At 37.5% G+C, this 283,006-nt stretch overlaps 14 protein-coding genes and 2 long non-coding RNA genes across 29 annotated transcripts; 9 read left to right on the top strand and 7 right to left on the bottom strand.

Annotated features, from left to right (window-relative positions):
- Nucleotides 1-13,880: 13,880 nt before the first annotated feature.
- Nucleotides 13,881-25,566, bottom strand: LOC109105091 (cytoplasmic phosphatidylinositol transfer protein 1-like). The gene is made up of 10 exons (XM_019118441.2): nt 25,093-25,566; nt 23,237-23,385; nt 21,365-21,453; nt 21,181-21,188; nt 20,979-21,050; nt 18,384-18,476; nt 16,099-16,254; nt 15,942-16,005; nt 15,692-15,778; nt 13,881-14,866 (listed from the first exon to the last, which is right to left on the bottom strand). Exons 1-10 carry the CDS (start codon nt 25,138-25,140, stop codon nt 14,706-14,708), a joined length of 927 nt encoding a protein of 308 aa, XP_018973986.1. The 5' UTR covers nt 25,141-25,566; the 3' UTR covers nt 13,881-14,705.
- Nucleotides 25,567-30,728: 5,162 nt separating this feature from the next.
- LOC109105305 (glutamate receptor ionotropic, NMDA 2D-like) lies at nt 30,729-105,672 on the top strand. Of its 3 annotated transcripts, none has more exons than XM_042772135.1 (16): nt 30,729-31,500; nt 48,529-48,666; nt 59,147-59,479; nt 59,673-59,879; nt 61,072-61,338; nt 64,553-64,881; nt 67,931-68,045; nt 76,809-77,014; nt 78,379-78,547; nt 89,824-89,977; nt 90,766-90,891; nt 91,357-91,586; nt 92,457-92,617; nt 93,790-93,977; nt 97,794-98,035; nt 98,234-105,672. In XM_042772135.1, the coding sequence occupies exons 2-16, from the start codon at nt 48,661-48,663 to the stop codon at nt 101,405-101,407; spliced, it is 5,907 nt and encodes a 1,968-aa protein (XP_042628069.1). In that variant the 5' UTR covers nt 30,729-31,500; nt 48,529-48,660; the 3' UTR covers nt 101,408-105,672. The 3 variants fall into 3 exon arrangements, with proteins under 3 accessions (XP_042628069.1, XP_042628068.1, XP_042628070.1); XM_042772134.1 differs by lacking the exon at nt 30,729-31,500 and adding an exon at nt 31,565-32,100; XM_042772136.1 differs by lacking the exons at nt 30,729-31,500; nt 48,529-48,666 and adding an exon at nt 31,565-32,100.
- LOC122147960 lies at nt 32,272-33,832 on the bottom strand. Its single transcript, XR_006161941.1, has 3 exons — nt 33,632-33,832; nt 32,985-33,063; nt 32,272-32,867 (listed from the first exon to the last, which is right to left on the bottom strand). It is a non-coding gene; the product is annotated as an uncharacterized LOC122147960 (long non-coding RNA).
- Nucleotides 105,673-117,453: 11,781 nt separating the features above from the next.
- LOC109081065 (protein kinase C alpha type-like) lies at nt 117,454-144,492 on the top strand. Of its 4 annotated transcripts, XM_042772129.1 has the most exons (18): nt 117,457-118,654; nt 118,752-118,828; nt 119,968-120,332; nt 124,580-124,611; nt 126,695-126,777; nt 129,522-129,633; nt 130,654-130,782; nt 131,327-131,483; nt 131,619-131,820; nt 133,938-134,120; nt 136,054-136,227; nt 138,552-138,643; nt 139,020-139,082; nt 139,168-139,306; nt 141,036-141,116; nt 141,219-141,326; nt 141,512-141,652; nt 142,478-144,492. In XM_042772129.1, exons 3-18 carry the CDS (start codon nt 120,103-120,105, stop codon nt 142,637-142,639), a joined length of 2,088 nt encoding a protein of 695 aa, XP_042628063.1. In that variant the 5' UTR covers nt 117,457-118,654; nt 118,752-118,828; nt 119,968-120,102; the 3' UTR covers nt 142,640-144,492. The 4 variants fall into 4 exon arrangements, 3 of the variants coding, with proteins under 3 accessions (XP_042628065.1, XP_042628063.1, XP_042628064.1); XR_006161940.1 differs by lacking the exons at nt 141,512-141,652; nt 142,478-144,492 and adding an exon at nt 139,457-139,510 and having other exon boundaries at nt 117,454-118,654; nt 141,219-141,276; XM_042772131.1 differs by lacking the exon at nt 118,752-118,828 and having other exon boundaries at nt 117,456-118,654; nt 120,061-120,332.
- A 2,102-nt stretch (nt 144,493-146,594) lies between these two features.
- LOC109055300 (voltage-dependent calcium channel gamma-7 subunit-like) lies at nt 146,595-158,866 on the top strand. 2 transcript variants are annotated; one of them, XM_042772133.1, is made up of 7 exons: nt 146,595-146,734; nt 149,874-150,069; nt 152,349-152,435; nt 152,521-152,661; nt 155,943-156,088; nt 157,722-158,226; nt 158,313-158,866. In XM_042772133.1, the coding sequence occupies exons 2-6, from the start codon at nt 149,874-149,876 to the stop codon at nt 158,190-158,192; spliced, it is 1,041 nt and encodes a 346-aa protein (XP_042628067.1). In that variant the 5' UTR covers nt 146,595-146,734; the 3' UTR covers nt 158,193-158,226; nt 158,313-158,866. The 2 variants fall into 2 exon arrangements, with proteins under 2 accessions (XP_042628067.1, XP_042628066.1); XM_042772132.1 differs by having other exon boundaries at nt 157,722-158,866.
- Nucleotides 158,867-162,083: 3,217 nt separating this feature from the next.
- LOC109055291 (voltage-dependent calcium channel gamma-4 subunit-like) lies at nt 162,084-180,874 on the top strand. The gene is made up of 6 exons (XM_042772128.1): nt 162,084-162,417; nt 171,306-171,577; nt 171,749-171,973; nt 176,081-176,164; nt 176,865-177,005; nt 177,736-180,874. The coding sequence occupies exons 3-6, from the start codon at nt 171,751-171,753 to the stop codon at nt 178,563-178,565; spliced, it is 1,278 nt and encodes a 425-aa protein (XP_042628062.1). The 5' UTR covers nt 162,084-162,417; nt 171,306-171,577; nt 171,749-171,750; the 3' UTR covers nt 178,566-180,874.
- Nucleotides 180,875-181,569: 695 nt separating this feature from the next.
- On the bottom strand, nt 181,570-196,882 carry LOC109055293 (voltage-dependent calcium channel gamma-6 subunit-like). Of its 2 annotated transcripts, none has more exons than XM_019072523.2 (5): nt 196,757-196,882; nt 190,900-191,659; nt 186,144-186,218; nt 184,732-184,869; nt 181,570-183,311 (listed from the first exon to the last, which is right to left on the bottom strand). In XM_019072523.2, exons 2-5 carry the CDS (start codon nt 191,255-191,257, stop codon nt 183,088-183,090), a joined length of 795 nt encoding a protein of 264 aa, XP_018928068.1. In that variant the 5' UTR covers nt 191,258-191,659; nt 196,757-196,882; the 3' UTR covers nt 181,570-183,087. The 2 variants fall into 2 exon arrangements, with proteins under 2 accessions (XP_018928068.1, XP_018928071.1); XM_019072526.2 differs by lacking the exon at nt 196,757-196,882 and adding an exon at nt 194,542-195,831.
- A 176-nt stretch (nt 196,883-197,058) lies between these two features.
- Nucleotides 197,059-202,406, bottom strand: LOC109055292 (splicing factor U2AF 65 kDa subunit-like). 4 transcript variants are annotated; one of them, XM_019072522.2, is made up of 11 exons: nt 201,926-202,406; nt 200,889-201,039; nt 200,695-200,801; nt 199,912-200,063; nt 199,599-199,715; nt 199,351-199,489; nt 199,146-199,225; nt 198,141-198,263; nt 197,811-197,897; nt 197,472-197,723; nt 197,059-197,391 (listed from the first exon to the last, which is right to left on the bottom strand). In XM_019072522.2, exons 1-11 carry the CDS (start codon nt 201,972-201,974, stop codon nt 197,257-197,259), a joined length of 1,392 nt encoding a protein of 463 aa, XP_018928067.1. In that variant the 5' UTR covers nt 201,975-202,406; the 3' UTR covers nt 197,059-197,256. The 4 variants fall into 4 exon arrangements, with proteins under 4 accessions (XP_018928067.1, XP_018928061.1, XP_018928065.1 ...); XM_019072516.2 differs by having other exon boundaries at nt 197,811-197,909; nt 199,321-199,489; nt 200,889-201,042; nt 201,926-202,405; XM_019072520.2 differs by having other exon boundaries at nt 197,811-197,909; nt 200,889-201,042; nt 201,926-202,405.
- A 576-nt stretch (nt 202,407-202,982) lies between these two features.
- LOC109055301 (isochorismatase domain-containing protein 2) lies at nt 202,983-206,242 on the top strand. Its single transcript, XM_042771889.1, has 7 exons — nt 202,983-203,353; nt 203,913-204,037; nt 205,093-205,305; nt 205,488-205,517; nt 205,632-205,660; nt 205,748-205,898; nt 206,038-206,242. Coding segments are annotated over exons 1-7 (615 nt in total). The 5' UTR covers nt 202,983-203,352; the 3' UTR covers nt 206,104-206,242.
- Nucleotides 206,243-208,174: 1,932 nt separating this feature from the next.
- LOC109055298 (forkhead box protein J2-like) lies at nt 208,175-216,767 on the top strand. The gene is made up of 10 exons (XM_019072528.2): nt 208,175-208,681; nt 209,004-209,323; nt 210,985-211,059; nt 211,220-211,297; nt 211,374-211,469; nt 213,995-214,145; nt 214,284-214,559; nt 214,640-214,741; nt 215,098-215,466; nt 215,923-216,767. Exons 2-10 carry the CDS (start codon nt 209,018-209,020, stop codon nt 216,024-216,026), a joined length of 1,557 nt encoding a protein of 518 aa, XP_018928073.1. The 5' UTR covers nt 208,175-208,681; nt 209,004-209,017; the 3' UTR covers nt 216,027-216,767.
- Nucleotides 216,768-217,986: 1,219 nt separating this feature from the next.
- Nucleotides 217,987-229,216, bottom strand: LOC109055296 (epsin-1-like). Of its 4 annotated transcripts, none has more exons than XM_042772123.1 (13): nt 228,816-229,215; nt 226,772-226,920; nt 226,287-226,387; nt 225,245-225,403; nt 225,021-225,149; nt 224,428-224,548; nt 224,083-224,225; nt 221,853-221,924; nt 221,237-221,320; nt 220,594-220,846; nt 220,318-220,482; nt 218,640-218,894; nt 217,987-218,556 (listed from the first exon to the last, which is right to left on the bottom strand). In XM_042772123.1, the coding sequence occupies exons 3-13, from the start codon at nt 226,353-226,355 to the stop codon at nt 218,069-218,071; spliced, it is 1,938 nt and encodes a 645-aa protein (XP_042628057.1). In that variant the 5' UTR covers nt 226,356-226,387; nt 226,772-226,920; nt 228,816-229,215; the 3' UTR covers nt 217,987-218,068. The 4 variants fall into 4 exon arrangements, with proteins under 4 accessions (XP_042628057.1, XP_042628058.1, XP_042628060.1 ...); XM_042772124.1 differs by having other exon boundaries at nt 218,640-218,891; XM_042772126.1 differs by lacking the exon at nt 220,318-220,482 and having other exon boundaries at nt 228,816-229,216.
- Nucleotides 229,217-232,196: 2,980 nt separating this feature from the next.
- On the top strand, nt 232,197-237,227 carry LOC109113170 (serine/threonine-protein kinase SBK2-like). Its single transcript, XM_042772121.1, has 4 exons — nt 232,197-232,803; nt 235,270-235,414; nt 235,545-235,747; nt 236,416-237,227. The coding sequence occupies exons 1-4, from the start codon at nt 232,798-232,800 to the stop codon at nt 237,133-237,135; spliced, it is 1,074 nt and encodes a 357-aa protein (XP_042628055.1). The 5' UTR covers nt 232,197-232,797; the 3' UTR covers nt 237,136-237,227.
- A 6,488-nt stretch (nt 237,228-243,715) lies between these two features.
- LOC109112829 (microfibrillar-associated protein 2-like) lies at nt 243,716-250,018 on the top strand. The gene is made up of 7 exons (XM_042772120.1): nt 243,716-243,807; nt 245,178-245,262; nt 245,365-245,394; nt 248,459-248,497; nt 248,571-248,658; nt 248,866-248,939; nt 249,490-250,018. The coding sequence occupies exons 2-7, from the start codon at nt 245,217-245,219 to the stop codon at nt 249,591-249,593; spliced, it is 381 nt and encodes a 126-aa protein (XP_042628054.1). The 5' UTR covers nt 243,716-243,807; nt 245,178-245,216; the 3' UTR covers nt 249,594-250,018.
- Nucleotides 250,019-252,164: 2,146 nt separating this feature from the next.
- On the bottom strand, nt 252,165-254,693 carry LOC109113171 (single-stranded DNA cytosine deaminase). Its single transcript, XM_042773344.1, has 5 exons — nt 254,211-254,693; nt 253,331-253,494; nt 252,923-253,204; nt 252,706-252,821; nt 252,165-252,398 (listed from the first exon to the last, which is right to left on the bottom strand). The coding sequence occupies exons 1-5, from the start codon at nt 254,255-254,257 to the stop codon at nt 252,348-252,350; spliced, it is 660 nt and encodes a 219-aa protein (XP_042629278.1). The 5' UTR covers nt 254,258-254,693; the 3' UTR covers nt 252,165-252,347.
- A 7,166-nt stretch (nt 254,694-261,859) lies between these two features.
- On the bottom strand, nt 261,860-270,346 carry LOC109057946. Its single transcript, XM_042772119.1, has 7 exons — nt 270,023-270,346; nt 267,817-268,373; nt 267,582-267,654; nt 265,922-267,013; nt 265,501-265,843; nt 265,106-265,260; nt 261,860-264,663 (listed from the first exon to the last, which is right to left on the bottom strand). Exons 2-7 carry the CDS (start codon nt 268,191-268,193, stop codon nt 262,429-262,431), a joined length of 4,275 nt encoding a protein of 1,424 aa, XP_042628053.1. The 5' UTR covers nt 268,194-268,373; nt 270,023-270,346; the 3' UTR covers nt 261,860-262,428.
- Nucleotides 270,347-277,552: 7,206 nt separating this feature from the next.
- On the top strand, nt 277,553-282,192 carry LOC109095533. Its single transcript, XR_006161939.1, has 3 exons — nt 277,553-277,690; nt 279,409-279,517; nt 281,235-282,192. It is a non-coding gene; the product is annotated as an uncharacterized LOC109095533 (long non-coding RNA).
- Nucleotides 282,193-283,006: the final 814 nt, after the last annotated feature.

Genomic DNA, 283,006 nt, shown 5'->3' with positions numbered 1-283,006 from the left:
GATTGCTTTTCTGTCTACTTCAGTGTTAGTGTTAAACTGCACTGTAAATCATCTGAGCAGGGACGGCTATTGAAGATGCTGGTTGGTAAAAAAGAAACATACATCATGCAACCCTTTTGAAAATACCCTCTCATAGATTTGAAACACTTCACACCAATCATAATAATTCACACCAACTGATTAACTATTCAGTGATCCTAATAAATACGGTTTTCACATGCATTATTCATGTTTGTTACCTTTTGCAAAGCAGAATTTCAGCTTCTCTGTGCTTTAATTAGTTGAATGTGTTAATTAGATCGCTCAGAATGTTTGACACGGGGTGTGAGCTCACTAACACAATGTGACAAATTCAATATACATCTTGATCAAAGAAAATATGTCAGATTGGTGGCAGCTTATAAGGAGCATTGACTGATAATATTATGATTTATTATAGGTAAGAATATGTGTTCTCTTTTGGTAGGACTTGGTTATTTTACTTTAATTACTGGTTTACGAAATAATGGTCAGTGCAGATTAATATGGATAAACAGTGTTTCGCAAATGATAAGCATTTAGCTGTTGAACTGTCCAATGGCGAAAACAGAGTAAAAAGCTGCTGCAGTGTTTGACCTCTTGGTAGATATTTTTTTCTCTGTTGCAAATGACTCCTTTGGAAGAGGCTTTAGGTCTACAAGTAAGATATCAAATCGAGTCATTATTTCATGTTCACTAGTAGCCATTGTGGACATCATCCCTTACTCAAACCTTAAAAAATACTGATACACATATCTGATATGTGTGTCTATGATCGTGACTTTACAAATGAGTGTTGAAAGAAAAGGCTTTCTACAAACTTCAAAGCATGGAAACATCTCAAATTCAGTGTGACGCTCAGGCAAATTAAGATGAATAACGTAGTACATGGATATTTTAGTTTGAGCTGCATTTGAAAAGTAGGATCTTCAGAGGGATGAAAGGTTCTTAAACACGTGAACTGTGTTAAACGAAGATAACCATCAAATAAGCAGCCTAATCCAACATAAATCAAGCATGCATTCATCTGTCTCCATGAAGGCCTCGCTTGAGCCAATCCAGCGATTTAATGCTCTGCTCACGTGAACGGTATGTAATGAGTTTCCGAATAATGACTTCTGCTGTCACAGATAACCATCTTTCTTCCTTGGTGTTGCGTTTTACTCCCGCTTCATGGAAATTAACCACTGCAAGGGACATTTCATGTGTAAAGCAGCCAAGCAGAGTTGAGATGGGGTCTGTGCGTGAGTTTTGTATCGTCATTCTTCCTCAGTGTGGACACGCCTGGACGCGCCGTGGGTGATTAGATCACTGGAAGAAGGTCAGTTTGGTTCGATTGCACACAACCGACCCTGATCAAACCCCCTTGGGTGCACGAGCGGAAGGAGCATTTAATTGCTTGAATCTGGAGCAAAAGAGTGTGATCAGACACTTGTAGCATGGCTTTCAAAGGTCCAGTAAAGTGCAGCAGGGGTCCATGGAATGTTATGTAAAACTAATAGAAATTTTATCAAATATATACATTAGCTGGCAGTCAAATGCTCTCCAAGGCTGCTTTAATTTGATCAAAAATACAGTTAAAACAGTAATGTTATTATTAAAGATTATTCTATTTTCTATTTGAATATTTTAAAATATAAAGAATTAAATAATTTAAAACTTCAGTCTTTAGTGTCACATAGTGTTACATTTCTGTTTCAAATAAACACTGTTCTTTTGAACCTTATTGAATCAAAAAATCCTGAAAAAAAGGTATGACCATTGCCAGAAAAAAAAATATTAAGAACCACAGCTGTTTTCAGCATTGATAATTAGAAGAAATGTTTCTTGTGCAGCAAATCAGCATGTTAGAATGATTTCTGAGGGATCATGTGAAACTTAAGACTTGTGTAATGGCTGCTGAAAATTCAGCAAATTATATTAAGTATATCTATCTAATCAGCCGATCACATGGCATTTAGGCATGTAGACATGGTCAAGGCGATCTGCTGAAGTTCAAACTGAGCAACAGAATGGGAAAGTAAGGTGATTTAAATGTTGTTTGGTTTTTGGTGCCAGACAGGCTGGTCTGTGTATTTCAGACACTGCTGATCTTATGGGATTTTCACACACAACCATCTATTTAAATGGCCCAAAAATATCCAGTGAGCAGCAGTTCTGTGGGCGAAAATGCCTTGTGGTCAGAGGAGAATGGTCAGACTGGTTCGAACTGAGAGAAAGGCAACAGTAACTCAAATAGCCCCGCATACAAATGAAGTACGCAGAAGAACATTTATGAACACACAACATGTCGAACCTTGAAGCAGATGGGCTACAGCAGCAGAAGACCACACCAGGTGCAACTGTCACTTAAGAACAGGAAACTGAGGCTAAAATTTGCACGGGCTCACCAACATTTGATGGTAGAAGATTGGAAAAAGGTTAGACAGCATGAAAGCATGGATCCATCCTGTCTTTTATCAACGGTTCAGGCTGCAGCTGGTGGTTTAATAGTGTGGAGGATATTTTCTTGCCACACTTTGGGCTCCTTTGCACCAGTTGAGCACCATTTAAATGCCACAGCATACCTTCAGTATTGTTGCTGACCTTCTCCATCCCTTTATGAGCACAATGTACCATCTTGTGATGGCTACTTCCAGCTGGAAAACATGCCATGTCACAAAGCTCAAATCATCTCAAACTGGTTTCTTGAACATGACAGTTGAGTTCACTATACTTAAATACATAAAGTTACCGGATCTCAATCCAACAGAGCACCATTGGGATGTGGTGAAATGTGAGATTCGCATCAAGGATGTGCAGTCGACAAATCTGCAGCAACTGTGTGATGCTATCATATCAACAAGAACCAAAATCTCTGAGGAGAGGAATGTTTCTAGCACCTTGCTGAATCTACGCCATGATTAAAGCAGTATTAAAGTACGTACTGAGGTGTGCAATTATTTTCTTGGAAATGCACAGCAAACATAGTTCCTGGCAGCTCTCTTGACCGCATTACAGTTCCATATAACTTTGCATAGTAAAACTGTAATAACGGAAATTACAGGACTAACAAAATCAACAACTTGACAAACGATTTTCTGTAAGTAAATACACATGACATTTCTCACTAGCGATGTAATAACAGCGCTGTTTGGAGATGCTGCTGCAGTACACTGTTGAGGGACACACAGAGGTAGCCTATTTCACACAAGCTCTCTCTCTCTCTCTTTCTTTCTCTTTCTCTGTGTGTCTCTGTCTCTCTCACTCTCTTTCTAATAACTTCATAAATAACTGCATTAGAATGCTATCAACGGCTCAAGCTTCCATTAACAGCTTTGGAACTAGCAAAAGAGGCGTTGGATGAGATGCAGAAGAAATAATCCTACTCACAATAGCGTGAGTACAAAAACTGGATGAATCCCTTTAAATATATCATCTGATCGATGTCTTGAGGTGTGGTAACTGTAGTATAAGTGGAATAATTGACTCTGGGCCATTGAATTATTAGAAAAATAATGCACACCCGAGGTGTAACAGCCACTCAACTTCGCGTTGTGGCCGCATCACCACCTAGGGTGTGCATTATTTTTCTAATAATTCAACGGCCCAGAGTCAATTATTCCTTACATATATACACACACACACGTTTTCAACTAAAAATGTAAAACTTTTTATGCATTTTGGCCATTCATTTACACAACTCTGTTGTGTGGGCCGCAAAATGCAAACTTTTGAACTTGGGTTTCAAAGTGCAAGTTTGACAAAATATGAAAGCACAAATTTGTGAAAACGGTGACATCACATGTGGGCATATTACATGTTCAGCCTACACAGTATGTGAGTAAAAACATATTATTAGTTATTGTGTCACCATCTGCCGGCCTGGCATGCATAATATAGTGTTCTTAGTTGTTTTCACAGATCTGTGTGAATGGGGATTCATTTGACAAAATCATCAACAAGATATATATATATATATATATATATATTTAAGTGCAAAGGAAAAACCTTTCCGTTTTTAGTACATCGTTGTCATGTAAAAGTACTTGTACGTTTAAGTGAGACTGACCCAGTAAACACAAAATCTGTGTGTGTGAAAAAGAGAGAGAGAGAGAGAGAGAGAGAGAGAGAGAGAGAGAGAGAGAGAGAAGTGAGAAACCATGAGGAGCTCATGATCCATGCTGCCTGCCTGAGCTTTTATCGATCCCTTTAGATTCTCTTACCTTGACCGATCATAATTTTTACAACTTGAGTCGTATTCACTCCATTACACACTGAAGACAGACCACACATCAGTACTATGTGAGAGCCCTGCTGGGAACTGGAGACTTTTATATATTGCTCAGTGGTCTTGTGTGATTTTGATGATATTTTTGTTACAATGTTGCCTTTTTTCAACCAAAAATAAGTTGCCTTCTAGTATCTTTGAAAGGTATGGAGTGTTTTGAAATTGACTTAAATGCCTCCCAATAGCAGGTCCGAATGTCCCCTTTATTACAGAAAAGTTAATTAAAATGTTAAATTAAGGAATGTCAGTGTGCATAGAAAAGGCGTTTTTTTTTTTTTTTAGCATTGAGCATGTCCACATTGAGGTCAGCCTCCTTCTACTGATGACTCCTATATGAAACTGTGGTAAAATGATTGTGTTTCTGGATAGGGTTATCAAATTATGACTAAACAGGCTGCATTCCAGGAGCTAAATAGATACATTTATATATTCAAGGGCTCATCATGCATGTATTATGTAAATGAAAGTTGCCATCTGATCATCCAGCACCTCGCATTGCTGCCATTTTCAGAGAAAGTGCAATAATGGTTAATCGTCATATTAAACAGCAGTTGTTTTCAACTGTCCACAGGCCATGTTTGGGTTTGCTGTGTCTCCATCTTTCCTTAATGGCCAATAGTCCCAGAGAGTCCATTTATAAATCAGCCACTAAAGATGAAAGAATTGATGGGTTAGTTATAATAACCAATTAGCACAGTGCTGGAAAACCCAAAGCAATTACACTCTTAATCAGCTGCTCTCGCTGACCCTCAGTTCCTCTCAGGCTGATGAGTCATCAGCACCATTGTAAAGTATCAGCCCATGGGGGAATGAGCCGCCCTGACCTCCTCTGACACTGATAAACACACATTGGCAGACTGGAGACTGGTTCAAAACATTTAGTTTCAATGTCTGTAACTCTGTGGGGTGGGGTTATATTTGCCTTTATCTGACTTATATCTGCTATAAAGTAGTTTAGAAATTTACTGTACTTTGGATGGAATGTGTTGTTTTGAATAAAAGCATTCAACAAATGTATAATATAAACGTGAAGTGTAAATCTAATCAATTTATTATAGTAATTTACTGGTACAACATTATTGCCAAATCCCCAACAACCCCAGTCCTCCCAATTTCTTTAAAGAATTTTAATGACACATGGTAAACATACAGAAAACGTTTTGATTTCAAATACTTTTTCTGAAAGAAGAATACTCACCAATGCTGCATTTTCAAAAAATATAGTGAAACATTAATTTTATATATTAATATATTATTAATATAATATTGCAAAAATGATTGCATTTTAATATAGTATATATTTAAAATTTTAACATCAATGTAATTTATTCCTGTGATTTTCAGCATCATTACTGCAGTCTTCAATGTCACATGATCCTTCACAAATTATTCTAATATGCTGATTTGGCACTCAAGAAACATTTCTAATTGTTATCAGTGTTGAAAATAATATTTTTGTCCAAAGTAATTTCTTGATGATTATAAAGTTTAAAACAACTGCAATATAAATTATTATTTTTTAAAGTAAATTCATTTCTGATCAATTGAATGTTTCCTTGCAGAATAAAAGTATGACCCCAAACATTTGGATGATAGTGTAGATGAACCATTTGTGTTGATGTTATATATCGAATAAACAAGAACCTGCTGATTCAGATTTTGTAATTAACATCCATTGATATCATCTCAAATGAAATTATAAACCATTCATAAAGTTTTGCCTCCTTACCAATAAATTTGTTTTTAACTTCTTAATTCCTTTACATTTTAAAGTGTCCTTCGGATTCTGCTGTGACTTCAGAAAGATGGTGATAGTGTATAAAAGTGATTTCACCCCTGTAGCTTATTTCTAATTGGTACAACTGTAGAGATGTACATGAACAAGCAATACAAATGAAAGACCTTTAATATGACTACCGTTTACAGTGATTAAATGACTTATGAATCAAATTACAGAAACCCACATGCTGTCAAAATAAGAGGAAATGGAGCACATTGTAAGTGTTGCTTGGAAAAAAATAAAAACACATAGGCTATATATCATCACTGGCCAGCAAGCAATATCAAACCCTGTTGTTTCCCCCTTCCTCTCACTTTTTGTTTTCATCATCCTGCTCTCCAAATTTAAACAAAATGTATTATAGTCAGTTAGTGATAAATTATAAGAGATTTATATTACACGTTTTAAAATACATTCTAGAATGAGCTTATAGAAATCAAACTTAACTCATTTAAATGGGTTTATTTTGACATTTCTTGTTGGCTGTGTTGTTATATAGCTATTTGTCATGTAAATTGAAACTCCTAAAGTGGCAATAAACATTCAAATGAATCAAACATAGTTTGCTGTTGATATTCCATGCCATTTATGCCAAAGTATAAGTGAACAATGTCGTGGATCCTATAATATAAACATAAGAGCTCATTTGTTCTTTCATAATGACCTAAAAAAAAAGACATTGATATATTGGTGTGACACTGAATCTGGAAAGAAGTGAGAGTAGAATCACCTACAAGTGGTTACAGCTGTGGGACAGCAGGATGCACCTGACCTGTCCTTCCCACTTTCACTTTGTTCTTTTTTTTTTTTTTTGTCTTAAACATGGTTAATAATAGAGTAGGGGTCAGCATATGAAGCAGACACAAGCCTGCGAGCCGTGTGTCAGTGTTTGAGCGTTAGCTGAGTAGAAACACATTGTGGTGGATCTGTTGTCCCTGCGGGATGCCTGTTTGAACAGGTGGAACCGTAGGGGCCAAATGACCCCAGAGAAAATGATTACATAATGACCAACACAACATTACCTTACATATGTCAACACTGCCAAGCATACAAGGTCAATACAACTTTGCATCTCTCCTTCTGTCCAGCCGATCAGTTCTATTCAGCACAAGTTGTTGTTTTCAGTCACTGTTTCAATTGAAATGTCCAGATCCACGGTCAAAGACTTAACACTCAGTTAAACGTAGTCATGTTTAATATGATTAAGCTTTTTTAAGCTCTGAAATGATGTAATGAATGGTGTTTGAATGCAACAAAGTGCAGTAGAGACAGGGGATGAATTTGTAGGTCAGACGGAGAGGAATGGAGGGATAGAGTCGAGAGAACAGGTATAAAAGATTCTTTAGAGTAGAGAGGGGAGGAGAGAAAGTGAGAGGGCTCTTTAAGTCTCAGGAGCTGTGCCTCTTGAGTTAGTGATTATAAGCTCTTTCAGTATGTAGATAACGATTTTAACAGCATGGCAGGAGTGTGTGTGTGAAAGAGAGTAATTACAACCTCAATTAAACAAGAGAATCTGAGATTAGGGTCAAGAGCCCTATCACACTACATCACTGATACAACTCTGCCACTTCATCTCTCCCTTTTTCTTTTCTGTCTGTTTTTCAAACTGTTTCTGTTTCCCCCCTTGCCCATGTTCTCCCCTTTTGCTGTCTCTGGTTTTGTTATTAGTCATTTTTAGTTTCATAGTAATGAAACTTTTGATATGAGCTGCAGAATTAAGTCTGCAGGGAGATCACCCCTCCCGGCTAATAAATATTCATGAGCGCACAGTCAACCATTTCCCCCATCTACTGAAGGTCAGCCTTTCTGTTTTGTCCACTAGGGCCCTGACTTATCTGAGAATCTGTACATTGGAGAAGCGCTTCAGGGCCCTTTGTATCCTATGGGAGGTGTTTCAAGATTATGCGAACAGCAGTGCATTACCAGTTTAAATTTGCAAGCGGGTTTACTCAGTATTTTCCATAAAGTGTCTTCCATATTTTGTATTTTTGGAGAATGGGATCCCCCCCCCCCCATGTAATTAATTCAGTTACTGAGTTAATGAACTATGGACTAATTATTGAATAATTCATTCTATAATTACATTTAAGCTGCTGTAAGCAATTTTTATGGAATGGCACTTAAAATATCATCTGAGAGATCGCACTGAATTAAGTCTACTGTAGTACAATATCACACCTGTGACAAGCAAACAAACAAACAAATACATCAATAAATAAAATGACTGCGATCCATCTAATTATATCAGTGGCGCGCGCTACCTGTCAATCATTTTGCACGTTCATGGTAATAGGCTAGTAGTTCAAGCGATTTGCTGCGACATTGAAACTGGACATTATTCATTTTTTGATGACAGCTGGCGTTCCCCGCGGCCTCCAGTGGTTTTAATCGCTATCATCATTCTCACAGGTATTTTTAAGGGCGGTTTTTTTTTTTTTTTTGTTAAACAGTGGGCGTGTCTAATTCAGTCTTAAGTTCCACAATTGCTAATAGCTTACAGCGCTTTTAATTATTAATTTATGAATAACTGATATTGATTATAGTCAAACCTCTCACATCACGCAGAGATGTCCTGTTGATGGAGTAGGACGAAGGATTCGACTGCACTCCTAAGGCAGGCAGGTAGACTACATCATGAAAACTGGTGCATTAATTTTACAGCTCGCTGTACTAAAGATGAATTTAGAAGTGGTAGGGGTTTATAGCTTTGATGATGTAATGATTGCATCATTTGTTTATTTATACTCCTCAACTGTGCAATGACCCTTTGTTGAATGTTTAAATAAATGACAGGCTTGTGCCTCTCTCTCTCTCTCTGTCTCTCTCTCTCTCTCTCTCTCTCTCTCTGTGTGTGTGTTTAGGGTTAGGTTATAGTATGTAGTTGTACATTAAAAACAATAGAAGGCTATGCAATGCCCCTGTTTAGATAGCTAAGTAAATGTGTGTATGTTTATGTGTACATAAACTTATGGCTTTTTGTCATTTTATTGTTTTGCTTCTGCAGGAAAACTTTATGTATATATCATATAAAGACATACTGTAGATAGACTTCATTTTATTGTTATGATTCTTCAGGAAACCTGAAGATATAAAGATATATATGTATTATACACATACACAAAAAGGAAAATGATAATGAATGAAAAGAGTAAAAAAGGAATGAGGGGGAAAAAAGCCATAGGGATGAAAAAAGGAAGTTATAGGAGTTTTATTAAATGCCAAATGCTGGTGTGGATGGAAATGGGGATTTCCTGGTTTCATGGATAGGATCTCATTACTTTAAACATTACAGGGTCATGTTTATGGTGGAGAGGCTTTTGGGCTGCTTGTTGGTGATGTCTCATTACAGTATGTAGCTAATGACATATTTTGACCCTTGTATGCCATGTCCTGTGTGTTTGTGTGTGTGAATCCACATAAGGTCCATAAAATGACCATACTAACAATTTTCTACCCATGTTTGTGTCCATGACAACATGCAAGTGTATATGTGTGTAAGCTATGTTTATATTTGTGATTATATAGTTATATCAATGTGTGCTTTTGGGTTCTCTGCTCATATGGAAAAGTTTAATTCCACCTTTGTGAATCAATAATACATCTCTATTAAGATCCATTGGGCTTTATTAGGGAACATATGCTGTGTTGCAGTGCACTTCTGGCTATGTAATTAATGGGCTGGGTGGGCCAATTAAATTTGGGTCCTTTATGGTTGTGCTGATCGCTATGTTTAGGGCATGAATTTCAATGAATGCCTCCCAAACATTCCCACCCTCTTGGGGGAGTATGTGCGTGCATGCGTAACTTTCTACATTTGCTTGCATGAGGGGATGCTTGTGCGTGTGCCCGTGTGTCGGCTGGAGGTGGCTACAGCAATATAATTACTGCTCATAAATTACCCTTGAGATCTTTTTAACCCACCTACGTATACTTTATTGTAATAATGAGACAGACAAAAAGGCATTGGTATGAGGGTTAGTTCACAGGGCTTGGGTCAGTCTTCTTTCTTTAAACCAGCACATCTGCTCTGTTGTAAGATCCAGTTAGCAGTTTCCAGTGATTTCTGTGTGAAACTGTGATTTTTGTTGTCAGGTATGGCAAGTGTTAAATATGTATTGTCTGTTGACATTTAATGGAACACAGTCCAGATGGATGTTCTGTGTCTTAGTGCAATTTATCACTTTGGGATAATATAGGTGGTCAGATATTAATGACATTAATGAAGCTAGATATGTTTATGTTGGTATGTTTAGATTTATTATGAAAAAATGTAGATGTTGTGAATAACTGTGATTAACTCTACTGGTCAAGCTCACTGTTTGATTATAGATTGATAGCCTACAATATACAGCCTTGGCCAAAAGTTTTGAGAATGACACAAAATATAAATTTTCACAAAGTCTGCTGCCTCAGTTTTTATGATGGCAATTTGCATATGCTCCAGATTGTTACGAAGAGTGATCAGATGAATTGCAATTAATTGCAAAGTCCCTCTTCGCCATGAAAATTAACTTAATCCCAAAAACATTTCCACTGCATTTCAGCCCTGGCGCAAAAGGACCAGCTGACATCATGTCAGTGATTCTCTCATTAACACAGGTGAGAGTGTTGATGAGGACAAGGCTAGAGATCACTCTCATGCTGATTGAGTTAGAAAAACAGATCGGAAGCTTTAAAATGAGGGTGGTGCTTGAAATCATTGTTCTTTCTCTGTTAACTATGGTTACCTGCAAGGAAACACGTGCAGTAATCATTGCTTTGCACAAAAAGCGATTCACAGGCAAGGATAATGCTGCTAGTAACATTGCCCCTAAATCAATCATTTATTGGATCATCAAAAACTTCAAGGGGAGAGGTTCAATTGCTGTGAAGAAGGCTTCAGGGCGGCCAAGAAAGTCCAGCAAGCACCCGGAACGTCTCCTAAAGTTGATTGCTCAGGAATGGCAGCAGGCAGGTGTGAGTGGGCTCACTCACAATTTTGCCTAAAAACACAGCCATGAATAAAGAATAGTACAAAAACATTCTCCAAGAGCAACTACTCCCAACCATCCAAGAACGGTTTGGTAAGGAACAATGCCTTTTCCAGCATGATGGAGCACCTTATATATAAGCTATAAGGTAAAAGTGATAATTAAGTGGCTCAGGGAACAAAACATCAAAACGTTGGGTTCATGGCCAGGAAACTCCCCAGAGCTTAATCCCATTGAGACTTTATGTTCAATCCTCAAGAGAAGGGTGGACAAACAAAAACCCACACATTCTGACAAACTCCAAGCATTGAATATGCAAGAAGGGGCTGCCATCAGTCAGGATGTGGCCCAGAAGTTGATTGACAGCATGCCACGGCAAATTGCAGAGGTCTTGAAAAAGAAGGGTCAACACTGAAAATACTGAGACTTTGCATTAACTTATTGTAATTGTCAATAAAAGCCTTTGACACTTTTTATAATTCAGTATACCATAGTAACATCTGACAAAAAGATCTTAAAACACTGAAGCAGCAGATTTGTGTCATTCTCAAAACTTTTGGCCACGGCTGTATGCTGAAGTAGAGGTTTTGTAATTCAAAGTAAAGTTTTTGTCATACGGTGTGATGCAAATTCTCTGTTACTCTGTCATTCATTATATTACAGTATCACTGCATAGATAGCAATTTGTTAAATGAGGAATGTAGAATATTTTAATGCATTTTTGTGTGTGTGTGTGTGTGTGTGTATGTTACTGATTTATTTTAGATTTAGTTTCTAGGCACTGCAAAAAGTAAATGCAAAGCCAGTAGCTAGAAAATAATATCTTAAGAATCAGAATAATAGCTTACTACTGTTTCTGAAAAGAGAGTCTACCAAGCTACTGTAAGCATGCTTATTATTTTTCAACATCTGCTCCTGCTGTCATTTACTCAGGGATATTATTAAAACTAATTTAATGATACAGACTAATACTAAAAACATTTCAACACCAGTATTTTCTCCCTTTTTAGCAAAACATCATTGAGTGAAACAAACCATTGTCATTTAGCGTAACAGATTCATTTTTACATTATTAAAATATAGAAAAATTTAGTATAGTGATCATACAAGATTTTCACTTCCTTCCTTCCTTTCCACTTCCTCTAAAACCTTTTTGCTGACAAGAACAGTGGGTAAAACCTGGAGAATAGTGGCAAAGTATAAAGATTTAAAAGATCAAGTAATTAGTATTTTGGTGCACACTGTGATCATTAAAATAGTTTGATCTTTTAATATGTCATCCAGTGATTCTTGTTCTAAATATGCCCGACAAGATTTTTTTTGGTAAATAATCTTGTTACACTATAAAATAGTTTCACTGAATGGCATTTTAGTGGATGTCTTCTGTAAATCATGGTAAAAATATAAGATAGTCATTCTTTTTTTCTTATAAAAATAAAATTACCCAGGACACATTCAAATGTGGAAAACCAAAATTTAAAGTGTAATACAGTACACTTTTTTTAATGCTTGAAAACCTCATTTCGTCTTTTACCCATATTTGTGGACTATAAAAGGTGAATTTTTGATGAATATACTAGCCACTCTTTTCAGAATAATGAAATTGGATGAGGTTTGGGGGCTTTTAGGCTTTAAAACAATACAAAACCCCCCATAAAAATATAATAAAGAGGTCAAATCATGCACAATATTTCTAACGTTTAAGTGAAATAAAAATTGTGTAGGTACTACATTTTAAGGCATTTTATTCAATTATGATTTATATTCTTTTCTGATAGAGAGAGCTAATCTTTTACTCTGTCTGCACTAGTGGTACTGCCGTAACTTTTTTCTAATTAAATTTATACATCAGAAATGTTCTCCTGAGAGAGAGAGAAACTGGGATATGAAGGAGGGGCAGCAAGGGAAAGGAAGAGAGAATGCTGAAGATAGTGAGAATTTGAAAGAAAGAGAGAGCCAGAGCTGTAACAGAACAGCCTGGAGTCATTTGAGTGCTACTAGAAGACTTCAGGAAACATGGATTTAATCTTTGCCTTCCACATCCCTTCATGAGAAAGATAAAAAGAAGGAAATAAAACGCTAGGAATGAATGAATATAGGAATAGCCACAGGAGGAAGCAGTAAGGATCTTTGCAATTATATGTGATAAGAAAAGGTGAATATGACAGCAAAAATGCAGTTCCTAGAACGCTTAAAGCTTACAACAAGCCTACGCTCAGATTTTTGTTTGCAAAGTCACTTTTTATTATTCGCTGGTGATTCATTGCCGATTTTGAACGTGATTTTGTCTAGCTTGTCAGTGGATAAGGTTCTGTGTAGTAAATGACGCTTCTAGAGCAGCATTTACATTTACTAGGAGCGGAGTGATTATTAAATGCTCAGAGCGTGGAGGGGAAATAGTTGCCGCTTCACTCCACTCACATACTCTGATCTGAACGCACATGCTGGAGATTAACTACTAATCACAGGAGCAGCTTTATTGACAAGATGCGCATGAAAATCACATTCGATTTTTTGCCCAGCCCTACGTGTAAGACACTTATTTTTTTATGGATGGGCACTTCTTATTTAACTTCTTTTGGACTGATGCATGCAACACCCACTGAGTGGCATTAAACAGCTTGAAAGATCAAAGACAATTTTTAATATAACTCCGACTGGATTCGTCTGAAAGAGGAAAGTCATATACACCTAGGATAACTTGAGGGTGAGTAATGTATGGACTAATTTTCATTCTTGGGTGAAAGATAATCTTAATGTAATAATAGAGCAAATGAGCATAACCTATATCTGATGATTGAAAAAAAAAAAATTGGATAATAACCAGTGTGGAACCAGAGCATCATGCATCCCTTAAAAAAGTTTATTATGAAAAATATGTGATGATATGGCACTTTCATCATTCCTCTGTTTGTTTGAATGGTTTGACATATCAGCTAATGATGTGAGTTTGGGGTGGGGTTACTTGTTTGTTCAACTAATTACAGAAATGACACACTTCCCCTTTAATGTGAATAACCAGAGACAAACACAGAATATCACCAGTGGCATCTTACAAAGACAGGTGTTATATTAATGTCAAATAACACATAATTCTTAGTCCATGGTAGTCTTTAGTCTTATCACACAAAGTATATTGATAATGTTCTTGCTATGTGCAGCACAACTAAACAATCAATTGCGTTCCATCAATGTATTGATACAGGGTCAAAGGTTATAACCCGTAACCACTAGAAATTTCAGCTAGTCACTCACGATTGCCATAATCCATATGATCGGGTTTCACTGAATCAGTCTATTGATTATGTCACTAGAGGCTTTTCATCTGTGTTCAGGTACGTCTGGTCCCCTTCATGTTTATAGGCAGTGGAATAGACCATTTGTTCAATGCATTTTGGTGAGGTCTGTGAGAAACGTGAACTAAGGCACAATGGTTTCACTTCATTAGAAGCCAGAGTCTTTTACATAATATTTACAATTCTTCAGTACGGTGTTTTTGTCAAGCCTCTGCATGGAACACAAGCACATCCAGTTGGAATGTTGAGCAAGAGAGTGAAAATGTTGAATGTCTTTTTAGTTTTGATTTGAAGAGAATGTCCAAGTCCTGAATTTTGCTAAATGTTGGTACTGGCAGTGGTCGATGTGGTGTGAGGTTGGAGAATGGGTGTTATTCCGGGGTCGACTTTAATCTCACAGGACTTTTGAGGGAGGACGGGCAGGATGGAGAGGCTTCAATGTCTACAGTATTTACCCCCATCTTTTTCAGTGACGATTCATCCGTAACAGAGATGGAGCGAGTCAAGCTGGGTCGCTTTGGAGGAGCAGAGTCTGGGAAGCAGAGAAGAAAATCAGTTTTTGTCACAAGTGCTTCTGATTTAGCATAACATGTTGCAAAATTGTTGTTAGATGAGTCATGATGACTTCCATATTAATGAAGTTGCATCTGCTGTGCTGACTAAACTGTAACAGTTGTGATGCAATATAAAACGTTCACCAACAGAGGGCAGTGTGGGCACTGATAGAGGACAGTGAGGTCACATTGTAAAATCTACATTACATTACATTAACATTTATTCATTTGGCAGATGCTTTTATCTAAAGCGTGTATTCAAGCGGTACATGTTATCAATTGCTCTTTTTTTCTTGGGGATCGAACCCGTGACCTCGGCGCTGCTAGTGCCACACTCTATTTTTTAAGCTACAGTAAGGCTAAAATCTGTTCACACTCAAATTTGAACCTGGAAATGTTATAATGAAAATGAATTAAAAATATTTATGGTTCTGCACTATTTCTAGGCCATTAATGAAACAACCAAATTTGTGATACTGATATATATATATATAATTCAAAATGTTAGGCGCATTGTTCTCTCAAGACTTACTCATTTATATTTGCTGGAAAGGGTATTTTAATAGACTGTTAATGGACATTTTTAAAAAGGTTTCTTTAGAATGTTAAACAGGTTTTAAAAGGTTTCTACATTATTTAGAATGTTCATCATACATTAAACTGAAAAATTCTACAGAATTGCTATTATTACTATAGTTATTATTGTTAATTTAAAGATATATGTATATTTTTGTATGTTGACTCTATGTATGTAAACAGTGTATTGATATTATAATCATACTGTTGATATAATTTCAGCATACCTGTGCAGGTAATGTCACTATTGAGTTTGCTATTGGTTTCCTCCTGCTGTTTTCTCTCGTACTCTCTCACCTGTTCTAGTGTCATTCCTGCATGCACAAATATTTGTTATGCATTTACTGTGTATTTGTGAAGAATTAAGATAGAAGAAGTACATGTTGAGTACCAAACAAGGGATCAGGATTCTTGTGTGTACATAACAGAGCATGTGGTTAATTATGGTAATGAAGCATTGCAATACATCTCATTTACCATGCCACTCGTCAATCCATGCCACCGCCTGTCTGTGTCCCACCAACAGAATGTCACGAATGTTCTATGATGAATCATAACATGCCATAATATGACAGATGATGGGATTACATGACTAAACAGCATGATGTAATGCATGGTATGTAATGGTCAGTACCCTGTGAATGAAGTCCTCTGTTCGCCCCTGGAAGCCGTATACCTCAAAGCTACAGGAGACTCTCTTGTAGGAGCACATGATGGGTTTAGTGGTGTTCCTCCAGCCATCCACTAGGGGTCCACGGCATGTTTTCTGTGACACCCAGTTGCTCAGATCCTGTTTGTTTTAAGTACATACACATTACCTGCTGAGTGAGCAGATCATTGCTTGTTCTTGTGTGTGTGTGTTGCATGCTGCGCATGAATTACTGTGCAGGGGTGAATTACATTTCACAGTGGATCATGTGGTGTCCCATTTTTAAAGCGTTAGAGGCAAAAATCGCATGCTTTTGGTTGTGAGACCTTTTAGATATGTTTGATTAACAATTATCTAAAATGAACCTAAATTAACCTAGTGTGAATAGTAGGTAATATTATATTTTGGTATCAGAACTGTTTTAAATGAGTGGTTTTGGCCTGTCTGTTTTTAACAATGAAAATATTTTAGTACATGATCTATGGAACTGATATTCAGTTAATTGTCATACAAGCTGTTATGAATAATTAACTCATTTTAATGAGCAGACATGTAATATTTAGATGTGTCCCTGTTGGTGCATGCATGGTTTTCTCCTGTTACTAAAAGTGTACAATTTCCTTAAAATTTTGACATATGAAATAACATTATTTGGAGACTTTTAAAACTTGACAAGTGAATAATTGGATTTTGTTTTTCTCAGTATTTATGCAAATTGTAATGTTGACTTCATTTATCAAGCTCAGGCATTTAACTGTTATATTGTAACAATTGTCTTTTTTTTTTAATTAATAGGAAATAAACATTTAGTAACTACAAACCAACTTTTGGTCATAAACTAGCTAGCTCATTTACCTATCTAGCATTGATTTAGTCTTTTAACAACTTGTTATAATATAATATAATATAATATAATATAATATAATATAATATAATATAATATAATATAATATAATATAATATAACATAATATTGGAACATTGATTCACCCATCCCTACTTGGTGTATCTCAGCTGTTTTTCTCATTGAAAACTGTAATCCTTTGGATTTGTCTTATTCCTGACTTGGCATATGACAGCAATGGATCTGGGGCTGTGCATGACTGAATATAAGAGTGTAAAATGGAAACATGCTTTCCTCTGATGTATTGTTTGTCCACTGTTAAAGCAGCAGATTCAAACGAACTGTGTCTCTAAGTAGAGCACACTGAGGAATGTGGTTTTTATGTAATGCTTGTCTTGTGGTTTTTGCTTCTGTACTTATGAGCACTGACTCATATCTCTGTTGTGTTATTTAAATGCTAGCTTTGAAGACATCTGCACTGCTGTAAGGGCATAAAGACCAGGAGAACACAGTACACTTGATGCTTATTTGTGAGTCAAATTTGCTCACCATTCTGATCTGAACTGGGAATTTAATTCCTATTTAAATCTTGATCGATGAACATAGTACAGATTTGCATTTTAAATTTAAGGAAGTACAAGCAATTATATCTGCAGTAAGAGTTGTTTTTAATAATACATTTCATTTATAATAATTTTAAATTTATTATAAATAATTTGAAACATTAAATTATATTAACGATCAGTGTTTGAATTTGATGATTTTTGTTTGATTCTGCCTTTTATTTATAAGTAAATCAGATAAATCAAAACTACTTTTCTGTAGATTTTAATACACTAACAATATAAAGCCTGTTAAATAATTTAGATAAAACAACATAATGTCTTTAATGTCACCTTTAATATTTATCTCAAAAATATAATTTGGGCTTTATACATAGAAATATATAAATGCTTTATATTATAGGAAGGGAGTCTCTCTAAAGGGGATCACTATATTTAGAGGGTCCTTTGCATCAAAAAGTTGGAAAACCCCTGCTGTATGTCAAAATAAAACATTTTAATGTTCATTTAATGTGACAGCACTCAGTTTAGACTCAGTTTAGTCTAATAAGCTGAGAATTTTTTTAGCATACATACAAGGAGATAAATAGGCATAATTAGTAAAAAATAATTATTTATTTATGTTTTGATGAAACTTGTGTTGGACTTATAAAATTCATCTAATGTAGATTGCTGTTCCATACATTCCTCATCCTGCCATTCCAATTTAAATCCCAATTTAGTGTCCTGTGGCGTGTGGCCAATTCAATTCACATTCCGACTCATGAAATGAAAATGAAAACGAGCCCACTCTTAAATTCTGAATTTTACCCAACCCAGATTTTATTTTGCCATGTATTTATGCTTATATGAAAGTATATGTACCTCTGCCTTCTTATAATGCTTGTCAGGGATTGGATCACTCAAAATATCCAAAAAGCAGACACTGTCCTTTGGAGTGAGCTCATCATCAAACACCTGCACAGGAAACATCAGACAGAATGTTCAGACAAATCCAACAATATACCAAAGAACACGCTGCTTTCTTATTCCAGCTAGTCCCTAATGTCCAAGTGAAAAATGACACTGCAACTTAAAGTTTTTTTAACATAGAAGAATACAAATGCACCAACATTCTGTGGCCCATTACAGAAACTTGACACACTACATAACACAAGACTGTAGGGCATAGGCAGAGACTCTGAATTAATGCAAAACACATGGAAACAAAGAGTGCAAAATCAAGCCTACTATAGGCAGAAGTACTGAATTATGCAAACTACTGCAGGCCAGCGGAGAAAGAAAGCAGATAACAAGTCTTAACTTAAACAAAGGCTGCACTGACTGAGCAGCATTGCAGGTGTTTTTTGCACCCACTGGAATCTAAGAGAATGATTGAAAAATAAGGAATTAAGAAAATAAGTGGGAATTTGTCTCTCTGTTTTAAACACTCTTTTTAGTCTTTTAAAGTTGTTTTGGTTAAAAATAATGTAAGTAATTTCCAAATTCCTGCTCTTTTTTTCCCTCCGTTCTTTCCTGTTTGTCTTTTTTTATCTGCAGTCTCCTCGTGAGAAAAGCTGTTGTAATGTTTACTGTTCCTCTCGTCTGATGTGTTGAGAGTTGTACCAGTTTTATTTTCATTTGTTTGATTGTGCTGGAGTTGTGAAACTTGCTGTGTGAATGTGCCTGTATGCAAAACGGATAGCTTGTTGTTCATTTAGTGTATATGAAATACACTCTCACTCTCTCTTTTTTTTTTTTACTTAGTGTAGTGTAAATTTAAGTGTAAAGTGTGTATGCGAATGAGGGTGTGTCTGCTGTTATATGTGGAGAGAAAGTTGGGTCAGCTGGAGGAAACTGTATCAATTAAAAAGTATCAATAACAAAACTCTCCCGCCATCTCCCTCACACTTTCTTTTTCACAGGCAGACTTGCTCGTAAATCTTTGAGCCGATTTGTGGCAAGTTGGATCTTGTTTAAGTCGTATTTTTCATTTTTTAATAACAGAGAGCACTCCGGGGCACAATTGCCTCTCTCTCTTTCATTTGCTGCATGCAGACAAACACACTGCAAACCAGTAATAACTCAACTCATCACAATAAGTACTAAGTAAAAACTCTCAATGACAACACAGCTAAATAAATTGTCTGTTTGTTCACTTTAAAGCAGAAGTCTCTCGTTACCTGAAGGACAGTTGAAAAAATGTTTTAACAATCTAAAACTTTACAGTTATTAGTGCACTTTTATGGTAATTGATGTATGGAAAGGCCTTGGAGCGACTCATGAGATTGTATTTCCTGAGAACTGCAATTTTCCCCATTAAGCCTCATTAAGAAACCAGAAACATTTGATGTCATGGTGAGAAGATATTTAAAAACAGATGCACGGTTTTAAAAGTCTGGCTGGTACTGATAAGATGAAGATTATTTTAATGGTACTGGCTTATGGCCGATATAAAAATTCTGCAGTTGTTTTGTCAAAATGAATACAATATAAAAGACTTAAAACTAAAATAATTTAAATTCTAAATTAATTAACAAGATAATATTGTACACTATTAAAAATGGATATTCATATTTTTGAAAATTTGCTAGATTACAGTGTTGTGTTAATGTGTTTTTAAATTATTCTTAAATTCTTAAATTATTTGTGTTTTTAAAGATTAACATTGAGTGTAAAAATTTAATCTAAATGTAAAAATTTTTGAAATTAACTTGTTTACTCTAATATCTAACTGTATCTCTAATATTATCCATTATCTGATATTGGTACCAATATATATATTTTTATTCCTATATATATGATATTGAGACCATTAAAAAAAAAAAAAAAATTCATCCAATTTGCATGCTTGTTAATGAAATAATTTTTAGACAGGCAAAATAAATTGCAGTTTTTGAAAGAAGTCTCTTATGATCACTAAGACTGCATTTAATTGATCAAAAACACAGTAAAAACAGTAATACGTTGAAGGATTTGTACAATTAAAAATATATATATTTTTAAATATATTTTAATATATTTTAAGATGTAATATATTCCTGTGATGGCAAAACTGAATTTGAGTTGTGACCCCAATCATCTGAATGGTAGTGTAGCTGCACTGAGCACCAAAAATAAAAATGTGGTATTCATTAACTGAAGGCACATCACAGTGACTTCTGGTTTAAACTGCCCTGTTGATTTAAATACAAGAGACCTACGTAGTTTTGCTAAACATGTCTGAACAAAATGACCTATACCAGTTTGAGGCCCTGCTTTAAAAGCACTGGTGTCGTATGTCGGTGGAGTGTTTGGATCTTGCCTGAATGTTACTACTGAGTGCTTCAGAGACAGACACAAGCACAATGGCTGTTTACAAGGACACGGGAGCTACGTGTGCCACTGATGAATCGTCCTCCTTTAAAAGGATTATCTCCTGTGAGAACACACACTGTTAGTGAGTGTGTGTGTATATGTGTGTTGCCATCTCTCACTCACATTTTCACTGCAACCGTTGTCATTCTCAAAGCTCGTCTCAATCCTGACATGGAACCTCGGTAGGAAGGAACACTTTTGGAAAGAGTAAAGATATGAGAGAGAGGAAAAACGAGAAGGAGAGAGAGTGAAGTGATTATGTTGTATGCTCAGTGGGCCAGTGAGCAAACTGCATGAGTTTGAGCTGACATTTGAGAATACTTACCGTGTACTCTATAGTAAAACACCAGTGGACGGAGAAGGAGAGAGGAATGCAGAAAAAAAATATGGTGTTAGGTCACAGCTGGTTACTGGTGCATTGAACAGACAAGATGGATGTACGTGCCATGTGATGGTATGTTAATATTCAAACACTGATGTATTTATTATAATATAATGCTTAAACTGACCTGTTATGGTGTAAGGGTAGAAGTTCCAGGCAGTTTCTGTGATATAAAAAGCCATGGGAACAAACTTTCTTATCCAGGTTGGCAGTTTGCTGACGAAAAGGGAAACATGAGAACATGCTATGACACAAGAGACATTTTAAACAAAGACACAAACAGCCCGAGCATAATCCAGCATGAATTTCCATGCGGGTATATGCTAGTTAGTGCTAATTTAGCTAGTTTAATGCAGTAATGCACCATGCAGTTTAACTGTTGAATCTTTCTGGTGAAGTTGGTGGACAAACAAATTCTAAGTAATTTAAAAGCCTAGTGGAGCTTTTTATATTTCTCTCTGCACTGTGTATTTGGACACTTCTGTTATATTTAAAGATGTTTGTTATAAATAATTTACATTTTTTTACCATTAGTTAATATTTTACTCTACAACTGGTATCATGAACTAACAATGAACAATACTTTTACAGCATTTATTAAACTAGATTAATGTTAATTTCTACATTATCTTGATTGATGTTCATTTCTAATATTCATTTTCAGCATTTTTTAAGTTGTATGAATTAACTTTAGTGTATTATGCATTAAGAAATGCTGTAAAATCTTGATACCTAATGTATTAACTAATTTTAACAAATAAACCTTGACGTAAAGTGGTAAAACATTAACAAACTAACATAATAAATAATATACAGTTGTGGTAAAAATGCTCACTGATGCTCCAGAAGGAAACACAATGTGTTGTAGGGAGCAGTCGTGGCCTAATGGTTAGAGAGTCTGACTTGTATTAAGTTAAGATGTCAAACCGCCGTCACAATAGCTATGAGGCTCACTTCCAGAGGTGTCTGGTGCCATCTGTCCCTTACAAAAACACAGTCAGAGTTCAAGAAACCCCACTACAGAGAGAGAGAGAGAGAGAGAGAGAGAGAGAGCAAGGGAGATAATGAACTCAGCACTGTAAGATAACGCAGCACAGACAGCGCTTGAGATTTACAGCCCTAGGACTTGAGTGATGGATGGATGGACAGAGGATGAGAAGAGAGGGGTGGAGAAGAGAAGAAGTAGATCATGCACGGTCAGCCAGTTGTGTCGAGCACCACGAGTTCTCACACTCTCTCTTTTCCATTCCTGAAGTGACAGACATTTCCACAGTGTGTCCCGTGGAACAGCACATTTCCACCAAACAACTGCCATTACATTACAATCCTTGGACGCTCGTATCTTGACAATACAAGTTAAATTATTCATAATTACAATGCAGCAGTTCAGCATGATGTACTTGTAAACAGTATATAATAATCTTGTCTGTGGTAATATCAGCATTTGAATTAGACTCACATGCTCCACGATAAGATTTATTTGACCATTAGGAACTAATGCTCTGCCCTTTTGGTCTTTGCTAACACATTAATGGCTTGAAAAATTTGTTTTACTGCTAGAGATGCAGTAATTCATATTCACAACAGCATCTAATGACTACGTGTGTGTGTGTGTGTGTGTGTGTGTGTGTGTGTGTGTGTGTGTGTGTGTGTGTGTGTGTAAAGAGAGGGTGTAAAAAACACAAAAACAGGCAATTACTATAAGTCAGACCAAAATATCAGACTGAATGTGTACGTGATCTTTTGTCGGATGGTAATGTTGATGTGTAATTCTGCTTGAATCCCGACAGGAAGAGAGAAGATGTTTTTGGAGGGAAAGTGAGCGATGGACGGAGCTCTGCTGCATGCGTAAAGGTGTTAGCTGCAGTCATCAATAATAGCTGATTGATGGAACGTTGGAAGGTGGGCGATGGAAACCATGAAAGAAACATGATTGCTTATGCGAGCATTTGTGTGTGTGTGTGTGCATTTATTGAGACCCCCAGCAGATGGACTTTACCTGTTGAGGTAGATACGTTTCTCTGTGATCTGTCCGGCTCCATGTTTGGGGTCTGTGCAGGGTTCATTACGGACGACCTCCACCCCTTCGCCTCCCCCGCTTTGCTCACTGCTGTGCTTGCTGATCATGTATAACTGGCCGATCTTGTATTAGGAAGACAGAAAAAATTGCTGACCTCTGTTTGTGACTTCATATGTTTTTTTTTTACTTGTTTTATAGCTGGGTTGAGCAAAATTCTAAGGATTGACTCACTTTCAGCTCATGAGCTGGAATGAGAACTGGAATCGGCCATATGAATGTTAAATTAGAATTTAAATCAGAATGGAAGTTGAATTCTCAGAATTCAAAGAAATTTATCCAGTGTAAGTTTTGAGACAAAACATAAATATTTACATTGTTTTGGACTAATTATGACAATTTATTCCCTTATATGAATCAAATATTATATATAATAGACATATTTTTCTAAGTTCAATGCTGTCAAATTAACACAGTAAGCCAAATTGTTTATATATATAAAATTATTTATTATTCACATTTAATGTGTTATAAAGTAAATTGGAGCTTTATAGGAAATTGTGTTCTTCCATAATGATTCATGAAATGTAACATATAAATATAAAATCTATAAATTAAATATTTAAATGAAATTGTATACAATTTCTATATGTGCTGTTTTGCTATAAGGCTTTGATTATTAATGTAATATAACATTTTGGTGTATTTTATTATATGTGCTAACATGAAAATGCAAAAATATTTATGGGCATTTTTTTTCTGAAAATAAAAAGTAATATTATCAGTATAAAAAATGTCATGATTTTAAATTAAACCTTTTGAGAATGTCTTCCATGATCCATGAAATGAAAAACAATATTAATGTATAATATTAAAATATACATAATGTAAAATATTATAATAAAATTATATAATAATATATCTTTTAAAAATATATTTAATTTACATATTTAAAAAGGATTATTAACAAAATTATGAACTTCATGAGTTTAAAACTACCATAAATACCAAACCCTTCCACTTAAATGTCACTCTTTGTCATGTAGTGTTTAATCTGTCATCTGCCATATGTTTTGTTTTGTTTTTGTTTTGTTTTCTAAAGACAAAATGTACTGGATACATAATTTTTCCGACATATTTTCCTGAAAAACTGTGATGGCAGCACTGACAAGGTTCCCGCAGTTTTTCTGAGGACTAATTCTTTTGAAATCTGTTAATGTTAAAACTCACTCCAACAATCATTGTCACTGATGATGACGACAGACAGAGACCTTGTGAGGCTTGGAGAAAAAAGCTGTCTGTATGCAAAACAGAGCTACTCCAGAAAAAAGGGGGTGGTGCTTCTGTCTGGAAACTATGCGTTGTAGTGCTGATGTAGACCATAGACGAATTCTGAGGCAGACTTTAGGTCAGGTGTGCTTGTGTGGATTTGTCTGATCTGAACGAGCACAATTTGGCTACTCGAAGGTGAAACATAGACAGTCTAAACAATCCCTTAGCCCCTTGTAGAAATCCTAAGCCGTTTGTGGTTAAATGCCTTTGTGTTTTGTTCCTAGCCTTGAGGTAAATAACTCACTCCTGCCTTCAAAATGAAAGGACGTAACTTGTCATACCCGTTTAGGTAAAGAAAACGGCTGAAATGGAGAGGTTATGTAATACAACCCACAGACATGTACACAGAACTACATTAAGGTTTCATCTGCGTAAACAGTGTGGAATAAAAAGCTTTTTAAGGTTTACTTTCATGCACACTAATCATAGGGACAGCTGCTGTACACACACACACACACACACACATATGGACGCACACCCAAACATGTTAAAAGTTACAAACTTACCTCATCGACAGTGAGTGGCATGCATATCCGGTATTCTTTCATCAACATGGTTTGGTTTAAATGGGCTTTGTTTTATCCTTTTGTCTTTCTATTTTTTTCTGTTTCTCTTAAGCGTCTGTTTCCTATTTTCAAACTGTGTCAGCGTATGAAACTGTCAAGCGGTTTCCGTAAAGCAATGTTGCACCCCTCTTCCTCTCTCACTTTGCTGATGTCAGAGCTGGTCCTGTAAACTCTGCCAATGTGTAGCCGCCGTGTTTATTTTACTGTTCTCATAGTCCCTCTGTCTTTTGTCTGTCTTTCCTTCTTTCCTGACTCTCTGTATCATGAATGTACTTGCTTCCTTAGCATTCAGTGCTTCCGTTCTGTTTTTAATTTGTTTTAATGTGATATTGCAGAGATAAGAGCCAAATTGAAGCTTCCTTTCTCTACTTCTCTCTTTCTGTGTGTGTCATAGAAGAAAACAGACTGCAGTTTTCATGTGTAACCTTGCCATGTTCTTAGCCCCTCCCTCTTCCCTCCCCTCATCTCTGTTCTATGTGCATTCTTTTCTTGTGTGCTTATCTTTATTCTTTCTCTCCTCCCTCACTCATTGCACCCCTTCCCTCCTCTACCTGACTTTACTTTCCTCAGTTGATTTTCCAGCACAATGCAAGCTCTCCATCTTTTTTATTTATTGTACTCACAGTCCTAGTTTCATTTTCTCCCTCTGGTTTTTGGTCCTGTTCTCTTTATATATCAGTATAACATCACTTTGCCCCAGAATAAACAATCACACTCTGTTTACAATACAAAATGCACTGACCTGTAGTCTGTAGTGTCCTTTCTGCCAGACAGAAAGTCTATGTGCATGTGAGAGGTTTACACAACTGTTCCAAAGTCAATAAGATTTGTTTGTAGAATGAAATTAATACTTTTATTCAGCAAGGATGAATTAAACTGATGGACAGTAAAGACTTTTATATTGTTAGAAAATATTTCTATTTCAAATAATGTTGCTCTTTTGAACTTTCTATTCATCAAACAATCTGGAAAAAATGTTCAATCATCATTAATATTAATAAGAAATGTTTATTTTATGTTTCTGATGGGTCAGATGACACTAAGGACTTGATTAATGGCTATTGAAAATTCAGCTTTCAAATCACAGGAATAAATTACATTGTAAAATATTTTAAAGTAGAAAGTGGTTATTTTAAATTGTAATAATATTTCACAATATTAGTGTTTTTACTCAAATAAATCAAATAAATGTAGTCGTTGTTTACATAAGATACTTCTTTCAAGAATATTTAAACAGTTGATACTAAATGCATGAAATGACAAAGTCGTAAATGTCAGTGTGGTACAGTTTTAATGATATTGTAATGAAGAAAAATATATTAAAAGAACTAGATTTGAAAGTAAAAAGAAAATAATTTGGCATGATTTTTTTTTCAAGAAACTGCTTCACTGCTTATTAATTGAAACAGTTTGTCTGCATTATCGAAGTCATGTGGTGCGACTGACATTTAAAAACATGCATGAAAAAAATAAAACAGGAAATCATATAGAGGACATACTTGTGAAGGTCAGTAAGTCTCTTAAAATACCAGATAATTTGACCTTTAAATGACAAGGCAAGGTAGCTTAGTTTGTAAAGTGTCATGTGGTGTGACTCCTAAAAAACTATGATATTTATTAACATAATATTTAAAGATACTTTTTGTGTCATTGGAAGACTATGAAATTCCTCATCTCCCCCATACTCTCACTCAGCAGATCCAGCCCCCATTTGTAAATTGAATGCCCTCAGCAATGCATAATAGTTTTCTGCTCTGGTGATTTTGGTTTCACTGTGAACTGCCCTGTTTTCTTTTCTTGGCATAACTATATTGTCTTCTCAAAGCACAATAGTTTTACACTTTCAATCCTCAAACAAAAGGAACTAGCTCAGCTTCTTAGCGAATGGTAATGCTTTTTGGTTTCTGTTCTGTTCAATTGTTTTATCAGCTTAACCGGATCAGGCTAAACTAAACCCTGTCATCTTGTAGGCAGCGGCAAAGTCAATATCTCTTATGTTCAGTACAGATATACCAGTTGCCTGTGCGCAGTAGCTGGTATAAGTGTAGAATGGGAACCATGAAAAAGAAAACTGAGGGGGAACGAGGGAGAACTGAGCACAAACTAGCCTGCTGTGTTCTGAATGAATCTGTGAGAGCTGGTTGAACAACTGTGTCAGTGGAGTGTGCAGATATTTTTGATCTTTATTTATAATGTATTTTTTAAACCTATGACACTGCAATGTCTCCACATCTGCTGCTCTCGATCTTGGGATTTTGTAGGACAAAGGATTGATTAATAGATACAAGATCAGCGAGACACAGTCAGTCTGGGCGTATTGGTCTACTGTATTTTCAGTTAGTTTTAGTGTAAAATACCAAAATTGCTGCCTATGCTTATTAGGAGGACCATGTTTGTCTGCATTCCAGCACTGGATTGCCATTATAACACAAACCTGTTTGACAGTTGTAAATGTTTTCTTTGTTGCGCTTACACATCTGTGTGAATACAAATGAACATCCAAAACTGTCATTTCTCCCTTTTCTAATATATTGTGGCCAAACAGGTTTTTTTTTTTTCTACCTCACAACTGGCCAATCATAGTTTAGCACTGTGGAAAGGCATCTTGAGTGGCCAGACGTGTTTTTTTAGTAGCTACTGATCTTTTGAAATGCAGGGCGTGGACTATGTTCTGTTCTATGCGTCGGTTGGGATGTTGATTGGATTTTGAGATGCGGGCGTTGCAAACGAATGCAGATGAAAGTGTGTTCTGGGTTAAATTCAAGTTAAGCTCAATCAACTCATCCCCACTCCACACACACTAAAATTATATTAACACACATATTGTTCTGCTCCTGTGTTTTTGAAACAGTGGGTATTTTAAGTTACTTATTTTTGCCAGTTTTGCCTTTATTATGATAGGACAGTAAGTTGACTGGAAGCAAAGTGGGACAGAGATATGGGGGTGGAATCAGGAAAGGTCCGCGAGCCAGGACTCAAACTCGGGATGCCCGAAGCGCAACGGCCCTATGTCAACTCGCTGCCCGCGAGGATATTGGCACTGACTGTGGGTATTTTAATGTTTACTCATCTGCCTCATTCACTTCCATTGTTAGCCAGATTTGTATATTAAAGACAAGTTGGGACAAGTGGAAATTCATTTTTGTGGTAATCAGCATTACTGTATGCCATAAATGCTGTGGCTTGAGCTTAACTACGTAGTACTGGAACCCTGAATACCAGAACAATGTACACTTCATAAAGGCTGGAGTGCTACAACTTTTGCCAGCTGAGAGCACTGATTGTTTGGGCCTTTTAACTGATATATCTGAGAACTAAGCACACGCTGGGAAAAAGCCCAAACCCCTGGTGTTCTAGATGATGAAGGGCTTTTCAATCTTCTCATAGAATCTCTATCCAACCCTGTCGAATACCTCTCGAGAAAGAGAAAGAGGGGTCTTGAAACATGTGGCATCATGCCATCATTAACCGTGGATGAAGCTGTTCGGTGAGAGTAATACTGTTTAAATGGAATCATAAGTGATCAGAGAAATGACCTCAGGGACTGAAGGCTCTCATGGCTTCCATCAGCTCTGTCTGAATCCTCCAACTACTGTATACTTTATAAATACAAGCGAGGAGCCTTAAAAAAAGAATTATTCATATAAAGTCTTAAATATTCACAAATGCAGATACTTGAAAACGGTCATGTGCCTTTTGCTTGTTACGTTAATTAGCTCAGGATTACAATGCCCATCATTTTATCACCCATGAAAACGAATGTGACATACTGTATGCTTTTTCTTTCTTTGCTGAAAGCTTAATTTCGAGTCTACATTTAATGCAAGCCCAGTCAGAAACAGGGTTCAGTTTCACTGGAAGGAAAAAAAAATTTAAGAGGAAGAAAATTTATTCAAGAAATTAAATGTAGCGGATTTGAATGGAGATGTTCTGCGAGGGCACCGTAAAGGATTAGCCCTATTCTTCTCAGAAGGTCGGTGACAGCTATTGCGCAAAAGTACTTGGTTATTTTCTATTACAGCTCGGACCGAGAAAAAATTCAATCGCCGTCGAGGTCTCCCAGTGCGAAAAGAAAGTCTGTGTGGCACTACTGAATAGGGCTCTCACTCTCTCCATCTTCCCTCAGGCAGTCTCTCTCTTTAGTTCTCCTGTTAGCTTCTTCTGCACTTCTCCCTCGTGTCTGCTTGTTTTATCCGACACTAATGCCAGATGCCATGTCATAGTCCGTATTATTATCCCAAGGCCTGTATGAACTTTCAATATGATTCCTATAAGGCCCTGCTTGTGCCTTTGAGACTGCTGCTTGATTCCTCCATTCTACTATTTACGTGATTAAATGGGATTTTTCTTTATCAACTCTAATCAATCTTGAGGAGTAGACGAAGAGAGAATGAAAGAAACACCAACAGAGAGAGAAAAAGAGGAATCGAGAGCGAGGGCAGGAGGGAGCGTAGCCTTTGCATTCCCCAATCTGATTTGATGGGATTTACTTGTGACTATCAATGTTTACTCATCTGTTGTGCTCTGAGCTATAACTCAAACAACAGGACACATATTCAAAGAGAGAGAGTGAGAGAGAGGGTGCAAAGGGTGTGAACATAAATTCCACTGAATGAAACTTGTTAACATGCCCTCACTTCAAAATCACACTCATTCGTTTTGACAGTTTGTGTGGCAAACCGTTCAACTGACATCTGTCGCTGGCCAATGAGAATCAGACAGATGAATGATATGTGGGTATGTGCAACCTGACAACTAGAACACTGGTTCCCTTGATCTCTTGATCTCTGAATCTGTATTGTATAAAGTGCTATACAAATAAAACTGACTTGACTTTTATTTTTTGTTTTATTTTTTATTTTAAACTGCATATTCAAAAAAAATATCTGTTTCATCGCAACAAAAACTGAAAATTCTTTCATCAATTGTACTGCTTCTGTGAAACATAAAAATGTATATTTTGAGAAATGTCTATTGTCTATACAGTGGAACTAAAAAATGTTCAGTTTCCAACATTTTTCAGAGTATCTTCTATTCCACAGAAGAAAGTCAAACAGGTTTGCAATAACATGACACTTTCATATTATTGCAAATCCACATGACTTTCTTTTTTAATTATCACAGTATTTCCATTTTTGATTTCGGGTACTGTATTAAATGAAGGCATGTCTGCTGCCCATAAACTAATATTATACTGCATAATATGACACTAATGTTTGTCTATACGCCACCTTAAAATTTGTATTCAGAATTTTGAAAAGACTAAAAATTAATAAAATTCCTTTAAAATAAAGTATTTAAAAATAAAATGAATTATAAATAATTTGTACACTTAAATGTTTAGATGAATATTGGAAAACAGTATTTAAATTGTTAATGTATTATTAAGTTGTAACCTAGTGCTCATTTATCCTATAACAACACTTGCCTCTGTTCTATTAAGGGCCTGATAAAACGAATAAGTACTGTATAAAATAGATCTGAATGAACTTGCATCGTATTACATTGAAGCATTGAAGGACTAAGTGTTTTGACTGTTATATCTGATACATACGCCTGCATGAACATGTTGCTGGAAGGAGATAAGGATCAGTAGTTTATGCTTAGTTTAAAACAGTTTCCAAACCTTTTCCTGGAGGGCCCCCAACAGTACTCAATTTGGATGTCTCCCAAATCAAACACACCTGATTAAACTCGTCAGCTCATTAGTAGAGTACCCCATGACTTTAAATGGGTATGAGGGAGACATCCAACATGTGTAGTGTTGGGCCTCCAGGAACAGGGCTGAAAATGACTGCGCTTTAATGGCTGAATGGTATTTCATCAATAGCGCTGCGTCACGCTGGGATTCAGTAAGGAGTGACCTTCTGCAAAAAAACACTGACCATTTATCATCTGAGCTCACTAAATGAAACACACAGTGTCAGTATTAATCATGGGCCATTGAGTTATTGGTTTATTAATCGATTGACCAGTCACCACATCTATAGGACCACACAGCAGAATAAACACTTAAACATAAAAAATATATATTTTTTAAGCACATATATTTTTTTAAAAGAAATACAATAAAAGCACTTAAATAAACAAAGTGAATAATTATAAGCATCGGTTAAGACGTTGATTCTCCATTGATAGCGTACTGCAGCTCAAGCTACTCTCTCCATCCACCGATCATTCTCCCGGAGTATGCAAGGCTAACTCCAAAACGCGCGCGCGCGCACGCACACGGTCGGTGCGCATTTCCCCCAAGTCTTTGCTGTATGGATACACGCGTGTCTAGAGTCACGGACGGACAGCGTGACGGACGCACACCTCTCCGTTTTGCTCGGAGAAGCAGAAGTGGCGGTACGGCACCATTGATTCGCAGTACGGGATGATGGGAGGGGGAGAGAGACGCGGAAGGGGCTGCGGGGGGCATGCAACAGAGGACTGAGTGGCTCTAGTAAATATTTATTTTGCATGATGATACGCGTGAGCAAAAGGAGGAGGTGTGTGTGCGTGAGTGTGTGTGTGGGGAGGAAGAGGGCTGAGAGAGAGAGGAGAGGAAGAGACCTCGAGCCACCCAGTTATTAATATTATTCCACACCGCTAAGTTTAGCATTCAACACGTGTCGCTAGTGATGGAGAGAGCGCGCGAGCGAGAGAAGCGTCCGGCGCGCGCGCGCGCTAGAGAGAGGGAGGTTGAGGGTTGACGGTTGCTAGGTGACGAAGCGCATATACTGAATTTTAACAAAAGAGCGGAGAAAGAGGGAGAGAGAGAGAGAGGGGGGGAAGCGGGAGATAGGTGAAGAGAGAGAGACCTCGCGAAGATTGAATACATGTAGGATATATATTTCTAGGTGTATTTTGCTCGGAGAAGCCGCAAAAAGGATACATCGAGGGGAATTATGTGAAGAGAATGGAGGGACAAAAGGAGAGAGAGGGGACAGGCGCGTGAAAAACACAGTAAGTAACAGTTTAATGAATACTGCTGTGTTTCTGCACGGACTTGACTGCGTGGAGCGAGGAGACATGGCTCTGACAGTGCACCGCCGGCTCCGGGTGAGGGGACTTTGATGCGCTATATGTGGGAGAAGATGGATGGCACGAGATAGAGAGATGGATACGGCGGGCACAATTAGTGATTTTCATAAAATCAACAACTGTGAAGCGACTGAATATTGAAACACGTTTAAAATGCTGCTTCGGTGCGGCTAATGATCGCGTCGCTGTGTCGCGCTGTCAGGCTGCTCGTCAGTTGTGTATGTAAACTGCGGATTTATAAATTTTCCTGAGTACAGTTATCAGTGCCTCGTAGTGTATGTGTGTTTGATACCCCTGTTGTTTCAGTGCCATGCGAGCTTATTCAAATAGCATAGCGTGTTCATTTTCGAGTATTTTTTATTTTATTTTTTGTATTTATAAACATTTAAATGAGAAGAAGGAGACTTGCAATATCTCGATACACCAATTGCTGTCATTTCTCAAAGTCTGGCCATTTGGTTTTTAATAGTTGGGTAAGAAATCAGTGAGATTTATGAGCAGCGCTCATTATGTTAATTTCATAGGAGCCCATCATGGGCCCACAGTTTTCCTCCTGCGATATGAATCAAACCGTTGGCGTTTAGATGAAGTAAAATCATTTATGTGGGGCTTCTGCTTCATATTCCATAATAAGTTTTACTCCCTCTTGCGCCAAACTTATTAAAGCTGTTATGATGGAGCCTGGAGTCCTGCAGAGGGAATGTGAGGTCTTAATGTCCACCTAGACAGGCCTTAAATCAGTGCTGCCATACATCATACATTTTAGTATATTTATATGTGTTAGTACACTAATGGCATGTTGTGACCTTTCATCAGCTTCACGCTGTACTGATTTGCTGTCTTGAGACGATTTTCACATCTTGTGAGATAGATACACATCTGGTCCTGCAGGTAAAAAGAGAGAGGTGAGAAAAGATAATGACCTCCAAAAAAGCACATTTATTGAACAAGGCATATTGTGGATACTGGGCACACAAATCACCAAGGACTGCACACACACACACACTGCAGTACTGTAATGTGCACAGTAATGTTAACGTGTCAATATAGCTTCACTCCAGCGGTCGGTCTTACAGCTGCTTTCCAGGGTTTACTGTAGAGGGAGGGGGAGTGCACTTATGAAGAAGGAAGGAGAGTGAAAGAATGAAAGAGTATAAAATGAAAGCAGGTGAAAAACTAATGCACTGAAGAGGAGGACGTAGCAGAGGTGTGGATACAGATGAAGCTGGATGGGGAGGATGGGGAAAAGAGAAATACAGTACAAACAGAATGAGGGAGCAAGAAGAGGAAATGAAGGAGAGGAAGAAAGCGAAAAAAGAGGAATTGAATATCTGAGACTGAACATGGTTGGAGGACTCAGAGAGATGAGAGCAGCTTGAATCAACGTTTGCTTTACTCTTTTACTATTTCTATTTTTCCTCTTTGCGCATTGATTCTTTATCTTCTCCTTTACCTTTGCTCTCCGTCCTCTCTATCGTTCCCTCCCTTGGGCTTTCAGACTCTAGAGTATTGCTGGTTTTTTAACATCTCTTTTTTTTTGCTGAATCCCTCTCTTCAGCATTTCTGTATCAGTCTCTTGATCTGATTATTTCCCTCACTCTTATTTTTGTTCGCATAGCTGTGTTGATGAGTCCAGCGTGCCCAAAACTGCATCCAACTCCGCTCTCAGTATCCCCCTTTCACTTAAATGTGACTAATTAAGGTAAAGCTCGTTAACACAGAACATCAATTAGTCTTTAACGAGATCATAGGCTGGTGTTTGAAAGAGATTACATTGCTCCTTTCTCCCTCTGCTCCCCAGCGGTTAGACTGGCTCACAATTGATAAAGGCCACGCTAATTTACATTAGACCTCAGACGCAGTTTGGGTGCTCGGGGTCAGATGGAGAAACTGGAAGCACATGGGAACCCACAGGCGCTCAGACATTCTGACCCACATACAGGAGCCCACCCTGTCTCACATAGAGCTGCTGCTACTTTACAGGCCAATCACACAGGATGCGTTTTTGTGTTTAAGAATGGGACACTGAGCAGTAGAATGAAAAAAAAAAAAAAAAAACACTAAGTCTGGAGACAAGCTTTTTAAAAGTTACACTTCTTTTAACTTGTGGAAGCCCATTTCTGCCACATAAGAAAACAATTCTGCTTTGGTTAATCATAATTATGAGATTAAAAGTGTGAATTTATGACATTCTATGCCATAATTATGAAAAAAAACGAAAGAAATTGACTGTGTTATTGAGATAGGAAATCCAAATTTTGACTTACTATCATAATTCTGAGATAAAAAGTCAAAACTGTGGCATACAAATTTATAATTATGAGATTAAAAAGTTTAAATCATGACATACTGTCATAATTATGAGAAAAAATACAAAATTGTGACACATTTGAAATGTATTTATTTAAAGTCATAATTTCTCTAATTACAGACTAAATTATGACAAAAGTCTAAACTGACATAAAATGTTGAACTGATTGCATACCAAATTGTAAGTATGAGATAGTCAAAATTTATATTAGCTAAAATTATAAAGAAAAATTCTTCAGTTGTCAACTGTCAAAAGTCAGTTGACAATTTTACATATTTACATTTCATTTCATGACTTTTTTTACATCATAAGTTTGAATTAGTATTTCAAAATTCTTTGTTTTAAAACTTTTTATGTCTTAATTAAGATTTACCAAAGCATGATTTTCTTTATGTTGCTGAAATGGGCTTCCATGTTAACTTGAACACCATGTTTCTAGAGCCCGACTGATTTATCATTTTGCCGATTTTATCGGCTGATATGAGACTGTGTGGGAAGACGACACGAATGGGAAGTTTTTCCAAACTTTTGACTGGTACTGTACTATAATATACACATAAAGAATATTGGCCGATATATCGATATCAGACTTTTTTACTCCCTAATACTGGTATCGCCGATATTAGTTTCTAGAAATGTGTTTTGTGTGAACATCACCTTATTGTTACACAGCTGAGGTTGAGTGGTAGTAAAGGAGCAATGGAAAGAGGAGGAGGAGGGGAAAAATGAAGAGGGTGTTTCTGTTCCATTGTGGCAATGTAGAAGTTCTAAAAACAGAAACGTAAGTGTTTTTTTTTAAATGAAGTCGGAAATGTTAGCATATTAAGAGGAAATGGTAACAAAGAAAGTGTAGCACTCACTGGCATCCTGTTCTAATCAGCCATGAGTTTCCACAGGAAGCCGAGTCCTCCTTTTCAGTCATCTCCACGGTTACTGTAACCACGGATATTTTAGTCTAACTACAACCGCGGTCCTGTACAGTTACCACGGAAATCCCTGCAAGACTTCCCCTGCTTCCATATACAATTCACCTGACAGATTAACGTGAGCTTGCTGGCACTCTGCAGGCTCGCAGCGTCTCTTATTCATTCGTCTCCGATATCCAATCAAAGACCAGTCCATAAAATGCTATTGACTGATGTAAACTAACAATGGCTGAAGATCAAGCCAGTGAGGCCGTGTTTTCCCCTGGGGAGGTCTCTAGTGATAAGACAGGCTTTGTGATGCTGTTTCTGTGAAGTGCAGAGGTGTGTACAGCAACTGTTGGATGAAAAAAGTTGAGAGGGGCAGTGAAATGACATGGATAATGGTGGATCAGAGTGAGGAGAAATTGATTTTAGGCTGTATGTATTCAAGGTGCTGATTGATCATACTGACAGATTTCTGTCCAGTATGTTAATAGACAAAAAGAAGTAAAAGAAAGAGCATGCTTTTACCTCGACACAGGTCTAGTATAGATATAGCTGGATTACTTTTGTTTAGATCAAAGCAAGAACAGAAATAGTTTCACAGATGTTTTTGATATGGAGTACATACATACTGGTGCAGTTTTTTTTTCTCAGTATTCCTAATAGAGTGTACAGACCACTTTTTCAACAGAAGTATTTTTCGCTTAGGGATTTTTAAAAGTTTTCATTAAAGAGTTATAAGCCATGAACCAAACCAGCCAGGTGATTCATAGAATTACAAACTTTGATTTGAAGCAAAAAAAAAAAAAAAGTATTTGAAAATTGGACAAAAAGACAAAGGTACAATTCTTCAGTGAATGAATATGTAGCAAAGTGAAAATTGAATTAAAAACTATTGATTTAAAGTTGTTGATTATATATTTGGAAGCAATATATTTGGTTTATTGCAAAAATGAGCTTATGGAAATATTTAAGTTTGAGAGTGTAGGGAGACTGACTTTGCTATACAGTATCATTCACAGGTGGCAGGCTCTAAAGTGATCTTGTTGCACGGTTTTCTTGTCATGATTCTCTGATTGGTGGAGATGTGAATCAAGAATAATTTAGTGTTTCACCAGGAATTCCAGGGTTAAACACGATTATTTAAAATATATGTTGAAATAATATGCACTGACTGCTTCAACAAAAGCATATACCATAAATTAAGAACCTCATAGCTCTCTTAAAATCTGGTGGTATATGATCCTCAGTCGTTTAGTGTATATGATGGTCAGTTTTTTCCTCTGTGACTATTACAAAGTCGATAAGTGTATGATGCCCAGTTAAAAAAAAAAAAAAAATCTGTTCTGATTTTAAAAGTCATTAATGTACTCCAGCCTTTATGGATAAAATGAATGGGATTTTTTTTAAACCTGGCTATTGCACTCTGTTCTAAGTGTCTGTCTGTGTGAGTGTCTTTGTACTTGCAAAGGCTCTCCAGTAATAGTTTATGAGATAGCGATCCAATGTGCTGTAACATAAACAATTGTAACCTGAATGTCCAATCATTGTCCAATAATTTATGAGCCTGTAAGCTACATTGTGTCAGTCATCTGGATGTTTTTGTCTGCACTGTCTTGATGTTTGTGAGATGTTTTTTTAAGAGAGAGAGAGATCATTTTATCATTAATTCATAGTTACTTTCAATGTAATGCTAGAATAAAACTGGTAACAAATTACATTTCCACATTTTGTTACAATGAAATAAATTTGCAGAGTATATAGCTTGTTTACTTGTTTTTAAGATGATGTGATGAATTAAATGTTGATTCAAATTCTTCTGGTTTTAATATGACATCAAGATAACATTATCTAGCTAGCTGATGTGAGGTTTTGTTGACTTTTTATGGTTTTAGAAGCATCAGTTAGAACAGGTTTAATATAAACAAATCACTACATAAAATATTTTTTTTTGTGTGTTAGCTGTCCAGAGTTATACATACAGTACATACATAGCATATATACATTGCTGTATAATTTCCATATATTACTGCAAATTATGTAACAAAAATTATAATTTTTTTTTATTGTCTGTTAATAATAATAATAACAACAACAATAATAAAAACAACTAAACATCAAAAGGATTGTTCACCAAAAAAAGAAAACTTAACGTATATTCCACAGAAGTGACATGAGTACTTTATTTTTTTTTGGGTGGGGGGAACCCTGCAAAATATATTTTATTTCTACCCTGATTTGAGTTGTAATCCTCATATTTTTATTGTATTCCTCATTTTTATTGTTTTCAAAATCTGATAAATGTAGTTATGAAGTACAGATATTCATGTTGTATAGATTGTTTGTTCAAAGTACTTCATCTTCAGTCCAGTTGTGTGTGTGTGTGAGAGAGAGAGAGAGAGAGAGAGAGAGATAATGAGAGATGGGGAAAGAGAGGAAGATTGTAAGTGTAATCAAGCATGTGATGCACAGGTGTGCATGTTGGTGCATCAGTAATATTGCTGTAGAAATATATAAGCAGTTCTGTTACATCCAAGTGTGTACAGTATCTGTGCATCTCCAACAGATTTTAACAACTGTTTGCCATGTAGTTTCCATCTCATGAATTATTAATATCTGAAATATGGTATGGGGCTTTAGTGTCCAGGATTTCCATTTTTTTTTTAGTTATATTTACTTATCCTGTTTATTTTTTATACGTGTGTGTTTAGGAATGCTTACTGTGTTTAGTTTTTTAAATATCTATAGATACACTGTCTTGATGATTGAAGAGAGGAAGGATGTACTTGTGTTATTACTGCCATAATTTGCTGGTTAACTCAAAGGATGGTGTGCTGAGCACAAGAGAAAATGACTCATTGGGCAACAACTGTCATCTGTTTCAAAGAAATAGGACAACGCAAGGCTGCATTTATGAAATGATGCATTGATTTAAACTGTGCTACTCTGACACTGAGCATTTATTTGCTTAGTTGCCTAAGTGAAATTTTCCCAACAACTTTCATTAAAAGTACAGGAATTATGAACTCCTTCCTTCGCTTTGTCAGACACCTCTCTCTCTCTTTTATCAACTCTTTCTTCTTACCGCACATGTTAATTAGGAGCAACTGCACAAAAGGTACCTAGAGAGATTACCTTAAGTCTAATATACATACTAATAGCATAGTATTTTGCATGCTGAATAAGCCCATCCGAAGGGCTCAATGTGCAATCTTCAGTCAACATTAAGGCGATGGGTGTGGCCTCGCTCGGGTTTCTGACCAGTCAGGATTAAACAGTGAAGTGAATTTATGATAAATACTGTATGCTTTCAGATGCTGGATTTAAAGAGAAAGCACACCTAAAAACAAGAAGTCTGTCATCATTTACTCATCATTTATTGTTCGAAATTCATAAGACTTTTGGTAATTTTTGAAACCCAAATGAAGGCTTTTTGAATGAAACCATGCAAGCTTCAAGGTGTAAAAGAAATCATTATGAATCAAGCGGTTTAATCTGAGTATCTGAAGAGGATCACTTTACGTGATATTTAATGTATTTATATAAACATTGATCATGACACCTACAAAGCCTTTTGTAAAATAGTTTTGGCTGATGCAATATGACCCTGGGGTTTGTGGCTACACCTCAAAGGAGAATGTAGTAAGACCTGCTTTGACATTCAGAATTTCATTTCTAAATGACAAGGTTGCTCACAAAATGTACAAAATTGCTGGCCCATTGCTGACTTTTTAGAAAACAGAAATGGATGTGCGGTCAGGAAATTCAAGTCAGATATGAAAGGAAGAAAAGAGAGCAGAAAAGGTTAGGCATGAAGTTGAATCTTTAAATTTAAAGTTTTTTTTATTTTTAACAATATTACATTTCAAATGTTCCTTTTATTCAAAAATAGTTTTTTCTTACTCCTATTTGTTGTTGCATGTCACATTTTTAATATGTTGTAGTGTTTTTCATCAGTATTCTGTTTGGAATACTTAAATATACTAAAGTATACTTTAAAGATTTAAAAAACACTAAAACTGTACATACAATGCAATTAAGGGTAGAGCACATCAATTATGGTAAATGGAAGCTCAAAGGTGATTTCTAAAAGAACCAATGAGGTTTGTTCTTATGTTACAAAAAAGTATGGTAGAGCTTCCTTGTTTACCATAGTTGCAATGATTTTTAATACTTACCAGTTCCTATGTCTCCCTGTTCTTTCATTAATTATGTTTCGCAACATAATGTGACATGCAAGCAAACAGACATTACCACGACAGCACAGATGACATAAAGCCACATGGCGGGAGTCACCTGTAAAACAATCTTTTTTGTCATGTTAACAGCAATTCCCACTGACCTTTAATAATGACCATGTCAAGCAAAGAGTCACGGCTTGTTCAGCGGAGGGCAGATGAGGCCAATAACGCACCATTTCCGATTACATTTACATTTATTTTCTTGGCAAACGCTCTCCTACGGAAGCAATTTGCAAGACACTGTGTGCTTTGCATCGGTGCTAACGGCAGCGTGTTTGTGGGTTGTCTGACTATGCAGCGGAGTGCTGGGGTGCACATGAGTGTAAGTGTCATTACACATATGCTATGTGAGCACATGCACTCTCTATCACTGATTTTATGGTTTGTGTGTGTGTGTGTGTGTGTGTGTGTGTGTGTGTGTGTGTGTGTGTGTGTGTGTGTGTGTGTGTGTGTGTGTGTGTGTTTGGTCGCCCTGTGCATCTGTGCCTGAAATTGCACGTTAGTGGGTAAAGCCAAGTGTCCACTTGCAAGTGTATGTCTGTGTATGTGTGTTAAGGCGGGCGCAGGAGGAAGCTGACAGCTGGGAGAGTGTATCAGTGTCCATGAAGATTGTGTTGATGTGCACAGTGTGTATCCGGCTTATTTTCTGGCACCCAGTGTGTGTGAGGACAGGCCAGATGTGGTGTGAAAGCATGTGTGTGTGACTGATTGAGAGAGTGTATTTTGATGTGTGTCCTTGTTTCCAGTCCAAGTTGTCAATGTGGATATGTAGAAGAAACTTCGCAAAGGAATTGTTCTGTTTTAAGAGTACAGGTTTGTTCCTGAGCGCCTCTGTTTGTGGATCAGTTCACATTGAAAAAAGTGAAATGGCATTGTTGTCATTTAGTGCATTTTTATATTGGTCTAATTGAAAATTGTGGTTTCTGGTTTAAATCTGTTTTATTCAGTTTGTCTAAGAACAAATAACACTGCATACAGAGAAAATGAAAAGAAGCAAGTTTGTTTAAATAGTATTTTCGCTTGACACCTGCAGAATGTTGATGTATACTGGCTAGTTTTACTGATGGCAAAAATTCTTGTCGGTTTTATTTTTAATTATTTATTTTTTGATGTGTCGCTATGTGTTTTAGTACATAACAGAAAATATGTTGCATATTTTAAAAAGACATCAGAATAAACATTAAGCTCTTTATTGTAGTAATCAAAATCAATTAAACATTGTTTAATCAAATAACAATATGTTTAATATTATCTACTGTAATTTAGCCTTTGTTTATGTTAAAATTAAGTTGTAAAAAGCCAAACAGTTACTACATTGACTTGCATTGACTCCAATTCATCAATTATGACTTTTTTATGACAAGAGTTTTCTCTCCTGTAGGGCCCTATGATTTATGCAATACGGAATCACTTAATTCAGTCATAAAATGGAATTTAATGTATACCATGTAATGTCATGGAATTTGCCAAATTTTGAATGAATAAATCAAAAGTAGGTCAGTAAACTTAAATCAAAACACAATATGGACTAGTGTCTGTGAATATTAAGCTGCAAAACACTATTTAAATATGAATCCTACATGTTCTGTATGAATGAATGGCACAGTTTCTTTTACATGCATATTGAAGCGTGCATGATGCTCACTGTGTTTTCAGCCTCTGCCGCCTTACCAGCACATGAACACATATGTACACATACAGGTGCATCTCAATTAATTAGAATGTCATGGAAAAGTTCATTTATTTCAGTAATTCAACTCAAATTGTGAAACTTGTGTATTAAATAAATTCAGTGCACACAGACTGAAGTAGTTTCAGTCTTTGGTTCTTTTAATTGTGATGATTTTGGCTCACATTTAACAAAAACCCACCAATTCATCTCAACAAATTAGAATACTTCATAAGACCAATAAAAGAAAACATTTTTAGTGAATTGTTGGCATTCTACAAACTATTGTAATTTACTGTACATGTACTCAATACTTGGTAGGGGCTACTTTTGCTTTAATTACTACCTTAATTCGGCGTGGCATGAAGGTGATCGGTTTGTGGCACTGCTGAGGTGGTATGGATGCCCAGGTTTCTTTGACAGTGGCCTTGAGCTCATCTGCATTTTTTGTGTCTTTTGTTTCTCATTTTCCTCTTGACAATACCCCATAGATTTTGCTGGCCAGTCAAGCACACCAACACCATGGTCATTTAACCAACTTTTGGTGCTTTTGGCAGTGTGGGTAGGTGCCAAATCGCTTGAAATCAGCATCTTCTAAAAGCGGTCAGCAGAAGGAAGCATGAAGTGCTCCAAAATTTCTTGATAAACGGGTGCTGTGAAAAAAACACAATGGACCAACACCAGCAGATGACATGGCACCCCAAATCATCACAGACTGTGGAAACTTAACACTGGACTTCAAGCAACATGGGCTATGAGCTTTCCACCCTTCCTCCAGACTCTAGGACCTTGGTTTCCAAATGAAATACAAAACTTGCTCTCATCTGAAAAGAGGACTTTGGACCACTGGGCAACAGTCCAGTTCTTCTTCTCCTTAGTCCAGATAAGATGCCTCTGACGCTGTCTGTGGTTCAGGAGTGGCTTAACAAGAGGAATATGACAACTGTAGCCAAATTCCTTGACACATCTATGTTCAATTCAATTCAAGTTTATTTGTATAGCGCTTTTTACGATACAGATCATTGCAAAGCAACTTTACAGAAAATTAAGTTTCTACAATATTTAGTAGTAGCTTATCAGTGGTGACTGTCAGTTTATGTGTATACGGCAGAAATGTTCAGAAAAATCAATAAAAGACGTCTTCAAACAGACGATTAACACTATTAACAGCAATTATGCAATCAAACTTAGAGCAAAATGTGGTAGTTCTGTATGTTGTCTCTGGGGTTATCCATCATCTGAGGTCCTCTGAGGGGTTGGCATCATCTCTTCTCAGGTGTTCTGGCATCCAACTGGAGCTTGTGTAAATCAAACAAATAGAGACATAATTAGCGTAGCTGCTGTTCCAGCCAAGTAAAATTAATTAGTTTAACCCAAGTTAAAGAATAATAATGCGCATTTGATCAGATATAACTGCAGTCCAAAATTATGAGATGCATTATTTGAATGCTTGGCCAAAGAGGTGTGTTTTTAATCTTGATTTAAACTGAGGAATGTGTGGGGGCTCTTGATGCCTTGACCCCAGCCTCAGTCCATTCCTTGTGAAGTTCACTCAAATTCTTGAATCAATTTTGCTTGACAATACTTATAAGGCTGCTGTTCTCTCTGTTGGTTTTGCATCTTTTTTTCCACACTTTTTCCTTCCACTCAACTTTCTGTTAACATGCTTGGATACAGCACTCTGTGAACAGCCAACTTCTTTTGCAATGAATGTTTATGGCTTACCCTCCTTGTGAAGGGTGTCAATGATTGTCTTCTGGACAACTGTCAGATCAGCAATCTTCCCCATGATTGTGTATCTTTGTGAACCAAACTGAGAGACCATTTGAAGGCTCAGGAAACTTTGCAGGTGTTTTGAGTTGATTAGCTGATTGGCATGTCACCATTTTCTAATTTGTTGAGATAGTGAATTGGTGGGTTTTTGTTAAATGTGAGCCAAAATCATCACAATTAAAAGAACCAAAGTCTTAAACTATTTCAGTCTGTGTGCACTGAATTTATTTAATACATGAGTTTCACAAATTGAGTTGAATTACTAAAATAAATGAAACTGAAACTGAGACAGAAATATATTACTGAATGTAATGATAGTACTACTGCTACTTATACAAATATTATTAAAACATTTTCAAGGAATATTTACTAGAAAAATTATTTACCAGAATTTATTAAATACAACATATTTCATAGGGCCTTAAAAATGTAATTTCTGTTAAACTTTTAATAAAGTGCTGTTAAATTATGTAAGTTTCATGCTTTCAATTAATAAGACATGCTTTTTGATTAATAAAATTTAATTTAACCATTAAAAGAGAGTGTAGAAAAATTTAAATTTGATTTTGACAAATTAGAGTTGGTCCAAAGTGTCTTTTTTTCAGTGCACACATTGTGTTATATGTGTGTTGAGTGTTATTATGCAGCTCTTGTCAGTGAAGCTCACTCCTCACGGCGGTGTGTGTCTGAGAGGTATGAGGAGGGATGCTGTAAGCGTGCTGCATTTCAGCTCTACCTCTCCTCCTCCTTCATCTCCTCTCATCAGCACCTCCCACTCATCCTGTGCCACTCCACTGGCTCCCGATCCATTCACTCCCCACCGCACTGAACTGATAGGAGCACTACATTCACTTTTGCTCATGTAGAACTGTAACCGCTTTTCATTTTTGGATGCTCATCAGATGCTTTATTAGGTTTTTTGAAAGGCTTCATTCTCAATTTGCCAAAAATGTAAAACAATACACTTGTTTGGGCTGCCCTCTGAAGAAAACCCACATAGCGTGACGTGACGATCATTCCTCCATCACACTTTAGCTGCGTCATACTGTAGATGACACCACTGAGTCAATGACATATATGAGTGTCCAAGATCAGAATGAATAATCTTTTAAAAATTTATTTGACATGTTTGCATGTGCCAAAGTAGTCTTTATATTCATGTTGGTATTATATGGTTGTGAAAAAACGTTTATAGCATTTTCAATAATAAAAAAAAAAACATCAAAAACATAAATAACATTATAAAATTTAAAAAAACATTTTTATACAAAGTGTTATACACTTTTTTATACAAAGTGTTATACACTGTAAATACATTTTTAAGTTTTATGTATATATATATATATATATAAAATGAATCATTCTTTCATAAATGTTAATTTTTATGGTGAGTCCCACCAATGACATTTTAAAACTTGAACTTGCCTTGCCATAAAAAGGTAAAATCATTTTAAAATACTTATTGACCTTGACATACAATAGTGAGGGTCTTCAGGGGTCCATAAATTTCCTGTTTTTTTATTTAATTTTTTTTTTAATGTAAATTCTGCATGTTTTTTGCACCACATGTTGCTTGATCACACTAATATGAAGGGAACGTTTTGTTTAAATACTACTAAGCACTGAAGAGGTTTTCATTTGCTTTGTTTTTTCAAGTCTTTTCACAAATGAATAGCATTTTATACTGTTTGAGTCAATTTATAGATCCAGACGAGAGAAAAAAAAAAAAAATATTGCTTTGTTGACCCGACTGTTGTGTTATCATTGCGTCTAAATCTGTGTGTTTTTGCTGGATAACTGTAGAGCTCAGTGAGCAGGTCACTCTCTCTGATGGATTGCATCTCTTGGCTTGCTTATTTCCCCTGCTCTCAGGAAGTCAGGTCTCTTTCTCCAGGGCTATTTCCACTTTAAATCTCAGTCATATTCAAATAGTAGAATGGCACAACACAGGGCAACTGGGTTTTTTATTAAACCCCCAACCAAGTTGATGAGGTTTTTCAGGTTTTTCAAAATGAGACTGTGTGATTAATCTAGGCAACCAATGAATAACTAATGCTCATGGTGGGCAGTCAATTATCTATGGACAGAGGCAGGAGGAGGCCATTCCTGGTCATTTATAATTAAATTTTAGTTAAGAGTCAGTTTGAGCACTCTGTATCTTTGGAGGAGCTTTGATTCAACAGCTGAAGCTTGACCTACACACATCATTTACCACTGTTGTTCAGTGCTAACATTTTTTTAAAGCTGCAATAAATTAGCTCCTCTAGTTAAATCCAACTCTACAATAAAAAAGGAAATGCTGAGGCCCACACTGGTTAAAGAAATCCATAACCAGCCTTGAGGTGCTCTGATGCTTTGTGCATTATACAGACGCTCAGATCTTCTGAGGACTGGTGGTGTTATCGAGGGTGAAGGCAGAACATAGGGCAGACGCTGCCCAGAGGTTCATAGATTTTGGGTGGTTTATGATCCAAATTGACTCATGGCATTTCCCCCGGTGTGTCCTTAGCATGGCTCTAATCCTTAAAACACTCCATTGTGCTTGACAGAAAGGCAGGATTCAGGGTCTCAGTGGGGCCTGGAAGCTTAAGGGATGTGCTGGTTGAGCCAACCCCAGGCAGAGCAACATGTAGAGACCGCCACGGAGGTTCATGGTGCTGAACTCCTACTTAAGGGTCCTCGGAGCCAGCTGCTGGCTGGTAGCAGTTTCCAGGAGCCCATTTATCAATGCACAGCCTCTGAATAGCAGCCAGATATTCAGCTCTTTGGAAAAACCTGACTCTTACTATATTTTTGCAAAACGTACCAATACATACTGTACAACTCACTGCAGTTTCCAGCTGAAATGACAGCTAGTGGCAGTAAAAGTCCAACAACTTATATTTATTTTTCATAGCAATTATAATTGAAAGGACAGATTAACAATTAATAAAGACTTATTTTCATGCAGTTCCTTGCACAATACTGTGTTATGATCTCAAAACACTTACCATAGTGCATGATTTTTAAACTAATAAATTTTGACATTTGATTTGTCATACAACTAGCTCGTTGTGTATGGCTTTTCTGACATAGTAAACTTGCTTAATAGCTCACCTGGTATAGCTTGTGCTCCGGTACGAATCACATGAGTTCAAAGACTTCTAAAAGCAAGTTAAAATGGCATGGTTGCTACAGCAACTCACTTTTGCTTTTGTTAACACTGTCCATTAGGTTTAGTTTATGGTTCAGTGTAGGTGGTATGTTATTTTTTAACACAATAAAGCATTAACATTTTTGGACTCACCGTACATTTCATTTCCGAACTGCCATGATAAGTACAACAACCTAATTAAAAATCATTGTCAGATTAATTTTCATCTGTTTCGGAATTAACTGAACATTTTAGCCACTCACTGGACATTTCACTTTAGAATTCTGATACAAAATGTGCAAGAAGCAACTTAATATAATTTTGAAGAAGTGTCTCTGCAGGCATGTTTTTCCAATGAGCCTGGGTTGGAAATATTAAAAAAGGAGAAAAATGTTTCATACAGTAGTTGGTGAATATACATGGCACAGTGTTGTAAGAAATCAAGTTTAAGGGAGTCCTATGATTTCAGATGGAAAAAAAAAACGAGGAGAATTAAGGACCACTGTTCTTTTGTAAATGCAGTGAATGAATTGCAGGGGATCGATTTTATTAGAATGTCTTGTTAAATTGTTTGTTATTTATGGACAGGAAACTTGTTTTCTCAGCATGGATAAATTGGGTGAATTAATGTCTTAGGCTTAGCTTGTTACAGTATGTTAAATGAGGCCATGGGGGTTGTTTTTGGTGAATGGAAGTTATTAGGGTGGTGATTTGTGAATGGGAGGATTCATAGGTGTTTCTTTGTTTTGTGAACGGGGACAGAAGAGCATGCATAACTGCAGCATTACCGCAGAAATATGCACATTTGAGGCAGAGGCACTTTGTGATCGGCTGGCACACTATACTGTAAAAAATTTTATGTGCTATCTACTAAAAAAATATGGTTACAATATTACACTTAATATTTTTGAGTAGTTTTTAAAGCTTGATTTCTTTAATGAAATTTACCTGAATAAATCATGTAAAGTCTGCTAAGTTGATTCTCAAAAGTCTGTGATTTTCAGTAAGGCCTGTTTGTATTTGATTATAACCAAACTACAAAACTACTTTGTATGGCCTTCCAAAAGAGGACACAACTATAAATCAGTGGTTAAGTTTTATTTACAACACTGTTCCAGACAGTGTTGTACATTCCAAATATTTGAGTGTGTGCAGCGCATTTTACAGAGGAAAGTTTGCTAAACCTGGTAAGGCACGTAACTTTTCCGCCACACACTTGAGGTATTCGGCCAATCACAACACTGGATAGCTGGCCGTGCTTTTCAGAACAATGAGCTTTGTAAAAATAATGTACGGTATGTCTAAAATAATGTGTTTTTTAAACTTAAACCGTGTAAACACATTGCATTACACAAAATAAACAAAATAATGTTTTTTTTAGAAACGTCATATGACCCCTTTAATTTTATCAGCTTAATTAGTTCCTCAATTCAAGCATCAAAATTGCTTAAAGGGGTCATAGGATGGAAAATTCAATTCACAAGAATGTCTAATATTAAGCGATTGAGGTGTTTTGTTGTTGGGTGTAATAATGAACATAGCAGTCGTCATTTACTCCCGACCTCTGAGCCGCTGAAGAAGATTAATGTTAATTTCGTTTTCAAGGGGATTCGCCGATCCTGATCTGCCTAAACGCGTCTATATTTGCGCAAATCATTCGTGATCAAGCTTCATCTACAGAAGTGAGTAGAAGGTTTTTTATGAATCTTTACAAATCTTTGCAAATGTGCTAGTAAGCAAGTTTTGCGGCTAAAGTAAACAGTACTGCTCGTAATCCCACAGAAGAGAGGAGCGGTGTCAGCAGAGCTCATTAGCATTTAAAGCAACATGGACTAGATTTAAAAACAGAGCTCATTTTGATTTTTAAGTATGTTATAGACTTTTCAATAAGACCCTAAAGAATCATATCAACTTGGGCATCTGATGACCCCTTTAAGTTTCCTTTAAAAAATGAGGAAAACATATCACTTGGTTTTATTAGTGAAACACTATTTTTAATTATCATCTTAATTTTTTTAATGGAAATTGCAAGACCCATAATTCATTTTTCAGAGTGAACACAAGAACATTGTGCTTTTCAACCTCTAAACCAGTTCAGGGCCTCCAAACAGAAGGCAGAAGTAGAGTGGGAAAATGTAAGTGAGTGAGTAAATGTGAGAGAGAAAGTGAGCAAAAATGCTACATAGAGGGCTGTATGGAAAGGCCAGCTCACAGATTTCTCATTTCAGCTCTCAGGTTATCCAGAATGAATTGAGAAAAATGATTAAGACTGAGAGTTTTTTTTTCTGTAATGTTGTTCTTGTTTATTTGTTCAGATGTGGCTGCTGTTTCAAACATCTCTGCTTCCTGCCTTCATCAGTGAAATAAATTACGAGATAATGAGAAAGAGGCTGCCATCGAGGACCTGCTATTTCTGACAGTGAATGTTGTGGCGGTGTTGAGCCACAATGAAGGCAAGTGGATTGGTTATTATTTAAGACCAATATCAAAATACGGAAGATTTCTGTTTTTTAAGGGTCTAAAAGAAATGTCCGTTTGTCAGCTGGCTCTTAATTTTTCAGCTGTTTGTATTGCATTTATTTGAATTGAATTCTGTACAAATGTAAAAGCTATATCCATTTGTTAATGTACACACAAATGCTGTGTCCAAAAATGCATACTGAGCAGGTACTACATTTGATGAAGAACTTACTGTGCAAACATGAAAAAGTATGTTCTATATAATAGTGTAGAGTAGTATGTATGAATTCCAGACGTACTACATACTGTACGTGGCTTTGTCATGTGACCTATGACGCTGTTTATCTGTCATTCATGACTCCTGTCCTGTGACCTCATGGGATTGTAAAATGTCCATCAAGTACATAATTGGCAGAAATAATAGGTGTACTTACTTTTTCTTATTATTTTTATTTATTATGTACTTTTTATTTAGACACTACTATTTTGGTATATTGTGTTTTTTCCAAATTTTTTATGTTAATACTTGTTGTCACACCCCTGTGGACTGTTGATCGTGGTTTCTCCCTCTGTGTCCTTATTTGGTTGTTTCTTTTCTCATCATTAGTTAATCACCTTCATTGTTCTCACCTGTATGCCCCTCGTTATATGCCCTATATTAGTTCCTGTCTCTTGTGTTCTAGTTTGTTGGTTATTGTGAATGTTACCCTGTGCGTGTGTGCACGTGTGCGCCCTTACACTGTTTGGATTCACCTGTTGTGGAACATTTCTAATGAATTTTTATTCTTTGTCTTCGTCATCCTGCTTGTTGAAGTGTAGTACTTTTGTTCAAATTCTAAAGTGTTCTTCATAGAGAAGGCAATCCCATTATCCACTGGGATGAACTCAGTGAAATAAATTCAAGATGGCAGAGAAGCATGAGAAATATATACAAAATTGTTATTTTATATATTCAAATATTAAAACTGTAATTCAATACTAAAAAATAAAATAAATTACAATATTCTGTCTTTTATTTAAATTTTACTCATTATGTGTGCCATCTATATTAATCCATGTTAGGTATAGTTTGCACATAATGTGTTCAATGTGGACTTTTTATTTATCAATATCAGGATTTTAGAGTTAAAATTGTATTCTTTGTATTGTATTGTATTCTATTTTTTTTTATAAGTATTTTTATTTTTTAAATGTTTTCATTTAGCTTTACGTTTTTAATAAACTTTTTGCCTGTATTGGTTCATTTCAAATGGTCCTCTGGTGTGACAAATTAATTTATATGAGAATATTGCATCACTCGTCTCATGCCATCTGTATTGAAATCCATGAGTTACATCTTGCACACACCATATGTGAGAAATGCTTTGCAGGGGGCACAGAGGTGCCTACAGTATATAGGCAGCAAGGCAGCTCACTTTTGGAACAGAGCAAATCTACTTCTCTCAAACATATGCATTGTGCTGTGTTAGAAAGAAAGGTTTTTTTTATATATATATAAAGGTGGGAATAAAGCCAAATGAGAACTGCATTTAGTGTATTGCAAAAATGTGAGGTTTTGAAAGTGAAGCCCCAGGAGTGTACCTTCTCATAAACCTCTATCAGGGCCTAATGGTGCTATTTTTGAAAAAAAAAAAAAAAACTTCTGGGAGCACTTTTGCTATTTTATCATTTAGCTGACACTTTTATACAAAGGGTACACTTATTAAAGGGACCGTCCCCCTGGAGAAACCTGAGGTTAAGTGTCTTGCCCAAAGGTGCAATTATGATAATTCATGAATTGCTCCTTGTGGGATTCAAACCTACAACCTTCTATTTATCAGCCTACAATAGATCTGCAACTTTCTGGCTACTTAGTTTACCAACCAAGTTGCTGAGGATATAAATGCTTAAACAGCTTACCAATCGGTGGATAGTTCTGTACTAGGGGTTTAATGGTTCAGACAGCTCAGGCTTCGGTTCGGTTCACTGTTTTAGGGTCACGGTTCGGTGGGGTTCGGTTTGGTATGTACTATGTTCAGGGAAAAAAGGACTACGGTCAAATAAAAATAAACAAAATAACAAATAATCTAACTAAATGCAACAGCACAAATAAATACAATAGAGCAAAGATACAAATAAAATAGTGTTTTTCAGGTGCTTAACAGTAATTTTCAGTCACAGAAATTAAAAAATAAACATGTAAAATCACTGTATAAATAAAAAGGCCCATCCTTGTTGAAGTTACAAAAGCTATTCAGTCAAGAGAAGTGAGTGATTTCCTTGTCTTTTGTTGTTTAACATTAAAAACACAGACAGCAGGAATAGAGTGCTGTTCCTTTAAGACATAATTCACACATCCAATACACTGATACTGATACACATGTGTTGCCTTTCTCGACTGTTTATGTTCAATTAAGACATGGCCAACGATGTTTGCAAGGATACTCACAATGTTGACATTTTCTTGTGTTAGTTAGTCAGTTAAAACACAAGTCTTGAAAGACAAAACAATATTTGCATGCCACGCACTGTCTGGTGAGACTCTCCGTGTATGTATGCGCTATGGACAGCCCTGGATTAAGAATTCAGAGGTCTTGCCCAATCTCACAGTGTCTTGTCAGTTCACAGCTTTTCCATCACCATTAGCTTAAACACCTCTAGCTTAAACAGAATTTACACTGACAGATGACAGCCTATGATCACAACCTAACACCTCTAGCTTATACAGAATTTACATTGACAGGTTACAGCCTATGATCACAACCTGAAGGATATTATTATCAACACCTGTAGATATTCTCCATCATACAGAATTTACACCACATGATTGCAACAATGCTTTTCTGGACCAGCAGCAATCTTTGCAATAAGTACAAATAGTAATTATACTATCTATACTTTATGCTGGCAGATACTATTTACACCTCAGTATATTTGTACATTAATATAGTGCAATAATAACATAGGGCCTCATTAATGAACTTGTGTAAAAATAGTAAATAAATAGTAATTTGCACATAAAAACAGACCTTCTCGAAAACTCTCCTCTGGATTCACAAATGCTTCGTAAACATCAGATTTGATAGTTAAACGTGCATGTTAGTAAATAACAAACATACATAAATAAATAACACACCCAAAAATCAAAAACCTTCCATTCTATACCCCAAAACAAAAACAAAATTTACTCAAACTGCAATTCATCGACTGGCCACTAGAGGCTGTCTCCAAAAGGGAGTCAATCCCATAGACCCCAGCAGAAAAAAATATGTTTACAGCCTGGGACAAAAAGTGGTTTTGGTCTATATAGCTTTGCCCTTCATGACAACTGTGAGGGTGTGAATTTTTTTATAACTCATACGTTTAAATTTTATTAAGCCTTAAAGTTCTGCATAATTAAGGGCATGGCCACTTGAGTGACAGATTAATTGCCGCTGCTGTCACCACTGTCGAGCTAGGTGTGCGTGGTTTCAGCAACCAGCTCCACCCACGTCCCACCTCTTTGCCCATTTCCGATTAATATGACAAGCGGTGACGTGCTGCCAAGATGGTGACGGCCGACTCTGCCCACTTTGGGTTTCAAAAATGCTCTTTAGAAACCTACGGGTGACGTCACGGACACTCTGTCTATGTTTATACTGTCTATGGTGTGCACGCTTATTCACAAGTAGCATAATCCCCACCTATGAATTGCAGCTACATAAATTATGTGTTCAGGAACAAAGTGGAATCTTCTGGACTCCTTTCTCATGTTTGTCTCCAGTATGTTTCATAAATGCAAAAAAGACAAATAGGGCAAATGCCTAACAATGAATATTCAATTAACGTGTGTCCACCAAAGTGTTTTTAGCAAGCTGAAAAATGTCAGGCGCTCTTCTACAGCCAACTGGTGGCGCTTGAGAATACATTGGTGGCACAGCGTTTTTCCAGCTGAGAGGTTTTGGTTACTATGATTTGGAATATCCATGTAAATAACATTACTATTATCTCATTCTGAAAAATATTACTGAATATAAAAATGCAGTAACCCATAATATTAACTTCTCCATTGTTGTTCAGTCATTGTTCATTACAGTTAGGATAGTTGGTCGGTGTGGTATTTGTCCCGCCCCTCCTCCATTGATTGTAAAGGCTGGGTAAAATGTGACAGTGACGAGCACAGCATTTAACCAAAGTTAAACAGTTATTAACTCTCAGCTATGGTAAAATAACATACTAAGAGCAAACAAACTTGTTAAATGTTATGATAGCCGTGTAGTTTGCCAAAAAGAACACAAAATGTTTTACGCACCATTACACGTGGTAGGGAGCAGTTGTACATTGCTTTCGTACCAACTAACATTTTGAAAATACTTACATTTTCATAAATTTGAAAGTTGTCAGAATGGCTTTACTAACGATTTAAACAAAAATTTGTTCTGCTTGTGTTTCATAAATGAGACCTATAGAGTATAGGCTATTATATATACCTTGGAAAAAGGCAGATTCAAACCTGGGTCGATTGTGTCAAAAGCCATTTCTGAAAGTCTTAGGCACTACTGCCTACACCACTGAAGACATTTAATTGATTGCGTCTTTTTAAAATCTTAAGTGTCCCAACCAGACATTGGTGGACAGAGCTAGTGTAAATAGCATTTGCCAACAAACGCGCTATTTGAACTTAATGTAAGGACACTCCGAAAAAATGGTTTAATTAAATTTTAATAAACAAAAGGCACGTTTAATCAACTAAATTTATGAAAACAGTTTAATAATATATTATTGCAATTATTCCTTAAAAATAAAGTTTTAATTATTATAGTATTAGTATTGGTTTTACATTAGATAAAACCATTTAACTAGTTAAAGATGGCAGATGCTAAAAACCGTTGTCACCATTCATTCACATAGAGACTCGCAAAACACACTTCATATTAAAACTCCTTTTTGCGGGTTTAATATTTGTGGACAATAGTCCATATCACAATTTGATTTATGTGTATAGATCTACTTTGAAATAATTCATCTAAAATTTGCCAAATATTGTGACATTCCACATCATACAGTAATTGTTTATGATTAGATTCTGTGATTCCATCCATGTTTTCCACTAGATGTGTTGTACAAACATCCTACAGAGTGGAAACGTTTGATTTTCTTAATTTTGTCAAGGCATAATAGCCTGCATGTTGTTTAATGCTGATGAGAGAATTAGGGGATACAGCTTGTTTTCTCTTAGCCCGCTGAGATTGAAGGTGAAAATCTGGTAAAGGAGGAAGATAAGCTATTGTCTTGTGGATAAGATTACTTTGAACTGCACTCTTGAAGTAGAGATCTTAGAGGTGAACTAGATTAGACTCACTGCTTTATGGTGATACAGCATCTCTGTTAAGCGCTATTAACAAACTCAGGGTAACTAAATAGTGTAGTAATGTTTTATGCAGTGCAGTGTGGGCTTTGTTGTTGTGACGAGGATCTGCGCCTGTGTGGAAAGATGATGGATGACGTGATCGTTTGTCAGCTAAAGTGCTTTTGATATTGTTGGTCATCACGGTGCATGTGAAGCATTTTACGAGCTGTGTTTACAGCCGTGCAGTAAAGGGAAGCACTCTTTCTGCCAGTGCAGTGCAGGGAATGCAACCATGAGCTCAGCCATAATGATCACGAGCTGTCAGTGCATAAGGCCTCCAGCCAGCATGTGTGAATGTAGTCCATCTCTCGTCTGGTGCATTCTGTTGTCTGTTTGTTTATTCAGGAAGTGAGGGGCAGGGAACTGTTGGCAAGTTGCTAATACCTTATAAATATACAATAAAAAGCTATAAAAAATAAAAAAAAAAAAAAAAAAAAATTAAAAGAAAAAAACAATAAAAAAATATATTGATATCATGTTAATGCTATATCCAGGTTGATACTCCAACAGAGTAGGTGGCTGTATTGCACCTTAAATCGAAAGTTCACCACAAAATGAAAATGATGTCATCATTTACTCATCCTCATGTAGTTTCATACTTTCATTCATCTTCGAAACACAAATTGAGATATTTTTAATGAAACCTGAGAGGTTTTTGTCCCTTTATTGAAAGTCCAGGTAACCAAAACGTAGAAGATCCAAAAAAGGTCATAAAGTCGCTGTAAAATGAATACAAATGATTTGAGTGGTTTAATCCAAGTCTTGTGAAGGGATATGCTTTATGTGTGATGATCATTGTTAATTTGTGAAAAAACCCATAAATTAAAACTGTTCATCATGTAAAGAGACTGTATATCTTCACAAGTTCTGAGTTAAACTACTTGATTCATATGTGTTTGATTTATGCCGCCTTTATGGCCCTTTAGGATCTTCTAATTTTTGGTTACTTGGATAATCAATAGATATACAGAAACTTCTCAGGTTTCATTAAGAATATCTTAATTTGTGTTTTGAAGATAACAAAGGTTTTATGTGTTTGGAATGACATAAGGGTCAGTAAATGATGAGAAGTTTCATTTTTGGGCGAACAATAATTTTAAATCATAAAATGAAAAAAAAAAAAAATACACAATTTGTAGCTACTATTTCCACACAAAATAATTTACATGACTACATGCATTGTCAGCTTATCAATACTATTATTCATAATTGGGTTAGGGCCGTGCATGTAAACATGCTCAAGTCAATCTACTTTGGACTGGATGTAAAGAAGCGCATAAAGATGCATTGTTTTGTTTTAAAGAAATAGTTCACCCAAAAATGAAATGAGAATTGTCATTATTTACACAACCACATGTCATTCCTAGCTGTATGACTTTGTTTCTTCTGTGGAACACAAAAGGTGGTTTATTTATATATTAATTTAATTTTTATATATTTATGAATGTCTTCAACTTCCTGTAGCAAGCTGTTAACTGCTGCAAAGGGGATCATTGTTTCAGTGAATTTAACTAGAGAACCAAACAAGCATGATTCATGAACAAATTATTCAGACCATTTTTTTTTGTGTAATGGATCAACAGTTCTCTCTTATAAAAAGATCTCTCTTAAAATACTGATTCATTCATGAATCGAATGATGCCAGTGAGTGAGGTAAGAAGCGCTAGAATGAATATCAAGATTTTCAGTCTAAAAAATTACTTAAATTCAGACTGTAAATATACCTTAATTTATATTTGGAATTTTTACCAGTATTTGTCTAGTAGGCCTATATCTAATCATATTAAATATAATTTTATCGTTCCTTATACATGCATCTAATTATATAGGCCCCATAAAGTGCAGGTTTTTTGTACTAAAAATTTTAAATGACCTTGTGCTGCCTTATGAATCTGGTAATTGCTTAAATATAAATGTTATGCTGTACATCATGAGCTTGTAATTATTGCCTTGTAAATAAACTGAACTGAACATCTCTTAAAACATCTCTGAACTGAACACATCTGAATTGCTCTAAAAATAAAGTGTTCGCAGCATATTTAATAAACCAGTCAGGGACACTAGAGATTTATGTAGATTTATAGAGAGCCGTTATAGTAATGTACTCTATAGTATTTTAGAATAGCCTGGGGGTCTGTAAGCAACAGCGAAGCATGAGTCCTTTCCTTTGTGGATGATATATTGTTGAGTGTTTTTGGCTTTCTTTGATGAATTCAGGTCTTGTGCACTTCCCACATCTCCTACTGTACAATGCAACCTGTGGAAGCAACAGTAAATTGCTGCTTTTGCACAACATTAGCACAGTAGGTTCCCAATTGACAAGCTCAGGCTATGATTACTCCAGGTTAATTTGATGTGACTCAAAAACAGTAATATGCTGTTGTGGAATGTGCTCGAAAGCACCTTTGGTTTGTTCCAACTCTCCAAGCCCCCTTCTTTCACCAACCTTTCACATAACACACAACACACACACGCACACACTCTAATACTGTCCCTTGTCTGTCAAAACTGGAGGATTGCCAGCTTGTTTGTTCAGGCCAAACACGTACACACACCCCAGTAATCAATATTTCTCTCTTTCCCTCTATTCCTCCATATTTCATCCCTCTTTCTTACTCTCCACTCCCTCCTCCCCATTTCTGTCCTCATCTTAGTCATTAGGACTATATTTACCTCTTCCAGACAAACAGAATTCCAATGTCTGCCTGTCTCCCTCTTTCTCTCTCTCTGTCTCCATCCCTCCCATATTCTGCCCATTGCTTCATCTTTGGGCTCTTAATTCTTTCTCTCATTCATATGAAGGTCTCGTCAGGGTCAACAGACCAACAGGCTTAGAGACAGATAAATAAAACAGACGGAGAAAGACAATGCAAAAAGAGAATAAACCCAGAAAGTGATGAAAGAATTGTGAGAGAGGGAATATTATGTCAGAGATTCCTGGTGCCTGGTGATTCCAAGCAATTGCATTAGCACCTGAAGTCAAGAAACAGAGAGGAGCAGCCAGGAGGAGGCTGCCACAAAAGTAAATTGAAAATGATTTGCTTGTATTGTGTGTGTGTGTGTGTGTGTGTGTGTGTGTGTAACTGTGATAGAAAGGAGCGTTAAACAACATGAAGGCACTTTCTTATATATCAGCTGCATTAACCTCTTACTCTCCAAATCATTTTATTGGTGTGTGTGTTCGGTCATGTGGGTATGAAGAATTTGTGTGGGTGTTTATATTTTAATCTTTGTTAATATTCATTAACCTTACAGTAAGCATCATCCATTCCTTGACTCTGTTTTTATTAACGCACACACACGCACACCTTAGAACCTATGTTAGTGGGGGCCTTTCATAGATGCTGTGGTTTTGTTCTAAAATAATGGCATTTAGGTCAATGACGTGACACTTATTTTTTTGTGCAGATCTTAAAATGTAGCCTATTCATTACCAATACATTAAAATACAGTAATTCATTAATACAATAAATTTAAATACAACTCCTCTGTTATGAACTTTTATTTTCTAAACTAAAGAAAATGTTGATAGCTTTTTAAAATATATATATAAAAAAGGTCAGGATGATCAACAGTCCTGATATCATAATGAAAAGAAAAGAAATATTAAATATCAAAATTAATTAAAAAAAAAATTATTGAAAAAAGTAGTGCACAATCTTGTAATCTTTTATTATTATTTTTCAGAAAGAAGTGCTTACTAAATTTGAAAACTTTTGCAGTGTGACTAGAAAAATAAAAGGACTCAGCAAAAAATGTACCTAACCATTTAAAGAGTTGCTGATCTCATATGAATGTGTATGATTTGATTCTTACTAAACGTAAGACTTTTTGAAACAAAATATGAAGTTTCACCTCTAATCTCACCCCTAAATCTAACCCTCATTGGGATGTAAGCTGATCACACAACACATGAAAATGGTACAGTATCTTACCAAATTTTCTTATCTTATGAAATTTTCCCCCAGTTCACCAAAACATAAAATACTTGGGAATTGCAGAGTGGCATGGAGGACTCCTGAATAATTGGCCATTTTAAACTTTAAAAATGTATTTAAATTTTTGGAATTCATTGAATGGATTTATTAGTTAAACTCACTTATTAGTTAGGCCATGGGGGGTAGTTGTGGCCTAATGGTTAGTGAGTCGGTCTTGTAACACGAAGGTTGCGGGTCGAGTCTCAGGTCCAGCAGAAATGATCGGTGGGTGTAGTGAATAACCAGTGCTGTCTTCCACCTTCAATACCAGGACTAAGGTGAGACCCTTGACCAAGGCACTGAACCCCCAACTGCTCCACAGGTGCCGCAGCAATATGGCTGCCCACTGCTCCGGGTGTGTGTTCACAGTGTGTGCTTGTTCACTACTGTGTACAGTATGTGTGTGTGCACTTGGATGGGTTAAATGCAGAGCACAAATTCTGAGTATGGGTCACCATACTTGTCACTTCACTGTTTTTTTTTCCGATTGTGGTTACACCAGTTGAGTTTTTCACAAACCATATGAAACAAACATAAATCCAAACAGTACATTTCTAAGAACTTGTGTTAAAAGTAGATTTATAATGAAGAATATTTTTCCTTTTCTTTATCAAGGGCACTTTTTTTGGTCATTGACCTATTTAATAAATGCAAAAACAACAACAACACCAACAACAAAAAAACTACTTGCCACAAACCGGTTGCCATTATTCCATTAATACATTTGAAGGAAAACATGATTTGGCTGATTTGTGAGCCTTTTAAATAGTGAAGACCAATTTAGATGTCCTCACAATATGGTTTCAGGCCCTCACAAGAACAGATAAACCTGTACACACACAAGCTCACATGCAGTTTCTTTCTATCCCTCTATCAATTATCCTCATGTGTTGCTCCATTTCACCGTGTGGCCTGAATAAAAGCCCATTTCATTTCCCCCCTCTTTTGTCAGTTCTCGTGCTTTCTTACCATCCCTCTTGTTCTACTTTTCTTTCTTTTTCTTGTTCTAAGCACTTACTCTCTCTTTATATCTCTCAAGTGATTTTTTAAAATGTATGCAATAAATTGCTTGTATGATTTTATTTTAATCAGTTTCCCTCTTGTTTTTACTTCCTGGTTTTTACTCAGGCCTTCTTTGTACCCTCACGTTTGGCTTCCTCGTTTATTGCCATGGTCACGGTACCCACACTCTCTCTGTTATTGGCCCTGGTACAATGGGCTGGTCAGAGTAGTTCCTCCCCTCATCTCTTGCTCCGTCCCCGAGAGCGTGAACGGGACCCGGTGGCATCAATACACTTCAACATCGCAGTGATCCATGTGGGCTCTGCGGTTCAACAAGGGGAAGCAGGGGCTGCAGCAGCTGCGGGTAGGGTGCCATACCCGGGCTTCGGACGTGTGCACAGCAGCTTTGGTGAGAGTGTCGTCACCCAGTGGGGATCTGCAAACGTAATCTGGCTCCAGGTCTGTCCGATAGAGGTCATGCAAATTAAATTGAACTGATTTTAAATTTAGAGTAGCCTGAACACCGCTTTGTTGATTGTGAACTGAAGTGTGAACACAAAAGCACTTAAGCATGAGTATTCATTCAAAACTACAAAAGTTAATGTGGTGTGAATGTGAACATGAATGTGAAGTGAATGTGAATTACCTACAGGTGAATGACAGCAGCCCCAGGACGCTGCTCTCTCAGATGTGTGACTTGCTGGCAGCCAGGCCCCTTCAGGGACTCGTGTATGAAGATGAGAGACCCCTCCCACTGGCCTCTGGGCCCCTGGCCCCCATGCTGGAGTTTGTTTCTGCCCAGACCGGCCTCCCCATCGTTGCTGTGGGAGGGGGAGCAGGTCTGGGCAGGGTACCACAGGTATGATTGTTTAGAGGATTAATTAATCGCTCAGAAAAAAATTCCAGTGAAAAAAAAAAATCCAATGATTTCAGTAAAAATGTATTTTTATATATTTTATAGTTATGGAAATTACATATTTTGAGTTTTGATATTTGGGATATGTTCATTGCGCTACTTTGGAGGCTACTTTAACCCCCCTCAAACCCAACAACCTCACCAACCCTCCCTGTGATGTTTAAGCTAGTGTCAGCAAATGCAAAATCAAATTACTCTTAAAAGCGATTGTTCCCAGCCAGTACGATTGATTTTGATTCTGAAATATAGTTGTCTTTAAATGAATAGTGTGTTTTCCTGATTAACTGTACTGTCTATGCCATTTAATAGGACAATAAAACTAGGCCACTGAGGATTCCTGTCTGAACGGTCTCAGACACACTTTAGCGGCACTGAATTATTTGACAGTGTTGTTGTTTCTGAAAGGGAAAAAACAATATTGGAGTTCCTTTGGACTGTGGAAATTTCTCACAAACATCTCTCTCTGCAAGCTCTTGGTGTTAATGAGCTCTAACACTTGCTAGATAGTGTTTGGCTTGCTGCAGTGCTATAAGGGCATTGTTTGTTAATGATACCGCCTGAGGAGGACCGTTAAACGGATAGAGATAGGGCTGCCGTCTTCTCTGTCGGGGCCTGATCGGGGCACACCGATAACTGTAGGAAGGGATGGCATTACTAACATCCATTTGGATAAATAGCAAGGGCAAGGGTCATGCATTACCGCTGCAGGCCATATGGTCTGCTCTTTTTTTTCCCTTTTGTTCACTGAAGTGCTTCGGTCTGTGTTTTGCAATTTCAGTTGTTCATCTCGCTATGTTCTCTCTAGCACAGTATGAAAACAAAAAAAGACATTTTCATTCACAAATGTTTTCTTTATCATTAGATTATTTACTCATGATATTGAATCCTGCGTAATCCACGCGTACACTCAACGCCACTGCAAATAAAATTTTAGGCTTCAATCACAGGAAACGTAGTTAGTTTTCCCCTTAATTGCACTGCAGAAGACAAGCTCTGTCTACTGTTATGATTAGAGAATGTCATATTAGAAACAGTTCAGAAGAAATTTAGTTCCCATGATGCCTTATGCAAGGAATGAATCGGCTGTCTTTAGTCTTGCGAAATGTAGTAGTTTACTTTCTTAATTACTCTGCAGGAGACCGGCTCAATCTTCCTGCAATTCAGCTCTTCCACCGCACTCCAATTGGAGGTGATCTTTGAGGTGCTGGAGGAGTATGATTGGACGGCCTTCTCGGTGGTGTCCACACGTCACCATGGCTACCAGGACTTCCTGTCAGTAGTGGAAGGTTTGACCGATGGGTCATTCATCGGCTGGGAGAAGAAGAGTGTAGTGATGTTGAATTTAACCGATGACCCAGGAGGAGCACGCACACGACGGCTACTGAAAGAGAACGAAGCACAGGTAGAGAGGGAAGGTCATTGCATTTCTGTCTCACTTATTCACTTACTATCTCATTTAATCATTCGTTTACTCTTCCTCCCTCCACCGGGCATCACTTCCTGTCCTTAACCATTTATTTGACTTTTTCTTTCGGTTGTTTTCTCCACCATCTTTCTCTGACCTCTCGCTGTCCTTCCTTCATTCCTCTCTCATTCCCATTCCCTTTCCCATCTCTACCTATATTTGTGTAATGCATATGTGTGTGTATGTGTGTCACAGGTTGTCCTCTGGCTCCAGGCAGTTATAGTTCTGTGTATGTGTGTGTTAGAGGGTGTTATTGTGCCTTGTGGGTCCCAGTACACTGATGTCAGTGTTAATATAACACAGAGCCTGTGGCGGTGCAGCCCAATGCCGTATGCATTAGATTCAGTCTGCAGTATTTCTGCTCAATCACACACACACCGAAATAAATATTGCACACATACATAAAGCATGCATTTATATACTCACAGAAAGTTGCATAGTAGAATATAAATATTACAGTGGTAGAAATCGTAATTGCTGGGCAGTATGACGGTGGTAGAAATGTGTCAGTCAGTAGATATTTCTATACAGTTTATAGTACTGCACTGTGTCAGTTGTGTGATTTTAAATAAATAAATATAACTCTAAGCAAAAACTTTGTAGTCTACACACTGTGTTGCAGAGTTGTTTTCAGTGTAGACAACTTTGTTGATTGTAATGGGAGCCATTTAGTTTTGATATTTATTTCAGCAAGTATTGCTGATTGTTTTCAACTGGGTTGTACTGATGCCAGACTTATCATTAATTTCTTAAGAATGATCTTATCTTTTGGTTTGGGTTCATCTAAAGATCTTGATATAAAATATACAGTTAAATGATATGAATGTACAATACTCGGTTACCATTTGGGTTATCAGTTAAAATGGACTTTTTAAATATTTGAAATGTATTGTTGTCATATTGTCGTAATGTTATGAATATTGTCGATATTGGATATATATTGACCTATTTTGGATATTTTATTCTGCATGCCAATTTTTTATTTTATATTTAGATTATCTTTATTATCTATTGAACACTTAAAGTTGATCTTTAAACACAGTAATTTTATTAAAATAAAATACATTTAATATTAATAATTGTAATGAATTTAAATTGGTTTTTATCAATCAATATTTATTGGCCTATATTAGATAATTAATTTGCATGCTAATTTCTCCGGTTTTCACATTTAGGTTATATTTACTATCTCCTAATAACACTTGAAGTTTTAAAACACAGTAATAATTAATCTTAATCATTTTATTAAATTGATTTTTTTTTATTTAAATACTACATTTAATGTTGTGATGCCTACATTTAATTGTAAGCTTTTAATGTTTTATTTATTATTATATATTAGAAAAAAAAAATAATGTAGGATTTTAATATCAGCTGCTGTATTTATTGGTTATCAGCATAACAACATAAAATACTTATTGGCTTATCATTTTCAGCTAGAATATTAATATTGGTGCATCCCTAAAAATAACTCTCAAGCAATATTTGGTATAAGAGGTGAGTATAATGCACAGCGGAATACTTGCAAGCCATTTAGCTGTGACTATATTCACAATGCATCACAATGTTTATCGCTAAACATTATCAAGTGGCATTTTCTGCTAAAAAATATAGTCCCTGACAATATTGTTATGCAACAGAAATGTCTGCTATAGGAGCTGTGCAGTGATAAACTGGTGTGTTTCACATATTTTGTGTATTTTAGCATGACTGGGACGTGGTGTTGACCAATCAAAAAGCCAGGACCAAAACTATACTATTTTATAATGTGATAAACTTATTACCATTATTACGGTATTACTCATACCAAGATTTTCGATGTACAGCCCACCCCTACTTTATACACATATAGGATATACTGTATACTCTACATAGACACACACAGAACAAGAACATAATTTCATCACTAAATCTGTCCTGCTGGTGAGTTTAGATATGAATTGGATTTTCTATATATTTATTCTATCATTCTCTTGTTCTTTTGCCAGTTCTCTTGCCCTCTTCTCCTGTTCTCTCTCTTTTACAATCCTTCTCTCTTGAGTTTTTCTCTCTCATGCATTGTAGGTGAAATCTTTAGTCCATCTCTCAGTTTCTGCTTTTTACTCTTCCTTCCTTCCTTCCTTCCTTCTGTCCTTTCTCTCTCCCTCCCAGATGTGCTAGTTTCCTTTCTTCCCTTATTCTCTCCTTCTCTTTCCATCCATCCTGTATCCATCTTTCTTCATTAAGGCATCTCCCAGCACCATTACTCTAAAGGAGTAATGCTCCTCTCCTGTAAAATCATTTCTGTCTGTTACTGTTTGGCTGGAATAAATTGTAATACATCAGGGCTGCAACTAATAACTTCTTTTGTTCTTTGATTGATTAATCAGATATCTTAACCAATATTGTTCTTTAAACAGTGTGCACATTGAAGTAAGCCATATTCTATGCTATACAAAGTGGGGAAAAAAGTGATAAAAAACCACTACACTTTAAATGTGGCAGAATAAACAGCATTGAAATAACAGTTTTAACTGAGAGGTACAGTAGAATGTATAACTGGAGGAGCACACATATTCTGCCCTTTGAACATGGTACATACTGTAGTACATCAATCTGCAGTAATCAGTTTATTAATTCCTGTAATGAAGCCTTAATTTTTCAGTAATCCCTTTAATGTTAGTGTTCATATATCATTATTTACAGTGCATATAGGATTTCAAGTTTTAATCGAAATTCACTGATCCAAGTGATTGCACTCCCTTTCTGTTGTGCTCTGTTTAATTGACACAAATGCTCTATGAACTATCTGAAGTTTAATGAAGACAGCGACATTTTAATCTTTTGAAATTAAGACTGTTAGGCTCTGTTTTGTAAAATGGAAATACTCTCATTTTAAGAATTTGACAGTAAAACTAGAACATTGCAAAGATGTGACTTATTTTCACAATCAGTTTTTTGATTTTCTAAATAAGTTCCAGCCCTAAAATATATAAACCCAATACCTCTCATGTCCTCTCTTCCATTTCCTCTTCTCATTCCGCTCATGGTCTCTTCCTCCCTTTAGACCTCTGTGTTCTTGTTTGCACTCTCTTTTGTTTCCTCTCTTGCTCCTGCTCTCTGGTTTTCATCTTGGTCGCCTTTGTCCTATTTGCCCCCACTCCCACTCTAGGTGCGGTTGTTGTACTGCTCTCAAGAGGAAGCAGAACAGGTGTTCCATGCTGCTTGGGCAGCTGGTCAGGCCAGCGTCTCTCACATATGGTTCGCAGTGGGTCCGGCTCTGTCTGAGCTGGGCCTGACCGGACTTCCCAATCGACTGTTTGCAGTCAGACCGCAGGGCTGGAGGGACGAACCCCGCAGACGTATCGCCCGTGGGGTGTCCATCCTTACCCATGGAGCTGTCGCGTTGCGGAAAGACTACGGAGCCACTGGAGGGCCGCACTTTGTCACTAACTGCCAGACCGATGGCAACAGAACACAGAGGATTCGTGGTAGAATGAAGTAAGAGACAGTTCTTTCCTCCAATACAAGATGTATTAAGTGAAACTGAATATTTGGTGGGACATGATGTAGGGTGAGATTTGATTTTATTTAAAAAGTTTGAGTTCAGTAGAGGAAATTTTTTCAAGAAATGAATACTTATATTCAAAAGGATGCGTTAAATTGATCAATTGACATTAAAGACTTCAACAACAACAAAAAAAAAATATATCAAATGAATACTAATCTTTAGAAATTCCTGTTCATCAAAGAATCCTGAAAAAAAGTATCAGTTTCCACAAAAAGATTAAGCAAGGCAACTGTTTTCAACACTGATAATAATAATAATATTAAATCTTAAACAGCAAATCGGCATATTAAAATGATTTCTGAAAGGTCATGTGACACTGAAGACTGGCGTGATGACTGCTGAAAATTCAGTTTTGCCATCACAAGAATAAATTACATTATTAAAATATAATAAAACAGAAAATAGTTGTTTTAAATTATAATAATGTATTTAGAATTTTACTGTGTTGTCGATCAAATAAATGCAGCCTTCTTTAAAAAACAACAACAATATTATTGTATAATATTACAAAATATAATAATAATAATAAAATGGAATATATTCATATTTTGATGACGATTATAAAACACTTTTTGGACTATACAACCAATGATATTTATTTAAAAAGTTCTTTTAATTTCATGTTAACTATAGAGTAGCAAAGTAGTTATGGCTGCCATACAAGGAATGGATTTAGATACTCTCATTGGAGTAAATGCACTAAATAATTAAACCTAAACCTTAAACATTTTTGTCCATGGTATCACAGCGTAAAAAGCTGTGTCTTATTCACTAACCACTCGCAAACTAGTTTTTAACAGGTGCAATCAGAGTATTTCAATTAAGTAATTATCATTCATTACCACATACACATGCCATATTTCTATGTAAATTAGGCTCATTGTACCGTGTATTGTGCTTTAATTACAATAAAATTTAAGCCGGTGACAAATTAATTTTTATACAAAAGGGATGTTTATGTGCATTTCCTAGTAATCATGACAGCAATAAATCAGCTGATTATTATTAAATGATGGAAAGGAGTCTTATAACGGGGTATTTATCCAAATTCACGTGTAGTAAATTGCACTTTCTGCTTTTTTAAGATATTGTTTAGGTGTCTGATGGGACTATGCTGTACAGGTTCAAAGGTTTTGTGAATGTGTATTCGTGAGATATTGCCTGCATAATTCATTTAGTGAATCAAGTGCTAAACGAGCACATGCAAATATATGCTGCTTTCAGCGTAGTTTAAAATTGTTATTATGCAGATCTTGAATATCTTTAAAAAGCCTTCTATTTATGTTCACCCTGAGAACAGTGTTTAAAGCTCATCTCATTTGGCATTAACCTTCAACTTTTCTGCATTTATAGTAAGTCTATTTATCTGTAATGACACACTCTAATGAGAGTGAAAGTGCTGAACTTTTGGGGCATGAACGTCCTTTACTCTCCCACTACAGGGACTGTAGGGGGAGGCGTTCAACATGCCCCTGTAATGAAGAAGACAACATGGTTGGGAGGGGATAAACAATACCAGCATGCTTGATCTTGTGTCTTCCCTGAAAGCAAGCAATGCAGAAAAGCTAGAAGATGTCCATTATAATCAATAAGCATGTGACAGTTTCATTTATTATAATTGGAAGATTAGCCACCTTATTTTTAACACAAGAGCAGGTGGGGCCATTTTTAACTTAATCCGTTAGCTGCCTCTAGTTACGTTTACTAACATCTAGTCCATTATCCTGCTTGATGTTGCAAACTGGTATTTGTTATCATGCTATTTTAAAGTATTATCGTAATCAGAAACACTGGTTTTATTGCAAAACAGTTTTTAATTTATTGCACTTTGTTATTCTTAGCCTGTAGTCACTAATCAATTGGAAATCTTGCAGATTCACAAGAAACATTTTACTCCTGGTTTGAAAAATTAGGGCGTTTTAACCAAATCATCCTTTTAATTTAGTTAGTATTTTGTCATTAAATGTTTGTTAATTTTTGTTGAATTAGATAAAAATGGCATCCTATTTTAGTAGGCGAAAGAATGTGCAAAATTTGACAAAATGTTCAAACAATTTATATCTATGTCATTATTGACTATGATCAGATTATTTTAAACAGTCAGCTTTATTTTTGTCTCATCATATTTTCATCAGCAGTATGTTTTAATTAAAATATGTAATTATCATCACCGCATTTTCTGTAATCTTCGTTAACGTTGATAAAATACATTTTAAAAAAAAAACCTGAAAATTAACAAACAGCTTCATCAATCATTTTGATGAGTAAACCACTGGCTGCCAGTGATGAAACTAGAATATTTGAACAACAACCTGAACTTTTAAAAAAAATGTGCTAACCTCCTTTAATAGCATATTTTACACATTGTAGGGAGAAATTACATGGACTCACTGAGCAGAAACTCTCAACGTAACACCCATCAGTGTGACTCACACTCATTACACATCAGAAGAAGATTGATTGGGAAAAGAGATTCACCTGTTTAGCGTTGCTGATGTAATTACGGTTTGCTAAATAGGCTTCTACATAATGGTTTTGCATGTATTTATCACAGAGATCTTTGTAGGTACTTTGTGAGGAATATTCACAAAAGGCTCATAAGAACAGAGCAAACTTTGCTCCTTCAAACTTGTTCACCCAGTCAGATTTTTAAATGTGCAGTCATTTTGCCAAAAGCATATTGGATTTAAGATAAAAAGATTCATTTGAAGCAGTCACATTTAGGCACTGTTCTGGGTATTTTACTGGTTTAGATTAAGTGCTCGAAATAGAGTGACTGCCTCCTTTGATTCCAATGCTGAAGGAAAAAAAAATGGTTACCTTCACCACAGTCTTGCAATCTGACCTAATTAGGATGTTTGTGAAGGGCTCTGTGCAAGATTTCCTCTTTGACATGTCCTCTGAGTCTTTTATACTAATTCTTTCTGGGTCTCTTCCATCTCAACAGACTGTTTCTGCTCTGTTCTCTCTGCTTTGCAGGTATTTCAGTAACATCACACTCGGTGGGCGGGACTATTCGTTCAATAACGAGGGCTACCTGGCCAATCCCTTTCTGGATGTCATCTCCTACATGTCTGGGAGTGGCTGGGAAGACGTAAGAACTAATCAGAATTCTATTTCTGTTTGTTCTTGTGTATCCGCTGTAATGGATTGGTAATGTCCAGGATGAAAAGCAGCAGTGCAGTAGCCATGCTGAGCACTACAGTAGCAATGCGCTGGAATGGATTTTGAAAGAAGACCACATATCATTCGAGGTGTCTGTTTATGACACAGATTGCTTTTTTTTTTGTACGCTATTAATTATGCATATGAGCGATTGCAGTACGTATTGGGATTTAAAGGTAATGGCAGCCCATTGCTTTATTTAAAAATGTGCAATTTACGTCATCATGACTATCATAAAGATGTACTTGCTGTCTAAGAGCTGCAAATGAGAATGTTCTCATTTGGAGCAGTAAGACATATAGATTGAAAGCAGTTTTAAATATATACAACTTGACACTACACAAATTTCAAAAACCATTTCCCATGACAGTCCACAGAAGAAAAAAACCTATTACAATTAACTCTGAACAATGCATCACATTGCGCAGCAGAGAGAGTGTTTTGGTGTTGACGGTGCACTTTTTCCTCACCGCACAGAACCGTTAAAGCCTCAATGATATAAACATATAATTAGGGTTTCAAGAGGACGTACATAATGTACATTTAGCTCATGTTTACATTTGGCCCTGTTATCTATGCATATACATGATACCCACAGTATGCTATTAAGATTAGCAATGCTTTCCTACTTTATTAGCCTGCGACTTTATTAGTATGTGAAGAACAATAACTGGAAAATAATTAATTGAGCGGATTTGATTTCCTATTTTCCTCTCCCCCTTCCTTCACTAGTTATGTTTGTGTTAAGTATGTCTGAGCGTAGAAGGAATAAATAAATAAATGAATAAAAACTCCCTTAAATTTATTGGCTTCTCAAATATCACCGTATCGTAGGTGCCACATGGGACGTTGTGGCTCTACATTTCTTCCACAGAGCGCTGCTGTTGTGTAGACAAAATAACTGATCCCAAACCCAGCTGAGTAAATATAGCTGGGGAGAATGTCATATACATGAAGGTGCCACTCAAACCGGTGCCTTAAAACAGAATTATTAATATTTAGATGCCACAAAGACAAGCGTAGAGACTGAAAATTGTAATCCCTGGCAGCACTTGTGTTCTCCACCTCTACAATCTGTTAACAGGGAAAATGACAGTGGATTATGTACTTGGGAGAAATTCTAATTCCTTCGGGCAAAATTCACCGACATTGAGCCATAAGAGCAAAAAAGTTTTGATACAGAGTGGGGGTTATTTTCTGCTGATCCCTCTAGCTTGTCGCAGTCTATATTTATATGCATTATAAACTGTACACAACATAGCTTAAAATCAATGCCTTTCAGGAGAATTTTCATCCATTTGACCAATGATTGCAGTTCGAACAGCAGCATATTCTGTCATGCGCCAGGCTCACGTTAACTGGCTTCAGTAGGAGAGTGAGAGGATGCACAGGGATTGTTTTGCCCTGGGCGTCTTGAAAGGTCGAGTGTTGATCGTTTGTTCTGTCAGTGTTCTCATAGGCTTTGTTTAGGTGCCAGCGAATGAGTTCTCCATGCTGTCTGTTCTACATTTAGTCCATTCTGAATCAGGTCAGTCTTTCATTTCCTTAAAATCTTTTAATTAAAGGGATCGTTCAACCAAAAATAGAATTCTGTCATCATTTACTCTCATGTTGTTCCAAACCCAAATGATTTTCTTTCTTCAGTTGATCATAAAAAGAGATGCTAGACAGTACGTTAATGATACTTTTCTACACAATGAAAGTGAATAAGAACACCATAAATGTATTTAGCTCAAACCGTTCTCACAAGAATATCTAACTATGCGAATTTGTGATTTATGATGTGATTTGTATGAAAGTGTAACATTTTTAGAAAAAAACTGTAAACATAAAGGTCGGCCCCTAAACCTGACCATCCATGGATGGGGTGTAAGCAGATTGTACTAAAATTTATTAATGAGATAATAAATCATACGACTTCTGATTCACCAAAATGTAAAATAGTTCCTATGAGATTCCTATGAGATTGTTTAGCTTTGTGTGAGGAACAGACCGTATACTGAAAATCTTCTCACTCTGCCATATCTCTCAGATCCAATTTCTTTGATTTTATATTCTAATTTGGCATTACAACTGGTTATTAGGCATAAGAGCACCACTCGCTATTGACTGGTTTAAAATCTGGAGTGACGTGTATTGTTGTGTCACATTTGAATAAACATATGAGAAATGGCGAATGAGAATATTATTGAAAAACTGCTGAATCTTATTCTGTTCCAGACTCAAAGGTATTGTATGGCTTTTAATTGTATGTCTGTGTTTCTCAACCATGGAGCCGGGACCCACTGGGGGCCTTAGCACAATTCCAAGGGGGTTGTAAAATGACCTAAAATAATTTAAAATAAGTTTTTAAAAAAGGTCAAACAGTTAAAAATAAAGATGTAGACTCTGGGTTTTCACAGAAAAACCTGGATATGGGAATTTTCAAAGTGTGATTTCTAGACCTGGAAGTGTCAGGAAATTATTAAAATATTAAAGTCTCTGAAATTTCTACAATGAATATAAATTTTTCTAGTTATTTAAATCTTTAAAATATTTTATATATTAAAAAATGCTGCTATTTGCATATACTAAATAAAAATCGATGTAATCACGTACTAAATTACAAATTTAATTGTTGTTTAAAATGATTTTATTTATGTGCTCATTTTAAAAATATTACTACTAGTTTCTGTAAATAAAAAAGTTTAAAAACTACATTTGAAATGACATGAGTAAATCTTGGTAGAAGTTAAATTATTCTATTCCTTTAAAACTTTGTTGTTTTTTTGTTTTGTTTTTTTTTGGTAATATAATGGTACATTATTAAAGACCGTGCACTCCTAAAAACCCATCAAACGATGCAACAATCTGTTAAGGGTTGCATGGTGCTGGTTCTGGCTTTGGCGTCTGCATCTCATTTGCAGATATGTTCTGGAGAAAAGTGCTGTTAGAGACATCTGGATGCTTTTGTACTTCAGAGTCACGGAGTCTTTGTCATTCACATAAAATATTTAATGGCGCGCCATAATGTACATTTAAAAGGCTTCCACACTGACTATAGGAGGTTTTCAATTTCCAATTGTTTTAGGAGGGCGCTCTATTAAAACACGATGCACGCTGTCTTTGCCTTCGCTCCGTTCTGTCTATGGTTCTCTTAAATGCATTCTGTCTAACACGGAGTAGACAATGAATGTGGATGACTCAACTTCCAGAAGCCTGTTATGCACAAGGCACTTCATGTGACGGCTTCAACATGCAGCATTTATAGCATTTTAACAAACTAACCGCTAAAGCGCTTTTGATCCCATTTGTCCGTGCTGTTCTCGTAAATCGATACATATCGGGGGGGGGAGACGTTTAAGAAATTAAATGCCAAGCACATTTCTCCAAACCCTCTTTGTACCTGTCAGGATGTGTCCATGTGTGTTTATGCCGTGTAAATCTGCTAGTGGATTTGTAAGGATCGCGCTGGGGTAAAAGCGACTCCTCACACAGGGACGGGGGTGTCATGGCAGCATGTTTGTGTTTCACCCTGTGAAAGTATTATCTGTTCCCAGGGGAGATGGTGTTTGATCAGGCCCCTGCTCTTCCTCTGCCTGCGTGAGGCTCTGCCCCCTCAGCTTGGGCCCAGATCTCTGCTACTCCGGCTCTTTGTTATGCACCGCAGGATCTCTGGTTCTCCACACATGCTCCAACACTCCTATTTCGGTCGTTTTGTCGGCCCACATTCCAACATCAAAAAGGGTTAAGACATCTGGCTGCCGCTGACATGGATCGGCGCTGAGAACATTTTGGAGGTGGAAGAGAGTGAAATATTCGGGTGGTGGGGGGGTTGGACAGAGAAGGAGAAAGATCAGAGAAGAAAGAGGGAGAGGAGAAACCCAACAGCACGTTCAGACACATATAAGAGTATTATAAGGACATGACACTAAACACTGTGCATCATTGGCATTTCTATCCCTCAAGCAGCCGCAAAAAGCCACTCGGATCCCACACTGTCCTACCTTGCCTGGTTGTGCAACTTTGTGACATGCCATGCATATTTTATGAAGCTGTTCAGATATCCTTAATACAAGACAGTGTCACCTGTTGAGGTGTGTGACTGGATCTCTTTCCGTGGCAGATTCTGGGCTGACGCTGTCTGTCAGATCCAGACACGAGTCAGCAAACTCAACATTTCCCTTCCCTCCCGTCAGCGCCGCTCAGAGACAATGGATCTTGGGTTAACAGACTGTAAAGGCCTGTTCACACCAAGAATGATAACTATAAAGATAGTTATAACAATAACTACTACTGTTATACAGGTCCTTCTCAAAAAATTAGCATATTGTGAAAAAGTTCATTATTTTCCATAATGTAATGATAAAAATTAAACTTTCATATATTTTAGATTCATTGCACACCAACTGAAATATTTCAGGTCTTTTATTGTTTTAATACTGATGATTTTGGCATACAGCTCATGAAAACCCAAAATTCCTATCTCAAAAAATTAGCATATTTCATCCGACCAATAAAAGAAAAGTGTTTTTTGTGTCAAAAAAAAGTCAACCTCCAAATAATTATGTTCAGTTATGCACTCAATACTTGGTCGGGAATCCTTTTGCAGAAATGACTGCTTCAATGCGGCGTGGCATGGAGGCAATCAGCCTGTGGCACTGCTGAGGTGTTATGGAGGCCCAGAATGCTTCGATAGCGGCCTTAAGCTCATCCAGAGTGTTGGGGTCTTGCGTCTCTCAACTTTCTCTTCACAATATCCCACAGATTCTCTATGGGGTTCAGGTCAGGAGAGTTGGCAGGCCAATTGAGCACAGTAATACCATGGTCAGTAAACCATTTACCAGTGGTTTTGGCACTGTGAGCAGGTGCCAGGTCGTGCTGAAAAACGAAATCTTCATCTCCATAAAGCTTTTCAGCAGATGGAAGCATGAAGTGCTCCAAAATCTCCTGATAGCTAGCTGCATTGACCCTGCCCTTGATAAAACACAGTGGACCAACACCAGCAGCTGACATGGCACCCCAGACCATCACTGACTGTGGGTACTTGACACTGGACTTCAGGCATTTTGGCATTTCCTTCTCCCCAGTCTTCCTCCAGACTCTGGCACCTTGATTTCCGAATGGCATGCAACATTTGCTTTCATCCGAAAAAAGTACTTTGGACCACTGAGCAACAGTCCAGTGCTGCTTCTCTGTAGCCCAGGTCAGGCGCTTCTGCCGCTGTTTCTGGTTTCAAAAGCACACGCCTGTGCACGGTGGCTCTGGATGTTTCTACTCCAGACTCAGTCCACTGCTTCCGCAGGTCCCCCAAGGTCTGGAATCGGTCCTTCTCCACAATCTTCCTCAGGGTCCAGTCAACTCTTCTCGTTGTGCAGCGTTTTTTTGCCACACTTTTTCCTTCCCACAGACTTCCCACTGAGGTGCCTTGATACAGCACTCTGGGAACAGAGTGCTTGAGGGTGTCAATGATGGCCTTCTGAACAGCAGTCAGGTCGGCAGTCTTACCCATGATTGCGGTTTTGAGTAATGAACCAGGCTGGGAGTTTTTAAAAAGCCTCAGGAATCTTTTGCAGGTGTTTAGAGTTAATTAGTTGATTCAGATGATTAGGTTAATAGCTCGTTTAGAGAACCTTTTCATGATATGCTAATTTTTTGAGATAGGAATTTTGGGTTTTCATGAGCTGTATGCCAAAATCATCAGTATTAAAACAATAAAAGACCTGAAATATTTCAGTTGGTGTGCAATGAATCTAAAATATATGAAAGTTAAATTTTTATCATTACATTATGGAAAATAATGAACTTTTTCACAATATGCTAATTTTTTGAGAAGGACCTGTATTAGCTCCCACACGAATGTGCAGTTACATTTACTCTCATTCTGCTCATTTTTGCCAGCATTTCAATAGGAATCCATACGATTGGGGATTTTGCAAGAGGGCAAAAGATTTGCCCACGGGTTGAAGTTGTTCGATCAGATTCGCTGCAACAGAAAGCAGCTTGATTTGGAAGTTAAGCTTAAAGCAACTGTATAGAAGGTTTTTTTTAACCTTGAAATGCTATTTTCTAAATCATTCTGCTGGTATACTGACTTCTAATAAGGCAAATGGCTTGTGTTTCTTTCCCATGATCCCAAAAGGTTTGTTCTGGAAGTATATTAGTTTGGAGAGTCAGTACAAAATTCAGAAAAAAGGGCCGACTGCTTTACGGCTGCAACAAATGCATGTGTACACTGCAATCACGACTTTGAATTTCACTCACTTAACTGTACATTCTCATAAAAAAATAAAAATAAAAAAAAAGATGTCATTGGGGTTAGGGGTTACCCTTTCAAAAAGTACTAATTTGGTCAATCTACATACTAATATGTACACTTTAGGCAGTAATATGTACCTTTAAGGTACTAATATGCTCCGTCCAGTTTGTATCTTTTTTTCTGAGAGTGTAGAGAGATACATACATTTGCTTTAAAGGGATAGTTCACCCAAAAAAAATAACATTTTGTCATCATTTACTGATTTACGTTCAAGTTGTTCCAAACCTGTTTGAGTTTCTTTCTTCTGTTGAGCACTAAAAGAGATATTTTAAAGAATGTTGGTAACCAAACAGTCAACCATTGTCATAGACTTCTACAGTATTGGGAAAAAAAAAACTACAGAAGTCAATCGTTTGGTTACTAAAATTCTTCAAAATATCCTCTTTCATGTTCAAAGAAACTCATTCACATTTGGAACAAGTGGAGAGTGAGTACATTTTTATTTTAGGGTGAACTGTCCCTTTAGTGTTCATTATAAGCATGCGCTGCAGTTTTGTCTTATGGTGCTTTAAATGGTAATGCTCTTTAAAGCAAGATATATACCGATTGGCTGTCAATATTTTTATTATCCATTAACTGGAAAAAAAAAATTAAAAGTGATTCCAACAGTATTGTTCCTCTGTTGTTATCACTGCCCTATTCTCTTAAAATTATCATTATAGTTATCACTCTTGATGTGAATGGGCATTCAAGGAGGGAGAGAGCAAGAAAGCTGACAAATGGACAGTCAAACTGACCCAAGCAGACAGATTGATGAACAGAGAACGAGACAGGGACCAGGTGAGCCGATGTCGCAGAATCAGCTTTTTGTAATTTCCAGTGATCCAACTCGGATGCGTTTGATTTTGAAGCCTTTGTAATGGCACAGCAGTTAGAAGTGGGTTAACTAGCCCAATGAGACCAGCGCTTGCAGGAATCGACATGCTGACTGCTGCCATTTCCTGTTCGATTCTTTTCAATTAGATGCCTCTGTTTTGATCCAGTCTTTTAGCTGCCAGCCACTGTCTGATATCTTATATTCAAATGCGTGCACATACTGTACATGGCATATGAGAAGTATATTTATTCTCCACATGGCGCTTTTTTTTTTTTTTTAAGAGCTGAACATCTTTAGCTGTATCTGAATGGTTCTCTTGGGTTGCTTTGGTGCTGATAGCTGCCACTTTCTGCTGGTGTGTAGGGGAGAGTCTTGCGGCTCAGTGCTGCTAGCAAACTTTAAGGGGTTGGGACTGGGACAAGACAGTAATATGTGAAGTGTGTGCTGCTTACAAACTGCTGAGAGGTTGTTGTGTCCTATAGGAATAGTTCTGAAAATGGAAAACTCGTCCATTTATTTACTCACCCTGATGTCGTTCCAAAACTGTATGTTATTTTTTGATGAATGAATCTTCATATTTGTCCATGCAATGACAGTTCACAGAGATCACACTGTCAAGATTTAGAAATGAAATAAATTCACTCTAAATGCATTTTTTTAAGAACACACATATCACCTTTCCGCACATTTGACGTTTGGCTTAGATATTTGATGTCATGACCTCATGCCATTTGTTTGAGACAATTGAGACTTAAATTTCAGTCTGAAAGGGAGTCATGTGGATTACTTTTGTGGTGCTTTTAAATTGCTTTTTAGCTATTTTGGATCTTGACAAACCCTGGTCATTGCAATCTGTCATGTAAAAAGATCACTCTAAAGATTCAGATTCTTCTTCTTTTGTGGTTAGCGGAAATAATAACAGTGTAAAGGAATGGAATGACGTGAGGGTGAATAAATAATGACAGAATTTTTCATTTTTGAATGAAATATGAAACTGAACTTATGCTTTTTAAGACAGCTCTTCTTTTATTGCTGTCTCCTTATCAATTTATATTCAGTTTATTTTCTGTTAAGCACTCTGATACATACAGTTCTGCAGGTCTTAATCTTCTGTATATGGATTATGAGCTCAGTTATACTGTCTTAGCTTATCTTGACACATTTTACCCCTTCTCTGTTTTTTCTCAGGCTCGTGACCTTTTCCTCTGTGGCCCATCATTTAGCATTTCTCTGAAAAGAAAAATCCACTCATTCCCCTGTGAATAAAAAGGGCACAGGACTGTTTTTAGAAAGCCCTTAGCTATAAGCTCACAGAGGAACATAGAGGATATAGTCTTTCATTAAACACTATCCTTCACCACCATAAAAACCAAACCCTATGACCTTTGACTTCCATGTATTATTGATTCATGAATTGGATTCAAAATGAGCAGTAGTCATGTTTAAACAGTTTTTGTCATGGTCAGTATAAGCACAGCCTATTAAATTGATATCTCAATTTATTGGCCACATTTCTGCAACTGCAAAGTCGGGAATGACCTCTGACCTTCGACCATGTACTGTCTGTGTGGTATTAGGTAGGATGGTGGGAGAACGGGGTGTTACGTCTGAGGTATCCTGCTTGGTCTCGATATAGCCCCTTCCTGCAGCCGCCCGATGATGCTCAGCACCTGAGGGTCGTGACCCTGGAGGAGCGGCCCTTCGTTATTGTGGAGCTCGCAGACCCTTCCTCTGGAACCTGCATTAGGGACTCTGTGCCATGCAGACGGCCTCTTAATGCCAGGTTAGTACTGATCTGACCACCTTTTATCATGACTTTTCTGTATGGTGGAAAAGCAACATTGTAGTAATATTGTTCTAGTGGGTCCCAAGAAACCAAAGTTAAATTAGAAAATTGCATGTTTCAGTGGACAGGTTAGGAACTAGATTTTCTTCCCTTCACGGGTCTATGACCTTTCAGTGAGACAGGCATTGCAGTGTCATTCTATATTTTCCTAAACCTTCTAACAAATGCAGGTGTTAGTGGAGAAATGCAGTAATGCATATGTTACAGTCAAAATTATATTAGGACTGCACACCCTCATATGCCAGTACTTAATCTTTATATTCACTACTTTAGCTTGTTCATTGTTTGGACAACATAGTAGTTTTAATGTCTTAAATGTTTTACAATTCAATTTTATTAATTGTTTTTATTTTATTTACTTACAACTTACTGTAAATACTAATATTGAAAAAATAATTAATATTAAAATCTATTATCACTTGAGAAGGCTGATGGCAAAACGGTGGTTTGAAAATAAAGATGTCTTCATAACTTTCACTTCATTATTTTCATAACTTGCAATTTGATATTTAGGTGTGCATTTATATTTTATTTCTAAATTGAAAAGCAATATATTGCATGCCAATGAATTACTTTGAAATTGAGAAAACCTGAGGCTGTAAGCATGGCCTGTTTTTCCTTGTTCCAAAGAGTTCCATTCGGAAGCTTTGGTCATCTTTCTCCGGTCATTTGTCACATTCATTCAATTTTGTCTTTATCTCTGTGTCGCTCACTTCTTCCCCCCAATGTATCACTATGAAGTTCCAGGGGCTATACTCACCTAGCTTAGCTTTGCAATCGATCACTCGTTTCCTCTATCTTTCTCTCACTCCCCCTCTCATTTTGACTTTGCCTTGTGGCGATCTTACTTTTCCATCATGTTGCTTGTCAATCTGCTTGAGCTCTTGCTGTGTACATGTGTCTCTGCGGATGCTGCTTCACTACTCCCACACCAGTCATATGGATGCCCATGTTTTGTCTCATTATATCATTTTTAGTTATATCAAAGAAAATGTACCAAGACAGTATACTACTGAAAACCTTACATCTTTCCTTATTTCACATTCCCTCTGTAACTCTCAGTCCTTTTGGTTAACACTGTTTCTCGTTTTCTCTCTTCAGGGGTAAACTATATATCTGTGTGTGTGTGTGTGTGTGTGTGTGTGTGTGTGTGTGTGTGTGTGTGTGTGTGTGTGTGTGTGTGTGTGTGCATCCACAACACTCATTTAAAAAACTCACTCACTTTTAAAAAAAACAATATGTGATTAATTTTTATTGACACGTGCAATAAACCTAAGTGAGCACTTTCTCTCTGATTAAAGTGCACTTCAGGAAGGGGTGGCACCGATGAAACAGTGCTGCAAAGGATTCTGCATCGACATCCTTAAGCGATTGGCCAGAATTGTCGGCTTCACCTATGACCTCTACTTGGTGACCAATGGGAAACATGGAAAAAAGATTGATGGAGTTTGGAACGGGATGGTGGGAGAGGTGAGGGAAGCTTTTTGTGTTGTTCACCTACTTTAAACCAGCCAGGCTTGTTGTATTCCCATCAGCGCCTCTCTTTATTCACTACACTGATGAGCAAGTGCCCTGGATGCACTGTCAGCGATATCACAGAGAAAACTTCACTTGCATATGTAAATACAGACATTAGGTGGAGAGAGGACTACAGATTAAAGGCAAGGCTGCTGTTCTCTTTAGTATTAGTACTCATGATGCTCAAACACTGTGATTGTGGAATAGTTAAGGTCATGGTGCAGTGTTTTTGAAGAAGTTGCAATATGGAAACAATGTAAGCCTATGACATGTGTCCATGTTCTTTGAATGCATGAATATGTATTCGACTGTGAGGTTGAGTGAGTCTTATCCAGGGGTTTCAACTCTGATGCAGGGGTTAGCAAACATTTTCATGCCATGGACCTTCAAAAATTATTCTCTTGAGATAGACCCCTTTCTTAATGTGTAAAAGCAGTGGTTTTCTATTGCATATTTTCATGCATAAAGACCCGTTTTGGGCAAAATAGTAAGTGTGATATTATCGAAGACAATATGTTGTTTCCAAAGATAATTGGTACTTTATTATGTAATTTCTATTTTAAAATGTGATTTATGCTTGTGATGGCAAAGCTGAATTTTCAGCAGCCAGTGTCACATGATTTTCCTTCCCTCCTTCTTGTTGGTGTTGAAAACAGTTATGCTGCTAAATACGTGACACATTGTTTTCAGGAAGAATAGAAAAGTCAAAAGAACAGCATTTACCTGAAATGTTATATATATATTAGTGGTGGGCATAGATTAATTTTTTTAATCTAGATTAATCTCAATGTAATCTTGGAATTAATCTAGATTAATCTAGATTAAAATGGCTCATTTGAATTCTGCCGAAGGCATTCAAATTATGTTCAATAAGATGTAGCTACTTGTTAGTACTGATAGAGCTGTGCTGCACTCAAACACACTTAAATGAAGAAAACTCACAACAAACGAAAAATTGCATGGCCCGGCATCTTCCGCGTTAGCTAAGGGATGCTTTGCGTTTCGTTTAGGTGGTACTTGAGACTGGAAGAACTCCTACAGTAAACTAATTCCGCATTGCACAAGTTGCAAACCACCTTACGCCTGTTTCACACATACTCCGTCTGCAGTGCATATGCGTTGCATTTTTTTTTTTTTTTTAAAGCACCCATGTTAACGGATTCCAGCGTTCACGCGGTTGCGGTCCGTCAGTGCGTTCCAGGAGCGGTGCGTCTGCAGCAGTGCAGCGATTGTTTACCTACCGAGTCTATATTTGCTGTACTGCAAGCGCTGAATTAAAATGACAGCGCATTGTTCACGGTAAAAATTAACATGGATTGACACGGAAATGCAGTAATTTCACAATAAATGAATACTAATTAAAGCCTACTGTGTTTCACACGCAACACATGGGTTTTTGGCTAGGTTTAAAACAAGAAAAAGAGCACCTTTAGATAAACGAGGCAATATAGGCCTATGCACTTTTATGGAAGCAGAAAAACAAAGTTCATTAAGAACAGTGCGATTGCTTGTAATAAAGATTTAAATGCAAAAGGCACGAGAGTCGACTGTTTCTGTCAGTGGTGCTTTAATTTTAAATATTTGCGATATCCCAACAAGAAAAGTGGGCTAATTGTTGTGTTTAAATGTTTTGCCGCTTGCTTGAGCAGCTTATTATACAAACCAAATGCATGAATAATATGTTGTTTATATTTATTAAGTTTAAACTAATGTCTATGATTATGAAAGATTGTTACTGTTCTGTGATAAGAGTCACATTTTTATTTTTTTTTAACATGGTTTGAAATATAGAATAATGAACAAATGTTGTGTTTGTGGGTTAAACAGCCGCGGATCAGTACCGGACTGCAAACGCGTCCTGTGTGAAAGCACAATGAGTCCGTGCTGCTTCTGCACCACATACGTAACGCACACGGACTGCATACGCACTGCAGACGGAGTATGTGTGAAACACGAAACAGGCTCGAGTCTTGTCGAGGTTTTTTTTGGGAAGCTTGGTAATTTCACAGTAGTTCGAAGACTCGTTCTCGCCCCCTACAGTGCAATTCGTCTAGATATACATCCGCGCTAAACTATCATGGTGAAAGTCATCATAGCTTGCGTAGTATAGACCCAGCTCCCAACCCAACTTTGAGAATAGATTAACGGCAATATTTTTTTTATCGCCCGATAAGAGTCTCACGTTAACGCAGCACGTTAACGCCGATAACGGCCCACCACTAATATATATATATTACTAACCCGTAACTTTTGAGTGGTAGTATATCAATTATATGGAACTTACAATTTCATGACATTTCTATCCCTTATTTCATTTTTTAAATAAACAGTTTTATAATGTAGTAATGTTAATCAATGTTCTTAATGAAGGATAAGGGGTTGCTTAAGAACTCAAGGCTTTTTTACTGGGGGTACTTGAGAGTCTGAGTGCAAGAGGTTGAAACCCCCCGCTCTTTGTAAAGAGTTTGAACGTGTAATTCGAGCACAGTGGGTGATGTAACAGAGAAGTCACTTGTTGGCCTGTTTGATGACAATTCCCACCAGTATCTGCCGGCCTCCAGGATTACTGAAACACTCTGAACCCTTTTAACACAGCGCTGAGGGATTCTGCTAATGGGTCACACACACATACTCAGAGGTATCCAAGACAGAGGCCTGAAGCCAGCCAAAAACTACTTGAGAATGCATGTGAGTATGAATGACAGGCAGGAGGGTTGTTGTTTGAGAGTGAGACCCTGCTGTGGTGCTCACACCCTGGAGTGAGGCCTGTTCGAGACAGTTGCTAGGAAATGGAAACAGCTCTTTTCACTGTCTCATTCCTTCTTCATTTCCATTCTTCTGCTTGTAATATTTCTTACAGTATCTTATGTTTTTTTCCCCTTCTCTCTGCTCTTTGGTTTTCAGCATATCTCTTTTTCTGTGACCACATCATTTTCTTTTTCTCAATCTTTTCCTTTCTATCTCTCCCTCCCTCTTGCTCACTTTTGGTCTCTTCGCTGCATGTTTTGATGCTCAGCCAATCAGCTGTCAGCACAGCCCCTGTAGGCGCAGTGCTAAGGGTTATTTTCTCAGGCTGCGAGAGTGTGTGTGTGTGCATGAACGGCTTTGATCTTCTATCTACGACAGGTCCATATTTCCCTTGTGCGGCATGCCGGCCTGCAGTAGGACCGGGGGTGCGGCGCGCTCACAAGGAAACAACTTCATCAATGTTCTTTCCACAGTCTCTGCAGACCAACAAATGCTCACTCTCCACAAGGATGCAAAAGCTCTCACTGCACACTGGAAATTATACTACCTTAACAAGCCCTTCTTCCACACACACATTTATAAGCACAGGCAGGTGCGCATCTTTTTGGAATCAATGCAGCGTTCAAGCTGTCAGAGTAGATTTGTGAAAGCTTGTAACCTGCATGATTTTAGGCAGTGACTCAACTCTGCACCGTCGCCATAAATCCCGTTCCTCTGCATCATGAGCTTTTCACACCATTCAGGAATATAAAACAGAATGCAAAGTGAGAAAAGAGCCTCACTGTAAAGTGAAGATGTTAATGTTGTCCCTCCTTTTTGGTATTCCCGGACATGATTTTTCTCTGTATGGGGTATACTGTCTCGAGATGGATAACCTGCCTCCTGTAGCGTCTGGGTGTGCAGGCTTCTCACTACACTATCTGCTCGACCAATTTATGGATACTGGAATGCAGCCAGTACATGGATTGAATATTAATTAGAGATGGAGGTTCACTGAATTTGCAGATAGACCACCTGTTACTCACCACATATGGCTCCTGTGTTCAGGCAAAATGCTGATTTCTTGCTGAGGACTCGCCTCCATATCACCAGATCGTGATAGTTCTTTGGCTGTCTAGTTTTGGTGCATAGTGAATGCTTTGATCAGTAAAGTGTGCAGGAAATTCTGTTAGGACCATAGTCTAGCAGTTGAGCTGTGATGCTCATGCGATTCATCTTCGTGTCAATTCCCAAGCTCGTTCCACTCTTCTCTCCCTAACATTTCATGGCCTCCTTCCAGTGGCATTTCTGGCACTTCTCCCCATCAAGTAAAAAAAAAAAAGAAAGTGGACCCTTATTTTCTAGGGGGCCTGGGGGTAGGGTTCAAAGAACCACAGTGTTAAATTCTGGTGACTTTTGTAGCAGCAGTTTTACATTTTTTGTAGTACTATTGTGTGGCATTAATGTAACTACGGGTTACAGATGATCACTAGTTTAGTTTCTTATTTGCATAATTCTAAACTAAAAATATTTTTACCCTATCTGTGACCCAGAAAATGAAAATGAAAAAAATACTTTTTAAATATTAACATTTATTAACATAAATATTAACAACATTTCACAAGTTCACACTTACATATAATTAAATAAAGGTTATCTATATTTGGAGTGCTGTCCAGGGAGAGAGCGCCAAGCTCGGCAAGACTCCCAAGCCCGGGGCACCCTCCCCCTGTCCAGGGAGAGGGGTCCGAGCTCGGTGTCCAGCTCGGCCCAAAAGTGCTCCCCCGAGTGCTTCTTCCCGTGCTGACTAAGAAACTAGCTGAAGGTATGGGGTCGGGTGGCAGAGGGATGCTGAAAGTCGAGAGATAACAGAGGTAGGATGTACTTGGTTATTTATAGGAGTTTTCTCTAGTTATGATTGGGTAAATGGTGTAATCACTAATGATGAACTAGTCTTGTTAATTATCTGTGTGTGCTTCTCCCAAAATTTGTTTATAAAACATCACTTATTGACAGCATGTTGATTGACCTTTGGCTTCCTAAACTTCAATAAAAGGCTACAACTCCAATACCAGTAAAAATCCCAGCAAAAAAAAATTCCTGTGTTCTATTGAAAAAACATGTTATTCGACAAATTGATACAAATATAAATGTACAAATGGCTATGCTGTATATAATGTGCCAAAATGGTTCAAAATATACACTACCCTTCAATAGTAGGGTAGTATGTACCCTTTAAAAGTCTGAATAGGATTTTTTAAAATGTTTTTTTGTAACGTTTTTAATGTAACGTTGAAAGTAGCATGACTGCTGTTTAAATAACGTCTTGGTTACGTACATAACCATCATTCGCTGATGCAGGGAATGAAGACATTATGTTGTGTCGACATTAGGGGTCTAACTTGGGAGCCATTTCATCTCTGAGTTAAAGAGAAAACGGCAATGAAAATTGGCTAGTGGATTTTGCATGCTGAGCCACTCCTCGTGCACATGGGTATATAAGGCAACAGCGTGCATCCACTCATTAGGTCTCACACTGAGGAGCTGAGAATGTGTCCCGCTAACAGCGAATGGTTCAAGGTGGTGGCATGGGGACATAACGTCTTTGTTCCCTCCATCAGGGAATGAGGGTTACGTACATAGCCAAATCGTTCCTTATCTGATGGTCACTATGAGTTATGTCATGACAACATTGGGGGTCTATGGAAAATGCCACAACCTGAACACCGTCAAAACCCTGAGGCGCTGCAAATGTTGACAAGCTGTAGTGTGTCAAGACAAAAGCTACGCTAAGGTCGTAACCTTCCCAAAGCCCCAGCACAAATTCACTGACCTTGGTACTGCAGTAGACCAACGGTGAGTACATCGCAGTTGGAGAAGGCCATGCTGCTATTCAGACCACAAAAAAGTTTTTAGAAGGGCTTTCAACCTTCAGTGAAAGATTGCTTCAAATCTTCCCTATTTGTTTCTTCAGCCTTGCAGAATGATGGGGAAGCGGGCCTTCAAGGAAAAGGTCACTACAGAGACCACATTCTACCTGTAGGGAGGTGACATGTGGAGATACTGATATGGACAGACCCAAGGGGCAGTACTACATATGGAATGGGTCTCTGAGGCAGGTCCTACCTAAAGTAAGGATGGAACAACTGCCAGAAGAGACTGACAGAGCGTGTCTGTCAAGGTAAGACAAGGGCTTACCAAGAGGGAAACCTTACCATGGAAAAATACACATATGGGATTACCTATAGGGAATCAAGCATTATGGACACTTAGCCCAGTAGAGGGGCTGACCGGGACTCCGGGCATGTTAACAACAATACTGAGCCTGGCATCAGACTGCTTCGCCAAGTCTGACTGCCGGAGGTGCTGGAGGATGCTCGACCAGGATTTGCCAACCGGGGAACTCTACTGAGAGAAGAAAGGCGCTCACATCCCCTTGTGAGGGGAAATGGCACAGCAAGCGTGACACCAAGCCAGTTCTTCCCGCCAATTACCTGTTACCCAACACACAGGAAGAAACCGGCTCTACACAAAGGTTGTAAAACCTTGCGAAGGTGTTACGTGTCACCCAGCCCACAGCTTGACAGATGTCCGCCAGAGAGGCGCCGTGCACCAATGCCCGGGAGGAGACAACACTCAGAGTAGAGGGAAGCTTTCACCCCCAGGGGGCACGGCTCGCCTTGGGATTGGTACACCAAGGCGATGGCATCCACTATCCAGTGGGCCAACCTCTGCTTAGAGGCAGCCTTCCCTTTCTGCTGACCTCAAAAACAGACAAGGAGCTGCTCAGAGCTTCTGAAGGTCTGGGTGCGGTCCACATATATGTGTAATGCTCTTATGGAACACAGTAACGCCAAGGCTGGATCTGCCTTCTCCGAGTGCAGCTCTTGCTGATCTGCACCTGATCTCGGAAGGGAGTGATGGGAACCTTGAGCACGTATCCAGGCCGGGGTCTTAGGACAACATGAGAATAGGCTGGCCCAACACAAGGCACTCTTCACTTACCGAAAATTCATGGAGGTCCCCGACCCTCTTGATGGAAGTGAGCGGGATCAGTAGCTGAATCAAGCGGCTCAAAGGGACCCCTCTGAAGTCCAGCCAGTAAAACAGAGAAATCCAAGGAGAGTATCAGGGGTATCCTAGGAGGATTTTACCTTCTGGCACCCCTCAGGAACCTAACAATCAGGCCATGCGTCACCAAGTACCGGCCATCCACTGCATCGTTATGTGCTGCGATAGCAGCAACATACACTTTCAAGGTGGAGGGTGACAGCATACGCTCCAACCTTTCTTGCAGGAAAGAAAGCAAGATTCTAATCAAGCATCTCCAGTGGTCTTCTCGGCGAGAAGAACACCAATTCATGAACAGACTCCACTTCAAAGCATAGGCTTGCCTTGTAGAGGGAGCTCTAACCTGAGTGATAGTGTCTACCACCGCTGGTGGCAGGTCACTCAGGTCTGCCGTGTCCCATCCAGGAGCCACACGTGGAGGTTCCAGAGATCCGGACACGGGTGCCATATGGTGCCCAGCCCCTGAGAAATAAGGTCCTTCCTCAGGGGGATGCACCAAGAAGGTGCTGTCGCGAGGAGCAAGAGTTCTGAAAACCTGGTCCAGGTGGGCCAGCAAGGCGCAACCAGCAGGACCTGTTCCTCGACCTCCCTGACTTTGCACAGTGTCTGTGCAAGCTAGCTCACTGGGGGAAACGCATACTTGCGCAGAACCCGGGCCAGTTGTGTGCCAGTGCATCCGAGCCCAGGGGGGCCTGGGTCAGGGAATAGTACAGCTGGCAGTGGGAGGACTCATGGTAAGCAAACAGGTCCACCTGATCTTTCCTGAAGCAACTCCAAATCAGTTGGACCGCCTGGGGATGGAGTCACCATTCTCCGGGGACAGTAAGTTGTCATTAGAGCACGTCGGCTGCTCCCCAGAATGTGGATGGTGCGCAGCTACTTGAGCCGCGTCTGACTCCAGAGGAGGAGATGGCGGGCGAGTTGTGACATGCGACGTGATCGTAGACCTGTCGGTTGATGTACGAAACAGCCGCAGTGTTGTCCTGTCCTCCAGCAGCGGCAAGAACTGCCACAAGGCTAGATGCACTGTCAGCAACTCCAGACAGTTGATGTGCCAAAGCAGTCGAGGTCCTGTCCAGGGCCCAGAGGCTGTCTGACCATTGCACATAGCGCCCCAGCCTGTATTGGAATCATTTGTCGTGACAAAGACATGCTGGGACACTTGCTCTAAGGGCACCCTGGCCCATAAAAAAGCAAGGTCTTACCAGAGGCTGAATAGGCAGTGACCATCACATGATGGTGACACTATGTGTACCGCAGCGCCATGCCCATCTTGGGACTCGGGAGTGTAACCAGTGTTGAAGTGGTCTCATATGAAGCAATCCTAGCAGCATGACTGCGGCTGCAGATGCCATATGCCCCAGGAGCCTTTGAAAATGTTTAAGTGGTACCACTGTTCTGCCTCTGAAGGCAGTTCAACAATGACTGGGCATGCCGTCATTCTCAATGAGTCTAACTCCATACCGAGAAAAGAGATTCTCTGCACAGGGGAGAGCTTGCGCTTCTCTCAGTTGACCTGAAGCCCCAACTGACTGAGGTGCCAAAGCATCAGGTTCCTGTGATCACACAACTCCAAGGGCAAAGGCGCGCTCCTCAACTTTTGTGAAGACACAGGGGGACAAGGAGAGCCCGAAGGGGAGGACCTTGTACTGGCATGCCCGACCTTCGAATGCAAACTGTAGGAACAGTCTGTGATGAAGAAGGATCAAGACATGAAAGTATGCATCATTCAGGTCGATCACTGCAAACCAATCCTGGGCTTGAACTCATCCTGGGCTTGAACGGTGCATCGCTCACTGTCAACCCACAAGCCTTGCTCTTTATTGAAAATGTGTGGTGGAACAAAAAGAAAAGGGAAAAAAGATTTTCTGCCCGGCCCTCCTCCGCTGTCCTCGCCACCTCCTGAAGAGCAGTTTCCCACATCTCCGGGTTGCCCGTGCCTCGACAGTGTCTTAGCATGGGGCGGAGCCAGTGTGAAGGACGCAGGAGGGCACCCACATTGACGAGCAGGCTGAGACACGACCCACGATGGAACAGTGGCAGCTGGAGGATACTGTTGGGGCAGGATGTGTTGGATGGTACTGCCTAAAACTGCTGGGCAATGTCCTCAACAGTGTCGCCGAACAGGCCAGCCTGGGAGATAGGACCATCAAGAATGCATCTCTCAGATGGTGCTTTTGGGCCACCAGAGTGGACATCGCCTTCCCGAGCTCCTGCATCAACCCGGGGTCGGTACTACCCTCGTGCATTTGTTTTAGTGCCTTAGCTTGGTGTACCTGCAGGATAGCCATGGCATGCAGGGCAGAGGCAGCTTAGCCCACAGCACTATAAGCTTTGGCAGCGAGAGCCGCTGACAGCTTAAAGGCCTTTGTCGGGAGATGCTGTCGATTCCTCCAAGTGGCGGCATCTTGAGGGCACAGGTGCACCGCAACCACCCTGTCCACCTGGGGAATCCTCCGGCGGCAGACCGAATGACACGCTGTGACTGCCGTGAGACAGCCCAGCAGAATCACTCGGCAGCTGCACAGGACATGTGTTGCGGGAGAAGTGAGAGGTCCGTGGCCCGGTGAAGAAGCTCTCATTGTAACCCTCAGATCTCCCAGAGCACTAACAGCGGTCCTCTGCTCGTGGCAGAGAAACATGGACAGGTAATGGCAGAAGGGTCTGCTCCACTCCCCTCGAGGAGAGAGAGACGCGATCTCAGCAATGCCAAGGTCATTCACCCACAATAGATACATGACTCATCCACCAGTGCCGCTTCAGTGTGCTGAAGGCCCAGACACTGAAGACAGCGATCGTGGCCATCGACAGAAGACAGGAAACGACCGCATCCATAAGGACATGGATGAAACGGCATCTTGAACATGACACGAATCCTCCGTGATTTGCTCTTTTAGAGGAAACTGCTCTTTTAGTTAAAGTGCCCAGAGGGGAATCGCTGCTGACAGGTACACCACTGTAACACGCCGTAAAAACAACCAGGAACAGCCTCTCGCACACAAAGATGAAATGGCTTTGTAGTAAGGGGGATACCATATACTACTTGGCTCCGAAGTAAAAATCTAATGAGTGGATGCACGCTGTGGTTTTATATACCCGTGTGCACGGGGAGTGGCTCAGCATACAAAATCCACTAGCCAATTTTCATTGGCATTTTTTCTTTAACTCAGAATTGATTGGGCTCCCAAGTTAGACCCCTAATGTTGTCACGACATAACTCGAAGTGACTGACAGATAGGGAACTAAAGTATATATAATAGATATACTCAAAACAAGTGTTAACTGATAATAGATAGAATTTACTGCAGTAATGCACATTCTCTCCTCTGAACATAATATAATGAAATTTACTTTACAGATAAAGAAAGGCCACAAATCAAGCATATGCATTAAAAGTACAAAGAATTAAGTTGTTGAAATTATGCAGCACTTTATATTAAACACATTCAAAGATTGTTGAGCATATACTGTAGTTTCATTTGGAGTGCTTGTTCCATTGAATATGCTTTTGAGGGTTTTGTTCATATCTGTAAATATTATAAAACTGTTACAGTTCTTGTAGAAATAGCATTACTAGTTTTACATGTACATTTTTATTACATTTAATGAATTTTACATTAATGTACATCTAAATTTAATGTCCAACAACTAATATTCACTTTCATTCATTTTTAATTTATATCATTTACAGATAAGAACAAAAACCTCAAAGCACATTAAATTGCATAAGCACTTTGACCACATGTAACTATATGTTCAACCATCTTTGAAGTGTTAAATATAAAGTGTTCCATGCTTTCGACAATATAGGTTGTGCACTTTTAAGGCAACAACTTTGTTTTGTGGCCTTTTTTGATCCATAATGCATTTTTCATGTCAGAGCTGTGGTACAGAGGGTAGTTGCTCCAGACATATGGAATGCTGTTGCGCTCATGGAGGCCTGGGTTCGAGTCATGTCCCAGTCCTGGTCCCTCTCTCTCTTCCTGTATTTTCTTGTAGCTTCTTCACTATCCTATTAAATATAGGTACTGCAGTAGCTACTCATTCATACATTAGCATATTTTAGCTTGGTAGCTAGCTACCTACCTTTCAGTCTCTCAATCCTCTGCAAGTCTCAGTGGCCACATGATCTCAGAGCAAATCTGAGGTTCCCAAGGAGATCTAAGGTAGGGAAATGTCCACTTCAGCTAGTCAGTGACATTTTGGATGCGATCAAATCCATTGGCCTGTTTATCAGGTCGGTATATGGTAATTTCCCCTGTCAAACAAGGATAAATAAGTAAAACTTTACAGGGGCACAGCAGAATTTTACTAGGTGTAATGCTCCTGTAAAAAGAGTCCCTATAAATCCTCTAACTAAAACTTTCCTACTGCTAATAAAAGTGGCAAAAGGGCAAAAATACAATCTTCCACTTCCTCCTGTTCACTAGGTTGTGTACAAGCGGGCAGACATGGCGATCGGCTCTCTCACTATCAATGAGGAGAGGTCAGAGGTCGTGGACTTCTCTGTGCCCTTTGTGGAGACGGGCATCAGTGTCATGGTCTCACGCAGTAATGGAACCGTGTCTCCCTCTGCATTTCTTGGTGAGTTAGTGTCTCATGTGAGCCATAATGTTTCATCATGTTTGACTTTAATCAGTCTCTGCTGCATGTGATTGTGATGTATGACTTTCAAGGTACTGGTGCATATCATTTCAGAGCTCATCAATCAAAGTTACAGTTCCCTTTCAAAACAAACTATTCATCACTCTTCAGTGAGAAGCACTAAATCAACATTTTTCAAACCGACTCAGTGCTGTAGATTTATTTTATTTTAATTTAGATTTTATTTTATATTTTATTTTACTTTAGAGCATGGAGCTAGCAACGTCAAATTAATGATTTCAATTCGCAGAGATTGCATGAACAGATAAAAATCTGCACTGAAGAGTTTAAGTTGCTTTGAATAGTTGCTATAGTCAAAGTCGCCTGAAGTGTCTGCCAAATGTCCATTTTATTTTATTTTGTTTTGTTATTTATTTTATTGAGCATAGCACTAGCAAAGTCAATGACATGGGACCAATTTCCAGAAAAAAATATTTACTGTTCCTATGAAATGAAATTTAAATTTGTTTTTTGCTTTTTGTTTTGTTTTGTTTTGCATGTCAATAGCAAGGTCAAGATCATGAGTTCAGTTCCCAGAAAATGCATGAACAGATAAAAATGTTTTCTTTTCATAAATATAATGCTGTTTTAAAGTCCTAGTTAAGTTAAAAAGTTAATTTAATTCAACATAATTTAACCAAGTAAAAACAAATGAAAAAAACAAAAAACAACACTACTAATGGTTTTGATTTCTTTTTGTCCTCTTTTTTTTCTCTGTGCCTTCTCAGAGCCGTACAGCCCTGCTGTGTGGGTGATGATGTTTGTAATGTGCCTGACTGTGGTGGCAGTGACGGTTTTCATCTTTGAGTTCTTCAGTCCAGTGGGGTACAACCGTAGCCTTCAGAGTGGCAAGAGTGAGTCCAGTTTGCTCTTAGTCCTGCACGTAACCTTTTAATAAGGTCAAACTTTAGTAGTCTCAAGCGTTATATTTTAAAGGAGATACATGTGCACAGTCGCTTGTCACTGAGTTTATTCAGAAGTCCTAATGGCTGAGTTCACCTTTGTTCTTTATTGGCCTGGACGTGTGCTTGATATTTGTGGTGCAGGCAGTTTTGCAGACACTCATGTATAATAAAGGACTGCAGACTTGTGTTCTGTATTCCTCTCCTTCCTCTGTTCTCTTCTTCATCCTCTGGCACCGGTACCCCTTTCTCACCTCATCATCTATGTAGGAGAAGTTTAGGAAGCCTTTTTTATCAGTTTAGCAGTTTTGATACTTTTTAGTTTGTTTTGAGCTGATGAATAATTAAAGTGCCTTTAAAATTCAAGTCAGTGTTAAAAGTCTTTCTTTCTCTGTTTCACTTTCTCTTCTCTGTCAGAGCCCGGAGGTTCTAAGTTCACAATAGGGAAGTCAATCTGGCTTCTTTGGGCTCTGGTCTTTAATAACTCCGTTCCAGTGGAGAACCCCAAAGGAACCACTAGCAAGATCATGGTTCTTGTTTGGGCTTTCTTTGCTGTCATCTTTCTGGCTAGCTACACTGCCAACCTGGCTGCCTTCATGATCCAAGAGGAATACATTGACACTGTGTCTGGCCTCAGCGATAAAAAGGTAAGGGAATAGGGGTTTCAGAGCTTTTGCGAGATTACAGTATAAAGTTTTCATAATTTGTGATGTCATGTTGACATGGATTTCGGGATCAATATTTTTGACTGCTTCACATAAGACTACAGAGACTAGAGTGAGATTGGAAAAATGTGAGATTGACATTAGTTTAAATTGGCTACTAAGTGGATGAACAGCATGAAGAAACATTCTCACTATTTGTCTTTTGAAGAGCTAAATGCTATTATGTTGCGCTTAAAATGTAATTAAGTGTGTATGTGTGAAATGATCAGTAATTTGGCATACTAGCATGGAAATGTCCCTTTGCCCTTCGCTCCCAGTGTTGACCTTGAGGAATTGGGAGAGATTCTTGAGGAAACAGACATTTGCTGTAATTCCAAACGAATGTACTTATGTACACCAAATGAAATGTATTTGTGTTCCATTGTGTTTATGTCATTTTCAGAAAAGAAGCTACATCAAATCTGGATCCTTAAAGCCATTTAACTTGCAATGTCTTTTGTTGGTTCTTTTTTCTAAGTGCCTCATGTACATTTTGTAATCCCTTTTTAAATGAAAATAGTTTCCCCCATCTTCTTTACTATTGTTCTCCTTTATTGAAAGCAGAATGAACACAATGTGCATGTCAGCACTGCTGCTTTGTATATTGTTCTGTTAATGATGTATTATACTTGGTTTTGACAGCCGCAGTAGCTCTAGACTTGTTTCTAACATACATTCACTGTCACATGTCATTTCTGTTGAAGCTTACAATATTTTTTAATTCTGCTCTATTGTTAGTTCTCTAATTACTTTGAAAAAACAAATGCAACATCAGTTTCAATCACTGTTTCATACTGTGTTCCCCTCTCTCAGTTTCAGCACCCCACAGAGCAGTACCCCCCTCTGAAATTTGGAACGGTCCCTAACGGAAGCACAGAGAAAAACATCCGCAGTAACTATCCAGACATGCACCAGTACATGATCAAATACAACCAGAAAAGTGTGGAGGATGCCATCTCCCACCTCAAGACTGGGTCTGTGCTGGGTTTCTTACTCTCACTGACTTCCTGTATTCTGATTCTCAGAAAGTTTTGAATTTTGTTTTGATTATGCTTTAAAAAAAAAAAAAATGGTGCATAGATAGTTCTTACTTGTTTGTAATTTTGAAAATTATTACTTTGTTTTTCAGCATTTGAAATCACTAATTTCCCTGTTTTTTTTTAAAAAAATTTATATATGTCTCAATTCACTATAGAGAACATTGAAGTTAGTTTTTGAATTTGTAATTTTCGGAAATAACTTTTCAAGAGTGCAAGAGACTATTTAGATTTAATTCCATTGCATTGTATAGCACATTTATAATTAAGGGATATAATTAAGTGATAGAAACTGTACTGTTCTTATAACATTCTTTTTTATTAATTATTTTGTATTAATTTTTTTCTCAACTAAAACTATATAATATATATAATATATAGTATATAATCCTTGAGTCAAGACAAGCAGAATGTCTATCCTACATTTAATTTTCTTTTGATCAAAAGTCTACAACTCTGAAATGTCAGATTTTTATAGTTGGACAATACATGGGGCTATAAAAGTGATAAATATGAAAATGCTTGTGTCTCTAATCTCTAATTCTCCTGAAAAAACTGACCATCTAAAAATGCTTTATATGTAAAAAGAACTTAAGTTCCAGCATTGCTTAAACGGTGATAATAGCTACTTGCATCTATATTTCCAGTTAAGCTTTAATTCCATTGCCAACTCATTTATATTTCAGTTAACGGAAATACTTGTGTTTTTTTAGTTTCTGTCTCTGCAACAGTTTTCATAACAACAATAACCTTGTTTCCAACATGCTTTCTAACATATTTTGCTCTTCCACTTATCCTTACACCTCCCAGCCCCATGTTGCTCTCACTAACAGGAGTTCCTTTACGATGTGTTTGCACTTTTTTCCCCTCCTCCCACACTTCCTCTCTTAACCCTGTACACCTCACACAATCTTCCTCTATTTATCATGAGTTGTTAATCCACACCGTGGTTTTCCTGAGCCTGTCATTTCCTTATCCATTTTTAGCAAAAGTGATAATATAGTGCTGCCACACTACAACTTTCCTCTCTGCTCTCTTTCTGTCTATCAGCCTACTCCATCTCACACTCTGTCTCTTCTGACTCCTACTCTTCCTGTCTGTGTTTGCAGTAAGCTGGATGCCTTGATCTATGATGCGGCTGTATTAAACTACATGGCTCGTAAAGATGAAGGCTGTAAAGTAATGACCATCGGCTCAGGGAAAGTGTTCGCCACGACTGGTTATGGCATCGCCCTGATCAAGAACTCCCGCTGGAAACGGCCATTGGACTTGGCCTTACTGCAGCTGGTGGGCGACGGTGAGATTCTGAAAGTTCTGCAGTATCAAAGTGCTAAAATTAGGGGGATGTATATTAGTGCATTTATGCTGTTGGGATGGAGAAGATAAAAGTCTTTGGGAGATTAAAGACTTTTTTATGCATATTTAACAAGACTTCATTCATTAGCCTGTAATGCTAGCTTCAAGCCATCTTGGTGTAATCCAGTTTCCTTGACATGATGCAATATGTATCTTTGTTGTCTGGCAGGTGACATTTGTCTTTGTGCTAGCAGGCTGTTTACTAATTTAAAGGAGATGATAGCAACCTACTGATGCATAAAAGAGATGGGCATGTATCAAAGATTCAGTCTTGGGAATGATAAAAGTGGTGTGCTGGAGAGAGAAATAGAGAAAGAAAGACTGTGTTATGTTCCAAAACCTATTGAGCTGCCTAAGAGGCTGGATTTTAAGGCATCAAGCTGTGGTCAACTCTGTGCTCAGTGCTGTTTATTTATTTAATTATTGATAGAGAAATCTAATAACTTCAACAGGAATCTACTTGATCAGGAATTCGCCCATGCAAGTTGTTCAAGGCAACATCACATGTACCTTTATAAGAAAGAACATTTAGAATGTACTGCAAGCTCCAAGAAAAAAGGCACATAAGGCAAGATAAATATTGATAATAAATCCCCTTTTTCATATTTTTTTGATGTAAAGTATCAGTAAAAATAGTTCAAATTTATAATTTTATGGTGTGCTGTGAATTGTTATGCTTATAAGAGTGTCACGTCATTAGCGTCATAATCCACACTAACAGCAAACTATTGTGAGTTGTTTCTCCTGTGCTGTTTTTATGGTGTACACAAAGCGTTGCAAGTTCCAAACTGTTCACTTAGAATGTTTCATGACAGTTAGGATACTGTCTTGCCTGTGTAGGCAGCAGCTCATTAGGTTTTGGAACCAAGCTATTGTGTGCTATAAGTGAGATGTGTGTACTGAGTGACTGTCCATTCTCACACTCTGTAGAGGATTAGCTGTTACGGATTTGCAGTGTGTCAGAGTGGAACTCATCTGATTCAGATTTGCTTGTCCAAGTACTAATTCTTTAATTGTCATTTATACACCCTCCTCCTTGCCTTCTCCCAACACACACATACACAAACACGTATACATACTAGCTATCACAGTGTTTTGTTTCAATTGGATGGTTTATTTGATTGCTGTTTAAATCCTCTTTGGCTTTTGGTGTCAGAGAGAGAGAGAGAGACTAAAAGAATGTGTATGTATGCCAGGTTCCCACAGTGAGATTGTCACACTGGTGCCAGGTTCCATTAGCTAACACCACCGCTTAACAGCCGAGAAGATTTACATGTGCAATGTATTTATTCTGGAACGTTCTATTGAAGGTATATCAACTCAACGTAAAATATACTATTATTAACTGAAAAAAATTTATACTTCTTTTTTACTTAATTTTACTTCTATGTTTCTGTAGAGCCTTTAAAAACTACAGGAAACCACTTGTCCATCTGCAGCCTTTCCGTGTCTTTTAAACGCTGCAGGTAACCTTATTGGTCAGTGCCACGCAAAAGCACTTCTTACCTGATATTTTATCTCAGGGCCAACAGCTTTCTTTGCAGCGGTCATCTTGAATAGAAGTCCTTTCATCTACTAACAATTCCAAGGACTTATTACAGTGGTCAGAGAAGCCATGGCACTTCCTATCTGTTTATAAAAGTGTTAACCTTTAAGGCTGATCCAAGAGCAGTGTTTGCTGTAGTGTGATTGTGGTTTGTGTCAGGGTAGGATCAGAGGGGGCTGCACAGGGAATGGTGTTGGAGGTAATATGTACTGTATATAAGTGAGTGACGTGACATGCAGCCAAGTATGGTGAGCCATACACAGAATTCGTGCTCTGCATTTAACCCATCCAAAGTTCACACACACAGCAGTGAACACACACACACCGTGAACACACACCCGGAGCAGTGGGCAGCCATTTTATGCTGCGGTGCCCGGGGAGCAGTTAGGGGTTCGGTGCCTTGCTCAAGGGCACCTCAGTCGTGGTATTGCCGCCCCGAGACTGAACCCACAACCTTAGGGTTAGGAGTCAAACTCTCTAACCATTAGGCCACAACTTTACCATGGCTGCCTGAGCTTAAAGACCTTGCTAATGCATTAACTGTTAAAATGTGCCCACTTAACCATGCCAACCCTGAGCTCCATTGCCAAACATAAGCTGTTTTGGTGAGAGAAAAGGTGGGAAATTATGTGTGTGTGTGTTAGAATGTGCTGTGCACACATTTGTACTGTATGTGTGGGTGTGTTTTTTGTAAAGCTGTGTGTGTGAATGGTGTCTGTGTGTTAGCATATAGTTGTGTGTGTATGTATGTTCCCAGTATGACACACCTGCTGAGTTTGGCTGTGGTTAGTGAAGTGGTTTGCCAGAGCCACTGGCAGGAGTCAGAAGGAGGTGAATGGACAGTGTCAACAGAGTGAGGCAATGCTCGGATCTGAGCCGGGCTCGTGCTGTTATCTGTTCAAGTCCCATGTGGAATTCAGTCTGCACTTCTTCGTCCTGCTTGACTGAATTTTCTTTTGTGAAATGTTTTATGTGATGTGTCTGCGGCATCTCATCTACATAGATATTAATTCCCGCAGGTTACACCTGCTGGATAGTTTGTTTGGATAGCAAAAGAGACAGATGCCATAATTCAACCTTTGTGAGAACAACGCACCTGTCATTTACACTGTGATGGGTGATGATGTGCTTTTATTATGTTACACAGCACTGTTTTGAGATGGCCCAAACTAAGATAATGTGGTGCTGTTTACCAGTCTTCATCAAAACAGTAAATGCTGCAGTACATGCCTCTGTCTAGTAAGGTTTGGGGTAATTCACAAGCTTGTCTTTTTGTCGATTTAAGGTGAGATTCTTATTTTCTCTTGAGTTTGCAGCAGGCCTGACCAGCTTCCAGCACAATTAAATGATTATGATCTCACCCTTTCACCGTTCTGTCTCCCTGTCTGTCCTCTTGTTTTTCCACCCTCTGCCTGTCACTCTTTTGCTGCTTCTATCTTATTTAATTTCCCCTTTTCTGTTCCATCTTTCATACCCTCATACACACAATGAGACAACATAAACTATGCACATATACTGTTGTTTCCCTCTTTGCCATCTGTCTTCATACCTCTTTTTATGTTAACTTCCCTCTCTCTGAATAGAAGAGGTGCTTCTGCTGTTTGTCATAATGACAAAGTCACTCTCTTCTTCTTCTTCTTCTTCTTCTCCACCAGCCTTTTACTTATTTCTCCACATCCTCTCATTTCCCATGATACAATGCAGCAATGAAAAAACAAAGAAATTTGCACACGTTCCTTTTTTGTCTTCTCATTTACCCTCTGAGGAAAAGAGGATATGGGTAGATCATTATGCAGGACCTAGCCTTTGCTAGCCTACAGGCCTCTTGCTCTCTTCCTCTTCCTCTTCCTTTCACTCTTTTAGGATTAATAAAGACTGCCCTCTTTGAACAGGTTCTAAACAGACCTTCACAGTAATGGATCTTTTACCCACAGGGACCTGTTCATTTGACCTCTAGCCTGAAATATTTTCAACATAATTCTCCTAATAGCTCAAATAGTACCTGATTTATTGTAGGTTTACAACAGATTTACACACATTTAGTATTAGCATCTGCTTTCTGCCACAGCAAGCATGTGGGAGAGGCAAGTCACTACCATATTGCATTCATACATGTTTTATTGATGCATCTGTGCCGAGTAGTTGAATAACGTATTAACAGATAAAGCAAATAAAGTTAATGCATTGTATTTCTCTCCCCTCTCCACTTAGATGAGATTGAGATGCTAGAGCGTCTCTGGCTCTCAGGGATCTGTCATAATGATAAAATTGAGGTGATGAGCTCCAAACTAGACATAGACAACATGGCTGGTGTGTTCTACATGCTGCTGGTGGCCATGGGCCTAAGTCTGCTGGTCTTCGCCTGGGAACACCTGGTTTACTGGAGGCTGCGGCACTGCATGAGCAAAATGGGCCAGTCCGGAAAACTGGACTTCCTACTCGCGTTCAGCAGGGTGAGAGAGAGACTGATTATTAGTCACTAGAAATATTTATGGGAGCATTTGGGTATATTGAGAAGGATTGTGACATTGACTATGCCTGTGGTGTTACAGATGAGATGAGAGTGATGCTTATGTAATTGAAACTGATTTGCCCATATTATCAGAATATGACTTATTTCACTATTATATCTTCATTTTTTGTACTTTTAGGGAATGTATAGCTGCTGCAGTTTTGAAGATGAAACTACACAAGGTGGGGCTAAAGTCATAGTTCCTGGCCACCATCACACTGCCATGGTTCCTGCTTCTTCCTCACATGTGGTCACTTCAGCTGTATCCACTTCAGCCATTGCCATGGTGCAGCAACAGCCTCAACAGCCTCAACCTACTCAGTCTTACAAAACACCTCTTCCTGGATCCCCTCCCACAATTGTTCATTCTGGAGCGGCCTTGGGTCCCACAAATACTCAACTTGTAGGAGCTCCACTACCATGCACTACTTTCTTACCAAGGCCAGATCGCAGGTTGGCAGTTGTGGACCGCTGGAGACTACCCAAAACTGCTAATGCCACAACCTCCATGGGTGTGAGAGGAGCCCAAACAGAAACAGGACCCCTACCCCAAAAGGTGGCACCTACCTGGGCAAGTGGTGGAGGTACAGGTAGTGGTCTAGATGGATATAAGCGTTACTATGGACCTATTGATCCAGAGGGACTTGGGCCATGTGTGGACCAACAGACAGGCTCTCAAACTCCAAAAACAGTCCCCAGAGCCCACCAACAACCCCCACCAACCAGTGTGGCTTTCTACCAGGAGAAGGGCATGGACCATGGCATGGGGAAGAAGGTGGGAGTGGGTACTGGTGGAGGGGGTCAGGGTAGAGGGGTTAAATCTCTGGGGACTCCCAGGCTTCCTCCTAAAAGCCAGGCCCCAGCCTCACTGACACCTAACCCCCCACTGCAGCACCCCTCTCCCCCTCTCCCTTCATCCTTCTGGAGGAAACGGCGACCAAAAAAGCCCAAAGAACCTGGTGGCCCTTTGTACGAGAACATCCTGCCACTAGTCCGGAGAGGTGGAGGCAGGGAAGCGAGTCGAAGACCGAGACCCTCTCCTCCTCTCCCCATCCCTGTGCCAGTCACACTTTCCCCAAGCTACACTCCTCCATCCCCCTCTCCCTCAATCCCCTACACCTCCACATCATCCTCATCATCCACCACCAGCTCCTCAACCACATCTTCAGCCACATCTTCACGCTCCACCTCTCCTTCATCCACTTCCACAGCTTCATCTCGCAGCACTCGAGACAGAGAGGCAGAGGAAGAGGATGAGGAGGATTTGGATGAGCTGACTGAAGAGTCTAGTCTTTTGCAGGGCCACAACAGAACCAGGGACCGAGAGCGGTCCGTACTTTCCCCTAGATCTCTCACTCATGGACCTCCCCCTCCTATACCCCCGCGCAAACCGTGGGGCACCTTTGGAGACAGGGAGCACAAGAAGGACAGAGAGAGAGAAAGGGGTGGCAGTCAACTAGCACAGCTCCAGGAATGGTGGGCAGGATGGGCAGAGAAAGAGAGGGACAGGGAGAGAAGTGGTGGAGCCCAGGGAGATACAGAAAGGAAAAGAGAGAAGAAACATAGGAAAGAGAGGGAAAAGGAGAAAAAGAAAAAGAAGAAGAAAAACAAAAAACGAAAAAAGAGGGAGGAGCGTGAAAGAGAAAGAGAAAGAGAGAGGAAGCGTCACAAGGTGAAAAAGAAGAAAAAGAAGGCAATGAAAACTAAAAAGAAGAAGAAGTTGTCATCTGGCAAACGGTCTGAGCCAGAGGAGGGTGATGTTGAGGCAGAGAGAGATGGAGAGGGGGATGGGGATAGAGAAGGAGAGTACTCATCATTTTCCACTCAATATCGCAGTGCATTTGCGGACAAAGTCAGCCTTTCCGCTTGGGAGGGAGATAGAGAAAGAGGGAGGAGAGATGGAGGTGAGGATGATAAGGATGAACGAGAGGATGAGAGTGGGGGAGGCAGAGGTAGACAGAGAAGACCCAAAAGCTCCCATTCACGACACCGGCCATCCAGTAAACGCTATCCCAACCTCAACAAACTCCCCTCTTCAGTTAAATTCTGGGTCAGTGGAGGTGAAGCAGTTGGCACAGAGGCCTCCGGACCCTCCCCTCCCTCCTCTTTACATACACTCCTCTCCTCATCCAAGAGACGGAGGAGTAGTGGGGTAGAGAGAGAGGTAAAAGGGAGAGTAGGAGAACGCAGGCCACTGCTTCTCCACTATGAAAGGGGGCGAGTTAACACAAGAGAAGGCCTGTCCTTCCATGAGTGGGATTCTGAGGATGAGGAGGAAGAAGAGGAGAGAGAGAGAGAACGAGAAAGGGAGAGAATAGAGGAGAGAGTGCGTCAGGCAGGGAGAGGGGCAGTATCAGAGTCTGAGCGGGATAGAATAAGAGCAGAGGAAAGCTTTTCTGATGAGGGGTCCTCAGGAGAGTTTGGCCGATTTGAGAGATACTGGGAAGGAACTGGAATGGGTGGAGCTAGTGGAATTGGGGGTGGGGGCTGGTTTTTTGGAACATACCCTGCTCGAGAGAAAGGTGGAAGTGTCAACAGTAGAGATGACTCTATTTTGGGTCGGGCTGAAGGATGGGGTATGGCAGGTGATTTTTGGGGTCCGGGTCCAGGAATTGGATTGGGATCTGGAGGAGGCAGTGGAGGGCTGGGTTCACAGTGGCCACCCCCTCCCACTTCCCTGCCACCACCGCGACGCTATTGGTCTGTCGACAAACTACAGATGAAGGGTGAGAAGCGAAGTCGCAGTGGGTCAAAGAGCAAAGGTCAGAGGTCTCGGGATAGAATGCAAGACGAAGAATCATGTACTTATAAACAGTATGGGCACGGTAGGCCCCACGTACACCACAAACACAGCAGCACTCAATCTCACAGCCAGGATGATCTGCTTCCCCACTGCCACAGCTTCAGTGGAAGCTCTCGGCCCAAACCACCCCCTAACCCTGACAAATCCAAATCTGGAAGTCAGTCCAACCTAAGCTCCCAGCAAGCCCAGCTCTCAGAACACATACCCCAGCCATCACCCTCCCCACCTCAGCCACTCCTGCCCTCATTACCTGTACCTTCTGCTCCCAACTCCCTACCCATTCCTCCACCTCCATCCTCTGCATCCATGTCCCCTCCACCTGTGCTCTCTCCTGGGGCTGCTTCCGGCTCCTCCCAGGCAGCCACAGCCAGTGCTAAACTTCAGTACCAGAGACTTCGGTCTGTGCCCCAGCCAAGGCGATTCTACTCCCCACACCTGCCACTCAAAGCCAAGAGCTTGTGTTCACGCCGTGGTTCTGCCCATTTCTCCAGCCTAGAGAGTGAGGTATGACACGGGGCTTCGTTGCTGCGTGTGTTTGTAAGCTCTACTGTGCAGCGCAGCTGGAGTGTGATGCACATACATGCGCCGCACCAAGATGAGAAAAACGTCCACGACAGTGACCAGAGCAGCAAAGAAACAACAGTCAAAGCAGGGTCAACAAATTCCGCCATGGTCACAATGGATACTCCAGCTGTGCTCCATCTTCGGTCTGAGCTGAGTATTATGATGTCCTCTGTGGTCCTCTCCTCCAATGAGAACAGTGGATAGCAAATGTCTGGGATTTTTCTGTAAGTAATGATGTCATGTTTACACATAAACACTCCCTCAAACAAGGAAAAGACATTTTTGCATCGTCCACATACAACATGTGACGACAGACATCAAATACTGCTGTGGCTCAAACTGGCTATTCAGTTTATTTACAGATGACTCAGAATTAATCTATATTCAATCTGAATGCAGTCTTGGAGAGGCTCAGATGATCAGCATCATCCCACTGACTGAAAAAGTGTCTCCATGGCAACCTGATGCACATAGATACAGAAATGCCCTTTTTTCTTTTCTTTTCTTTCTTTTTTCTTGACACTTGCAACATTGATGTTATGCCATCAGTACCCTTTGGCTTCCAATTCAAGGTCATGCTGGAAATTTATTAATTGAAATTTGACCTCAGAGTAAACAAGAGTAAACTATGTCACTCTTTCTTTATTTCTGATTTCAAGCTTATCAGAACTTACATGGAGCCATTTCACTCATCAGAACTTTTGTTGTCCTATCAAAAATCCAATGCCATGGTGTCACTTTGACATCAAATAGAGATGACATTTTGTTCTAAAGAGACATACTTCAAAAGAAAAACAATAAGAACACAAACAAAACAAAAATGTAGCAATTTTCCTGTATAATGTTTTCCCTTCAGGTTTCCTTTTGTTCTATGCTATTTATTGCTCTCACTGTGGTTGTATTTTAACAAAAGGGTAAACCAGCTGTGTCTGATGTTAAATAGTGGGATTTTTATTCAGTTGTTTTGATAGCAGAATTTTCAAATTGTCACAAATAGATCCACGGCACTGCCCAATAAGATGGTCCTTTCTTTGCATACAAGCAATACTTGTCTTTCATCAAACGATGATGGGTTGCAATATTTATGATTGGCACTAGATGGCTACATAATATTAAAAACTGTATGTTAACGATTATAAATGGTGGACCATGAGTGGATCCTGCTTGTTGTTTTGTTCCTTAATCATCATGCTTTAGAACTGGAACAGACCGCTTATAGTGTTTCTGGGATGGTAAAGGCATTGTTTAGAAGAGTTAAGGCTATCATTGTCACTGATTGTGCATTTTCAAGTCAAGTCTACTTCCAGTGCAGAGTTGCATGTAATAAAGCACAAGTTGCTGACTCTTGTCAGTGCAAACGTTAACATATGATAATGAGGAGTCAAGGACAAATACAATACTGATAGATTTTTAGCCAAAAGCATCCTACACCATTTATTTTGGCAAAAGATTTGATATCAGTCATACAGAGATTCAGTTTCTGAATACCTATTTGACGTCAGGCACCGCTTATTTGCCCATGTTGTAGTTGAATGTAGCTTTGAAATGATTTAGCAAAAATTAGATATTCGGTAGATTTTGTAGCGTTCTGGATGCAGTTACACATTACAGTTACACTTTTATTATTGGGGGCATAGAGGAATTGAACATGTTGTCACAGATCAACAGATTCCATTGCCCTTTATTTGATACACGGGTTCATGTGGAAATAAGTGATGTTTGTCTCCCTTTCATTTCTTGTTTAAACAAGACCACCTGGGGAAGGTTTGTCATAATTTGCAATGAAATTTAGGGCTTTTACACTTTTTAAAGACCCCCATGTCATCACATGAGTCAAGAAATAACAAGCTCAGGTATTGAATTGCGTGTTGTGTAAACCAAATCACACACAGCCGCTTAATCCCCTCGGTCAGCATTTCTTCCAATGCCAGGAATACGAGTGCGTCAGCGAAAAGTCCACCGCACCCGGCATGGAAGCGCAGCGGGGGGCAAAGAGATGGATGTAGAATGATTGAATTAATATAGTGTGCCATGAGTACACTTGATCTGTCATTGACCCTTACTGAGTCAGAAGGAGCTAACACAGTATTCTGTGACTGCATGTACAGAATGGACTTATAATTCCCATGTAGCTTTTTTTCTTGAGGACAAAAAGAAATATTATCTCTATATACTGTTTTTGGGAATGTATCATGTTATACTGTGAATTGACTTAGATATTTTATTGCCCATTGTATTCAGTTTTCATTGCCATCATATCATTCATCTATACAAAATATATATGTACAAATAAATATATACATATATATACAGACAGTTTTATATATATATATATATATATATATATATATATGTATATATATATATATAAAATGAGTTAAGTTTGATATACTTGGAAGAATTGGTAGATATAGTTTTAAATGTTTTAGCTTTGTAGCAATTCTAGACACTGGAGACATTTTTGAATTTTGATTCCACCTATATGACTGTGAAAACATTAGTGCCTGTGAAGAAAAAACAAGAAAACATTCTAATATCCTTTCATCCATCCATCCTTCTGTCCATCTTTTCATATTCTCATTATAGCGAATCTTCACAATTACTCTAATACTACCTAAACAACTTTCAGATCATTTGTGTTTTATACCTTTTGCCCATGTTATGTTGTGTCCTTATCACTGTCTGTCATTTTGACATTCTGCCATTCCAGCTTTCCATCTAGCCAGTTAGTATTCCATCATTCTGACCATCCATCAGTCCATCAGTCTAAGGACTAACTGCTGATTTCTTCCTATTGTGTAGTTTTCTCATTATCTTTTTTTGACATTTTTACTGATTAGGCAACTTAAACAATGTACCTCTGGCATTTTTGTTTTTTAGATATTTTTTAAACTCTCTGTTTATCCCTCTGTATGTTCTCTCAGTTAGCAAAGAAAAAAACAACCAAAAAAAAAACAAAAAAACAGAGACCAGTAGCTACTGTGTTCCTGCTCCTATCAATTGATTATTGAAGATAATGATCGATTAAAGTTATGATGTTATTGATAAACGACTGAAAATGTGACTGAAGAGTTGTACCTGATGACCATGACACTGTAGTGAGAGTCTGGGCAGTACTGTACACAACTCACTGTTAATGTGCTGACTAGATGCATGATGGGTAATGTGTGTAACTATAAAATTATGTTGGTGTACTGACTAATGTTGGTTAGGAGGTTCATAACATAGGCAATAGATATGTCATCCCATTGCCAAACAAACAATCACCAAAGGCTTCATCCTCTCCCCTCGTCTGTTTAGACTGGTGACCTGATTGTGAAATAGACAAAGTACAGGGTTGGATATTGTTGTAGAATTGTCAGTGGTGGTCAATATTTGGCTGGGAAATTAAAGTCACATATTGTGTTAAGGGCTGGTCAGCTGCTATTTTAAATTCAGTGTGACAGCTTGTTTGTATCAGTACATTAGAGAGAAGCCTAGTTTTCTTTTCATCACTGATGCAACTACACTGATGCATTACGTGTGTGCATATCATTTGCTATCAGTAATTCTAGGTTTTACCGTTTATTTTAATGGAATCTGTGCCCAAAATTCAGGAATGGCATCATTTAAAAAAAAAAAAAATGATGCACATCTGATACATATTGTATGGTAATTCACACTGCTGTTCAAGTTTGGAGTCAGTGATTTTTTTTTATTTTTTTTTATTTTTTTAAGAATTCATACTTTTATTCATTATTGATCAAAAGTGACTGTAAAGTTATTTACTGTATATTGCTACACAATTCTATTTCAGATAAATGCTCCTCTTTTGAACTTTCATCTGAGACTTTTAGATAATATTAAGCTACACAACTGTTATCAGTATTACTCAAATATTATTTCCTAAGTATCAAATATTAGAATGATTTCTGATGTGACACTGAAGACTGGAGTAATGACTTCTGGAAATTCAGCTTTGCAATCACAGTAGTAAATTATATTTTACAATAGAAAACAGTTATTTTAAACTGTTATAATATTTTAAAATATTACTTTTTTACTGTATTTTTGATCAGATGAATGCAGCCCTGGTTGATAGTGGGATGTTAAAAAACAAACTATTAAAAAATGTTACTGACCCTAAACTTTTGAACGGTATTGTATTAAATGATAAGCTTTTAGCTGCCAATAGGTATTTAGAACTCTGATTTTCACCTTTAAAATCAGTTCTCATACACAAACAGCACTTTAAATTAATCAAAAGAGAGAGAAAAGAGAGAGAGATTGTATGCAGGGTTGTACTGCATATACAGCTTTGTAAGTGATTCATTATTTATGTGGTGATTGTGCATGTGAGAGAGAGTATGGTGCACATGCATTATAAATACACCAACACAGAGTCTCTATCTGTCTCTCTTTTTCCTTCGTACCTCTCTATCAGATTATTCAGCTGTTTCCTCTCACTCCTTGTGCTGCTACAATCCATAATTGACTCACTCAGGACAGACAGACACACACACGCTGCAGCTTCATGGATACCAGAAATCCTGCAGGTGTTCTAGAAATGTATCTTGCGCTCTCTCCCCCTTAGGAGCTTGAGACTCTAGCTGGAGTTAGCTCCAGGTAGCTGTTGGCACCATGATGTGAGGCACTACTTGACAGACGGCTCGACGGATAAAAGTGCAGCTCTTCCCTCACAGCTGAACAGAGATCAGTGTATGTGTGTGTTTGTGTGTGTGTGTGTGTGTGTGTGTGTGTGTGTGTGTGTGTGTGTGTGTGTGTGTGTGTGTGTGTGTGTGTGTGTGTGTGTGTGTGTGTGTGTGTGTGTGTGTGCGTGCATGTGTGAAAGCAGGTCAGCCCCTGTGATAGACCACTACATGCTTTACTTAGCCAACTCTTATTCCAGAAGCTGCTGCTGTACACCAACAATAATGTCTGAGATTCAAGGCTGGAAATTCACTCTAGTGTTGCTTTCTCACGCTGTGAATGTGTTTTTACATCTTTGTGTAGTAAGACCCATATTTAAACTTTGTCCTCCATGTCACATCACAGTCATAATCATATAATCCCATCTCCTCTTCAAAATGCATAAGGAAAGGAAATAAATAAATACTGCTTCACTTTGTCTTAACAGCTAAAAAAAAATATTATTATTATTTTTTCAGAGCATATTTATAATTATTATTTAATAATACATATTTTAGATATGTTTTTTTAGCTTTGTCGCTTTTATATGGAATGATGTAGAATTGTGTAAACTGCACTGTAACTAAAGGCAATGTGTGTGCATGTGTGCGATGGGAATCAGTTGAGGATGTTTATTGCCTTTGTACTGTACAGTCCAGACAGAATTCATCCACCAATCAGAGTTTGTTTGGTTATAACATCATATCCGGGGAAGGGGTTTGAAAGGGTCAGTGCTAATTGGTTCATAAAGAATACTCTCTTTAAAATACTCATTGCCTTTGTTAATTTATCTTGTAACTGTATTTGCGTGTGAACATGGGAAGTCTTGTTTATGTGTCTGTGCAGATGAGAATGTGAGTGTCTTGCCTTCCACACATGCCTGCGGGGGGATAAAGTAAATTCTCTTGTATCTTGGTAAGAACTTTCTTGGTACGCATCTCTCTGAACCTCCCCTCTCTCTCTTTCTTTGAGCGATGTGATCTGAGCTTTGATCTTTGAAGACCAGACTTGACCTTATATAAGCCACCATCTCTGTACACAGAGTCATGAGCCGTGATGAGCTGTGATCTTCCTCTCCTTGTCAGTTAATATGACAAATACAAACTGCACACAGTCAAGCACAATATTAATAAACATCCTCTTCTTTGATACAAAAGATATTAATGAGTTATATGTGCAAGCCTACATGCTTATAAGTGTGTTTCTGTCTTAAAACAAGTTATCTTTTCTAAAACTGAACTTAGTCTAGATGGGTAGTGTGATTATTAATATAATATAACATTATATTATCTTTGTAATCATTATTAGCTCTGCTCAAAATCAAGTGTAAACTTTAGTTGAAGAAAAAGAAGAAAAATATAAATATTACAAAAGTAATTGAGTAAAAAGAAATCTATTTTTATGATACTTATGTATACTTAATAAAGTAATATATATATATATATATATATATATATATATATATATCTATATATATATATATATATATAATATATATATATATATATATATATATATAAACGTGTAAAAATAAAGTATATAAATTATATTAGTTAGGAAACATGCATAAAGTTGTAGTACGTTAAAGTGGACTCACATTTGATGAAATTTTGATTAAATATCGTGAACAAAAAAGCTCCATTTTCTATTTGATGTGTGATGCACAGCTAGCGCAAGTGTCACTTTCAAACCAGGCAGCTTTTTGTTGGTAAAAGCATGAAAATTCATTAATCAACTTGAACCTGTTGCAAAATCTGCATAGGGAAATATTTCGTAAAATTCCACATTGCTTGGATTCCTATTGAAATGACTGGATTTCTTCTGTGAAGATTTGCCAAACTGATGAATGTGATCATACCTTTAGTGTCATTCAAGCGGCAACCTTCCAGTCTCTCTCTTGAAACCAACATGGGAATTACTTAAACTGCGATTCATCGACTGGCCACTAGAGACTGGCTCCAAAAGGGAGTCAATCCCATAGACCCTCCATGTTAAAATGGCCAACTTTACAGCAGAAAATGTTTACAGCCTGGTACAAAAAAGTAGTTTTGGTTTTATAGAGCTAATTTTGTCCTTCATGACAACTGTGAAGGGGGTGAATTTTTTTTTTAATAACTCATCCGTTTAAATTATATTAAGCCTTATACTTCTGCATAATTAAGGGCGTGGCCACTTGAGTGACAGGTGGATTGCCGCTGCTGTCACCACTTTCGAGCTAGGTGGGCGTGGTTTCAGCAACCAGCTCAGCTCCACCCATGTCCTGCCTCTTTGCCCATTTTTGATTATCCGTGAGTGATGCACGGTGACACGCTGCCAAGATGGCGACGGCCTGCTCCACCCACTTTGGCCTTAAAAAATGCTCTTTAGAAACCTATGGTGACATCACGGACAGTACGTCCATGTTTTATAGTCTATGGTGTCATCCCAACCAAACTGAAATTAAAGAGATCTTTCACCTGAAAATGAAATTTGTCATTCAAAATTTATTGTGGAATATAAAAGAAGATATTTTGAAAAAAAAAAACAAAAAAAAAAAAAAAAAAATCTTAGTTTTGACCATAAAGTGGAAGTCAATAGTTACCAAAACTGTAGAATTATAACAATTCTTCAAAATATCTCCTTTTGCGTTCCACAAAAGCAAGAAACTCATGCAGTTTTGGAACAGCATAAGGGTGGGTAAATAATGACAGAATTTTCATTTTTAGGTGAACTATCCCTTTTAAAAAAAAACATTGTCGAAACACAGGCATATGGTAACCAAAAAATAACCTTTGATGTTGGAATTCAACCCTTATTTTCCTTGTCCTCGCTTACCCTAGAGCCGCGTGCGTATGTGTGCCTGTTGGGGCGAGAAAGCGATGGCTGGATATCTTGTGTTTTATGCATATGCTGTGTGAGCTGGAGTGCACTATATCTGGTGTTATCAGTATGATGGCGGAGAGCTTTCAGCCTCGTCTTGGGAGTGTTTTCAGCGGCTGTAGATGATCCATCTCTGGGGTGTGCTGATGTCTGCGCATCGATCAACACTGAGCCGTGTTTATGTCACTCAAAAGCCATGCAGGTATAAAGAGTTCTGCCACGGCACAGCAGAATCCGAGTCCTCACTTATCCTCCCACTATAGCATCAATGCTCAGATTAACACCACACGTGTGTGAGAGCGAGCGAGCAAAGAAAGTGTTAGTAGCTGGATTTGAAGCTCACGCACACATGCTCATATATCACACGTTTGCACACATACTGCACGTGATAGAAGCAGCAATGTTCTCTCTTTCATCATTAGCCCAGTGTACCATAGGCTCCACCAGCGCATCGACTTGATCTCAATAAAAAATCAAAAAATTAAATAAAACACGAACAGGGGAAAGACAGAGAGAGATAGAGAGCACCTTTTCATCTTTTCATCCACAAAGCAAATCCTGTCAGATCCCATTTTTTTCCGCACACATTTCTGCAAAGGGAACGAACAACAAATTACCCAGAATTCATGGGGGCATACTTCAACTTCACATGGCATAGCGCTAATCTCTCATCATTATTGACATTAGCGTTAATATCAATTTGTCTTGCAGGACTTTGCTGCTGCTTTTATAGATAAAAACATTGTGAGCGAATGCTGCACACGGCGCAGAGGCGATTAAACACGCTTGTTTTTGTCATTTCAAAGGCCTTTGGATTCTCTGCAGACTGGGGTTGGATTCTCTGTTTGTCGTATGCACCTGAAACAAGCTCCGAGTTCCTAAATAGTTAAAATCCTTTTAAAGTAAATAAAAATGAAAAGTTAATAACAATAACAGATGCATATGCTTAATTTAAATGAGATCATTATGAGATGCCACTGTTCAATACCTTTCTGTGGCAAAGCAGAAGCAATCCGTTGGTGTCTTTTGGTTTCCAGAAGCAATGCTTCTGAAATTTAATTTGTGTCTAATTCATTTGAAAGTTGGAAAAGCAAGACCAGACACAAGCACATTTGGATGTTTTCATTTTGCTGTAATAGATTCATGTAATTGGTCAGATTCTAGTCGGGAAAAGAGCGAGGGAGAAAGAGAGGGGAGGCAGATAAAAAAGAATGCTGGTGATTGTATGGATGCAGAATTTTCCCTCTTCATTAGTGCAATGTCAGGACTAATAAGCTGATGGCTTGTGGCCAGTATGAACTCTGTCCGCTTTGTATACAGTAGAGAGAGAGAAAGAGGTGCACTTTGATGTTGTAATCCTCTGAATCTACCTTTATCTTTCTGTAAACAAATATTTCATAAGTGTATATCATAAGCAGCTCACAAAGCTCTCAAAGCCACTTATGTGGTGTGGTTGAACAATGGTGTCACAGAAAATAATTAAACCTAAGCAAAAAAAAGCTGCATAATTTTTTATGCGTTTTATGGTTTCTGACCACATAGCTGCCAGTTCAATATAGCTTCCCTTTGAGCAATTAATCTCTGTTATTTGGAAGAGATATTTATTCAGATCAGTGTTGCTGTGATGGATGTGAATTTCCAAATGTTACGACACAACAAAGCGGCTTGTGGTTTAGAAGGCTGAAATGGATAGATCTTTACTCTTTTGACCTTCATTTATCTGGATTCTTGAGGGGTATGCATGGCATGTTCCAACTTGTTATACCTGAGTAACTAATTTAGTAATTAAGCAAATTAGAGTGATTAGTTGGCCAGACAGTGCCCTCAGCTGGGATGGCTGAATTTCATCAGCGGTTATATGAGTGTTCCTAACAAATCCACCCTGCAGTTAAGATCAACGAGCTGGAAATAAAGAAAGCTGCTGGTTTTACTACAATATGTGTGTGTTTGGCTTCTTGATGGGTGTATAACTACTTGTTTGCTCACCAGTTGTTTCTCTGTAGTGAATGGGTGCTGTCAGAATGAGAGTCCAAACAGCTGACAAAAACATCACAATAATGCATGTCTGTAATAAAAATAAATAAATAAACATTAAGGCATTTTAACTTTAAAAAACCTGTCCAGAATCCATAAAAACACGTTCTCCATCTGCTGTTGTCCTCTCCCATCAAAATTCACCAAGATATTTGTTTAGAACTGTTTTTGCCTGTAAATGGTGCTTGTGCATATTTCTCTCCTGAATCAGATGAGGTGACTTTTTACACTAGAGAAAGAAATATTATGGATAGAGGACTCTTATTTTGGTGAGATTTTAATGGTGTATGTATTTCTTACAAACTTGCAGCTTTTTGCTTCACAAGATGTTTATTGATTTGTAGGGGTCACTTGTGGATTATTACGATGTTTTTATCAGCTGTTTGTACTCTCATTCTGACGGCACCCATTCACTGCAGAGGATCCATTAGTAAGCAAGTGATGTAATGCAAAGTTTCTTCCGATGAAGAAACAAACTCTAGATCTACATCTTGGATGGCCTCAGGATGAAAAATTAACATTTTCATTTTTAAATGAATCATTCCTTTAAAGTAAACACTGACTAACAATTTTGAAATAGTCACATTGTATAAAGTATATTTGAAATAATCAAGGAGGTCTTTAATTGCAATAGATAGAGGTTTTCAAGCAAATCATCTGAGCTATAAATGCCATGTGACTGATCAGCCACAGGAAAATGATGTAATGACAATGCTGATCGATTGATGCCATAGTCCCAAGCTATTTACTAATGACTGTCCTGTCTGTATATGAGCTGTGACGCCAAAGGCAGCAGACAGGGATAAATACAAGTCCATTTCATGCTTTTAAGATCATTCCAAAGAAAATGGGCACTGACAAAATATCTACTATAATATAATTAAATATTTATATAATACACTGCCATTTTTGAACGTCAATAAGGAGAGATGCTTTTTGGAAGTAGAATGATGTACTTATAACATCTACAAGAGGGGACTAACTAGAGCATGCCAAGGACTCAATATCTGACCCTTTGGAAATATGAAATATTTATAATATATAAATATAAAGGACATTAAGATTGTGAATTTCAATTAAAGTTCAATATATTGTTATGTTTACAGTGTCATTAATATCTAATTAGTACTGAGCAAACTGGCCTGCATAATAGTGTGGACTATGTTAGTACATAAGTCATATACATATAAAAGTCTTAAAGGCATAGTAACAAAAATAGACTAGCCAATAATAATACTGAAAGGGTGAAAAATGGTGTAAAACTACATAATGACTGCTTTTGGTGTAAGAAACCTTGACTAGTGGAACTCGGAGAAAAAATAATTACTACAAAAATGTGAAATATGGCTCATTTAATCTTTTTTCAGGAGAGCGTACGGGTGCACGCATCAAATCAAGTGTATAAATGTACTTCTCAGATTTGAATCTGCACATTCATGAAAACCTTTCAGATGAGAATCACTACAGCAAGCCTGCAAAAGTTTAAGGAAAATCCTGTAAAAGGAAGTTATTAATATCCTCCTGCCATTCCTCAGACTCATTTAGACAGCCTCATCATCCTCATATCTGTCGAAAGTCACACAGGAGGTGTCAGTGACTCACTGATGATTTAATGAATGCAGTGCTTTTTTGGAAAATAGGCTGCCATGTTTCAGGTTAGTTTAACACTGCTTTTGTGCCTGAAGCAAAAGTGCCTGTGTTATCAGTGTCTCTGGATTTAAATGCCTCAAACTTTATCAGCAAACTAAGAGGAAGAAATTAGCTCTGAAATGCTGGGGCTTATAGGGGTATTATGCAGTCAGAATTGAAAAGGTTCAGTCAGCAAAAAATGGAAATATTGGCAAATAAAAATGCAAATAGGTAAGGGTTATTTTACAGTCATCTACACTGATGAATTAAATTATGCTGGTTTTGTGTTTACTGGGGTATTTTACTGTTGAAATGCACTGTGACAGCATCTCTAACACAGATCTGTTTGAACAATTTTTCTATGTGTGTAACATAGTAATTTTAACACAATTATGGCCCCAAAGAGGTAATGAAGGATTTGTATGGGCTTTCTGAAGGTGTTTGAGTTATGAATGTCTCCAACTCTGAACTACCTTCCCTCTGTCCCTAACAAGCCTCCAGACAGTCAGTGACTATTGCCTTTGTTCCATTTTATCACGGCCCCTCTCCTTTTTAGCAACTAATCAGTAACAAAACAGTCTCTCTCTCTTGTTCTATGTGAGAGAGGTGTGTTCCCAGAGTACTGCGGGCGTGGTAGAGTGCTTTATGGCAGTAATGTATTTCCACTCAGCATTGACATAGTTCATTTTTACGAGCAGGAGCAGGGCATTGTAAACCAGGCAGAGATTGTGCTGTGAAATATTCCTCCCTGTGTCCACAGCATGACCGCTGCTCTTGTAATTTCGGCTGCATTCTACCAAAATAACACAAGGAAATTGATTTGTGTGTGTGTGTGTGTGTGTGTGCGCGCGCGTATATGTATATATATATATATATATATATATATATATATATATATATATATATATACACTGTACATACACACACACAATGTGAAATAAATCTGGTTTTAAACAAAATTTATATGTGATTCATTGAATCATTCATTCAACCAATTTTTTCAAATAAACACTTGCTGTGTTTGAAATCACTTCCTATAACTTTATTTAGTGCACTATTTGAATTTATATGGAACAGCCATTTGTAGTGATGTCCAAATCCATACTGAACATTATCAAGTGCACTCATAAAGTCCCATAAAGCAGTAACAAGTGTACAACCTATGTGTTCAACAGCTATCTGCTGGAGAATATATATACATATATACAGTATATACATGCACTGTGGGGGTTGCACATAATGAAATCCTACTACTAACAAGTTTTTTCAACACACTATGTATGAATTACATACTTGTTTTCATTGACTCCTTAAAGTGGACTTTATTAGTGGACTAATAAGGGAATAGTGAATGACTGTATAGGGCATGATTTCAAATACAGTCACGGATTCATTTAGAAATGTGTCACTGAAGTTAAAAGTTAAAAGTAAAATTTTCTCTTTGCACTGCCCTGTGCTGCACTCTTTTAAATGCAAAAAAATAAATTTTCTGTGCATGGTCCCTTTACATAGAAAAACAAAGAGAAATAGTACAGTGGAAAGGCTGGAATGCACTATGCAACATTTCATAACAATACTGTAGGTATCATATACTTTAAGATTTTGTAAATAGTTACAAAGGAAAAACTGGACATTATATGCCATACGACCGAGAATCACACACAACCAGACTTTCAGGTCGTTCCAAAAACAACTCACACAGAATCATGTACATCTTTGCTAGAATTTAATACAAAATGTTTAAAAAGAAAAATAATCACTCAAAATATGTTTGATATCTTCTGACTGGATGGAATTATAATCTGAAAAAGAAATTTTGTGCCCATATACGCAATTTTTTTTTGCAATATCTGTCAACTCAATATATTATAGTATTTGTTTGCAACTATTTTCGATGGCAAAGAAAAAATGCATAATTAGTAAGACTATTGTTGCTGTGATTGCCTACAGTATATACCCCTCTGAGGTGAGAAAATCGTGAGAAGTTTTGTGTCTTTCTTGTTATGTGACATTGTTTGGATGTTTGTTCTAAGGTGATGATGAAACGCTCCCCTTTAAAAAATGACAGGTATGAAAAGGTTAAACATGATACATATCTGTGATTTGCCTCATGGCCATGTTTTTAACATGAAATTGAAAGCCTGCCATACTGTGGCACCGCACATCAACAAATATGCTGTTCACGTGTTTAGAGGTGAAAATTGTTTTGTCCTCTTTTCCATCACCTTTTCATTCTATCTGCACAAATAATTTCTTGACTAGTTTGTCCTTTTATTATTCATTTTTACAGTCTTATTACACTACAGAAGCCCGGTATTGCAATGCATCTTCTTTTATTAATGGGGCAGTCCACCCAAAAATGAAAATTGTGTCATCATTTACTCACCCTCAAAAAGATACACTTTGTTGCTTTTTCCTCTGCAATTGCAATGAATATAGACTGGGGCTCATTGTTGAAAAAAAATAAATAAAATAAATAAATAAATCCAATAGAAATCCTCAAACAATTCATGATGGTTTAAATGGTTTGAATAGGAATTGTATTGGTTTAAATAGAAACTGTAATGGTCCCTGTGGGTCTCTGTTGCTTTCTTTTCATGCCAGAACATACTAGACAGGGTTGCCAGATCTATATAATAAAACCAGCCCAAGGGACATATACAAAATAGCCCAATACAAGCCCCAAAACCCTATACAAATATCAAAACTCAACATTTGCCATTTCCAAAATGTATTTTTTAAATTTATTCTTTTGCACTATATAAAAGAATCCTCAATTTTTATTTTATTAATTTTTAAAATCATGGTTACAAATTTATGCAATGTGTCAAACCTTTAAACCATGGCAACAACACAAATAGCCCAATTCCACTTGAAAACCGCAAACTTGGCAACACTGCTCCTGGAAACCATTAGATAATTATTTTAATGGTTAACAGTTTATGGCTTGTAATGCTTGTAATGGTATTTGTAATGGAAACCATAAGAACTTCTGTGATAGTTTCTTCAAGCATAAAACAGGGCACATCATGAAGTATCATAAAAGTGGTCCACATGACATGTGCACTATATTCACATTCTTCTGAATTCATACACAAGCATTGTGTAACTACTGTTCTTCACTGATGATGTTCTCCTCCAATGAGCTGTTAACTATGGAAGCTTGTTTCTGGCATTGGATAAATTCTGACTTAGTATTTATCTCACATTTCTGACTTTTTTTCTTGCAATTTCTAAGAAAAAAAATAGAAGTGTGAGATAAAAAGTCACATTTACCTTTTTATTCATTTATTCTGTGGCGGAAACAAGTAGCGCTAGAACAAATCTTTTGGTCTAAAATTTTGGACTGTTCCACACACAAAGCTTGTTGTATGGCTTTAGATGATTTAGAATAAAGCAAATGAGTTATATGGCTCTCTTTTATGATACTTTTAAGGCGCTTTTACCTTTTTTGAAGATTTCATTGTAATTGCATGGAACAAAGTGACCAGTACAATTTTTTCAATATAATCCTTTTGTATTCCACAGATTAAGAAGGTCACAGGTTTTGTACAACATGGGGATCAATAAATAATATGTGATTTTTTTTTTTTAGGGTTAACTTTCCCTTTAAATGCAAGAATTTCTCCTTTACACATAACAATATAGATGACTATAGATAAGTGCACAGGTCCTTTGTTAAGTTCATCTATATTCTGCATTATTATGCTATTACAGCATGACCAGAGACATGAAGCTGTCATTGATTTATCACTGCAGGCATTAGACATTGAAGCTCTGAAATCATTGCTGCAGCATGTGCCTTTATCTGAAATTAAGATATAAAACATGCTGACCTACACACCCTACCTCTCAATGACAGCAACACACACACACACACCTAAGTCTCCATACACATACCTGTCCAATGACACCGTTTTGCTCTCTAACAATCTTGCTAATTATAATTGTTAATTAATTTTCTCACAGTGTCCCCATCAGGAGACTAATAACCTACATTTTACATAATTAGACCTTCAACCTTTTACTTGCTGTCCCGTTCCCTCCCTCTTCCTTTCATCCTCTCCTTCCCTTCGCATCACCTCCTGGACTCTGTCTCATTCCTGTTCTCTGGATGTTAGTGGGTTAGTGTTATGTCCTAACACCGCTCCTTACACCCCTGTCCCAATATAGCAACACTGTGGCTGGACCCTCACTTTCACCCTTCCCTCTGGTCTTCCTCCCTCTTTTAATGTCAGTCTGACTGTCATCTTGTCCGCCTCCTCTCTGTCTCACACTGTGACCTGGTTTCAGATGCAGATGTGAGATCTACAGATAGCCACCTGTGTCCAAGAGCATCAAGAACCTATTTGTTTTCAGGGGGCACCAGGGGCAATTCTGACTCACTTTTGCTCTTGGCAAGATAAGACATGAAAACTCTTTGTATGTGTGTTTGATGTCTAGAGTTATAGTTTTTGTATAGTGTGCAAAGTGAACCTATCGGTTCAAATCCTCACACAATACAATATATATATATATATATATATATATATATATATATATATATATATATATATATATATATATATATATATATATATATATATACACATTACTAATGAATAATGCAGGCTTGTTGAGCGGAAGATAATTCATTAAAAACATAGAAAAAAAAAAATCTAATTGTTCAAAAATTTTTGACTGGTAGTGTGTATATATATATATATATAGATAGAGATATAGAGAGAGAGAGAGAGAGAGAGAGAGAGAGAGAGACTTTTTGTTATATGGAAATGGGCATTTTAATAGTAACTATATTTTATTTTTATATTTTATTTTTTTATAGTAATTTTTCTCTCTATCATTTAAGAGTTTCGGGGGACATGAGTGTGATTTTTTTTTCCTCTCCTTGTATTAAAACAATTGTGCTTAACTTTTGGGGGTCAATAAGATTTATAAAATGTAAGAAATTTTGTGGAAACCATGATTTAAAAAAAAAAAAAAATGATTCTTTGATGTATAGATACTTCAAAAGAACAGTTGTTTGTGTGTGTCTGTGTGTGTTTGTGTGTGACAACAATCTTTACTGTCACTTTTGATCAACTTAATTCATGCTTAATTAATAAAGGAGTTAATTTGCTTTAAAGAAAATACTGCCCCAAAATTGAATGGTAATGGTTTTATATATGTTCAGTTTGCTTGTATATTATATGAAACATATAATTTAAGAGTGACATATATTTTATTTACATTAATTGTGCATATAAAATTAGAATTTATAATTATTTTTGTTATTTATTTATTTATTTGGGAAAGTGGCTTACAAATCCGAGAGGGGCACATGCCCAATTTGAATTAATATGACTGTTCTGTCTCCATAAGGAGATTAAGCACCGTTAAATGCTGTTTATTGCTTTATGTTGCTCTTTTCAGGACTACTGAACTTCCTGTCTCATTCTCAGCGGTTCACCGGAGCTGTTGTTCAGGCCTCAGAAGCCTTACGTATGAAACATGGCTGCCAAGACACCCGTCGTCTGTCGAAGCGAGACTTGCAGTGTTACAGACTGAGGCTTGTTATTGATCACTGATCAGATTTCTTTGCTTGTCTGCACTGGATGAGCTACTGGCTGACCAAGGATGAGCGAGCTGCTGGCCAGCATCTCCCTCTCTTTCTCTTTCTCTCTCTGTCCTCTTTCCTCACCCTCCCATCATCTGTCTCTCTTTTACTCTCAAGAGAGGGGTAACCCAGATTTCAAAAATGAATTGCTGCCTTTTTCTCTTCATACTTCCCCCCTCCCCCTCTCTGTCTGTCTCACTTCACTTCATCCCCTCTTTCTGTTGGTAAAAACAGAATCAATCTTGGAAAGTGAAATTTGCCTCTTTTCCTCACCCCCTCTATACTCTCTATTGGATAAAGGAATATACGGCCGTGCACTCCTCCTTCTTCTCTCTTTCCTGGAAAGCTGCTGTATCATCCTTCCCTTCATTCTTAATTTCCTTTTTGGGCTTTGATTCTTTTTTCAGGTGCGTTTCCTCTCTTGTAGCCCTTCTGTTTGGTGAGCTTGTCTCTCTCTTTTTTCCTTTTCCTTTTTCATAAGCCAAGGATTGATTGATTGCATAGAATAACAAGAGTCTTGAGAAGAAGTGAGAGGAAGAGAGAGGGAAGGAAGAGGAGAAACCATACTGCCATATTTACAGGTATCTGTTGTTTTTGTTTTCTCATTCTTTCTTTCTTTCTTTCTTTCTTTCTTTCTTTCATTCTTTCTTTCTTTCTTTCTTTCTTTCTTTCTTTCTTTCTTTCATAAATGTAGTCTGTGTCACTCATTGGTGGATGTCCTAAATTCTTTGTGTTTCCTTTCTTCAGTCTCCTGCTCTCTAGATCTTCTTTAATTAACGTGACGATCATTTGTTCAGTGTTGTCTCCTGTTTGATTCGATTCTGTGTGTTATCATTCATTTCAGCTTTTCTTGATGCATTCTCTTTTATTAATGTGAGTCTGATCGATTCTAAAGCACTCCACTTCTGACTGACCTCAAATCAGCCAAAAAACAGCAGTCAGTTTATATAACAGATATTCAGGTGTATACCTTATTTACTGCTTTTTTGTTTTGGTTATATGTGTGTGTGTGTGTGTGTGTTATATATATATATATATATATATATATATATATATATATAGATATATATATATATATATATTATATATATATATATATATATATATATATAGTTTCTGTGATAACATTAATGTAACACCAGTTTATATTTATTAAAAATATATCTAAAAACATTTATTGTTTTTGAAATTTTAATTAGAATTTCAGTACTGAGCACTATAAAATGACAAAATACATACACAATTGCACACACACACACACACACACACACACACATATGTTATACTGTAATACTAATTTTAAAAAATTGTATAAAATTATATATAGAATGTGGAGAGACAATGAGCTTGCAGAAAGTGTGGAAGAGCAGGTGGTGGGAATCTGGTTGACATGGAGAATGTAGGGTGTGTGTGTGTGTGTGTGTGTGTGTGTGTGTGTGTGTGTGTGTGTGTGTGTGTGTGTGTGTGTGTGTGTGTGTGTGCTTGAAGTAGGACAGAAGGTACACTAATCGCTATGCGTTTTGATGTCCCAGTGGAAGTTTCTCTTAGAGTGTGTATTAACCTCTATTTCACTCTCTGTTTCCCACCCTCCCTTTCCTCCTCCTGGGAATCTCTTCCTTTTGTTTCCTCAACATCACAAACTGAACTGCCGTCACATCCTATTGAATTCCTTCCTTTACATTCCATGTGACCCTCTTACGCTTGATCTGTGTTTTTCCAGACATTTTTCTTCTTGTTTATTCTCCCCCTTTTATAAATCCTCTTGTTTTGTCTTTAACCCCTCGCTTGCATAAACTGTGCATCCTTCTCCCAGTGTTCTTCTCTGTGTCTTGCTCTGTCCAACTCAACTGGTAGCATGTCTACCCCAGTCTCTCCATCTCCATCTCTGTCTCCCCTGGCCCTGTCCTCCCCATCTCCCTCCTCCTCCCCGCTCCCCTCTCCTCTTTCTCCTCCCCCCAGGCTGCCAGTCTTCCAGAGGAAGGGAGCTCTCAAGCACAAGAGGGTCATTGAAGTGAAGGACCACCAGTTCACAGCCCGATTCTTCAAGCAGCCTACTTTCTGCAGCCACTGCACTGACTTCATCTGGTACTTCACACCTTTAACACTGATGGCCACATCAATAACTCCTAACATTATTATGCTGTAAACCGATACTTCTACCATAACCTTTACACTGGACTGCATTTATGTATTGATTTAATCCTAAAATCTTAATGCCCATATTTTGATTCATATCATAACTCACTCTCAATGCTGTACTGGCCTCGGCATGTACTTTGTAGTTCATACTGAATTGTTATAATCTAAAGCTTCTTCAGATACAGTCAGCCATAACACTAAATCATTATTTATGTATAAAAATAACAAGTTTTGAGCGTTTGTTTTTATTAATTTTTTTTTTTTGTTGTTATTTTCTTTCAAATCTTTTTTTGTACTACACTATTGTTCAAAAGTTTTGGGTCGGTAAGATTTTTTAAAATGTTTTTGAATAGAGTTTCTTATGATCCCCAATAACACATTTGCTCAATCAAAAATGCAGTAAAACCAGTAATGTTATGAAATATTATTTGCATTTCAAATAGCTGTTTTCTAATGTAATGTTTTGTTGTGTAATGTTTTTAATGTGTATGTAATTTATTCTTGTGATGGTCATTACTCCAGTCTTCAGTGTCACATGATCCTTCAGAAATCATTCTAATATGTTGATTTGGAGTTCAAGAAACATCTCTTATCATTATCAGTGTTTCTGTGGAAAATGTGATACATTTTTGCAACATTCTTCGATAAACAGAATTTTTTTTAATTATATAATTTTTGTGACTGTATGCAATGTAAATGTCTTAACTGTCATTTTTGATCAATTTCATTCATCAGTGCTGAATAAAATTATTAATTTCTTTAAAAAAAAAATTATATCTTACTGATCCCAAACTTGGATGGTGGTGTATGTACAAAAATGTAATTTGAAAAATTGCTATCTTCCAATAAGGCGTACTTACAAATGAAAAAAACAAACAAAACAAACAAAAAAACCAATGTGGTAAGAATAAGTAAAACACTTAATTCAACATATGCTGCTGTCAATTGTGTAAAGAAGTTAATTATCTATAAATATTTCTATATTTTTACTGGAAAACAAGTCAAAAGAATTGACATTTACCAAAAGGGTTGACATTTACTATGAGTACACTTTCAATGACATACACAGAGAGGGCAGAAGAACACTGTCCCGCACGTGTGTTACATGACCACACTTGTTCTCAGTTTCCTCCATGCCTCATAAAACTCATGCCCTGAGGGGCCTCCTAAATTATGCAGTCCTCTCTGTTTGAGCTGCCATTTAACCAAAAGCTCCACAGAACACGCTTAGAACTGCAACCGGCCATATGGCCAATGCATTAGCCGTTTATAGACCTCATGTTCATTAAAACAACTCAGATAGCTTCTGATAGATGCATGTGTTTCTCGTTCTGTCCTTTCATTTGAGTTCATTTAAGTTTTATTGGTAGGTCTATTGGAAGACAGTACAGCATGTCCAAAGTAGGTCATTTATATATATTTTTAGGTTCATAATTTTCATGAACTACTCAAAGTACTATTAATCTACTATATGCAAGTGGTGTAAGTACCAACAAAACATTTAGGGAGATTTTTAAGGAGAAAGACAAGACATCAGACTTTTACCATTACAAGGGCAACAGCAACATGTCAAGGAAAATTATTATTATTACCATTAATTTTTTTTTTACAATTTTTACCATTACCATTACTTTAATGTTGTAAATTATTACTATTTCAAATACTCAATGTAATAATTTCTGATTCTTCAGAAATCATTATAATTTGCTGACTTGCTGCTCAAGAAACATTTTTTATTACATTGATATTGAAAACAGTTGTGATGCTTGATATTTTTGCAGCAACCGTGATAAATCTTTTACCATTCTTTAATGCATAGAAAGTTCAGAAGAACAATGTTTAATTTCATATATATATATATATATATATATATATATATATATATATATATATATATATATATATATATATAATATATATATTTTTTTTTTTTTTTTTTTTTACTATTTTGTATATATTTTTTAGTATATTATTAGTATACAGGTCCTTCTCAAATAATTAGCATATTGTGAAAAAGTTCATTATTTTCCATAATGTAATGATAAAAATTAAACTTTCATATATTTTAGATTCCTTGCACACCAACTGAAATATTTCAGGTCTTTTATTGTTTTAATACTGATGATTTTGGCATACAGCTCATGAAAACCCAAAATTCCTATCTCAAAAAATTAGCATATTTCATCCGACCATAAAAGAAAAGTGTTTTTTAATACAAAAAAAGTGAACCTTCAAATAATTATGTTCAGTTATGCACTCAATACTTGGTCGGGAATCCTTTTGCAGAAATGACTGCTTCAATGCGGCGTGGCATGGAGGCAATCAGCCTGTGGCACTGCTGAGGTATTATGGAGGCCCAGGATGCTTCGATAGCGGCATTAAGCTCATCCAGAGTGTTGGGTCTTGCGTCTCTCAAACTTTCTCTTCACAATATCCCACAGATTCTCTATGGGGTTCAGGTCAGGAGAGTTGGCAGGCCAATTGAGCACAGTAATACCATGGTCAGTAAACCATTTACCAGTGGTTTTGGCACTGTGAGCAGGTGCCAGGTCGTGCTGAAAAAACGAAATCTTCATCTCCATAAAGCTTTTCAGCAGATGGAAGCATGAAGTGCTCCAAAATCTCCTGATAGCTAGCTGCATTGACCCTGCCCTTGATAAAACAGAGTGGACCAACACCAGCAGCTGACATGGCACCCCAGACCATCACTGACTGTGGGTACTTGACACTGGACTTCAGGCATTTTGGCATTTCCTTCTCCCCAGTCTTCCTCCAGACTCTGGCACCTTGATTTCCGAATGACATGCAAAAATTGCTTTCATCCGAAAAAAGTACTTTCGGACCATTGAGCAACAGTCCAGTGCTGCTTCTCTGTAGCCAAGGTCAGGCGCTTCGCGCCACTGTTTCCTGGTTCAAAAGCACACGCCTGTGCACGGTGGCTCTGGATGTTTCTACTCCAGGACTCAGCCCACTGCTTCCGCAGGTCCCCCAAGGTCTGGAATCGGTCCTTCTCCACACAATCTTCCTCAGGGTCCGGTCACCTCTTCTCGTTTGTGCAGCGTTTTTGCCACATTTTTTCCTTCCCACAGACTTCCCACTGAGGTGCCTTGATACAGCACTCTGGGAAACAGCCTATTCGTTCAGAAATTTCTTTCTGTGTCTTACCATCTCGCTTGAGGGTGTCAATGATGGCCCTTCTGGACAGCAGTCAGGTCGGCAGTCTTACCCATGATTGCGGTTTTGAGTAATGAACCAGGCTGGGAGTTTTTTAAAAGCCTCAGGAATCTTTTGCAGGTGTTTAGAGTTAATTAGTTGATTCAGATGATTAGGTTAATAGCTCGTTTAGAGAACCTTTTTTCATGACATGCTAATTTTTTGAGATAGGAATTTTGGGTTTTCATGAGCTGTATGCCAAAATCATCAGTATTAAAACAATAAAAGACCTGAAATATTTCAGTTGATGTGCAGTGAATCTTAAATATATGAAAGTTTAATTTTTATCATTACATTATGGAAAATAATGAACTTTTTCACAATATGCTAATTTTTGAGAAGGACCTGTATTATTTTTGTTTCATAGGTCAATTCAGCGTTTGTTTGTTTTTTTTTTTGTTTGTTTTTTTGGCATTGAGATGACTGTGACTACAGCAAAATTTACCCAAGCTAACCCTACAGTAAATCACTACTGAATCCTATTAACTTGAATCGTCTTTTCCCTCTCTCTGTCTCTTTGCCCTTTTCCTGTCTCAACCTATATTTCTGAGTATATGTTGATGTTGATGGCTTACACTTCTCAAAACTTTTCAACTGGTCTGAAGGATGCTTATAAAGAGCCGTAGATAGTCTCAGATGCATTTTAGAGCAGATCATACCCAAGTGTTGGGTGTCAAAGTATCTTATTTTAGCACTTGAGGGATTTATGCTAAGTTGTGTTTTGCATAGCAAAGATATCAGGAGCAGAGCAATCTGTTATTATGGTGAACTGAAGAGCCCTTAAATTGCCTATCAGATGAGGATATTTTGAAATGACCATATCTGTCATGGTCTCTGCAGCTTATGTCTTCTGTTTGCCCTCTGTGCTCATACACATACACTACACTACAACTCTCTATGATCTCCTCTTTTTACAAATCTATGCAATTACACACAAAATAATTAAACGCATGATGTGAGTTGTTGTTTATGTTTTACAGGGGAATTGGAAAGCAAGGATTTCAGTGTCAAGGTAATCATTTTGAATGTATAACACATTTTACACACATTTATTTAATTCATACTTACATTCCACAGACAGGTGCAGAAAACACAAAATAACTGATTCTGCCTGGGACATCTTATCGTCAAACTCTTTTTATATCTCATTCATAGCAGTCTGTCATTTGTTTTCATGTACCCTTTATTTTATGGGCTACTTATGAAATAAGTATTGTTAACTCAATATTTAAAGGGGTCATCATCAGATGCTACATAAACTTTTACAAGTTGTTTGAACTGAAATGTGTGTTGCCAGTGTGTGTACACAAACACCCTATAATGATAAGAATCAACCCAGTTTCTTTTTTTTCTACTAAAATCTTTATCCCTTTCTCAAATTGAGCCAATCTCAGATGCCTGTCTTTGTGACGTCACACAGACAGGCCCCTCCCATGATAGTTTGATTGACAGTAGCGTTTCAGCACAGACTGGACTGGCGTCTTACCTTAGACCGCCTTGAGTGAGCTGTCATCAGATGTAGACAAGAATGACTCCTAAGTGATTGAGGAGTCTCCTAAGTGACTGTTGTTGGATGTAATAATTGCAGTTGTCATTTACTCCCGACATCTGAGCCGCTGAAGACGCAATGGATTACATTTGTTTCTGAAGGGAATGCGCCCCCGATCTACCTAAATGCGTCTATCTTCGCGCAAATCATTCGTGATCCAGCTTCACCTACAGAAAAAATGAGTATAAGGTTTTTTTAATTAATCTTTGCAAATCACCTTTCCTAATAATGAGCTAATTAAAAAGTTTCAAGATGAATGCAGCTAAAGTAAACAGTCCCTCTGAGAGCGGCTCAGAAGAGAGGGGCGGGGTCAGCAGAGCTCATTAACATTTAAAGGAAAATGCTACAAAACGGCTTGCTCTGAAAAAAGCTGTTTTTGACAGGGTAAAAAGAGTGTTTTTTAAATTACTACTGAGAAAATTTTAACCAAACTGTTTTATAGACTTTTCATTAAGACCCTAAAGAATCATATCAACTTGTGAAAATGGGCATCCGATGACCCCTTTAAGGGAGGCCAAATTTAAAGTGTTGGCCTCAATCATTGAAAAACCCATCAATTTGATCTGAATATTGGGGGAATACATGTCCCACATCTTTTCGATGTCTGTAGTGGTTATGGCCCTGTGAATATCTGAAAGTGTTTTGCTGAAGCAATTCATCTTTGACGATAGGCAAGCTGAGACAGCAAAATCTGAGCATTTTTTTGACCCGACTTCAAGTTTATTTTGTTTTACATTTATTACTTCATAATTTTTTCTTAAAATATTATACTCACTTTTTATGCCTCTCTGTTGTCCAGTTTAAAAAAAACAAAAATTATTAAACTTAAAGTCAGCATTTCACCATTTTTATAAGCATGTAATTGATATGTAAATAATCATTGCATATGTTTATGCTTAAACTTCACCTTTTTTCTTAAAAATATTATAAATCCATCCTATTAATAATCAACTGCAAGCTCTCATTCAGATTTGCCTCCATCCTATTAATAACCAATGGACTGAACAAAGTCCTTGCCCTGTATTTATTTATTGATAATCTGTTTCACTCGGATAAATGTCACAATATGGAAGAAAATGATGCTACTTCCATCACATCACTACATTAAAAAGACCTGTAGCAATTTAACATATTTCCTCTATTTAATCCATATATAACAGTATATTTTTGCTGCATTATGATTTGTATCATGAAATATGACATTTAGGGCCAGATTTACTAACAGATTGCACCAAACTCCATCTGCTGCATTCTACTGTCAGGATACGCATTGAAACATTAGTGATGAAAAGGCATGGACACATTTATTTTTGCAGCTGACCTGATTGCATATGCATTTGTAAGAGTTTCCCTTACAGAAGCAACATTTATGGGAGGAGAGTGTTTAAATGAATCTTGCAGGGTGATTAACTATGGTTTGCGGTAATCAGTTTATTGGTATTTACGCTATTATTTAACGCCCCCAAGAAGCATGCACCAATGTGATTATCATCAGCTCTGATATTATATGTGTTTACTGACTAGATATGGTGTGTGTTTCTTTTAGTGTGCAGTTTTGTGGTGCACAAACGCTGCCATGAGTTTGTCACTTTTACTTGTCCCGGAGCCATCACTGCTCCCAAAGCAGAGGTATGTATGTATTATGTGTGTTGTTCTCTGTTAATTTGTACAGTATAGTAATAAAACAAACGCACACCTTTTAGAGGTGCAAGTTAAAGGGGCAAACTAAATAAAGACAAAATATATCTGCACACTCACTTAAGCATCGTTTATTAGTTACCAACATTTCGGCAAGGTATGTAGGTAGTAGGTCATTTGTACAGCTGGTCATCTTTTTGCCATTTAGCTTTTTTTTTTTTTTTTTTACACCTATTTCTCTATATTATTTTTCTTTTCCTTTCATTATTTTTGCTTGATCAGCATATAACTCTTCTTTTCATGCTTGATGTTCTGCTATGATCACTGCAGTTCATCTTTTATTCTACTGTATCATCCATACCCCATCTGTCTCTCGCCTCTTCATTTTCACATTTTTGCATGGCAAGCCATTTATTTTTTTGGCTGAGTAAGCCAATATGGAAGTAGGTCTTACTGTCACACTCATCTTTTCCTTTTCCTGACGAGCCTTTTATTGCTCTCTCTTGCATACCTTCTTTACAAGAGGAGGCTTTAAAGGATAAAGAATATCAATTTTCCCTCTCTCTTATTCGTGCTACACTACGATAAAACGTACAGGTGATGTGATATGACACTGCTACTCACACTCATGTAGTGCAGAGTGAGTGTGAGAATATGTGTGAAAGAGAAAAGGAAGGGGCTATAACACACTTCCATTGCTCCAAATCCTAGTTAGCAGCCAACGTAGGCAGCTCTTTTCATCAAAGGCATCATGGGCTGCTTCCAAAGGCTGTTTCAAAAGGCAGAAAACTTAATTTGGCTGCCTCCAAATATACTTTCTTTATATCTCCACATCTTTTGTGGGGAAGGCATTCCCAGAATGCACTGGGATAATGATGAAGTGAGATAAATGTGCATTATAAACATACAGTAAATTTCATTCAATCCAATTCAAATGTTTAGAAAAATAAATAATATAAAATAAAAAAATATAATGAGTTCATATTTTATATACAATATATAACACAATTTGATATAATATAGTTACATATAATATAATATAATATAATATAATATAATATAATGAGTTCATATTTTATATACAATATATAACACAATTTGATATAATATAGTTACAAAAATTGTATTATGTTATACTATATTATATTATATTGTTAAGTTTATTGAGTTTATATTTTATATATTTATTCAATGTTAAGACAATTTTATATAATACTTTTTACAAAAATTTGTGCATATACATGTTGTACTATATTATTTATATTGTTAATTCTTAGCCATGCCAAGGATTTAAAAATGACCATAAGTTATACTATAAATATATTTTTTTAAATGATTTTATTATTAGAAATAACTGTTGTTAGCACTTTAATTTTTAATTCTGACAGCTTTGCAAGGTGTTGCAAAAATGACTAGAAGCATTGCAACTCGCTGAAAAAATTAATCGAGAGATTGTTATGTTGTATATTAATTCAATTTTAAAAAGTGTTGATTAATAATAGTGTACTTTTCAGTGACTCCCATGGTAATTAGGTTGTCTACAAACTTGAAGGTTGGAGTCAATCCCCGGCTCCACCTGACCTGTCGAAGTGTCCGTTGAGCAAGTAATTCAACCCCCAGATGCTCCCGCGATTGCAACCAAGCTTCAACAAGCTCGCTGAAAAAAATTAATCGAGAGAAAAATAACAAAAAACATTTAATAAAAAACCAAAAATACTTAAAAAAAAATTTTAATAAAATAAAAATGTATTTATAATAACATTTTTACTTAAAATGTATTTTTAATAATATATTTGTGTATGTATTTTATGATTAGAGTATCAAACTGTTAGCTTAGCAACATGCTTATGTGAGACCCGCTTGAAATCAATGCGTAGGTGAAGTTGGCACATGGCATGTAAAGCATTCCAAATAAGTCACTTGTTAAGATGCTGTCTTAAAAGGCTGCTTCCTATGTAGGTAGCATGGCAGCATACTAGGTTTTTTTTAACAAAGCCACAGTCTCACTCTCACTCTCAGTATCATAATCACAACTACAAATTATAATGATATTGTTTTCATAATCAGCTAAAAAAATAGTTGTAAAATGAGGTAAAGGAGGAATGCTTGTGTACGGCTGTGCATGAGCGACTAGGCTGTAAGGAAGGGTAAACAATGATGCCTGTGTGAAAAGCAGATGAGGCAGACTGACAGAGAGGAAGAGAAGTGGAGAGGAAGATTGTCAGAGGATGAAGAAAAGGAGCAGGCAGCATGCAGAGAGTGAGAATGAGGAGGAGAGAGAGAACCCATGGTAGGGTGGAAATGGTTTAGGCATTTAGGAGGATTCAGTTTTCACAGCTGAACTCATATATTCATCCACCATTCATGCTCAAAATAGCCCTAGCTAATTGGCTCCCAGTGAAAAAGTCACTTCAAAATGAAGCCTTTCCTCTGGACCTTTAAAGAGAGAGAGAGAACCAGAGAGAAAGTAGTGTACTGTATCTGTTTATTTGTACATATGCTTGCTGTGTCTATGCATAAAGATAGTCCTATTTATAGAGCAAAGAACACTATGAGAGGGTTTCTTATCAGACACATAATTTAAATCTCTTTTTCTTTCTCTCATGACCAACCTAAATCCAAGAACTGAACATGGCAGAACCTCTGTGTTAAATATATTCACATCAAAGTGCTTTATTCAATAAACAATTAAATAATTAAATGAGTAAATTGTTTTTATTTGTCCCTCTCTCCAGGATCTCAAGAGTAAACACAAGTTTAAAGTACATACATACTCCAGTCCCACCTTCTGCGATCACTGTGGGTCTCTGCTCTACGGCCTCATACATCAGGGCATGAAATGTGCCAGTGAGTCTATTTATATAGAGATCCAAATGAAGTTCATCTAGACTGTAGACTGGCATTATTTAATTTAATTTTATTTTATTTTATTTTATTTTATTTTATTTTATTTTATTTTATTTTATTTTATTTTATTTTATTTTATTTTACTGTTAAAACCACATTAGCTAAACAATACATTTTTGAGATATTACTTGGTAATTAATTTACTTGAATTCTTGGTGCATGTTAGGATTTACAACGTAATCCTGCCAGCTGTGCAAGGTTATATAAATGACTGTCATTTTTTTATATTTATTCATTTCAATTTCAGTTACATGAAATAATATTATTATAACTTTCAGTGAATTGTCTGTGGAAGTCTCTTGCTTAAATACAATGTGGTAAAGAACAACACTCATGTAGTTTAAACAGAGTTTTTATAACATCTTTGACCTGCTTAAATTTCAGTTTTAAATTTGTATCAACCCTTAGATCTAAATTAGCATAGCATAATCATCAAGACTACTGTTATTAAATTAACACAAAATTTCATATAATTATATGTAACTGCAGAGTGATGTTTTTTCAGGCTTTTAATAGATATATCATACTGTATATTAGATTGAATTAATTCCCTTTAACTCTGGTTCAATCCATTTAATAACAACCATGTCATCTAATATAATTTGCATGACATTATACGCTTTCAGAAAATAATAAAGCAGGCGGTGGCTGACAGCACTTACTGTTTCAACATGTTGTCTCATAAAGTACAATGTACTGCAATGGCTGTTAACACTGTTTATGTTAGATTTAAAAGGTTTACAGTATGGTTTAAGGTATACAGGCAGACTGCTCTTTATAATTATTGTTTTTGGACTAGGGGGAAACTATAAGTACATTATATGTCATTTTTTCCCTTACACTCTTTCTCTCTCTCTCTTATTTTTGTGTTATTTGTATGTGTGTGTGTGTGTGTGTGTGTGTGTGTGTGTGTGTGTGTGTGTGTGTGTGTGTGTGTGTGTGTGTGTGTCTGTGTGAGAGGTTGTGACATGAATGTACACAAGCGCTGTGAGAGCAGTGTCCCCAGCCTGTGCGGACACGACCACACTGAGAAAAGAGGACGGATTCGCCTGACCGTGCGTGGAGAGAAAGAAGACATATATGTTACAGGTGAATATAACTGCAACTTTTTCAGTGAAGAATTACTCCTTTGCTCACTGAGAGAATTTGCTGTTTAAGGAAGCACACTGGAGATGCATTATGTGCCACATGGCACAGCTCAGCTTTCCTCCAGCAGAGGGATATGTGTGCATATAGCATCATCAGTACATGAGGAAAAAGCTAATTATACACACACACAATCTGCTGTATTACAATGCATTAGCTGCACTGTGTCAACTTAACTAAGCCTGTGGCTCTTAGATCAGCACCACCATAGAGAGACTAATGAGTACTAGTGAAAAGATTACTAATGCTCTAGAGAGAATGTGAGCATTTAAAATGCACTGCTGTTCTTTTAAATGCAACCAGCATGTCATTCTGACAGGTCAATTTAACAATACAGCTGAAAGCACATTCACTGTACAAAGCATACCATCACGACCACAGAGATATTCAGTTTGTTCAATTGCATAATATAATTCATGCAATTTAATTCAATACGGTTATGTATGAACACACATAATAAGTTCTCAATGTGTAATGTATGTTTTAGTGCACGAAGCACGTAACCTGATACCCATGGACCCTAACGGCCTGTCGGACCCTTATGTGAAGCTCAAACTCATCCCTGATCCAAAGAGCCAGAGCAAACAGAAAACCAAAACCATCCGTTCTACACTCAACCCTATCTGGAACGAGAGCTTCACCTTGTGAGTCGTATTCGTGTTTCTTTGTTTGTATGCGCATAAGATGCAGAAGTTGTTGCCAGGGTGTTGCTATGCTGTTGCTAAGGTTTTCTTAGTGGATGCTAGGCTATCTCTCTCAGTCCTCCTGTCTGTGTGTAGTTCAGTGCGTGGGAGGCAGTGGGACAGGCGTTTGTCTGTAGAGGTCTGGGACTGGGATCGGACCTCACGGAATGACTTCATGGGTGCTCTGTCGTTCGGCGTTAGTGAGATATTCAGACGATCAGTCAGCGGCTGGTTCAAACTTCTCAACCAGGATGAGGGAGAGTATTATAACATCCCTGTACCTGACCCAGACCTGCAGGTACTCTCTCATATCATGTGCATTTTATTGTTATTATAATTAATTGTACTAATTCCTGTTGAAATTTTTTTCTGTAATTTGTCACATTTATGATCTGACCAGATTTACTAATTTGTAAACAAAAGTTATTTCATTTTTGGAAACATTCTTAGTAACACCTTTGTGATTGTGTGTGTGTGTACATGTTTTTCTACCCCGGTGGTGACTTAAAACTGAATACACACCAACTCATGGGGACTCGTGTCCCCGTGGGGTCCTAAATTGAGGTCCCTATGGGGAAAGAAGCTTATAAATCATACAGAATGAGGTTTTTTTTTTTTTTTTTTTTTTTTTTTGAGAATGTAAAAATGCTGAAAGTTTCCTGTGAGGATTAGGTGTATGGTTGGTGTAGGGCAATAGAATATATGGTTTGTACAGTATAAAAACAATTACGCCTATGGAGAGTCCCCAAAAGGATAGTAAACCAGACGTGTGTGTTTGTGTGTGTGTGTGTGTGTGTGTGTGTGTGTGTGTGTGTGTGTGTGTGTGTGTTTGTGTGTGTGTGTGTGTTTGTTTGTGCGTGTGTGTGTGTGTGCATGTGTGTGTGCGTGCATGTGTGGTTCTAGTATTCCCTACATTATGGGGACCAAATGTCCCCACAAATGTAGTATATAGTAATACCAGTAAATTGTGACCTTCTGGGAATATTTTTCTGGTCCGCATGAAGAAACAATCTTATAAATCAGACAGTTTAAATCAGACATATTAAAATGCAGAAAGTTTTGTGTGAGGGGCAGGTTTAGGGGTAGGGTTAGAGTTAGGGTAAGGGGATAGAAAATACAGTTTGTACAGTTTAAATTCCATTACTCCAATATGTCCCCATAAAATATGGAAACCATAGTTTGTGTGACATTTGTGTTCTGACCAGCTATACAGCTAATTTTTAAACAAATTTTTAAACATTTTATAATAACATTCTGTACATTAACACTAGTTAATACATTTACTAAAATGAAATATCAATGAATACAGCATTTATCAATGTTAATGTTAATTTCTACATTACACTAATACATTTTTAATATATTGAGTTTATATATATATATATATATATATATATATATATATATATATATATATATATATATTATATTTCTCTACAAAAGGGGCATCCGGCAGAAAAAGCTTGTGAACCACTGTCATAAACCTTGATTAAGAAGTGCTGTAAAATTGTTAATTGTTAGTTCATAAATGCAAATTATTGATCTTATTGCAAACAAATCATCCAAGCAAATGTTTCTACTTTTTTAATTAATTTATTTATTTATTTAGTCCTCATAATTTTTAATCAAACTATTATAACTGGATGTTCCGGTGAAACTTCACTTTGGTGATATATGCAGGACTTCTCTGGTTCTCACAAACCTCATTTCTTTCTTACAATCGACTGCAAGCTCACATTCAGATGTGCCTCCATCCAATCAGCAACCAATAAATACTGTAGATCCAAGTTTTTGATCATCTGTATCGCTCATTGGTACATTACAATATTAAAAGAAAATATCTGTAGCAACTTCCGTGAATTTTAACAAATTTAAATTTATTGTCTCCATATTAGCAATTTTTTATTACCTACCATAAGCACTACTTTAAGGTGTGCAGCCTGCAACTTTTGGGTTGCCTTCCATAAGTTGTGGTAAAAACAGAATATTTGTTGGCTCAGACCTTCAAGTGACTATCCATAAAGCATCATCATTGTGCCCTTGAGCAAAGCACTTTACTCCATTTGGTTCCAGGTGAGATTATCCCTGTAATAGGTGTACTGTAAATCACTTTAGATAAAAGTGTCAACATGCAATATTCAGCCAAGAGAGTGCTATAGAAGCCTAGGGCCATATCAAGTCCACAAATAAACACATCAACCAAAAATCAAATGTTCTTTTTGACACCATGGAGTCACAAACAGCCAAATCCAAATGTCCTCTTAGTCTGACTACATTCTCAAGTCTTCCTTAGTGAGCACCTTAGTTGTGTCGCTTCCATTACACATCCACAGGAGGGCAGTGTAATTCTTTGTTGAAACAAACTATTCTTGTGCTCTCTCTCTCTCACTCATCCCATCTTTCTCCTAATTTCTGGTACCAGATGCTGCTCTCATGCCCTCTGCTCCTCCTGATCCTGTTACTGTGATGATGCCTGTTCCTGCTGTGACCCCGCCTGCTCTGAGTCCAACTCCCACTGCACTGCACATGAGCAAAGGCCGAGTCAGGCTGCATGATTTCAACTTCCTCATGGTTTTGGGCAAAGGGAGTTTTGGCAAGGTGCTTGAAAATACATAAACTTTTTTCATATACATATACACATATAGTGGGATCTAGAAGGCCCCAATGAAAAAGTGGAATTCAAAAACAAATTTGAACCTGGAAATAAATAAAGTTTCAGGATTTTGAAAAATGAGAAACAATGAAATGCTGTGATGCAAAATGCAAATAAACAGCAAATTTTTAAATTCAACATTTCACTGACATTTGGACCCTGCTGTATGTGTAATAAATCGTTCTATTTCTTCTCCTGGTTGTCAGTGAAACAGAGATCTTTAAAAGAAACTCTCTAGACTCAGACTCAGACAGCACTCCCACAGTCCGCCCACTCTGTTCACTCTGTCTGATGCATATTGAACACTAAAATGGCAAGCGCTGACTATAATCAACAAGTTTCAGTCTGTTTGGCTGAACTTCCAAGAGTAAAGACACCATTTTTTTTAATTAGTCTGTCAGTAAACAAATTATATTTACAATGTAATGAGTTGATACAGTGATTGCTTTAAAGGACAAAATAATGAGTCTGGTAGCTTAGAGACATCAATGACAAATATATATTAGTCCCTTTCAAGTTTAAACTAGTTAAAACAGCATATGCTGGTTAGGTATTTTCTGAAGCATGGATGCTGGTCATGAGCTGGTCCTAAGCTGGTCAAAAGCAACTAGCTCCTGCTCAGGACCAGCTTCAGCCTAAGTAGGTGGGTTTGGGACAAAACAGGCTGTAAGCAGACCAGTTTAATATGCCGAAAGTCAGGCTACATGAGACTGCACTCACCCATCAACAAACACGGCTACTTCTATGTTCCCTGTAGATGCAATAAGGAGTGCAAAGGGTACAGTGTCCTTGGAACTGAATTAGGCCCTTGTCTCATTCATTCCTGCTGCTGCTAATTCAGGAAGAAGGGGAAACACTAAAGCTTTGGTCCTAGCTGCAAGAGGAGGGGGCTGATTTCCCTATCTAAAATTTGCAGCTGTGGCTCTGCCTCACTTCCTCTAGGAGGCAGAAGCTCTGACTCAAGGTCCAGTGAGATGTAGACCTCATTCACCTTAAAATACCTCAAGCTTTGTAATCACACGGTCATTTCTGTGTTGGGCCAATCCAGTTATGTGATAAATAAGGCTGAATTTGTGATATGTGTAAGAAACAGCTGGTGACTGCGAGTCCTAGAGCAGCCCTGGGAGTGTTCGAATATTTCTGTGTGAATGCGTTGTTTTGGTTAAACAAAGCACTGTTCCTCTGTCTGCGCTGAACAGAATCTAAATGCTGTTGTCGTGTGTCAGCGCAGAGCACACAAGTAAAGGACTCGGAGCTGTTTGATCCCTGAGGAAGAATGACATGAGAGTGTGTGTGTGCATTTTGCACTCTCTCGCTTGAGCATGTGGAGGAATGTTTGTTGCCTTTGTTGTTGTGCTTATGTATAGTATATAAAATAATTTTAAAGTAGTGTGTGTGCACTAGTATATCTGGTGTGCATACATATGTGCGCACACTTTGTGTGTGTGTGTGTGTCCTCACAAGATATTTGGTTATATAAGAGGCCAGGGTTATACTCAGTAGACAGCACATCCTCCAGGGCATAGAACCGTGCTAAAGAAAGGATAGAAACGAGGGAAGAGATTAAAGAGAAGAGCAGAGGAGAGAGACCTGAGACCCAGAGATAAAAAATGACACAATGCAGGGGAAAAAAGACATTAAGGGAACAGGATCACACAAGTAAATGAAATCAAAGAATATCTGTTCTTTTTTTTTTATTATTATTATTAGAGGTAATGCTCCCTTATGCATGTTAAACTCGCTTTGAATTATGTTTTCTGCTCTCGCTTGTGTTTGCCCAGTTGAGTCGCAGATGTAGGCATGTGAGCAGAAGATGATGAACTCTTAATTATTAATGTTCAAGAAGTGTTAGCACAAGGTTTCCTTGTCATCCCGCAGGTCCTGTTGGCGGAAGAGAGGGGCAGCGAGCGCTTGTTTGCGGTGAAGGTGTTGAAGAAGGATGTGCTGTTTCAGGATGAGGACACAGAGAGCGCTATGGTGGAGAGAAGAGTGCTGGGCCTCGTAGGGCGACCTCACTTCCTGACCTCCCTCTACTGTGCCTTTCAAACCGAGGTCTGTGGGTTCATTGATGTGTGTGAGAGCGTGTAAATAGTTATGATTAAAAGAGAGTGGGAGCCTGGGGATGAGGTTTATATATGCATATGCATATTTGTAAATCATGAAATATATTTGGGCTTCGTCCCTTAGTGATGGAACAAACCTGCTCTTCAACTTCAGGGAAAGTTTTAAATCGCATTTTTGACCTTGCACAGCTGGAACACGAGTACTGCCATTTTATGGGGACACATGTCCACATGTGGTCTCCCGGGGCAGAAATGGGCTATTTTAAAGTATGAATGCAGTAAATCTTTTGTTTTTGTTGTGCTGGTTGATGGTATACTGACACCTAGTGGCATGGATGCAGCATCACACTAAAGTTTTAAGGCACTGATGCCATTCTGCAAGTGATAGTGTATGTGGACACAGGATTACCAAGATAAAGCATGTTGGATTTACCATAAATATAAGATTCTGAATTGTAAAAAGCATTTAAATCTTTATAAAACTTGCAATTATAACTTGTAAACTATGACTCTTTGACTGTTGTAATGTAATGCTGAATAAATCAAAATGATGACAGCTTAACGTAGTAAAATGTAGTAACTACTAAAAGTAGTTATCATATATTATTTCTGTTTAATAATGCCTATAATTGACTATTATTGTCTTATTAATCCAAGATTTATCTGAAAATGAGCAAAAGACATACAATATAGTTTAATGTAACTAGTGGTTTTGTCTGTTGATTACTTTGATTTTGGTGAAACACATAATTCAGAGTCTGAGAACAGCCTAGAATATCCAGATTTTCTAGTACATTATTAAACAATGCCATGAATGCACCTAAATATTCATCGGCATGTGATTTCAAAAAGGCTATCCCGTGAGTTAACCTACTCCATGTAAAATAAAAAAGCTTTTATATGGCTACTAATAAACATGGATTCTTCACCATATGTGTACATGATATATCTAAAGACATATTCTTTAATATGAAAAAAAAGAAAAAAAAAACACCTCCGTTGAGGTTCCTACAGATTAAATACTGTATCAGCTATGGAGTAAAGCTGTTTAATCATAGTAAAAATGAAAGAGTCACCGTAAGTATTTTTCTCTTACCTCATTAAATGGTTGTTTACATTGGCTTAGATTGGGACCAATAGATGAAATTAATTTGCCCTGAACAAAGCAGTCTTGAGAGGGAGACAAATCACAAGAACAGATTGCTTTTACAATATTGACTAACAGGGTTTATAAAATGTCAACATGAACAATGGGTGAACAAAATAACAGAAGCTTCTGACAATGTAATAACTATATTCTTGGAATGTTGTCATATGAGTCCCAAACTGGCAACCTGCAACAGCCTGTGTAATAAAATGTATTTTCACTCAATAATTTTTGTACCTATTGAATCTGAAGGGCCTTTTTGCAATGTTAGTTGCCTCATTTTGCTTTGAAAAATGACTTTTCATAGTGCTAATTGTCTGACCTCTTTCAGCGGACACGTATTGCAAAGTGGCAATCAGCCTAATGAAATACATTGGCAGCTGCAGTACTGAAAGAGGGGGAAAAATTGAGTGTGCGTGTGTGTTTATGTCTGGCTTTAATGGTTTGTGAAGGTTTGAATTACTCTTGTTGAATCACTTGATTTTTTTTTCTCCCCTGTTGATTGAATTAGTAACAAACACTCAATGTGACTGTGTTTGGTAATGATTTCTTTGTGTAGCCTATGTCTCATTGTATCAAGTGCATGAAATGGAGTTTCCTGTCAAAGCTATCAGTTGCCCAGTGGAAAAATGCAGCATCCCACTGATCAGAAGTTCAAATCCTATAGACACCAGATGTTGTAGTCAGATGCATCTGGAGATAAAGTGGGCTGTTATCTTGCCTTGGCTGTAGGAGACAAATACAGAAGCAACAGATAAAACTTGCTGGTCTCAGCTTACAACACAGAGTTCATGCAATTCATTGTACAGGGTGTGTAAATTATAGTTAGATTTTCATCATTACTCCCGTCTTCAGTGTCATGTGATCCCTCAGAACAAAGTATTTTAATAGATACTTTAATTTAGACTCTTTACCCATACTTTAATGTAAGTATAATTTCTGTAAAAATGTGATATTTCTGCCATTGTGTGATCACAAGGTCTTATTTCTATTCATGAACTTTTTTCATTTCATTTGACTGATTACTAATCTGCTGTGACATTTGCTGCATTATTTACTTGCACAGCATGAGAACAAGCGAACTAATTGATGATTAATTTTTGATTCCTATTAGTATGACGAAGTTGCATATCTGCTGATTACTGATGATCAGTTTTGTGTTGTAGGATCGTCTGTATTACGTCATGGAGTACGTGAATGGTGGTGACCTTATGTTTCACATCCAAATCGTTGGCAAGTTTAAAGAACCGCATGCAGCGTGAGTTAAGCACGTTTTATCTTAAAGGATTAGTTCGTCGAAAAAATGAACATTTGCTGATAGTGTACTCACCCTCAGGCCATGAAATATTTAGATGAGTTTTTTCTTCATTAAGAAATTTGGAGAAATTTACATTATATCACTTGCTCACCAGTGGATCCTTTGCAGCGAATGGGTGCCGTCAGAGTCCAAACAGCTGATAAAAACATCACAATAATCCACAACAATTTCTTTAATCCTACTTGCTTTTTTACTTTTTGTACTGTTGAAGTACTTCCTTTCTTCAGTTTCTAAATTCACCTGTTTAGGGACATTCTGTCTTGCAGTGGAAGAATGTGTTTTTAATGAAGTTAATGAGAGATTTTCTTGTTGGCAGGTTCTATGCTGCTGAGATAGCAGTGGGTCTGTTCTTCCTGCACAACAAAGGCATCATATACAGGTACAAGACATGATGAAAGTCTCCCTCCACAAACACACCATATGTTACAGTCACTTAATATTCTCTCACTTTCTCTCGTCTGCAGAGATCTAAAGCTGGACAATGTCCTGCTGGACAGTGAAGGACACATAAAGATAGCAGACTTTGGGATGTGTAGAGAAGCCATGATGGAAGGGGATACCACTCGGACTTTCTGTGGCACACCTGATTATATCGCACCTGAGGTTTCCTTTACTCTATCTCCATCCTGTCTGATTCATCTTCTCTTCTCCATGACCTTGGCTCTGTGTTTAAATGAACACTCAGTGGATGTGCACAGTCAGTACATGTCTGCGTGTATGTGCATCTACATATCTCTGTGTGATTTCATTTAGGTTCACTGCGGTGTTTACTACACGGCGACATGATGGACATCCCGCTCGAGTGATGTATGTGCTAAATTGTCAATGTTTGTGTTTTGATGTGATAGATGGAAAGGCAATGTGAATGTGGGTCTAGCAAAGCCCAGTATGCATCAGTACTGTATTAACCCAGCAGTTAAACTGGCTCACATTGATCACATTATGTAAAAAAAAAAAAAAAAAAGTCATTGATCTTTGTGTCCCTGTCATTTTGAAAAGATGCAATATGCGTCCCTGCAGGCAAGGAAATTAATCTCTCTTTCTCACGCTGTGACACACACACTCACGGCTGACACAGAGACAGTGCCATATTTATTGTGTAATTATCTTTAATATGATTTTCATGAGCTTATCTGCACATTGAAGGGGTGTAATAGCTCCATCTAACTATGTAATGGGAATATTCCTTATTTATATGATTTTGAGAATATAACATTTATGAAATTTGAAGCATTTAGCAAGGATGGACAAATTTCGAAATTCATTTAAGAATTGGCCTTCTTTAAGTTTATGAGTTGGAATGTGAATTTAATTGGTCACATTCCACAGGATGTTGAATTGGAATTTCAGTCGGAATGATGAAGTAGAATTTACTGAGTTGCAATTCAAATTCAAGAAGAAGCAAATTCAAAAAAATTCAACAGTCATGAACAGAAGAACAAAAGGGCAAGAACAAACTTACCACAACTTACCTAGAGCTCACTTAAAGTTTCCATCTTATCAGCCTGCTTTGTGTTGTTTGGCTCCATCTTTTTTAAATGTGTAATATGAAAATGTGTAATAATTTATTAAATATGACTAGCATGCCACTATTTAATAGTTTGGGTTCATTCAAGTTCAAGTTTTTTTGAATGTTTTTTAAAGATGTCTCTTATGCTCACCAAGGCTATTTTAAAATATTTACAGTAAATATTTAAAAAATTAATTTATTCCTTATAATTGATTCCTGAATTTTCAGCAGCCATTATTTCAGTCTTCAGTGTCACATGATCCTTCAGAAACCATTCTAATTTGCTGATTTGGTGCTCAAGAAACATTACTATTATCAGTGAAGTTTTGCTGCTTAATAGTTTTTGTTGTTGTTTGTTTGTTTGTTTGTTTGTTTTAGGATTCTTTGATTTATTTATTTGAAAGATAAATATTTGGTAACATTATGCATCCTTGCTGAATAAAAGTATTTATTTATTTAAAAAAACTCTTACTGACCCCACACTCTTGAACGGTAGTCTAGGTATTCTGTTATATTGAATAAATTGCATTTTAATAATATACATATTTTACAAATGATGTATTTATAAATGCAAATGGAATAATAATATAAATAAATTTGTATAAGATTTTACATAATCCCATGTTTTTTTAAAAATACTGTACCATATATTCATACTGAGTGTAGTTATATTAAATATCATTTCATTTTACTCAATTCTACATCTTGTTTCCTACCTCAATACAACTGAAAGAATTCAGTAGGAATTCAAAAGGCATTCTCAGTTAACATTTTGGGAAATCTATTCTAAAAACCGTTTTAACAGATCAGTGTTGTTTTCAGATTGTGGCGTATCAGCCGTATGGTAAAGCAGTGGACTGGTGGTCATATGGAGTCCTCCTCTATGAGATGCTGGCTGGGCAGGTTATTTTTCATCCTCTGCTTCCCTGAACCTTTAATTTTGTCCTTTTCTCACTAGATTTTCATCCCCGGCACCCTCTCCCTCTGTCTCTCTCTTTTCATCAGCCTCCTTTTGATGGCATAGATGAGGAGGAGCTGTTTCAGTCCATCATGGAACAGAGCGTTTCATATCCTAAGAGTCTCTCTCGGGAGGCTGTGGCCATCTGCAAAGGGGTAATCTACTTCCTGTTCTTTCATCTCTACTGCTTACTTACTTGGCTCACAGTGCATGCACAGAGCAATCTATTCCATCTTTAATACTAACATAACCTCCAAAAAATTGACTTAAATTAGCATACAAGTGTATTTCCATCCTTTCTGTTTTTCTTAATCTCTTTCTCCATCTGTTTCTCTCCCAGCTCCTCACCAAGAACCCTGCTAAGCGTTTGGGTGGAGGAGAGGATGCAGAGAGAGAGCTGCGGGAGCATCCTTTTTTCCGCTGGATAGACTGGGACCGGCTGGAGAGACTGGAGATACAGCCTCCCTTCAAACCCAGAAGTGTCAGTATCACCTATCACCTCACCTGTCTCTGTATGTGGGTCAGGCTTTACCCTAGAAATGCCCCACTATGATAGTAAAATTTATGGATTATTAAACATGGTCAATAATGTCCTACAACAATATAAAAATACAAAAAAGCTTATGGTTTAGCTTAGGGGTAGAGAATATACAAAAATCATTATCTAAAAAAAACAATAGAAGTAAATGGAAATTCCCCACCATGATAGAAAAAAAACATGTATTTACTAATAAATAAATAAAGGATTTGTTCAGTCAGTCATTAATTGACAAATAAATATATGGATAGATAAAAAAAAGTACCATTTTACACTAAATTAACTTTAAATTTTTGTATCTATTAATTGTAATTAGCTTTAAATAGAACCAATAGAAGTTGTGTTATGTCCTCATTTTCTTAGGGAGATAAATGTTGCACAGAATGTGTGTGTGGGTGTGTGTGTTTGTTTTTGTTATTTTAAGCCTGTAACTGTGTAAATGGAAGTTTTTGATGCGCTCTGCCTGCTCCTCCTTATTATTTTCAGTGTGCATCTGTGCATGTGTGCGTGCACATTTACTGGTGTTATTTTGTCTTGTAAGCGGTAAGCCTGGCCTTCATTGCCTGTAGCTCTTTGCCCATATTATGCATGCTAATCTATGTGGATATTATGCTGTGTCGATGTATGTGAGCATAGCAAATAAGCAGAAGTGCTCTGAGTTCACAGCGCTGAACTGACGTCAATAGCATCCACTTAATTTCCTTGATATTTAATAGAAATAAACTTAACCCAATTGATTATATTTTTTTTTTTTTGACATTCCCACAGGGAGGCAGAAAAGGAGAGAACTTTGATAATTTTTTCACATCGGCCCCCTCTGTCCTCACGCCTTCTGACCCGGATGTTCTAGCCGCCATAAGTCAAGAGGAATTCCAAGGCTTCACCTACATTAACCCCGAATTTCCCCCCTCACCCCTCACAGCTGTCTGAGAAAACCTTGTTCAATCCACACCAACCATCTTTTGACTTTGTCTGCTCCTGTTCATGATTTAAACTACAGTGACAAAAAAAGAAAAGAAAAAAAAAAGAATGTGTATTTTGGCTTCAGCTTGCTTGCAGTAGGAGTTTGTCTTAATTAAACCAGCCATCACATTCTAAACATATGACATCACATTGATTTTAATCATCTTAATGGTAAAACAAACTAAGCATTAATAATATTTAACCAGTCCACTTTGAGAGTATCAGCCTGAATTATTTAGGGGTCATGCATTCATGACATTATCTCATTGGACAATAGGATCTTATTGGATATCCCTTTGGATGCTAGTAGTTGCCATGACCTAATTATAACTGAGTGCACCATTGAAACCTGCATGAACATGATTTCCCCCATGTTTTAAAGTTCACTTCAAGTTGATTATTTAATCTCAGATCAAGCTAATGCAGTTCTGCATGTCTTTGTGTAAGATCCTGTATGCTCTGGTTTGGTTTAGGTAACTAAATAAGTGCAGAGAGGTGAGCAAACACTGGTAATCCTTTCATTTAACAACTGGTATAGAAAATCGGTATTATAATTAATATAGAGTCACACACATGATGGCTAGATGCAAAAAAAAAAAAAAAAGATTAATGCTTTAGCATATAAACTATTTGTTTGTGACATGAATGTTAGTGCATACTGTATATCTGTGTAGATGCGTCAGAATTTAATCCAAATATGATTCTATACAAATTATACATGTTTGTGTCATCTTAATATTTTACAAAAATAAGTTTTTGGGATCCATGTTATTAATACAAATGACTTTATGAAAAACACAAATTTAGATAGTTATGATTTATCCCATATATGTATATGCATATCTATATAAAGTATGTGCAGTGTATTATAAAGTATATATATTAATGTTTATTCAGAATTCATAATATAAATTTTCTATGAACATTTTAAACTACATCATCAGCATTTTACATCAGCATAAAATAAAAATGTGCATGTCATCATGTTTTGCAACCTCTAGTTTGAAGAAAAAGCAGTCCCAAATGTTATCAACCAAATATTTTGTTTGTAGTGCATAGGATTGATTAAATTAAAGTATTTGTTATTATATTACTAATTTGGTCTCAAAACAATGCCATTTTGGTCTCAAAATCTCACATTTTAGGGGTGAATTCATTGAGTGTTATTTCTAGTATGAATATGGTTAGGTCTCAGAGATCAGCATGCTCTTTCCTTGAAGATTGAAAATCATGATGCCTGACCTGGAATGACCTGAGTCTGCACACTATGCCCAAATTGTCCATCTATAACTTGAAAGTTGCACTGACGACAAAATACTGCCAACAGAAAAGTGGGAACATTTCACGCTTTACATGGGAAAGACAATTTAGAAGTAGAAGGTTAAGTAAAAAGAAATGTGTGAATTTGGAATGGAAATAATTGAAACATACTTAATTAATTAATAAAAAAAAAAAAAACTGATTAATGCCTGATCATGGTCGACATTTCCCAGCCTTTAATTTCATCGCCATGTTGCTGTTCTTGTGGTTATGTAAATTGTATACTTTGTAAATCAGGGTTTTTTCAGTTCTGCTCCTGGAGGTCCACTGTACGTTTCTGCAGATTGGTTCCAGCTATACAGCACACCTGCCAAACTTTCAGATGAACTCAACAGATTAGCAGCGGTGCTTGTTTTGAGGTTGGAACTAAGCTCTGTAGTTAGATTTACAAAAACAACTGTAACGAATGTACTTTTTAGTGAAAAATCCATGTACTGATGGAATTATGGTATATACTACGTCCCTATGTGTTTCCAATCACAATATACCATTCAACCTCAGTATCAAAGATAATTTAATTAAATGTGCATAATAGATAGATAGATAGATAGATAGATAGATAGATAGATAGATAGATAGAAAGATAGATAGATAGATAGATAGATAGATAGATAGATAGATAGATAGATAGATAGATAGATAGATAGATAGATAGATAGATATAATTTTGTATTGAGTAGTTTTGTGTTTTCAAATTGTGAAAATAAAACAGATGAAGTAAACTGAGCACTTTTTTGTGTGTTTACTCCATCATTCACTTGTTTGGCCTCGTCTCACTGGTCACGTCTCTGGAGTGTGTGCTCGTGCTGATGAGATGGCAGACCTTTACGCTCATCTCTCAATCTCAAGACTTTCTCTCTCCACTCATCGCTCCATCAGTGCCGTCCCAGTGGGTGGAGTGATATAACAGGATACCCTTAGATACCCTGCCTATTAAAAACTACACTAACCTCCTTACTGTAACTGTCTTCATCTCCGTCACTCCTCTTTTTTTTAATGCCCCACTCTGACTTTCTTTTTAGTTCTGTGACCTCATCTTCTTTGTTGAACTGAAGATTTCCAGCATCTGAAATTTAAAAAGGTTTGTTAAAGAAATCCTAAGCTTTGAGAAATGCTTGCTCGTCATGTATAATGTAGATCTTTATCGCTCTCTCTCTTCTTCACTTCTTGAGGTCAGAGTGTACCATGCTATTGATATCATGCCTAAAAATACTTTATCATGAGGCTGAGGCCACAATGAAGTGTAATGGGACTAATTGAGAAAAAACTGAGAAAGGATCAGATGAGGCTTGACTCCATCAGGGAAAATGACAAATGTGAGCATTTATCTGAGCTTTTATTCTGAATTTAAAGTGGATGTGTGTTTGCAGATAAGAAATAAACACCACAAATGCAATCTTTGTATTATCTCAATTGTTTTTCTCAGACTTTTGCTTTTGTCGTCTGCTTCTCAGATGTTTCTTTTGAAGAAAAAAAACACCAGTAATCCTACATTTATCTCATTAAGAGAATCAGAAGAAACACTGCCATCATGCTGCACATTTTCTTTTGTTAAATCCAACAAAGATACAGTGACATGTAAATCTTGGATGTCGCTGCAAAGACCCTTTGAATTATGACAAATTGTTAAGAGAAATTGCACTAATTACTCATTTAAATGATGCTGCTCTCTGCCTGTCTTCTCACAATACACTACTGACCAATCTGTCTTTCCTTCTATACCTGAACTAATTTACTTAAGTTCTCTGTCTCTTTACATAAGGGAGAGTGCTGGAATTTGGCAGGTCTACACTTTTACAGAGACACCAATTTCATTCACACACTTACAGCCATATTACAGATGTATCGATATTAAAACTATTACCCAATTAAAACAATATAAAAAAATAAAAAATATATATTAAGTCCTCAAAAAATGAAATTTAACACTTTATCAATATTTAGGCCTCACAGTATGTACAGTATACAAAAATCGGTATTTGATTTGAGGTTTTCTAAAAATGAAATTTAACACTTTATCACAAAATATATATATATACTTTTCTAAGTTGTAAATAAAACAAAGATTACTGGAGTACAAAATACTATTTCAGTTTTTTTAGCTCAAAATTTTACGTTTGATTCAATGTTGTCGTTTCTTTTTAAATATGTGAAATGTACTGTGCTTGCAATGTCCGAGTGAAAATGGTTACAGAGTAAATACTACACCGTTTATTTTTTCAATGCAGTGTTCTTAAATGATTAGCTTTTTAACTAATTATTGGCTCAGATTAACTTAAAGTGAGCAAAATATGACTGCAAATGTAATATAAATGCAAAAACTTAGAAAATGAGCATGGATATCCTCTACTGGCTGTATCGAATAAAACTAAACCGACAATCAATCAATCAATCAATCAATCAATCAATACTCTCTTATCGGCTGATAACTGATATTTGTAAGCCATAAATGGTTTGCAATAATAACCGTCTTTTTCTTATCAAAATCACTGACACCACACATTAGCTTCCATCTTTCCATCCATCCATCCATCCATCCATCCAAAATGCAAAAATACATTTTACATTGCGCATTACTACGCACAACGTCTGCGCTGCTTTTTGCTCTCTTTCGTTTTGCTGGGATAAAAAGAGGGAGGGAGAGAGAGAGACAGTGCGCGGATATTTTGCCAGGCACCCCTGGTGTGAAGCTTGTGCCTGCGCGCTCGCTGCATACTTGTCAGCTGCACGCGCACGGGTAGGGTGAGTACACGCTTCTTCACTCTGCTTTCATTGTTCTTTAATGTTCTCAGCTAATGCGAGTCAAAACATATTTTAACTTTTGTCAGGTGTTACAGACAGAAGTTAAGGGAAACGAACGTTTACTTGTCTGTGGCTGCACGTCGATCGAGTTACAGACGCGTTTCTATAATCCCAGCAGGTCTGTGAGGCAGTCGCATGTTGTGTCGATACGTGAGGTGAAGGTTTATCGTGTAAGAGAGTTGTTTGTGGTCCGTTGTGAATTGTAAAGCTCCAGGGTCATTTAGAAGATTGGTATGCAGTGAGTTGTACTGACATTTCAAGCTGTTGAGCATTTTTGTGTAAGGCAGAAGTGAGTGAATGGTAGCTGAGGTGGTTGAAACTGTAACTGGCTCAGTCAGGTGCCCCAGGAGGCGCGCACTGGCATGTAGGTGGGAACTCCATCATTACTGGGCCAAGGTCTTTCCATACATTAGCCTACATCTGGCTTGGCACTCTTTCTCTTCTCTCTGTCGCTGTTCCTCACTGTACTGTATGTATTTTGTTCACAACGTATTTACTGTAATACATCTAGTCATCTACTAAACGTCGTAGTGTTCCTTTAAACAAAAATATTTAAAGAGACAGTTCACCCAAAAATTGTGTCATTTACTCACCCTTATGACGTTCCAAATCTATAGACTTACTTGCTTCTGTGGAACATAAATATCTTTCTGAACCGTGTTTGTCCACACATTGAAAGTCAGTGGGGTCCAAAAAACACCGGACCTCACTGAATTTGATTTTATGGTCAAAAAGACATTTTTCTGAATATCTTCTGGGGTTAACTGTTACATAAATATTTTGGATCAAGTGCACTTACTGTTACCCACATTGACATCATTCACACTTTAAAGGGATAGTTCACCCCCAATAAAAAAAGAAGTCATTGACTACAAGCAACTGTTTGGTAACCAGCATTGTTCATAATATCTTCATTTGTGTTAAACAGAAGAAAGAAATTCATATTGTTTGGAACAGCATGAGGGTGAGTAAATGATGACAACGTTTTCATTTTTTGATGAACTATCCCTTTAAGTACATACTATGTGTGGCACCAATCTCAAGGGAGTTTGAAGTATAGGAGAATTACCTCAAGTTGTGTCAGTGCAAAAAGAGTTTCTTAGGCAGAGGTCAAGATCAGACAAAATAATCTGCAAACTGATAAGTAATCTGTGGCTGACCGTGCAAGTTTTGGTCGAACTTGGGTGGACTGCTTTTGTCATGGAGAAGTAACCTCTCTTCTACATCGGTACACAGCCTTGAGGGAGCAGAAGAGCTGTGAGCAAAAGAGTTCAGCGGAAAAAAAAAACCTCTTGGTGTAGACGGTCAAGCTGGATTTTGACATCGTTGGTCTTTGCCTCTATTGTGTTTGCTTCAGAGCACTCAGCACCAGCACCTTTTCTCCACAGCCTTAACGCTGTGCCTTTTTTCACTGCATTGCAAAATCTGTCCATCATTTGCTGAGGTTCATCTTCTGTTGACTGCTGGTGTTAAAGCTTGTGTCATTCTATGCAGCAGGATGAACGACAAAAGGTCAAACTCTCTGATATTCACATAGATGGCACTAAACTCTCATCTAGACACCTGAGATTCATTTTGGAAGCCAAGAGTCTTAGTCTCCCTTTTTCTCTTTCTTACTCTTTCTTTTTCTCCCTCTCTTGTTGCTCAGGGTGCTGCTCTGAATTACCAACTCGGAGAGACACACTGGAAATGACAGCATGAAAACACACACACACACACACACACACACACACACACACACACACACACACACACACACACACACACACACACACACACACACACACACACACACACACACACACACACACACACACACTCAGACACATTCTCTCACACACACTTTATACAGCCTCTTCAAAAATATCCATCATAAAAGATGCCATAGCAGCAGCAGCTGAGTGACTGCGGAGACAGGAAACTGATTCTTTCAACCTCACGCATGTAACCAAATACAGCATTCATTGCATTAATAATCACATGTCTGATCATAAGCTTTAAACATGTAGCTCGAAAGTGTTCCTGTATCAGCCAGTCACAGATGCAGAGAAAATGACAGAGAGCAATACGAACATTTCGCTTTGAAAATCCCTTTCAGGTTGTCATCAGCGCTGTCATCCATTCACAACTGAGACAAAAATCAACCATCATTAATTAAGAATAGATCAGCTCTGCCCTGGGAGAATCAGAGAGGTCAACGGGGTCAGAAAGAGGATGTAATCTTACATTTACAACACATTGCACATAGAGAACACTAGTTCATAATGTACACTCTGACATTTACATACTGCCATTTTTAGTTAGTTGCCCCATATGGCCTCTCCTCATTCCGGTGCCTTTTCTTGCCCTGTCTGTGTTCCTTTACAGCCTGTACCTTTCTTTCTCAGTTTAAAAGAAGTGTTGCTATTGTTAACTAAAACTATTAAACATAAATCAAATAAAGGCCAAATGAAATCTAAATATTAAAATTATATATAATACATATTATATTCCATATAATATAAATATTAGATTAGATATTTACCTCTAAATGCCAGTCTGAATTAGTGAGCAGGACAGTTGTGTGTGTGTGTGTGTGTGTGTGTGTGTGTGTGTGTGTGTGTGTGTGTGTGTGTGTGTGTGTGTGTGTGTGTGTGTGTGTGTGTGTGTGTGTGTGTGTGTACATCTGTTTCTTCTGCCATACGGATGAGGTCTGTGTCTCACAGTAAAGCTATGACTCATGACACTGTAGGCGCTTGTGTGTGATGTGTGTGTTGTGCCATCTGAATCACTGCCGATCACGTTTTACATTCTGCTTCAATGAATGCCACACATTAAGCCTGGTGAACTTTGACCTTTCTTGTGATTGGCTGATCACAGCCACAGCGGGACAGGAACTGTCTATCGTGATCTTTTACACTCCTTCTATCTGATTTCTCTTGCCATTTTTACTGGTGAACTGGAGAAGAACGCAGAATTGTGTAGAAGAGTGTAGATTTTATGGTGCCGTTTCACTCCCTGCTAATGTTTTTGCTGTGATTTGGACCTTGGGTGCAGGCGGTTGATATGTATGTGTATGTGTGTGTGTGTGTATGTGCAGATGAGCTCTTGCAGCAGCAGGGCTCTGACTCTGCTCTCTACAGTGTTTGGGGCGTGCGGACTGCTGTTGGTGGGGGTTGCCGTGGCGACGGATTATTGGCTGCTGATAGAGGAGGGAATCGTACTGCAGCAGAACCAAACTGTTGATGTCAAGATGGCCTTGCATTCTGGCCTCTGGAGAGTGTGTTTCATAGCAGGTGCGGATTCACACATATTATACACTAAGGTCTTAGTACTTTTTATGATAAAACTTTCGGATGTGAAGGACCCCCAAACATGGTGATTTGCCTGCAAGGGAATATATACACAATGGTGTGAAAAAGTGTTGGCCCCCTTCCTGATTAATTTTTTTGCATGTTTGTCCCACTTTAATGTTTCAGATCATCAAACTAATTTAAATATTAGTCAAAGATAACACAAGTAAACACAACATGCAGCTTTTAAATGACTCATCCAAGAGGTCACAAAAGACCCCACAACAACACCCAAAGAACTGCAGGCCTCACTTGCCTCAGTTAAGGTCAGTGTTCATGACTCCACCATAAGAAAGAGACTGGGCAAAAAAGGTCTGCGTGGTAGAGCTCCAAGACGAAAACTGCTGCTGAGCAAAAAGAACATAAAGGCTCATCTCAGTTTCGCCAGAAAACATCTTGATGATCCCCAAGACTTTGGGGAAAATACTCTGTGGACTGACGAGACAAAAGTTGAACGTTTTGGAAGGTGTGTGTCCTATTACGTCTGGCATAAAAGAAACACGGCATTTCAGAAAAAGAACATCATACCAACAGTAAAATATGGTGGTGGCAGTGTGATGGTCTGGGGCTGTTTTGCTGCTTAAAGGACCTGGACGACTTGCTGTGATAAATGGAACCATGAATTCTGCTGTTTACCAAAAAAATCCTGAAGGAGAATGTCCGGCCATCTGTTCGTGACCTCAAGCTGACACGAACTTGGGTTCTGCAGCAGGACAATGATCCAAAACACACCAGCAAGTCCACCTCTGAATGGCTGTAGAAAAACAAAATGAAGACTTTGGAGTGGCCTAGTCAAAGTCCTGACCTGAATCCTATTGAGATGCTGTGGCATGACCTTAAAAAGGCGGTTCATGCTCTGGCTGAATTAAAACAATTCTGCAAAGAGAAGTGGGCAAAAATAACTCGACCGGCTCTTTAACAGACTCATTGCTAGTTATCGCAAATGCTTGATTGCAGTTGTTGCTGCTAAGAGTGGCCCAACCAGTTATTAGGTTTAGGGGGCAAACACTTTTTCACACAGGGCCATGTAGTTTTGGATTTTGTTTTCCCTTAATAATAAAAACCTTCATTTAAAAACTGCATGTTGTGTTCGCTTGTGTTATCTTTTACAAATATTTAAATTTTTTTGATGATCTGAAACATTAAAGTGTGACAAACATGTAAAAAAATAAGAAATCAGGAAGGGGGCCAACAATTTTTCACACCACTGTATATAAACATAAAACTTCACTTAAATAAAAATAAACATAAAAAAACTAAATTAAATACAAATAAAATTTAAACTTCAATTAAATTAAATTAACTCCATAATTCACCAACTATACATTACATTGATCAAAACTGAGAGTAAAGGCATCTATAATGTTTCTATTTCAAATCAATGCTGTTCTTTTGAACTTTCTATTCGTTAAGGAATCCTGAAAAAAGTATCACATAAATGTTTTAATGCTGATAATAATATAATAAAAATTGATTAAAAAAATTCCTTAGCAGAACAACAAAATATTTGATTGATTTTTGAAATATCATGTGACACTGAAGACTGTAGTAAGAGTAATAGCTTCTGAAAAATCAGCTTTACCATCAAAATAGTTAATTACATTAAAAATTAAAATAGAATATATTAAAATAGAAAACAGTTATTTTAAAATGTAATGTTATTTCATAATAGGACTGTTTTTAATATATATTTGATGAGCATAAGATACTTTTTTTCCCCCCGAAAACATAACATTTTTACCCACCCCAAACTTTTGAACGGTAGTGTAAATATTTTAAATATATTGGATGTTTTCATGTATAAATAACCATTCATAATTTGTGGGAAAAGTAGTGTGAAAAAGACAATGTGTTGTGCAAAAATAAATAATTGTATAATTTAGTAACTTATCATTCTACTGATGTCAAAGAAAATGATTAAAGTATTATTTTATTCATTATAATAAATATGTTTTACTTTGTATTAGGGTAAAAGTGCATCTGCCTACTTATAATTATAATTTTTTTGTTTGTTTGTTTCATTAACTAAAATACTGTCAATACAATAAAATAATCATGATTTTTTTCGTTTAAACAAAAATGACACAAAAGTGATGATAATAATATTATTATAAAAACATAATGTAATAATATTAAATGTGTATTTATATATTTATGTAGTTCCTGTATTTTATATATATATATAAATATCTTTCATTATATCCTCTGTCTCACCGTTTTAGGTACAGAGAAAGGTAGATGTGTGGCCTCTGAGTATTTCACAGAGCCAGAGATTGAAATCACCACAGAAAACACTGCAAATATCCTCAGTGAGTGAACATGACTTCAGATCAAAGTAACACATCCACATTTACACGCACAGCTCTCACACACATGTATTTGCTGTTCTGGCAGAGATGGTGCGGACAGCTACTCCTTTCCCTATGGTGTCCCTGCTCTTCGTGTTCATGGCCTTCATCATCAGTAACGTGGGCCACATCCGTCCACAGCGCACCATTCTGGCCTTGGTTTCTGGAATCTTCTTCATCCTCTCAGGTAGCAGGAAACCTTTCCATCTGTAAGGTGGACACAACTGGTGCAATGAATCCATATTTTATGACCCTTCATGAATTCTGTCTAAATTTTCTCAGTTTTTAGACATTTTATATTTATATTGAATAAATAACGCATTTAGGATAGGAAAATCTATAATTATGTAATCACAAACGGGACTGGAGGAACATTCTTTGGAATTAAGTCTCTTTCTAAAATACTCTTACAGTTAAAAATAGTTCAAAACATATTGAATGCAGATCTTTTTTCAGGGCGATTAAATGTGAGGATTTTGTGTTCTGCACTCATCAGAATGCAGCAGCACCATCTGTATTACATTAATGATGTCTCCTTAAATCAAAAACCTGTGTCTGAGCATGAAATCTCTCCGTCTGTTTATTATTTAGAAGTTTTTGGAACCAGGGAATGCAGTGATAAAAATTTCTTTGGTGGAAGTGCTGTATTTTTATTGCATTAGTTATTCTGTAAGCTAACACATCTATCATATAAGTAGCATGTCTTATAACCCTCTGTCACATGACAGCTCTCATTACACAGTTGCATATCCTTAGCTCTTATTATTTTCTCATGCAGTGTTCTAATACAGAGCAAAAACTTTTATTCATGATGGCACAACTGCCTGATGTGTCCCATATTATGTAAATGTGAAGATTAAACTCATCAGTCAATGGTGCCAGATTTATTTCCCAGTAGATACCTCAAATATCTGAGCATGTATTTCAGTGCTGCACCAGCAGAGGTCAGCAAATTTATAAAATATAAAACATGCTTAATTAGAGAGAATCAGACAGAGACCCTCGTAGGCATTGTAGCCAGGGCCGTCGCTAGTGGGATGAAAGGTGGTAACGATTATGGGAGGGGGCTGGCGATCTCAACCGACAGGCTGAGGCCAGCCTAAAAAGATGCTCAGGACAGTTGACGGGCCACAGCTACACGTCATCATGAAAGCTTATCATTTGCATGTGTTTTTAAGCCTTGCCAATTTAAACATTCCAAAGAGTTTAAAGCATTCAAACACAAGACATGGAAAAGCTCAATTTGAGTACTCACGCGTTGTGTTCGGTGCGCACGCAGAGAGCCGTGTGTCACGGACAGCAACACCGAACCGAGCTCTCCTTCACGAAGTTCGCGTCCTCCCCCCTGATTACAGCACAAATGTGTCTAAATATTAAGAGCTCATATACATACAATTAATGATGAACTTAAACTAACCATAAAATAATATACTGTATTTTTTTTTTTATCCTGATGCATAAACATGTACATACAGAGTTCAAATGTCCACAAAGAAAACCTAGGATTAAGGTATATTTCAGGTATATTCCCTAATCAGACAAACACATTTGTGACATTGGATCATTCTCAAATCATGATGAGAACATGATCAACTTGTGGACAAACTTGTGGAGTTCATGCATTGTCATTACATATAAAGAATGAAAATTTAAAGAAATATAAAATCAAAACAATATATATAAATATTTGTTACTATTTATTTAATTTTCTCTCAAATTGTTATGCATATTATATAATTTGTAATGATTTTTTTTTTTAAGTGCTAAATAAATGCATTTTGTTGCATTTATGTAAACATGCATGAAATAGCACTTTAACAACAGTCCATAGTAAGAGACTTAACCTAACCTGAATGTAGAACTTATTTGTATGCAGATGCCACTGTTGTTTACTGCATCACTGCCTCAACCTTGCACATGGCCAGAAAAGACCTTCAACTTTATCGAAAACACCTCTCTCCTCCTGCAGCACAAACTTCCTGACAGACTGCCCTTAAAAAACACCTTTTTACTTGTCCTTTTCTCTCTGTGTTCTCTGTCAGCCTGCCGCTGAATATGTAATGGGCATTTCAGACTGCTCGGGGCTGATAAAAGTGCTTCAGTTGAAAGAAACCATTAAAAAGTAAAGATCATGTGCGCTGATAGTGCCGTTAGATGGAGCGGCTGTGAAATGTAGCTGATGTTTGCAGGAATGTTGTGTTTTTGTTTTGTGTATGTGGGTGAGAGAGTTGGTCATTCAGCTGTTGTGATAAATATTACAGGCATTTCTCAGTTTGTGCATGTTGTTTCTCGCCCTGTTACTCAGTTTCACCATCATTCTCTGTCCAAACCTGCACACATACTCACATACCTCTGCTCCCCACAATCCACTTGTTAAAGAAATGGTTCACCTAAAAATTACAATTTGCTGAATTTTTACTCACCCTCAGGCCATTTATGGTCACTGGAGAAATTTAGCATTACATCACTTTCTCATCAATGGATCCTCTGTAGTGAATGGGTGCCGTCAGAATGAGAGCCCAAACAGTTTATAAAAACATCACAATAATCCACAAGTAATCCAGTCGAATCCAGTCCATCATCTAACATCTTGTGTTTGAAAAGAAGTGAAAATCTGGGTGTTTGTAAGAAACAAATCCATTACTTTTTCAACTTCATGTGAGTCCTCTATCCATAATATTGTTTTCTCCAGTGAAAAAAGTTGTGAAGTCTGAATCAAGAGAGAAATATGCATAGATCAAGCACTGTTTACAAGTTTACTGTTTATTACAAATTTAAGCAAAGCTTTTAAAAATTCACGGTACACAGTCTCCGGGCTAACAGCATTCTGGACAGCGATATTTGAATGATTCATAAAAGATGAATCACTGTCTGACCATCAAGAATTAAAGGTTAGGATTATGATTTTTTGGTAAAATTACAGCACACAGTGAGTGTATGTTAGCATTGTTGTTTGCTTTTGGCATCTAAAAGAACGTTTAACAAGCAGATTTCTCTCCTCTGTCCTCCATGCATCTCTCCTAGCCTGCTGTGCCTGCAGTGAGGAGGGTTCGGGGCTGTGATTTATTTAGATGGAGCTGATGTCCTCTCATCAGTGGCCGGGCAGAGCCCTGGAGTGTGTGTGTGTGTGTGTGTGTGTGTGTGTGTGTGTGTGTGTGTGTGTGTGTGTGTGTGTGTGTGTGTGTGTGTGTGTGTTTACTGCCCTGCTTCCCTATTCCTCCCTGTTCGCTTATTCTCCTCACCTTACAGACATCCGAGGTTGAGCAGTAAGTCCTCAGGGGCCCGACAGGAAGACTGATGTCCTCATCACCGCGCAGTTATTTAACTATATTAGTTCTGTTGTTGGTATTTCTCTAGTTTTCATACAGCTGCATTTAACACTGTTATTCAGCAGGTGGGAGTCGTGATTGTGGTGGTCTGTTGATTTTTCTTCACTCATTTGTTATTCTCACACCCTCTTTCTCTCAGGGTTGAGTCTGGTGGTGGGGTTGGTGCTGTATATCTCCAGTATCAATGATGAAGTAATGAACAGGCCGCGGGAGCCAGAACAGTTCTTCAACTACCGCTACGGCTGGTCCTTTGCATTTGCTGCCAGCTCCTTCCTGCTCAAAGAGGTCAGGGGATAAAATTTCAGTCCAAAATATCAGATCATCTGCCTTTTTTTATAAGTCATTTTTTGCACAGAGTAAATTCAAGCCCTTGGCCTTGAATGGTCAAGATTTAGACATATTTATTGTGAAAGCTCCTATGGGTTGAATGTATCCATGCTTCTAGGCCCGAGGGGCTTAACAAATGATGGTACTGTAATTATGTCACTTGATGCTGCTGAAGCAGATGCTTTTAACATGACCCTGCCCTGAAATACACTTCAGTCGAAGGCAGGAGCTTGGAGTGCGCTCTCTTAATGTATTATGAATGTGGAGCTTCAAATGTGCTCCATTTTAGTTACTCCTCAAAACCCTGAACTCAAGGAAGGTCAGTGTAAAACAATATAAACATATACAAGTTTGAAAAATATTTTCTTAAGATACTAGTAAAAAATATCAACAATTATATCTGATGTCTGAAAAATTTTTGGTTTCACTATATATATTTATTCATGTTTCTACATGATATCCACATGAGATTGGGTTTTAAGGTTTTCAGATATTTCAGATTCAAAGGTGGATGTTACTGAGGTGATTATGAAAGTCAGAAGAAGACGAAGCGGATGATGGAGCAGCCAGAGCTGCAGATCTGTCAGCCGTTTCTTGTGTGTGCCCATAAAGTGAGGATTAAGCAAAATTGAAGTTCAAGCTCTAACTCTTTTTATTCTGCTTGATTCAGCAGGATCCTTTTACTATTACGGTCGCCAAAGGAAACATTAGTTTGTCAGTGTGTGTGAGAGAGAGAATATTAGAGCAAGAGCAAAGAGGAATTTCTGTAAAATCCCCTCATATATTCATGTCAAGCTTTTCTTCATTTTAAGAAGAGTGTAGTCACCTAAACAGAGCCAGAATAGTATTTCCTGTGTGTGCTGACATTATTACCAACCTCTCACAAATGCTTTATTGATTTGCCACAAATACCCAAAGTAAATAAATGATTAAATACATTAAAAAAACAAAACATTATATAATAACACAAATAAAATATATATTTAAAACAAAATTTAAGATTATTAATCATTATAAATATGAACACCGAACCCCCAACTGCTCTCTGGGCACCGCAGCAAAAATGGCTGCCCATTGCTCTGAGTTTGTGTTCACAGTGATATTGTGTGTGTGTGTGTGTGTGTGTGTGTGTGTGTGTGTTTCCGTGTGTGTGTGTGTGTGTGTGTGTCACTACTCACTTCTGTGTGTGTGTGTGTGTGTGTGTGTGTGTGTTCACTACTCACTGCTGTGGTGTGCACTTGGATGGGTGAAATGCAAAGCACAAATTCCAAGTATGGGACACCATACTGGAGTAATGATGCTGAAAATTAAGCTTCGCATCACAGGAATAAATTACTATTTTACTGTATATTTGATCAAATAAATACAGCCTTGGTGAGCTTAAGAGACTTCATTTAGAAACATAAAAAATCTTACCAGTGTAATGCTGTAAGAGTTGTTAAGAAACACACAGATGTTGGTCTAATAAAATGTAGCCATAAAGCAAGAAAATGTCAAACAAATTTGTCCCATATACTAGATATTTGGAATGTGGAAATTATGACATCAGATCTCTTCATTCTCTCTGTTAAACTTTCTCTCATTCTCTCAGGGTGCTGGTGTGATGTCAGTGTATCTCTTTATGAAGCGTTATGCAGAAGAGGAGACGTATCGGCCTCACCCGGCTCTCTACCGCCCCCGGCTTTCTGAGGGCAGCGACTACAGTGGCCAGTACCTGCAGCCAGAGACCTGGCCTCCCTCCCAGCGTGCTCGGAGCGCCTCCGAGATCTCCAGCGACATCTCCATCCAGCTCACGCAGAACCCCCAGCCCCCGCTGAAGATCAGCGGCCAGCAGAGCACATCATCTCCAGGAATCATAGGTGCTTCCAGCCCCACCTCTGGAGCTGGATACCAGCTGCCATCATCAGGTTCTGCAGCTCCATTCCCCCACAACCATCCCCTCCACCCTGGGGCGCACAGGGCAGCTGCAGCATCCCAGACCCTGCCTCTGTCTACGGCACCCCCTGCAGTGCCGCCCCCACACTATCACACACATATGCGCATGAGCGCCTCACCATGCTAAACGCAGATGGAAGAGAAAGTGTATGGAGTGTTTGTTTTTACTGAGATAATGCATAAACATTGAGACACAGAAATGTGATGTAAGGCAAGATATAGTTTTTTTTTATATGAGAAAAGGAAGTCAGAAAAAATACTGTTTGTAAAGGCCTCTTTTTATGACTGAATATTGTGAAATTGTAGCATATTAAACTGCAATGGATCAAATGAGGGTTCATGCAGAACACTTGACAAACGCACACAACAGAACTGACAATTCATGTACTTAGACATACACATTAGAGCACATAAGAGAACTATTGCCTTTACTTCTATAGGTCATAGGGAAAAAATATTATTGAACATTGAACATATATTATTGAGCTTAAGTTATTTCTCATCATGGAACCTGTGAATTTTTAGTTTTAGTGTTCAAATGATCATTCAGTGCTAAAGAGGGAATTACTTGTTAATGAACAAATTTAAAATGCTTAAGATATTGTTTGGATTTAAAATAAGAGTGTTTCATACTGCCTGAGAGATGTTTTTTTTTTTTTTTTTCCTAAAGAGTTGAGAAATATTGAATTTTTGTTGTATTGTGTACTGTTGTGGTTTGGCTGCGATTTGGTTTACTCCCTTTCTGCAAAATGTTGACAAATTTAGTGGGAAAAAAAGCTAAATTAAAATAATTTAAATGTTCTTATTTTGTAGGACTCTTTTCTGAATGTATCATAATACGTAGGTCCACAAAATTAACACTTGCCTGACAACATATTTTAAATTGTCAGCGTTCACAGTGCCCTCTAGTGGTTAAGAGACTGTATTGAAACTGCATCTTAAGCGCTGCCCGTGGTCCTGAAATCGTCAAGGCTGCTTGTCAGCGCAGACCTTGCGGCAAAAATAAACACATTTAAACGTTCCATAATGTTTTATTGCAAAATAAATGTACTGTAACCATACAATATCATTGTGAATGAGTATAACAAATCACAGCTACAAATAGATGTTGACCAGAGTTAAACTGTTAGACAATGAAACTACATGCCTATTAAGACCCATTCACGCCTGTAACGGTAACCATAAAGATTGTTTTGAAAATCGTTTTAAAGAACAATTTTAACCACGATAATGACACAGGGGAACGATATAATTGGAATCATTTTCAGAACGGTTTTTCACAGCTGATGAATGATAAAAACATTGGCAGCCAATCAGAATCCATCCTGCTTTAACGAGCCAGAGCTTTTAAAGCGATAGAAGACAAAACTGCAACGCGCTTATAATAAACAGAACTTTGACATGCATTAGTGTAGATGCTCATATAGCCTAGTTATGTTTTTTTTAATAGTAATTGTTCTTGGTGTTTCTGTTGTGTGTTTGTCTCTGTGTCCACTGAATAGGGGTGTGAGCTAAAGTGTAAATGTAAGCATTACAGTATGCATTGATCAGCTGAAGTGTATAATTTCTACGCCACTAGCGGCAACAAAGGGAATTGCAGAAATAATGATCGTTTTCAAACACATTTCCTGAACACACCCCTTGTCTTCCATTGGTCGAACACACAGCCCCGCCCCAAAATGGCCAAAAAAGTGTCGGGTTTGTTTGACATAGAAATGTTTTATCCGCCACAAAGACAAAGAGTTAACATTTTCGGGAAACAAGGTACGAATTGCTTCCTCATAGCTGTCCCTCCACTCCAATGGAACAGTAAATGTAAATTACTAATAGTAACTTTCAACATCAAAAAACACATACTTAAGCTTTAAAGGACAGAGCAATGTGAATGTGTATATTTGCGTGTGTATTTTCTGCACTGGGACTGTTAAGTGCTTCTCTGCTCTGCGGTTCATCGTTCCATTGCCTCAGGGAAGCGTGCAGTCCAATTGATCGAAACTCTCTCTCTCTCTCTCTCTCGCTCTCTCTCTCACACACACATACTCTATTTCTATCTCTGCTTGTTTGTGTTTGAGTAGGATGTCATTACAGTGGCATTTCAGTAATTCCTTTCGCCAAGGTGTTGCACTTGTGTGTGCACTTATCCTACAAATATAGTATCTCAAACAGCTAATATAGTGTGTGTGTGTGTGTGTGTGTGTGTGTGTGTGTGTATTAATGTGTGCTTATATGAGGGGGTGTGGGAGTCTGCCCGTGTGTGTCAGTAAAGAGTTGGATATACTGTAGCTCTCTTTTCACCAACATTACTGCATGAAAGAGCTGTCACCCAGCATTAGCCCATTGCGTCTTCTGTGTGTGTGTGTGTGTGTATGTGTGTGTGTGTGTGTGTGTGTGTGTATGTGTGTGTGTGTGTGTGTGTGAGAGAGAGAGTGGGTGAGAGAGAGAGGTGGAGAGAGGAACTGAAGAGGAATATCGGTCGAGAAAAGCTTTGAAGGTCGTAGTTCACTGTACTACTGTGCAGATGTCTGAGTTTGGTCATTTGACAGTATGCTTAATGAGGAACATATCTTGGCAACGCCACGCGCTTACATGAGCCCATACCAATGACAGGCCAAAAAAAAAAAATACCTCGCTTGGTCCAAAACTGGGACTAGCCTTTTCACATGATTACCCATCATCACGCTTTCACACTATACTCGACCTCGGGAGTCACACGCACACACACATACACACACACTGATTGAGTGTATATTGATCTTTAAAACGACAGAAAGCATAAGAAATATACTCGCACGCCCTCTAAGCCAATTCTGAGGCATCTGTCGCATTCAACCTGCCATTTTTCACTCCCCTCCCTCCATACACCCCCCTCTCCGTCTCTCTCTCCCTCTGCGGAACTCAGTGCTCTTTCTCAGGCTTGATAACATTGCATTTCATTGGCAGTGCGGTACTAACATCATCTCCAAGATGCCTGCTTTTCTCACCTGCAAAAAACAGTGAGGACAATGTTGAGAATCTGTGTTTCTATTATGGTGCATGGGGACTTCACATTGACTTAATCTACTGCTATTGTATTTTTCTATCCTATAAATCTAAGCCTCAAGCAAACCTTGTTGCATTATAACATTTTACATTTACAGGACGTTATTTGGTGTGTTTATTAAACATTTTTGCAAACATATTCCTAATAATATCAGCACGTAGGTTGTATTAGAATTATGTAAATGTCATATAAATGCATTAACCCTATCGCCATAAACGGATTAAGCTAATATTCTGGTTTATAGAACTCTGAATAAACAAATGGCTTATGCCTGAATAAATTAGAATTTCTGGTCATTCTTGGTGATATTAGAGTTGTAAATAAAACAGATTGCTGGAGTACGTTTTAGAAGAAAATACTTCTTTAGTCTTTGTACTTAAAGCTTTTACGTGTAATCCAGTGTTTCTTGCTGTTTATTTGTAATTATCTGTGTAGTAGAATGTGAAGTATTACAAGAAGTGAACATGAAATCAATATACAGACACATTAAAGTACCCCATCACCTACATTTTGCAGTTATTGTATTCTTGTTTGATGTAGTCAAAGACAATATACTGATTAAATCGCTATGCAAAATACAAACAAACAAATAATAAGAATGAAAAGTGTTATGCTGTCAAGCTTGTAAAATTGTGCATGTCAGCGTATTTCATATTGGACTGTCATTGTGGGAACATTTGGTCCCCAAAATGCGAAACCTGACCCTCTCACTTAGGGCCCAGTGTCCCAGGAGATGGTCTTTGTGTATGACGGAGGTCTGGGAAAAAACTTGAATTTCAAAAGCACAATGGCGCGAATTTTCTCTGGTCTGTCAGGATTCCAAAGAGAAAGAGAGAGAGAATGAGTCGTAGGCAACTTGTCGCATACGACTCATTCTCTCTCTCTCTCTCTCTCTCTTTCTCTCTCACGCACACTCGGGGTAAGGAAAGGGACGGATAGAGCGAGCGAAGCGTTGCGGCTCGGGCGGGGGGACGCAGTCGCGCACGCGCACACGCATTGGCTACACGCGCTCTAGACAAATCCGTACTCGAGTGACGTGGGGACGTGTGCGGTGTGAATATCTCATATACTGTCTGCCTTGAGAGAGATTCAGATTTGTAACTTGTTTTTTTTTTTTTTTTTATCATTATTATTTTTATAATTTGACGACATTTCTAAACGCTTTTTTTTTTTTTTTTTGATACGCGCAAATCCCTACGTTATGTTCTTTTCTAACTCGTTTACAGTCCATTTCTCTTGATATGCAATTATCTCTTCTAGTCTTCCGCTTTGGGAGTGCGACGGTCTTCAAACACGAGACAAAACTAAACTGGTAAGCAATAATCTCAGTTTTTTCTGTAGTCTGCGTGTGTGCTCGCGATTTTGGGGGGCTGTTTGGAGGTTTCCGTTTGCATGTGTGTGTCCATGTGGAATGCAAAGAGCGGAATCAATCGATGCCAAATTGCAAGCCTGCAAGCTCAGCTGTCGATTTTCTCAAAGCTCTTCGCCTGCATTTGGTTGTCTCTGCAAATGTTTGTTAAAACAAACATAACGGGGGGTAATATGATAAATGAAATCGTCTTCATTGTGCGTCTGCAAGCGCATCTTCGCATTCATTATGCATGTGCAGCATAAACTCTCCTTATCTGGAGCTCGATGGAACAAACACCGCTAATATACTTCCAGAGCAAGTGTGTTGCGGCTCTTTGGACACATTCTTTCCCTTCAGCTTTTTGAAGAGAGAATGGAGGGCTTTTTTTAGAGAAAGGCGTCCATTTTCGGTGACGGTGGAGGACTCCTCTAATGAATGCACTGCGGCTCGCATCAGCGCCCAGCCTCCCCCTGTCAGCTCCCACACTTCACCCTGACCATTTATGTGATCTCACTGAACACGAGCGTGGACCTTTTCACAGCCCTGCTCGTGCATGTTTGATCCATGATTTTCGGTCACATCATGTGACCTTAGGAACATAAGAGGCCTCTATTTCAGCACAAGGCAATTTTCAAAGAAGATGCACCTGTCACACTGACGATAAAGGCCTACACTGTAAAAAATGTTTATACTCAAGCTAATTGTTTTTTAAAAAAACATATTTTTTGTATGATTTTATCAGAAGCAATTAATGTAAAAATGCAGTAAAATCCTGTTAAAAACTGTAAGATAATTTACTATAGCGTATTTGGTAAGAAAAAATATATTTGTTAATTTTAAGACAATTTATATTGAAAAATATATATTTATAATTATATATAATATATATATTATATATAATATATAATTATACTGTGAAATGTAAAAATGTTTGTTGACATTTTTAGAAAAAGTTTCTTATTTTAGTTTTCAGTTACAAACAGTAGGGTGATTAATGTTGCAGTTTATTAATTAGCGATGTATGTTAATTTTTTTGTCATCTTTGTCATCATACGACTTTTGGACCATTATATTTTTATTAAAAATGTAGCATAATATACTGTCACTAAAAAGCCCCAATATTCTGGCAACTATAGCTATAATTGACATTTACATTTATATTTATGCATTTAGCTGACACTGACAGCTGGCAACTTTGTAATATAATATATTGTGCAACCTACAATGCCAGATAGAAAACACAAGTGTTTTTATTTTTATTTACTAAAATTATTATTATAGTTTATCTGAACTGTAATTTCACTTGCTTATTTGAGAAATAATATGTGTCCTATTCAGTGTATTTTACAATAATAAAAAAAAAGAATGAATGAGATAGCAGTTAAAAATCACAGTGCTAGTGCAAGCTAGTGATGGCAGTGTCTGGCTTGGGCACATACCTTAATCAGCATGCTTGTGTGCTCGCAGGAAGCCTAAGATGTGTCTCCATCATTTTCTTGGCCTATGACCACACAGAATTGTTTTAATGAAAGAAAGCACCTGGTCAGGGCTCAGGTTGTACCGCTCTCGTTTGGAGAATTCTGTTTAAGCAGATTGTGTCTCCTGGGATCATAATTATGTAATACTCTGTAGAGTCCTGTGTCAGCATTGCTGTACCAACACCATTTCCCACAATCTATACAAGAACCGAGAGCATTTCAGACAACAGTAAAGGAAAAGAAACCCCAGTGGATGTTTTTTTTTTTTTTTTTTTTTTTTTTTTTTTTGCAATTGTTAAAGAGCGGACCCCTGACTGAGATTATCTCTTTTATTCTCTGTATAATTTAGAGTACTAAATGGTAAAAATAAGGAGTCCTGTGGCTGTAATGCTTCAGACATAAATGACAAATTTTATCTTAACAAGAAGAGGCCTCTGCATGGTTTTGAAACTGATAATTAGTGGAATATGATCGAGAAATGGATTGTATTTGCTTCTCTTCGCCATCCCATGAAGTGCACGTTGTGTTAGTCATGACACATTTCCAGGCACGCTTGTTCTTTCCCACTAGACCAATACAGCTTTTAAAACTGCATACTGCAGCAGACAAACAAAGTGGAGTGAAGTGACCCCTCATTGCCCCGGTCAATGCTGTCTATAGCAGACCTGTGTCCTCACGACGCCAGTAAAAGAGTTTTTCTACCTACATCAGTGATGGATGTTTTTTGCCATTAAAACATAATTAGAAGTTGGTTTGTGTATTGTTGATATGTAGATTGTTTTATGGTCAGTGCGGTTAAGTTCCTGTTCGTGGTTACATTAGTGTGGCTTTTTAACAGACAGTGACATCAGATGAGTCAGGCAACATCTGTTTGCAGTGTTCTTACTTTCACCCTAGTGCACTGAAGCATTAGTACTCATTTTAAACCATATTTGGCACAGATGACTGATGTCTTTTTCAAGCAGTGGATACCAATAGTGAAATTTAATAAAGAAACAACATTTTTGAAGTAATTAACATTTAAGTCCTGCATAGAAATCTGCCATCAACATGCAGTCAGTTGGATCTAGAACAGCAAATTAATTTTGTGACCTGTGATCAAATAATAGAATAGAATAGAAATGCTAAAGTTAAATAAAATTAATGCTTTTATTTATATACACTTTAAAAGTTTCTTGAGTACCAAATTAGCAAATTAGAATGATTTCTAACAGCTGCAGAAAATGCAGCTTTGCCACTGAAGAAATAAATTAAAATTGAAAACATATTAAAATAGAAAACAGTTATTTTTATTTGAATAATATTTCACAATATTACTGTATTTTGAACAAATAAATGCAGCCTTGGTGAGCATAAGGGACTTCTTTGAAAAACATAAAAAATCTGAATTCTTAGATTCCATATTAATGTTGAATCAAAATAAACAACTTACACACAGGCTTTTGGATTGTCCTTAAAGTTGTGATAATTAGCTCTCCCTTTCATCGGTCCCATCTGGGACTGAAACCTCTACCTTAAATACAGATGAGACAGAGTGCAAGAGACAGACTGTGATCATTTGTTCCCTTCATGCATAGTCATCAAACAAATCCTATAGCAAGCTGTAAGCAAGAGAAATGATTCATTCAGTCTGTTCATACATTGCTTGTCTGGATCTCAAAAGGAATTTAGAAACAAGGTAATGGCACTTGTTTAGAGACTCTGTTAATTGCTTGTGGGAGGAGACATGGACATCCAGGTTAAGCAAATGAAATGAATATCCTTCATTTGAAATGAATATACTTGCTCTCTTCCTCCGAGCTTCCTACACGGATACAGCAGCATAACTGCAACTATATCGTTGTTCATCGTTCATTGAGCAACTGCCTCACGGCAAATGATCTTCATGTCTGAAGTTCATCTGAAAAGAACTTTACTAAAAATAAAAGAGCCTTGGATTTATTAATGTATTAGAGGGAATATCCCTGAGCAGAAATGCTCATAGTTTCATACACTGCTACTGTATCATTTTATTCAAACACCTATCAGATGTGAGTGCAGGTGATATATTATTGGGTGGGGAATTAAGCCTAGCTGTGCTTGCTTGTTTGCCTATTAATTGAAGAATAATTTGGAATTTTATTATTATTATTATGTATTTATTTATTAATTTTGGTGAAATACACTTTAAACCACATGTGGTGATGTCATAATAACATTCTGTGTTATAATCATCAAAGCTCCATTTCATTGATCAAAAATACAGTAAAAACAGTAATATTGTGAAACTTGATTACAATTTAAAATAATTGTTTTCTGTATTTGAAAGTGTAGTTTATTTCTTTGATGGGGCTTAAATTGAATGTACTGGGTTATGAATGGATGATATGTTATTAAGTCATCCTGTGCTTCGTGCTGTTTTTTCGACTGTTGAATTTGAATCGCTAAGGTGACCTCTTCCTGAAATGAAATGCATATATGTCTATGCATATTGATATTATGCAAATTGTGTCCCCTCTGATAGAGTATAAATGTAGTGCCTGCTGACTCATCACAAGAGTTCTTCTCACATTCATTTCTTCATGATATTGGTCAGGTCAGCTAATAATGTGGTGTAGTGTAGAACTTGGCTAGTAAGAGAAAGATTGTGCAAAGGGTGATCCATGAACTATCATCATCACTATTGTACTCTTGAGTAAGACATGTAACCCAAGGTTACTCGAGGGGACAGTCCATGTAACAAAAAATATACCGGAAGAAATGTGTTTATTTATGAAATGTGTAAGCTAAATGACTAATTAGTTATGAACACATTGTCTTGAAGCACAATATAGACAAGATTACATTCACTTCTTTTACGGGGAAACAAGATCTGAGATAAACACAGCATTTCATTTTCATTGATGTCTCTTCTAAGAGGTCTGTGTTTGTAGTATAAAATGAACACAGCAGGTGTCAGCCTAACCTTAGTCTCTCAGCCTCAGATGGCACACTCATTCTCATTTCCTCTTTAGCTACATTTCCATGCATTTCCAAGTAAATACAATTACAATGCCAGAATGCAAAAGCAATCAATTGTTCACATTTGGCAGATGGATTTATCCAAAGCCACGTATGTTGCATTTATGAATTGAACCTGTGACCTTTTGCTATCCTCTACCGTTAAAATTACAGGAACATGATGTGTCAAAACGCAGTCAGATGACATATTCATGAGGTTATGTGAAAAGGCAATACATTTTGTGTGTCCACAGCTGGGGTATATTGGAGGCTGGCTGATATGACTACAGTGGGAATGTGAGAGGTGTTATAAAGGGTATGTGGGAACAAGAGCTCAGGTGTTATGCTCTAATCTTTCATAAGAGATGTTATCTCTGAGCTCAGTACGGTCTCACACCCTCAGCATGACGATGATGCCGCAGCAGCACTAAATTCATCCAAACAGAATGGTGAAGGTAGCCTTTCATTGCATTCATTTGATGTACAATGCTATTCAGTTTTCAAAGTGAATCACTCAAGTGTTTTCTTTCACAAAGGTATTCCAACTTCAGTGGGCTGACTTTTGTTTGATTTCATTCGGACTCTCCATTATTATATTGCTTCTGCTCTGTCCATTCTCTCTCTATTTGCTTGTGTCTCTCGTTCATTCTCCCTCTCTTCTGAACGATGCAGAAGAGGTCATAATTGACGCTTTTTGTCATGATTGCAGCAGGGACTTATGTGCTAATTATTTTGATTCACGAGTCATAATAATTGGATGCATTTCCCATAATTACGGCTTCGCCTTTCACGGTCATGACATGATTTGTCTGAATTGTGTATTAATTGTCAGTAATTTTGATTGGTTACTCAACGTACACATCTTGACATGTCGAATGTATGGTGAGGAAGTAGTGATCACGGGGAAATTAGTAAGTTTGTGTTTTTTCCTTCCCCCAAGCCTTGCAAATCAATTCTCACGTGGCAGCAGTAAGTGTGAAATTATGAATGGAATCAACATTGTGGCTGATCATGTCTCATGAGAACAAGATCTCTGCTGTTTTTTCTTGTCCCTGTGTGATTATAAATAGACAAATAAATATGTGATTTGTGTGGTCTGTAAAGCCATATGTTTGTATTTATCACGGATGGACGTGGCAGACTGTGGAAACACAGAGGCGATCTGCTTCATATCACACAGAAACAGACACTGAAAGCTGCCGACTGTCTTGTGAGTGACTCTCAGGCTGATTAGTTTGACATATAGAAGAACAGTGTATTTCATACTGCATTAGTTAATGTTTTTGTGGCCTGCAGAGGCTGAGTTAAACCCCTCAGGGCTGTTCAGTTCTCACTGGCTTTCTTTGGGCAGTCATGGGAACTGTGAAAAAAAATGATGGCCTATTATTATTAATCAGTAACATTTTTGGCTGTTTTTGGGGGAGGAATGTAATAATTCTTCATTTGAGAAGAAGTAATAATGTTTTGTTAAGCAGTGAATGCTGTAATGCAGTGGTTCTCAGTTGTTGTTTTTTCTCCAGGACCCAGTTTTAGCCAAAATGTCCCCAAAACTAAATTTAAATTATATCATTATAAACTGCATAAGCCCAAGAATATGCAACATTACAGTTTTTTTCTTTCTTTTTCTTTCTCTTTTGCTGTGCTCAGTAGTGCATAATAGTGCATGCTACACACATACCTCATATTACATACAAAAGACTGAAGTATAATGCTATACTGGGTATGTATAAAACAGTATGTACTATTCTATGTATTTATACCATACACTACAAAAGCGTACAAAAGCCGTCATTGGTGCAGTACCTTTTTTACCCCTAAAGGGTGCATATTAGTAGTACCTAAGGGCACATATTAGCACCTAAGTGGTACATTTTAGTACTTTTTGAAAGGGTACCGGCCCAGTGATACATAATGCAGTTTAACTTAGTGCTTACTGCATATTCATCACATTTCTCAGGGCACAGGGTACTTGCTGCAACATTCAGAGGAACACTTTTTTTTTGTAGAGCATTGAACATGGTAGTTCACACTGCTTAGTGTACTGTACTGTGTGCGGTAGTAGTTTCTAGTTATTGCATACTAGATTTGTAGTGCAATAGTAAATTTAAAGTGCATATTAGATTTATAGTTCAAAGTACACCAGTAAACTATTAAATATTATTGTAATTATTATTTCAAGCATTCTCCAAGCAACATTTTTAATGATATATGTATTTATAAGTTATTAGTATTAGTTAGTAGTATATTTTAGTATTAGTATAATAACTTAGTAGTTAATTAGTAGTTAGTATACAACATTACTGCAATGCAGTTAGCTACTTGGCAACCTACATTTTTGAAGTTTTAAAGCCTCCTGTGAATGTGACTTTGTGACAAGCTCTGCTGGCAGAGACGGGAGCTGTAATGAAGTCTTGGACCCAGTTTACACAGGTTAATGTCACATGATGCTTTATTCCCTGCTGAGACTCGACTGAGAGTGCGGAAACAGACTGTTGCCTCTCTGTCTCCATTTTTCACAATTTCATTCCAAAATTCTTGTATTGATCAAAATAAACTTGATTACTTCACTGTGTGAGAAGAGATTAAATTAGAGTTTATCATCTTTTCCATCTGCTTTTATCAAGTTATTTTGTCATTATGGTTTTCTGATTAATACCTCTACCCTTACCTGTGGTCATAGAAGTCATTGTAGATATTAGACAAGTTTTCTTTTTTGAAAAAAGAAGTGTGCTTCTTTTAATTGTATTAAATTTGTAGTAGTGCACTTCAAATCTTAAATGTATATTTAAAAAATGTACTTGCAAATAATATATGAATAAAATAAAGGCCACTTTAAGTGTTCTTAAAGAGAGAACACTCTCATGACTTATTGAAAAGTTTTACTTTAAAGTACAAGTACATTTTAAGTCATTATGTTGTAATAATCATTTGTCATGTTTTAAAGCAGTGCCCTTGTTTTGATGTGTAGACTAACCTACTAAAGTACAAGCACTTGATTGTAACTTTAACTGCAATGTGGTATTCATTAATAAATTTAAAGTTAATATATTTTAAATGTACCTAAACCTAACCTAAATACAAATGAGTAATTACAAAATATTTATTATAATATATTTAAACACATAACGTACAAGTTTCAATAGAAATTACATAAATATAAAATATATAGGCTATTTTAGTTTACAATAAATCCTTGTTTGTATATACAGCAATACACATTAAAGACAATAAAATTATGAAATCACATATAAAGTTGTGATTAAATCGTACTGAAATTGCATTTAATACATTTTTAACCTATAATGCATTTTCTTTTCTTTTTTAACTGCATGAAATTAAGTTTCTGAAAACATTACATTCAGCTTGCACTGTAGTATAATAGTATATTATTTTCAGTAGATTATTTCCATGATAAGTATTCATGTATTCATGTACTGTATGAGCATTCAAAAATATGCTAAAGTGTACTTCTTTTTCACAAAGATTACAATCCCTAATAATTCTCTTTAACAGCTGCTTGAAACTCATACTGTGTGCCATTTTTATTGGTTGTATTATATTAGTTTATATTGTGTAACTTTTGTACAGATCATATTTTGTTTGTTTGTGCTATTTTTGTATGTGCAGTATGTCAGCTTATCTAACAGCTTACAACTGATAATTGTCTTTTGTTAGAATCATTTAGATTGCCCCATGCAAAATGCCACATTTAGAATGTTTTTATCTTAATTTTTCATACCACTTTTTAATGTGCCACTGACACATAAGAAAACTGCTTAGATTTTACATCCTTGGGATTTTTCTATGAGGGCTACATATCTGTACTGCAGAGGCTCATGATGCGAACATGGTTTAACCCATTTTGATGGCTGTGCCATATTGCATTATAAAAAAATAAAAGCCAACCCAGCACTACATCATCTAAACTAAATTATCTAAACTAAACTAACCGCACTACACTACTCTCCTCTTATATTATATTCTCTTCGTGTGTGTCTTTCTGCGTTCGTGAGCATCTCTGTCTCATATAGGTGTGGTTAACATAAAACATCCAGCGCTGTGAGGTAACAGTTCTCCTCCTGCTTGGTCAGGGAGTCTCTACAGACTCATTGCAATGATCCAATTCATGTAATGTTGCTGAATTGCATGTTTGTCAGTTATTCCCTCATCTCATCCCAAGGGATGAAAGCACTGTCCCTCCCATCTCTCCATGCTTTTGTGATTCAGAGTTACTATGGTAACAGTGGAGACCTGCCTTTGCTCCTCTCTCCCCAAGTTCTTAAGAATCATTCCTTGCCAAATTTCCCCCAAACAGTGTTTTTTTTTTTTTTTTTTTAAAGAAGTTGCAGCAGAATTTAGTCTCACTCTCTTTTCTTTCTTTTCTATCTCCAGGTTTTTTTTTTTTTTTTTTATCAGCAATGACCAGAACTGACACAAAGTAAGACTATATACACACGGAGGCATTAACACAAGCTTCTCCATTGTGGTCGACCTGCGAGCGTAGCAGCAGAGAAACAGGGGGAGTAAACGAGTACAGGAAGGAGAAAAGGAGTGTGCGAGGACAGTCGATGGATGCTGCCCGGATTGAAGGGACAGCACATTCTCATCTGACGAGGAAAAGAAAGATTTCAAAATTGAGTCGAAGGACAGAAACTCGCCGTCAGGTAAGCTCGTCCAGTCAGGTAACAGTGAAGAGTGAAGGAGATCAGACATTTCTCATCTCTCGATCTCTATACTGTCAGTATAAAACAAATGAGAGGAAAGATAAATGGGCAGGCAGTGATGTTTTCACATCTCTCTCTCCCTTTATTTGCTTCTCCCACTCTTTCCCATAGGCATGGTGTGTGAGAAGGGCATTCAGATCCTTCTCACCATCGTGGGTGCTTTCGCATCCTTCGGCCTGATGACGGTGGCTATCGGCACTGATTATTGGCTGTACTCTCGGGCGCTCATCTGCAACAGCACCGCCAACAACTCACAAGAGGATCCGCATAATAAGGAGAAGAAGGACCCCGGGGCCTTGACACACTCTGGCCTGTGGAGGATCTGTTGTCTGGAGGGTCAGCCAATATCTTCACTCTTGGTTATATTGTGGGGGTGGCGTCTATGTGCAGTTATTTGAGAAAAAAAAGGAGAGTTAAGATTTATTAACATTTGCCTACATCGGGGCAGCCCCGGGATGAGAGCTTTTATACTAAAAATATACTAGGCCACAGTTTGGAAAACAGAAAATAGTACATCAAATGGAATATGGGACATAATATAGTAACCAAACAAACACAAACACACACATAAATACATTATAATTAAAAATAAAAAAAAATCACCAAACATAAAAAAAAAAACATACATACACTCTCTCTCTCTCTCTCTCTCACACACACACACACACACACACACACATATATAATAATATATATGAATAACAATATATATGAATAAATATATTTTAATGATGTGAAATGATGAGATTAATCAATTACTTTATTCTATTGACAGCCCTAGCTTTTAACAGTAAGAAATGAATACATTATTTATTTATATAACATATTTGCCTATAATCTTGTGTAAAAAAAAAAAAAAAGATAGATATATTTAAAGATAAATAAATAAATTTAATACGTACATTTATTTCTGTGATGGCAAAGATGAATTTTCAGCAGGCATTAATCCAGTTTTCATATGATCCTTCATAGAAATCATTCTAACATTCTGATTTGATGCTCAAGAAACATTTTTATATATATATATAAACATGGTACTTTGTTTTTCAAATCAAATAAATAACAACAATAATAATAAAAAAAATAACAACAATAAATAATAATAATAATAATAATATTACTAACCACAAACTTTTGAATTGTATATATAACTGCAGTGACAATATAAAATGTTATCTTTATAATATCACACTATTCTCAATATTTATATCTTAGAAAGGAGGTCCCTTGAGGACGGTGCATATTCTTATTTTAAGAGTATAAAAAACCCAATGTTTCCAATAGCAAAAATATTCTAATCATACAATTTTTATGGTTTACTTTAATTATTCATCAAAAGCTTTATATATGGCATATCATTCATGTATTTTCATATTCAAGTAAATTTTAATTATTCTAAAAATGGCTAATATGCCTGTATAAGGGATGAAACCATTTCAAAAGTAGTTAAATTCTTATTTTAAATAGTATTTAAGGATAATTAACACACACAGTATCATAAAACATATACACGTCTTGAACCCTGATATGGCCATTTACTGCTAAAGAGATTTGAGTGTAGGGGCGACGCCCAAAAAGCCTGTGAAACCCTAATTAAAAGGCTGGGCTGATTGCATTGAGAGGTCAACACAGAGGGACAGCAGTCGTGGTCTTAGGGGCCATTCTAGCGCCTCGTGTTCTCACTCATCCCTGTGTAATGCGCTCTCCGGTCCGCCAGAAGCCAGCCATTGTGCTCTGCTAATTTAGCCTTATGGCTAAGCTCTCTGATAACAAAGCATTCAATTAAAGATAAGCCTGGATTCCCAATCATCACAGCAGCGCCACTTCTCTCTCAGTCGTCTCTCTTTGTTTCCTTCTCTATCTCATTAATTTCTCCTCTTTCTTTGCCCCTTTGGTCGCTGTAGTGTTACAGCAAACTTGGCATAGTTTAGAGGTCAAGACATCCTTACTTTCCCCAGGGATTAAAGCCAAGATGGATTCTTAGTAGAAACGCAATTAGGAGCAGGTGAAGTGGAAAGCAGACATTTTGGATCTGCATAATGAATGTCACAGCTAAACCGGCCCAAACAGCAAATACTGTTGGCTGTGTGATGATAGGTGCACTGATTGTCACATCACCCAAACTCGATTCTAGACATGCACACACACACACACACACACACACGTTGGGCCTTGTCCTGCCCTTCATCTATGCTCCCCTGCTGCTGTAGCAATCATAAGCAGAGGCTAATGATACTCTTAAAGCTAATGAGTTGCTTTCATGTTTATATATAACAAAGAAAACAAGGTCACATACCTGCTGAAAAGTCCAGTTCAGACCAGCAAGAGTGGCTTGGTGCTGGTCTTAACCAGCTTTTTTTTTTTTACTTTGTTTTATATTAAAAGCACCAAAAGCACAAAGATTATTGCTATTATTGGTTGAGTGGTGCACTACAAATATGAATGCATTCGAAGACGTGAAATATTATTTCCAAGCATAGGCCTACTCTCCCAGCGATTATATGACTGATATTCAAATCAGTTGCCAGGCCACCGGAATTTCTCCTGGTGCTCCCAATCTGGGCCATTTGCGTGCGCAATATAGGCTACTTTCTCAAAATATTATAACTTTGATCTCGTAAATGCTACTAATTAATTCTCAAAATTTTGACTCTATTCTCAAAATATTTTGACTTAATTCTCAAAATATTTCAACTTTAATCTCATTATCTTAGTTTTTTTTTTGTAACCTGACACTTAAACGCCGTCGTAAAAAAGTGACGTGCGCTGATTTTTATTTAGGGTTGGACATTTTTCAACTCTGTGACCAGAAAAAATAAATAAATTTGTAAAAAAAAATAATAATAATAATAAAATAAAAAGCATGCAGTGGCTATAACGTTTGAAATATGAAGAAAGTAATAGTGTCAAAAATGTTAATAATTTTTTTTACAATTGTATTAATAGCACAATAATTAAAAAAAAAAAAAAAAATACAAAAACTTTAATAATAATTATTATTGTCATATTGAATGGCAACAATGTGAATGTTTCTAGAGTGGTCTGGTGACGTGCTCTTGGTGGCAGGAACTATTGTTTAGAAGGCCATTGCTGAAAGAACCAAAATGGTGATGCCAGATTCTCCTCAATGACACCTTTCCCTTTTGTGTCCTCGTCTCTTTCTTACAGATTAAGCTCCATGAGAAGGAATATAAAAAGACAAAAACAGCTGTGAAAAGATTTCCCCCCACACCTGCCCACCTGTATCTCCCTTCGTCTGTCTCATCAATCCATCACATTCCCACTCCATCAATCAACAGCAGTCATGATGTCATCATAGTGCGTCAGTCTGTCTGTCTGCACTAGAGCGGGTAGCTATTCACTCCCTGACTGGCTCCAGGGCTGATTTCTATGGTGCATGTGTATGTTTCCAGTTCCACATCTTAACAAATGAACATAATGAATTAAGAGAATTAGATCTGTATCAGGCGCTACAATCCAAAAATGACTTCCCTATCTAATTTAAAGAGGTTGGATTGTGGATAAGACCATTAATTGGTATTTCAGCGGTATTCCTAAATGAGATTTAAGGGTGTGTGTGTGTGCGTTGATCTATCCATCTGTCTCTCACATTAATGCATGCATCATTAAAAAAAAATACATTTATTTAAAATTCAGCTGTAAAAAAAATTATTAAATTAAAAACACACACAAGTAAATATAGAAAAGTTAATTATTAAATTAACTACTTCCCATATAAGACACGTTTTTTTTTTTTAATGTATATTTTTATTCAGCAAGGACACATTAAATTGGTCAAAACTGGCAGCGAAGACCTTTATAATGTTACAAATCATTTCTGTTTCAAATCAATTCCCACAAAAACTATAAATAAAAAAACAATTTACAACGGTTTCCACAAAAATATTAAATAGCACAACTGTTTTCAACATTTTCATGTTTCTTAAGTAGTGAATCAGCATATTAGAATACGATGATTTCTGAAGGATCATGTGATACTGAAGTAATGACTGCTAAAAATTAAGATATACATCATAGGAATAAATTACATTTTAAAATATATTAGAATAGAAAACAGTTATTTTAAATTGCAATAATATATTTCACAATATTAGTTTTTACTGCATTTTTGATCAAATAAATAGTCTTGATGAGCATATGAGGCATCCTTCAGAAACATTTATATATCCTACTGACCCCAAACTTTTGAATAGTTGTGTAATGAAAGAGCACCATCACTTATTTATGCCAGAAAATGCAGTGAGAGCTTGTACATGAGGGTTTGATCATGTAGACTACATCTGCAGAAAAGTGTGAGGGGTTTTAATGGAGGTACAGTGATGCAGTTCATTCTCAGTTAAGCTCAGAATTAACATATGCGCAGTACGTGTGGGTTGGTGCGAGGATGTCTCACCTCTGATGTTCCTGTCTTTTTGCTTGTAGGGGTGAAGCGTGGTGTGTGCTCCCAGATCAACCACTTCCCAGAGGATGCTGACTTTGATCATGATGGAGCGGAATACGTCCTGCGTAAGAGGCTGCCCTTTATTACTACAATAGATTTTATTATGACAAAGGATTTCTGCTGTATGAATGGAATGCAGCTACAGCAAAAGTCTTTGCCTTGTCAAAGAAACAGTTCACCCAAAAATAAAACATTGCCACTATTTACTCATATTTGTTTTAAAAAATTTAACACCATGGGAAAGATTATATAATGACAGAAGTTTTCTTTCTTTTAAATATCTATGTTTTGTTCTGACACGCAAAAAATGCTGTTTTTAAGTAACATTGCAGATTCATGCAAATTCTATGCTTCACATCCCCTGAAATGCTCCAAGACATTTCTGTGCTACAGCTTCCTGCGTGCATGTCACACGCATAAATGCATGCATGCACTCAGGTTGGCATTTTGGTTGGTATTTAGATAGCATTTCCTTGCATGGTCCCAGCTTGACTGGTCCCAGATGGGATGCAGAACTGCCAGGGGAACATTTTTCCTCTGGGGCGGTTTCATATACAGTGCACAACGGCATTTTTTAATTACCCAGGTGCATCATTTCAACTTAATATTTATACCTAAAAATGTGTGGAGATATGAATGAACAGTGTTAAAGACCTGAACAGAATTGATTCGCCTGCACTCATCATGTCTCACGCTTCTAATGCTCTGCGTCTCTCACCCTCTCCCATCTGTCTCTCTTCTCCACTATTCTCTCTTTCCCTGCAGGAGTGGTCCGGGCCTCCAACATCTTTCCCATTCTTAGTGCCATCCTGCTGCTAATGGGAGGAGTCTGTATCGCAGCCAGCCGTTTCTACAAGAGCAAAAGGAACATCGTGCTGGGGGCTGGCATTCTGTTTGTAGCGGCAGGTAAAGTGTGTGCATTGTGTGTGTACATACATTTGTCCAGGAGTAAATGTCAAATTACATCTAATATTTACTTGTAATAGAAAATTGTGTCATACACTGTGGTGTCCTGAAGTCTTGAGAATCTGGGATTTACAAAAAAAAAGATATATATATATATATATATATTATATATATATATATATATATATATATATATATATATATATATATACATACACATACATATATATGAATAAATAAATGTATACATAGAAAAAGCTGTCAATTTAAATGAAGGAATTTTAGATTTTAATAGTATAATGTTAAAAATTTAGAATTCGTGTTTTTTTTTTGTTGTTTTTTTTTTACATATTCATTAAATTTCAATGATATACAGTGATATATTAATGAATATTTTTATCAGGAAGAAAAATGCTAAATAAAAGCTTTTTGCACTAGTGCTCTAAAACAAGTGGACCCCACTAAATGTCTAGTATATAGTCTGACGACAGAAAACACCACAGAATGCAATAAAATGGTACAAAATGTATTTAATTGCAAGTCTGTAAAGAATGATCCACAATATTACTGTAAAATGAAAACCATTTTATCTGATAAAACCTAATTGCCAGATTGGACTGTGAATGCTTCTGAATCTCTATTATTCTGCAAACAAAAGCTACATATCACTGTATTTCTCTGTACCTGTGGGTTTTGATCAGTTGGCATGTTTTTGACCATTGATCTTTAGGCCTGAGTAACATCATTGGTGTGATAGTGTACATTTCTGCCGCTCTGGGTGACATTTCCCCAAAGAAGGACGAGGACAAGAAATGGCAGTACTCCTACGGCTGGTCCTTCTACTTTGGAGGGCTGTCCTTCATCCTGGCTGAGATGGTGGGCGTGCTGGCGGTAAACATCTACATCGAGAAGAACAAGGAGCTCCGCTGTCGCTCTCGCACTGATATCTTTAAAAGCACCACTCACGCCATGCTACGGCTCCCGAGCTACCGTTTCCGCCGCAGATCGCGTTCCAGCTCTCGATCCACCGACCCCTCGCGCTCACGAGACCCGTCTCCCGTGGGTGGCCCACCAGGGGGTAAGAACTTCGGAATGCCCCCATCTGCTTTACTCTCCCAGGGGCCCATCTCTGTATCCACTCTTCCTAACCCTCACTCCCGCTCCGCTCTGCCAGGGGGCGATATTTCCCTTTACACCCTCTCCCGAGACCCCAAACTGGGTGGTTTAGGAGGGCTGGGAGCCCCTCCGCTATACAGCACGGTGGACCGTGCCACACTATACCAGCTGCACAACTGCTTCCCTAAAGAGAGCGGAGGGGGCGGAGGAGGCATTATGATGACTGGGACGCTGCCCTCGCTCAAATCCCACAATCCCTCAGCTGTCCAGAATTCTTCCAACTCCAACGCGCCGCTCAGCAACACCATCCCATCCTCCCAGCCTCCACCTTTCGCCGCCTCTACGGTGGAGCGGGAACGAGGGATGGGAACGCTGGATAGGCTCGGAAAAGGTGACAGAGAGAGTAACTCCAACACGCTAAATAGGAAAACTACACCAGTGTAGACAGATAAGAGGGTCAGCGTAGATAATGTAGATGGAAAGACTGGAAACACTCACAGCATTGACAAAATGTTTCACTTTATGAAAAAATAAAGAGTAAAAGAATTACAAACATCTCATGATAACAACAACACTCACATGTTTTTCAAGTACTGTTTTATAACGTGTAATCTTCATGAAACTATAATCATGGGATACTGTGATATTATTTAGCTTGATTTTAGATGTGGAATTTCAAGAAGGTGAAGTGTTGTTGTTATTGCGACTAAGTTTGATCTGCTGGCTCTCAACATGTTGAATGGTTCTAGTTTTTAAAAGATGGTTCTAGTGCTTTTCAAAGATTTTGACTAAGTTCAAAACGTGATACTGAGCACTGCAGAAACATGAGTGTATTCAATATGTGAGAATGAGATTATTACTACAACTAACTTTGTGAGAAGCATTTTATTTATTTTAAAGAAAGTTTTATTTTCTACCCTTTGATAACATGCAATTTAGTGTGTAATATCTGTATATCTGTCTTCCAGCTCAGTAGAGAGATCAGCACCATAATTGATGGACTGAAATGACAGAGTTAAAATGAAAAAAGATTTTTATAAAAACCTACCATCATATTATTTTTGTTAAAATCACTGTTAGCAGTAGAAGTAGCACTTATTGAATTGAAAATCTTTGTTTTGGGGCATTAAAACATTCCCTCACGTGGTAAAAGAGGGACAGATGATATATTTGTATATATCCCAGAAGAGGGACTTCTATCCAAAACTGTGCTTTTCAAATCTGAGCGAGGATAAAAAAAAAAAAAAAAAAAAAAACTACATTTTGAAAAGAAAATGTATATTATACACAATTGTATTTGAAAAAGAAAAAAAAAAGACAGAGATACTTTAAAAGTCTAGAGTACAGATCAAGGTCTTCGTGTATTAAAAAGGGCAGAATGGGTGGGTGGGGCTTTTTTTGAATATGTATGAGGACACTGTCTTCCTTGAGCTCTGATTGGCCTAAACTCATATGTTGAGGCATGCCCTGTGTCATTTGTGTTTTCCCTTCACTGTGTCATGTGATCATGACAGCATCCCAAAGGCAAAGCTCCCCTCCCAAAAAATAAAAAAAAACAAAACAAAAAAACAAATGCTCACTGTGCTGCACCTGACTCCCTTTGAACCGTCTGCTTCTCTAAATGAGAGATTATATACTATATGTGGACATTCTGCTAACCTTTAACCTTTATTCCATGATCCCAGCCAACAAGAGGTCAACAAAGGACATTATATAATAGAGTGCAAATGGGCATCAAATCACAATCTCCTGCGACTGGGGGTCTTTTTTTAATTCATAAAAAAATGTGAAAATCTCTACAAAGACAGCATTCATGTGGTCAGTTATAACTATTATGTAGATGAGAATAGATATATCTAGAGAAAATATGGTTTATCTTAATGTGTGATAAACTAACACTGTATTGCACGAATTTTATATATAAAAGAAACAACAGACAATCTACGAGTGATGTCATTTGTGTGTTTTTAACATCTTATATCCATAGAAGATAACTAAGATGATCTTTTATGGAAGTGCGTTTCCATCTCAAAGTAAAAAATACAAACAGCTAATAGAGAGATTAATGTTTAAAATACAGAACGTCATATTATAAGATACAAGGTCACAAAAAGTTGCAATAGTGACCGTCATAAATAAATTCACAATTCAGTGAAATAAAGTCACCATTATCTTGTTTTTTGTTTTTTACTCAGGATAAAATGCACTTCCATTAACTTATAGAGTGGTTCTTAACCAGGGGGCCTCAGCAAACTTTCGAGGAGGACACAAGATGACTTAAAATTATTTAAATAAGACAAAATTTGAATTAAAATAAGACAAACCAATCAAGATATTTCTTATTTTAATTCACCCCCTCAACAACTGTTTATTCAGCTGGAAAGGTAACAGGGCCTTTGAATATTGGTTTAAACAACAGGGGGCCTTGGAGAATTTAAGAACCATTGATCTGATGATAACCTTAAAAAAATAATAATGATAAAAAAGAAAAGTCTTAACACCTATCTTCATTTTAACAGTACCTTAAGATGTAATCTAGATATTTTGCATAATCATATTTTAACTTTTTTTTTTTTTTTTACGTTTCTGTAATATGATAGACAATTATTGACCTCATTTTTTCCTAATTTCCAGATGGGCGGGCCATAACTTTCTCACTATTGGAGGACTGTGTAGTAAGGGTTTTACTGTACCCACCCACAAACATGCACTCATTTCAGTCCCGACCAACAATTAATAAACCTGTGCCAGCAGATTCTGTTTTATCCTGTTTTCCCCCCATGCTCTCGTATACACATAAAAAGTGAAAGAACAGCTCGCTAGTCTGACAGGCAATATTAAAGGGCTATATATACAAGCAGACCTCTGGCTTGAGTGTCAGCCTACAGCTCCAATTTCCCTACTCCGCACCCACTCATACTCCCCCCAACAGATCAACCGACATGCTCTTATGCTACAGACCCAATACAGATTCAACAAATTAAAAGAGGCAGTAATAAGCACACTGTAGAGCATGTTGAGATGGTTGCTCCAGGAACATGCTCACCACCTGTCATTTCTGCGGTTTGAGGAGATCTAGATTGTTACGCACAGGATGGAGGCTCTAGCTAGACTGAATGAAAGACATGCAGATTACTGAGGCTCAGACCTTTCCTCACTTCCCAGATGTACTGGCACTGCATTAACAAACACTCGGGTGAGAGAGAAGGAACGGGACAGCAGACGCAGCGAAACAGCAGCTCCACCCAAACCCTCTGAGACATCCAAGAGCGATCAACATCGAGAGAGAACGTCGAGGGGGGGCATAGTTGACATTCTAGGATAATATTTCTCATCCACTTCAACTTGATGTGCTTAGATGAGCAATGCGCTAATTTTAGACAGAGCGAGTGGCAAAAGAGAAGGAGTGAGATTAAGAAACGAGAGGGAAGGAGTTCAGGAGACTGTCTTAGGTGAAAGAGATTTAATCCTCAAGCAAAACTAGCGAACGAGAAAGAGCGTGACAAATAGAGAATGACATAAACAACCAAGTGACGAACATACATGAAAGAAAGAAGAAAGTTTAGTGAAGGACAGTGTCTTAAGTATTAGGGATGTGTCTAAAGAAAAGCTGGAGTACAATATAAACACACAGTATTTATATAAAAATGTGGCTCAACAGTGAGTCTGTATCATCCACATCAATAGATTTCATACATCATTATCATACACACAATAGAAACACATCTGCTTCATATGTATAGTATTAAGCAACATTTTATATTTATATAAATAAACCGTCCCAAATCTATGCATTGAAATCTATGATATCAAGTCTGCTGATTTCTAAACCAAGTATAATTTATTTTAAAGAAAGGTGGTACACGGACACTTCCCAAGTAAATAAAAAACTTGCAAGCTTCATAAAACAATTGATATATTATTAAACAATTACTTTCACATTTTTAAATGTTTCCAAAAGTGTTACATTTTAGGATCACTGTAGCTGGTCACAAGCATGTGTTGTGATGCTAGTGTGCTGATGTCCCCGTTTGCTTTTATAACTAGCCTCACTAGCAAAACTTTGTTGGTCAACCAGCTTCAACAAAAAGATACTTCTGGTCAATGAAGCTCACCTGACAAGTTTTGCTATTAAACAGCAAGGCTATGATGGTTCACAAGCCATCACTTACTAGCACAAACCAACTTCAAAGGCTAGTTATTAGTTGAAATTATTTTAAAGGCCTGTTTGCACCAAGAATAAATATAATGGTAACTGTATAAATGATAACTGTAAAGTTTTAATAATCATTGTAATTCTAAGAGAATAGAGAATTCCACACCACAGCTATAACAATAATGCCACAGAGGAACAATATTGCTGGAATCGTTTTCATAATGATTTTTTTTCTAGCTGATGAATGATAAAAACACTGACAGCTAATCAGAGTCCACTCAACTTTAAAGAGCTCAAGCATTTAAGGCGGCGTACGACTAAAGCGCACATGCTCTTTTAATAAGCAGAATGTTATCTGACACTAATGACACTTGGTGTGAACGGGCCTTTAGCATTGATAGGATGGCCTGTTTTTCCATAAAAATAAAAGTACACTTTTAACCCACAGATACCTGATAAGTCAGTATTATATGCCTAGTAATCAAATAAGGTTTCTTATACCAATGCACAGGGACAATGCATAACAGCACAACATGTGGTGTAAATGAAGCCTTTAAAGACAGTAAACAGATCTGTTGGTCACTGATTTTATGTACATAACCATCATAGAAATATCAGTTCAAATTTCAGAGTCGGTGTATGAGCATTAAGGTCTATAATCCTATTGATAAGCAAACTAATGCTAGTTCTTGCAAAACATTATGAACATTAGCTTTTGAGAGTCCTTTATAACATCAGTTAATCTCCACAAACAGCTTAAGAGTATAAAATGTCTTGTGCTACTTAATTCACGGGCAGTCCCCCTGACAGCTAGGCATCACTACTGCTCTGCTGACGAAAACATTTCTCCAGGGGGTTGGAGGGGAGGGAGAGCAACAGGAATATAAGCCCTCCAAAAATGAGAATGGCCCCAGCCGAGCCAAGACATGCCACTGACCAGGACAACTCGTGATGGAGAGGGAAACTGTGATCGCTTGCCAATAACGCCAGCACTGACTGGTGGAAAATTATGATGGACAAGAAGACCAGGATACCTGGGGAAAGTGGAGATAAAAGGTCATTTTATTTAAATGAATGGGTCACCTATTTGGATTCAACATGAAACTATTAGGAGCAGAATTACATATGTAGTTGACAAATTATAAAAGATTTTTTCAGAAGCGCTCCACAGTACATAGCAGGGCACAGCAGTCACTATATGCCGACAGTTAAAGTTATATAGGTACATTTAATGTAAATTAGCTCCAATTTGATACTCTAGTGATCTTCACTGTATTTAGTCATAAAAATATCATTGCATTTTGGAAGAATATTTGTGGCTGTTTAAATAACTTAAATGCAAGGCTGCAAGTTAACATATACTAAATTATTGATTTAAATAAATCTTTTAAGTTGTAAAATTGTTTTGATGAGCAAAATATTAAACAAACACATAAACATCATATAAAACATACCATTTATTAACTTAATGAAAATGTTTTCTTTCTTTTTTTTTTTTTTTTTACTAAAAATGAACTCCATTCATTTCAACTCAGAAAGATTGATGCAAACTGTTGCTTTTTTGAGCATACATTTTTTTGTTTGTTTACAATATTTAAATGTTTTCTTGAAATGCAACTATTAATTGATTCTAACAAATCTCTGTTTTTAATGAAGTCAAGTTAAGTACACATCACAGTAGCGCTTTCTTCATTTTCATGACTTGCGGTTCAGTGAGGGAGTTACTTATGAAGTTAGTAACAATTCAACAAAAATCAACTTGAGTCTGATTCAAATGTGTAAAGTTGTGAGACTGAAGGTTTTTTTTTTTTTTTAAGTGACTCATTAAAAGTTCACTTCGTTGAGGTCAGACTTGAGCGAAAACATGAACACTGAAGAGCTGCTTTATAGTAGTAATAGAGGTTGTAATTCTAGTTGGGAGTGACACTATTTTTTACTATGTTTAATACCATAAATCTGCTTGCTTTAAAGCAATCTATTGTATAAAGTGCTGTATAAATAAATGTCACATGACTTGACTGGAGTGCTGAATTGCAGAGCTGGTGCAAACATCACATGGCTATGATCAGATGCTAATCAACTGCTAATTTCTCACTGCTGTCTCACCTCGTTCAAGTGAAGAACGAAAAAGAACTTCACCGTGAGTACATCAGGGACATCAGTTTCTGCAATATTTTCTTATTATATACCTCAAACTCAAAATAAATAGGAGCGATTACACATGATTAGTGAAGTGACACTGTTCACAGCTGTATTTCTTGAGATGCCTGACTATGAGATGATTGAGGTTTAAGCTCAGAATCTCAACAATGGGACACACTGTGCTTGACCATTGCTAATCCCCAGGAAGCTTCAATAAAACTGAGCCTCCTCCATCACTACTTTTTAGATTTACTGCAGATACTGGTGTCTTTTAAAGTCACTGAATGCAGTTAAGAGGTGTTTAAAAGGTACCTGAGAAGATGAAGCAGGTAGTAGCAGGCTTGAGGAAGAAGGGCACACTCTTACTGAGAGACATAGTGATACACACAGAGCCCATGATCATCAGAAACAAACTGAATAAAGCCAACATTGCACCTGCTATATGCAAACCTACAAGAGAAACAAAGCAAACCCTGAGTCATATTTGTTCTAATACAAAATTCTCCATCGTTAAACAATATAGCCACACATATGCGGTCAACTAAACCCTACTGTTTTTGTTGAGCATTTAATTTCAAAACCACTGGCATTAATGCCCCTCTCTAACAGCTTGCACACTTCTAGGAAGGCTTTCGACTTGATGCTGGAACATGGCTGAAGGGATTTTCCTCCCATTCAGACAGAAGAGCATTAGTGAGGTCAGGGACCAATTTTGGGATCTGGCACAAATTCAGCATTCCAGCTCATCCCAAAGGTGTTCAATGAGGTTCAATCTTAATTTTAAGCAGTAAATCATTTTTATGTTGCCATCATTAAGGTCTACCAGCTGAGATACAAGAACACCATTAGCTCAAGTGGTATCACGAAAGTTATGCTATATTCCAAGACATGAGCTTCATGTGAGCAACAGACTAAAAATTAAGTCATTATTCACTAAAATTCTTGACATCTGTTGTAAGTCTCCGACATGCTTGGTGAGAACTTGTGATATCTGTTTCATCAACCAATTGTTCTCTTGAATCAGGTCTTTCCGATTAATCATGCAAGCCAGTTTATAATACAAGAGTGAATGATTTCAAACTGACCTGGAACACTAATTCAGTTAACTGATTTTATACAGTAAAATGCTGTTTTATACAGAGAAAATGTTGAGATTTTTAGTGAATAATAACTTAAACTTCAGTCTGTTTCACACAAAGCTATCGTATGAATTCAGAAGACATGAAATATAGCATATGGACCACTTTTACAGGTTTTAATGCTTTTGCATCATTGTTTGATTGAAATTGCATGAAAAAATTACATTACATTCTTCAATATGTCTCCTTTTGTTTTCAATAGAAATAAAGAGTTATACAGATTTGGAACAACATGGTGAGTAAATTATAACAGGAGTGTCTTTTCTTTTTTTGGTGAACTATACCTTTAAACGCCCTAACCAGAGCTTTGGGCATATATTTTGTTGGGATATTCAAGAATTATCCCAATGCACTTGAAAACTGAAATATGATTTGAACAAGAAAGAGAGCTTGAGTATGATGAATTCTTGTGCATGTACACAGTATGGGATGTGGAGAGATGGAGAGACACAGAGCAGGGGGAGGAGACAGAAACACATGACTGATTTTCAATGAGAGAAGCCGCGTGGAAGGAGAGAATGAATAGACAAGAGAGCACATAGATGGCAGAGAGGAAAGAGAGCAGACTATACAGGAAGAACTTACCTTTTTCTGTTGTTTTCTTAAATATGACAGCATTCTCTCCAGAAGTGTAGAATTTAAAGTATGTGCAGTTTGATTCTGAGGGCGAAAAAGAAGACAGTGAGAGAAAGAATGAGACAGTAAAGGTGAAGAATATAGACCAGTCAGAAAAACAAAAAAAGGCACTTGAGCTCTCTGTAAGCCCTGTGAGGGTCATTGTGTATTAATGTGCCGAGGACACAGAGCAGCCCTCTCACATATGGCACTGAAAGAACAAGAGAGACAGAGAGAACGAGGCAGATGGAGAGGGAGGAAACGAGAGTGAGGCAGATGGAAAGAGAGGACGAAGGGCTGATAAAGGAAGAACATACTCAGGTTAATATATACAACATCAAATCCACATTCCCTCTCTCTTGTCCTCTGCAGCTTGTGTGTTGTCTTCTGACATTTCCATTTTTTTCACTCATCTACACTAAACTTACACCAGAAAGACTCCAGCATACACACTTCAAATAAACCACTTACAATAAAACACTTACCTTTCCACTTTTACCACGACCATCTTTTCCATAACTTTCACCTTTCAATTGAAAATGATCAGTGTTCACTACAAATTTGCATATAGTCATAAATAGATATAAAAAAAAAATATAATCATACATATACACACATCTTTTTAATTTTTGAGATTTTAAGTGCTTTTACATTTTTTATCATATTTTAAAAACAATTATAATTAATTCATTGAGTTAGTCACAAATAATTGCATATACAAATATTTGCTGAGAAAAGCCCTCATACTGAAAAAATTCAAACATTATTCTAAGCTATCATTGTAAGCTTTAACTAGACATAAATAAAGTGTTTTTAGAAGTCAATATATTGTTAGTTTTATTTTCACATCAGTGAACATAAACCAATTACTGACCTACAGTCCACAGCAATCCATATTTTGTCAATTCGTTCAAAGTTGATTCAGGGTCACACATAACACATTTCCCATCTATGCTGTTTTTTAGGTACACATGAATCGCAGTCATGTTTTTGTCCATTTTGTTGTATATTGTGGCTTTTTCTAGCATATCTCACCATGAAAGTCACGTTTTAAAAGACTTTGTCAAGTTAAAAGAAGTTAAAAATCCTTTTCATGTGCACACTATTATTTCCGTAGTTGTCAAAGGGTATGATTAAATATGCTTATTGTTTTATATTATTTCATGTTTTATAATAAGACAAATAATTTAAATGTTTTATATATTTACATAAATGTAAAAAATACTAATGTTTAAATAAATATAATAATGTACTAAATTATTTTGTCAGCCTAATTTAAATACATGTACTTGGGCACACACACGCACATTCAAATAAGGTCACTGCTGTGAGCTGCACTAGATATGATTAGCATAGAGCTGGAAATGTAATATTGAACAGATCTCTTAAAAATGCATCATGGAAGTCATAACTGAGAATGAAATCAATGCATCTCTATATAATGGCAGGGTTGCAGCATTCAACCATTAAGAAATTTTAGTTATCATTAAAGGCACAATATGTAATTTTTTGCCGCTAGAGGGCACGTATTCAAAATAAACAAAGATAAGGTAGCGCAGTTTGATGACGCTGTGACTGAGTGTGTGGAATCATGGGAGTTGTCGTCTTCATCCCCACAGCCAATGCAATCTGATAGGATTTGGGCAGAAATCATGTTCATGGATGAGCTAATGATTAAATAACGTAGTAGAATGAAGCAGCTTAACGATCAAAACACACGAATCGAAAAAACAGCCCACCTAACATTTTTGCCACAGTTGACCACTTCTGCTCCTTCTAGTTGTGCGTTTTATCATATTAGATATACTCCAAACAGTCAGGTGTATGTGGGGGGGGGGCACCGCTGTTTTATCATACTAGATACATTTGACAGTTCTGTTATAATGCTACTCTGTGCACTCGTCACCGATCTGTTAAAACACACAAACATATTAAAGCGTCTTTGGTGTTTCCATGTTTTCTACAAAACAAAACCAGAAATCGAGGGGTTATGACGTCATTGACAGACGACACAATTACTAGTTAAAATTGCTTATTTCTCTGGATTTAAACATTCTTCAAAACATTTGGGATGAAGTTCACAAGTCAGCAAAATATACAACACTGTTCTAGTGGTTTTTGGATATTTTCATAAAAAATAAAAATTCTTACATATTGTGCCTTTAACAGTATATAAGTGTGATGCAGAAACCAAACTAGTTGCCTTTTCTCTGAATTGGCCAAATCTTTCCCAATTTGGCAGGAAAAACTTGGCCCAAAATTTACTGTTCTGCATTCTCAGCTGAAGGGGTGTCATGTTATGATCTGTTATGACAAGTAGAGAGTGGAACTGTTCCTTAACAGAGCTGGCAGTCAGACCAGTGGCACTGTTACAAGAGACATCATCACGGTCCTCTGGGCCTTACAAACTGAGGCAAATGAAACTCCCTGGCTCTCTGTTCATGCGTGTTGTTATGTGAGAGGTAAGATGAATATAACAAACCAGAACACAGTAAACAAAGCAGCTATTACTGCGTCTCTACAGGCTTTAGTAACAACACTGTTTGACTGGAGGTGAGCTGAATGCTGCTTTGTCTCTTTAAAAACAATTATACATACATACGTACATATACGAATGCTATATAATGTGCTCACATTTCCAACAATACATGAAAAACACATAATATATTAAATGATTAAAGCCTAAAACTATTATGTGTGTTTATTAATTTAGTAAACTGTATAATTTCCTTATTTTGCCTTATTATTTTGTATTTTTTATCTCCTGATTTCAGTCTCCAGATTCCCCAGGAGCCAAACAAACAACATACTGGTTTGGTAGGCCTTGTAATATGGTGACTACATTCAGAATATAAAACCATCATACTGCCTACTAGGGGCGGAACGGTACACAGATGTCACACGGTTCAGTAGGTACCTCGGTTTGGGGGTCATGGTTCAATACGATTTCGGTACAACAGGGAAAAAAAAAATCTACCATGCTTGGTTTCTTTTCATTTATTTTGAACAGTAGTACAAATTAATTTATTTTCCAGCTAGATGTGAAAATACTAAATATTATTACATTATGTTAAATATATATAATCTGCAGTACATATACATACAAGGAATAAATTCTTGAATATATTTGATTTAGTTTACAGATAAACAAGGGGAAAAACAGTGCAACACGTAACATAGCCTATATCCTGAGTTTCATTTTTGTGGCAGGCTTAATTTGTTCACAGAAAGGAAACTCAAGTGGCAGAAAGCGACATCCTATTGGTTTTCTTAATTTTACAAAAGCACAGTGTTTTGTTTTCATTGTGAGTGTAAACAAAAGCAGACCTTTATACAGTGATGCATTATTATTAAGACAATAAGTGTTTAAAGTTGATTCTGCTGGTATAAGGAAACAGTTGAAGTGATCGCACCGCACACACACACACACACACAAAACACATCAGTTCCAGCATTGCTAACTTGACAGCACAGTTGGTACTTTATCAAAATAAATTACAGTGAACCAAACATCAGCGTGCCCACTTCTGTGTCACCGTTGGAACTGAAGTACAAAGCCTATAATTTGCATAATAAATAATAGTTTAGCATACATTGCACATATGGAATATTTCGATTTGTGCAGAATGAAAGAGGTAGGATACACGGGCACAAAGCTCCATTTCACACAGTTGAGTGCACCAGCCTTTAAAGTATACTCCTTTGCCAGTCTGTGAGAGACGCATTCAGACCCTGCGTTCCATTCAGAAGGGCTCATCCCTATGCCCTAATCCCTTCAAAGGGTTTACCCTTCAGAGTGAGAGCTTCTGAGGGTTGAAGGGTGTAGGAGACCAAACAACTGTTTCTTGAAGTGCCCTTCTGCATCATCATCACATGCCCACACAGAGGCTCCGTCATCATGCATCATGGGATCATGGGATCCCGAAGTGTCCATTAGTTTTACCCTTCAAAATCCTTCTGGATTGGGGGTGAATTGCCAGTATTCATTGTAAGGCTTCATGCACTGAACCGAGATGTCCATACCATGACGGTTCGATACGAATACATGTATCGTTCAACCCCTACTGCCTACTGAATTCTACACTGTTTAAAAACAGTATGTGAAACAGAATGCATTATGCAACAAGAAATGCTTTTGAAAGCATTATGCTGCATGTTTAATTTATCAAGTAGTGTACAAGTATCATATCTTGGAAATAAAAACTTTTTTTTGCATTTTTAATCACATTTTTATGTACATAATACATAATGATATATTATCACATGATCCTTCTGAAATCATTCTAATATGCTTATTTGCGGCTTAACATTCTTGTGGGAAGTAATAACTAAAATAAGTGAGAAGCAAATCAGCATATTAGAATGATTTCTAAATGATCATGTGACACTAAAGACTAAAGTAAAAAGAAAACAGTCCTTTTAAACTGTATTTATTTTTACTGTATTTTTGCCTTGGTGAGCTTAAGAGACTATATGTAAATAGTGAGCCAAGTCAAGAAACAGATGTTAAAATTCACAGCACATATTACAATTCGAGCACACTGCATTGTGGGATACAGTATGCAGCAGTTCATCCAAAAGTTAGGCATACAGAAAAATTTGCAGAAACAGTGAGAAGTATAATAGTATTCTGTTCTGAATATAGACAGTGGGTGGGTGAGTGAGTGAGTGAGTGAGTGAGTGAGTGAGTGAGTGAGTGAGTGAGTGAGTAAGTATGTACTCTCACCTCCAGGTAGTTCTGCAGGTCCACAGCTCTCTCTCTCCGGGTCAATATCTGTCACCCATAACGTGCGAACGCAAAATTTCCAAAGGCCGTAATGTGCCATCTCACATGTCTGGTTGTTCCTGGAGTGTTTTGGCTGGGATAACTCCACCCAGAACTCTGTACCCATGCCAAGTACCGTCAGAGTCACGCCTATGAGGGCAACGAAAAATGCCAACTTGATCTTGCCCTCTTGGCTGTCACTCATTCGAGGGGGCCTCGACCGTTTACCTGGACGCCCGCTCTTACTGCCAACTCCACCCAAAGCCGCCGTACCTACTCTCCCGTCGTCTTCCTGTTGCATAAAAAAGTTGGACCACATGGCAACCACAATACTTGGAGATGAGAGGAGGAAATTCCCAGAGGCAAAGTCAAGAAAGGGGACAAACAAATAACTAAAGCAAAAAAACAGGAGACTAGAGAGTCTGGAGATAGATAATAAACACGCAGAGAAGTATATTGTTAGAAGGTTCAAAAAAAGAACAGGAAATGATTACAATGTTCTGTGATTTAAAAAGAATCCAGATTGCAAGAAATTCAAGTGACAGGGGGTCATTTCTGAAGAGCGTAGAGTGGGAATTAACTGACGTCTACAAACACAAGAAGGTCTGATAACAAACTAGACAGGAATAATGGGTAGATGAAAAGAATGACTTGATGACAGACACTGGATTGAGGCCTTATAGAGCTGTGAAAAGATGATGCATTCCTCTTTTTGATGAACCTGCAGAAAGAAAAAGAGAAAAAAAGACTAGTATTCAAAACACACAGAAAATAGCAGAAGGACTGAAAAATAAATTTGTCAGAGATCTACAATTGATTTTACCTTTAGTCACTATTTTTTTTTTTTAATAATTTGCCAAAGGAGTAGAAAAACTATTCGAGATACTTACTACTTCTAATTATTTGAATTTTAATTCAATTCTAAAGTTTTAATTTAAATCAAACACTACAATAAGGATGAAATTGTTATTCTTTTGTTTACTGTAATTTGTGTAGAATTTGTTCATTCACAACAAAAGCCTAAAAAATTAATCTTTTAATTTAGAAATAAAATTATAATTATTATTATTTTTTTTAATATCTAATGAAATTACAATTAAAATTATTAAAAGCATATCAATACGTCTTGTTTTTAGAGAACTTTGGAAAAAAAACTTTTTACACCCTTGATATTTTTAATAGAAACAAGACAGTTTACAGTTACATATACTACAGTACTTATTAAATAACATATATATTTTAATTTCTCTTTAAGGTCATAAGTAATCCAGTAATTAGTGGCAAAGAGAACAGCGTTAAAATGATAGTTCACCCAAAAATGAAAACACTTATCATTTACTCACCCTCAAGTTGTTCCAAACCTGTATGTGTTTCATTTATCAGAGAACTACAACCAGTTGACCAAACAGTTGATGGTCCCCACTGACTTCCATAGTATGGAAAAACATATTATGGAAGTCAGTGTGGACTAGCGACTGTTTGGTTTCCAGTATTCTTTAAAATATCTATAGTTTTTGTGTGTGTGCGCGCACTCAGCAGAAGAAAGAAACACATACAGATTTGGAACAGCTTGAAGTTGAGTAAATGACAATTTTCATTTTTGGGTGAACTATCCCTTTAATACCTTGAATTATACATTATACCTTTGTCCTCTACTGAGTGAACAAACAGGCAGTAAGCTTACAGAGAAGGTTAATATGGGTCACGATTAGGTCACATAAATACCCCAGCATTACGTGTTCAGAGAACGATTAGATCTATGGACAGAGAGTTTCAAGGTGTGTGCCATTCTGCTACTCTAAAAAAAGATGCGAGAGCAGGAAGAGTTTAACGTGGACTGAACAGACTGAGGGATGAAACACAAGGTTGTTGAGAATGGAGGCGAAAAGAGGAGCCAGATGGAGTAGTAGGTGTTAATTCATGTATGACCGGCAAAACGACAGAGGGACTAGAGTTGTTATCACTGTACCCGTGCAGGGAGGGAGTACTACAAGACAAGGCTCACTGAGGCCAATCACCCACACAGGAGCAATAAGAATACAACAAGGCTAGAGACAAGCATGTGGCCCATAGACAAAATCATAGCATAAAACACAAACATGCCACAGCATACATTTTTGAATTAGCTAAAATGATCTCTATATCTGTATAATAAAATATAGTACAAACAAATAATAATTATAATATTAATTAAAATAAATTTTAACGATAATTATTTTTTTCTAAAACATTCAAGACACTAGAATAGTATAAATATATATATACAACATATACTTAACATTTTAATACTTTTCAGACAGTATATATTTTGAAGTAAGTTTATTTTTTAATTATGTTTGCCCTGTCGGCAAAAGTTTTTAAAGTATACACTACTATTCAGCATTTTTAAGGATGCAATAAACTGATCAAATGTGACAATAAAGAGTTTTACATTGTTACAAAAAAAATGTCAGATAAATTAGATTTGTAACTTTCTATTCATCAAAGAATCCTAAAAAAACTCATTTTAACATTGATAAGAAATGCTTCTTAAGCACAAAAATCTGAATACATTAAAAAATATAATAGAGATTACTTTTTTTTACTGTTTCATAAAATGACTTCTTTCAGAATATAAACGATATCTTGTTCTTAAAAACATACATGTAATAAATATAGCAGGCTTTAACCTTAAAACAAAAAATATTGTCATGTCAACTTAATTTCATATATTCAACTTTAGTCAATACACAAATACAGATTATGCAGTGCGACTACAAACTGTTCTGCAGATATAAAATTAGATATTCAGTAATGGTTTTTGGGCTCACATTTTGTTGTGTAAGTTACAGTCATTTGAGATATAACACACTGTCAAAACACTATACATGACATGGAAATCTAACACAGGGCAGGCTATAATTAACCCACCAAGATCATCTCCATCTCTGCTCTTTATATTACCCCAGCTTGGTCAAAACTACCTTCAAAACAATTATGCTTCTATAATATGTCCTATACTTTGCCAGCTGTCTGCACCCATAGCGAAGGGGCTCACATCTCAGTCAAGGCAGTCAGAATGGAAGAAACCAATTATCATTTTAAAGCAACTGGGCTTCAGTCCCACACTCACACATTAGGTCTATGATATCGAATTCAGAAACAATATATAAACATCTCTCAGCAAAATAAATTACATCCAGACCAATGTAACTGCCTAAATGTTAGTATCTTATTAAATAGCAAGACAAACACAATGTCTGACAACACCTGCAATAAAAGTGCTAAATTATGAATACATTTTTTTTTTTTTAAATAAAGGCTAACATACAAAATCAGTTACACCTGTAGCAGTGTACAGACAATTTAAACGTTTATACTTATATCAGTACATCAATGCATTCTAGAAATTCTAGGTTTCGAGGAAAAAAAAACAAGTTTGCAAAGTTATCAAATGTATTACCAATCAATTTTCCTGAGTGCATAATAAAATAAACATTTTTAGAATCTGCTCAATGTAAAACTATTCAATGAAATTTAAGGTTTGTGTCACAGATTTTATTAAATTATGAAAGTATGCGTGTGTGCAGCAAGTGCATTGAGTGAGAGCAATGAAATCCTGACCTGTTCTGTGTGGGTGCAGATCTGATGACTACATACATGAAACTCAGCTGAGAGAGGAGGAGAAGGAGGGATGTAAAGAGAGAGAGAGAGAGAGACAGAAAAAGAAGGGTGGAGAAAACTGGGACTGGGGCTCATGAAATCAAGTTGTAGAGACTATGTATGACAGCTCAGCCACCAAGTAGATGGTTCATGCAAGAGTATTTATCTACACATGGACAGATTTGACATTTTTCAGTGTATTTCAGTGTGAGTTTTTCATGTATTTTAAGTCAACTTAACCACATACACATATGTTTGTGTGTGATGGTGTGTATGGGCAAGGGTTCTATTTTGGACAAGCACCTGTTAATGACATTAAGAGCGTGGGAGTTACAGTTGCAAAGACAGAAAAGAGAGAGGACTGTTTATAAGGCGAGAGAAAGCAGCTGATAGAGCAGCTTAGAAAGTTTTAAATGGCATTAAATCAAAGAGGCGTGTGTGAGAAAGAAAAAGGATATAAAATGAAGAAGGTTAGAGAGGTGGCTGTAAGACATTGGGGCAGCATTATCAGTGGGTGAAAAATAATAAAGCCAAAAAGACGGTCACTAATTAACCAACAAATCACTTGCCTATCCATCCATTAGTAGTAGCTCAAACACAACCGTTCCATAAATAAATAGAAAACATTTGTTGTCTTTATGATCAGAATTTCTGTCTCTCCAAAGTTCTAAGAACTATTTCATTCAACTTCAACAAAGAAAAATATCAAAGCATACTTCAGGATATCATTTACTAGCTAAATGCATTAACATCTTTCAAAGACTTGACACCATCAATGTCACATCCTACATTGCTGCAAACTGCTAATTTGTCACAATGTGATCTTATTTAGCTGGCTAACACAGATGATGCAGTGTCAAATTTGCAAAAACTGAAAACTTCGGTAAGTTTCACACCAGATGCCTTTGTTTACAAGCAAAAGCGTGTAATGTTTTGCCTTACATTGTAGCTGATTAATTTCCAGGTGCTAATTTTGGAAAATAAAATAAAGATGTAAAAAGAAAACTTGCGTCTAATGAAAAAAGTTCTAGCAAATACAGTGCTAAAAATTAAAACCGATCATTCTTTTGTGGCAGGGTACATAAAAATCAGAATTACTGGTCAGACAGGACCAGAAAATAAAAAAATCCTTACTTTGGAGCGCCGCTTGTGAACAAATTTTTCCTGGAACCGTAAATATTTTTTGCACAACATGTATCAGGTAGACTGTAGTTAAGGCTGAGACTCAGAGAGAATTTTTTCCTAACATTTACTACATAATAAAATAAATAAACAAATAAAATCAAATTATATCCATGTACTTTTGCCAAGCAGCTGAATGCAGTTTTATTCTATTCTATTAAAATTAACCACCCGATAAACAACTCTTTTCCCAGTCTTTGCAGAGGACTTTATTTAGTTTAATCTACTGGTTTTGTGAAGCACATTAAACTCCTCGATCTCTATTTCTCTGCATTTCATAATTTTCAGTCAACTTATAGAAACACATGAATATCGGCAATCAAACTTTATGATATCTTTGTCCTGTTTCTTTTTTTTATATATATCAGGGGGAAAAAAAAAACACAAAACACAAACATACACCACCCTAGCTACACTACTTGGAAGTGAGCAGTGCCTGTTAGCACTATCTGCTGGCAGAATACAGATACAGTGTGTAGAAAGTCAATTCAAACGCATTGAGTTTATTTCACCAGAAGTCTCTCTGGTCCTCATACATAAACGCACTGTATTAAATCAACTCAGCTTATTACAGTTTTAAAAAACAGCAGTGGACCGTTAGATACAGAATGTAGAAAAAGAAAAAGAAAAAACAAACAAAGAAAAAAACAGAAATGAGACAAGTATCTTTTTCACTGTGCATAAATTTGGTTAGACCGGGCCAGGAAAATAAGGTTCACAAGAAACAGTACAACTATTATAAAAGGAGGGAGAGATAGCAGGAAAAAGACAGAAGAGGAGGGGGAAAACAGAAGACAGTGTCGATGTAATTGGTAATATTCACCCTCTATAAGATAGCGGCTTTACCTCATACATGTATGGTGTCCAAAGATGACCCGGAAACTCCTCCGGCTTTTTAAACTCTACACTTTTACACAGGAAACCTCATTCACAGCCTAAATAAAAAAACATATCCAAATAACAAAGACTTCTCTCCTTAAATACCCCCTCTCACCTTCTCGTTTGAATGTAACATTCATTTTTGTAGTTGTCATTGTTTCTCTTCCCTCACTTGCTCCTTTACATCCTCCTCTCACTCCTATCTGACCAGTCTGGCTCAAAGTGTGTGAGCTGTACAGAGCTGTAGAGCAGAAATTCAACATTGAGAAAAGGTCACATGTAAAATATTCACTATGGGCCAAAATTAAACTGGAAGTTTAGTGGCATGTCTAACCGAATCCTTTTCTGTAGACAATGACATGGTACGGTCCATTTTCCCATCTTAAAGCTTTGCACATACTTCAGTGTTGTTGCCATCAAAAAACAAAAACATGACAAATGAGTGGTTCGCTACATTCTGACCAATCACAAGTCATGTTTTTAGTCTGCCAGGTTTAAAAAAAGCTCACACCCTCTCAGACCTCATAAATCTACAAAATAAGAGGCTTCTGAGAGATTGAAATCACACCATCTGCATCTCTCTGAGTCTCTCTCACTCTGGATCACGTCACATCTCTACCAGAAGTCACGGCGGTGGTAGGCATCAGGGTCGCAGTATTTAGTCACCACAACTCTGTTGGCGAATTTCCTTCCTGTTAAGCCTTGCATTGCCTTCTGGGAGTCATACACTGACATAAACTCCACGAAGATCTATGACAAAGAAAAAAGTAGCAAGAATAACTTTTAAAAGGTCACACTGAAATTTGACAATGTGCAAGAAGTTATCAAACCTTTCCAGTGCCAGGAACTTCCACGCCGTTGACAGGACGCGGGATTTCTATGCTCTTGACCTGGCCGTATTTGGAGCACTCTTCTCTGACATCTTCCACGATCTCCTCATACTCTTCATCATCCAGCAGCTCCTCTGGAGCCACCATGTTCATCAGACACAATACATCTGTGGGAATGCCGCCCATTTGATTCATTGAGCTGTTTACGAGACCTGGGACTTGAAGGGTAACTGGAGTTTGGTTTATACCAGTCTTGAAAAGAAAGAAAGAGGGGAAGAGGGTGAGAAACAGGAGATAAGGTCTACATGGCCTATATCCAGTAAATCAACTTTCCCTCACCAGTGTGGTGTTCTTGGAGCCGACGCTTGCTCTCTGGACCAGGAGCTTCTTGTCCCCCAGCTGCATCCCGTTTAGTCCAGCGATGGCCTGAGAAGTGTGCTTTGGAGAGGTTAGCATGTGTGTCAACCAACCGCTCTGACAATGCCTCTAGCTCATGCCATGTTCTTAACCATGGATAAATCCTGGCTAAATATTTGTTCCTCACAGATTAACAATATATGAAATAAACAAAATGCTGAAGCCAACAGTACACGCAGAGGACAAACGTGTGTTATTTGCTGAGTGTTTACAGGCTGATTATACAGATGTAATGCTTTTTGTTGTTATCACCTGGTCACTGATATTGACGTCAACATATTCACAGAAGGCATAGCCCTTAGAGAGGCCTGTTGCACTGTCTTTCACCAAATTAAAGGCCTTCAGAGGGCCAAACGACGTCAGCAATTCCTTGACCTGTGGAACAGAGAAAAATCACTAACTGAAAAATATATTTAAAAAATATACACACAGACCATCATTCGAAGGTTCTGCAATAAATTGATCCAATGTCACAGTGAAGACTAGAAAAAATTACATTTGTGACCCTGGACCACAAAACCAGTCTTAAGTGTCAGTTTTTCTAAATTATAAATAAGCTTCCCATTGATGTATGGTTTGTTATGATAGGACAATAACTACTATATAAAAAACCATAATAAAATCTTAAAAAAAATCAAAAAAAAGAAAAAAAATACTTATAAAAATTGCCTTTAAATTTGTCCAAATTAAGTTCTTAGCAATGCATATTACTAATCAAAAGTTTTGATATATTTACAGTAGGAAATTTACAAAATATCTTCATGGAACATGATCTTTACTTAATATCCTAATGATTTTTGGCATAAAAGAAAAATTGATAATTTTGAGCCATACAATGTTTTTTGGCTATTGCTAAAAATATACCCCAGTGACTTAAGACTGGTTTTGTGGTCCAGGGTCACATTTATAAACAAATGCTTTTGAGTGTTCTATTAAATCAAATAGTTCTGTAGAAAAATTTCTGAAAGATCATGTGACACTTAAGACTAGTAATAGCTGCTAAAAATGCAGCATTACCATCACAGGAATAAATTACATTTTAAAATGTACACATTGACACAAATGAGCTTATAGGCTTCAAATTCAAAATCATGGAAGCAACTGTTCTGTGGAGCATGAAAAGGTTTCATATTTAATTTGGTAAAGCATAAAATGTAAAAAGATTGGCAGATCTCGCTCTGAAAGCTCTGCCCAATTGAGAGAAAACTCAGCGACCCTTTGACAGTGAACAGAACACACTCGCATTTTAACACAAACCTGGTCATCGTTGAGGTAATTTGGCAGACCGCCGATGAAGAGTTTATGGGCCGAATCAGGCACCACCGTGGAGACGACGCCTACAGAGATAGAGCCAGAGTGTGACCAACAATGATCCAAATTAAATCAACAACTATTAAACTTTTGATTGAAAAGAGCAAAACATTGAGCGTACAAGAATTGGGGGAGCAAAAGAGAGACGTGCCTGGGACATAGACACTGGGGTTTTCACTCATGCCTGGCAGAGGCTGGTAGTCGTGTGGTCGGCGAATCTTTAAACTCTGTCCTTGGAAAATGATGCCATCAAATGCCATGGCCTGTGTTGTCTCATCCACCGAACGGAACTATATTACCAAACATAAAAATAACATTCATATTACGCTCCCAATACTTCCTGAAGCATTTATGTGAGGATCTACAAAATTAGTTCTACCACTCTGAATGAAGACTGACCTCCAAGAAGGCAAAATTCTTGTCCTGATTAATCTGAACAGCAAGGACTGGGTTACCTGGGGCCTGAGTCAGGCCACCTAAACGCATTTGAGCATTGAAGAAGTCCATCATAGACTCCTATAAAAACAAAAAAATATCAGAAAGCAATGCTATTCATCATACTGGAGTAAGAAAAAAAAAGTAGTTGTACTCCGGTTAATGGATGACAGCTAAAATAATACTGGATTCGATAATGTTGACAGAAAGATCATCACACCTTCTACTACACCCAAATATTAATAAATGTCAATGATAATAATGAACCGAACCGAACCTCTGTGATGCCAAATGGGATGTTGCCGACGTAAAGCCTTCGGGCCTGTCTAGTCATCTGACTGCCCACGACAGGAACAGGTGTTGGAGTCACAGCCAGACCCTCAGGGGTCATTGTGGGCAGCAGAGCAGTGGCCGGGATCTGACCAGCAGCTGAAGTCAGAGAAAGGTTCATAAGTATGTTAGACATACGGTGTGGCATATGAACACTGCCGTTAAAAAAAATACATTGTGATATATTGTTACAATTTTAAAATGTAATTTTTTGAGTGATGGCAAATTACTCCAGTCTTCAGTGTCACATGATCCTTCAGAAATCATTCCAATATGCTTATTTGGTGCCCAAGACATTTCTTATTATTAATGTAAAAAACAGTTGCGCTGCTGAATGCTTTTTATTTTTTGTGGAAACTGTGATTCATTTTTTCAGGATTCTTTGACGAAAAGTAAGTTTAAAAAAAATAACATTTTCAAAAAAAAAAAAAAAAAAATCATTATAAATCCCTTTATCGTCAATTTTGATCAATTGAATGCATCCTTGTTAAATAAAAGTATGAATTAACCAAAAAAAAAAAAAAACTTCTGAACGGTAGTGTATGTGCTTTTCAAAATTTGGTCAGACATTTTTTTTTTTTTTGAGGCAGCACATAACCAGAAATGTTTAAAACCCTTGTTTTAGGCCAGTGATTGGTTGACAGGAGAGCAGGTGGACCTTCACTGTAGTCCGGGGAAGAAGGTGTAAACAGAGAAAGGAAGAATAAATGAAAGAGAAACAGATTCTTACCCTGCATGGCTTTGTACTGCATGGGTGTGATGTGTTCAAATCCAGGAGGAGGAACATCCCAATATTTTTTCACTTTAATCTTTTTCTTCTCACGGTGTGGAGAGCGACTGCGCATGGAGAAACACAGACCACCAATAACGTATTTTGAAAATCGCTAGGCTTTAGTGAATGGCACTAAGAATTTCAGTGTTTACCTGCGTCTGTGTCTGCGGTCCTTGCTGTCTCCATGACGATCTCGGCTGCTGCCTCTCCTTTCTCTGTCCCGGCTCCTCCTTTTCCTGTCCTGGTCTCTGCTGCGACTTCTTGAGCCACTGCACCGGTGGTGCTTGTTCTCCTTGTCTCTGTCTGCTGCACAATTGAGCACACAACATGATCAATATGAGCATGTTCTTTAATTCAACATGTTCATTCAAACTGACACCTGCTTATAGATGCTCATCTAAGCACCAGGGTTGTCTATTGGTGGGAAAAAAATAGCACATTGTCTATTTGTGGGGAAAATTTAATTATGAGTATTGGTCACTTAAATATCTAAATCCTTAAAGGGACAGTGCAACCCAAATTTAAATATCTTCATCTTCATCCAAACATGTATGCATTTCATTCTTATGTAGAACATGAAAATATTTTGAGAAATATATATATAATATATATATATATATAAATCATACAATGGAAGTCAGTCAGCACCAAAATCTTTGGTTACCAACATTCTTCAAAATATGTTTAGTTTTGTTCCACAGAAGAAAATAGTCAAATAGGTTTGTAAGTTAATGATGACAGGATTTCCAGTTAGGTGAACTGTCACTTTAACTAGATAGATCTACAACTGAAAATTATGAAAAGTAAACTTATCAAATGTTTACTTGCAGATAGGAAAATAAAAATAGAGGGGATTTTATCAATCACATTTCCGCTAAGCCCTGATAAACTACCCAGATAATATTTCTGCATGCATGCAAGCATACATTATATTTTCATGATCATTAAGCTCAGATTCTTTTTTCAGAACCCCAAACCCACATCTTGTGCAAATTAGGTTTGCAATGTATGTAAGACATAAACAGTACAGCATTTGCCTGGAGTTCATCTGTGCATTGTGATGCAGACTCTCCTTAAGGCTGCACGCACGTCCAGCTTCACCAGCAGAAGAGATTTACTCACTGACCACTACCACATCAGCACATGACCATACCCTAACTCTCATCGCAATTACACCTTCATTCCTCACCTTGCTTGTTTTCGGTCAGCTGTCTCTCAAACTCGTCAAAATCTGACATTTTCCAGCAGCTCCCACACGCCGACTGCAGAGTGAAGCGGGCTAGCTGGCAGCTAGCAGTTCAGTGGCTGCGATTATCTCACACACACAAATTAAGTTCACACCAAGCGTAAAGCAATTAAGAAACCACAGTTTTGTAAGGAAAAAAATGCGACCCTGAGAAAGCACAGCGCAGTTTAATGAGTCGAGCTGATGTCTTCCAGAAGCGTTCAGTGCATACAAAGACTAGCATGAGGAAAACTTGCTTTCAAAGAGAGCGAGAGTAAACACACATGCACCGGATGAAGTACTGGAATAAACGACTGCTCGTGCATTCCACAAAATTACAGAAATACATTAAATACAGCCTCTATTTTCCACAAAATCTCTGTGAAACGACAAGGCCGCGAGAGCGCCCCCACTAAGGTCAGTGGCCGCTCCCAAACACTTCCGGGTCAACTTTACACTTTTAAACCATTGAAATATATTAGATTAGAAAGGGTATCTATCACTGCTGCTGATTTCAGGATTGTGTATGTGCATTTAAAATCAAAACATGTAAATACACATGTTCTGCACAAACAAAAACGGAATAAACTAGACTGTATTGTTTTGTATCGGACTGCGTCTGTAATGGGTGATCTGCTCATAGACAGTTAGCATCGGTGGGGATTTATGATTCAGTTTAGAGACTTGGATCTTTTGAATCCGTGTTCTGATCCGGTGATCCTCGCTGTAGGTTCCATCGTCGCACCAGAGTGTGCTGACTGAGAAGTGTGTGTTTGTGTGTTGGGGTTATTGGGTGAACCAGTGAATCATTTACTCAACCGATGCATGGTTCATTCAGTTCGTTCACAAACGAGATGACTCAGAACACTGACTCGTTCACCGAAGGGGGCGTGTTCGTTCAGCAGGTCCAACCAATCATTTGTTCCCTCATATTCCTTCCTCTAATGCTATTGGCTCTTGATATAATCCGTCTTTGAATGCAGCGAGTGAGAATGATTCGTTCATTTAAAAGATTCATTCAAAATCATGACCGAGACGCCACACTAGTGGGCTCTTATCTGGAGGTTTGTTTAATGTTACAGCGAGCGAATTGTGCGGCATTGTTGTAATAATCAAGGAAATATATATTTCAAGGGCACACGTCGGTATTAAACTATACATTTGTGCCGTGACGAGTCCTGCATTTTATGTGCTGCTGTCGTTTATGTTATTTATGATTCTGTTGGTGTTGTGCTCGGCTTACTCATTACCATATAAACTTCACTAGAGTTTCAACAACAGTTTTACCAATAAGAGCAGTGGGTGGACACTTATATAAAGTGTAACGGTGACCTGTTTGTCTTCACTTGATCTTTGCGGTCTGCGACTCCCCCATATTGCGCTGTTTAAACAGTAAGTACTGCTCGTTGGTCTCTGAATGCCATTGAACTCTTTATCAAAGCAGTATGACAGCTACAATCTGTGTGTAAGTGGAAAAGATTCAACGCGTTATTAATATGCAGGGCATTAGGAACACTGCCTACGTACGTTCACTTTTGCTGTTGTTGTAAGGACGGTGGCTCAAAACCCAATGACTGTGTTTTGAGACAACGTAGTATACATTTTCATAAAATATTTTTCTTTTAAACTCATTTTGATGGCAAAGTCAGACACTAATACCTGTGTAGTCGAAATATGGATTACAGCAGTAGCGCTAAATCTTTTTGCTTCCATTGCCAATAAGATAATATGAACTTTTGCTGTAAAATATGTCAGTTTCATGTTGTACAATGTTATTTTTAGTGCTTTAATATTTCAGTTAAGATTATGTAAATATAACTAAATTGAAATCATTTTAAAACTTATTGGGGCATCCACTGAAGTTTTCCGAGGCCCTCTGGTTGAGAACCACTTTATTACAGTGTATGCACAAAGAGACAGTGATTCACGTGTGATATAATTGTTTCCGTAGTGGCAAGAATTGGCAGGCTATCCACCAAAGGTTCAGTACTGCTACTGTGTGACATACAGGAGAAGTTCAGACCCAATATTTTCCAGTTCACAAACATTGTGAGCAATGCTGCAAGATTGCTACAGGTAAGATCATCACCTTCAGCTTATCAAAACTGCTGCAGTTGTCATACAACATATAGTCACCTATATATTAAATGCGCCATCATCACTGCATCTTGTCAGCTGATCTTCTATGCATTGTCTCTATCCATTCTATCGTCACTGCACGTCACTCCCGGATAATCGAAAATGGGCAAAAGGTGGGAAGTGGTTGCTGAAGCCACGCCCACCTGGCTCGATGACAGTGTCAGCAGCGGCAATCCACCTGTCACTCAAGTGGCCACGCCCTTAATTATGCAGAACTTTAAGGCTTAATATAATTTAAACGGATGAGTTATAAAAAAAAAAATTCACCCCCTTCTCAGTTGTCATGAAGGGTAAAGTTAGCTATATAGACCAAAATAATTTTTTGAACCAGACTGCAAACATGTTTTTTTCTGCTGTAAATTGGGCATTTTAACATGGGGAGTCTATGGGACTGACTCCCTTTCACAGCCAGCCTCTAGCGGCCAATTGATGAATTACAGTTTAAGTCACTTCCTTGTTGGCTTCACAGAGAGAGCGGGAGGTTGCCGCTTGGTTTTATCGTTTTTGAATCCATTCAGCCGATCTCCGGGTCTGGCGGTAGCACTTTTATCTTAACTTAGCATAGATCATTGAATCTGATCAGACTGTTAACATCTCGTTCAAAAATGACCAAAGATTTTCAATATTTTTCCTATTTAAAACTTGACTCTTCTGTAGTTATATTGTGTACTAAGACTGACGGAAAATGAAAAGTTGTGATTTTCTAGGCCAATATAGCCAGAAACTATACTCTCATTCCAGTGTAATAATCAAGGAACTTTGGTGCTGTACCATGGGTGCAGCAGGCAAATGATATTATGCAGCGCCTGAAAATAGTCAAAAAAAGTTTTTTTTTTTAAAAACTTATCCTATTTTAAAAAATAGTGGCGTGTTCCTTTTAAGTGAGGAATATCAGAATAATATCGAAGTCTTATTAATATTTTATTAGGTCTCAAATATTGCATTAATATAATATTAATATTAACATAATATTAATTATGTTTCTGTTTCAGGCATGTCGAATCTTAAGCATCCCTCAGATTTTAACTGAGCAGTACCCTAAAGGTTTGGGCCCCACTGTTCCTGAGCTGGGGGCCGAGGGCTTGAAGCCTCATACAAAGACCAGTTTCTCCATGCTGACGGAGAGTGTGGAGAGTGCACTCAAGAGCCTGGGAGACCCTCAGCAAGTCATACTATGTGGCATCGAGGCTCAAGCGTGCATTGCGGTAACGTCACATGGCTGTTTAAACTGGTGCCATGGCACTTTTTACTATCAGCCACACATTTACTATCTCCTGATCATGACCTTTATTGTATTGTATTGTATTGTATTGTATTGTATTGTATTGTATTGTATAACTTTATTGTCATACAATTTTAAAGCGTTAGGCTTCTTGTTCTGCTGTAGTGTACAACCTATGATCTTCTAGAGCGATTTGTTTAAAATATACAAAAAGCAAAACCATTCTCAAATCTAATATATATAAATAATATCGCTAAAAATATACAAAATGGAAAACTATTGTGTATCATCTATAAGCTTTTTCTAAAGGTCTATAGAAACAGGAGGAATTTTACAGTGTTTGCTTACAGATATATGTTCATTTGTTTGAGGCGGATGTGTAGAATTTGCTGTGTCCTATGAGCAAATTCTTAAGTGATTCTCAGGGTTTTCTATACATATCTGTCTGTCATTTTCAGTCAGACAGATCGTCTGTTTGCACTGTCACGACTGAAGCAGAGTGGGGCGTTTCTCAGCACTACAGAGGGAGTTTTATTACAACTAGTGCAGGATGCCAAGCACCCCAACTTTAAAGAGGTACCTGTCGACGTCTCTGTCAGCCATATTTTAATCTTAATGCATACTGAGGTGGTTGGGATTTTGTAGTGATTAAGTTTGCATTTGGCTATTGTTCTGTTCCTGTTCTGACCTGTCCTACTTCATTTTTTGCACATAGATCCAGAAGCTCTTGGCTCACCCCTCCCCTGATACAGGCCTGCTGGCCTTCTTCAGCTCTCTGTAGGGCCAGTCACACACCACACACTGCAAACATAATTACATAAATGACTTGAAATCAACTCAAACTGCTCTTTGAACCTGTTGGACTCATGTGAGCTCTGAGCATTTGTGTATTCAATTAAAATTATTTACAAAGAAATAAATACCTGAAATTTCGATTTTTTTTTCAAATGGTTCTACAATTCTGTGACAGAAGAAGAGGTTTTGGTAATGGTGAAATAATGTTCTGCATGTTAACATAAAACAATGCATGAACTAAAAACAAACAATACATTTGTTACAGTATTTATCCATCTTTGCTAACATAAGTTAATAAAAATAATTTTTTTTTATTGTTAGTTCATGTTAGCTAAGGTCCATTATATATTTACAGTTCCAACTTTTGATTTTTATAATGTATTATTAAAGTTTAAATTAAAATTACCAAAATTAATAAATGTTTAAGAAGTATTTTACATTGTTAGTTGATGTTAACCAATGCAGTTAACTGATGTTAAAGGCATACTCCACCCCAAAATGAAAATTTTGTCATTATTCACTTACCCCCATGTTGTTCCAAACCTGTAAAAGCTCCGTTCATCTTCGGAACACAATTTAAGATATTTTGGATGAAAACCTAGAGGCTTGAGACTGTCCCATAGACTGCCAAGTAAATAACAGTGTCATGGTCCAGGAAAGTATGAAAAGCATCTCCAGAATACTCCATCTGTCATCAGACGTGCAATCTGGGTTATATGAAGCGACGGGAACACTTTTTGTAAGCAAAGAAACAACAATTCCTTTGTCAATGGTCTCCTCTGTGTCTCTCCATATCAACGTATGCTGCGTCTGCTCTTTTGTATCAGCCGTGCCACAAGGATGCATTGTTTTTACATGTATTTAGCTTTGATTTGAAAGAAAACAGTGCATCTTTGTGGCACGGATGACACAGAAGCGCATACGCAGCATACAGTGATATGGAGAGACACAGAGGAAACTGCTGACAAAGGAATCATTGAATAAAGTCATTATTTTTGTTTTCTTCGCTTACATAAAGTGTTCCCATCTCTTCATATAACCCAGATTGCATGTCTGATGGCAGATGGAGTATTCTGACGACGACGACTTTCATACCTTTTATGGACCTTGACACTGCTATTTACTTGGCAGTCTATGGGACAGTCACTGGCCTCCCGGTTTTCATCCAAAATATCTTAAATTGTGTTCCGAAGACGAACAGAGCTTTTACGGGTTTGGAACGACATGGTGGCAAGTGATTAACGACAAAATTTTCATTTTGGGGTGGAGTATCCCTTTAACAAATGGAAATTTACTGTAAAATGTTACCACATTTCCTAATCTAGTTTAATTTTAATTTATGAATATACTATTTTTCCTTATTATTTCATGTCTGATCATAAAGCATTAACAATGTATATTTTAACACAACTAGAGTGTGTATTATATGTATAAATTTAAACGAGTGTATACTTCATTGCATTCACGTGCTATCGGAAATTTCCTATTTCCCACTTATGAAGTCGTGATAATGTCGGAAAGAATAAAATGTAGCATCCCATTGGATGACAATCATATAAACAGTCACCGCGCTATACATGCAGTTTGCTGACAATTCGGTCAAATACATGATTATTTCACTGCCTTTAAAACATAAAATATGTTTTGAATGGTCGTTCATATCTAGCCTATAAATACACTACTTTAGCGACAAGACAACGGGAAGTAGCCTAGTTGTTGTGAGAACGCCATTGACAGCAGCAATGGTTGTCCCTCCACCATGTTTAAAATTTATGACCCGCCCAACTCGGAAACTTTGGTATCAAAATGATTTCCGAATTTCTCAGTCTTATCGTTCACGACCAATTTCCGAGAAGGAAACTCGTATTTACAATAATGCCGATAGCACGTGAAGGCAGCATTTGTTCACGTTAACTCACATGCAAAGAGATATTATTGCATAAACCCTAACTGTAAAGCATTACCAAATTATTATATTCGGTACATTAATTAGTATAAAATAATAAAACTTAATGTCTCATGACTATGCATATTGCGTTGACTTTTTTTTTTCCTCACTGCATTATTACATGTGTGCCAAGTGTGAAATTCACCAAGCTGCAGAGATCACTGTGTCATAGGACCAAGAAAATCTGAATGGAAATTATTACAGTGGGTTCCCGCCTGGTACTTCACTCCTCTCCTATTTCAGCAGAGAAACAGGAACTTACTCAGCAGTGAAACACTACAAGGGCAGCCATGAAAGGAGGAGAAACACGCCGAGCGCTCAAATGTCAAACGAAGGGTGGAGTGTGTGACGTTCAACGCAGACAGAAAGGGCGGGGGAAATAGAAAGAAAGGGAAGAACTTTTTCCGACAATTTTTTTTTTCTCCCAAACAGAAATTTCATACAAAATGTTAACTTAGACGCTTCAGCTAGCGAATGAATGCAGCGATAAACATAAGACAAGAAAGAAGAAGGATAAATAAGCATTTACTGAGATCCCTCAGATGCCTCTGTGCAACAGATGACAGCATTAAAAATTAACACAGAGTAAAGCCTGTGGCCTTTTGACAGAACAGAGGTATGTTTCCACTTATCTTTTATACTTAAACACACATATTATTCTCTTACAGTAGGCTATTTTCGAAATAATAGGCCTAAAAGTGTATCTAACGTTTGATCCATATATTTTGCAGTAATTCTAATGCTTTAAGTATCTGTTTGTTTGTCAAACCATTACTTAATGAGTTTTAAATAGGATTGAGATTTCTATTAAAACATACTTGTAAGTGATATTGTCTTGCAACTGCGTATGGCATTATTGAGTTGGTTTCACAGCTTAGCTGGATTGCATGGGTTAACACACAGTTATTACATAATGTTTTGTTTTCTCTGCACCTCAGATCTCCCGTTCAGCATGACTTCTGAACTGGACTCTAGCTTGACCAGCATTGACTGGCTTCCTCAGCTTGGAATCAGCACTTTGCGATCAGGGAAAGAAAGAGTGGAACGAAAGAAAGAACGAGGAAAAGAGAAGGACTTCCCTCCCATACCCACACCGTCCCCTGGAACTAATTCCAAAGTGAAACCCCCTCACAGCTACGCCACTCTGATAGCCATGGCGATAAGTTCTGCTCCTGAAATGAAGCTGAGTTTGAATGATATTTACACATGGATCAGCAACACATTTCCTTATTACAGCAGAGCAGGAAGAGGATGGAAGGTAAAGGCCAGACCACTACATGATCACTTCCTTGTGCTAAATCGTGCAGTGAGGCATAGTTGTGTATGCAGCTGTGCTCGAACAGGGTCTGTGGTTTGGATTTACACCATTATTGAAGTAATAAGTTTAGAAAGAAATGATTGTGAAATATAAATGTACCTCAAAGCGATTATTTAGTATATTAGGGTCAAACACAAAGTTATAGACATGCCATGACTGATGATCAGAACTTGATCAGACTGATATCATAATAAAGGAAAAATCTTAATTAAAGGAATTAAACTCTTGAAAAGAATACCTTATTAAGTATTTTGGCATAATATTATAATATTTTATGACGTTTCATATTTAATATTGAATAATATTGAAATATATATATATATATATATATAAAACAAAATATCAGATGATTTGACCATGTTGTCTTTTTGACAAGGCAATGTTAGTTCAGGTTGTAAAATGTCATGTGGTGCGACCCCCTCAAAAAACTATAGTACGATACTAAAAATATAACTAAAAAAAATATTAAAGGTGCAAGGAAAATAAGTTATTAAGTCATTTAGAGTATTGCCAACGATATATGCCACAAACCAAAAAATGTTTATTTTAGATTTTCAGCATTCACATTTCACAATCTGACATTTCATAATTTTTCAGCATACAATTTTATGTGTTCTTTAAGGTTTTTTGAGATTTTGGCCCTATTGAAGTACCATAGACTTTGATAGATGTTCGATTTCTGAGCCCAGAGAGCAAGTAAACATGACATTTCTACTGTCCAGCAGCTCACTTTCTCTTTTGATAGATATAACGCTGACTTGAATTTCTGGGGAGATGGTTTTGCATCATATCCTACCATCAAAATAAAGCTTCTGTGTTTTAGTGAGGTGTCAGAGTGAACAGACTTTCTTTATTGCGTACTTAAAAATTGTATATGATTCATCGCACAGATTCATAACAGATTTGCTGTCAATGGGAAATGACAGTTTGTAGGTGTGTAGTGATATTTTACAGGAAATGTGTTGCAATCTCTTCTGCTTCACGAGTTAATTTACATGATATGTGATGCTCTTTAACTGGAAATGGTGGTGATTATCTGAGGAATCTGGACATGTTTAAAAACAAATCTTAGAAAAATATGTCCACTACCGTTATTTTTCAAAGAAGTCTCTTATGCTCACTAAGGCTGCATTTATTTGATCAAAAATACAGTTAAAAATAGTTATATTGTAAAATATTATGTTAATTTAAAGAAAATATATTAATATATTTTAAAATGTTAGTTATTTTTGTGATGGCAAAGCTGAATTTTCAGAAGTCATAACTCCAGTCTTCAGTGTCCTTCAGATATTATTATAACATGCTTTTTGCTGCTCAAGAAACTTTCTTATTATTATCAGTGTTGGAAACAATTGTCTTAATTAACATTTTTGTGGAAACTAAACCATAATGCATTTTTCAAGATTCTGACAAATAGCAAGTTCAAAAGAACAGTAACATGCTTTTATTTTGATTTTTGATGCATTTAATGCATCCTTGCCGAATAAAAGTATACATTTCTTAAAAAAATCTAACTGACCCCAAACCTTTGTACAGTAATGCACAGCATGTCAGACATATATATACAGTATGTATAGACACATCTCTGTTTTGTCTCCTAGAACTCAATTCGACACAATTTGTCCCTCAATAAATGTTTCCGGAAAGTTCCTCGACCACAGAGCGATCCTGGGAAGGTGATGTAGCCTAATTATTTTGATCATTAATATCTGAGGTTTATTCAGTTTAAATATGAAAAATTATTATTCCCATGCTATTAACTTTTTTTAACAGTTTTTTTAACACTCTCTAATCCACTCTTTTCCTTACTAATACTCAAATAATCGCCTGTTTTAGGGGTCATACTGGACGATGGATGTACCTGACTCAACTCAACCCAGAGGAGTCAAACGTCCTTATCCTAAAGAGGAAGATGTAAGAGTACGTCACATGAAACATTGTCATCACATCTGTGAGATCAGTATTTCACTCACCAACATCCCTCTTTCAGGCTCCATCCTCCGAGGCCCAAGTGCCTGTCAGTCAAGCAGAGCTCCTCCCACCTCAGCCAGACACCAAAAGCACATTCTCTCCCCCTACTTGCAAGGTTCAAAAGTCATTTCTTCTGCTTTTCTATTTCTATTAAGGATTAAGATCCTCTTATAGCAGAGCTCGAGGTCTAAGAATGAGGAAATGAGAGTATGAGCTAGTGACTGGTAGACATCATAATTACTTTCATTTATAGTGAATTTGAATGCATGCATCATCTTAAAGAAATCAAGTTAAAATAAAATGAAAATACGGTCATTATTTTTTCACAATAATGTTGTTTTAAACCTGTATGGTATCATTTTAGCCATGGAATACAAGCCTTTATAGCTGTTTTGTCAGTGACAGTTGTACCAGAGTGACCATGTCTGTCAAGCTTTCAAAAGAGCTAAAAGCATCGTAAAAGTAGTCCATATGATTTGTGTGCTATATTACAAGATTTCTGAAGTCTTGCTTAAAGTGAAGATGAAATGAAAGTAGCAACCAATATTTTCTTCCATATTGTGATGTACATGTGTAACAAAATATTGGAAAGACTATTTTGAGTGGGGACTCAATTGGTTGTTGATTGGATTTGGTGATGTTGGTGTTGCACTCGTAAATGTCAATTTTAATGTCTTTGGTTTTCACATATAAAGTAACCAAATGACAGAGGTGCCATAATCTAAAGGTGTCAACTTAGGAGATATTGCCAGTTTATTGACAGCTTGCACCAGCACAAACCCTCTTTTGGCATTCAAAAATTACTGTCAAGATTTACTATAGACACGCAGTAAAAAATTAGCAATTAAAAGATGTGGACAGTTACTTTTTCAGCTGACCTTATGCATTTGTAGGAGCTTCCCTTTCAGTCGCCTCATAAAAACATGTCTTAACTGCATTTGGGTGTGAGGATGAGTAAATAAACTTAGAATTATAATATTTGGCTAAACTATTCTTTTAAAGGGATAGTTCACCCAAAAATGAAAATTATGTCATTAATGACTAACAAAAATCTCATTCAAAAACCCTTATAAAAACGTTCATCTTCGGAACACAGTATAAGATATTTTAGATTTAGTCCGAGAGCTTTTTGTCCCTCCATTGAGAATGTATGTACGGTATACTGTCCACGTCCGGAAAGGTAATAAAAACATCTTCAAAGTAGTCCATGTGACATCAGAGGGTCCGTTAGAATTTTTAGAAGCATCGAAAATACATTTTGGTCCAAAAATATCAAAAACTACGACTTTATTCAGCATTGACTTCTCTCCCGGGTCTGTTGTGAGCGCATTCACAACACTGCAGTTTAGTGATATCCGGTTCGGGAACGAATCACTCGATGTAACCGGATCTTCTTGAACCAGTTCACCAAATCGAACTGAATCGTTTGAAACGGTTCGCGTCAACAATAAGCATTAATCCACAAATGACTTAAGCTGTTAACTTTTTTAACATGGCTGACACTCCCTCTGAGTTCAAATAAACCAATATCCCGGAGTAATTCATTTACTCAAACAGTACACTGACTGAACCCGAGCCAGATAACGAACGAAACATTGACTCGTTCTCGAGTCAAGAACCGTTTCTGTCGGACGCGTCCGGTTTGAGAACCGAGGAGCTGATGATACTGCGCATGCGTGAAGCGTGAAGCAGACTGACACACAGCGCGTCTGAACCGAGCTGGTTCTTTTGGTGATTGATTCTGAACTGATTCTGTGCTAATGTTATGAGCGCGGGTAAACCGAAGGCTTGAATCAAGGGCAATCATCGCCAATGTCATTACGTCGAGCGCAAAAGAACTGGTGAACCGTTTTCGGCAACCGGTTTATTGAATCAAACTGTCCGAAAGAACCGGTTCGCGGAGAAGAACAGAACTTCCCATCACTACCGGTGATCCGAAAAACGATGCAACCAGTTCTTGACTCGAGAACGAGTCAATGTTTTGTTCGTTATCTGGCTCGGTTCAAGTCAGTGTACTGTTTGAGTAAATGAATTACTCCGGGATATTGGTTTTATTTGAACTCAGAGGGAGTGTCAGCCATGTTAAAAAAAAAGTTAACAGCTTAAGTCATTTGTGGATTAATGCTTATTGTTGACGCGAACCGTTTCAAACGATTCAGTTCAATTTGGTGAACTGGTTCAAGAAGATCCGGTTACATCGAGTGATTCGTTCGCGAACCGGATATCACTAAACTGCAGTGCTGTGAACGCGCTCATAACAGACCCGGGAGAGAAGTCAATGCTGAATAAAGTCGTAGTTTTCGATATTTTTGGACCAAAATGTATTTTCGATGCTCCAAAAAATTCTAACAGACCCTCTGATGTCACATGGACTACTTTGAAGATGTTTTTATTACCTTTCTGGACGTGGACAGTATACCGTACATACATTCTCAATGGAGATACACAAATCTAAATCTAAAATATCTTAAACTGTGTTCCGAAGATGAACGGAGGTCTCACGGGTTTGGTACGACATGAGGGTGAGTCACTAATGACATAATTTTCATTTTTTCCTTAAAAACCCCTTTAAGTTGTATATAACATTGTTTATCCAAATAACTCTCAAATGAATCTCTGCAAACATTGTTTCCGCAACAGCGTCCAAGCATCCCAATAGCTACATCTCTTCCTTCAAACCCTCATGCTGATCCCCTTCTCCGATTCTCCTTTGCTGATTTGAACCTACCAGATCTGTACAATTCCTTTCAGTCCCTCTGTCGCTCTGTGAGAGATAGAGTCACCTCACAATGTAAGTAAATCGATTATGCCACCTTTACCTTCAGCTTATACTTACTTTAGTATCAATTTTAATTCAGAATCAAGTCAGTATAAGATGTGACAGTGTAGGTGTGCTTAATGATTCAGAATCTCTCTCTCTCTCTCATAGCGGATGTTTCCAATTTACTTGGACTTACCCATGACAGTACACCGCTCCACACGCCAACCCTGCCTCCTTTCTCCCCCTGTCCCTGTCCAAACCCTAATATTAACCAATATACCAACCCCACCCCTGCTCTTAACCTAAACCTGAATACCAACGGCAACTTCAACCCAAATGCACCCAATACTAACTCTGGTTTTATCCACAACCTAAACCCAAACCAGAACTCTAACATTCACCCAATCTCCAACACTGAGCCTGACAAGCTGCTACACAGTAATGGTGAGTGTAACTGCTCAGTAGTGACGTATTGATGGGATATGAGTGTCCTGATGACCTGATCCTCTCATTCTCTCTTTCAGCTGTTCCTGCAGATTGGTTCAGTAACGCTGACTCTTTGAGAGAGAGTTTCAGAATTGCTAGCAGTCTGGACTGGGCTAACATTGATCTCACCAGTCACCCTGGTCAGTACTCAACTATACACTGAGATATATAATGCACAATGTGATCACATCATGTGAGCATTATTTTCCACTGATGGGAAGCTATTTTGAAATGGTTACTTGGCAAGGTGCAATTTAAAGCAGATAAAAACAGTCAAGTTACCATTTGGTAGAAAATTGCTAGACTACATGCAACCAACAAATCATAACTAACTTCTGAAACCATTAAATGTCTTTTTAAATACATAATTATAAGGATGTATGATTCATTAATCATCATTTGTTAATTAATGAATGCATCCAAATACTACAAATCTGCTGTACATCACTGTAGGGGAGATTTATTAAGTGTCTCTGTCTGTGTTGTTCTCATGCAGACTTGGTAGAGAGCATGCGTCAGGCCGAGCTCTGTGACTGGGCGTTGGATTCGACGCTCTTCACCTCGCTATGTGATTCACTCAACCGATTCTTCACTCAGAAGGGTCTCATTAGCTCATCTTCTGGTGGTCCCTCCTCTTTTGGACAAATGGCCCCACCTCCTATCAATATGCCGCCCACTAACCTTCCCAGCCTGGCTAGTTTAACTCAACCCTCTCCACTCATCTACTCCTCCCAACTCCCTCCAGGTACTGGTGAACTTCCCATCCAAAGTCCCAGGAGAACCCTGACCCCTCACACCCAGAACCAGACAGCACAGAGATCCCCGGGGCTGCAGCCCACCACGAGCCAGCCAATGACTCCTAACGGTACGTCGACAGCCCCCTTAAATCCTTACAGGACCACTGTGCATCTCAACTTAAAGGGATAGTTCACCCAAAACTGAAAATTCTGTCATGCGATTACCGACCCTAATGTAGTTTTCATGACTTGTTTTCTTCTGTGGAACATAAAAAATGTGTTTTGGAGAAAGTTTTAACTGTTTTTACCCACACAATGGAAGTCAATCAGGTCTAAATGCTGTTTTGGACCCCATTCACTTTCATTGTATAGACACAAAATACTGAGACATTTTTCAAAGTATATTCTGTAATGCTCTGCAGGAGAAAATAATCATATCGGTTTGAAATGCCATTAGGGTGAGTAAATGATGATATATTTTTATCTTTAAGTGCTCTTATTGTCATTCAGAAAGGAAATGAGTGTTACTCTGTTGGTCGAATTGCGCAAGCATCCTAATATTATGTCATTATGTCTTTATGCAGCACTTCAAACTCAACCACTGACCCCAACAGGACGTCCACACTTCAAGAAAGGCAACAGTGAGGAAATCCAGGATGATTTTGATTGGGATTCATTGATTGAATAATTTTGTTTGCAGATATAGATATAAATACACAGTAAAGAAACCATGAGCCAATTATTGAGGCATGAGTATCTGTCAAAAAGCAGGCGAGGCTAACCCATTCATCCCGTTTCATTTGTGTGTTAAACAAAAGCAGCACCATTGTAACAATGTTCATCATTCAGCTGTTTGTTTACTTTCAGTTCAGTTTTGTCTTATGATAGATCCGGCATAATGGTGCTGCTAAAGTCAACTGCATGTTGAAGTGCTGGAGACAAATGATAACCAGCACCAAATTGTCAGGTTAACCAAAACTTACAATGCAAAATATTTAGCAGTTTTTTTTCCTGAACTGCTCCACACCTTGAACGTTGGGGAGGATCAATCCACAGCAGGCTGCCTTTTACGTCAGTGTATTACAATGTAAATACCGTTAGCATTTCCAAAGCTTCAGCCAGTTGACAGTGCCTCGGTTTTTGCTGAATGTTGATACAGGCTTTCCTGACACTCTAGTCAGTTCAATAGTTATTGAAAGTACCTCTGACCAAAGTTTTTCAACAAATTGCATGTACACTAACAATTTGTTGTTGAATAAATGCAGTTTAACAGTACACTGAGGTATATTATGACAATACATATGGGTGTATTTTGACTGAACTCAATTATGACATTTATTGCTTTATATTATTACACTTTGTCACATGGCAAATCCCCTTAGGGAGCTAAGGTCTGTCTTCAATTAAAAAATATAATAATAAAAGGAAATGTCTAATGTCTATCATTTTATTTGCCATTTAAAAGCAAACCATTATAACAAAAAAACTTGGACAATTTTTTTTTTTTTGTGGATTTTTTTATTTTTATTTATTAGATTTTTTTTTCTCCATTTTATTTTTCAATGTGAATGTTCACAGTCAACACCACACAATTTTTGACCATAGCCAATATTAGAGAAATATCTCTAAAATCTTCATATATAAAATAATTCATTCAAAGTAAATAAAGATTAACAGCATGGATCATGTCATTCAGTCCCCAATTTTATGACTTCACATACGATCATTCAGATAATTCAGTTTCAGAAGCGCTGACACTTTCCCATTTTCTGTGTAAATGTTCAAGGAAAAAGGTGCTGAAGTGAAATGTAAAGACAAGCTCTGATTTTCATGTGAACTGGTGTCGAATTAATGCTTTGATTCTTACAAATGCAAAAATAAATTTGTGAAAAGAAGGACCTTTATAACAAGTTAAGAGTGCTGAAAGTGAGGCTATGCTGATGAAACCCCATCAGAAGCACAGCAGAGGATCGAGTGAAAATGCACACATCATACACGCTCTCTCATACACACACACACACACAGAAAGCATCTCTTCATGTGTACCACGTGACGTGGACTGAAATTTCGCAGGTGGTCAAAGGAGACCAAGCTGGCATCTGTTTCAATGGCAATTTCCAGTGCGATTTTCCTTGGTTTAATCGATCCCAGGAGTCGGAGACATACGATTAAAATAAATTACACAAGTTTACACATTAAATTAAATTAAAAGTAATACATCTATTGAATGATTTTTACTAGAGTTGTGAATAAAACAGACACCTGAATTTTTCTCAGTCTGTTCAGGGCAAGCCCGTCACAGTCATCCTTCATGCACTTTCATCAGAGGGTCATCAATAAAATGGGGGTGTATGATTGAGTTCATTAGTGACTTGTTTTCCTCCTCCCTTCATGTTTCTGAACAATAACAATCATTCTAATAATATAACAATATTAACAGCCTGCATTCATTGAATGAACCCACCAATTATCCATGTCTATCAAAGAAAAAAATTATCTAATAGGGAAATAAATAGACTTCAAATACTGTGTAAAATAAAATGAAAAAAAAAAAAAAATTGAAATGTTGTTTTGTGAAAGAAAATAACACATTTTTGTTTTTACTTTTTCATTAAATATAGAGATGTACACACATTTCTTTTTTTTTGTCACACATGAACTGTTTGTGTTGGTAGGGCAGGTTTGGATTGGTTGTTTAGTGGACAGGGCACGTGGGATTGGTGAAGTCTCTCAAAGAAGGAAAGGATTGGTGCTTGTGCCTGTGGTTCCACCTCCCATGGATCCTCCTGTTCCCATTACTCCGCCCATCCCCGACGGCCCACCCAAAATCAGTGAAGATGGTGCAGGGCCTCCAGGGCCCATTAGCAAGGGATTTCCTGCAGGACCCATTGGGGATATTCCACCAAAAGGCATGCCCATTGGGCTGGATTGTACCATTCCCATGCTCATACCAGGGGCCACCATAGGGACCCCCATTCCTGGCATGCCGATCCCTGGCTGAACCATTCCCACTGCTGGTGGAGGCATGTGACCCAGCATAGGATTCTGGGGAACAGGGCTCGTGCGGAGCTGGTTTAGACCGAGCGAAGAAGGTTGAGGGGAGATGGATGCCATCGGTGTCGTGCCAAAAGGATTAGAAGCAGAAGGTGGGGTCGGAGACACCCCTCTACTGGAAATGTTACTGCCCGGAGTAACTCCCATACCTGATGAGGAGGGACCTAAATTAAAAAGAGAAAACTAATGTTAGAGGGATAAACAAAACATATTTCCTCTCCAAATGTGGTCTATTGTATATACACACCCTGTGTCTGTAGGAAGGGGTTGTGAGATGTGGAGGAGATGCTTGGCGGTGGTGGTTGTTTAGGTTTGGGTTTTGATGATACTAGTGAGTCCAAATCCACGAGCGCAGCATTGGGACCCAAGAATGACTCTGGTGTTTTTCGAACCGGCAAGGAGGAACTGAGCGATGAAAGGTCAAAAGGCACGGGAGAGCCTGTGCTGCCTCCACCTCCAGTATCACCTCCTATCACCGAGGAGCCTCTTCTCTCTGGATCTGCTGTGAATGGAAAAAGAATGAGGCAAAAATAATTACATGTAAATGGTTTAACAATAACTAAAAAAAAAAAAAAAAAAACAGGATTGCTGTCCAACTGATCCTTTGCTAAGCCCCACTTTAAACACATTACTGACCAATACTACCAAGTATTTATTTATTTTATTTAGGGATGCACCATACAGGCCATCAACCAATATCTGCAATCTACTCTCCATTGAAAATTAATGACTTCTGGACTGTTGTTTCTAAGAAAATGTACAGTTCATAAAAAAAAAAAAAAAAAAAATTAAAAAAAATCCCAACAAAAAGCAGATAAAACACTTCAAAATTGCAGTTCCTTCCAGCCCACATGACAATATTATCCATTTTATTTCTGGAAATTTTCCGATCATCCTGTGCCGGTCTAAATGAACAAGAGTAGCCAAGGGGGCGAGGCTTAGCAAAGAGTCAATACACCAGTTTAAAGGGATACTCCACCCCAAAATTAAAATTTTGTCATTATTCACTTACCCCCATGTCATTCCAAACCCATAAAAGCTCCATTCATCTTCGGAACACAATTTAAGATATTTTGGATGAAAACCGGGAGGCCTGTGATTGTCCCATAAACTGCCAAATAAATAACAGTGTCAAGGTCCATAAAAAATCCATGACACAAGGATGCGCTGTTTCTAAGTGTATTTAGCTTTGATTTTAAATAAAACAGTGCATCCTTGTGGTGCGGATGGCACAAAAGAGCATACAGTGATATGGAGAGACACAGAGGAGACCATTGACAAAGGAATTTTTTAAAAAATTCGTCATTTTTGTTTTCTTCGCTTACAAAAAGTGTTCCCGTCACTTCATATAACCCAGATTGCATGTCTGATGGAAGATGGAGTTTTCTGAAGATGACTTTCATACCTTGACACTGTTATTTACTTGGCAGTCTATGGGACAGTCACAGGCCTCCTGGTTTTCATCCAAAATATCCTAAATTGTGTTCCAAAGACGAACGGAGGTTTTACAGGTTTGGAACGACATGGGGGTAAGTGATTAATGACAAAATGTTCATTTTGGGGTGGAGTATCCCTTTAAGTACAAAACCTCTTCAGCTGCAGAGTGGGCAACATCGAGTAAAAATGTGCGAGAATTACCAGCAAACACACTGTTGTGTTTAAGGCAATGTAATTTATCTTTGGACGGGGGTGTCCAGTCCTGCTCCTGGAGGGTCACTATTCTGCAGAGTTTAGCTCCAGCCTCCATTTAAACACACCTGAACCAAGGTAATCAATCAACATCTTCAGGATTACTAGAAACTTCCAGGCAGGTGTGTTCAGACTAGTTGGAGCCAAGCAGTGCAGGACATTGTCCCTGCCAGACCAGGATTGGACACCCCTATGATAAGTGCATCAATGCATTCACAGTACATATGCAAGTATACCTGTGCCGTTAGTTTGTTTAACTGAGCCACTCCAGGGGTCAGAGGTCAGACCGTCAGTGGCAGGGGCAGCTCCTTCCGCTGCCCAGGGATCGGTTGATCCTGAGAGCGGGGTAGGGGCCGGAGCCACTGAGGGAGCCCAAGGGTCGGCACTTGGAGGGGTCACAGCTGGAGGGGATACAAGGAAAGGTCAAGGATCAGAGGACACCACGAGTAAAGAGGAAAAGCCAGGGTAAAGTCACAGAGGACACTGGGAGGACACATCCTTGACACTCTCACCTGTGGACGCCCAGGGGTCAGAGTTAACTCTAGAGGACGAGTCGCCCCATGGGTCCGGGGCTACTGTTGCCGGTGCTCCTCCCCAGGGGTCAGTACTTGGGGGAGAGGCAGGGGAGGTGGCTCCCCAGGGGTCAGCGGGGCCCCATGGCCCAGCGGTAGACGCAGAAGCCAAAACGGGAGGAGGAGAGGGTCCTGCGGAGCCTGTCGCAGGAGCCCCCCATGGATCTACGCCACTCAACTCCATCAGAGATGACTGAGAGAGAGACATGTCAATAAGAACGTCCTCATCGGAAAGGAACGTGCGAGAAAGCAAAAGTGTAAGAGGGAAGCTTGTTTGTACATAGAGGACAGACACTTACACTTGCAAGTGGTTCCATAATAGCTAATGTGGCGAAATGGTAAAGAGGTAGAAACTCTAGAGGAAGTGAAACAAGCTTACACACATCGTTGTGCTAAAGCGCGTACGCAGGGTGAGAGACACAGACAGAGCAGGTAACTCTTGGAGAGTGAGAGGCAGGTACACAAACACGCAACCCTCGGTAACACAACACACTACCATGTGTACACCTCATGCTCTCGTCCTATAAAAACAGCTCATCAAGCATGAACTCTTGCTGACACAATCGTACACAATCACACACACCTCCTCGGGCTTGGCTTTCTCCCTCTTACTCTCCTCGATGGCCATCTGCAGCCTCAGGTCGTCTCCCCTGCGCAGACGCTCCTCCTGCCAATCACACACCACCGTCACATCATCACAGTGAACCAAGTTCTGTGGGCTGATGGGAAATGGAGTCGTATGAACTGTGGCAACCTGACTCCCATGTCTCACCAGCTTCAGAGTTGTGCTTCACGGCTTGAGTTAGACAAAAATCAACAACATTTGGAAGTAGAGGGCAGTGCATCTACTCTGATTTTGCACTGATAAGCTCTGGTGGAATTAAAAGAATGAACGATTACTGAGAATTATAGGTACTTTTGAAATTACTCATTGGTTTCATCATGCAAAAGTCAACAATTAGTTCAAAAGAATTCAAACAACGGAAATGATTAACAAGAGGTAAGCTCAACACACAAAAGAAAAACGGAAATTTTTAACCTTTTTAAAAGCACTTACTAGATATTTCTTAGATATTTCAATAGTTCCATGATCAAATTGATGCATGTATTATTTCAGGTTGATCTTTGATTTGCGAGGGAAGAGGATAGCAAAGGAAGGGTTCATCCACTGTGACCTGGATGAATTTTTGCTCCCTGACCTTTTGGTGAGTCTCCTGGCTGACTGTGAATGCGTAGCGGAGCTCTGCATCTTCCAGAGGGTCATTGCTAGTCTGAAGGAGGGGGGCAGGGTGAGGACAGTTGTGAGTGAAGGAGTGAGAGGGGAAATGTGCAGAAACTGTGCAGAGGACGGGCTCTAGTGTTTAATGTGCGTTATTGACCTTTATTAGAGAAACAGCCCATACTTCTATTTTATGATGGCAGTTAGGGAAGAAGGCAGATTAAGGGAGCTTTAAAGCTGGTTATTATAAGCAGAGCTCAACAGTAAGGATGGCCCAGGGCCAGTGGGAGGAAGTTGAGCCAGCTGACAGAACGGTCACTTGGGGCATATCTTACATTTGTTGTACATGTATTTCTTGTATTATTTTTATTATTATTATTATTATTATTATTATTATTATAATTATTATTATTATTATTATAATTCAATTATTACTACTATCATTTTTAATGAAAAAAAATTATTGCAATCATAATAATAATGTAAAGATGATAATAATAATAATAATAATGTAATTAAAATATTACAAAAAAGTCACATTAAAAGTGTAAAAATTGTGAATGTAAATATAATTTGAAATTTCAATAAAAATGATAAAATATATGCTATAATTTTAATATTCATATATATATATATATACTAAACCCAGAAAGCAGAAAGAAAAAAAAAACTTTTTTTCTATAATTGTGTTGGGTGCCACTTAAATATCGCCAGGCCAATCTTAACTACTTGTCCAATCCAGAGAGCAGAGAAAAAAAAAAAAAAAAAAAACTCACTGTTGAGCTCTGATTGGGAAGCCACAGTTATTATATTATTATTTACATGTAAGTACTAGGGGTGGGACAAAATATTGATATGGCAATATATCGTTGTCCTTCTCCGTGCGATATGAGAATTGATAGTCTGGTGCCAAATATCAACATTTTAATTAATAAAATAAGGTGCTCTATATAGATTTTCCTTCTCCCAGCGTAGCTACTTCATGGCTCCTCGAGGTGGCGCTCAATACATGAATGAGGGAAACGTGAACATAAGTTTTAATAAGAGGTTTTTAATGGGTTGGCGGACAGCAGTGCAAGTAAAATAATACAGTAGATGCCCCATCCACGTTTAAGTCTAAAGTCTGGATCCACCTCGGCTTTAATATCATTGATGGGATAAACAAAATCGGCAAAGCACACAATATGCAAGAACTGCATTATTTGCATGTCATTATTTACTCACTCTCATGTTGTCCCAAACCTGTATTAATTTCTTTCTTGTGCTGATCACAGAATTAAATATTTTGGGTAAACAAATAGTTGCTGTTCAACATTAACTTTGATAGAAGGGAGAAAAAAAAATACTAGCTATTACACTGTATAATACTAGCAACTATTCTGTTAGCCACATTCTTCAAAATAACTTATGTTCAACAGATGAAAGAAACTCATTCAGGTTTAAAACAACTTGAGAGCGAGTATATGACGACAGAAATGTCATTTTTACAGAAATTTTGCAGAATTTTCAGCAGTATGGACTTGAAAAAAAGAGTGAACCTGCACTTAACCTTTTCACAGGCATTAGTCATAGTTAGATATCATGATGTATCATTTTAGGATTGTCTAGAAATATATCGATTTCGCAGAATTGATGTTTCATGATATTATCGGTATCGTGAGCCATGTATTGTATCGTGAGGTACCCTGTGATTCCCACCCATAGTAAGTACAACTTGTAACTCACTGGCATGTTCTTAAATCAATAATGGTATGCAAAAATATATTTCAAAAGTCACACAGTCCATTAGAGGAAATAATTACAGGACTATCTGGAATACTTGATTTGAACAGAATACATTTTGCTGTCAAAAATGTTTATATAATGGCCACTAAAGTATATAATTGACCACTGTCCCGGGAAATAATTTCCTGTGCTACCTTACAGCATTGTATCATCTTTCTTTACATTTCAATTTGTTTATTTATATGTAATAAGCAGGATAATGTACAGTCAATTTTTCATTATCACAACATTTATTCTGTACTAATGACCAGCTGACTGCACATTATCCCTTACGTATAGTTCTGCTAAAATACAATTTCACATTAAGCATGCCTACACAGATCTTTTCATTTCTGGTAGAACAACTATTCATCTTCCTCTGTCTCTGAACCACCTCAGTTCTACATTTTACCTGCATCCTGAAAACCTGATCGCTGAGATTTTACCTGCTCCGCCTCCTCCTTGCTCATGGCCAATGCCAGCTGGAGCTGCAGGTCCTCCTCTCCAGAGCTCTGGGGCCACGCCTGCTCAGGGTCTGCTCCCGAGTGCAGTCCTCCCCCTAAAGCAGGAGCAGAAGGGGCCGAAGATGCTAAGGGAGGAGTCAAATGACAGCCATTATGATGCATCAATAGATGGAGGGGTATCGGTCCCTAAAAGAGCATCCAGAGCAAAATGCTTGCCAACCTTCAGACTCGGCCAAAGCGTTCTTATAAGGGTGCTGACAAACATTTGAGTGTCCGCCCTGACCCCTTCATAAGCCCCTCCTACTGCAAAGCACTTCTAGTTCTTACCACTGCTGGTCTGTGCCATCTTCTCTTTGGTCTTTAGTGCATGGATCCTCTCCTCTCGTAGCCTCTCCTCATCTTTTAGCAAAGTCACCAGCTGCTTGGCCTTTTCCCGTACATTCACACCCTGAAACATACACACACAAAATGTAATGCTACATTCTATGAACTTATTTTGTTTTGTACAAAGCATATGTGCAATTCTAGTAGTCTATTTGTCCAGCATAGCAATGAATAATTAAACAACCTGAACTATAAGTTGGTAAGTTTGAGGTTTTGAGTTTGCATGTGACAAATGTAGTAGGAAAATAATGGGGTGACTAAAATATAATAAAACCTAGAGGGTTGAAAGTTTTTGTGGTTTAAATGTGAGTGGGAGAAAGATCTTGCTTCAAAGTCAGGGCGTTTGAATTGACTGCACATTTAGACCTTGAGTGAAAGATTGCTGTAGTGTGTGAATCACATATGAGAACCGTTACTTACATGTTGAAGGACACTTCATAACTAACTGAGAGCTCTCCTTTTATTTCCTTAATGAAAGAGAGATAACACGCTTCATTTGCGTGTGTGTATAAATATAAGTTCCTGTTTGTGTGTACCTGGTCCTTGCCATCTCTGTCTATGTACTGGAAATCTTTGAGTGTCTGAACAGCGTAGATGTTTTCCCTGCATTGCTGTGCCACTCTCTCTGAACCCGTCTTTATCAGATACTCCATTAGAGTCATAGCCTGAGAAAAAGCGAGAGTATAAAATACAATCAGATTGTGTTTACAGCCCCACATAATAAATCTGCCACTAGCAAGGGTAGAACCATCAAACTTACTTTATATACATGTCTCCAGTTCTTCCCATGGTCATTGAGTCTCTTCCAGACCATGCTCATAATTTCTGAGAAGGCCACAACATTGTATGTCAGGTCGGCAATCTCTGACATCAGAGAACTAGAGGGACCCCATGGGTCATTAGAGGTTGCTTCCCTAACCTGGAGAAAATACAAAATAAAGTTCAATGAACTTCACTTAAAGTATCTGTTTATGCTTACATTGCATGCTGCCTACAATTTTTTTAAGTATGTGAAACCATATACTGTGTGCAACTAGAAATAGTTTAAACAGAAGTATGCTACATGAACGCATAACACAGCATGATTATTCAGTTAGTGCTGTCAAGTAAAAAAAAATAAAAAAATAAAAAAATTAACAGGTTAAGAACCGCCATTGCGCTGTTTATACCACTGAAGTGCCAAGTTCTACAACAAAGATTGTTGTTGTTTTTGCTTCCGGGTAATTCATAAAACTAGAAATCGTAGGTCAGCACATCGCATTATGGTATACCGTATCTCACGCAGTATGCTCTGTTATATAATACTGCATGTTTTAGAGAGTACAGTTGGTTATCTTTATAATCCAGGCACATAAAAAGTTAGTGGACTGTGCAAATATACCAAACTACTACACTACAGAAAACGTATAGACTAGAGTAGTACAATAGTATGCTATTCCAAACATAACCTTGCTTCACAGAACAATGTTGTGACACACTTTTACACTTTAGACAAAAAAATCTATGCAAATATACATGTGATGAGATTTCTTAAGATTTTGATCGAAGAAATTAGTGATCAGCAGAGTTCAGATCTCACGTTTTGGTAACCGTGCGGTTCTTTTGGAACCTCAACCGAGGGGGTACTAAACAAAGTACCAGGTACTGTACCCAGTGGAAAACACCCCAAAAGTGAACCGTACCATGCCATACCATGCAGTGGAAAAGCCCCATAAAAGAATTGTTTCAAGGCCAAGATGGAGAAGAGTGTGAAAAGAAGAAGAGAGAGAAGGAAAGCTGGGTTACAAGGGTAAAAGTCTAACCTTTATCTCTGCCTCTGAGTAATTGTGAACAATGTTCTTCACTTGTCGCCGCAGCGATGATGTCGACATGGCAACAGGCTGGCTATCAGGTTCTGCAAAATCTGGGACATTGTAAAGCAATGTCAATAAAACAAATAATGGACAGGTACAAAGGCAAACAAAGGCTACACATTTTTCAAAAGGGAGTGTATCAGCTCTGAGACTGAAAAAAACTTTCATATCTAAGAATGACCAGGAGGTACATCAAAAAAACTAAAAGGAAATGCTTTGGCTGCTATTCAAACACCATCCATCTCTCCACAGATTAAAAAAAATAAAAACATTATGTTAGACCCAATCTAACATAATATCTCCAGTACCGTGCACTCTCTGTAACCATGGGAGTGCAGCCCCAGGAATTCCCCAACCTAAAAGCCCTGTAAACACAAGAGCATCTGATGACGTGTGAGTCTGGCTCCAGGAAGCGTCTGTGAAGTGTACTCTACCTGGGAGTGTCAGTCTCTCTCCCCCCCTCTCAGGCTCTCTCTGTGTGTGTGCTCAGGTCGGGTCTCTCAGCGTTTAGCCTGTCCAATGTTCCAAACCTCTGCACGGCGGCCACATGAGGGCCCAGAAGCACAGATGTGGGGTGATTTAACTATGAGAAGAACAGAGATTTAGACAGGAGGTACAACATACAGGGAGGAAAGCTGGTGCAGCACTGTGTTGGCTTAAAGACACAATAGACATTCAGTTCCACTCTTTGACAATAGAGAAAATGCAGTAATAGTGGGCCGTGCCTGAGGGCACTGTACATTGCTCATTTGTAATATCAGCTGGGTATAGGACTAGAGAAACTACAACAAAGCTGAAGCTTAAAACCTGCTGTGATGTACAAAACATAGCATCTATAACTTCAATCAACATCAAATCAAACAGACACGTTAACCCTATAAAGCCTACTATCATATTTAATACATAGATTTCTAAGGTCGCTAAATTAACAGTATGATCAAAACTTTGCTGAAAATGTTGTTGAACAAATGACTACATGCCTTCTGCTCTCTGATTGATAATTCTTATTTTTTTAGTAAGAAAAAAGCCTTTTATTATCACAGTAAAAATGCCCACCTTCATGTTGTGGTACTTTTTACCATGAAATCTTTAATGAATTTTATCAAGTAAACATAATAACAGTTATACTGTTATAAATATTTCAAGATGAACATTTACTGAATGGAAGTCATTTAGGTATATTTGATTTCCCTAACCTCGATTGTGTATCAAATATAAAACAACAGAATTTTAAGGATAATTTTTCGTTCAATTATCACAGTACACCTTTGAATTCTGTTTTAGACCCACAATTAAAACTATAGAGCTTTGATTATAAAACTAAGCATTTCAATATCAGAAAATATTTGTAGATATAAAGTGGCAACTGATACTTGTATGCATTTTATGTAAGAGTCTGTTACAGTGTTATCAAAATCTCACCCGTTTCTATTACAAGCTATCAGAATTGAATCATACATTTTGGCCATATAAACAACATCTGCACTAAACTGCATATGTTTGCTCAGTTTGGGCTTCTAAATAAAATAGACGTTTTTTTTTTTTTTTTTCACTTTAATGTCAGCTCCATATTCTCACTTTATCATACATGAGTCATAAAAACCTGGTGTATCAAATAATATAAAACACACACGCTATATATATATATATATATATATATATATATATATATATATATATATATATATATATATATATATATATCACTGTTCCATTAAAAAAAAACTGACTATTATTCCTGACTATTATTTCATGTCACGCTTTTGTTTACATGGTTAACACTGAAATTAAAAACACATTGTATAACACAGGAATAATGGAGTTACTAGCAAGACCTAATAATAATAATAAACTAATACACTACATTAACACCACTCACTACATTAAAGTGACATCATTTTTAGGCAAATACACTAAAAATGTGGAAAAAAAGTGTCGGTCAATCCAGGAAGAACTCGCCCTGACAACACTCCCACATAAGCCTTCACCATGATAATAACAGTCCCACAGCCGCCTTGAGGATGTCAGGAGCGAAGTACAAAAGTCTGAATGAACTGCGGTCAACGAGACCACAGACCTTTAATTTCAACCTCCACTCAAAACAGTAAAATCAGGGGTCAACAGGTGGTTCACAAAAGCAAGTTGATGAGGTGACAAACAGCATTCAGTGAACTTATCTGCGACAACTGTTGCTTGGAAAAGTGTGTGAAATCTGACGGTTGGTGAATATATCTGTATCAGATCAGTTGAAGTGGCGTGTTGTTTATCTTTGTCTGAGCAGATGACAGTGGGGGGATCAGACATCTGCTCAAACCTCTCTAGACCTCCACCCAGCTAACAAATTAAACAGCATTTAATCCCAGCCGTTAGTCAACTCTTGTAAAGTAACTTCAGCACCGAACAAGCAGCCGTGGCTCAAACTGACAGAAAGAGATCACTGCCAAGTCCACTAGTGATCAGCTAGCCGAGGCTACTTACCGCTGGGCTTCTGTTCTTTCTCTCAAACAGCACCAGACATCCAGCCGAACAGCAGAAAGCGGGTTACTGTCGGTGAAGACGGGATTAAAAAACCGCGCTGTTGCCTGTCACGGCGCTAAATTAAAAATACTCATCTAGAGACGAAAGCGCCGCGCTATGCTAACTCAACTCATAAAGAGACAACTGTGAGTGCGTGACAGAGTGACTCGACAGCGGGTTTCCTTCACAACTATCGCCCCTCGAGTCGTGCTCGGCATGTACATAGACAACGTGTCATATAACCGCTTTTGCGAATATAATAGCGCTACTTTCTCAAATAACGTAAGTACTAACCCTGCCGTTCCTCGGCTGGTACGAGGAGATGGCGGCACTTCCGCTTCCGCTTCCCGGAAGCCGGACGGACCGCGCCCCCTTGCGCGCGCCCTCATTTGAATATTCATAAACCGTGATAAATAGTAGGCGTACATTAAAGCACCGTACTGTATTAATCTAGAAGAATGCCTTATGTGAAAATCTGGCATCTGAATATTATATATACGTAAACAAATTTAATTTTATCGTTTTGGGGACGTTTGTTAATAAGCAACTTTAAGAGTTCTGTCAAAATATTTTTGCCAGCAACGGTTGCTATGTGCGTTTAACATCTGTGGCATTCGGGTGTCATGTTAACCTGTGCTAGCCTTTGAGTTATGAAGAGATGACAAGTATCGTCTGATATTTTCTTTCCTAACTTTACAGTGATGCTATAGCGCGCGGAGCCCACATAGTGGAGCTGTACTCAATGAAATTAAACCAGCTGAACTTCTTTGAAGGACATCTACAACAGCTACGTCTTTAAGTACGGTCCGCTGGATCATATTAGACTCAATTTTAAAGCATTTGATAAACTATTAAGTCACGGAAAGATTGCTTTCTGTTTATGATGTTAATATTAACTCCAACCAGGAGAGGTCGCTAGTTTCCGGCCGCTCATTGTATTAAGATGTGCACTGTCAAATGCGAGCATTCACTAATATAAGTAGAAATGAATGAAAAAATTACTAAGACTAAGATTTATGTCAGTTAATATAATAATTAACTGATGATAATAATTGTTTAAATTAATATAATATTTGATACTTTTGACTCATTCCTTTTCTTAAAAATTGTTTAAAGGCTGCAGTGTGGAGTGCGTGTCATAAACAGGTATTTTAAAATCTTAAATTTGATTTTAAAAATCCTGCAGATACCCTGCTATATTATGTTACCATTTGGAATAACTATTTTTTTTTAAGATAGCACTTTTTTAACTGTCCTCTTAGGTTGTGCTGAGAATGTTATGTAGGCCACTAATAAGAAACAGGACCTCTGTACATTTGCTTAATGCAGATTTACAGACAATGCATTTTGCTTGTTTACATTTGCTTGTTGGGGTAATATTGTTCATATCTGAATAGAATAAGTGCACAAGTTTTATAATGAATAAATTCTTTTTAAAACAAATTACATTAATTATGTGGTTTCCTTCAATCAAAAGGAAACTGAGTAAAGATGGTGTAAAAGGTGTGTGGAGGTGGATTAGTAATCTGGCACCTTGGTATAAAGGAGAAAAAGTGCTGGCCCATCAAAATTGACCTTTTTTTTTTAATTAACAGAAACCATGTCAATTATTTTCAAATAATCAAATTATTTTTGGTGGCAATGTTTAAATAATTCTATGTTCTTTAATAACAAAAAAGTGTTGTTATTTATTTATATTATTATTATTAGTTGCAATGTCTAAATCATCGTGCAGATCTCTTAGAAGTTTGCTGATGCACCCTAGCATTTTTGTGAATATACTATAAAATATTCATACAAATACTCTCAAGTGATATGCTGCATTATTGCTCTTTATTGCATTGCTTAGAAATGTAACGATGGCACTAAAGAGAAATGTATTACCATAGTGCATACCATTAGGGGCCCTTTTTATTTAAAAATGACAATGTGTGGTGTGTATTGCATTTAAATTATTTAACAGTTTGTAAAAATTATTTTACAGTCTGTATCCTTATAACAAATAACATGTAACAGATTACTTTGAGCTGGGTGGTCTTCTCACAGCATGCTGCCATGCTTCTTTTAGATAAAAATGGCGAGTTCATGACAGAGATTTTATTCCAATTCACTCAAGCTGAATGTTTGCAGAAACCTTTTATGGGTTATAAGAAAACAGACACTAAGCTTTAAAATATACCACTTGAAAATAAAAACACACATACACACTCACAAATGCACACATTCACTCAGAAGAACTCAAGGCCACCACAGTTATGACTTTGAGGAATAGTGTCACTCTTCTGTAAAAGATTTAATAGTGTATACATTCGAAACGCTTTTTAATTTGTTGTTCATGTAAATATCTCAACCCAGTAATTGCAGTACAAACACATATGATTAATTGCTACTTATCTGCATATTTGGGGTATTGGGTAACTTGTTAAACTAATTTTATGATGTCTCAGACATACCGTGTGACATTCTTGAACAGCAGGGGAGTGACAGAAACGTAGTGCAGATTCTGAATGGAAATGAGACCAGAGGCACTGAAGTCAACAGCAGACTGTATTAGAAACAGCTTCATGCATGTAGAGCAGCTGTGAAACAGAAATGTCCACGGTTGTGATAACAGGGATCGTTTGCCTTACATAATATACAGTAGGCATGCTGTACTTGAGATATCAAGGGAAATCTTTCTGAGATGTAAATGTAGAAACGAGTTGATTGTGAAGTGCAGAGAGAGAGCTGAGGTTCAGGGTAAACTGAGAGTGAGATATAGAAAGAGAGAATGTGAACTGGCAGCACTGAGCAGAGGTTTGACATGAAGAGGATGGTTGTATTAAGTTCTGCAACCTTTCAGCTGTTAGTTTTGTCACTCGAACAGATGGCAAAATGTGCAAGTTAATTACCACTGAAAAAAGCCAATAAACAAACTAAATATGAAAGAGGGGCAATTTTAGTTTATTAATCTTTGTTAATAATGGCATTGAATCAATAAAATATGACAGTTTTGCCATCACAGTAAAAAAAAATGCATTTTAAAATATTAAAAAAGAAAATAATTTATTTTAAATTGTAATAATATTTCACAACATTTCTGTTTTTACTATTTTTTATCAAATAAATGCAGCGTTGGTGAGCATAAGAGACTTATTGATTCTAAAATCAAGATTCTAAAAATGTATTATACAAAAAACACTAAAAACTTTACACAAAAAAAAAAATATCTCACTCTCACTAATGTCACAGCGCTCTCTCAAAAAAAAAAAGAAAATATAACACAATAATGATTTGTATTATTCCAAAAAAAATTTGATCTCAAAACTATAAATGTCTTGTTATCTTCTTCAATCTTGATCCAACAGAGCTGCTGACTGGAGCTGCTGTTCTGCACAGTAGGATTTTACTAAGTATGAAAGTGATAGTGCTAGAAGGAAGAAGGGAGATCAAGAGAGAGAGGGGAGGATTAGGAAAGAGACTGCAGGGAACAGCAAGAACTCAATGAAGTGTTGCAGATAGCTTGACTGACAGGTGGAACACATTGGGACACTTTACTGACATACAAGAGAAAAGAGAGCGAGTGAAATGTCTGGGAAGGGGCAGCATATCTCACTCTTGTAGTACATGGCTATTTGGGATGGAAACAAGCAGAGGAATTTTGGAGGGAAAAGGGAGAGCGAGGGAGAGAGAGAGCAGAGGAAGGTGGTAGGCATGAGTGAGGGCCGTCAGACTCATTGAGGATCAAGAGAGAAGAGAGCACCGATATAAAAATACTCAGTAGCAACTGGCACTCACACTTGCACCGTGACATCTGATTAACTGCTTGTCGATCTCAGCTGTATGTTGATAACGAGCAACAGACAGTTTGACTCAGATCTCAGTCCTGTGCAGATGGGAAAGAGACAGTGAGAGAGAAACTGAGTGTTTCCAAGACTTCCTGAAAGACCTGCAGCGTTGGACAATGACTGTGAGTCAAAAACCGCTCTTATAGAAAATTGTCCATTTCATAACGATACACATTAACAAGTACCTACCTGTTACTAGAAATTAATAAATAATAAAATAATATATAAGAATAAGATATATATATGTAGGATTCAATATGATAATACCTGATATGCTATATATAATGATATTAAAGCCACCATTCACAAACCACCACATATAATTGGTAATATGCAACAAATTAAATCATTAATTGATTATTTCACTAATGGTGTGTGAATGGCAGTTCAAAAGGTTAAAGCTGTGTTATACACCTGTGGGTAATATTAAGCGTTCCAGCCGTGTGTGAAATATTTACTGCACATACTACACATATCCATTGCAGGTCACTAACCATTCAAAATCATTTTGAGATACAAAAGTGAAAAGGGTTGTCACTGCAATTAAACAAAGATGGTTGAGTTTAACAGTATATATGTACACTAAAGGTCAAAAGTTTCTGATTAAGATAAATTACTAAATTAACCAAAAATTATTCATATATCACAAATATAAATAATGCAGCAAACATTTTCTGTTTGACCTGTGGTCTAAACTGTAGTTGGAGAAATGGCAAATGATTAATCACGATTAATCACATCCAAAATAAAAGTTTTGATTACATAATATATTGTATGTGTACAGGGTATATTTATTATGTATATATAAATACACACACATAAAATTATATATTTAGAAAATATTTACATGTATATACATTTATATATTTATATTCTTATATTTTATATTATATATAAATATATTTAATATATAAACATAACATATTCTTCTTAAATATATACATGCATGTGTGTGTATTTATATATACATAATAAATATACACAGTATACACACATATATTATGTAAACAAAACTTTATTTTGGATGTGATTAATCGTGATTAATCATTTGACAGCCCTAATATATATATATATATATATATATATATATATATAATATATATATATATATATATATATATATATATATATATATATATATATATATATGGATCCTTATTACAATTTAAAAGAACTGTTTTTAAAATGCAATTTACTGCTGTGATAGCAAAGCTGATTCATTACTCCAGTCTTCAGTGTCATGATCTTTTGAAAATTACTTTAATATGCTGATTTGGTGCTGAATGTTGCAGACAGTTTTTGCTGTTTAGTATTTTTGTGAAAACTTTGATATACATTCAAAAGTCTGGGTTAAGTAAGATAAAAAATAAAAAAATAAGGAAACATTAAAGACATTCAGAATGTTATTTAAGATTTCTGTTTCAAATGAATTCTGTTCTTTAGAAATTTCTATTAATCAAAGAATCATAAGAAACAATACAAAACTGTTATCAGGTTTGATAATAATAAGAACCATTATTATTAATTGAGTATCAATAATAACTGATAAAAACTGAGCACCAAATCTGCTTATAGATATAGATATAGATAGATAGATAGATAGATAGATAGATAGATAGAAACACATATAAATAAATACAAATATATAAATATATATAGATAGATAGATAGATAGATAGATAGATAGATAGATAGATAGATAGATTAAAAACCTTATATATATTCAAAATCATACAAAATATTTAAAATCATAAAAAACATAAAATGAATAGTTAAGTGGAAAATGGGAATAAAAAGGGGTTGGATTGGTAACATCATATAAATGTTTGTAATGCCTAACAGCAAAACACAGAAGACATTCTTAATTGTATAAAATGTAGCTTTAAAATCAACATTATTCTTACTGTACAGCACAGATATGAATGTTACATGGAAAATGTAACAAGCTAGAGCCTGCACGTCCACTCCTGGCACCTTATCAAAGGCCATTGCCAGAGACGTCTATCAGTAAGATAAAGGCAGCTCTGGGTGGTTCTATTTTCAGTGCTTAGCAACGCACTCATACAACCACACTAGGCCTACATCACAGACTTTAAATTTGTAACTGAATATAATGCACAGTCAGCCAATTATTATTACAAAGTACTGTATATACTATTTTGGTTATCTGTTGATATTAAAGATCAGTGTAAGTCGATACTGGGTATTTGATTGTGCTTGTTGATGTACACAATGTTTCCATTTAGAGTACCTACATTACACGTTACTGTTAAATGTAATATTTAGCTAAACTTAAAATCAATATCCATTTTATACTGTATATTATAAAGTTAAGATGCTTTCATTCAACTATAGCATTTTTAAAAAACTATAAAAAAGAACTGTATCAGAACTGAATAATCAGGCATTTATCGGTTATAACCATAGACTGTATAAAAACAGGTATAACATGAAAATATTTTTAATACTTGTCAACTTTAATGTAATCTTTAAAAAGATAACATAGAACAAAAGTGGAAGCTTCACACAGCATACTGATTGAAAATCATCATTTCATGATTAAAATGTTGCTGTTGCTTTGTTGTCAGACTGCATCTAGAGAACTGGATGAGCTGTGCTACCTCACGGCTCAGTCCATGACATCACTGGTGACATCAGAGCACTTCAAACTCCTCAAAAAGCTCGGTGAGGGGTCTTACGGCAAAGTGATGCTGGCGGTGCATCAGAAGAGAGGTCAGTTGTTCTGTGCTTACCTGTTTTGTTCATGTTGAGCTCTAGACTAATAGCACTGTGACAATCAAGACAGGGTGTATATTTGGTGAAAGCGAAGCACTGCTTACTTTAGCAATCTCTGAACTTCCAGGAACCCCAATGGCTCTGAAGTTCTTCCCCCGTCACTCCACAACTCTCCAAGCTTTCCTGCGTGAATATAATCTCTCCGTCTCCTATTGCACACACCCTTCTCTAACGCGGGCTCTAGGCATCTTCTACTCCACACCTTCTCACTATGTCTTTGCCCAGGAGGCTGGTCTCTATGGTGACCTGTATGATGTCATCGTGTCAGAGGTCAGTAGACTTGATTGATTTTGATTTCACAGGGCCTGGGACAATGGTCCTGGTTTTCCTTCTCTGACGAAATTATGATGATGCATGCATGAGTGGAGAATTTTTTTGTAGTGACGTCCTTCCAGGGAACAGTGTATCTTTGATTATTCAGGCACGTACATGTTGTCCGATATCCTACTGTGTTCTCACTCTCCTGCCAAAAACAACTGCTCCTATCATCAGCCTTGATACATTACTGCTGTTTAATGATAGTACTTACTGCTGAAGCGCAGATTAAATACAGAACACACAGACTTTCCGTCATTTTTTCAGTATACTTTATTGGAATGAACGTTAATCAAACAATATTGCCAAAGCATAAATACATCATTTTAAGATGGAAAATTATATGAATATATAATTGCATTAATATATAATAATTCTAAATAAGAAGAAGAAATTAAAATATAGAAATCGCAATTATATTAAAAAAGGTAAATAATGTAAATGATCCAGGTAAATAAGGTGTTATAAATAAATAAATAAATAAATAAAAAGAGAAAGGATTGCCTAAAAAGGATTAATTAAATGAACAAATATTGAATATACATACATACATACATATATATATATATATATATATATATATATATATATATATATATAAAACTCTCTCTCTTTTTTTGTAGGAGGGGGTGAGTGAGGAGTGTTCCCAGCGTGTGATGTCTCAGTTGAGTGGTGCTGTGTCTCATCTCCATTCTCTTGGCTTTGTGCACCGTGACATTAAGCCGGAGAACATCTTCTTGTGTGACCGTGCTTGTCGCTGGGTCAAACTGGGTGACTTTGGCCTGGCGCGAGCACAGGGGACCAAGGTTCGTGCTGTGTGGTACAATTCCCCTTTCTGTGTGCCTGAGGTGGAGTGCGCCAAGAGAGTCAGTGATACAGAGGAGGAAACAGAGGACATCTGGATATCCGTGGAGCCTAGTTTGGATACTTGGGCTTTGGGGATCCTTATATACTGCCTGCTGACAAGCTGCTTCCCCTGGGAGGAGACCACTTCTGATGACCCTTCCTACTGCAAATACAGAGACTGGTTCAACCGAATCAAACAGAAAGAGGAGACACAAGACACTGTGAGAGAGGAGAACGAGGCTAAAATTGATGTGGCCCCACAGTTTGACTCTTTAAGCTCATTCGTTCTCACCTTGCTGAGAAAGCTGCTGAATCCACTGCCCTGGCTCCGCCCTGGGCCTGATGAGATCCTGTCTTACCTCGGGGGACCTTGGTTACTGAAGACAGAGAAAGAGGAGATGAGGAGAGAGAAGGAGGCACAAGTGGAGGCCAAGAAGATGCATGAGAGAGGAGGGGTGGAAGGGGAAAAATATATATTGGGAAGCAGGGAGAGATAAAGTTTGTGCTCGACGGCAAAATTATATACAGCTGTACTTTATTTCCAAGATTTATATAGTGTTTATATTTCGGAATATTAATGTTTTTTTTTTTTTAAATATCAATAGAATAGTTTTATTATAAAACTGGAGAAATTAAGAAAAAACTTTATCAGAAAATAGAACACATACAACAAAATTGCAAACACAATAAAAAAAATATGACATCACACAAAAAATATGTCATCACATAAGATAAGAAAGATACAAAAAAGAAATTAAATTATAACTGAAAAAATTATAATATATAATAATAATAATAATAATTATTATTATTATTATTATAAGATATAATTATATTATAATTATATATTTAAAAATTATATTTAGAATTTCTATTTATATAAATACACTGGAAGTTTGAAAGAAGTCTCTTATGCTCACCAAGGCTGCATTTATTCGATCAAAAACAGCAATATTGTTGCCTGAAACATTATTGCAATTTAAAATAACTGTTTTCTATTTTAATACATGAATTTCTATTTTAATCCATAAAAGCTGAATTTTCAGCAGCCATTACTCCAATATTCAGTGTCACATGATCCTTCAGCAGTCATTCTAATATGCTGATTTGCTGCTCTATAAACATTTCTTATGATAAAAGTTGAAAACAATTATATATTTTTTCAGGACTCTGATTTATTTATTTTTTTCTCAGGTGCAACTTATAAGTATTCACTCAACATGTGTAGAGGCAAATAGGTACTGAGGAGGTGTAGATTAATAATACTCATCAGATGTGGGTGGAATACATAAACACTGTCTCTACCTCAAGCAGTTGTTTTGATGTACATAGCAACACATGACTGTTTATACATGTTTGAATAAACTTGTTTGTTTTGGTGACTCGTGTACTCTCTTCATTCTGTTATATAATATGCACTCCTCAAGTTGCATTTATAAGTTGACATACACATGTGTGTATGTCAGCATTTGTTGGCGAACTATACCGACCTCATCGTGCATTATTATAACACTTCAGATGATCCGACCAGAGCAGCAGCTCTGCTCCACTCTAAATAGGACAAGAGCAGTGTGAAATGTTAAACAAACACAGGTACAATGGGACGGGTGTCAGGTTAGGGTTGTTCTGGGATTGACTGGATCAGTTCAGATATGTGTAGCCGACTCCAACTTTCCAGCTGTCCACACTGTTGCACCATCAATTCCACCCTGTCTTTTCTGTAACCAGTGCTGGGTAGATCTGTTACAAAATATATGTTGAAAATTGTAGTTAGTAATGTAATCTATACATTACACCTTTTTAGGTGTAATCTGATTAGTTTTGGTTACCTTTAGATTTCTTTTGAACTATTTTAGAACATTGATTTGAATTGGAAATATTTCACTGACATGATATTGATATGTAGAAATATAAAAAGATAGATAATGGATTCCATTCTTTGTTATTAACAAGAAGTGCATCAAACAATACATTATGTCAGGGCTTCTCAAACTGGGGTTGGTGAAGGAACTGCAGGAGGTTCATAAAAATAAATAAATCATTTTTAAATAAAAACAATAAAAATAAAACACTAAAAAAACATTTGTATATCTGCATGTCATGTAATCATCAAAAAAGTGACTTTATTATTTAAATCAGGGGGTGCTTCAGATAATTAATGAGGTTCAGCTGACAAAAAAAGTTTGGGATCACTGCATTACATGTAAATATAAAGTGGAATTAATGTGTCCATTTTATGTTTTGAAAAACCAAAGATATAGCAACATATGGTTAATTTCTGTGCACTTATGTGCAGTTTCAAAAAACTGGAAGACTTTCCAAACATATGTGTTTTTAGAAAGAAAATTAAAAGATAAGGGAGGCTTGATAAATTATGAAGAATTTACTCATTTTGTGGATAAATAATAATGTTATCAATAAAAAAGTAACACCAAGTATTTTAAAATGTAATATATTCAAATTACAAGTATTTATTTTTTTAGAAACTGACTATAATCTAGACTTCATATAATCGACATTTCACACATTTCATTTTATTTTCTTACATATTTTAGTGTTTTGATTATTCCTTCATTGAGTCTTCCTCTGACCCCCTCCATGAATCCTAAAGATGTGTTCTATCAGCTCTGGCCTTCACTATGAGGCCTATGTGAGCCCTTCTGCAGATGGTTTTATAAATAGCCTCAGGTCCATCTATTTAGACTGCTGAACACATCAGCACCTTTCTGTGTCCCCTCTTTGCACCCTGTATCTCTCTCCCTGTTCATGCTCTATGCAATCTTGACTTTCCCTCACACCACCTCTTCATCTCTCTGATGAAACATTGTGATCTGTTTGGTACAGGGCATTGATTTCGCATATGGGTCAAAGTCAACAGGTCAGATTTTGTGTTCCCTCACAGATGCATTAATGCAGTGTACTTTCTCCTCTATAGTTGATGGTTTTGAGGTATTCTTATAGTAGATGACATGGTTGAAAGAATATTGTGTGTTTCGTGAATCAGCGTCACTTCATGCCATCAGCTTTCCAACACAGTTCAGAGATACACAACATCAATAGTGTTGCATTTGCATCAATGAGCTGAGCTGCAAAGGAGCTTCATGGTGACAAGGCCAATAAAACAGACAAGGCTTTGGAGTGACAAAGGGACCAAACATTATTCTCTTTTAACAAGCAGCAATTAGTCGGCAACCAATATTAGTGCAGATCTGCAACCAAAGTTATTCCTGTTTCTTTGTGTACACTTCCTAGCTGGAAAAAAAAGCTTTGGCCAAAACTGAAACTATTATATGTCATATTTGTTTACTGAAATAAAGCTGAAATAAAATAAAATAGATGAAAAAATTACAAATGTTGAAAATGTAAAAAAATAAGTCTTATTTTAATTTTGAATCTAAGATTTTTCTTTTTTTTCTTTTTGAAAAATAAACATTTACCTGGGCACCACCTAAAAAACACACAGGGCTCAGTTTGATATTGTATGTAAAAACAACATTAATCTTTTATTAGTTTTATTACTAGTTTCATTAATTTTGCAGCTAGTAAAACTGAATTGCAAACATAAGACAAATGTGCACAATGTCATAAACAGAGATTTGGTGGACAGTACATTCCAGTGGACAGGGATAGACTCCGCAGGGGACAGCTGGATGGAAGGACACAACAACTGATGAGTGGTGGGAGACACATAGAGCGCAATGGATCATAAAAATGACAGGAGAAGAGCTGGACTGTGTGAGCAGAGCCAAGGACAGCAATGCGTTCAGCAGAACCTGCTACAAACCTCAGCAGAATTCAGGGATAATGATTACATTGCACAAACATATCGATATACAGACTCACTAATCTTGATCAATAGCAGTCAACATATGTAACTGATCGCTTGCATTTACAGCAGCAAAGAGCGATTACTTTTAGCAAAATCAGCAGATTTAAAGTCCAATGAAAACAGATCTAAATAAAGCCAAGCCAATGCAGAAAGAACGAGCAACAGCACAATGGTGATTCCTTCCTGAATGAATCAGTGATTTTTAACAAATCAGCTGAGTAAATGATTCAGTGACTGACTCAGAATACTCAAAAGGGCTTTTCACATTTCGCTTAACCCCTGGTTATCATTTATCTAAACCTGCTTTTAACACCAGGTAAAGATACATTTTACAGGTACATAACTTAGAAGCAGGCTAACCTCTCGTTTTTTTTTACATGGGGTTATGAAACCCTCATCCTGAGCAGAGTTAGCACTGCTTTTGCACACTGAGGTGCCAAACTTGTACGATGTGAAATGATGCTGTGTTAAAATGTTACGATTTGATACTTAACAACAGACACCCAATCACACGCCTCATATTCATGTGCTTTGGACAGCATGCACGCTGTATAAATAGTCGTTTCAGCATTTCATGGGAACAAAAAAAATGTCAAATGGTGACGTAACAGAGAGACTGCCCACCAAAAGGTCCATTATAGAAAAACAGTCTATAATATAATACTAGGATGTGCAATGCTAGAATCATTATGTGAAAGAGTTGCATGCTGCCTTCGTCCAATCAATGACACTTACACTGCAAATATGCAAATGAGACTGTTAACCCGAGGTTTAGGAATCTACAGTGTGAAAGTCATTTTATAAATACCCAGGATTAACTGTTAACCCCAGGAAAATTATGAGCAGTGGCTTAGAATGACCCAATGTTAACAATTTAAAACCCTGAAAAGACTTGTCTCCACCTACTGGCATACAAAGGACATGAAATAACAATATAAAAATTATATTTATATTTTAAAAAGAATATATATTTGTTTGCATGGAATACCATCTTAATTATCATCTCATGGGGGAAAACAATTACTTTGCATGTTTAATGCAATTTTGTATAATGCAAATTTGTATATGTAGAAGTTATAGAATATAGCCTATGATTTGCTACTTTAAACTGCTATTTACAGTTAGGATTGGAGGGTCACTCTAGGCCTGGGTTTGTAAAGGCTTGTTTTATACTCGCAGCTACTGTAATATCACAGATTTGGGATGCCTAATCAGATTACCTCTTACTTAATACTATAAACTGTCATTCAATCCAGTTTATAGATGTTAGTGTAAGAGATACTTTGAGACAGAACCAACTGTAGTATCCAAAAGAGCAAATACAGAGGAGATACATTCCTCCAATAAACAGGTTAGGATATTATACTGTGTTTACGATCTGGTGTGCTTATCTGTGGTCAACTCAAGTACCCACCGTGTTTCCTTCATGCCGCCCCACATGAAGCACAGAGAATTCCACCGTTTGGTTGTCAGGTCACTGTGTACATGGGTTTGGACTAGCTCAGCTTTGGCTCTCTCCTGCCATGCCTCCATATGTCAAAATGTCATCAGCTCCTCTGGTGCTCAGTTTGTCGACCTAGTTAAACTATCTTCCCATAGCACAGTATGGATGTTGGGAAATCATGTAGCCGTGTTGTGTCAACTGCATGATGACTGTCTGACAGGAGGCACCAGATAAGCTAAAGTCAGTACTGCACTGTCCCAGTGGCATTGCAGGTTTTCCCCAATTAAAATGATTCTGATCATGGAGGTGGTGGGCCAAGGGTTCAGTATTTGTTTATTTTCAGCAGCGGTAACCAGTGGTAACATTTACATGCCAGCCCTAAAACAGAATGTCTAATGTTCTTTGTAAAGATTCACCCCATCACATGAATCTGGCATGACCTTAGGAGCACTACACTCTCAAACAATAGTGAAATTAGGAAATTACTTTAATCTGGATAACTTGGCAGACTGTGAAAGTTAATATCTAATAATAAAAATAATAATAAAAAAAATTGTAGAAACTTACCAAAAAAAAATAGCAGTTTATTAACTTGTGAGCTAGAGTGTCACGTGGTCTATTTTTAGCTTGTATAATTATGTTAAGATCATTGTAGCTGTAATATTATCAGTTGCTGTAAGCAGGTCACCACTCTGAATCCAAAATATGCATTTAGATTATTCCTGCAGAGTTTCTGGTGGTGGGTGGTTGGGGGCATCCATCCAAAATTTTACAAAGGATTCATTTGTCAACACACAACCAAATCAATAGCAATTTATATGAGAAGCAAAACTGACAGTAATTTAAATAATATAAAATAGATTAAGATTGTTTTTGGAAAACCTTAAATGTATAAAATTCAGTTTTACTCCAAAAATCTAATACATTTTAGTGTGATTTATGCTTAAAACAACTAAACAAAATGCTGGTAAAAAAAAAAGAAAAAAAAAGAAAAAAGAAATCAAGATATTCACAAATTCACGAAAGTCTTATTATCTTATATAATTTAATGCTCGTTTTATGTAATTTGATGGTTTTCAAGAAAATAATCTAATTAAGGATGTTTAGCTATTGGAAAGCAAGACAAAACTACAGATTAAGAACAAAAAATACAAAATGATTATATTAATTGTAAAGTTATTAAAATTTAATTTTTATTATTAATAATAATAATAATAATAAACTTGTTATAATAATACTTTTTTAATTTTTATTTAATTCTATTTAAATTATTATATTTATATTTTTATTCCCTAGATCACATACAGAGTTATGATGAAGATACAATGAAAACGCATGGTAGATTGTTGGCTGTCAGACATGTTCAGAACAGCCAATCAGTGCTCTGTGCTGACCCCTGCTGCCAGATGATATGTACAAACAGTAGTGAATTTACTTATTAAAATAGCAGATTTCTCTTTTACTAGGAGTTCCTCAAAAAAGAATGACATAGCTGAAAAAAACTGTAATTCATACATATCCGTATTCAAAACACAAAGATCTATAAATTACCTAATAATGCAAGGCTGCCTAACAAGGTCCAAGGCAAAATTATAAGCCCCATAACATTCTCAGTTGTGTCCTCTCCTGACCTATAATGCAATAAAAAGAATCAATTAAAAACCAATGATACATGGCATTTTGTTATATAGTATAAAACATACAGCAAAACTCCATTATGTACAAAGGCTATACACATAACTCCAAAATTTGGGAAGAGCGAATGTCTAATAGAGAGAGAGAGAGAGAGAGAGAGACAGGCGGAGGGATGATGAGGGGAGGGAAGAGAAAGGGAGGGGAAAAGGAAAAGCCAAAGGATTCTGAAAAACACAAGGAGCAGCAGAGAATTGGAAATTTGTAAGTATTATAAAAAACGAATTCTTTTGAGAATATTACATCATTACAATCATCATATAACACATCATCTAGTCATTGCTTTTAACACTCACATAGTAAAACAGAAGAGAATGTGGGTAGTGAATATGGAGGTACCTCTTAATGGGATGAATATCAAAAATTTTGCATTCCTCTTTGAACAACATGCAGCGGTATTAGAAATATACACTTTATATGAAAAAAATGCAGAATTTGAGGGTATGCTGTGTGTTGATGCATATGTGCACTATACAGTTGAGTTGTCAGGTTGAATATGTAATGGATCCTGCAGGCAAAACTATGGTCTGAGGGAATGCATAGGGGTACATATGTGTTTATGACGAGTGATGAGTATTTATGCATCTGTGTGTATATGTAAGCATAAGTGTGTGTGAGGTTGTTGAGTCCACAGAGTGGGGTGGGAATGCACATTCTTTAGTGTGAGCTCATGTCTTGGACACAGAGAAATACAGGCTTAGCGGAAAAGACTTGGGGAGAGAGAAGGAAACAGACAAAGCTGGATGGATGGAACAGCTGTAACTCATATCTTTAATGAGCGATTGAGAACAGAGAACTCATGTTCTGTGACATCAATAAATGAGAATCTGCATGAGTCACAGGCAAATGGAAATCTAAATAAGTCTCATCCATCTGCAGTTCTGTTTTCTCATGTACTATTTGTTTTAGAATGCATTTGTTTGTCCAAGTTTTTTGAGGATGTCTATAAATGGATATATTTTGGAAGTGATGACTTCCAAAGTTTTATCTGCATGGCTCGTTAAGAAGGAAATCTGCTCTGCCGGCAAACAGGTATACTGTGACCAATCTGATAACTGACAGATTTCTCAAAACAAAACTGCATTTGCAATTGTTCTGAATGGACGAATAACTCTAGTCAGTTTCAAATAAATGCTGTTCTTTTGACTTTCTAATTTGTTCCACAAAAATATTAAGCAGTGCAACTGTTTTTAGCACTGATAATAATAAGAAATGTTTCTTGAGCATCAAATTGGTATAGAACAATTTCTGATCGATCATATGATACTGATAACTGGAGTAATGGCTGCTGAAAATCCAGCTTTCACAGGAATAAATTCCATTTTAACACATTAATATAGAAATCAGTCATTTTAAATTGTAATAATGTTTCACAAAATTATAGTGATTAAGCGTTTTCACTGAAAAAATTCATTTTTGATCAAGCAAATACAGCCTTAACTGTACATAACAGAATTCCACAAATTTTCGTGGAAGCCAGCTTCCATTCCATCCACTGATATGTTGAATACACTGAAAGTTATTTCAGGCTTGTTATGATAAAACATGCTCATAACCTTTCTTGCTCTCTCCAGGCCCTGAGCTGTGATCAGCCCACGTGAAGACCCTGAAAGATGGGCAGCTATCCAGTTTCTGTGCTGTTATGCTGTTTTTTCTTTGGTAATTCCATCAAAACAGAAGCCAATTAATTTAATTAATATGAATAAATGTTTATTTTTGAATGCCCAGCCAACAAGACTTTTCTGATTTTTCTTCTCACAGTACTTGTTACTGTCCGGGCACAACAAACTGGTAATTCACTTGTTTTGTTCACTAATTAAATTGTTTTGATAAACGATTGTGTGGAAACTTGTGTGTTTGTATATAGGGGAGACCAGGCCTAGCTGTCACATGGGGAAGTTGTCCCAATAATTATATCTCAGTAACTATAAAGGCTTCATATGGATATTTGAATGTCAATGATGAGTTTTGATGTGTTTTATCTGTTGTAATTTTTTAAATAATGCAGTTAATTAAGAATTTTATAATTCAGTTATAAAATAGTCTATAGTACTCTGTACATACACCAGAGAATAGTGTAGAATAGTGATTCTCAACCCAACTGGTCCTGAAGAACCTGGATATATTATTAAGTTATATATATTAAGTTAATAAAATAATATTTATAATAAATATACATTTCTAGTCATGTCATAAATATTTAACTGGGTAGAAATTGCTATTTGTAAGTCTAAAATAAATGTAGAAGTCCAGTAAATTACTAGAAGATGAACAACTGACTGGAAAAATTATGTCAATTCATCAGTTATAGTAGTGAAAATTCTGGAGTTGTGGAATAAATTTATTGAAATTATTTGTAATTATTTTATTTAATCATTCTAGTCACATATTAATATTATAAATATAATAAATGAAAAATGAACAGCAGGGGTATCAGAAATATCTTTGGGAGCATCAGAATCAGAAAGGATGAGAACCGTTGTAGAAAACATCTCTCTTAGATAATGTATTTCATTACTCATTTTAATTACAAATAGTATTTCAAAAAAGGTATTCTTCTCAAGTCCTTGTTGGGGCAACTTTTCCACAGTATGCCCGGTTCATAACTGTTGTACTTCTGCATATGTGGCTAAGAAATATTTGGTTATTGTCAGGCTGGGGGATTCATGCCTTAAAGGGGTCATGTGACGTTTCTAAAATGAACATTATTTTGTGTATTTGGTGTAATGCAATGTGTTTATGTGATTTAACCCGTTAACTGTCACCCCGTCCCGTATACGGGACGCCTACGTTGACTTCACTAAATCCTTATCTAATCATGACAAACTATATATTGTTGGAAAGGTCTAAGACTCCTAAATAGATATTTTACCAATGTTTTTTGTTAAAAATTATGTAGGAAAAGTAATAGATTAATTTATGACAAGAGTGCACTCTCAAAAATCTACATCATAACAGGAGTTCTGACCTTGTCAAAAAAAAAAAGTCTTCTTCGTTGCCTTTTTCTCTGTCACACTTTAGAAATAATCAGAAATGATATATCAACTGAAAACTTAAAATCTCAAAATTCATCCTTTAATTCATCCTTTAAAACCCATTTCAGACATTGCATTACCACAAAAATGGTACATCAATATCATGTTATAAAATGTTTTTGTTCATGAATTATAAAAAATGTAATTTGGAAAGTGCACTTTCAAGTCTATGTTCAAAAATGTGAGTGACAGTTAAGGGTTTAAGGATAAAAAAAACATTATTTTCCACATAATTCGCATTATCGTTGCTCCTCTATGCCCTGACTTTCTGAAACATGTAGATTTTTACAAAGCTCATCATTCTGAAAAGCATGGTGTGCTCTGATTGGCCAGCTATCCAGTGCGTTGTGATTGGCCGAATACCTCGAGTATGTGACAGAAATGTTACGCCCCTTAACATACTGTGATGCCGTGTCCCGGTCAGAACACCGGCACCACAAGACAAAACCAATAAAACCTATTATAAATGAGGAATTTGTTGCATCCAGTTGGGACATAATTACTGATTATAATGACTTATACTGTGTTTTTACGTGTTGCATTATGTTGCATATCACGCGGCGTAAACATAAAACCATGTCTGCATCTGTGATCGGAGAAACGACAAACAACAAGCGCTATTCTACAATGCTCAAAACTCACGTTTGAATCAACAGCGGGAAATTCTTTAAATATAAAACATTTACTTACAAGCTGTGAGTCGGAAGTGCCAGACTGTCATTGCAAAGTTGGAATTGCCCCACTTTATAGAAACAGACACCGGCATTGTAGGCTACTCTCCCAGGAAACAGTCCTCGTCCTCCATAAAATGCGTACTTCACATCTGAATATTTGGGTTGAACTGTTCTGGAACAGTGTTGTAAAAACAACTTAACCACTGATTTCTAGTTGTGTCCTCTTTTAGAAGACCAAACAAAGGAGTTTCACTTTTACATCGAAACACACAGCATCTCCATGACAAGGCAGTGGTGGCAACAGTAAGAATAAGAGGAACGCCTTCTTTCTTTGCGTGAACATTTGGGCAGTGTTATGCAAATCTACCCTAATAGTGACGTAGCTGTGGGGGCATGTTAGAACAAGCTGTTTTAAGTAGGAGTGCTTGACTCCTTTTATAAAGAATATCTCTTTGGGTTTGAGACTTTAGTCTTTGCAACTTTAAAGTGACGTGACATACAGCCATGTATGGTGACCCATACTCAAAATTCGTGTTCTGAATTTAACCCATCCAAAGTGCACACACACAGCAGTGAACACACACCGTGAACACACACCCGGATCAGTGGGAAGCCATTTATACTGCAGAGCTCGGGGAGCAGCTGGGGATTCGGTGCCTTGCTCAAGGGCACCTCAGTCGTGGTATTGCTGGCCCAAGACTCAAACCCACAACCTTAGGGTTAGGAGTTAAACTCTCTATCCACTAGGCCACGACTTCCCCAAACAGATCTTTACAGATCTTCTTTTTGCACCAAGAGCTTGTAACACTCCAAAGAGAAAGGAAAAATTGAAATTGCATCATATGACCCCTTTAAGGATGTTTCTTAAACTCTCTAGTACGGCAGCGAACCCCTTAAAGCCTAAGTTTTCGCCAAATTCAAGAACTGCCAATAAATGTATTTTCAAAAGTGGTCCTGACAGAACTGTCTTTTTGCCATAACAGCAGAAATGTTCGATAGCTTTATGTAGCCAAGACTTTAAGTTATGTGACTCTATAAAAACACTGACTTTCAAAAATAAACCCACCCTGAAAAATATTCACTGAAGTAAAAAGCGTGACAACTGGCCCCGGTCTCCTCTACATGTTTTTTTCTTTTTCTTGGCAGAACTACGCGACATTGATGCCACTGCTTTGCCACCACCAGGTGAGCTTGTACACATGTGAGTACAGCATTTGTATTAACATAAGACAATAACAGTCTTGTCTCTGTCCCACAGACTGCAGAGAGGAAACATACCTCTGCACCAGGATGTACTCTGTTCATCGACCGACAAAGAGATGCATCAATTCACTCTGTCTCTACAGGTGGCTAACACACCGAAACACAAACACACACACACACACACACACACACACACACACACACACACACACACACACACACACACACACACACACACACACACACACACATCCTTTTTAGGCTACTTTTCTTTTTCATCCTCCTCTGCTGAACAAGAGATTTGTATCTGATATGGTGCATGTGAAATAAATGACATCTGTTTTCTTCAGTCTTCAAAGAGTCTATGTGATCAACAAAGAAATCTGTGTAAGAACTGTGTGCCAGCAAGATGAGCTCCTTATGGGTAAGTCACTCAATATGTCAGTAACACACTACAGAACATGTGAGAGTGGGGGTAGAAATTTATGTTTTTGAATGGGCCATATTGTTAGATATATAAATATTGTTATTATATTATTTAGCATTTAGCATTTCTACCTTCCACCTTTGTTTTGACAATTTTTGCTAAATAAATAAAAATAAATAAATAAATATTAAGCATCCCAAAATATTCAATAGAATATTTTTAGAGCATGTATCTTAAATATATAAAATTCTATCCTTCTCCATTTTTAAATACATCTAACACATTTTAGTGAGATTAATGCAATTCAAGATATTAATTTGATAATAATTAACAATTCTATTATTGATAATACAATCTTCATAATTCAATATAAATTCATAATATCTTACACTACTGTTTGCAGTCAGTAAGTTTTTTTTAATGTTTGTGAAAGAAGTATTGTGCTCTGCAAGGCTCCATTTATTTGACCATAAATAAATGAATAGAAAACACAACCTTAAGGTGGCGAGTACTCTCTCTCCTTCTCTCTCTTTCTTTCTTTTTTCAGCTGAACTCTGTAGAGAGAAATCGGGTTGGCCAAAACGCCAAAAGAGGACAACTAGGAGACGCTGTCGCCGTCCCAACCCAAAAACCTGGGCAAATAGGGCCTAAAGTCAGATGGATGACAAAGGACAGAATTTTGGTTCCAACAAATACAACTATAAATCTAAACGTTGAATCTAAAAATGTAAACTTGTTACATTCCTAAAACAAACCTAAGCTGTGGTCCAGTGACCTTTACAAACATTACTGTTCATAATCACTTTATGTAACTTATACTCATTTTAATGCTTGAACTTGAAACCGAAAAAAAAAGCTAGGTTGAATGTCTCAGTATTTCTAAATACTGTATTTTAATAAGATCACAAAGGGCATGACAGTGCATAGCTCTGGTGCTGAATGTTAAAGTAGGCCGCTGTATAACCACTATTTGCTTCATATTCTTCTATTATACTGTTTATGTCCACACCAACCACTGTAAGTAAAAGATGAAATGCACAACAGCAAATAAAAACGTTGATATTTTCACTCTCAAAGATCAGCCTTTCACAGAACTTATTGAAGCATTGTGTGGTTATAAATGACTAATTAGCTTTGGACTATCATGTCTTATATGTTAGGATGTCCTGTTCTTATAGAAAACTACCAGCACTGATTCATACAAGATTAGATTTATATGCAGTAAAGCATAAGTGTGTTCAGTGGTTAAATATTTATTCATCTTTTACACAATAAATAGGCCCTTTACACTTAGTTTCATGGAATTATCCAGAGATAACAGTAGGGGGCGACAGACATGATAAAAAGACAGCAGCAGGCTGTGATACAAGTGTCTCCTCTGAGTAATTCATTGTTTTGGTAAGTGGAGATAAATAATAGAAATGAGTAATGAGTTGATTTAGGGCTTGTGTCTGGTGCCTGAGAGTGTTTACTGATCTCACTGTGGTCATGAATAACACATTTTTTAGTCAATATGTCAACAATATGTTTACTGATATGTAAGCAGATGGAAGACACAAATAACTTTAAGTGCATTTTTTCCCATCTTTTCTTCTTCCCTGGTTTGAAAACAATTAAGATATTACTAGATATGTTTAAAAAAGTGATTTGTACCTTTCTACACTAACCGTGTTTGAGTCGTTTGCCATCCACAGGCATTTGACAAATGTGCTTTCACCAACCTGAGGGAGAAAGCGTGTTAAGAGAGATATCTGGGAGTCTTTCTTCTGGGTGAAGATCTTTACATTTTTCAACTCATCATTGTAAACTTAGATAAGAGGTCACCAGCTCGAACTTGCCTCAAAACACCTGCCTGGAAGTTTCAAGTATACCTTGATTAGCTGGTTAATTAGGGTTGGAGCTGGACTCTGCAGGACACCGGCCCTTCAGGACCGAGTTTGATGACCCCTGACTTTGATCCACACAGCACAATGCAACTGAGTCAGTCACGCATGATTTCCGCCACAACATAGATGGGAAACAGATCCCCCTACTGGACGCGAGTGGAACAGTGATACATTTCTGTAAAGGAACATTTTGGTAGCTGAAATAAAGCCAAACAAGTGACCATGCAGAAATTTGACTAAGGAAAATAGAGTGTTTTAAATTTACACCTTAAATATCAAATTAAATAGGAGAGATATTTGGGGTAAGTCGTCGAGTAGTGTTTTTTTTTTCTATCTTATTTTCTAAGGCAACACAGTGCAGCTACAAGATAATGTGCTTATTCGATAATAAACGTCATATCTGCGAAACACACACACACACACACACACACACACACACCTTACCTACGCAAGCAGATAGACCAGTCATGCTACAAAAAACAAACAAAAAAACAAAAAAAACGCATAGGGTCACTCACTGTGTGCTCACTGTCCGGAAACAAGACGTTAATAAACTGGAGAAAGAGTGGGCAGATTTGCATAAACATTTTGCACTTCCTGAGTCCCCCACGCAGAACATACCAGCCTCAACAATACACATGATGTATATGCTGTGTAAACAACTGCTGTATGGAAGAATACTGAGTTTACCCAATTTGTTCAAAAAATGATGATGTTAGGATGGGTCTTCACTCCTCAGCCTCCCGGCCAAGTACCTCTTGGTGGTTGTAACCTTGTTACAAATGACTGAATAGTACCATATTAATGTATTTACATATATTGTTTGCTACTTACATTGCAAATGACTAATTAAAGTTATATACTTGTACATTACATTTTATTTTGCCTCATTTTAATATTGGTGGTACACATTTTGAAAGCAATCTCTTATGTTCAGCAAGGCTGCATTTATTTCATTATTCCATTACGCCAGTCTTCAGTGACATGTTCCTTTAGAATCATTATAATATGCTGATTTGGTGTTCAAGAAATGATACAATTATACCATTCCCCATACCATACCATTTATTTTATGTATAGAAAGTACCCAAGAACAACATTTATTTAAAATCGAAATCTTTTGTAGCATTATAAATGTATTTACTGTCACTTTTGATCAATTGAATGCATCTTTGCTGAATAAAAATATGAATGTCTTTAAAAAAATATATGAATTTCTTTCTTACTACCCACTAACATTGAACATTAGTGTATGTGTATTGCAGGGACAGTTAAAACTGTGATTCATACTGGTTTAACACAAAGAGAAAAACAGTTGTCAAATGTGTCAGTGTCAAATAACAGCTTTTATTTTGCATCCAACATAATCATATTAATGCTACATACAATACAGTACTAGATAAGAATTAAGTCAGATTCAAGTCACAGGATTCAAGTCTCAGGTCTACAGCACCATTTCTTTTAATCCCATTCAGTTCATATCTCAGTGTTCATTGATTTGCGAATCTCATATTTGTGATCATAGCCCGAGGAGAGCGAAACCGTCCCTCAGATCCTCAGTCTCGCAGGGCTACAGTGAAAAAGAAGAAAAGTCATTAAGCTCTGGCAAATATGCTATGAACTTTGACCTCATCAAAATGTTTATATTTATATAGAATGTGGATTACTACCACAAATGCTACTGTTAAACAGAGTGATTGAAAAAAAAAGGACACTTTCTTAATGACCAAATTTGTCATTGCTATTGTTGTAAAATATTCAAATGGCCACATTGTGTCATCTAATATTAGTCCTATAGTCTAGTTAGTATTCATACTTTTCTTGTAAGTTAATGCCATAGCAGTAAGGTCATATTAAAATCATTGTAAATTTGTAACCTGCAGAATCCGATTGAGTTTTCGAACGAGTCGGACAGAGTTTTGGTGAAGGTCATCCCAGGCTTTAAAACTCCTCTCCCTTCGTGCAACAAATGTTTGCCAGCAGTAGAAATAGTCTAGAAACAAAACAGAATCTAAAAAACTACAAGTGTGATGTAAATTTGCCATGTTATATCACAAATATTAACCACGCCCCCTCTGTCCCCTCCCCATTTACCCTTATAAGTCATCACAGAGATCTGCACTCCTGCCCTCTTCAGGTGTCGCAGTCCTTCCCTCTCCTGGCTGTCCTCTTCATCACAGAAGTAAAGGCGTGACACAAAGATTCTCAGACGGAGATTGGGTGTCTGCGACAGGAAGTGGGCAAGTTGTTGAGAGCATTTTGAGCAGGGCGACCAGGAGCAGAACCAGGTCACTGCGTAATACATTCTCGCACCGTCCACACTGGATCCCGACAGTCCCGGACACAATGCACCCAAGTGACGTAGGAAGAGTAGTTGAGACAAAACAGGAGAAAAAAGTTACAGATGGTGAAAGAATTAGTAAGTGAGTACGTTTTTTTTTCTCTATAATACTACCTTTATGGTTCATCTTTACACATTATCAGTTAATCTTTCCCTCACCTCAACATGGCAGCCGGTGCGATTTCTCAGGTGTCCAAAGTCAAAAGAGAGGGAATCAGGGCCGGTGCGTCTCTTTACTACAAAACAAAGGTACGTGTCGTGTCTCCCTCGGGCCCAGCGCACATTTTTATAATTGAAGATAAATTTCTTCTGGGTCATGAGCACACTGTTTCAAAATATGACACTCTGTTATTCATTTTATTCATTTGTCATTTATTTTTATTGTAAAAAGGGACCAAAATACTGTTTAAAAATAGTATTTTTGTTGAACATGAATGAAAACAACTTTTACATTTTAATATATTTAACATCTAATATAAATTAGTTTTTAGTTTCTCTCAAATTAAACAAATTTGCAACTTTTAAATAAATTAAATCAAATGTTAATTCAAACTGCAATTTAATTTAATCTAAATACAAACTAAATATTTTTTAATCTCAACTTTTGAATGATTCAGAAACTCGCCTGTGTGTCTACAGCATTCTTTAATGATCACATTGTTCAGCACCACTAGGATGCCTGCAGTCATCAGTGGTCGGTCGGTTGAGTTAAGACTTGAGTTAAGTTCTTGACCGTGTGCATTTAAATATAGACTCAGAGCCACGTGCACCAAATTATTCCCGCAATCACTCATAGACCAATAACTATCAGTTTCAAATTACAACTTCTGAAACTGGAGAAAATCTATAAACAGGTCAATGCACTTGCACGTCATTAAAGTGCATCAACTGAATGACATCAAAGCATCGATTTATTCCTCATTTAATAAAGCTCTAATAAATATTATGATCAATTCTAATGGATATACAGTTGATTTTGCCTACACAGACTAAAAAAAATCCCCCTTGTCTCTCACTATCACTTTTTTTGTTTTCACTTACCTGTCCAGCTTGCTGATCATTCTGAAAGTCGAAACTTGCTTACTCATTTAGTCAAGCGAAAGTCAGTGAGAGTTTAAAAATGGTTTGAGGAAGAGGGAGGTATAGAAAACCTATGACATGATCATATAGCTGTTAGAAAGAGGGTCCCTGATTGGGTGACAATGGTTTTCAAACCTGTCTGGGAGGGCTGAGGTACATTTAAAACCTCGACACAGCTCAATAACATGTGCGTGTGCTATATTTAAACAGATATGTAAAAGACTTACAGTCTTTGTTGCACAGACAAAAGGAAGTGTAAATCAGACATTATAGATTGTGAATTGGATGGCATAATAGATAAAAGGATGCATGCATTTCTCAATGTTTATTACTTTTCCAAGCTTATGAAATAGCACTTGACCTTGTCCTAAATGCATATTAGTCTCTTGAGCGTTTGACGTGTTTTCTAAAATTTTTGCTTCAGAATGTGCGTCAGAAATTGCTGCCAACAGCATAACCAGAGCCAGTTGGAAATTTCCAGATCTCTTGCACCCAGTCAAGGAAGCCTCCACTTCATTTTTCCCACACAATTCCAAAAAAACAACCCAAACACTCCCTTATACCTTCTCTCTCTTGCTCAGATTTTCTCTATCCGCACACTTTCCACTTGTTTAGTTTTTCCCACAGGGAATGGGGGGGGATTTGGAATTTAGTTCCAAAAAGCCACTAAACACTCACACACACACCAGTGCACAGGTAGCAAAAAGGACCGGGTGAATCTGCCCGGTTTAGGATCTACAGCACGCTTAATTTTTTTCCATCTGCAACTTGTTTTTGGCTCTTTCCTGGTGACTTTAAAGTTGGCATCCTGTGTGTTTGTCTGTCTCCAGTCACCCGACTTCACCCTCTCATGCACTCTGCGGCCAGGGAAATCACCGCTCCCCAACGAGCTCCCTCTCAAGTGTATGTGTGTGTATGTCTGAATTCGAACATCTGGAAGAGATCTGTCTGCTCCCATGATTTACATTCCGACCACAAGTCTTTCTGAGGTCTTACCACAATGCGCTATGTGTGTATAACATGGGAAAACAGAGAAAAGAATATACTGTAGGTCCTGCTCCCATTAAAGCTGATTCTTGTGATTTTTTTTACTGTGAATGATTTGTTTTGATGTGTGCATTATCAAAAAAAAAAAAAATAGACTAGACTTTTTGTTTAAGACAAATATAAATCTTATGAAATGCACACATGATAGTAATTGTTATAAATGGCCAGCTCATCAAAAAAAAATATAATTCTGTCATTATTTACTCACCATCATGTTGCTCCAAACATGTATGACTTTCTTACTTCTTTAGAGCATAAGCATTTTTTATTCTTTTTAATACTATGAAAGCCAATGGGGTCAGATATTGTTTTGGACCCTACACTCTCAAAAATAGTGAGCAAAGAACTGTTTTCGGTTCCACCAAAGAACCTTGCAGTGACATTTTCCACTATAAAGACCCTTTTGTTCAATGAAAAGATTCCATGAATGTTAAAGGATCTTCATTGATGCCAATAAAGAACCTTTATTTTTAGGATTGTATTAACTTTCATTGTACAGACTAAAACAGTTGAAACATTCTTCAAAACATCTTCTTTTTTGGTCCGCAGGAGAAAGAACATCATGATGGTGAGTAAATGGTGACAGAATTTTTAACATTTGGTTCTCACAGGTGACCCAAAGCCCACTTTCCTCTGTTTCTTGCTTAGGGTGGGCAATGAAGACCACCATATTGTTTCAAGGGGCACAATAAATTAATCAAATCATGGCCGGAAACACCAAGTCATATTTTCCGAAACGCACCCACCTACACCCGCAAACAAACACACACATGCACACACACACACGCATACAGACACACAGAGAGGCCCATCGTGCAGACAAAATCAACCACAACTCCAAACACACTTACTTTCCAGAGTCATGAACTCACATCTGTTTCCTGGCGACAAAAATAGTTACACATCGGTTAGGAGGATATAGTAGCAGGTGTTCAATTGCCTGAGCAGCTATGTACATTATAACAAAAGCTCCTCCACAACAAACCCGCCGCTATGACTTGCAAAGCTACCAAAAGGAAAGCTGAAGTAATCATGCTCATTAGTTGACTAACACAATTGCAGCCCATGAAAAGTGGCTGGTACTAAAACAGGTTTTTACATTAGAGTTGTGCATGACAAAGACTCGACACTGTCTGAGGTGAAATGGGGTGACAGGTTCTTCTAGTAGTAGATTCATTTTTATACCTCAATGTGAGTACACTGAATAGGTCTGATAAAAGTTTTAGTTAGAAATTCAAATCATCCTGAAACTGTATTTAAAGCTTGACATGCATAATACTGGCTACAGGAAAGTAATACCAAAACCAGCAAAATGAGTACAACAGGCCTGCATATTTAGCATATTTATTACTTTAAGTTGTTTAGCTAGTTCCATAATCTTTTTTGCTTTGATTGGTAAAAGTCCCAGAATTCAGATATGTGTTTGATTGTATTGAATGTTCACTTGTAATATACTTCAACTCTTAAATGTACACTGCGTTAAATGTACACTGTAATGCAAGTGACATCTGAGTCAGATTTTTGTTTGTGTTGTTTTTCACATCTTTTTAGATAACTGGTATCAATCTCAGACTGGTTTGGTCAATAGTTTGCCAGGTCTTCTTAGGTAAATGGAAACCCTACTTAAAGAGGTTGTTCCACATTAATAAGCAAGTCACAGTTCTCATGAAATGTGGTGAGGAAGAAAGATCTTTCTGAAGCTGAAAAGTATGAAACAATGAAATGTCTTGCAAAGTCTTGTATTGTAATACCAGCTGTAAAAAAGCCACTTCTGAGCAGCAGACAGGTGTTTGAAGCTACTGGAGTCTCAAGATCCTCTCCATGCAGACTGACAGCTGTGTGTAAAGCTGCGTTTCAGTCACTGCTAACCAAACCTCACAAAGAGAAACCTGCACAGTGGCTGTACAAACACATTTTCAAACTGTTTCGCACCATGGTATTTATGCAGCATAGGATAGTGTGTTATCCTGCATGAAAATCATCTTATTTCTGAGAGCACTATTCTTCATTTTATACCACAGCAGAAAATGGTCAGTTATGAACTCCACATATCTTGCTGAAGTCATTTTGACACCCTAAAATGACCTCACATCTCACTTCCCAATATTCCAACCCAAATCATCACCCACCGCCTCCTTGCTGATGTTTCAGTCTCATTGGAATAGGATGGCCATTCATCAACTACCAGAAATCCATTTTTCTGGACCATCCATTGTGTTGCAGCATTCATAAGTGTTCAAAACTATTTAAAAACAAGTCTTCATGTGTTTCTACAGCCACTGTGCAGGTTTCTCTTTATGAGGTTTGGTTAGCAGTGACTGAAACGCAGCTTAACACACAACTGTCAGTCTGCATGGAGAAGATCTTGAGACTCCAGTAGCTTCAAACACCTGTCTGCTGCTCAGCAGTGGCTTTTTCACAGCTGGCATTACAATACAGTTAATTTGTTTGACAGAAACTTTCCTATAATATTAAATAATATTAAATTAATGAAAAAAAGGTCATTTAAATATAAAGTTACTTTCATGACCACACTTAAGTGCATTATCAAATAGCAAATGAGAAGTTTTACTTTAAAGTTCATTTTAAATGATTGTTCTAATAATCCTTTAGCATTCATTAAAAAACGTGCACTTGTTTTGACGTATTGTCTAACATACTAAAGCACATGTAAAGTACTTAATTGTACTAACTGTAGTGATTACATTTAAAGTTAATATATTTTAAACATACTAAATTGCAATTTCCGTAAGTAATTCTGGAATTACATGTAAAATGTACTTAAAGGGAGAGTTTTAAATTCTGTTGAAAACAAAAGCAAGATATTTTGAAGAATGTTGGTGACCAAACAGATGACGGTAGCCCTTGAGTTACTGGCTACCTTCAGTATTCTTCAAAATATCTTCTGTCCTGAACAGAAGAATCAATCTTATCCAAGATAGTAACAAGTAGGGGGAGAGTAAATGATGACAGAATTTTTGTTTTTAGGTGAACTAACCCTACCCCTAACTTATGGGAGTCAAAAAGCCCTCAAATGTTCAGCTGACTGCATTTAATATGAAATGAAACTATTTACATCTAGTTGCAATTAATATATAGTCAAGTGTCTGAAAACATCACATTTGGTTTGCACTTCAGTATATTCTTTTAAAGTGTATTGTTACCATAAGCATTCTATTTAAACGTAATGCTAAAGCGTCATTTTTCACAAGAGTGCGGTTTCTTAACAATAGTTAAATGTTTTGTGTAAGTTAGTAGTGAAAGCCTTAGCAGTGACAGAGCAGCTTTCTGTTGCAGGTGAGCTTCAACTCGACCACACAGTGAACTGTATAAACATCCGGTGGTGAATGACAGCCTTAGGTGCTGCTGGGTAGTAGTGTGAGTGGTTGAGGTATAGCTGGTGTTTTAAGAAACCACACAGCATGAGCAGCTCTTAGTTTCAAATACACTCAGCATCACTAAACTGTATCCACCCACACAAATTTAGAGTAGCATGCCGGAATTAATTGTACTTGCAATGTCTTTGCAGCAAATTTAAAGCAAACAGGCTGGATATGAGAGATTGAACTCAATTTGCAGTGAGTTTGTATCGTGTTGTTCCTAGGTTTGCTTCAGGTAAAACCTATCAGAGCATTTCAGTGCAGCAAAACCACAGATATATTGGTACAGAAAGATCAGTGAAGCAGAAAAAGAGATAACCATGCTTGGTAAAAACACATCAAAAGGTCCACACTGAGGACATATACAATCTTTACATTCACTAGTACACTGCTTAATTAAAAGAGTTTTTAGCATAACTGAATGGCATGCAAAACCTGGGGGACAAAACTTTTATTTATACTTTTAAAAAGCTTATTCATCAGCAGTCAATGGAAACATACAAAATGTTTTCACACAAAAACTCAAATTCACTCATAAATATGACAATAAATAAGATAAACACATGAAAATCACAATCTTTGTCCATTTCTCTACTCCAAAAAGTCCCTTTAAAAGCAATCCTTGCTATAAACAATAAGTCAGATGACTGATTGTCCTTTCAGGCTTAGGCTTATCTAGCACCTTGCTGGCTTTGAAACCCAGAGATGATTTCTGTAATGTTCAAAAACATTAAAAAGCTCTTACGCAACAATATAAGTGATTTTAATAAGATAATATGTATAGTGGCAAAGCCAGAGAGGTTCCTGGTGTCAGTGATTCACTAGGACAATGTGAAAATGTACTAATCCATTTCTGAATCTGAAATCGAAGCTTTTTAAAGGAATATTCCGGGTATAAGATGAGTTAAGCTCAATCAACAGCACTTAATGTTGATTACCACAAAAAACAAGGGACAAGTTGAAATGTCTTTAAAGTTTACATTACATGATCCATTTTCTAAATGCATGTTATGAATTAAATCATGAACTAATCCTTTTCAAATAGAACTAACATGTCCCCTACATTTTTTTCATACATGACCATGTTTCTTACATTTAAGTGCAATATCAAATGAGAGGTTTTACTTTAAAGTACACTTTAAATCATTGTTTTAATAATCTTTTGGCTTTCATTAAATAAGTACACTTGTTTTGATGTATTGTCTAACATACTAAATCACAAGTAAAGTACTTGATTTTAATTTGAACTGTAGTGATTATACAGGTGCTGGTCATATAATTAGAATATCTTCAAAAAGTTGATTTATTTCACTAATTCCATTCAAAAAGTGAAACTTGTATATTATATTCATTCATTACACACAAACTGATATATTTCAAATGTTTATTTCTTTTAATTTTGATAATTATAACTGACAACTAAGGAAAATCCTAAATTCAGTATCTCAGAAAATTAGAATATTGTAAAAAGGTTCAATATTGAAGACACCTGGTGCCACACTCTAATCAGCCAATTAACTCAAAACACCTGCAAAGGCCTTTAAATGGTCTCTCAGTCTAGTTCTGTAGGCTACACAATCATGGGGAAGACTGCTGACTTGACAGTTGTCCAAAAGTCGACCATTGACACCTTGCACAAGGAGGGCAAGACACAAAAGGTCATTGCAAAAGAGGCCGGCTGTTCACAGAGCTCTGTGTCCAAGCACATTAATAGAGAGGCGAAGGGAAGGAAAAGATGTAGTAGAAAAAAAGTGTACAAGCAATAGGGATAACCACACCCTGGAGAGGATTGTGTTACAAAACCCATTTAAAAATGTGGGGGAGATTCACAAAGAGTGGACTGCAGCTGGAGTCAGTGCTTCAAGAACCACTACACACAGACGTATGCAAGACATGGGTTTCAGCTGGCGCATTCCTTGTGTCAAGCCACTCTTGAACAACAGACAGCGTCAGAAGGGTCTCGCGTGGGCTAAAGACAAAAAGGACTCGACTGCTGTTGAGTGGTCCAAAGTTATGTTCTCTGATGAAAGTAAATTTTGCATTTCCTTTGGAAATCAGGGTCTGGAGGAAGAGAGGAGAGGCACACAATCCACGTTGCTTGAGGTCCAGTGTAAAGTGTCCACAGTCAGTGATGGTTTGGGGTGCCATGTCATCTGCTGGTGTTGGTCCACTGCTGTGTTTTCTGAGGTCCAAGGTCAACGCAGCCGTATACCAGAAAGTTTTAGAGCACTTCATGCTTCCTGCTGCTGACCAACTTTATGGAGATGCAGATTTCATTTTCCAACAGGACTTGGCACCTGCATACAGTGCCAAATCTACCAGTACCTGGTTTAAGGACCATGGTATCCCTGTTCTTAATTGGCCAGCAAACTCGCCTGACCTTAACCCCATAGAAAATCTATAGGGTATTGTGAAGAGGAAGATGCGATATGCCAGACATGCCATATATCATATATCATATACATATGATATACTTGTGGTTTATGTACGATTGCCTCATGAGGATATTATATTGCATTACATCTCAAACATTTGTGGAAAAAAAACAACTTATGGCTTGTGTACGTCTTTCCAACTGAGCAGCTATTCAAGAAGCTTTTAACAGGTTTATAGTAGCATGCCATGCTGTACCGTTAGCTTGCTCTGTCATCACGCTTTTTTAAATCCCTAATATGGTAAACACCACCTTCTTTAAAGCTCAGTCTATGGCTGTAATATGAAAAGCACACTTGAACTACTTATCCTATATTCAGAGACGCCCTGAGTGCTTTAAAAGCAACGTAATACAAAAATGCCCTCTTCTCAAGTCGATGTTACTTGCCGTGTTCGAGGTTGTCAACTATCAACAACTCAACGTTGTCTTCCTGCATGGTATATAATTTCAACCAATCCACATCCTGCACAAAATGCGTAGCTTTAGATGCACATGTAGTGGATTAATCTTTCGACACTAGAACGCATGCATCCTGTATGGATTTGACGCATTATTGTGTGGTATTACACATACGTGCGCGAAAAAAGGTCTTAAATATAGAAGAGCTTATCTCTGTCTGTAAAATAATGATTTGCTGAAATATCAAATGGAATTAACTTTATCCATTAAATCTTACCAAGTTTACCTACATATAAAGTCAAATGAATATATGTTTAAGGTGAAATTAGTAAAACAGCACACACAAATACTGTCATTCATACATATTTTTATTGGTAATTGTCATCTAGTACCAATATTAAGAATGAAAACAAACAATAAACATATTTACAAAAGTTCACTTTGTACAATCACTGTCAACATGACAGCATAGCTAAATATAGTTCATATTTCATATTAGTTTATAAATTCTCTTTTCAGTGCACCCTGGACGTAGAAGAGCACCAGGGATTTCCTTCATTTAGAAACCATTGTTTTTTGGCTGGGCTGTATTCAATGATTGTGGTTTGTGAAATAACTCCCCGTAGGGGCCAGGTGAAAAACTGTAACTAACAAACAGGTCTTTAATGATTTATGTAAGATTCAACATAGGTCCTGTGTTGGTCCTACAGCTACAACATTGTCGTGAGCTTCCTAATCTCTAAAACCATCAATCACAGTCCAAAAGGAACACTTTTGAGTAACAGAACCATTACTTGAAATTAATCCAGTCTGGATATGTGGTAAACAAATCTGCAATTTCGCATTTGAAACAGTGTCATGAGGTGCGAATTGTGTTAAAGCCAGTCAAATTGACTATTAGTGTTCTCCATACTTTGCCCTAAGTTCCAATCAGTCCCATCTCTGATGATGATATGCTCTCAGACTCAGCAAGTTTCAACTCTTCTGACATTACTTCCTCTCGTGCACCATTAGCTTGCTTGTCCTCTGTTCCTTCCGCTAAAGTATGCCCTACATTTGTTGCCTCCATTCCACCCTCTCTCAAACTGCTGGTGCTAACTTCAATTATAACAATACCTTCTCCCCCCTCTAACTGGAAGATTCCCTCCATTTGCCCAGAGTTTGCCCCAACAGCACTTTTGAAACTGCCCCTTGCCCCAGAACCATTGCCCTCACCTTCTATCAGTGCAATCATTTGAACACTATCCCCTGGACCTGTGCTTCCATCCATTTTTGCCTCATCACCAAGCTCAAATACCACATCCTGCCCTTCCAGAGGCACCAAAGCTTGACCCGGGTGGCAAGAAAGGCTGAGATCCTCACCTGGGCCTCCTATGAAGCCCGAGCTTGGCTGAATGTCCTCCTCACTCTGAGGCTCTGTTTGGAAATGAAGCACAAAAGACTTTTCTACTTCAACACTTCCCTCTGCATTTCCACGCCCCTCACTCTGTCCGGTCCACTCTTGGAGTAAGTTAAGAGAGACCATTTCTGCCTTCTCTTTTCCTGCATCTCCTTCACATTCTCCCTCTGTCTGAAACCGTAGGACATACGACTTCTCTCCTCCCTCACTATTCCCTCCCTCTTCTTCCTGGCCCTCACCTTCAATCTGAAAGACATAAGACTGCCCTGCATCATTCCCACCCTCCATCTCCACCTTCACCTCCACCCCATCCCCCTGTCCTCCTTTCTCCATTTCTTTCTTTAGGCACAGAACAAAGTGCTCCCTTGAGATTTCTTCGACAACTTTCTCTTCAACTGAAACCCTCTCAGGATCACTGCTCAACATGGGGGAACTGTTTGTTAGTGTTGAGTTTGCCGTCACTGACATGATGCTAACTGCAGGAATTGAAGAGCTTTCTGGTACTTGGCTACTGCTGACAGGTGACACAGCCGGTGGATTGTCAATAGTAAGCTGTGGGAACTCTGTCTTTAAAGAAGCAGCAGAAGTGGTACTGGATATTGTGGTAGATGTGGAAGTTGCAGCTGATAACATTAACGGTTGCTTAACTGGTGTAGTCTGAACTGTAGGGGGGGATTTTTGGGTAGCAGCTTTAGGCTTCCGTCCACGCCTGGTTTCTCCCTTCCTGCTACGACCGAGGCTGCCTAAAATGGGACGAGCAATCGTCGATGTGCTTTGAGGCTGGGCAGTAATGAGGGGAGAGTTATTATTCATCAAAATAAATCTCTGCTGTGTTTGAACTGGTTGAAATTGCTGGATTTGTGTTTGGGGTGCTGCCAGAACTTGAGGCATTGCCGGAATGGTCTGCACCAAGGGGAGGGTCTGTAGATCTGATGGGGTGGAAAGAGTGTTTGTACTGGATGCTGTGGGAACCAAGATAAGACTAGGCTGGTTTCCATTGTTGGACTGGCACTGAAGAAGCAGGAAATTCTGTGTCTGTGGGGGAGGTGGTAGAGGAGGAGGGGCTGGCTGTGTTGGTGTGGGATTGGATAGTGGGATCAGTTGCAACCCTGAAGTCGTTTGGATCATAAAATAATTCTGTGATGTGTTTGGAGGTATGTCCAGATTTGGAGGTGAAAGGATCAATGTGGAATTGCTATCAGTGGGAAACAACGAGGTAAGCCCTCCAGGTAAATTCAAGTTTAAATTTAGTGTTGCTGTCTCTGAAGCCCCAATACCTTTAGCCACCTTTCCTGCTTCCTTCGTACATGCTACTGCACCCCCAGAACTGTGAGTTCTCAAGTGCCTCTGCAGGTAGGAGAGCATGACAAACTCTTTTCCGCAGTGTTGGCACTTGAAGTCCTTGTGCAAGGAGTGTGTGCGTAGGTGCAGCTGCAGATTGGATGAGTGGGTGAAGCTCTTGTGGCACTGGGAGCACTGAAAGGGCCTTTCTCCAGAGTGTGTCCGTTCGTGCTGTTTGAGGTTGGAGGTCTGAGAGAAAGCCTTACCACATACAGAGCAAGTGTGTGGACGTAGGCCAGAATGGAGCTGACTGTGGCGACGGAGACAGCTGGTGTTCTTGAAAGACTTGCCACATTCCTGACATACATATGGCCGCTCACCGGTGTGCTGGCGAAGATGGTACTGGTAGTGTGAGCTCCACTTAAAGGTCAGTGGACAGTAGGGACACTGAAAAGCCCGCACACCTGTGTGGACCTAGATGGGTTGAGAACAGTTTTCAAGAGGTTTTAATATTTATTTTAGTTATAGCTAATTTAGAAAAACATGAATAAAACAAAGTAAATATTAAAATGTTAAAATTCTAAATATTACAATTCTGTCATTCATAAACAAAGCTGCACTGGCCATTTTCTATTCACAAAAGCACCATAAAAGCTTAATAAAAGTATTATGAGTGTAAGCTGGTAAGCGTTCCTTTAGTGTGTTGTTAAATACTGAAGTTGGTAAGCTAAACTTTTGACCTGGATCGGCACATGAATATTGTTAAAAAATAAATAAAATACCATTATAAAAATAGTAAATACATTACATAAAACACATTACATCACTGATTTAATAATGCAATGAATCAGTTTTTTCATACTGCTCTAATGCAAAAATAAATCAAAATGTCAATTTGACAAGAAGCTGTGTTTACCCTTTGATGTATGGACAGCAGTGAGGACCTTTTGAAGCTCTTGCCACACTCTGTGCATCGATAGGGTCTCTCCCCAGTGTGGTCTCTCATGTGGTACCTAAGTCCTGATGAACCTTTGAATGACTTCCCACATTCAGAGCAGCGATATGGCCTCTCTTTAGGGAATGAAGAGAGAAATACATCTGTGAGATGAATATGAGAATATTACATTGTCTCATGTTTATTATACCATTTAAGGTAATGTAAGGTCTTCATATATCAAAAGCCTGAGAATAAATGGCACAGTATAATAACACAGTAAAATAAATAACAACAATGAAACCTGACAATCAGAGATGTCAGATTTTGAATATAAACCAAAACAAATGGTTTAGCATCCACTGCAGCACTCTTACCGTTATTTGTGGCAGATGTCTTGCTGCCTCCACCTCTCCTGGCTCCCTTTCCTGAAGCTTTGGCCGATGGCTTCACAGCTCGTCTCTCTCCCTCCTCAGTAACGGCAATCAGACTGACATGGATCTCTCTCTCTCCGCCTCCCCCCCCTTTCTTTAAGGAGGGCAGGGGCAGTGAGAGAGAGGGGCAGACGATCTCTGCTTCTGCCTCTGCCTCAGCAAGCAGCCTTTGCTCAGGAGTGTGGGAGTGCTGGTGGTTGAGCAGAGAGGAGAGCAGAGGGAAGGAGCGGTCACATGCCGAGCAGTTGAACTGAGAACGTGACTCAGATAAAGCAAGAGGATGGGCTAAAAAGAAAGAAATAATGAGAAATGGAGGTTTGTTTCTTAAAATTGTCCATTCACCAGAAGAGCTTCTTGGTCTCACCTGAGCCACGTGTCTGGTCAGTCCACTGCTGGTCTTGAAACTCTTCCCACAGTAGCCACATTCTGTTGTAGCTTGTGCAGTTGACACACTGGTATCAGTGGGCATCTGATTAACGGATGCAGTGAAGGTCTGCAGAAGATCATACTGTGCCTGCCCCGATTCATTTCTAATGGCATCCAGACCAAGTAACTCTGCCGTCTGCCCACTATCTGTAACTGTGGTGGTTTCAACAACCTCTTCAAAGTCTGTCAACAATGGTGTAGCCCCCACCAGTGACACTCCACCTCCCTCAGCCCCTGTGCTATTTTCTGTAGCAACCCCTTCACCGCCTGCTGGGCCAAGGCTATCTAGATGTAGCGTCTGATGCTCCTCAAGGTGACTCTGTGTTGAAAATGTCTCATTACAGCTGCCACAACTAAATAGCAAAACATTAGCACCTGTGTTGGTCTTGCTCATGTGGGTATGCTCTGTGTCCGTGACAGTGGAGGAAGTGGGTGTGAGTGTCAGCTGTGGCAGGATGTTCTGATTCACTGAACCTGAGGTAGCAGGCAAGGACGTATCGTGAGACAGGAACACCTGCCCGACCCCTCCTTCCTGTCCACCCACAAGTCCAACCATTTCAGAAATGCTCATCCCAACAGTGTTCAAATCCTCTGTCAGCACCACCTCCATCTCTCGAGTTGCTGACCCTGGACCGGCCCCTCCAGGCTTTCCAGCACTTTTCCCCTTTCCTTCTATGTGAGAGATGCGATGCAGCGCCAAGTTGGACGAATGTGTGAAGCTGCGCCCACAATCCCCACAGATATACGGACGTTCACCCGTGTGTATGCGCATGTGCTGTCGCAGATTAGTGGACTGACTGAAGGCTTTATTGCAGACATCACAAATGTAAGGCTTGAAGCCCAGGTGTACATTCTTATGGCGACGCAGGCTGCTGGAGTTCTTGAAGGCCTTGGAGCAGCTGTCACATGGGTACGGACATTCACCAGTGTGCTGACGGAGGTGATACTGGTAGTGTGAGCTCCATTTGAAGGTCAGAGGGCAGTAGGAGCACTGGAAAGTGCGAAGGCCTGTATGCACACTGCGATGAATCTGGATTTAAAAATCATTGTGATACTAGGTAAATCAAGTTGCTACAATTGTATCAAAAACTTTTACTAAACTAAAGACTTTTACATGATTACAAACTCTATTTCAAATAAACACTGTTCTTTTGTTCTATTATTCAAAGAAATACATCACTTTCCACAAAAATGGCACAAAAAGGTTTATGCCAGATTTATTAGGGAACTACATTAGAAGAAAAAACTCATACATAATTTTTAAATGAAACATTTAAATGGTATTTTTATGGCGTATTTACCAATTGCTTTTCTTTATCAATTTGTATTTGTCAATAGAGTTAAAATATTCTGTATAAGTAGTGTGTGTGTGTGTGTGTGTGTGTGTGTGTGTATATAGTACAGTTCATCATTCACCACAGGACAGCTGAATTAAACAGTTTTAAATATGTTTTTTTTTTTTGTCAAATAGAAAATATATTTATCTATTAATTTTTCTTTTTAATGAATACATTGGTAATTGATTCCTTCATTTTATTTTGAGGTGGAACTCATGAAGTTCAACTGAAATCTGAATCATAAAGAAAGTAATGGCTCACCTGTAGAAGAGAAGAGCGTTTGAATGCTTTACCACAGTCATCACACTTATATGGTTTCTCTCCAGAATGAGACCTTAAACAACACACAAACCAATTTTATAAAGGAACTTGGTAAACAGCATATAACAGAACAAAAAAAAAGTCACCACGGAATCATATCTTTATACATTATAAAATATTCAAGATTTTGTGACCCTGCATGTCAACCCATATGTAGAATCAGTTGAACTCTCACCTCTGGTGGTATAGTAGGGCAGATGAGCCCTTAAAGGCCTTAGGACAAAGGTTACAGCGATATGGCCTCTCATTGTTATGGCTTCGCTGATGATGTGCCAGTCTGGATGACCACTTAAAACTCTTCCCACAGTCCAAACACTGGAATGGATGCTCTGGGTTTTGAGCCACTGTTGCAACAGGGGGTGTTGATGATGTCACGATGTCACCTGTGAGCCCGACTGTTCCTGACTCTTTGCCCTCTTCTTCTCCCTTCTCTCCATCCTCCTCTCCATCCTCTATGGAGGGGAGGAGGGAAGGAAAGGGAGAGAGGGAGGAGGACGCCTGAGAAGGTAAGAGTTCAGATTGGACCACCAGAGAAGCAACAGTGTTGGCCATCACAACTGATGACAAAAAGTTGGACTGTAGTGCAGGAATCTCAGTAGTTTTGTAGTTTTACTCTAATTATGGCCATGGCTTGCATTTGGTATAGTCTGGACCAGTTTTCTCAGATTCAGCCAGAGAATCTATTCTGAGGCAGAGTGTCTTCTGTTGTCTTCTCCTTCTTAGATGATAGAGCTGCAATAACACATTTAAAAAAAAATATGATTAATGCAAATGCAAATAAAAACGGTTTAAGATATTGCAATGTTTGTCAATTTGTGTGTTATGACTCAAACAAAGGGGAAATTTCTTTTCAGATGTTGTTCAGATTATATCCATATAATCACGCATGTAATGGATAACAAAATAAATAGACATTTCCGCTCCTCATATGTTTTGTTAATGGAATAGTTCACCCATGAATGCAAATTTGCTGAAATTATACTCATCCGCAGGCCATCCAAAATGTAAGTAAGTTTGTTTCTTCATTGGATCTGATTTGAAGAAATTTTGCATTACTTGGTCACCAATGGTTCCTCTGCAGTGAATGGGTCATCAAACAGCTGATAAAAACATCACAATAAGCCACAAGTAATCCACACGACTCCAATCCATTAAATAATGTATTGTGAAGCAAAAAGCTGCTTGTTTGTAAGACAAACACATAAGGCATTTTAACTTTAAACGGTCGCTTCTGGCCAAAATACCAGTCCATAATCCATAATAATGCTTCCTACAGCAAAAAACGGCATCCTCATTTCACATCAAAATCCACCAACAAACTATTTTGGACTGTTTATGTTTGTAAACGTTGCTTGATCTGTGCATATTTCTCACCTGATTTAAACAATTCTGATGGCACCCATTCACTTTATAAGATCCATTGGTGAGCAAGTGAGATAAGCTAAATATCTCCAAAACTGTTCTGATGAACACACAAACTCAACTACATCTTGGATGGCCTGAGGGTGAGTACATTTTCAGCAAATTTTCATTGTTAGGTGAAATATTCCTTTAAAGGCATTTTGGCTCTTGGTGGAAGCAAGCCATCGGGTCATCAGAAGCAAACAGATGTCAACATCAGCTTGTTTGACACTTCCTCATACTTAAAAACTATAAATACAAGGCAAAAAATAACACTTCACCACTTCTAAGTGCCAAAACTGGGTCCTGAAGCTAAAACAGCACAGACCTGTTGACATTTTGTAAATAAAATTATACAGTTGATCATAAATGCCTAAGACTACACTTGCTGTAATATAAGCCTGGAAAAACACAGAGTTTGAACAATACAAAACAAAGAAATTTTATGATTCAAAATGAATGACATATTTAAGATTCAGCATTTAGGTCAAGTAAATTGATGTAACACTGATCATGTAAACTGCTTTTTCAGATTCAGATGGTCAGATGTTCATCTTCCACTGAAACACAAGATGCTACATGGATCACGCAACAAACTTGTGCAGTGTCATTAAAGCAAAAACTAAGACTAACCAAACACTAAAACATTCTGAAATTCATTTAATATTAATTCAAAATGTCATGCAAGTAATAAAATAAGTTAGAATTAGAAAACAGATAGTCCCAGGAATTAAAAAGGTTGTTTTAATACAAGAATTATTTCCACGAGTAATTGTGATGCTCCTCGATGACTCTTGGCAGTAAACAGAGCATCTGAGTGTTGATCCAGCGTCCCCTTTAAAGATCCTGCTCCTGCTCCACTCCCCCTCCCGCACCCGCTCTCTATCTGTGTGTTCCTGCCTGCTTGTCCCAGGGAAATGGGAAAAAAATCTGAACACAAACTGAAGATAAAAGGCTTCAAGTGGCCAAAGCGCACTCACCCCTTAGTTTCTATACAAATAAACAGTGGGTCGTTTTATTGGCTGTTTGTTGCATTATTTGCGCTGTCTCGAGCCGGCCTTCTCGAATCCATCCCAAGCCTTGTCTTGGTTCCTCAAGCGTCGCAATATTTGTCGGAATAAGTGCATTATTCCATGCATGTGTTATTCCCCTGGTTCACTGCTGTTAAATGGCCGATTTTGATGTAGTGATATAAGGCCGAACCCCGCAGTGATAGTCCACACAACCTTAACAACAATCTAGAGCACAAACTAACAAGCAGTCGCCCGTCTGTGTCCGCCTCTCAGTAAAGTCATCGGCTATTGGTTCGCTCTCCTCCCCAATTGGCTCGTCTCATTGGTCGAAAAAAAAAAAATACTGTGACAAACTTTTTATAAAGTTATGCATAGTAGACTATCGGTGGATTTGTTTAAAACCCACAAGGAATAAACCTATTAGGTTATTATACAAACATCGCTTCCTAGATCTCGATTAAACTTTATAGACAAAGAAATGTTCTTTTATGCACTAGTTTGGCTCTGCGCAAGGGCTTGTGGGTAATGTAGTTTACCTCATACGTCATTGCTTGATAAGTACGTTATTATATGCAATTACACCTACCATAGTAAGAAAATATGCAGGCCCACTCAAAAGTAAAGAACAGTTATCATGTTTTAAAGGTATATCCCACTTTTTATTAACATAATCATATAATAGACTGCTTTTAGACAATGGACAATAACAACAAAATGTCTACAATTTACATGTAAGTTCCTTTATTGTCTCTCTCAGAAGGCACACAGTTAAACACAGCCAGTTTTTGCATATTTAGTGCACTAACATGTAGCAACGTTCAGTCTATGTAGACACAGAAGCTAAACTAAACAGAGATGATGATGATGATGATTGGTGGTGAATAGTATAAAAGTACAAAACATGACAGAAGTCTTGCTTCTGAAATTGCGAAAATAAATAATTTGAACAATTATTATAATTAATAATAACCAGAATAATAATAATCATATCAATAAATAGTAAATACTGTATCAAAATCCTAAAAAAAGAGGGAGGGAAAGGGGAAAAAAATAATGTTGATATTGCAACACATTGACAGAGCACTGGACTTTATATTATAGAAAACAATATACGTATACACTTACTGTATATACCAGTTTACATTCGGCAGCATGTATGTACAGCTTTACAGTACCAAAGTATCACAATACATAGTATTTTAAGGCTTAGGTTGTCTTTTTCTTATGTTGCTTGAAATAAGGTTTATCAAAACATGTTCCTGAATCACAGAACTAACAATAAAAAACTATATAAACCCCAATATGCTGTGCAAAAATAAAAACAGCAACAAAAAAAAAAGACAAGCAAAGGTCAGGTCAGTGCTAGTCCTCTCTCACTCAGCGCCGACATACATTACACTCCCAAAATATTGCTACATCTAGTGGCAGAGTATTGTAACCTAGGTAACAGTGAGAAGGAGATGTATTTGTATAAAAATACAATCAGTTTAATAAGAGACATGAAATGGAGCTGTCATACATGTGGTTTTGTGTGTGGTACAAGAGAAGCTGATGAATAAAGGAAAAGAAGAAAGAGAGTACATTTTACTTCTTGACTTGCGAATGATAGAATGTCGACACGTTTATCGAGAAATTAAATAAATAATATCATCAAATAAATAACTAGTCAATAAATAAATAAATACATAAATAACAAATAGTTCTGAAAAATTAATTTGTATAAAAAAGAAAAGGTAAAGGGAGGTTTAAGGTTAAATGGAGCGTCAGAAGCAGGATGGCGACTGGAGTGCACTGTTATTTTCAGATCAGACTCCTTCACTGATCAGGCTTCAGACTGCGACAGGGATGGACTGGGACTAAAAACAAATCGGTCTGGGGTGTACACAGCCCATCACAACCCACCACAAATCCACCGCCACGGCTTCACACAAATATTCAGGGATGATTCACATCACTTTTGTCCAATATGGCGTCAGTAATCTGCCTCTTTATATGACTCTGTTTAACCCTATTCCTGGGACTGGACCACGTTTTTTGAGAGGACATAATTCTATGGCACTACCTTTCAGTTGATCAAATCAAACGTCATCTTCCTGGTTCCATATGCAATATTCATAATTATGCATGTCTGAAAATGCAAAATTGTATTAAGCACAGATTCAATCTCATGCTTATGATTGGCTCGAAAGTGCAAAGCAGTGGCGCTTAGAACTAAGCGGAATATGAGTAGGTTGTGAATGGGTTGAAATATTCAACTACCCTCCTGTTACTCAGACTATTTTCCCACAAGTTGACCCGACCCACTGGGAAAAATCCCTGTGCTCCCTGTAACCAGTCCATCCCTGGAATTTAATAATGATTGAGTTGTGGCCATTTTTGCTGTATTGTAAAGGAGACAGTTTACCGCCCATTTTTTTTTTGTGTGTGTGTGTGATACCATTGAGGTTCATCATGCTGGTAATCTAGATTTAAGGGTAAGGAACACTCGTGAAGCCCAGTCACAGAAGAGCCTGAACCGCTGCAGGAGTTCCTGAGAGGACTGAACCACCTCCCAGTGAAAGGCAAGATTAGGTGGGAGTGAGGGAGAAGGAACAGGGATCCGGGAAGCCTCTGCTCGGGTCATCTGAATTGAAAAATAACAACAACAAAAAAACACAATCAGGAATGCACTGATGATATTTCCATGTAACTATAAATAGTCTCTGTAAAAACACATCTAAGAGTTTTAAATGAATTAGAATTAGAACCCCAAAATTTTGAATGGTAGCGTGTATTATATTTTATATTTATATTACATATATCTACAGTTTTCGTAAACAATGGATAAGCCATTCTTATAACAGTTGCGCATATCGTTTTGTGAGAGGTGAGTGTGTGAGCCTGTACCTGACGCTGCAAGGAGTGTATGAGGCTCTTAATGTGGGAGATCATGTCTGTCAGCTTTGGTACTGAGCTGTGCTGCTGCTTGCGTGTTCTGTTCAGCCACTCAAAATGGTGCTCAAAGGACTTGAGGTCCGCATATAGCTGGGAAAGAGTAGGCTTGAACTGCAAGAGAGAAAAAGAGAAAGAGCCAGAAACAACATTACTAAGACAATTCAGAACAAAACATCATGATAATGTCTTGGTAACAAACTACACTGTATAAGCAGACAGACAGATAAAGGGCCGTCCCAAGGGTGATGCGAACGTACCCATGCTTGGGACAGCCCAGTAAATAAGGATAATAAACGGAAGCATGAAAGCTTATTTGTCCTCATACACACCTCCAGACTGGAGAGGTCACTGACTCTGCTGCTGATCGCTGGAAGAGACTTGAACCTGTGGTGATCCACCTCTGTGCCAAACACTGGGTCTTTCTGAAAACAAAGGACAAAAAGACAAAACAGGCATTAATAAAAAAAAATTTTAAATGCACATTGCACACATATTCTGAATGAAAATGTCACGGCACTTTCCTCTGGTCACAACTAAGTTCTAGAACCCCAACTCTGAACTCAACAATCAAAACAAAAGAGTAGCAGTGTTGTCCCACAAATGAAACGACTGGCTTCCACTAGCAGAACCACCGCAGAATTACAGGGAACAGCGGTCACCCAGAGTTCCCCGAGCTTTAACTTCTGAACCCTGACAATAAAAGTTTGTGACCTGAAGCCACAGGATGTTTTCTAGAGGAAGAATAACAACATATGCGATGACTAAGGAGTTTGAAGTGGAATAGACAACACTGGGCTGCAGGGAAACTCCAGGATCGGGACTAAAAAAGGTGCCATGACGTATGGGCCGGTCCATGCCTGGATGCACTGCCTTCATCTGGCACTAGAGGGAGACAGAAACAAACTCAGGTGTTTCTAAGGTATCACAAGGGGGTGAAGAGTGACCCTAACTTGCTCTCGCCGGTGTTTAGACAATGCACTACAATATCCGAGGTTCCTAATGTGGCTGCCACATGAATGGAGAAGAGACTGTTTATGAGTCACCCAAAGGGTTGTTTGTGAAAGCTAATGAGTGCTGATAATGTGACAGGTGTAATGCGCCCTTTGCGTCCCCCGTCAGAAGAGGAAAACAACATCATAGACCAATCAGAAGTCAATATGAGGAAAATAATAGCGTGCTAAGGCCAGTTTCCGTCGCCACTCTTGCACTGTTTGGAAAGATGTGTTTTTTCCTTGATTTGTTGTTGTTTTTGTGTACTTCTGCTCCCTCAGCTCTGAATCCATCCATTTCTATCTAAGCTCCATAGTAGCAGCCAAATGATGACACACTTCATCCTATACCTCATCACTCTCCATCATAGTGGCACTATCATCACACACAAACGTTGTTGAGCATCTCTCATCCAGAGCGCTCTCTGATCTCTTTATCTCCTCAGTTGTTTGCCCCCCCCCCACCTCCGTTTGGATCATGACCTCACTCGACTGATTCTTGTGCCCTCCCTCCTCCTGTCTTCCTGAATGCAAATGCGGGAATGTGATAAATGTGATTTTTATCAGGACACTTTGCTGTGGAGACCGAAAGCTAAACAAGCAGCCCCACACCTACACAGACCACAACTATTTACAACATGCACACTCTCACCGGCACGCACACACGGTCATACAGACATCGCATGTATATAAACTTTCACCACCTCACACAAGTAACAGTAACCCATTCTGTACATACACGCACACATCGAGTTTTATAGCTTTCTTGTGGGGACTTTCCGTTGACTCCCATTCTATTTTTCTTTCCTAGGCTTGACCCCTGTAAAGTGGAACTCCATGCAAGAAGAAAAGAAACCAAAATAAATGCTTCATGTCATTGAAAAACTAACAAAATGTTTTTCAAAGTGTGTCGGGCCCTTTTGTCACCAGAGGGGTCTTTGAGAGGGTTCTCCGCTGTAACATCTGGTGCACATACACAAGGCGGCAGACACAAAACAACCTTATATACAACACGCACACACACAACCAAGTTATTGTATCTAATTGAAGCACAGGACTGGAAGAAGTGGCATCTGATCTTGGATTTATTAGTGATGGATTAAGATCAGGTGATCCAAAGGAAAATCTGTCTTGTTCAAGATGAGTTATTGTTTGAGTTGGCATGACCTTGTACACATAATCTAAATGTAAACAGGAATCAAAGACCAGGCAGGGTCAACAGAACAGCAAAAACATGACAAGTGACATCTGAAAGGGGTTAGAAATGAAACCGCAAAATGAACATTTTGTCATCATTTACTCTCCTGTAAGACTTTCTTTCTTCAGAGGAACACACACACACGCAAAGATATTTTGAAGAATGTTTCAAATGTTTTTGCTTATACTAGTGTTTTTATTTTAATTTCAGTTTAATGTAATTTTGTTATATGCTTTATTATGTTTATTTAAAAAAAAAGTTTTATTTTTAATTTCAGTTTCCGTTTTAGTACTTAAACTTATTTCTTTTATTTCAGCTTTATTTCAATTAACTGTTTTTTTTTTATAGTTTTAATTAACTATAACACTGGTCCATATAATGAAAATCAGTGAGGTCCAAAACAACATCGGGTTCATTTACTTTCATTGTTTGGCAGAAATAAAAAAATTAATAAAAAATACACCGATATTTTTCAAAATATCTTATTTTGTGTTACACAGAATAAAAAAAGTCATACAGGTTTGGAATGACATGAGGGTGAGTAAATGATAACAGGTTTTTTATTTTTGAGTGAACTATTAGCAGCAACTCCAACGATCTGGAATTGTACCCCCAACAAATGATCATGTCTCATACTATGCGATTAAGCAGTACATCTGTTAACATTTTCATTTACAGTGGAACTGCATAGAAAGCAGCACTGTACTTCTAAGTTACCAAGTAACCATGGGAACACAGATCTATTTACGTTTCCGAGGTAGGGAAGGGAGGCCTCGGAGAGGTGAGGGGTGCAATGTGGGTTCAAGACCCTCAAAGTACAGATCTCCATCACACAGCAACCACAAAAACCCAAGTAAAGCCCACAGCATTTCGCTCTCAGATGGTCTGAGTGCTGGATACAAGCACAAGGCTCGTTCTGAGCCATGAAGATCATGTTTACCCCCCTATCCCGTAGGTTCAGGCTCATTAGGTTGCAAGTTTATGAATGTTGCGAGCTTTGATGCAGTCTGGGATGCCGGCCCTGCTGCTGGGCATGAATCCAGGGATCTGTGTTTTTTTTTAGTCAGATAGAGGCTACAGTAATGAGCCTTATCTGCTCCCACATGGACTCAAAGCTACCGCAATCTGCTATCTCAGCTCTAATATGAGCCAGCTGAATGAATAGCCGATCAACGGCGGTGTGTGCGTATGTTTGTGTGCGAGCGAAAGCGCGAGAGATAAGCCAATTCCTGTCCACAAATCTTTGCAAGGAGCATTACTGTAGCCCAGCTGTTCAGAGGCTCAAGATCAAGATCTGATCATCATCAGCATCTCTGAGTACAGTGGGAACTTCCTCTCCTGTCCTGGTGTCACACCAGATCAACTCACCAGGAGATCCTGAGTCAGCTTCAGAAGGTGTCTGGTCTGATTGGTCAGCTTGTCAAAGTCAGTCTGGATCCTCCGGGGTTGGGCAGGGAAGGCAGATGCTAACAGATGTAGTTGAGCCAACAGCAGCGAGAGGAGCAGCGATGAGGAGGAGTCACCCAGCACTGCGGAGGAGAGCAAATCAATGATGCACAGCTACAAACAACACTCTTATGTTCGTCCCAGTAGCCCTCTTACAACAGGACCGTGCTTCCACACGTCCAAATACCATATTGATAGTCTCAGCCAGAGGACACTTCTTTCATCTGTTTTTTTTTTTTTATTTTTTTTTATTTTTATATTGTGTGTTATAAGTAACACTTGATCCATTGTTACTGTCGACATGATAAATGCTTCTCTAATGAACTAACCGCGAGCGCCCCAAGCCATTATCCTGTCAACTAACTTCACCCATTAACACTTCCAACCCGTACAGGTTTCCATAAAAAGTCCCGCATTTATAAATCACAATAAAGGCTTGTCAGTTCAAGAAATCCGCAGGGACGCCTAATAGTTAAGTTAAATTGTTTTATGTTAGGCGATATAAATGGGATAAACAGAGTGTTTTAATTGCAAACGGCAATTTGATGAGTTACAGCAACAAGTGTCAATCGCAACGCATGCAAACAGCAAATTAGTGACGCTGTCGTCACTAACGTATGAAAAAAATAATAATAGTAATAATTAATAACAGAACGAATACATAAACAATAACACTTACATTTCATATTTGTCCAGGTCCTTGTTTTAAATAGTAGATACGTTGCAAATAAATACGCAGAATAAATAAATAAATAAACAAAAGTGTAGAAATTAATAAATAAATGAAGCTCCAGATGTTGTCACGTGCTCCAAAGTTCGCCTCTCTCTCTCTCAGTATCCGCGCGAACGGCTCGCGACAGTAGTTTAGAGGGAGAGCGTGAGGGGAGGAAGAAAATGAATGAATGACAGAAGTGCAGAATTAGCGAGAACAAGACCAAAAAAAACACCAAAACTTGACTCTGTCCAGTCCCAATTAGTTTTAACAAACGCGAGTGAGGATGGAAAGATACACGGCGAGGGTCAGAGAGGTCTGTGAAGGGAGAGACAGACAGAGAGAAGGATGCGAGGGTAAGTCTAATTTTTCGCGAAGTGAAATGTTTAGGCTTGTTTAAAACTTCCTTTATAAAGACGGGGGTATGACACATCCTGAGTCACCACTTCATTCATAAAAACACTCACACACACACACACACACACACACACACACACACACACACACACACACTCGCCTTCTCAGAGCGCGCTTCCCGCCCCTCGGCACTGTCTGTCTCATTTTGCGAATTTTTGAAAGAAAAAAAAGGGGGGAAAGACATTTCTGTTGTTTTTATTTTTTTCTCCTTTGGCAATATCATTTTCTGTAGGACTGTCTATCTCTCCTGCTATCTCTCTTCCTCTCCTCCATCCCGCTACGCGATCTATGCCAATCAAATCGTCCATCTCTTTATCTTTTCATCTGCAGATCTCTTCCCCTCTCTCCCTCTATCACTGCAAAAGTTTAAAAAGCCCATTGTTTCATTTTATATCAGTCAATCTGAGTTTCATAACTCTCCGGTTCTGACTTTCTCTCAGCCCCGTTATATTAGGAATAAATAAACACTTTATTTGCATAATGTAATGTAAAGGGAGCAGCTGCATTGCGCATATTTACCATACACACTTACTCAAAGTTCGCTCCTGAGACAGCAGTCTGTTATTTCCACCCTATTTCCACTCTTTTCGTTCTCTGACGCTCCCCTTTCTTTCTCTCCAGGGTAAAGGAAAGAGTGAGAGAAGGAAGAAAAGAGAAAGGTGTTGCATAGTAGGGCCTGTAAGTGTTGCATAGAAACAGTTAGGGAACTTGCAGAGCATTAGCACTAAGCCATCAGGAGTGAAAAGAGAGACAGGCAGAATTAGAGAGAGAGGGAGGGGGGAAGGTTAATTTAGCATATACAGAAACCAGTGCACAGCACTGGAAACACAGAGTCACATGCAATAAAGCATAGCACAGTGTTGCAACAGAAGCAGAGAAGAGTTTCCAGACAGAGAGAGAAAGTATGAGTGAGGGGTTAATGCAACCTTAAATACACATGTTGCATTAATAGCTGACATTTCCAGATTCATGAAAAGTGAAGAAAAACTCACTCAGGGGTGTAGGAACAACTTGAAACATGTGCAAGGGGGGACACGTTAAGGTATGGGAATGATTAAATAAGAAAAAGTAGGAGAACACTGGAGCCGTGGCACAGGGGGTAGTTCACAGGGTTTAATCTGACCCGGGTCATGCATGCTCTGATCTTATTCACGGTCCTCCATGTTTTGTCACTTTAGATGGGTCATGGGTCAAATGAATGACAAATAAGAGTGTCCGAAATAAGGAAAAGGCCATATATATATATATATGATATTCATGTAGATATTAGGATATTGACTTTATTTTTTCATTATTAAAATAAATTTTAATTCAGAAATTAAATTGCTTTAGATTTTGACCCAACAATAAAATCCCCCACTGGATGTGCACATACAGTTTTGACGGTTGCAGACCCTAAATCACTCTTATGCATGCAAAAAGCACTGTTCATACACAACCGTTCATTTTCCCAGTCTCTCATACACACACACACACAAGGGTGTGCGGAGGTAATGCGGTTGCAGGGTCACGTTCTGGTTTTGTTGGGTCAGCCATAAAGAAGAAAGGGAGGAGAGAGGAAGAGATGGAAGGAAGGGAAATAGATGAGTGTGCAGCAGCGATGGAGGAATGGAGGGAGATATTGACACATTTGCTCTTTTAATTTCCCACATCAAAGGCCTGTTTGAAGACACAGCTGGGAAAAGAATAAAAGAAAGAGTGAAGTTAGTCACTCACCGACTCTCTCTGCCTGCATGCCCTGATGGGGGTCTCTTGGGTGGTTGATGGTGAGTCTGTTCAATCCCTAATCCAAAGGGTGTGTGTGTCTGATTATGTGTGTGGGTGTATTAGCTGGTTACCAATCAGCGGTGATTGCGCTACTGGATGTGTGTGTATGTGAGTGTGTGGTCCTGGTCCTGACGTTCAGCCCGTCACATCACTGATCAAATTCACCAGAGGAAAGACCGGTAGTCTGAGCTGGTAGTCACACACCTCACAGACATTACACACAAACTCCTACACGTTCGCACACACTCCTCGATCATGGGGTAAGTGAGACACAGGTGGGGAGCAATAAGTGTGCAGACATCCTGCTACCTCATTACTGTAATATCCCCCATTATGAGACTCACACACACACATTTTTTATGTCCACATTAACATGCTGCCAGAGCTCCCCTCCTCAAATACACATACACTGCAGCACGCAATAATACACACACTGTTTCACTTGCCAACATGCTCATAAACTCAGAAATGGTTTTTGTTGTCTTTTTTAATGGCTTCCTTTGATGTGTCAGCACCCAAAGCAAGAGGGCAGAAGCTTAATTGGAACAATTAAGGCACTAATGAATTTCAACAAGTGGTTAAAATGCTGAGTTTAAGAACTACTGTTGAAAAGCTGTTTTTTTTCCCCTCTTTTTTTCCCTCAGGAATGGACAGCAGGCTTAGTGAGACTGATGGTTAAACTTAGTTAAACTTAAAAGAATGAAACTTAAAAGGCAGAGTCTATTCCTTTTAGTTTTAGTTTACAAAAAAAATAATGAACATTGCAAATAATTTTTTTAAAGGAAGAGTTCACACAAAAAATATTAATTATTGTTTATGGCTTAGCAATAAAATTTAGCAGAATGTCCTGGCTGTACTTTTCCGTACAGTGAAAGTGAATTCTTTTTTATATAACGAATGTGGGTGTTTCATGTCTACATCTGTACTTATTTGGTAACATTTTGCACTGCATTCATAATCATAATCACACTTTCATTTCCCAAGCCAAAACCTCACAGCAGTTCACCATCATTTGGTTTTAGTCTACTTTGTTTTTTACTGCCAAACTGCATGTGCAATTACAACCATTATTTGTGGAACCAGTAAGTTTCTCAAATGGAATTTTTTTTTAACAATGTGTGTGTGTGTTGGGGGATGAATAATTATTAGTTTATTAGTCAGTGTTATGAGGCATGTTTTTCTAGTCTAAATAGGTAATAAGACGATTTGATAAAAATGACGATGTTTAAATTACTCAGCAGTAAAATAAATCAAACTTTGTTTAATATTTCTCTGTTCTCCAGTGTTTAAAAACACAGCCTTTTAGGCAATAAAATTATGATTGTTACGTGCAGTACAGCATATCACAACCTTAGTCATGAACACACACACACACACACACACACACACACACACACACACACACACACACACACACACACACCCCAGTATCAACAGTTGGCAGAGCAGCGTACAACACCAAATACCTGCAAAAGCATGATCTGGTATAAATTAATAACTTCTTTACCATCTCACTAAACCCTCGAGGGAATTTCACAATGATAGAGGTGTTTAGAAAGAAAGAGTGAAAAAGAGTGAGAGTGACTGCTGGAAGATGAATGTGTGCGTGTGTGGGAGGAAGTATAAATACAACGAAAAATAAAAGATAATTCTTATGACAGAATGTTGTTCATGTCCTTTGACCCTAACTGACTGCTCCCATTCTTTGTACTGCAGAGAAAAAAAGAGGTGTGTCCTAACCAACTATGATCTGTCAAGCCCCCTTCACCTTTCCCAACCCAAGTGTCCCTCTACAGACGTCAGAGAGCAACTGAGTGTGTTGGCTCTATGGGAAAAGCAAAAGGGGGGAGAGAGAGAAAGAATTACACACTGCAGGAAGATAATCATTGGGCAATAAAGTGACGTCTCAGAATGATGCAGACACAAGCCTGTAAGAACACACGTGCACAGGAAGCCACACATAAACACTGCTGGATTATACCTCTGGCAAATTATATTTGGTCGATTAATGTGGTGTATACAAGCCAATATGTACACTAGGTCTGTGTAAAAATATTGATTTTCTGATTAATCTTCATTTGATCTCAATTCTTAAAATCCAAAGATCAATCTTTTCTTTGCCAGTGTTTCCTTTACTGCTTTTCATTGCCGCACACCTTGCTGCTAAATATACAGACCCACTGCAAAAGAAGTCATATTTTAACAGAGTCTGAATTAAATATGAGATAAAAAGGGTGTTTACATTTTTTTTCTATTGAATTATTCTTGCATGTTACATGCAATCGCACATAGCATGACCAGTGCAGTCTGATTCACATTTGAATGACCCTTATGAACTAGTGGATCAAAAACATACAGTGTTACCCATGTAGTCTAGTCAAGTCACCTTTATTTTTATAGCGCTTTATACAATACTGATTGTGTCAGTACAAATAGCTCCTATTAATTGGTTTTGTGAATCAAAAAAAATTAATAAATAAATTTAAAAAAAGCATCACCGGGGTACTACGATTCACGATCAAAAAAGTCCTATGAATTGGTTCGTGTAAGTGAATCAAAAAACATACAGTGTTGCCAGTGTAGTCTGATTCACGATCAAATGACTCTTACAAACTGATTCTTTTTAGTGAACAAAAACATACGGCTTTACCAGTGAAATAGGATTCACAATCAAATCGTGGCCTAATGGTTAGAGAATCGGACTTGTAACCCAAAGGTTGCAGGTTTGAGTCTCGGTACCAGCAGGGATTGTAGGTGGGGGCGCTGCTGAATGTACAGCGCTCTCTCCCACCTCCAATACCATGACTGAGGTGAGACCCTTGAGCAAGGCACCGAACCCCCAACTGTTCCCCGGGCACCTCAGCAAAAATGGCTGCCCACTACTCCGGGTGTGTTCACTACTCACCGCTGTGTGTGCACTTGGATGGATTAAATGCAGATCACAAATTTGAGAATGGGACACCATACTTGGCTACATGTCACACTCATACACTCACACTCATGACTCCTATGAACTGATTCTTTTTAGCGAATCAAAATCAAACGGCGTCACCAGTGTAGTATGATTCACGACCAAGGGACTTCATTGAATTGGTTTGTGAATCAAAAACATACAACGTGACCAGTGTAGTCTGATTCACAATCAAATGACTCTTTTGAGTGGGTCATTTGAATGATTCAACACTTCAGTTCTTGGTTGAGTTGATAATTATATCTGTTAAATAAATAGAAATTAACTGCATAGTTCAATTGTTATCTGTTTTATTTTTTCAGTTGTTGTTTAGCAGATATATTATGTTAATTTATAAAAAGTAATATTCTCACAGTGTTCCAAGTTAGAAAGTTTTCTTTATAATTTACAGCAACATTTGAGAAAGAGTTTGTTTTGGGCATTGTAACAAAAATATACCCAAACGAGTAAAAATCAAATCAAATCAAGAAAACTTGTATTGACACCCAGCCATATAATTCTCCCACTTTGTCACCAC

This window comes from Cyprinus carpio, chromosome A16 (assembly GCF_018340385.1).
Source record: "Cyprinus carpio isolate SPL01 chromosome A16, ASM1834038v1, whole genome shotgun sequence".
NCBI classification, from domain to species: Eukaryota; Metazoa; Chordata; class Actinopteri; order Cypriniformes; family Cyprinidae; genus Cyprinus; species Cyprinus carpio.
Note: the sequence above shows the minus strand (reverse complement) of the source record. Positions and strands in the feature narration are given on the sequence as shown.

Excerpts from the sequence above, each read along its gene's own strand:
- LOC109055296 (XM_042772123.1), bottom strand. The coding sequence starts at position 226,355 with ATGTCGACATCATCGCTGCGGCGACAAGTGAAGAACATTGTTCACAAT. Across the intron at positions 225,150-225,244 it reads ACTGGAGACATGTATATAAA|GCTATGACTCTAATGGAGTA; the intron begins GTAAGTTTGATG and ends GCTTTTTCTCAG. Across the intron at positions 221,925-224,082 it reads GCAAGGAGGAGGCGGAGCAG|ACTAGCAATGACCCTCTGGA; the intron begins GTAAAATCTCAG and ends CCCCTCCTTCAG.
- LOC109055301 (XM_042771889.1), top strand. Across the intron at positions 204,038-205,092 it reads ATGCTGCAAGATTGCTACAG|GCATGTCGAATCTTAAGCAT; the intron begins GTAAGATCATCA and ends TTTCTGTTTCAG. Across the intron at positions 205,661-205,747 it reads AACAGGAGGAATTTTACAGT|GGTTTTCTATACATATCTGT; the intron begins GTTTGCTTACAG and ends AGTGATTCTCAG.
- LOC109105091 (XM_019118441.2), bottom strand. The coding sequence starts at position 25,140 with ATGTTGATGAAAGAATACCGGATATGCATGCCACTCACTGTCGATGAG. Across the intron at positions 18,477-20,978 it reads ACAACGGTTGCAGTGAAAAT|GTGTTTGATGATGAGCTCAC; the intron begins GTGAGTGAGAGA and ends TTTCCTGTGCAG. Across the intron at positions 16,255-18,383 it reads AGCATTATAAGAAGGCAGAG|GATCTGAGCAACTGGGTGTC; the intron begins GTACATATACTT and ends TAAAACAAACAG.
- LOC109055300 (XM_042772133.1), top strand. The coding sequence starts at position 149,874 with ATGAGCTCTTGCAGCAGCAGGGCTCTGACTCTGCTCTCTACAGTGTTT. Across the intron at positions 152,662-155,942 it reads AATCTTCTTCATCCTCTCAG|GGTTGAGTCTGGTGGTGGGG; the intron begins GTAGCAGGAAAC and ends TCTTTCTCTCAG. Across the intron at positions 156,089-157,721 it reads GCTCCTTCCTGCTCAAAGAG|GGTGCTGGTGTGATGTCAGT; the intron begins GTCAGGGGATAA and ends TCATTCTCTCAG.
- LOC109057946 (XM_042772119.1), bottom strand. The coding sequence starts at position 268,193 with ATGGCCAACACTGTTGCTTCTCTGGTGGTCCAATCTGAACTCTTACCT. Across the intron at positions 267,655-267,816 it reads GCCCTACTATACCACCAGAG|GTCTCATTCTGGAGAGAAAC; the intron begins GTGAGAGTTCAA and ends GTGTTGTTTAAG. Across the intron at positions 265,261-265,500 it reads GACATCTGCCACAAATAACG|AGAGGCCATATCGCTGCTCT; the intron begins GTAAGAGTGCTG and ends CATTCCCTAAAG.
- LOC109112829 (XM_042772120.1), top strand. The coding sequence starts at position 245,217 with ATGGGCAGCTATCCAGTTTCTGTGCTGTTATGCTGTTTTTTCTTTG. Across the intron at positions 245,395-248,458 it reads TGTCCGGGCACAACAAACTG|AACTACGCGACATTGATGCC; the intron begins GTAATTCACTTG and ends TTTTCTTGGCAG. Across the intron at positions 248,940-249,489 it reads GCAAGATGAGCTCCTTATGG|CTGAACTCTGTAGAGAGAAA; the intron begins GTAAGTCACTCA and ends TTCTTTTTTCAG.
- LOC109055291 (XM_042772128.1), top strand. The coding sequence starts at position 171,751 with ATGGTGTGTGAGAAGGGCATTCAGATCCTTCTCACCATCGTGGGTGCT. Across the intron at positions 176,165-176,864 it reads TGGAGCGGAATACGTCCTGC|GAGTGGTCCGGGCCTCCAAC; the intron begins GTAAGAGGCTGC and ends CTTTCCCTGCAG. Across the intron at positions 177,006-177,735 it reads CATTCTGTTTGTAGCGGCAG|GCCTGAGTAACATCATTGGT; the intron begins GTAAAGTGTGTG and ends ATTGATCTTTAG.
- LOC109113171 (XM_042773344.1), bottom strand. The coding sequence starts at position 254,257 with ATGAGTAAGCAAGTTTCGACTTTCAGAATGATCAGCAAGCTGGACAG. Across the intron at positions 252,822-252,922 it reads CTCTGTGATGACTTATAAGG|ACTATTTCTACTGCTGGCAA; the intron begins GTAAATGGGGAG and ends TTTTGTTTCTAG. Across the intron at positions 252,399-252,705 it reads AACTCAATCGGATTCTGCAG|CCCTGCGAGACTGAGGATCT; the intron begins GTTACAAATTTA and ends TTTTCACTGTAG.
- LOC109055293 (XM_019072523.2), bottom strand. The coding sequence starts at position 191,257 with ATGTGGTCCAACTTTTTTATGCAACAGGAAGACGACGGGAGAGTAGGT. Across the intron at positions 186,219-190,899 it reads ACCTGCAGAACTACCTGGAG|AATCAAACTGCACATACTTT; the intron begins GTGAGAGTACAT and ends TTTCGCCCTCAG. Across the intron at positions 183,312-184,731 it reads TACCTGCTTCATCTTCTCAG|GTATCCTGGTCTTCTTGTCC; the intron begins GTACCTTTTAAA and ends CACTTTCCCCAG.
- LOC109113170 (XM_042772121.1), top strand. Across the intron at positions 235,415-235,544 it reads GGCGGTGCATCAGAAGAGAG|GAACCCCAATGGCTCTGAAG; the intron begins GTCAGTTGTTCT and ends CTGAACTTCCAG. Across the intron at positions 235,748-236,415 it reads ATGATGTCATCGTGTCAGAG|GAGGGGGTGAGTGAGGAGTG; the intron begins GTCAGTAGACTT and ends CTTTTTTTGTAG.
- LOC109055298 (XM_019072528.2), top strand. The coding sequence starts at position 209,018 with ATGACTTCTGAACTGGACTCTAGCTTGACCAGCATTGACTGGCTTCCT. Across the intron at positions 211,298-211,373 it reads CTTATCCTAAAGAGGAAGAT|GCTCCATCCTCCGAGGCCCA; the intron begins GTAAGAGTACGT and ends TCCCTCTTTCAG. Across the intron at positions 211,470-213,994 it reads TCTCTCCCCCTACTTGCAAG|CGTCCAAGCATCCCAATAGC; the intron begins GTTCAAAAGTCA and ends TTTCCGCAACAG.
- LOC109081065 (XM_042772131.1), top strand. The coding sequence starts at position 120,103 with ATGTCTACCCCAGTCTCTCCATCTCCATCTCTGTCTCCCCTGGCCCTG. Across the intron at positions 138,644-139,019 it reads TTTAAAGAACCGCATGCAGC|GTTCTATGCTGCTGAGATAG; the intron begins GTGAGTTAAGCA and ends TCTTGTTGGCAG. Across the intron at positions 141,327-141,511 it reads CTGTGGCCATCTGCAAAGGG|CTCCTCACCAAGAACCCTGC; the intron begins GTAATCTACTTC and ends TTTCTCTCCCAG.
- LOC109105305 (XM_042772135.1), top strand. Across the intron at positions 59,880-61,071 it reads GTCTGGGCAGGGTACCACAG|GAGACCGGCTCAATCTTCCT; the intron begins GTATGATTGTTT and ends ATTACTCTGCAG. Across the intron at positions 68,046-76,808 it reads CTGGGAGTGGCTGGGAAGAC|GTAGGATGGTGGGAGAACGG; the intron begins GTAAGAACTAAT and ends GTGTGGTATTAG.
- LOC109055292 (XM_019072516.2), bottom strand. The coding sequence starts at position 201,974 with ATGTCAGATTTTGACGAGTTTGAGAGACAGCTGACCGAAAACAAGCAA. Across the intron at positions 198,264-199,145 it reads ATTACCTCAACGATGACCAG|GTCAAGGAATTGCTGACGTC; the intron begins GTTTGTGTTAAA and ends TCTGTTCCACAG. Across the intron at positions 197,724-197,810 it reads GCTCCAAGAACACCACACTG|ACTGGTATAAACCAAACTCC; the intron begins GTGAGGGAAAGT and ends TTTCTTTTCAAG.